This window comes from Heterocephalus glaber, unplaced genomic scaffold (genome assembly GCF_053883595.1).
Source record: "Heterocephalus glaber isolate CG9 unplaced genomic scaffold, H.glaber_assembly_v1.0 deba00001457, whole genome shotgun sequence".
Lineage (NCBI taxonomy): Eukaryota > Metazoa > Chordata > Mammalia > Rodentia > Bathyergidae > Heterocephalus > Heterocephalus glaber.
In genome coordinates, this window is record NW_028258305.1 from 21,702,962 (window position 1) to 21,946,754 (window position 243,793).

Below are 243,793 nucleotides of genomic sequence, written 5' to 3' on the forward strand. Positions count from 1 at the left end.
CCAGGGTTTTAGCTTAGTGTTTCTGCTGCCTGCCTCATGAGCAAAGGTCCCGAGCTTGATCCCTGGTACCAAAAAATAAATAAATAAAAGATATAGTAAATCCAGACAGAATATATTCAAATACAGAACCCCTAATATAAATACAAGAGGAAAATTAGTATACATGTTTCCTATACAAATAGTCAATAGTCTGCATGTTCATATGAATATTGGAATGATTGTTGAGGAGCCAGCGCAGTAGCTACCACCCTGCTTTTTCTCTCCTGATCTTGAAGTCTCGCTCTCCCAAGCACTGCATCTGAGAATAAAGCCGAGCTCTTGGTCTGTGTCATGCACCCCCCTCCCCTGGGTCTCTCTGTCTTCCAGGAAGGCAGCATACAGCAGCTGCAGCAGGAGTGAGGATGCAGGGAAGGGTGAGGCTGTGGAAAAAGGGGCCTCAATTTTGTGGGCAGTGCTGGCTGCAGCCTGCTCAGGGAGGTGGGTCTGTGTCTTCTCCCTCAGACCCCTGCCCACTGAAACCTCCTATCACAGCTCTCCGGTGGGCTCTGTGCAATGACCCACTTTCCGGTTTGGTCCAGTGCTCACTTTTCACACCCCCAGAATGAGACACCTTGGAGAAGATGTGAAGAAGATGTGAAGTTCTACACAAAGGAGGCACAGAGACTGGGACACCAGGGCTCCAGGGTAAAGGCTGCTGTGAGAAGAATTTCTGATGAAGGGAAAGTCATTGAAGCACTTATGGAAAGGCTAAGTACAATAAATATAGAATGATGACTTTCAATATATTTAGTTTGAAAAAAAAAAAAGGATGAATTTTAAATCTCTGAGGATCCATGAAATAAAGGACAGATTTTAGGTCCAAGTAGAGAATGTCAAATTGAATCTGGAACATTTTGTACCAGAAAGCAAGAAAGTACCCAGAAAACTGATGGAGATATGTCAAAAGGACATAGGAACTGACCTGAACAGCTTACACTGGCCAAATCTGGGACATCTTAGGCATTAAAAACCAAGATAATTGTAATTGACTATAATATATTGAATTAAAAAACAAACTCCACCAGTCCATAGTAATAGCTCATAACAGAAGAAAAAGGAATACACTTCTCCACAAAAAGAATGTTAGGTAATAACATACAGAATGAATCATTAAATTAAAAAAAACCTTACTTTTGCAATAACAATATAATTAGGATTTAGACAAAGATCATAAATGGACAAAATCGCTAGATGATGGGTTGTTGGGAAACAGAATATTTACACACTGATGAAGTATTGCCCCACAGATTATTAATTAAAAACAAAATGTACCTTTACAATGAGTTCTGGTAGATGCCATCTTAATTTAGTGATCAAATTTATCATCACTAACACTGGAAAAATAGCTATTAGCTAATAGCTTTTTAGATTACACCCAAATATTATCTGTATTTTGCCAGAAAACTTCAATTTGAATATTGTTCAGTTTGAGACCCAAATTCTAGTTTACAGAAAATACAAGAGATAGAAGAGCAAGTCAAATGATCTCATGGATCAATGTAGAATGTAAATGTGAAAAAAACTGCCCTGGATTCTTCAAAAATATCAATGCCATAAACAGGTGAGGTAAAAACAAAACAAAACAGGTGTGGTGGTGCATAGCTATAATCCCAGCACTCTGGGAGGCTGAGGCAGGAGGATGGCAAGTTTCAGCCCAGCCTGGGCAACTTAGTGATTTAGTGAGATCCTGTCTCAAAATTAAAAAATGTTTAAAAAAGTGTTGGGGATTTAGTTCAGTGTGAAGGCCTTAGCTTTGATGCCTAGTACATACATAAACAAAACAAATACCAATGGCATGAGAAAACTGATCTAGATTAGAAGAATTAAGAGTCTAAAGAGACATAATATTGCAAAATATGACCCTTATTGGATCCTAGTTAGAAAAAAAATTAAAATCACTATAAAAACATTTGGGGAAATTTAAATAGAGATTGAATCTAAGATGATATGGAATTTATTTTCTTTTTTCTTTTTTTGGTACCGGGGATTGAACTTGGGTCCTTGTTCTTGCGCAGCAGGCAGCAAAACCACTGAGCTAAATCCCTGACCCAATATGGAATTTTTTGAAAAGCATGATAACAGTGTTGTGGTTTTGGAGCAGAATATTATATACTGAAATTTAAGGCTAACGTATGATCCCTGCAACTTTCTCCCAAATCGTTCAGCCAAAAAGATCCGAGTATCTGTATTTGGGGCATGTGTAGGTGAGATAGAGCAAGCAAATAGGATAATTATTAGCCACTATTGAATCTAAATGCATAGTATGTGAGTGGTGCCATGGTTTGGATCTTGAATGTTCCCCATACACTTAAAGGTGTGGTCACCAGCCTGTGGTAGTACTGGGTGATGGTGGAACATGTAGGAGGCAGGGGCTAATGGAAGTAAAGTCACTGGGAGCATGGCATGGAAGAGGATATTCAGACCTGGCCCCTTCTTCCCTCTCTTTTTGCTTCCCAGATGCCATGAGGTGGACAGACCTCCTTTGCCACATGTGCCACCATGATGTGCTGCCTCACCACAGGCTCAGAGCAACAGGAATCAAATGACCATGGACTGAAGTCTCTGAAACTGTAAGCCAAAATAAAATTTTCTCCTTACGAAGTGATTATGTCAGGTATTTTGTCACATTGACAGAAAGCTGACTGACACAGTTTATTGTGATAATTTTTCAACTTTTCTGTACATTTGAAATTTTTCAAATTAAATTGAGAACTAAATTGCTAAGGAAATGTTTGGCAGTTAGAAGGATTCTACCTGGAAAAACAAAAGCTCTTTCACTCCTAATCAATCCTATTATTTTAACAGGTGCACATGCCCGTCTCCTCCACAGCCACCTGAGTGGCAAGGGCAGTGACATCTCTTAGAGGGTATTTATTTCATCCTGGGCCCACTGCTGGCAAGAAATGGCTATAAGATATGGAGATTTTCCTTGAGTGACTCTCATTTCCTCATTTAAGGAAGAAATCGGGTTCTTCCCTTGCAGGAAAGGCCCTCTGCAGATTTTCTGAAGCCACAAGAGGAAATAATTCCCCAGCAACTATACTTTCTTGTATTGACGTGATTTCAGAGCATCAAAAATTGAAAAATAAATAACATGAAGGATTTAGCAAATGTAGATATTCATCCATGCCTTTCCAATCAAGCCATAACAGGGTCCACATCTGACATCCTGGCTTCACTATGCAGAGCACTGCCTTTTCATACTGCCTAGCCCTGGCTCCTGGTTTCCATTCAAAAGAGTGACTGCTGTATCTCCAAGAGCGCTAAATGGCAGATGAGCCTCCAAACTGACATTGTGGCCCAGAGCTCCACATAGGTACGTACAGTAGACAATGTGATCCAGAGTATAGTACAAAAAAATAAAAAACACCCTGAAATATAGAAAATGAAGAAGAAAGGAAGGTTGAGTGGGTAGGTGAGTCACTTAGAACTTTTTTTTTGGTACCGGTGATCGAACTTGGGTCCTTGCGCTTGCAAGGCAGGCGGCAGAACCACTGAGCTAAATCCCCAGCCCACTTAGAACATCTTAAAATCATTCAAAAAGCAGACAATTATTTATTCCAAGGTCCATAACTAGCGCCTAGAAATATTGACTAGGTAGGCGAGAATGGAAAATAATGGGAAGAAGGAAAGAGAGGTCCTGAACAAGCCAACTTCCATGGGACATCCCAATTTTTACCTGTTTAATCATCTGAAAGATACTCAGAGAACAAGCCAATAAGGAGAAAATTAAGAAATTTGAGTTACCTCTGCAAAAATTCATACCTCCATGTAGTCTCCCAATATACCAAAAATATCAATCATCTCTTTCTCGTTAAGCCATTCAGAGAGTGAAAGCACAATGTTTTAGCCTAATTATCTAGTGATTAATTGGTTTAATTCTTAATTTCCTAAAGCTAATACAGTCTGAATATAAATTCTCTAAACAAGATGGGAAAAATACAATTTTAAAATAGTATAATTATTGCACAATGACAAAAGAAAGCACAAGATGAAAACTATATTTGAATAAGCACATATTTAGCATCTTAAAATTGATTTAAATAGTACATAAGATTAATGAAAAGATTTTCATTATTTATAAGACAACTTATACTTCGTAAAAATCACTTGAGTACTTATTAAAAACCACATGAAAAAGGCATCTACCAAATGATATCTTTATTCATCTACCTATTCATTCAAAAAAATTTATGGAGCATAAACTACATCTCAACACTATGTAAAATGGTAAGGGATACAAAGTAAGTCCCCACAATGAACTCAGCCTACTTGGGACAAACAACCTGTAAAGAAATACTACCATAAAGTGTTCTGAGAATGTTTTGATCCAGTGTGATTATTTCACTTTAGTATGGGAGAGAGAGGCCAATGGACTTAGGAGGTGTTACAGGGATGTGACAATTGGGCCAAGTATGAGTGGATGTCCAGTAGGCAATGGAAAGGGAAAGGGAGCAACATGACCAAAGACTTGAAAGCAAGAAAGAGCACGCACACCTAGATGCCTGGAAATACTACAGGTTGGTGTGGGTGACAGGGGACGGAGGTGATTTTCAGGGAAACCAGAAGAGAGAGAGGAGTTCAAGGTGAAAGTGTTGGATCCAGTTTTGGATGGGACGTTTTGGGGCCACCAGGACCACCTGCCAACAACTTTTCCAAAACTACCTGTAGGCCTGGGTAAGACAGGGACGGCCTTGACCTCCCTTTCTAGGGCTTCCTCTGGTCTTCCTCCAGATGCATCCCGCCTCACAAGGCCAAGGCCACCCCCCAACCCAGAGCACTTCTCATCCCTTCCAGACTGCTCCAGTTCCCTAGGATCAGGGTTTCTTGCCAAGAGCCTGCTTCCCAGATCAGTGTAGGCTTCTTCCTCAGTCCACCCTCCTGGGGACACAGGCCTCAGGGGTGGAACCTGTGCTCTGGACAGTGGTCCTAAGGATACTGATGATTATTTTTCCTTCGTGTTTCTTCAACCTGCCTTGAATACCCCTTTCCTCTTACCTCTGCTCAAATTCATATGTGCTCTAGTGTGCATTTGGAGGTGGGGCCTGTGGGAGGCATTCAGATCATGAGGGTGGGGCCCCATGTAGGCATTAATGGCCTTTTAAGAAAAGGAAGAGAGACCTGAGCTAGCACACCATGATGCAGCGAGAAGGTCCTCCCCAGATGCCACACAGAATGCTCTTGGACTTCCTGGCCTCCAGAACCATGAGTCAAAAAAGCTTCTACTTATAAAATGACTTAGTTTCAGATATTTGTTATAATAACAGTCAACGGACTAAGATGTTGTGGATTGCCTACTCTAGGAAGTCTTCTCCTTGTCCTTGTGCTTTCTTGGCCTCCTCAGTTCACTTTTTTTTTTGGTGGTACTGGGGATCAAACTCAGAACCTTGTGTTTTCGAGGCAGGCATGGTGCCACTGAGCTAAATTCCTGGCCTTCCCAGTTCACTTTTATCACAGCACATTTAGAGCACTTAATGAGGTACTGGTATTTATTGGAACTGTCTGGTTTTACAGTTAAGATTTCAATGTCCTGGAAACCCTTCAATCCTAAGCAACCCAGGTCGCTGGTCAGTCAACGTGAACTGACATTTCAATTTTCTTTTTGAGTAATTAAATGAATAGCAGAATTTCAAATCAGCTGAAGGCCAACTTTTCCTATGCATACATGAACATAAGCCCCTCAAGATGTCTGAAGGATTCAGTTTTTTCCTTATACTCTTCCACCCTCATTGAGCTGTAATGATCTGGCTGGATTCCTGTCCTAGCTGTTTTGCCCCATAATCCTGCAAAAAGAATAGCTTAACGTTCTCATTCAGGACTCCTTAGCTAAATAGCAGAAGAAAATTATTTCAGCTCTTTTTTTTTTTTTTTAATTCTTTCAAGGTTGATACCTAACCAGTACCCATTCTAGATGTACAGGAGAAAATTGACTCATTACATATGATTGATACTTTAAGTCAATTAAGGTTTCATTCTTTCACCTGTTGAGAAACCCAAGCATGTACCTCTCTGTCTTTGTGAATTAGCCAATTGGCTAGAGGAGAGAAGCTATGGAAAGGAAGTGTCAAAGACAGGGCTTGTTATCCCTGTTCTGCAAATGAGGAAGAAGCCTGGGAGGAAGTACATTCTCCTTTTGCCAAGATGGGCGAAGGTAGTGACTTGTAAGTTCTCCCCATTGTTTGTGTGTGGGGGTGGGGTGGCGACACTTGCCGCATAGGACTTGACACGGTGGTCATAACTGACTTTGCTCCTCAGCTGGCAATTGCCAAAGTCAGGCAGCACTGCATGTCATATTCGGGAAGACAAATGCTCTATAAATAAATTGACTTGGAACAGTCTCAAATACGCATAAACCACAGTCTCTTTAAATGTAACTCTTTTCTCTCATTTTCTCTTTTTGGGAGATCAGCAAGGAAGCTTCCACAAGACAGGACTTACTTAAAATTCAATCTAAGAAACCAGGAAGAACTTTTTGGTATCCAATCTTTAAAAACCATATATTTCCCCCCAAATGTTTGCTAAAAAGCTCCTGGGTACAATACATCCCTCTCTAAGCGTGCAGCAGTATATTAGACTACACTTATAGTTTTTATATGTTGTGTATCAATCCCTTTAAAAATTCATTTTCTAACCAATAAAATTAATTTTTAAAATTCATTTTCTAGAGGAGGTGATTATTCATTTTGTCATTCAATTTTCCATCATAAAAAATTTCATATGTAAAATCAGTGGATGCTAATGGGGTTCTCTGTTGAGGGAGATTATTTTTAGTGATTCAGCTGAAAGAAAAGATCATTGATGGGTCTTCCATCTGAGGAGCTGAGGAGGAATCAGGGACAACTGAGGATTACTTTGGAAACACTTAGAAACGATCAGAATGCAGTGGTGGAATAATGGGCTGATTCCGAAACAGAGGTACCCACTTTTAAGTAGCAAACTCCCTAATGATATTTATTTCATTTGTAGGATAAAGTTAATTAAATCTCCTTTCTCCCTGCCACCATTACATCATTACATTAGCAAGGACAACGGAAAGTCAGGGTTCCGGTTTTTCATTGAATGGTCGTTCATCCGAAAGGGTCACAGAATTGTCAATGCCAATTAGAAGAGCATTTAATGCGTGACTGACTGGGGATCATCTCTAGCCTAGCAAAAGGAAATACTTTGGATGGTGTGAGAAAATGTCTATTTTGACTAAAGGAGGCTAAATTTCACTGAAGCCTTTCAAGCGGGTACAGATTGCTGTTAACATCAAAAATAGCCCTGCTGGGCAGGAAGCTATTCTGGAGGGGGCCTTCCCAGTGGGTGAAATTTCACCTTGGCTTGCTAAAAATTCTGTTCCCTAGGCTGCCAGGGTGCACATGCCTGTTTGTTACTTGGTAGTTTTCTAAGGCCTCTTCACATGGCCTAAGATGATTCTTTCTGGTCTGTGAATGAGTCTACCATCAACCTTTCTGAGGAACTGCATTTTGAGTATCACACCCTAGTTCCTCCTTAACCCTAGTATTCTCACCACGGGCTGTGGGATTCCAACATCAAAGAGCTATTTGGAGAGACCGATTGCACAGAATCTTGAACACTGTGGGTTTTGGCGACTTTCTGATAAATTACTATTGGCAAAGAAAGCGAAGCGGAAGGGAAGACCCTTTCAGATCAGCTGAGTAGTTGCATTTGTCCCTATCCAGAATTCCCTGGGTTCTGTGAGGAAGTGAAATGGCAAACGTGTGGCCTCTACGAGGCCGTGGCACTAGGCTGAGAAGCAGGGCGTGGGATAAGTGTTCACCGGGGTCTTTCCCCTTTTTCTTTACTGACTTAAGGTGTTTTCGTCTACCCCTCACAAGGAGCGGGAAAGCGTCGCTCTGAGAGCGGCGGGGGGGGGGGGGGACTCAAGCGCAAAGCGGGAAACTCTGCCTCCTGGCGCAGTTGCCAGGACAGCGAGGCGCGCGCAGCAACGGCAAAAGCCGCACCGCGTCCCGGCGGCGGCTGCGATTCGAGTGACGCATTGCAGGTATGAACCAGCCAATCACATGCCGCATCAAAGATTAGCGCGGCACATGGTCCTTCCGCGATGCTCCTCCGCGCCGCAAAGTAGCGCTCCTCAGGCACGATTCTACGGGCCTTTTAATGGCCCTATGGGGAATGAAGCCCACTTACGTCATCCGTTCTCCCTTTCCCTTTATCTCATGCCTTGTCGACCAAGGAACCGTGGATAAAGGAGTCTCGAGGAGAGTTTGAGAGGAGGGGGCTGGTCGGAACTCATTTATGATGGTCCGTTATGTGGGACGCGGCGGAGGGATCTGGCGGAGGGAGGTGTTTATGAGCTGCTGGGGGCGGAGGAGGAGAATTAGTCCGAGTGGAGCGAACAAGCTGAGAGGTTGTGTGTTTGCGTCTCGGAAACCGGTAGCGCCTGCAGCATGGTGAGTGCGTCGCTAAGCTGCCGGCGCTCGCCAGTGGGGAAAAGAGGCTGAAGGGAATTGACTAGAGAAGGGGAACTCGCTTCCCTTACTCTTTCAAAGAGTAGTCTGCGGCAGAGGGATGGCGCAAAAGAGGCTGGGCGGCCCCTGTGACGGTGTCGCAGGTGCTCCCCTACCCCCATTCTCCTCAGGGGGCTTCCTGTAGTGGGTCGGGCTGGGCGCGCTGCCGCCGCGGCCATGAGAGTCCTCCGGGGCTCAGCTGGGGGAGGATCGCTCTGGGGTGCGGGGCAGGCTGACGCTTGGGGGGCAGGGAGAGGGCGCGCAGGGTGCCATCGTCGGGGGTCCGGAAAGGCCAGCCCGGGGGCCGATTCAAACCCCGGCGGACGGTTAGGGCGGGCGCCAGGAAGCGCCTTTGTCCGCTCTTTCCCGCCGTTAGTCCGCGCCCGTCTCGTGCGGAGTCTGGGGGGCAGGCGGGCGGCGGGGGCCGCGCGGCACAGGGAGCGGCCGGTGGGGGCGGGGCGGGCGCGGGACCCGGAGCCGCTGCCGGGGTCCGGCTCGCGCCCCAGCAGCGGCGCTGGCACCTGCGGGACTGCGGTGCCCGCCTGCAGGAGGGACGGGGGAGGGGGCCGCGGTAGCTTCCCATCCCCCGCGGGCCACCTCGTCTTTCCCTTCTAGTCCATCTGGGGCGGTCTTCCGCCATCCAGCTGAAACGTAAAAAAAAATCCAAACTTTTAAATATAGCCGGCTTTGACAATGAAGGAATTGAGCTTTAAGTGTGAATTCGGCCGCATCCTCGAAATACACATCTTGTTAGGGAAAGCAGTCGACTCCAGCTGGAGTAGGAAAGGCGTTTCCCATTCGCCACCGAGCTAGTGCAAGTTCCAGAGTGACTGCCGTCCTGGTGTGAAAGTCGGTCTTGCCTTCCTGTACCAGTTGGATGGCTGCCTGTGAAAGGGGCCGCGTGCGCGGTCTATCCTTCAGTATTCACATGCAGTGTTACAGAACCATTGCCACACAACATCATTCCTTGGAAATGACTATTTCCTTGAAGTTGCCAACTGACCTTAACGTACAATTCATTTATGCGATACTGGTTATCAAATACTTTAGTGGTAGAAGAGTGGGAATTTTAGAAAGTAATTTTCTGTCAATACTGGAGACTTTTTCCTGTAAAAAAGAGAATTAACGAGGGCGATAATTTCCAGTACTTACTTTGTGATACCTTCTGCCAAGTAGTTAGAGATGGGTGTGTCCAGGAGGCAAGGTGACACCTTGAACAGCAGTTGAGAACCCTTGCCAAGTGAAACCTCCAGCCTGCAAGGGTGTGGGGAGAGTTCACCTTGGCTAAAACTAGCATTCATTTAGATGGGATGGATTCTTTCCATCTTTGTTGTTGTTGTTTTGCGGGACCAGGGATCGAACTCAGGACATTGTGCTTGGGAGATAGGCACGGTGCCACTGAGCTAAATCCCCGGACTTCTTTCCATCTTGATATTTTAAATTACTTTATCCTGAATTTGAATATGCTGGCCAAATTTGGACTTTTAAGGCGGAACAGGACATACATTATAAGCATGTAATCAACATTCCAATTTGTGTAGTAAGTTTTAAATTGCTAAATAAAGGATAAATTTTTCCTAATCCGTCCTCCTCATTGACTCAAGAATTCAAATAGATTTGTATAGTTTCTATCTAAATGGTTTTGTGGTCCCTTGCCACTGATAAGCTTTTGTAGTTACCATTTGTCGTTAATGGATGGGGGAGGGGTATTAAAATTTTTAAGGGATAATTTTTTTCCTAAAAAAGGAAAAACAAATTCTCATAACCAAATAACAATAGTTAACTACGCTGTGTCTTTACCTTCAAAGTAGTACAGGACATAAACCAAAATTACTAGATTGACAGACACCATTAATTAGTTTTAACAGTTGCCCCCAGGTAACTTCACAAAAGACTTTCAGATTTTAAATTAGGGTTTCATCGGGTTAAAGGACAAGACTGTATATGTAAGGTTGCTCATACAGGCCTTGAATTCACATGTCAGTATGTATTCAAAGGGGGATTACTTAAAACCAGGGTGGTAAGTAAAAGACAGGGAGAGGTAGAAAACACTTCAGTGATTAGCACTCATTAAAAACTCCAAGATCTGTTTTTATTAGACTCAGAAAATCAAATAATTTGTTTTGGCCCTATCACAGTACAGAAAGTTCTAGCTTCACAAAGTATTTAGGTCTTTAATAAAGGTTGTAATTTTTGTGGTTATTTTGTTTCATCGTTTTCTGTTTTGTTTCATGATGGAGTAAGTGTTGTTCTGTCAGAATTAAGATACCTTTTTCACTCTCCTGAAATTGATAAAGGTAAAAGAAATAATTCTGGTTTCTGTAATTGTAGGGAAAAATCCATACACAAAGCCTTTGTTTTATCTAGCATTATGGTGGGATGAACGGATAGGAATGGATGAAGAAGAGCAGTTTGTGTTCCCTTTCCAGCCCATGGACTGGAACATTTATTCTGATAAGAACTTGAGATTTTTAAAACCATTTCACCACATAAACTCTTACTACATAGTGCCATTTAGGAAATGTTTAATAGGTACATAATGCATTCATTTCAGGTCACTCCTGTAGTCTAGTCTAGTAAGTGTTCGTCAGTCTTTACAAATCACCCATGGTTCCCGAAAATACTGATTCTGCTTGAGTAGGTTAGAGTGGAACTTGAGAATACTAATGTATGAGAGCCCTCTCTGGAGTGACAAGAGCAGCAGGAAGAATTATATCAGCAGTTGGAGAAAGAGAGTAAGAACTAGTCATCTCTCTAGTGAATTAGTCTTCCCTTTACTGAGATAAACACGTGTTAATGAGCTTGTGTTTTCCCAAAAGTATTCTTGTAAGAAAAGGGCACTTTCCATAGAAGAAACATATTTGCCTGTAGTTGGAGAAGTTAAGAGTAGTAGAAAAGTCTTGTGTTCTTGCTCTTTGGAGTTCTTAATCTGAATGTTACTGAAAAAGTTTTATTTCTAAACCTTAAATTAAGGTAAGTAGTAATACAGAAAACATCTCAAAACCTTCCAGGCAAAATAACTTTCAGGTAATGTGAGTAACATAGTCTCTTGTGCTTGCATTTCATTCTTGTAATCTAAGATTGTGCTTCCCTAGAGGTAAAAGAGTTGGACAGGTTGGCTTGAGGTCCTCAAATTGACTTGTTTTCTAGCTAATATCCTTGTTACTGTTTGTATACCCGAGTCTTCTCCAAATCTTCCCCCAACATGTTGAGAGAACAAACCCCACTGTCTCACTTCCTGTACACAGCCCTCTCTCCTTTAGCTTTCACACATACAACAGTGCCTGTCACACACTGAGCTTTACACTCTTAGTCTTGTTTTGTACCGGGGATCAAACTAGGGACCTTGTGCTTGCAAGGCAGGCGTCAGAACCACAGAGCTAAATCCCTGGCTCCACTCGGTCTTAAATTGCTTTCACCGGCCTCATGTATCCCTAGGTTGCATCTTGTTACAGTTTGAGCAGATTGTTTTCTCTGGTTAAATGAAGTTAACATGGAACATGGTAGGTTTTCTGAAAGGGGCTCCATATTGTGGTTTATTTCTACTGTGGAAATTGGGCTAGTAAGGTCAATATTTAACATTGTAGATTCTTTGATTTGTAGGTACCATTAATTGGCCTTTAGGCTAACCCTTTACTTAGCTTCTCACTCACTCTGGCCAACAACCCTTGCAAGGATATGAGGGTGTTCTGGCTGTAACATGTCACCCCATTGATCACCAGGGTTGATCTGGTTGGCTGGGCAGGTGTCCCCTTCCTTCCTCACCATCCGAAGCTGCACACTCCAGGCTGTGCAGTGGGTCGAAGAGGACCCTTTCCTCTGTCAAGAGTGTACAAGTAGCTGCACTTCTCAGCTAGAACCTCCAAACAAGCTCTCAAAGTCTAACAACCCCTGCAAGTTATTGTTATTTTTGTATTACAGATGAAGTTGGCTGTGAGAGGTTGAGTAACATTTCCAAGGTCACACAGCTGTTAAGTGGCAGAGCTGGGATACTAGCCCAGCTATGACTCAGAACACCATGCTTTTCCCCTACTGTGCCATGTTAACCTTATTTCAGAAATGGAGTCCTACAAAAATGCAGTCAGACTTGAAGTAAATTCTCTGTAGCTTCTATTAGAACCAAGTAAACATTGACTTGATTCAGTGGAGTGTTAAGTTTTACTCCTAGGGAAAATTGTGTTTGATTGACTTTACACCAAATACTTGTTAGTGGAAGATTGGGACTTGTAAAGGCGTAAAAATAGTTTGTATCTTGGAAACTTCTGCATTTGAACTTAGTTGGCTCTTCAGTTTTAAGTTAGTTTCTTTTCACATTTTTTTCATGTTGTGCCTAGAGAAAATGTGAAGCTATTTCACTTTTAAGACTTTTTTTTTTTGTACTGGAATCGAACTCGGGTCCTTGCGCTTGGGAGGCAGGCAGCGGAACCACTGAGCTAAATCCCCAGCCCCACTTTAAGATTTTTATACTTTCCTAGGTGTATATTTTAAAAAAATGAAACCAGTGTGTTTTTCTTCTACTAAGGAAATGAATGGATTAAGCGTGGTACACCTGTCTCCACATTGATAAGGGTTTTAGAAAGGAGGCATTTTCTTGGCAGCCCCACTTAGTACCACATAAACAGTTGTTTTCATGGATATATGTGTATACTGATAAGCAGTGAAGCATCCAAAGATGAGGGCCAAAAGGAACTTGCCTATTTTGCAAACATCTTTTACCTTCCAAATTTAACAGTACGAATTGAATGGGTCGACATTTTAGTGCTTAATTTTGGCTCTGTTAATTTTTTCCTCTACCCTAACCTGCCCTAATTTAATCTAAGCCTAATTTTTTTTTTTTAAAACCAACTAGCCTTTTTTCATGTGCTATAAAAATATCAAGCTGTGAGCTTACTTTGGGGTTTTAAATATCAAGAGAAAATGGATGACTGGACTTAAAATTTAGTAAAGACTGTAGTTCAGATGTTCAAAACCCTGATTTCTCTCTGCATTTGTCTGCCAAATGAGAAGTAGTAAAAGCTAGTTTTCTTCTCTCCTCTCCTCTTAGATTTGGGAAATTAACTGTCATGTCAGAATGATGTGTTTAGCCATTTGTGGAAGTAATTTTCAGTTTGGCTTTCTTAAATATTAGCTTTCATTCAGTGGCAATTTCTAATAATGGTTTATATCTGCTACAGGAGATTAAATTTAGGTAACCAACTTTGAAAAAGGAAACAACGTTTTTATTCAACTCTGTGAACCTTGACAGTATTAAAACTTGGTTCTGTAACTTGTCTACACATTCCTAAATCACTAATCTGCCTTTTTGCTCACTTTTTAGGCTGATCAACTGACTGAAGAGCAGATTGCAGGTGAGAAATACTCTGCAAATTGTACCCCTTGGATTTTATTATAAATTGAATAGCCAGACTGAAAATAAGGAACATGTATTAAATTGAATTTGATCTGTGTCGTAGTGGTAACAAATGGATATAATGTAACAGTGATACAACCTCCTTTGGCAAGTGACACTACCCTGTGAAAGATGCTGGGGCAACTGTAATTAAAGACGTATATTTTAGTCTTATGAGGTCATATTGGAGGGTATGGTGTGGTGATTTTTGTTTTAGTTTTGAAGACTGCATTATAAAACATGAATTCTGAAAATTTTCTTTTAAAGACTGAATTATATTCCAGTATGTGTGTGTACAACATTTTACATATTCATTTGTCATTCATCAAACATCTGAGCTGCTCCCACATTTTGGCTTTAGTGAATAATGCAGCTATGAACATGAGTGTACAGATATTTCTTTGAAACCCTCTTTTGAGTTATTTTGGGTAGGTTTCCTGGATTATATGGAAGTTTTGTTTTTTGTGGGGTTTTTTTGGCAGAGCCACCATGCTGTTCTATAGTGCCTCTGCCATTTTACATTTCCACCAACAATCACAGTGGTTTTAGTAAGGATGTTATGCTAAGCGAAATAAATTTTTTGTTTTTTGGATTTTTTTTTGGTTTTGTGTTGTTTTATGAGACAAGGTCTTGCTGTGTGGTTCAGGCTGGTCTTGAGCTCATTGTGTAGCCCAGGCTGGCCTTAAACTTGTGGCAATACTCCTGCCTCAGCCTCCTGAGTGCTGGAATTACAGGCATGTGCCACCACATTGTACACATCCTATACTAAGTGAAATAGGTCAGTCACAAATGACAAATATTGTGTATTTCCAGATATGAGGTATAGAGTAGATGAAAATCACAGAAACAGAAAACAGAATGGTAGGTGGCAGGGGCTGGAATGAGTAGAGTGGGAGTTATTAATGCCTACAAAGTTGTCAGTTTTACAAGATCAAAAAGTTACAGAAATGGATAGTAGTGATAGTTGTGTAACAGTATGCATATCTTTATGCTGTGCACTATTCACTTAGAAATTATTGCTGGGCGTGGTGGCGCATGCCTGTAATCCCAGCACTTGGGAGGCTGAGGCAGGAGGATCACTGTGAGGTCAAGGCCACCCTGGCTACATAGTGAGACCCTGCCTCAAAAAAAAAAAAAAAAAGAAAAAGAAAAGAAAAAATTATTAATATGGTAAGTTTGTCATTAAAAAGTTTAGGGGAAAAAAACAAGAATTATGAGTTTGTTAATAGCGACACCTCCCAACTGGTGTTCACAAGAAGAGGGTTAAGTAACTTGAACTGTCCAATCAGAAAATGAACATTGAATTTACACTGACTTATGTAGCTAGTATTTTAAGTTTCAAATTGTATGTACACAGTTTGATATCCCTAATCTGAAATACTCCAGGATCCAGAACTGTGAGTGCTGACATAACACCATCAGTGTAAAATTCCACACCTGACTTTGTGATAGTTGGCAGTGAAAATACTCAGGTGCACTTAACCCGTGTATAAAGTTACCTTCAGTTGATGTGTATAAGGTGTATAGGAGATGTAAATGAATTTTGTTTTTGGACTTGGGTCCTAATCCTCTAGATATGTACAGATATTTTGAGGTCTAAAAGACTTTGGTTCCAAGCATTTCAAATAAGGAATATTCAGTCTGTTTTATCAGTTGGGCAAAAACTGTTTCTCTGTAGAAAAACTTAAATGTAACTGTACTGACATTTTGAGTTTTGACTTAGAAGCAGTGGTAACTGTTGAATGAAACTTCTTACATATTGTCTTCTCTTGGTTTGCTATTGAAATTTGTAAAAATTAAAATCTGGTAGGCTGTCTTTATGCTGTACCATTTAAACATTATTAATGAATGCTTTTGATTTTACTCTGATATTTGGAGATGTCACAATGCTTTTCAGACTATTCTTTTGTTTCCATTAGACGTTTTTGTTTTTTTGGTTTTGGTACCAGAAATCAAACTCAGGACCTTACGCTTGCAAGGCAGGTGCGGTGCCACTGAGCTAAATCCCTGGCCCTCTATTAGACTTTAGTTAGCACAAACACTGAGCAATTGAACTGCCAGTTTTTTGAGTGAGAAGTTTAAGACCTCAGAAAGCACTCAAATGTTTTTGACACCTCATTGGAATTCATCTATATTGCTCATTTAAAGCAAGACTTCCTCCCCCATAAATATACAGAAACTTGGGGGCTAGTCTCCTCAAATATTCATCACAAACACTATTAAATGATTAATAAGCTATTAGAATTAAGGACCAAATTTACACAGGTTTTACTTTTACTACTTATTGTATAATTTGAGTTAAACGTTGGATATACTTTCTAATGTTGGTAAATCATGTGTTTTGAGTGTGTTAAAACATTCGAGCAGACTGTTTAGTTACACCATTTTATTTGCTTATCTTTTGGAGTGCTAGAGATCAACCCAGGGTCTCACACATGTTATAGCTGTACTATTTTATGTATTCATTTGTGTTGCTGGGATTTGAATCCAGGGCTTCCCACGTACTAGGCAAGTACTCTGCCACTGAACTACATCACCACCCTTTATTTATTTTGAGACAGGGTCTTGCTTAAATTGCTCCAGCTAATCTCATGCTCCTGCCTCAAACTTCCCAGTTGAGGCAGTTGTACACCATCATGCATGTCCTATACCGTTTTTTTTATACCATTTTAAATGTATCAGTAATACGCATTTTTCTTATATAGTTGTATTTCCTTAAGGAACTAGCTTGGACTAGTTTTAATAGTTTAAAATTTAAATTTTTTTAATAGTTTTAAATTCTGATGTTTTGTAATATACTTGCTTTAAATGTCTCAGTTTTTCCAGCCAGGTGCTTGTCCCTTTGGACACAACACAGAATAATCACTTTAGGGTAGAAAAGGTATTACTCAGGGAGACTCCTGGTTTGAGACAAGGTCTCATTATGTAGTTGAGGCTGGCCTTGAACTCATGACAATTCTGCTTTAGCCACCTGAGTGCTAGGGTTACAGATGTGCACCACCACACCCAGTTTAATTTGTCTTTTGTAAAAGTTTGTGTTAACTATGAAGGATCCAGTCTTCAGTGACTGGTAGCTTTTTTTTTTCTTGTTTTATTAAATAAGAATATGATGATCCACACTTTATAGATATAACATGATTAGTAAGAAGACCTTTCAGTTACATAACATAGTAATAACTGTACATCTGCTGATAGCATTTTTAATAGAGTTCATCAGAATCTTCTTTAGGATAAATTTTTTTCATTGACTTCCTTCCATCATAAAACTAGGTTTCCAGGAGGATTAGAAGAAAAATCTGCTCTTAACTGTCTCCCTATTCTGTCTTTTCCTGCACAAGACTTCTGTAAGCTATTCCTTGGACCTAGGTATTGTAGTGAACTTTTAGAGGAATAAAAACTTATGCGTAACTAAAAGTCATGTGCAATCAGGGACTTTTTTGTTCCCACCACATAGTAAGCACTGAATAAATATATGTCTTCAATAGGTAAATTCCATTCTCTTGAGTGTGAAAAAAGATGTCACAGAATGCTACTACCCTATCTTGCAAATTCTGCCTTCTTAAAAGTCCCTTCCTCTGAAAGTGTCTGCTTTTGAGATGAAGGGCAAGGTGTTTTAACATCTTTGTTTTGAGACAGACTTCTTGTTTAGCTTGACTCATAACATCTTAAGAGTCTAAGATCTACTTGTTGTTCCAGAAAAAACACTAACAAGTTTCATATTTATAATGCAAACTTGAGTATATATACTATGGTACTTTAGGGTTTGTAGTTGAGGCTGGCCTTGAACTTGCAGCAATCCTCTTGCATCAGCCTCCCAAGTGCTGGGATTACAGGCATGCACCAACACACCTGGCTCTGCTGTGGTACTTCTGAAGCTATTTTTATCATGTAAATTATAGATTTGTTTAGAAATTCTAGCAGCAAATAACTTGGTCTAGAAAAAAAATAAAGTTAACTAGAATTGTCTATATTCTTCTTAAAGAGCAAGCACTTCAGGCAAGTATGACATCACAGCAAGTTAATTTTTTTTTTTTTTATGAGTTTGCCATTTCAGTTGTTGGTATTTGACATTCAAAGGACTGATAGGAAAATTATATGAGAATTTTTTGTTTTAAATCTGTTGCCAACATAAGGTCAAAATTTTATAAAAGTACCAAATTTACTCAGTAAATAAGCATTTGATTGTTTTGTTGCAGTTGTTTCATGATAAACTTATACTTTAATTAAAACAGGTTATGTAATTAGGAAAGAATCCTGGGGTTGCTAATGAATAAATAAAACTCAAGTAAATATATGTGGCATTTCTGAAAATTTCTATTTAGGGATAGCTGGAATGAATTTTGGGAGGTCTTAGTACAATTAAAAGTACATAAAGGATAGCTGTCTGACATTTAGGACCTGTTTTTATTGTGTTTACATTTTAACTTCTGGCTTTATATTTCGGGTCATTTCTAGGAATTAATGTTTAGAATTAATATGCTAGTTCTGTAAGGCAGGTGAATGTAAATTGTGCTCTGAGATTCTGCAAGGATTTTTTTTTTTTTTTTTTTTTTGGTACCGGGGATTAAACTTGGGTCCTTGTTGCTTGCACGGCAGGCGGCCAAACCACTGAGCTAAATCCCCGGCCCATGCAAGGATTTTTTTATAGATATTTCTTCAGTGTGTAAGGTACATGTTGAAATTTGATACAAACCTTGTCCTTTAAAATAAACATTTCTTTTTATGCACAAATAGGTATACCATGTACAATGTTTTATTTTTGGATTTTCACTTCAAACATTTTAAGAATAATTAGATTTTAAAACTTAACTGAAATACTGAAATTTAGAACACGAACATGCAAAGTATTAGATAGTAAGTATGTGCTGTGTGTCTGAACTCTTAATAGTGTTTCTACACAATTTGTACATCATGTTAAAAAAATAAACTTAGTAAAATGAAAATGTCTTCATAAAATCCTGTTTATAAGTAGGAACTTGCTGATCTTTTGATGTTAGTTTCCATTATATATTTCATAAAATCAAGCTAAAACTAAGCTTCTGATCGATATAGATCATTTTTTCTGAAATAAGTAATGTTTAAATGGAATGGAAAAATGCTACATACAACAATGCTTGTTGAATGCAGCAAGCTAGGTACTATAAACTAGTGAGGTACCTAATCTAAATAAAGCTAAGCAATTAAAATATTTTAGAAGAGAGTAAGTAATGTGGTGATCTGAAATGGTAATAGGACTCCAGGAGTTGTGGGTAATTTTAAAGAACTGAGTTAGGTAATTACAATAGTCCAGATAAAAGATGATTGGCCCTTGAACCAAAAATACTGGTTTTAGAGGTAAAAGAATCAAGCAGTATTTTTTATTTCATTGGGGTACTGGGGAGCTTGAACCCAGGCTAGCACTGAGCTACATCCCCAATCCATTTACTCTTTTTTGAGACATGGTCTCACTGAATTGCCTAGGCTGGCCTTGAACTTGGTGATCCTTCTGTCTTATCCTCCTAAGTAGTACTGTAGGCAGTATTGTTTATATAGGTACTGAAAGATTGAACTTGGGGCCTTCATGCTGAGCTACACCCTAGCTACCTCCCCCCTACCCCAGTTGCTCATGCTGAGCTTGAACTTGATCTTCTTCCTCTTGCCCAGAGTGCTGGGCTTGCACGTATGGGCCACCATGCCTAGCTAGCAGGCAGTATTTGGTAGAATTCAACAAAACTTGTCCACAGGTTTAGTCATGAGAGAAATTAAAGTGATGCCTTGGGTTTTGTGTCCTTAAGGTTGAGTATGGAATTCTGTGTTCAGACTTTAAAATTGTTTTTGAGACAGTCTCAGTAAGTTGCCTAGTTGATCTCAAACTTGCCATCCTCTTCCCTTAGCCTCCCAAGTAGCTGGAATTTACAGGCATCTGTCACCTTGCTCAGTTACAAGTATTCTTAAACTTGGGAAGTAGGTACAGCTACCCTCACTTAACAAAAATAAAATTGAGGGCAGGAAAGTCCCTCCATGTTTACATTGCTACTAAGTAGCAGGGCTGAGATGGTTTGAAGCAGGAAGTCAAGTTCCAAAGCCTACTTTAGTTTCTATGCCACTTGGCGAAATACTGAAAGTTACTGGAGGGATTGTAGACAATTAGGTGGTTATTGTTGAATTTAGCATGCTCAGTTGATGAGTTGATACAGTGGTTTTAATAATGAATTGAAAGAGTAGTGGTACTCTCCATAATTTGGTGAAAGATAAGGGCAGGTACGTAAGGTTAGTTTAGGCTAGGAGTCAAAGATACTTATATGTTAATGGGCAAACTCAGTAGAGTAGTTGAGATACAGTGGTATTTTGGCACTCATTGTTAATCGGTTCTAGGAGGTGAGATGACAGAAGGTGATGAGTATCAATCTAATTGTTTTGGCTGTAGAGGATAGAAAGTCATATGGTGCAGTTGAAACCACATTCATGTTCTAGCTTGCATGCTGATTATCAAACAGATGATGGAGTGCCAGACAAAATTTTCACATTGAAATTTATTGAATACTAAAAATTGCAAAGCAGAGCACCAAGGTATGACTAATAAGATCTAGAAAGTGTTGTGAATTGGATCAAGGATAGACAGGGAATGCTGACATGTAGATGTATAAGTGGTTGCTGGCCCAGTGGGTATTTTGTGTAATAGAGGAAAGGGCAAAGATAGAATTTGAAGGATAGTTCTAGTCTGATAAATGATGGGAAGAAAGTGCTTTCTTTGACTGTAATCACTTTCTTCCTTCCCAGTTCTCTAAAGATGAAAGACAACAATAATATTGTAACAAAATAAATGGAATAAAGAATTGAGAAGGACGGTGAGAAAGTTACCAGAGGGTAATGAGCTTTCCTGGAAGCTGTCCAATTTGAGACCTTTCTTGCTATGAGACATTGGGACTGGAAATTCTTAGAGCTGGTATTATTTTGTGAATTGACTAACAGGGAGTTAGGGAATCTTAAAGATTTTGTTGTGAGTCAGTTCTTTATCTCGGAGTGGATCAATTTGATTGAAATAGCTTTAGGCTTCTTTGAATTTTTGGGAGTGAAATTGACTAGCACTGTCAAAAGAAAGCTACAAGTTTGACTCCCTAAAAAAAAAAGGATAGACAGGGAATAAATGACCTTGAACTGTTAGAGAAGATGCTTAAGCATGTTTTCAACTGGATAGATATGTTAGGAAAGTTTAATGGGCCAGTGAACTTCGGAACTGCTTTGATATTTGTTTGCGGATAGGATATAATAGTCTCTTTAGTTAGAAAGTACCTTTTTGGGAAAATAATAGCTTTGCTATTAACTCATTGGTGTACTCTTGTACAAAGTTTAATCTCTTAGTTTTTCTATCTGAAAATAAATGTCAAAGCCAGGTAGTATGGAGTGTTGGCTCTACCAGGTTTTCAGATCTGGTGCTGAGTTAGAAGTAATGAAATATCAAAGAAGACCTTAAGGAATAATATATTTCACTCTATTACAAGCTTAGAGTTTCGTGTTCTGAAAAAAGATCTAAATTTTCTTTGTTCTTAGAAATGCAGCACCTCGCTAAAACTTATCTTGATTAACCAATTTTGTTTGGTTTGGTACTGGGGATCCAACTCGGGTCCTTGCACTTGCACAGCAGGTGGAGAAACCACTGAGCTAAATCCCCGGCCCGACCAATTTTGTTAATTTGTATAGACTATTGATGATAGCCCCTTGTCTTTCTAAATTGGACAGTAAGTTTAAAGTATTTTGGTTTGAATTTAATAGGTTATTGATTTTATATATTGTTTTAACCTTTGCAGTTAATACTAAGCATAATGCAGGTAAACAGAATTATTACTCTATAAAAGTATGTAGTATTTAGTATCATTTTTCTATTGTGAAATTAGATCCATAGTTTTGAAGTACATTACACAGAGTAGCTTCATTGGAAAACAGACAAGCTAGTCATTTGAGGATTTGAGGCATTTCCTCTTTCAACCTAGAATAATTTTACTTTTATCTAAACTAGTTGTGATTTCCCTGAGAGATTTTACATGTAAAACTCGCTGGTAGCTTAGAGAATAAACTAGTATGATTGGACAGATGTTTGAAATATTTTCATGAGGTTTTCTGATTTGTTAGAAATCAAAATCTCATTTCAGTTACCTCCATTAAATATCTTGCTTTCTTAGTTATGTACATTTCATTTGGGAATTTTTTATTGTTAACATGTATTTGGATTGTGGTCTTTCAAACAGAATTCAAAGAAGCTTTTTCACTATTTGACAAGGATGGTGATGGAACTATAACAACAAAGGAATTGGGAACTGTAATGAGATCTCTTGGGCAGAATCCCACAGAAGCAGAGTTACAGGACATGATTAATGAAGTAGATGCTGATGGTAAGTCTTCAATTTCAGGGAGTGGGATTGCTTGAAGAAGTATTTACAATCTACTTAATGTTTCAACTAAATGATTTCAGGTAATGGTACAATTGACTTCCCTGAATTTCTGACAATGATGGCAAGAAAAATGAAAGACACAGACAGTGAGGAAGAAATTAGAGAAGCATTCCGTGTGTTTGATAAGGTAGGTATTAAAAGGACTGTCTTAAAATTTTGAGGTTGAAGGAAAGCTATCAGGGCCCTCTACCCCTTGAGACTTGTGCCTCTGATGATTTGTGTCAAAGAAAAGCTTTTAAGAATTCAGTATGAACTTAGGGGCCGGGGATTTAGCTCAGTGGTTTCGCTGCCTGCTGCACGAGTTCAAGGACCAGAGTTTGATCCCCGGTACCAAAAAAAAAAAAAGAATTCAGTATGAACTTAGACTTTCTAATAACATGTATTGCGATAATCTTCTGGCAAAGAGGTATCGTGATTTTGGAACTAATGAATAGGGACATCCTGCTTACTGACACTTTATAGATCAGCTGTTTAGAAAATCTATACAAACTCCAGCAAATCTATGAAGTGTGTATTTCTCTCAAGTGTGAGATTTAAATTTCTTAAATTGTCATTGCAACTCTTAATTTTAGATATACTAAACTTTTCTCTAGGATGGCAATGGTTATATTAGTGCAGCTGAGCTTCGCCATGTGATGACAAACCTTGGAGAAAAGTTAACAGATGAAGAGGTTGATGAAATGATCAGGGAAGCAGATATCGATGGTGATGGTCAAGTAAACTATGAAGGTAAGTCACCTCTTTTTTTTTTCCCCTCAACTCTTACTCCTTTATTTTATGCTCAGATTTTTTTTTTTTTTTTTTTTTTTTTTTTTTAAGTTAAAAGGACTTGTTAGGAGGGCCAGGGATTTAGCTGAGTAGTACTGTGCCTGCCTTACAAGTGCAAGGTTCTGAGTTCAATACCTGGTATCAAAAAAAAAAGTACTTGTTAGGTATCTCAGGTCAAAATTGGTGACCTTTCCTTCTCAAAATTAGGTCGCTAACATAGTAAATGTTTACCTAACCTATTGCTATTCAGAATGAGCCTGAATAGGCACTGAATTCCCTAAAATGAAGAGACTGAGTGTCTACACTGGATTCTTTTTTTTCCCCCTGTAATTGGTTTTAATCTGAAACTGTTTGAATATGCTTGAATTCCATGTACCATATGTGACTATAAACTTGGGAATGACTATTTCAGGATATAGAAACTTCAGGAATTGAAAGGATTTCCAGGGAAAGCTTTACTTAACGCTTTCACTTGTATTTTTCATGATGTAACTACTCAATTTAGAAAGTAGCATAATGTTTAACATTCAAAAAAGTAAGCCTAGTTATTGCACTCTTACAATATTGAGTAGCAACACAGACTTCAAATGTAAATCTAAACTAAGAGCCATGAATGCTACTTTTATCATGGCTTATCCAAAATATTAATTTGGCGTACACATTAATAATCCTGAATAATTGAAGTTTATAAATTTCCCACCTTAGCAGTAAATAAGCTTTCTTCTGTACTTTATATTCTGAATGAAAGGGTATATAGACTGTCCAGTAATGAGTAAATATTATTTGTCCAGCTTTCGCCATTAACTAAATTTTCTCTTTTTCAGAGTTTGTACAAATGATGACAGCAAAGTGAAGACATTGTACAGAATGTGTTAAATTTCTTGTACAAAATTGTTTATTTGCCTTTTCTTTGTTTGTAACTTATCTGTAAAAGGTTTCCCCCTACTGTCCAAAAAATATGCATGTATAGTAATTAGGACTTCATTCCTCCATGTTTTCTTCCCTTATCTTACTGTCATTGTCCTAAAACCTTATTTTAGAAAATTGATCAAGTAACACATGTTGCATGTGGCTTACTCTGGATATATCTAAGCCCTTCTGCACATCTGAACTTAGATGGAGTTGGTCAAATGAGGGAACATCTGGGTTATGCCTTTTTTAAAGTAGTTTTCTTAGGAATTGTCAGCATGTTGTTGTTGAAGTGTGGAGTTGTAACTCTGCGTGGACTATGGTCAACAATATGTACTTAAAAGTTGCACTATTGCAAAACGGGTGTATTATCCAGGTACTCGTACACTATTTTTTTGTACTGCGGGTCTTGTACCAGAAACATTTTCTTTTATTGTTACTTGCTTTTTAAACTTTGTTTAGCCACTTAAAAAAAAATCTGCTTATGGCACAATTTGCCTCAAATCCATTCCAAGTTGTATATTTGTTTTCCAATAAAAAAATTACAATTTACCCAACTGTTGCTCTGAATCTGACTCCTTTAATTACTGTTGGAAGTCAAATGTTTGAAGGTAAAATATGGAATTGGTTTTTCCATGGTATAATCCAAATGAATTTTTTACTATTCAAGGTTGTATTTTGCTTTTGAATGAGGGTGAAACTTCCTTCAAAAGGTTTAAATGAAAGAATTTAAAACCTGTGAGTCTACAGTTGAGTCATTGTCAGGTAGGTGGTTACATGTTTCCTACCATTTAATAAATTTTTCAACTTTGTCATGTATGTGTCCATGTTGACTTCAGTCATGCAATAAATTTTGTGCGTTCAAAATAAAATCCACATCTTTTTGACAGGAAGATCACCATGGTTTTACCTCTTATTTCTTAGTATTTCACTTACTGTACTTTTTTATTCATCAACACAAAGGAGACAGGAGAATTTTCAGCTTTGCCTACCCTACATGTTATACAAAAAGTGCTTTGGAATAGATTGGCAGTGACTAAGCCTTGTTTCAGTTTTTGCTTGATTTCTGTCATTGCTTTCTCTTTGAGGTACTCAGAAGTGGTTAACAGGTTTGGTTTGGTTTCTTTAAAACCACCTTTTATTTATTTTGTGCTGGGGATCGAATTCGGGACCTTCTGCTTTCGAGGCAGGCGTAAAACCACCTTTTAAATGATGAAAGAAACATTGAGTATAGTTGTTCCCTGTTTACTATATCCCTGTAAAGTTTTGGATTTTCCAGGGGACAATTTATTACTTGGTGGGTTACTGCCCCATCATCTTAAAACAAGGGAAGTCACAGGCGTTGATAATCCTATGAGCATGTTAGCACATATTAGCTGATCAATTAGGAAGAATTTAGATATTCACTGTACTGTGCCCTCCTCCATTAGATGTTATAAGAATTCTGGCCAAGGCAAAAACAGCATGTGAAGTAAAGGCATTTTGAGTGATTGCAGCAATGTGTGATCCTGAAGGAAGTCCTCAGTTATCTTACTTGGTAAATTGGGTATAAGGTACTCATCTGTTTCTGATAGGCTTTTTTTATAGGGTTTACTGAAATGAGGCCCAGTCAGCACAGTCCTTGGCATGTGCAGTAAGTGCTCAGTGTTACCATGCTGTTAAATCAGTTGCAGCCCCTATAAAATGAAAGGATTGGGCAGTTAATGGTATTTTTTTCAGTTTCAAGAGTTTGAGGTTCATATAAATTAATACCAAGATAGGAATGGCAAAGATGTAAAAGGGGAAGCACATACTTTGGATTCATGTGTCTAAAACATAGGTGGTGATTTTATATTATAATTTTACAAGTTCACAAAGTAGGCATTATCTTGATTCTACAGGAAATTGAAAATTTTGGAATAGTTGCAGTTTAACTGATCTGCATTGGGTTCATTTCTTTTACTTTGTCTACAGTATGAATGTATCTGGGAGCTATGGGTTTAAAATGTCAACTTCCACTTGATCACTTTATACTAGCAGAGTTGTACTTGTTAATTCTTTATGTAATACAGTCTAGCATGTTCGGTTTCAGATAATTCTGTCGATAAACTATCCCTATGGAAGATTATCCTCAAATATTATGTATTTTCTCTAGTTTTTAGAAAGGGAAAATTTTTTTTAATGGTAGAGTTACTTTTAGGTTACCCTGAAAATAATGGTCCTGTACAAGGCAGTATTTTCTCTGGAGGACATTTTGTTTATCCTACATGTTCCACCTGTTTTATTGGTAAAGTCCTTGAAATCATTGACCCATGCTGTTTCTATTTTTGAGACTTAGGAACTATTTTCTCATCAAGATGTTCTCTTCAATTTTCACACCTTGTGTGGGTTTCTGGATTTCTCTGTACCTTTCATACATTGTTTTAGTCTCTAAGGTCCCAGTCCCTAGCCTGCTGAGCCAGTTTCATAGGCTCAGCCAAAATAAGAAAATGAAATGAAGGCACGGGTAGATTTGATCTGTTTAAGTTTATGAGAGCTTGTGTTTACTTCTCTCTTGGCTGCCTAGTTTCAATTCATTTTAAACTTGGTTCCTGGCCCCTTTTAAAAAGTGAGTTTAGAATCCCCGTATTTCAAGAGAAACTAGATGAAGTCCTCTAGCTTTAGTCTTCAAAGGTCACCCACAGTGATGAGAGCTGGTTAGAAGTACAGAATCTGGGCTGGGAGTAGTTCAGTGGTAGATGTATGATGTCCCGAGTTCTATCCCCAGCACAGCATAAAGGAAAAGAGCTGGAGAATCTTAGGCCCTGCCCTGGGAGCAGAATCAGTTTCCATTTTATCAAGATGACCAGATGTTTGTACATTTTTGAATGGTACTGCTATATTATCCTCTGGTTTAGTTTAGGGGGGGAAAAAAAAGTCATTCAAATATTTTAGTCCCTACTGTGTTCCAAGGGTTCAGAGTTAAAAATCATATTTTGGGAATGTCTAAAATTAGAAGCTGAATGTGGTGTGATGCATGTCTTGTAATCCCAGCACTTGGGAGACAGAGGCACATACTGTAGTGAGTTCAAGGCCAGCATGATCTACATAGTTGAAACCCTGTCTCAAAAGTAAAAATAAATACTAGGAGAAACAATTTGTCAGAATGAATCCTCAAAGAAAATAGGTTCAGCGTCTTTGGGACATGATGGAGTAGGCTTAGGAGGACTGCTCTGAGCTGTCTCTGTTGAGACAGAATTCTGGAGATGTACTGGATTTATCATACACCAGAGCATGAAGTTCTGGTGAGGGAGAGAAGAGGGTAGAGCTTGAATTATGAACTTCGCTTTTGTCTTAAAGTGGTACCAGGCATTTGAATCATAAACCCAGGTGGGTAGGGATTACTTTAATACCTCTCTTCTTATAGACAAGAACACAGTACAGAACAATAGGAAATGGAGCCAGAGTTCAAATCCTGGTGGTCAAAGGAAAAGCACTCAAATGAAGGGGAGGGCCGGGGATTTAGCTCAGTGGTTCCGGCGCCTGCCTTGCAAGGGCAAGGTCCCAAATTCGATCCCCGGTACAAAAAAAAAAAAAAAAAGAATGAAGGGGAGCGGTCACTACAGCAATGAAAAAGAGATGAGCTTTAGTAAGAGTAGAAAATGCCCACTGGGTTTGGCAGTTGGGTCACTGGATTAGTGCAGTTTTAATAGGCATGTGTGCATGTCAGGTTATGAGTTGGAAAGTATGGGAATTGAAAGAATTGAGTCCACATTTTGAAAGTCTGAAAGCCAAAACTGATCTAGATTTAAATTTTGGCTGTCATATCTGTGATACTGAGTTAACTCAGCTGTCAAAGGAATCATCTCATAAAATGGGACTAAGGCCTGCTTTGCAGGGTTGTGAGGTGAGGATCAAACGAAATTAATGTGTGTTACATGCAAAGAACACAGGTACTCCAAAATCAGATTAAGGTGGAGGGACAGTTTTGGGTTTTTTTGGTTTTGGTACCAGGGATTGAACTCGGATCCTTGTGCTTGCGAGGCAAGCAGCAGAACTACAGAGCTAAATCCCTGGCCCAGGACTGCTTGTTTTTGAAGAGGAGAATATTTCTAAGTGAAGAAGCTACAGTCAAGAGAGGCCCACAGAGAAGGGTCTATACAGAAGAAGGGTGGTTTGTGGTTTCACAGCTAGTGCTGTCTATAGTGCTCACTCCTCAAACTCAGAAGTGAGCCCGATTTCTGCTGGCAGTTTAGAGACTGCTAAAGCATACTTCTGCCTAAAAGTGCAATGAAGCACCTCCTGCAGGGGGTGCGGGATTGAAGGTGATTTAGATGGAGTTGATGGAGATGGTGGGTGTGCTCAAACCCGGACAAGCCTCCTTGACTTGTACTTACCCGGAGGCTCTTGGCGACCCTGGAACCCTCTAGATTTTCTTACCATACGTGTGCAAGGCTCTCGAGGGATTGCCTCGCCATGTGCCCGCCTCCCTTACTCCAGCCACCGAAGAAGAACGTGCAGGTCCCCCCGCGCTGTGCGCTCTCGGGAGGCGGCAGCCTGTGCCTCCTAGCAACCGGATGCTGCGCCGGGGAGAGTAGGGAGAGTCCAGGCCGTAATGGAACAGCCGGTCATCGCCATCCCCTCCAACACAGTATTAAGAGAAGACCTGAGGCATGGAGATCCGCTAGTGACTGCCTCGGTACCATGGACTTGCCTCCCGCCACCATCTCCTCATCCTTCTCCCACTCCCTCTTGGTGTGCAGTCTCTGAGCCCTTCTACTCTCTTCCTACCTTCTCTCGCTGCCCTCACATAACACAGTACGCCACTGTCCCATCTTCCTAACCACTTGATCTTTCCTGCGCTTTATTTCCCTTTCCTTTCTCCCATACCATTCCCCTTCATCCTTTGTTTTCTGAGTAGTTTCCTTCTTTCCACAATTAATTGCTCTCGTAGGGCGAGATTATGTTTCAGCTTTTCCCCTCCTACTGAATGTTTTTTCTTCCCTAGTCTATTAGACACATTTTGCCCTGCTTCCTACTTCAGTACTTTTACATTTTTGAAATTGCCTTTAGTTTTTAAATAAATTTGGATGAAAGATGTTTAAGGTATTGTTTATCTTTCTCCTTTAAAAGTGAATTTGAAATGTAGAATGGGTGGATTTTAAGTCACCTGCCTTGGGCCAAACGAAACAGCAGGCTACCAGTTAACCTTCCTTTGGATTTATCATACTTGCCTCTTTGTCTCCTTCCCCCTTCATTTCCCTGTGCTTAGGTAGAGGTGGGAGGCCTGTCTTGACCTGCCTGGGAAAGCTTTCTTTCTGTTACTATAAAATGTGCAACAGAAGATTCAACATAAACCTGATAAAGGAATGTTATAGGAAGAAATTCAAATAGTATGTATGAAGCCATATGATTTTAGAGAAATGCACACATTTCATAGTAAAACCAAAGCCCAGTACTTGTACACATAAGTGGATTTCAGTTACAAGACAGGATGAATTATACCAGGATGTCTTAATGGATTAAATTATTTTTAATGCACTCTTGCTTGAAGTGAACCATATTTCTTATAACAAAAGCATTATAAAATCTGTGGCTAGTGGGGCTTGAAATAAATGAAATAATAAATAGTATGGAAGATAAGAGCTTTTGTGGAAATACCAAAATAATCTGCTTCTTGGCAGGTGAGGTGTTAAATATAAAAGCTACCATTTATTATTGAGCGCTGGTTGGTGTAGTATGTACACTACCCTTTTCTCATCTTTATACTCCTGCAAGGAAGGCAGGGGCGAAAAGCTGAATAATTTGTCCAGTGCACTTAGCTGCTAAGTGAAGGGGCTACAGGTCAAGCCCTGCTCTTTGTTTTCCCTAAGAACACATCTAATAGCCTTACATCTCTGTGAGATGGGGATATTTATTACTCTGATTTCACCAAAGATATTTAGATATTTAAAAGCACTTAAGATCATGAAATATGGACAAAATTTATCATTGTGTAGTTTTTAATAATGGCTTATCAATTCAGTACAGAGATTAATTTAAGTAAATATAAATGGGGGGGGACCAGGAATCAAACTCGGGTCCTTGCGCTTGCGCAGCAGGTGGCGAAACCACTGAACTAAATCACCGGCCCCAAGTAAATATAAATTTTAAGGGATCACCTCTCAAATGAATAACGTGTTTTGTGTTTGTTATTAGAAACCAATGAGGAAGACTTCATCTTTTCAAAGAGAAGAATGGTGGAGAACAACATTAACAGTGTGTATATTTTCAGTCTTTCCTGTTCAAATTATTTTGTTCCCATTAAGATTTTAATCAGCCTTACCTTTTAAGTCAGTAACTATTATAAGAAAACTGCTGGTTCAGATCTACATAGACCCAATTTCATATTTAGAATTTTAGTATATGAATGAAAAATTAGCTTTAAATTTTGAGTGTAATGAAAGCTAAGAAAATAAAACATCTCTAGGAATCCAGGTGCTTTACAGAATATTAGGTAAGGTCAACATTTGATCCTATGATCTTGTGCTATTGCACAAGAAAGAAAAGCATCCATTCTGGAAAGGTGATTTGGCTCCAAATTTTATTGTGTGTAGAACAGTGATGGCAAACCCTTTAGAGACCAAGTGCCCAAACTGCAACCCAAAACCCACTTATTTATCACACAGTGCCAACACTTCCACTATGTCAGCTGTTATCTGATGTTTGGCTGCTCGGTGTGATGACAGAGAGGGCTCTGTGTGCTCACTGCACCATGAAGGCCATACGTTCGCCACCGCTGATAGCCTATAACATTTGTTAACATGATCGATAAATAAAATGCACAAAACAAGACGGTAATATATGAAAAAATGACCAGAACATTACCCTTTCAAGAGATGGTTTCTGTATTGCATATTTTCTGTCAACGCCCTTCAGTAAGAGGGAGCCCATGGCTCAAAGCCTTCTTGGAACTGAATTAATAGCAGAACTGAGCTGAGTGGTCAGTGGAAAGGTAGCTACAGAATAGCAGTGACTCACACAGCAGATCTGGCCTTTCAGCTGCATTGTGGTTGGGGTTTGAAAGTGCCAAACCTCTTCTTGCACTATGTAGCCCTTATGCCCTGCCAGTTCATCCTCAGGCTCACATTGTTATCTTTTTAGCTTCCCTCCGAGGGCCAGTTAGGAACATAGTATCTGCTAAGCAAAAGTAGGATAGCTTTTACTTAGCCAAGAAACTATCCTGAGTAGTCTCCCTAGAGGCCTGCAATCTATAGTCAAAGTTGAATTGCAAACAGATATATCCCTGAAGTTACTTTTTAAAGAGTTAAACTTCAAGCATAACCCATTAGTGATAATGCAGCAATTGTTTCAGAAAGATAATCATGGATTCTCTTGAAATATTCTGTTGAGTGTTTATTATATTTGATAGAATTTCATTAAACATGAGTGCAAAGAGAAATGCTACCTAGCAATGACCCTTCGAAGAATAGATCTGAAACCGATGTCAATTTTCCACAGAATACTCTTATCACTTGAAAACTTTTATTGAAGAATCCCTATTAAATCCAGTGATAGCAACCTACAATTTTAAAAACGAAGGAAGGAAAAAGCCACCTCTTGTGCAAAGAAACAATCCAGTCATAAATGATCTTCCACTGTACAAGCCTCCTGACTTCCTGGACCTGTTAAAGAAGCAAGTGGCCACATACTCATTCAAAGACCAGCCCCGACCAAGCCCCAGCACCCTACTTTACAAAGATAAAAGATAAGGTAAACAGTTACCAGTAGATGGGTTTTTGTGAGAAAGCTACTAAATGCTGCTGACGAAAGGATTCTTTATGCAGAGTACATATATCCCCCCCTCCACCTTGGGAGAAACAGAAAACCTCCAGGAAGTCTTTATTCCTGTAGAAACCAAACAAGAGCAGCTTCCTGTGCAAATGTATCCAATAATATTTTCCCTGTGAGGTCTTTTTGTTTTCTTTTTGTTCGTTTGGTTTTATGGGACAGGGTCTTGCTATATATTCCAGACTGGCCTTGAATTCACTATGTAGCTCAGGCTGGCCTCGAACTTGTGACGAATCTCCTACCTCAGCCTCCCGACTGCTGGGATTACAGGCATGCACCACCACAGCTGGCTGTGAGGTCATCTTACTCTCAGGAGAGACTTGGGGAGAAATTTTTCCCTCTGGGGCACCTCTTAGCAGGAGCCTCTGGGATCTTATCTGTGATTGGCCTATGCTTGGCCTCTTTAAACAGTTGATATGGTGAATTCTCTTCTTTTAAGCAGAAAACCCTGCCCTCCTGGTGAGTATCCTTATTACATTGTGACTATAACTGTACACCACAGAGAAGCTTTGAAATTTTTTTGTCTGGAACAAAAAAAATATTTTTTTTTCCTCAACTCAGTGGTAGAGTGTGCCCAGCATGAATGAGGCCCTGGGTTCAATTCCAGCACCAAAAAAATAAATGAAATCTTTTTCTTTTCTTTGTGGAAACGAGCCTGTGGTTACAGAGCTCTCAGCTCCAACAGTTCACTCATGGCCTTGATAATATGGAACACAGCCATGCTCACAGTGCTGTGCTAGGCTCTGTGGAGGGAAGACGTTCCTGACCAAGAAATGTTTAACTAATACAGTATAAGACAAAATCTATCAAGTGCTGAGATAATACTGCAGCAGGAAATGCCAAAGGAGAGCTCAGTGTGGGCTGGATTGAAAGGCTGGAAGGCTCCTGGATTAAGTGGGACCTAACTGGTCCTTGACTAATACAAGATTCTTAAAGTTTGTGGCTCTTGAAGTTTACTATGGTCTTCTACATGTATTGTCTTAGTTTCTTGGGTTTTTTTAATTTCTAATTTTTTTGGCAGTGCTGGGCATTGAACCCAGCACATGCTACAAAAAATGCCCTACCACTGACCTACATCCCTAACTTTTTAAAATTTTATTTTTTGAGACAGTTGCCCAGGGTGGCCTCAAACTTGCCATCCTCCTTGCCTTAGCCCCCCCCCTTTTTTTTGATAAATTATGAAATTTATTTATATTTCACCTCTCAAAAGCCAGAATATAACAAATTTCACTGAGTAGCTGAGATTACAGGCATGCGCTACCATGCCCAGCTTTCTTAGTTGCTTTTTGTATGTGTGTGCATATGATACTGAAAGATAAAATTCAGGGGCACTACCACTGAGCTACATCCCCATCCCTTTTTAAATTTTTATTTTCAGAAGACAGGGTGTCACAAAATTGTCCAAGCTGGACTTGAACTTGTGATCCTTCTGCCTCAGCTTCCCCAGACTGCAATTGCTTCTTTCTAAAACATTCTGAAGTAGGCTGAACAGGCATTATCTTTGCTTTACATGAAAAAACTGAGATGAACAGACACACTAACTTGTTCTGGGACACATAGCTAATAAATAAGTCGGTGAGGCAGCACTTTGATTTGAGAGCTTCTGAGACCAAATCCAGCACTCTTTCCAGTCTACCATGTGCCCCTGAGTGGAGTGAGGGGCAGGGTGTAGACAGCTGGGCTCCAAAGGAGGCAACTGCAGGAACAGCATGGCCTGGTTGAAGGCACGGAAGTAGCAATATAAAATTGTTCAAGGGACTTACTTGGAACTGGGGCTTTGCTCCTTGGGACTTTGATCACTTGTCTCAGTTCTCTGTGCCTTAATATTCCCCATGTGGAAAGAGGCCAATAATTGCCTCAAATTCATGACTTTATCAGAATGTTCTTGTGACACCCTGGGAAGAAACCCATGGCGACTGGAGACTGAGCTAAGAACAAAGGGCTGTGGTTGTTGGGCTGAGCATGTGTGTGTCCCACACAAAGGTTCTTCCTGCTGCTTTGCAAATTAGAGCCATGAAGCAGAACAGAATGGTCAGTGTTCGTTGGGTAAATCTTTCCCTATTCGCTTCAGTGGGAGAATACAAACATTAAATTGTGTTTGGGCTTTTATGACTTGGTATCAGGTAGCCTAGCCACATGTGAAATTGTCCTGGACACCTTGAATGTAAAGTCATTCTTTGCTTTTTCTGCCATTGACTTCCCTCCTTCCTGCTTCCTCTCTTCTTGGGTCTTTATAAAGTCTCTAAAGAGGGAGGCAAAGAAGAAATGTAGAATGTTGGCATTAAGCAAAACTAAAAACCAGTGAATTCACCTCACCTAAAGGAATGAATAAACCTTCTGAAAACATACTTTTCCTCTTTCTTTCTTGTCTTTTCTCCTCCCTACCTCCACAAAGGAGTAAGCTCCAGAAACTGTTTCCTAATTTTCACTTTCAAGAGGAAGTGAAATCAGGTATATCATTGTTGACTCACTTATAACATTTAAAATTCTGGTGTTTTAATAGAACTCGGTACAACAATTTTGAATTCTGGGTAGATATACATTAGTGTTGTTTATTAAGATAGGACAGACCGCATTCTCAAGCTCCATCTTTTTTTTTTTTTTTTTTTTTGGCAGTAGTAGGGATTGAATCCAGAACCTTCTATACTGTAGGCAAGCACTCTACCACTGAGCTATATCCCTGACCCTTTTTATTTTACTTTGAGACAGAGTCTTTGAGGCCTAGGCTGGCCTCAACAGCCTCCCAAGTAGCTGGGATTACAGGCATGGCCCAGTCAGCTTCATAATTTTTGTTTTTTGAGACAGGGTCTCCCTTTGTACTTCAGGGTGGTCTTAACTCACTATGTAGCCTAGGCTGGCCTTGAACTCTGGGCAATCCTCCTGCCTCAGCCTCCCAAATGCTGGCATTACAGGGACGCACCACCATGCCCAGCTATAATTTTTAATAGACCATTTACTTTATACCTCATTAGTTGCTGCTTATTTTTTAAGAAAGTTTTTACTCTTTGAGGGCTTTGCTTATAGTTCAGTGGTACAGCATTTTCTTAGCATGCAGGAGGTTCTGAGTTCAATCTCCAGCACCAAAACAAAAACAAAACATTTTTTACTATTCTTAGTGCTTTTTTCTGAAGCATGTGACTCAGTTGGAGACTGTATCAAAGAGTCTTATTGGGGTGTATTTAAAGGTGTATATATGCATCTGTATTTGGCCATTTCAAAAGAGGATTTTAGGTGACCCCACAATTTTTACAGTAACTTTTTTCTATCAGAATGTATTTTCATTGTAAAATGTATGCATGAAAATGAGATCACCTCTCCTATAGTCCTGTGGTCCACTTTCCCCAGTGTTGCCATCCTCCCCTGGCCCTGGGATCACTTCCCTAAGTTCTTGATGGTTTTAGTTCCCTTTGCTCAGGCACTCTTTCCACTACTCCCATTATGATGTCAGTACTAAAGTAGATGACTTAACAGCCCAGCTTCTCACCTTCTTGAGCTGTCTTAAGTCAATCACTTCTCAGATTTTTTTTTTTTTAAGACCCATAACACCTTAACCATGTATAATCTCAGTTATATGACCCTCTCTCTGGCCTTACTCTAGTACCCAACAATTTTCTCCTTTGTCCAGTCTGTGAGCCATTGATTCTCCCACCTTTTCACAGCCCATCCACCCCCTGCTGTTTTCTCTTCCTTGCAAAGCTTAAATTCCACAGTTAGCATGATGGTCACTCCACACACACACCCTCAGTTCCCTTGGTCCTGACTGCTCATTTTACTTGGTTGGCAGAGCCACCACACCCTGGTTAAACTGCAGGCCTTGTGGCTGCATCCATGCGGCTGGGTAACTAGTCTTGTTTTAAACCCACTACCTCCCCTGGGGCCTGAGTATACTTGCCTACCTTGCTTACTTCCCTACTTTCCTAAGTGGCCCTTTTTATCACGGATCCTCTCTCTTCAAACTTCTGACACTTCTTTCCAATCCTCACTCTTGGTTTTTCTTCTCAGCTGTCTTTGCTGCCCCTACTCCTTCTCTAGTCTGTTCATCTCGGAGTGGACCATGCATCCAGACCTCTTCTCTATCCAGCTGCTCTCCTTGCAGCCTCCGGACCACGAGGACCATCGATTTGTTGGTGATAAGCAAGCTTCTATCTCCTGCCTAGACTTTTTCCTGGAAGTCCCACTGCCTTTTCACTTTTCCACTTGCATCTCTGATCTAGGGTTTCTCACTACTGACATTTTGGGTAGCTTTGCTATATTGTATAGAACATGTAGGGTATTCTTGGCCTCTACATGTCAGATGCCACTGGCAATCTCCCTCCCAGCTATCATAAGCAAATATAGGCCATTGCCAGATGTCCCTTGCTGGGCAAAAATGCTCCTGAGTGATAACCAAGGGTGAAGGCCTTGTGATAATGTGTATAACTTCTGAGTGATTTTTCTCAGGTTCAACAGGCCTATTGTGAATAGGATTACTTTTTTGATTTTTCTCCAAAAGTTCATTATTGGCGTATAAAAATGTTACTTTTTTGTATGTTGATTTTGTACCTTGCAACTTTATGAAACATTTTCCAGATCTAACAATCTCTTCATGTAGAGTCTTTAGATTTTTCTATTTATAGACTCGTGTTTGTGTGATCATCTTTGTGTGTTGCTCATTGTGCTGATAACTTATTTTCATAATTCCCCAAGCCCAAAGATGAGAATTCTTCTCCAGAGGAGGTTTGTTTTTGTCTCTGCTAGCATTCAGGACAACCACCAGGTTGGGGCCACGAGCAGTGCTCTGCTTAAGCTTTTGTGGACCTCTCTAGTGGTGGGAGGATGGACTGGAATCCATGAAGGACCCGCTCATGGTTATAAACCCTCAGAGATGTCTTTCCTTCCCTCTCCTCATTCTGCTTAGCACCAGAGCAACTCTATAGTCCTCTTGGCGATGGAGTGAGGTGGTTTGCTTTTAGGAGGTGCCTTTTTAGGATCTCAAATTCATATGGTAAGCGCTCCCATTAGATTCCACTATCCCGTCATTGATAGCCCAGGCTTTGATCTCTGGATGCCTTCCAGGGCTCTACAGTTCCCTCAAACCCAGCTCTGTTTTTGTTCTGCTGAGTTCAGTTCAGTCTGGACTCAGCCCTCTTCACCTAGCAATCATGTCTCATATCCTGTGAGCTAAATTGGGCCACTTACCTCCCTGCTTTCTGGCTGTCTTGGTTTGAGGTCTTATAATTCTCCATTATCTTGTTGGCAAGTTTAAAAACTCTCATTTGTGCTGGGTATGGTATGGTGGTGTACACCTGTAATCCCAGCACTCAGGAGGCCGAGGCAGGAGGATTGCTTCGAGTTCAAGGCCAGCCTGGGCTAGTGAGTTTAAGCTCAGCCTGAGCTACATAACAAGACCCTGTCTCAAAAAAAACCAAAACCTCTCATTTGTTTGTAGTTAATATTTTATCCCTCCATTCTAGTTGTCTGCTATGGGAAGGTGCATTATCTTAATAACCTAGTCTGTTTGTAAAACCAAAAAGTTTTCTTTTTCTTTTTAAAATTTGGTTTTTTGAGACAAGGTCTTGCTTATATAGTTCAGGCTGGCCTTGAACTCACTATATAGTCTAGGCTGGCCTCAAACTTGTGGTGATTCTCCTGCCTCAGCTTTCCAAGTGCTAGGATTATAGACATGCACCACCATGCCCAGAAATTTTTCTTTTTAGAAATATATTGTAGCTGGTTCATTCAAGGCCACCCTGGGCAACTTAGCGAGACCCTGTCTCAAAATAAAAAGGGCTGGGGGTGTGGCTCGGTAGAGTGCTTGCCTAGCATGCATTAGAATCTGCTAGGTTCAAAATTCCCACAAGGAAGGAAGGAAGAAAGAAAGAGGGAGGGAGGGAGGGAGGGAGAAGGAAGGAAGGAAGGAAGGGGAAATTGTGACTCTTCTTGGGAGATACTTACATAATTATTAGTGATTATTTACATCCGGAAAGTAGAGGATAGATGAGTCATAAGGAAACTTGCTATTTTTCATTCTGTAGATCTTGAATTGTTTTCAATGTGAAAATAATACTTTTTCAATCATGCACATTCATAAAGAACTAAAAATTTTTTTCCAATATTTTTGTTCTCTAAAATATTTTCTTTCTTTATATGTACCATTCTTGAAATTTTATTTTACTTTCTAGGTTGGGAATATTTCAATGAAAGTCAATTAAACAGTGAACTTAAAAATTGTCTTCAGCTTCTGTCCTAGTTAGCTTTAGTATTGCTTTGGAAGATGAAGTTCATGTAAAAGGAAATAATGTGTTGATCCTATCCCCCTCCCTGCTCCAGGATCTGTCTCAGGTCAAAGCAAGTAGCCAGGCAGGGGCATTAGCTCTCCTATAGAGAAGTTACTTGGTTGGGTAGGGAGGGTGCTGGTCACTCAGAAGACTTAAGACTTAAATATCTGGATGACAGCCAAATGTAGATCAGATGAAACAATTCATTGTTCATGTAAATGAAAAAATATGCTGCTCAAAGTTGTCTTAATTTTGAAATATTTTTGAGGCTGAACTCAGAGAGCCACTGCAAAGGCAAAGCAATGATTGTCACATAGATATGCCAAGTGTGGCAAATGACAAGTCTGAAAGTTGAATATGGAGAGCTTGTGGTTCTTTGTGGAAATTAGAACAGTGTCATTGGCACTACTAGACATGCTTCTTTTGTGAGAAAAACCTGTGCTATTTCTCAGACTCAGAGATACCTGAGCAGTGAGTCACTGATGTTCCTCTATGACACAGAGCTAAGATCCTTTGCTCCTCAGAGAGAATAGACACAACGTGAAATTTCTACCAGTGGTGCATGAAAACACTGCACCCACCAGCCCTTGGCTGCACTCACCTTTGGATTATGCTGGTAGAGCTTCCAGAGGGGTGAGAGTCAGTTTCCTACTGTTCCCCCTATTTATGGAACTATTTATGGTACTGTTCCCAAAATAGTGCCACACTGCTTTCTGGTTTCCAGTTCTGCATGTAAATTGCAATTCCAGCCTAACAACAGGTTGAAAGCTAAACAATTTGAAGAGTCAATGCTGTTAGAGCTATAAGAGAAGTCACAGGAAAAACTGCTGCCCACAGAACCGGAGAAATGCAGGCTGAGACACAGAATTGCAATTTATCATAGCAGGCCACACAGACAGAGTGGCTGGGCCAGGAGCAGGTAGTCACTGATGAATTGCCTGGGCAATTTAGCAACTTAGCAATCAATACTCTGTCTCCAAATAAACTTTAAAAGGGCCATGGATATAACTCAGTGCGAAGGCCTTGGATTCAATTCCCAGTACCGCAAAAACAGAAGATGAAAAAGAAAACACAAAACCATTTTTATTTATTTAGGTACTGGGGATTGAACTCGGGTCCTTGCACTTTCGCAGCAGGTGGCAAAACCACTGAGCTAAATCCTTGGCCCCACAAAACCATTTTAAAAAAATGACTTTCTTTCTTCCATTGAACAAACATCTACCTAAACATTGTGAGTTTAGATGAAATGAATCTACTTCTCTCCCTTCTCAAACTGTACATATGTCAAAGTTCATGATGACAGGATTATTTGCATTATGAAATAAAATATTGCTAGAGGAGTTACACACAATGATGTTTCCATTAGCATTCCCCAAAAGTGAAATACTTAGACATAAATCTAACAAAATATAAAGATCTGTATGAGGAAAACCACAAAACTCGGTATGAAGGAAATCAGAAAACTAAGGGAGAGATTTTCCATATTTCCATGTTCATAAACAGCAAGATAAGTATTGTCATATTGTCAAGATGTATTTTTTTCCCAACTTGATCTTTAGATTCAGTCTAATCCCAGTACAAATCTCAGCAAGTTAATTTGTGGCTATCAAGATGCTGATTGTGAAGAAGCAAAAGACCCAGAATAACCAACACATTGACCAAACCCTACATCATCTCCATTTTCTCTTTACCTTCTAAGACAGGGGTGGCAAACCTATGACCCAAGAACAACACAGCCACCCACACCGTGTACAACAAGTTTAGTGATGCCCAGACGGGCAGTCTCTTCACAAATGGCTGCCTACTCAAGACTTTATGGAAAAAGTCAGCCTCCTCTCAGTCATGTTAGATGGCAAAAATGGGCAGTGCCAAGTACAGCAGGACAGATATGGATGCTGCAGGTGCAGTGTTCTGTCCAGACTAGCAGGTTTCCTATGAGAGCTTTGTTGAAAAAATCTTATGTGAATCACTAAATGTAGATGGATAAACAGCTGCCTTAAAGCTCCCCGTTTTCAGGTTTTTTTTTCTTGTGTGTGGGTGAGAGAGGAAAAAAAGAATGAGGGAGTGGGACAGAGAGAGGAGGAGAGGGAGTGAGGAGCATATAAACACGCTTTAAAGTGAATGGAAAGCAACGTCCGTGAACCATCATCAAAATCAAGAAACAGGATATCGCTGCTCCCACAAAAGCGCTCTGGATGTTTCTGTACTTCTTTGGTATGATACGAAAATACCTTGGTTTCCTCGGTGTTTGTGTCGAGTGGGCAATTAACCGGGCACAGGTGCATCAGGACAGTGTGTACATGTCATCATAAAGTTTGTACTGTCATTGGTGCTCCGCGAAAAGCTGCCTCTGTGGTCAAAATTGTATACTAACATGGGTTGGGTATACTATACACTATACTGTACTAACATGGCGGCTGGGTAAAGCCGAACCTCCAGGTGACGGATAAAGATGGAGTATTGTTTCCTAAGGTCTCACCTATGACAAATACCGGGAAATGGAGGAAGCTGGCTCCCTGCAGGAAGCAGCCTTCCCAGGGGCAGGGAGCCCCCAGGGAGTGTGCAGCAGGTTTCCCTAGGGCACAGACACTGTCTCTGGAAAGCTCTCCCGTTTTGGAACACCCTCCCTGGCTGCCCTCTGGAAGTCCTCCCTTCTTGAATGCCTTCCTCACATCTTGTCATCTTTATTGTCCTTGGCTCGCACGACTTCCTTTATTTTTACTTTGTTTCAGCACTGACTCGTGTTTTCTGTTGGGGTTGTTTCTCGTGTGCCTTCACTTGGTCTGGTCAGGGACCGCTGATCATGTCTCTCCTCCACTGTATTCCCCACCACCAGCACTAAGTCACAAAGAGTGGAACTGATTTGTTGAATCTAGCAAATTCAAAATATAATCCATTTTCTGGGTGTGGTAGCAAATGCCTGTAATTCCAGCACTCTGGGAGGCTGAGACAGGAGTATCACAAGTTGGTGCCCACCCAGCCTAGGTGATCTAGCAATTTAGCCAGACCTTGTTTCAAAATTTTAAAAAGTTTAAAAAGGGATCAGGATGTAGCTCAGTGTGAAGCCTCTGGATTCAATCCCCAGAACTGGGGGGGGGGGGGGATCAATTAGCACTTTCCCATGCAACATTTGAGGCATATTTTCTACAAAATTTACCATGAAAAATTAATACACATTGGGTTGAGGATTTAGCTCAGTAGTTCTGGTGCCTGCCTCTCAAGCGCAAGGTCCCGAGTTCAATCTCTGCTACTCAAAAAAATAAAAAACATTAATACACGTTGACGGTTCGGAACCTTCACCTTTTAAAGTGTACATTTCTCACTATTAAAGTAGAAAATAAATGATGTACAGTAATGTTGCATGGCCTTAAAGGATTATGAATGACAGATAACACAGTGTGTTTATGACCTGTACTAATCTATTGTTTTGTCCGTGTGCTTCTCTGTAGTCACTTCGGCTTTCCCCGGGGCAGTATGAGGTTCTTCCTAAACCAGTTCCCAAGTGCCCTTCCAGGTAATTAAGTACTTATTAGTTAAGTTACTTTTACCCACGCACAGTGGCACAGGCCTGTAATCCCAGCTACTTGAGAGACTGAGGCAGAAGGATTACAAGTTTGATGTCCCCCTGGGCAGCTTAGTGAGACCCTGTCTCAAAATAAAAAATCAAAAGGGCTAGAGGTGTAGCTCAGTGGTAGAGCACTTGCCTAGCATCCTGGGTTCCATTCCCAGTACCACAAAAAAAAAAAAAAAAAAAAGTTACTTTTAATCATCTCACTTAGGCCTCCCTATTTACGTACTTACTTACAAACCAGTATTTACAGTGTTTAAACCTTATTTTGGCATCTCATATCTAGATTAGTGTTTTAAATATGTAACAAGAGGAAGCAAATTAACAGATCTTTAAAAAATATATTTAGAAAAATCATTTTTAAAAAATATTTTAGGAACTTCATATTTCGTTCTGCAGTTCAAAGATTCCCAACCACCTATTTCATTCCTGTAAGTGTAGACTGTTAACTCATGATGAATTTGATGGTTACAATATATACTGATTCCTTTTGATATACTAACATTTTGCCCATTACACCTGATTTAAGATATACTTAAAGTATATCTGAAGATACACTGGGAATTTTCATGTAAACCTATTTGTGTCACCTTATAGAAGAAAATGTCTCAACTTTGTCAAGAAATTTCCTGTACAACATGATATTAATAACTGTACTATTGAAAGTCAAGATATGTGAAGTAAATGCAAATGTTAATTAACTTGATTTAGTCATTCCACAATGTATACATGATACATGTATTACAATTTCTATTTATTAATGTAAAAAATTACTTTTTAAAAAAGATCTTCCTTGTGCAATGTCAGTGTCTGGCCATCAGGCTAAAAAACATGATCAAACATGCTTTCTAAAATATTTTTCTTCTCACCAAAACAATACCAGTCCGTGGTTAAACACCATTTGGTGCCATAAATCACAGCACAGCAGCCTCTGTTCCTCACCACCCCCATAATCCATTTCCTTGAGGGCATAACTTGCAACAAGTTTAGCCAGTTCTCTGGTGTTTTCATCTATATTGCCAAATAACAGCATTATACCACTACCATTTAATTAATTTTTTTTAAAAAAAAGCATTAGTTTAAGCATTAGTCCTGAGTATGGAATATGAGCCTGTAGTTCTCAAATCTCCACCACATAAAACCCTTCCCCTATCCCTCACTAGTTACATCACACTCTATCTCAGTATATGTGCTTGATATATTTTAATTTTGCTCTCAATTCAGCCTTATAGTATATTGCAATTAAGTTTCTTGAACTTGCCATTTTCTTAGAGTCAATAACTGCTTTACTTGTGGCTTGCTTAGTTTGTTAAGGACCCCACCTTCTCAAGGGAACTGTAAATTCTCAGTAAGGTCAAATACACCTGTTGCTTTTTTTTTTTTGCCTTTTGGGGATAAACCTCCTGGTACAGTCTGTCTTCCTCCTGCAAGGTAAACGGGATGCTTTCTAGCTTGATGCTTTGTGGTCCTGGGACATTACTTCACCATCCTCTTGGAAATTTCTTGGTAGAACATGGGCCTCAGAAGATTCCCTCCCTTCAGACTTGGCAGCAGCTCCTTCTTTGACCCAGAGGTTGGTTTCCAAGGGGTGAAATGAAAGCTGGGGCACGGGTGGGGGCACAGAACCAACTCTCAAGGGATCCACACCGAGGAAGGTTTTGGGAACACGTGGCAAGGCAATTAGCTTCATGTCCCTGAGGCAGGACCTTCAGGAGGGTTGGCAGTGTTTGCAGCAGCAGCCCGCCTTGACTCTGGCCCAGAGCAGGAGCTCAGCCACAGGGGCTGCTATTGTTAATGTTGTTATTTTAAATACTTCTAGCGAAAGCTCAGGATTAAAGGCAGCCTTGGGCAAGGAGGAGGCCTAGAAATCAGGCTCCTCGGCTTTCTTCTTAGATCTTTCCTACTCGCCTAACTCAGAATTCCCAGGCTCCCTCTTTGCATTCATTTTCCCCTGTAGCATCCTTAACTGTCTGATACACTACATTTTACAATTTACCTATTCTGTTTTTATCTGTCTTCTCTGGCGGAATGTACACTTCACAAAGGCAAGGGCTTTTATCTTTTTGTTCTGTGTTCCCAGCACCTAGAATGTGGCTGGTACATAGTGTTTGTTGAATTAGCTAATAAAATCAGCAGAGATATTCAATGGATTGTTGTGTTAACAAAAAGGGAAAGTATCTCTAGTTTTTCTTTCAAAATGTGGAAGTTTTTCTGTTTTTAAATATTTCCAAATGCATGTACATGAGTTATGATAAAAAAAACTCTTCTAGATTAGTAGCTAAATGAATAGGCATCAAAAATGAATAATGGGGCTGGGGATTTAGCTCAGTGGTTCCGCCACCTGCCTCACAAGTGCAAGGAGCTGAGTTCGATCCCTGGTACCAAAAAGAAAAAAAAAAATAATAATAATGATATAATCTGGAAGAATAAGAAAATGTAAAATTATTTTGTGGTGGTTTGAGGGACTCTATTTGTAATAACAATCTTGGAATCTTAACCAATGATACAGTAAATATCTGACAGGAATTAAGATAACTGAACAGGGCTCAGAAACACATCCTAGAGTATTCAAGAGTTTATGCTGGTCAGGACATTTGACAAGGTAGTAGGGAAAGGGAGGGACAATTGAGCTGATGCTAGACAACTGATTAAGTTGGAAAAAAATGTTAGATTCTTGCTTTGTAACACACATTATAAGTTCCATATTGATTATAGAATTAGGTACTTTAGAAATCATAAAACCAGGAGAAAATATATGAGTATATGTCTAATTTTAGGGTAAGGCAGACTTTCTGAAATAACAGCAGTGAATGAAATTTCAAAGGAAATTTGATTACAGAAGATTTAAATTTTTTGTGTCTCAAAATACAAACTTGTAAACAAAATAAATAAGGCAAATGCAAATTAGGAAAAGTATTTTCAACAAACAGCAGGTAGCTAGTGGGGATATCTCAATTGTAGAACTTAACCCCAACACTGCAAAAAAAAAAAGTGTCACTGACCTTATTGATAAAATTCTCTTAATAGGAAAAACAGCAAAATAAAAATAAAACAGATAAAGGCCATGAATGGACAATTCATAAAATGAGAAATTCAGATATCTGTTAAGGATGGAAGCAATGTTTGATCTCATGAACATTTCAGTGTGAGAAAGTAAAAGCCTGATTTGAAAGCTCTCCCTCCTGATATGGGTGGAGGTATAGTAGGGTAAGCAAAAAGCGTGTCCATATCCTAGGGGCCTATGGGAGCTGTGGACCCTGAGACCTATGAATGTGCCCTTATCTGGCGGAGACTTTGTAGATATGATTCAGTTAAGAACTTTGAGATAGGGAAATTATTCTGGATTACCAGGTAGGATCACAGTGCAGTCACAAGTGTCCTTATAAGAATGACTTGGAGGGGGAAGCCAGCAGCAGCTGCAAAGGGCAAGAACAGATTCTTCCCAAAAGCTTCCAGTGCAAGCTTGGCCCGCTGATGCCTTGATTTCAGCCTGGTAAACTGATTTCCAACTTCAGGCTTCAGGACCAGAAGAGAGTATGTTTCTGTTGTTTTAAGCCACCATGTTTATAGTCATTTGCTGCAGCAGCCACACAAGAATACAGGTGGGGATTCTCTGCAGGTGAGCTTCACGGTTAAATAGCTGGGTGAGGACTGCTTTTCCCTTAGTGGCCTGTGAACATCTTTTCTCTAGGACAGGTCAGTTGCCTCAGAAAGACAAGTCAGCCTTCCCTGGGATATAGGCTGGTCACCAGCATTGTGGGGGCCTAGAGAGGGAAGGAGGGGGGGCGGTCTCCGTCAGTGCGGAGAAGCTCACCAGATTCCATCATGCAGTAAAGGCCCCTGTCCTCACTGTGCCTCAGGCTCCAGTCCAGGACTGTGCTGCCCTCTCCCCAGAAGACCATCTCGAATGGGAAGGGGCTCAGGTGGGGCAGGACCAGGGGTGAAAATGTTCCCCCAGACTTCCTGCTGACAGCCCCTCTCCTCCAAATGCCTGAGCTTCCTATCTTGGGTTCTGCAGAGCCAATCAACCCACTTCTCAGGGACAAGCCCTCCCTAGGCACTTGGGCATGTTTTCTCTACCCTGCTAAGGCAGGTAGTTCCTTGATACCACTTCATAGCTTCCCAACGTGTCATCATCTCTGTGGGCTATGGTCTCTTCTCCTGGCTCTTTCTGCCTGTGTGTGTAGGTGAGTGTCAGAGGTTATTTGAGAGGAAGAGAGATAAATGCCTGTGTTCCATTGGCTTTGGGAGCAGTGGAGACCCCAGGTTCCCCTGCACTGGGTGACATTGTATTTTCTTTGAAATACATGGTTGTTTTTTTTGGTAGCAGGGATCGAACTTGGGTTCCCCCCCCCCCCCAAAAAGAGAGCAACTCAATTAAAATTGTCCTTTCAGTTCAGGCCAGCATCCTGTAGGACAAGCAGCCTGGTGTGTGAAACAGCAGGAACCAGTTGATTCCAATACTGATGCTTTTGACCATGTTCTCGTTGCTTTTCGTGAAATTGTTTGTTTTGTTTTGTTGAGGTCTTTTGCCATTTTCACCGATATCACCTCATTCATTCCATTTTATAGCTAAAAGCGATTCACTGATTTGGAACACCCTGTCCTTCAAACATTTTTTTAAAGGAAAAGAATATTTTCATGGAAAATGTTCTAAGGCAAAGAATTAGCCCAAGGCTGCAATTTATGTCTGCTCTAAACGTGAATCCCCAAAGCAGGCTTGTGAGTTTGGTTCTGATCCATAAGATTGTACAACACAGACTAACTCTTTTGATCCCTGCTGTGGGGCATGATGGCCTTTGGGGTAACCGTGGCGAGGAAGCGATGCTCACTGCTAGAACTTGCTTCAACTCTTCTCGCAATAAATGCATCCATCCTTACATGGGCTACTGGGATGTGCCAGGCAGCATTTGCCTGAGAAACTCATTTGCTTGATTTTATCATTCAGTCTAATTATTCTAGAAATTAACATTGCAGGCATAGAACTGTCAAGGATGCTTAGCACTGGAAGAAACTTCATAAATCAGCCTTGAGAGCCTTGGCAATGACTCTGACTACCATTTATCGAGCATTTCCCGATGCCAGGAACAGCTCAGTGACGGCATAGTCATAATCCCCACACCACATCGAGGTGGTTTTTACTTAGCAACTTAATCTGGTAGGTCAGGAAATGGAAGTTGCCTGAGGTCACACAGTAAGCAGTAGAGTCAGGGCTTAGACCCAGTCCACAGTGAACCTCAGAACCAGGCGCTCAGCTATCCTGCCCAGGGAGCCAGCAGGATCAGATAACCACAGGGAGCTGAACTGGGGCCAAAGGCAAAAGGCTGATGTTGCACCTATTTGTCCTGTAGAACTATGGGGAGGCTGGGAACTTGGGAGGCAAGATGAGGGTTAGGGTTCAAAACCTGGGAATTAATTATAATTGTATACAGAGAATGACCTGGAGGCACCGCATCCCTCTTCTCACATGCGGAGCTAGCCACTGAAAATTTACCCCTAGGGCACAAGATTGGTAGAGCTGGTACAGTGGTTCATGACTGTGGTCCCAGTAACTTGGAAGGTTGAGGCAGGATGGTGGCTTCAGCCCAGAATTCAAGGCCAGTGTGGGCAACAGTGAGTTCCTATATCTCAAAAAGTGAAAAGAACTAGGAGTGTAGCTCAGCTCTAGAGTACTTGCTGAGCATGCACAAGTCCCCGGGTTAGGGTGGAAAGATTGGTGGAGTTTTGTTCCCCGGAAGCAAAAGTGTTGCCGCAGCAAAAACACTGGGTTATCATTCAGTTACCTCAGCCATATATCCAGAGCCTCCACTAGGCTGAATGGTTTCCTTAGATGCATGAAGAAAACCTCTCATGAACAAGAGATGGAGAAAAACAGACAGAGGATGGAAGCCTGGTGAGAACAGAATTCCGTGAATAGAAGGGGAAGATTTAAAAAGAAATACAATTAGTATCCAGAGAAGAGAAAGGAAAAATTATTTTAACCTAGGATTCTATGTTCAGCCAAACTATTAATTGTGAAAAAATTTAAACATTTTCAAACTTGCATTAAAAATTACCTCCCAAATATCTTTTAAAAAGATGCTATGCATGATAAAATATAGCAAATAAGGGACTAACTCCAGAAAGAGGGAAGCATGGAATCCAGGAGAAAGTGGATCCATCTGGAAGAGTAATGAAAAAACTGACAACTGTGCAACAGGCTGAGAAAGAAATCAATCACACTGAGAAAGTAGAGAACTCGAGTGTCTAAGGAAAACAGGACTCAAAGAACTGGCATGTCAAAGGGAAAAAAGTAAGAAAATATTGCAGAGCATGGTATCACATACCTGTAATCCCAGCACTCAGGCGGCTGGAGGCAGGAGGATTGCACTGAGTTCAAGGCCAGCCTGAGCTACATAGTGAGACCTTGTCTCCAAAAAAAAGCATAGCACAATATGCAAATGAAAAACGAAGGCATTAACTCCAGACAAAACAAAGGGCTATACAAGAAAACAAATCCTATTATAAAACTTGGCTCTATGAAGAATAATACTTAATTAGCAAAACTTGATTGCTTGATATTCTGAGTGGATACAGGTGATGGGTAGAGCAAGAGAGCTATATTATTTATTCTAAAAACATAAATTAGGAAATAATATATACTGTTTAGTAATAAGCTAACTGCCAGAAAAATAACTAAGAGTTCAAAAGAGTTGTTTGAGATTCTCTAAAGAGACAAATTTAAAAGATATTTCTAAGAATGCTAGTTGTATGAATGAATCAGTAAATTGATATTTTGGTGAAATTCTATGTTCACCATTCTGCACTGCACATCATACACACTAAGAAAAAAGTTGTCTTAGGGAATAAAATTAAGAGTGAGACCAGATTTCTATTTTTCACCCTTTTTCTCCTTTCCTTTTCTCCCTTCCCCCCCTCCCTTTCTCTTTTCTTTTTTGGTACCGGGGATCGAACTCATGTCCTTGCACTTGTGAGGCAGGCAGCAGAACCACTGAGCTAAATCCCTGGCCCTTTTCTCTTCTTTTGTACTGGGAATTGAACCAAAATAACCAAAAATAAATAAAAATTTAAAAAAACATTTAAAAAGTTTTTAGTTCCCCATGATGAGTGTCATTATCTATGCCTAAAATGTACCAATAAATGTTGTGCTATTAAAGTTTCTAGAGCTGGGGATTTAGCTCAGTGGTTCCGCTGCCTGTCTCACAAGCAGAAGAACCTGAGTTCAATCCTTGGTACCAAAAAAAAAAAAAAAAAAATTCTCATTATTCATAGATAACCAATGTTAATTTTCTCCTTTCTTTCTGCAATTTAACATAGCTGTGAGCATAGGTACACTATAATTTTATATCCTTTTTCACTTGGCATCTCTCACTTTCATGTTAGTAAAAATTGATTTTATTATTTTTGGGGTTTTTCTGAGATAGCATCTTGCTATGTAGCCCAGGCTGGCCTTGAACTCAGTGCAATCATCCTGCATCGGCCTCCATAGTGCCGGGATTACAGATGTGCACCACCATGCCTGGTTCTAAAAATCTTTTTAAACTTTTTCAGTGGGTAAATAATTGAATTGTTGTATCATAATTTATTCAATAATTCTCCTGGATTCTTCTCATTTTAAAAAATTTCCTTTGGGGAGTACTGGGAATTGAGCCCAGGCCTTGCACATGCTAGGCAAGCACTCTACCACTGAGCTACATCCCCCACCCTTTTCAGTTTTTAATTTGATACAGGATCTTTCTAAGTTGCCCAGAATGGCCTGGAATTTATGCTTCTCTTGCCTCATCCCCTACCCTGAGTAGCTGAAATTACGGGCATGACATCACAGGTGCTATCATTCTCCTGTTCATGATTAATCCTGCCTTCAATTATCCCATATACACAGGAATGTTCATTGGCCAGGCATAAGTTGACCACAAGACCTATTCATGTGAACCTATTTAAATGAGATCAGAATGTTAAGGTAGTCAAAGTTGGATTTCAATTTTATGCTAAAAAGTTAAACGAAAAGAATTGTGACTTTATCTCATAACTGCAACTATATACAAACTCTGATTTAAAAACATTGTGATTTTAGTATTTCTTCTGACAACATGATAATATGGTAACATCTTTTACATTTGATATTCAAATGAAATCACAGAACAGGAAAACCAATGAAATTTCAAATTTTTTTCTAAAGGGTATCTCTTAATATTTTAACTTTTTGTATTCAGGATTGGATTCAGAATCTTTTAAGATTTTTTATTTTCAGTCAAGGTCTTGCCAGGTTGCTAAGTTTCCCAGACAGGGGTTGAACTTGTGATCCTGCCTCAAGCTTCCCAAAGTGCTGAGATTACAGATGTGTACCACCCTACTCAGTTTCTTATTTGAAGTGTCACAATTCTTGTCTAACTTCTCTTGATTGTTAACTAATGTATAATCGGTTCTCATGGGCCAATCAAAGGCTTCTTTTGTGACTTAGGTACTTCTCCATCACTTTCACTTGAGAGGCCAAGGCAGGAGGATCACTGTGTGTACAAGGCCAGCCTGGGCTACAAAGTGAGACCCTGTCTCAAACAAACAATGTGAAGGAGAAAAACTCACAAAGACACTAACCTGCAATGCTGGATGCAAGGTTAAGCTGGGAGAGATATTTGAATAGGATAAATGGTCAGTTCACTGGAGAATTATTTTGTGTTATAACAACTTTTGCTTATATACACAACTTTGTTTTGCAGGAACATTAGTACTCAATCAAATGAAAAAACGAATGCTGATAAGGCTCAATACGTGAAATCCTCTAAATTAAGAAATCATGTTTTATGCATCATCACAAACAGCACTTATCAGTCCTTGATACATATTGCATCAGCAATGAATAGAGTATAATTTCTCTAGATCTGTATAATTATTATGGTACCGGGGATCAAACTCAGGACCTTGCGATTGCGAGGCAGGCGGCGGCACCACTAAGCTAAATCCCTGGCCCCTGTATAATTTGTTATTTTAAGAAGGTGTTATTAATTTGATAGTAAACAAAAAAGGTATCTCATTATTTTAACTTAATGTGTTTGAGCAGAAAGCCCACACTCTAGTTATTTGTTAACCAGTTACTTGTGATCCTCTACACACTTCCTGGTCATAGTCTTTGCTTATTAGGTGGAATTTTAGAATTCTTTTGTTATTGTTTTTGGTTTGAATAAACTCTATAGTAAAGAGATATTAACATTTATACTTGCTGAAGTTTTTTGGGATTTTGCCTTTTACCTTTTTTGATTTATATAGGAAGTTAAATGTACAAAAGTTTATGTCATCAGATTAGGTAGAGTTTGTCATCACTTTCATGACAGAAAGAGTATGCCTGAACTTATTCATCAATATCCAGCTCTTTATATCAAAAGATGTGCTGACTGAATGAAATCTATGTATCTTTCCCTTTATTTCTCTCTCCTTTAGAAAAATTTGCTCTACAGACATGATACTCAATTTCCTTCTAATTTTTAATTTTGACTTTTAAAAAGCTTAACTCTCTAATTCTTCTGAAGTGTGTTTTTTATTTGGCTGCATGGTAGACTAACGGTGTCATTTGAGCCCTGTTGACTTGTGGGAGGCTGCCTCCTTGGTTATATATGTGAAACCTGCAATCGTTGGAAATCTGACCTGTATATCTGGTGCAATACAGTACAGGTCTGTAGATAGATACGCGCCGTGTACCTTGAGATCCATTACAAGAGCCAGGCCAGTTATAAAAGATACATGTGAGTGTCTCTCTTCTTTTCTTCCTGTCATCTGTGGAGAAGCACATGGCAGTTGGTTAATCAGCTATTGATTACAATCTCTTCTCAAAAATGACTCAGTGTAGGCCAGCAGTCTGAGTTTTAGTAGTGAGTTTAGTTTTTACCTTAACTTTGAGCTTGAAAATCCTCTATTGTGTGCCCAGAGTCCTCTCAGTGTGGAGGAGCCATTCTCCCGTTTTAGGACAAAGCAGAAACAAACTTTGCAGACTTCTTGCTCTGTCAGGGGTTTGGTTGGTGAGTTATAGTTTATCCCCAAAGCATAGGTGGCTCTCAGGAGAAGCAATCAGTAAGGAATTTATCTAGTTGGAAAATGAATTTTAACCTTCAAATTACCAATGTAGAGTTGTATACTATTAGCTATTTGTTATTGTTGAAAAAAATGATTGATGGGGGGATGGGATAAAATAAAATATTTTTAAAGAAAAAATGATAATGGATCAGCATATTTTTTGTCCACAGGAAAGATAGTGAGAGTATTTGTGTGTGTGTGTGCAGCAATGCCAGAGGACATACAGTATTCTACTCTAAGTAAAGGAAAAATTTGTGTTGAAAGCTCCTACTGTTCATCTTTAGCTCTTTGACAAAGATCAAACCCCACATATCCCAAGAGCAAAGGTGTGGGTCACTTCCACCAAGCCGTTTCCAAACAAACAAGTCCTAGTCATTCTCACCGAAGAGAATTGAAAGGCAAAATTGGTTGTTTGTGGTTTCTTCTCCCTTTTAACTGGGTTTATTTTTTAAATAAGTCTCCTGGATCTACCAAAAAAATTGCAAGACTATTCTCTTCTGAATGTATTTTAAAATGTGGGCATTAAGGATATCAGAATTATGCACAACTTCTTTGAACATCGAAGGCTGACAGCTTTAGTGGAGTGAGGAAGATTTTTCCAAATCTTTTTCTCCAATATCTGGTTGGAACATGGTCTATAGCAACTCAGTGCTTCCCTTATCTATTGCCAGTGGGAGTATACATCTGTATAACCCCTTGAAATAAGTTTAGCAGTATGTGTTGCACTATAAAAACGGTTTATACCTTTTAGCTCACTAATTCCACTTTGAGAAAACCCTTCTAAAGTAATAATCTTAAATTCATCTGTACAAAGATATCAGGGAATTTTTATAATAGCAAGATAATGATAGTAACAATTTAATATCCAACCAAAGGGAAATAATCTTTAAAGAATATTACACTTCCAATCAAAGGACTATTTTGCAGCCATTTAAATAATTATTGTAAAATTTATAAAATAGTTCCCCAAACCTTTTTGGAGAAAAATTGCAAGATGTAAACTAATACATATATTAGGATTGAGATATATATATATATATATATATATATATATATATATATGGAGAGAGGGAGATATGAAATGCACCAAAATGCTTTTATTGGTTAAGCTGAAGTTCTGTGACTAAGGATGTGTATTTGCTTTCTCCTGCACTGTCTTTATAATTTTTCAAAATATAATTTTCAAAGCCAAAAAATAGTATTTGAAGAGAGCCATCTAAATAGTCAACGGGAAAACATTCTGTTACTTAAATTAAAATAGTCCTTCTGGGCTGGGATTTAGCTCAGTAGTTTCGCTGCCTGCTGAGCAAGCGCAAGGACCGGAGTTCAATCCCCGGTACAAAAAAAAAAAAAAAAAAAAAAAATAGTCCTTCTTACCACTCCCTTGTAGGGACTCAATTGTTCATAGTATGATGTTTGGACTCTTCGGTGATTTGTTAAGCAGATTCTTTACAGTTACCATTTCTCATAAGTTGTAATACACACACACCCCCCTTTCTTGACAGTGGAAACAAATCTTACAATGTCAAACAATCATGAGTTTCTCTTATTTGAGGTCAGAAATATTTCAAGTTGTTTCTGTATTTCTTAAAACCTGACAGGCCTACAAATAAGGAAAATATTTAAAAAGGAGGAAAGAGTCTGTCCAGATACACATGATCGTTATGTGATGGGTCTGTTTGGGTCACATTTCATGGAAAGAGCCCTCCTCAGAGCAGCTGTCAGACCTGTGGCATACACTGTATTACCCCTAGCAGTAGGAAAGAATGCTAAATCAGTCTGGCTGTTTGTGCATTTAAATAAAGGCTGAACTGACAGTTTGAAATTCTGTGGGGAGCAGAAAAATAATCATGATTGAATAAAGCAGAAAATTAATTTCTTGAATGGAATCTGGAAGTTAAGATGATCAAAGTAGATCCCAGCCTTAACATCCTCAAACTGAGTTTCACTTAAGAGGCAACATTTTTAGAAAACACAACATTTCACATATAGTTACCTGTATACAAAGGCTTTTAAGAAAAAGATAATCTACCCTCGCAATTTTTCTTCTTAAAAAACATCCAGGGGCTGGGGATTTAGCTCAGTGGCACTGCAGCTGCCTTGCAAGCACAAGGTGCTGAGTTTGATCCCCGGTACCAGGAAAAAAAAAAAAAAAAAAAAGGAAAAGCAAAAACATCCATCCAACCTTGCCAATGGTGCTACCTCAGCAGCATCGCAGCACTTCAGTGTCCAGCTGTGAGTGCAGCATTTCCTGAGCCTCTTTCTTATAATAGCATCTTGTCCGGGAACAGGGGAAAAAAACAAAGAATGAAATAGGACTTTTTTCCATTGCAAGTGACAAATCCATCCCAAATTAGCTGAAGCAAAAAATAAAAACAAAGGTGGGTGGCGTCTTAGTCCATTTTCTGTTGCTATAACTGAATACCACACACACCATCAATTAGTTTAATACTGCCCCCCAGGTAACTTTGCAATTATGAGACACTTAGATTTTTTTTTTTTGGTACCAGATCGAACTTGGGTCCTTGCTCTTGCGCAGCAGGCGGCAAAACCACTGAGCTAAATCCCCGACCCCAACATTTAGATTTTAAATTAGGATTACATCAAGTTAAAGAATAATAGAATATTTGACATGCAAGTATATAAGATCGCTCATATAGGTCTTGAATTCTCATGTAATCAGTATGTATTTATTGCTTGAAGAAGACCAGGGTGATAAGTAAAAGATACGAAGAGGTAGAAATCACTTTAGTGATTAGCACTCTTTAAACTCCAAGATCTGTTTCTATTTGATTCAGAAAAATCAAAGAATTTGTTTTGGCTCTATCACAGTACAGAAAGTTCTGGCTTCACTTAGAATCTAAATCTTTAGGAAAACCTTCCCACCAGACGGGGTGGTTGCCCATCTATACAGATGTAATGGAGAGTCTCCATCCTACCCAATGAGCTTAGTTATGGGAAGAATAGGGAACAGATCTTGCTAGGTAAAACAGTAGACACCTGCTCCTTGGCAGAAACAAGAGGGTGCTTTTCCCCTCATAGACAAAGGGAATCACCAGGTGCCAGGAGCACAAAAATTGAAAGATGGCCTTCAGGATTCCTTCCTTCTCTAGGGCCTCTGCTGCCACCAACCCTGAGTGAGCATCAGGGTTGTAGCCAGGTGCTCAGTGGTCAGCAGTCAGGGTATGCTGGGTCCTCAGCCTTCAAAGGCTCAGCCTCCTAACTCCAGGGTTCCCTAGGAAACAGGGTGGACCCATGAGCACCAGCAGCATTTCTGAGTTACTGGTTGGGTCCCCGGCTGTGTGTCCCTGTAAGGTTGCCCCTCGAGACTGCAATGATACAGTGTAAATGCTATTGTTATTATACCATATTGTTTAGGGAATAATGGCAAGGGAAAAAAGCCTACATGTTGAGTACAGACACAGCATCTAAATATATGTATATATTTTTCATCCTGTGTTGAGTTGTGTGTGCACAATGTGTGGAACCAGACACTGGTGGTAATGATTGACATTAGCATGGATGTCCCTCAGCCCAGCCTAACAATGGTCTCTGCCTGGCTGGCCTGTGGTTTAGTCTCCAACATTCTTCCTCCCTATCCACGGACCTCCTGCCTTTCTTCCAGGTATAGCTCTAGATGCTTCTCCCCATCAAGCCCCCTTCAGTCCCACTGTGAAACTCACAATAAGTTCTCCTGGTTGTACCACTCACTTCACACATCCAATTCTTTTCAGCCATAGTTTGTTATGCTGTTTTTGGGGGGGTTTTTTGGTACCGGGGTTTGAACTTGGGACCTTGCACTTTTGAGGCGGGCAACGGAACCACTGAGCTAAATCCCTGGCCCTGTTCTTTCTTGTATTGTTACTTTTACTGAATTTTTGTCCTTATCCACACTAGACTGCAGGCACCCCAAAGTCTGTGATCCTGTCCCAAATGCTTTTAATGTCTGCCAGAACCCCTGGGCATAAATACCTCTCACACAGCAGGTTTCAGAGAATATTTGTGGATTTGACTATTAAGCTTTGTTTTACTGAGATTGGACACTTTCAACCTAGCAGCGGTCCTCAACCCCTGGGCCATCGACGATCCAAAAAGTTGAATGGAAGAGAATTCCTACTGTTAACTTGCATACAGATTGAGCAATCCCAGCAGTGACTAATCATCTGTTCTTTGGTCTTTTCTACTAATTAAATCAGCTCAAGTCAGTTACTACTTTTTATGTTATTTTTGCAATGCAGCAAATGTGTCCCCGCAGGGTTCAGTTGAATAGCACACCTCTCCTGGGCCCTGCCCAAGTTGGCTGCTTAGCCTCCCCTCCCACTGCTTCCTGCACCAGCTGGTCCTCCAGGCCTTGGTGCCTGCAGGCTGTTTACCCTTTCAGTCTAAGCTCAGATGTAGTTCCCCCAAGGGGCTTCTCCAGCCCCTGTAACCAGGTCACTCTCCTCTTGCATCTGCCCGTCCCCCCCCTTTGTGTGATCCTCTACACATTTGTGATTATACTTTTTCGGAAGATGTATTTTCCATGCTAAAATATAAGCCCATGAAATTAAGGAATGATGTCTCTCATCAGGACTGAGTTCTGCTGCCCATAACAGAGGTCCTAAATAACAATATTATGAACAGGACCGGAGATATTTCTGTCCTGCCAAAGTCCTTGTAGTGGGACTTTAGGGCATGACGAGTCCTCAGCATCAGATTCCATTGTGCTGCTTAGCTGACCATGGCTTCTGTTCCTGTGGTGACAGAGAGCAGAAGACCTAGGGACGACAGTGGCAGGAAGGGGGGCAGAGAAAAAGCACTGTCTGCCCTCCCCTAGGGATGCTCCTTGAAATCGCATGGCCTCTTGCTTTCCTCCCATGGGCCTGAAATTAGTCACCTGGCCAAACCTGGCTGGTGGGGAGGCTGGGAAATGGAATCTTTACATGTGCCTAGTTAAAACTTGTTCTCTGGGCCGGGGATTTAGCTCAGTGGTGCCGCTGCCTGCCTCACAAGCGCAAGGTCTGGAGTTTGATCCCTGGTACCAAAAATAAATAAAATAAAACTTGTTCTGATACTGAGAAATAAAAGAATGGATATTTGGAGGCAGTCATATGCCACTGTATTCCCAGCTTCCAGCTCACTACCAGGGACACTGTGCCTTGACTGCATGAAGAAAGGAGCTGAACGTGTATATATTAGTTTGCTAGAGCTGCTATAATCGAGTGCCACAAATGGCACTTTGTTGTACCCAGGAGAACAGAAATGTGTTGTCTCACAGTTCTGGAGGCCAGAAGTCCCACATTAGGATATCATCACCATGGTTTCTTCTGAATGCAGCAGAAGACATGCTCCATGCTCCCCTCCTAGCTTGTGGAGCTTTGTGGGCATGTTTTGGCATTCCTTAGGGTATAGGTCTCTCCCTTTGTCTTTACAGGATATTGCCCTTGTGTGCATGTCTGTGTCCAGATTTCCTACTTTTAATAAAAGGGACACCAGCAGCCAGGGATTTAGCTCAGTGGCACTGTGCCTGCTAAGTGCATGGTCCTCAGTTTGATTCCCAGTACTGAAAAAAAAAAATACATAAAGGGATACCACCCTCATGCCCACACCTTAACTAATTATATCTGCTCGACCTATTTCCAAGTAAGGTCACATTCAGAGATACTAGAGATTTAAAAGTCATAGGAATTAAAATTTTGTAGTGGGGGTACCATGCAGCATTCAATATAATTCGACACAATAAAAATTCATAGGGTTGGGCCGGGGATTTAGCTCAGTGGTGCCGCCACCTGCCTCACACAAGCGCAAGGTCGGGAGTTCGATCCCCGGTACCAAAAAAACCACCAAAAAACAGGGTTCATGAATTTGGGGGTGGGGCCACAATTCACGTCACAGCTCGGTACTGCATCGTCTGCTCTCACACAGCCCCTCCCAGACACCTGGCATCTGCTGTGCTGCCCCTGCCAGTGTGGCACTCATCCTCAGATTGGCCCATCTGTTTCCCCAGCCCAGAGGACTAGTATGTTCCGTGGGGAAGGCCAGGGCTTAGCAGAGACCTCTCATGTTACAGAGCTGAAATCAGTGAGTCAACTTCATTTTGACAGACTCAGGAGCAACCCAGAAAGGCAGTGGGCTCCCTGTGTTCAGAGCTTTTTATAGCATGACGACATCCCCTGCCCTTGGTAACAGCCTGTAGCCCCCCTGGAGTCACACTGTGCAGCACAGTCCTTATCCTCCAGGGCTGGCTGGGAATCTCCAAGCCAGGCGTCTAGCCCAGCCCATGCCCCTCAGTCCCACACACTGTTTATTCTTAAAGCTTTGTGCTTTTTGTTTGGTTCTGCCTTGTTCTTCCCTGGGCAGTAAAACTCCTGGTGAGGTCCAAATATGATTTTATCTCTGTAATCGCCACAGCTCCTGTTGGTTAAAGTTGCCCCCAGTAGAAAGCAATCAAAGAGCACTTTTTCAAAGGGAAGAGGGTGACATCATCCGCTAGGAAGCTCAAGCTGGAATCCTGCTCCAAAGCGGAGGAGTGGGAACAACAAAAGATTTCCTCCAGTTTCCCTTGGCTTCAAGTTCTGGGACTCTGAGAAGGGGGCAATTCTATTCTTCCCTGGCATTCAGTGTTGATGGTACTTAATTCAGCAGTGGGAAACTCAGACTTGCCAAAGCACCTCCCTGACAAGGTTAAGGCTTGTGATTGGTGCGTTGGATCGTGAGAGGCGGGGTGTGCTGGCGTGGGGCTCTTTCCCATACACATCACACATGACAAGACCAAGGCCCTGGATTGCACTCAGTGATCCCTGGTACTGAAGGGAGCAGAAATCTCAACTTCAGGCAGGACACAGTGCGAGTGTCCTTGTTTTGAGCACCCTCCCATCGGACTAGGCCTGGAATGGTAGCCCCCCCTCCCCAGCCATCTGCCCACTTATGCTGTCCCCAGGCAGGGCCGCAGCAGGGATTCTGGCTGTCACAAGGCCCTTGAGTGACCAGTCTTACTTGAAGAGTCGCAGCTTTGCCACAGCATTCCTGTGGCCTTTGGAATATGTACTTGGGCCTGTGTCTGCTTCCCTAATGTTTCCTCTTAAAGACGGCACCTGTCACGTGTGGCAGACATTTCTTTTCCTGTCTCGATGCTTGTAATCCGGATGGCGAAGCGCAGGCCAGGCAGTTGCTGAATGGCACGGGGAACACGTTTAGTGATTCATCAGGCTTCTCACCTGGGTTTCCCAGGGGACTTGTGACTTGGAAGCTCAGGACCAAAAAAGCCACATTAGGCTTGGGGAGAGAGGCGAGGCTCAGTGTTTCCAATCCTTCTGCAGATAGCTTCAGAGGTGTGGGGTCTGTGTGCATTGTCTTCAGCCCAGCTCCCCATCTCACTGCAGAGATGGACTCCTATAGGGGCCAGGGATTTAGCTCAGTGGTTCTGTCGCCTGCCTCGCAAGCGCAAGGATCCGAGTTTGATCCCCAGGACCAAAAAAAAAAAAAACAAAAACAAACCCAAAAGTTGGGCCAGGGATTTAGCTCAGTGGTTTTGTCGCCTGCTGTATAAGCGCAAGGACCTGAGTTCAATCCCCGGTACCAAAAAATAAAATAAAATAAAATAAAAAGAGTAGAGATGGACCCCTATGGCCAGAGGTTGCACAGACAGTGCCTGTCAAGATGCCCGTGGGTTCACATTTCTTCAGTGCAAATGCCAAGTTGACACTAACAGAAAGCTGTGTCCCAGACGTGACCTCTGTCTGATGTATGCTCCAGTCTGAAACATTACCGCTTTCATCTCTGCCACGAGTTGTAAAATTAGGTTATTCAGCCTTTGATGATCAGACTTGTGCTTGAAGTAATCAAGAACAGCAGCCCTAATTACATCACTGCCACTGGCCAGAGCAAATGGGTGGGGGTGCTTGTTCTGAGACCCCAGGAGGGTTTGCAGTTGGGTGCTGACCCGCCAGATCCCCCGGGCCCATTTAGGACAGCTGCAGCTTGTACCAGGACCTTACCTCGTGTGGATCTCTGTTCTAACTTTGACTTTATCTTATTTTTATTCTTTTTTTTCTTTACCCAGTTTCCATATTCTCTTATTTTCATATTAAATATGTCTTTTCATGTTTTACAAGCACTCATTCACTGTAGAAAAATTAGAAAATGTAGGTGAGCAAAAAAAATTTTTTTTTAATTTAACATGCCACCACCTGGAGAAAAGTACTGTCTGAACACATTCTGTGATAATTCATTCCAAGTTTTTTTATGCATGTATTTTTAAACTTGCATTTTTCACTTACTATATTTGAGAAGAGCGTTTGTGCTTATAAAAATTTATCAACATTAGATGGCTGGACAAAAAAAAAATCCATTTATTTAACCAGGCACATGTCATTGGCCATTTAGCTGGTTTCCAACTTTTCACTTTTAGAAATAATGTTACAGTGAAGGCCTTCATATTTGTACATGTTCTCAGTTACACACATTCTCAGTTGTTTCTTATAGTAAATGCCTAAGGAGTGAGATTAGGTCAAAATAATCAGTATTATTTTAAACTTTGTATTGTGAAACCTTTTAAAATATATACAATTTAGACAGACTGGTACGTTGAATCCTCATGTACCTGCTTAATAATGATCAACTCCTGGCCATATTTTTTTTTTCCCCATCTATTTTCAATGCCCACAATTCCTGCATGATTTAGAGACAGATCCAATGTGTTGTGTGGAAAGGCTCAATTCTGAATTGTGCCCAGTTCCACTCCTGGGTTAACCACTGGCTATTTGAAAATGGAAAAAGAAAAGCAAATTACTAGAAAAAAAGTTAGCATGTCAGGATTAGCCAGTGTGCTGTTTGGGGTGTTTACTTTCCTGTTGCATCTGTGCTCAGGACTCAGCCTTCACCCCTGGATTCCTGCGGCACCCACTAGCCAACCTCTTTTCTCTGTCTCCCTTCCAGAGAGGCATATTTTTCTAAGCTGTTTTGTACTGATCAAATTTACACTTCTGTAAGCCCCACATAGGAGCCCCCCACACTTCTTGTTAAATCTTTGGGTTTCTTCCCCTCCTTTCCTCTATTTCCTCCCCTTTCCTTCCCTCCCCGCCCTTCTTCCTTTCTCCCTCTCTCCCTCCTCCGCTTTTCTTTCTTAACCTTTGATAATCTTCCAGAACTCATCTTGCAAAAAAAAAAAAAAAAAAAGTATCTCATTGTTTTCAATTGAGTTTATTTGGTTATAAGATTAAAATCCTCTCTTCCCCCAGTTTGCTCATTGGACATTTGTATTTTCTCTTTGTGAATGGCCTTTTGCCAATTTTCCTATTGGAGTGTCTTTTTAAAAATTGTTTATCCATTTGTGTTAATCTCATAGCATTGTGCTTATTTTCCATGAATGACTGAATACATCTCCAGATTCAGATAATTGATATTACAAGTATATGAAACAGTGCGTTTCCTGAAGCTAACAGCTCAGGGAGGCAAGTTAGTGTAACAGTGTGGAAGTCAGCAGGAGCCTGACTGTGGAGAGAGAGCTTGTGGGTGTCAGGGACCCTGGCAGGGACAAGGGAGAGACATTTACAGGTCACTGCATCTTCTTCAGTCCTTAGTTTGCAGGTAAAACAACCATTACTCCTTTTTCCCATTTTCCCCAACGTCATGCCGCCTTAAGATCTTTCGAGCCCAGATCCGTAGATTTTTCTACCAGATCACACTGACTCATGCACTTATTTGTGGAAGGTAAATAAAGCCTTAAAATACATCAAATGTTAATAATAAACACTTTTTCTTTTCTAATCTCCTGTAGCGTGAAGGGCCAGGACCGGGCCACTATAATTTGAAAACACCTCCAACAAGTTCTGTTACTTCTTGTTTTCAATCCAGAGTACCCCGGCTTTTGCCTAGTTTTTCAGTAAGTATTCTAAAGAACAGATGCCCCATGCCCCTGAGCCATGGCTTCAGTGTGGGTCTCAGGCTCCTTGGCAATGGGAGTAGGGTGAGATGGAAGGGCTATAGTTACATTTCTGGTAGACACAGTAGCCTGCCGCAGCAATTGGAGTATAACTTGCCAACATCTGGAGGCTCTTGGCTGGCTTCAGACCCAGGCTGACTCTAGGCCTGAAGGTCTGCTGATTTGTGGGTCAGTCAAGAACATTGTGATTGCCAGGGATTTAGCTCAGTGGTTCCAGCGCCTGCCTTACAAGTGCAAGGTCCCGAGTTTGATCCCTGGTACCAAAAAAAAAAAAAAAAAAAAAAAAATTTGATGGCAACCAGCTGCCCATCCTTTGACCTGGATGCTTTCAGGTGACATAGAGCAGCCCCTTCATGGCTGACATGGGCTATGTAAGTCACTGTCTTCAGCCTCCAGAACCAACCATCTAATATGTGTAGCTTCCAGGAGCCCAAGGAAGCAGAAAGCTGAAGCCAAAACAGTAACACTGAACCAAATGGGACCACTAAGGTGTGAGCAACCCCCCCCCGCCCAGGACTGGAAGAAGACAGAAGAAGCCCACAGCTGCAGATGACTGCAAAGGAAATGGATTCTGGGGCACACAGTCTCAAAAGCCCTGAAAAAGACCAGGAAATATCACAAAAACATGATGTGGAGTGTACCAATGGTGGCATTTAAAAATATTTTTCACCACAGCCTGCCTCGCAAGCGTAAGGACCTGAGTTCAATCCCCAGTACCAAAAAATTTATATATATATATTTTTCAGTGCTGAAAAGCCATTTTAGTTGAATAGCCTCATTGCTCCCTCCCTGTACCCTAGTCTGAAAGTCACCAAGACTTGCTGGTGTGGGCTTACTTGAGATGTCCAGGGAGATACAAAGACACTTTCTGCCTGTAAGAAAATGCTTCCCCTGGGAGCTCTAGGGGATAGGAGATAAGTTGGGGCAATGGATCCGAGAGGATTAGGGTTGCCGCTCTCTAGGCCGCCTGTCACCTCCCCTCACCTTGCCTAGCCTTTGGAATCTCTGCCCCAGAGCTGCTGGGCTGCAGAGCCGGGGTGCTGCCTTTATTTGGAGGAGTACTCACTGAGAAGACCCAGTCAGTAAAACTGCAGGTAGTCTGACAACAAGAGGCAGGAGGGTCCTCACACCTCCGTGAGGGATCTAGAAACAGTTGTCAGAGCCCACGACACTGAGCATTCTCGGGAAGACCGAGTCATGCTAACCAGACTCCCAGCACACTGAGCAAAACACCAGAAAGTGTAGTGTTAACTCATAAGCATCCACCGGAGGGGTATGGTGTCTGGGCTGCTATTCAACCTTACAGGAACTTGTCATGAAAGCCAAGAATAAGCAGGCCACTTGGTGACAGTGAAGTCAGGGCTGCAGGACCAAGCTGGATGTCTCAAGGTGGCTGAACCACAATCAGCAGCCTCCTGCGGGGTGGTCTTGCTGCTGCAGGCACCCTGAGACTCCTTTTCTGTGGTCTGACCTCCCAGGACTCTGCATACCAGCTACATCCTCATTAATAAAGGCCTCACTAATATAGGTCTCTGCTCCCTTTGACGTGCAGCCAGGACTTGATTAGATTTCCCAGCTGCCCCTCTGCTTTTGGTGAAGGAAACAGCCTGTCACTTAAGCAACTTCCATAGGCAGCTGTCTATCCATACGGGCCGCCTGCTCTGTGCCTCTCTCAGAATCATGGTTTCCACTTGCCCTGTCTCTGAAAGGGAGGAAGTGACAGACACCCGCCTGTCACAATGAGTAATGGTGGTGGTGGGAGCGAACCTGTGCAGGGCCAGTTGCCAGACTGGCAAAGCGTGTCTGTTTCAGAGAGGCCCCTGTGAGCCCCGTAGCCTCCCACCAGGCAAGTACTCTGCCCTCACTGGCGGCCCAGAATCACAGTCCACTAGTGGTAGGACCAGGACTGAAACTCAGACTTGACTCTGAAAACTTTCGTCCTTCTCGATGGGTTTTTTTTTTTTGGGGGGGGGGTGCCAGGGATCAAATTCGGGACCTTGCGCTTTCGAGGCAGGCGATGGAACCACTGAGCTAAATCCCTGCCCCAGTGGTTTGTTTTTTGGAACAAAGTTTTGCTATGAGCTCAGGCTGGCCTCAAACTTGTGGTGATGATCCTTCTGCCTCAGCCTCGAGTGCTGGGGTTGGAGGTGCATGCCACCACACCAGGCCTTGAACACTCACTCACTTGTTAGTGAGCACCTTCTGTAAATCCCAAGCAAAATACAGGGTGGATACTGTGCCCCGAGGTCAGAGCCCAGCCAGGGGCTCGGGATACCCAGGAAGCTGGCAGTACTCAAGTTCCCCCCACCCCAGCCTTCCAAGCGCTCTGATTACAGGCGTGCACCCCTATGCCCAGCTTCACACCCTTGTCCTTGACTGCAACACTGGTGTCTCTTTGGCTGGCCCAAGAGAAAACTCCCTTTGTGTTTCAAGATCATGGGTGCACAGCTCCAGTGCTTATCTGAGAAACGGAAGCCTTCCTCTGTGGAAAGGGCATTCATTTGTACTTATCACTACAGAAGAGAAACTTTGTCTAAATTATTGACAACATGTTTGGTACAAGAACTTCATCAAAATCAAAACATGATGGCTTAAGAATGAGAACTTGTGCACCCCTTGAGAATACTTCTGACCCTAGGTCCACAGACTCTGGCTGAGGAGCACTGTGCCTTATCACAGGGGGTTAGTGACAGTTTAGGAGCAGTGTGCCCGCCCTCACCCCACAGTACTAGGAACTGATCCCAGAGCCCGAGTACCCCAAGGCAAGTGTTCTACCCCTCTGAGCAACACCCCAGGCCCTTTTATTTTTAAATATTTGTTTTTGCAGGCCTAGTGATTGAACCCAGGGCTTTGGCACTGAACCATATCCCCAGGCCATTTCATTTTTATTAAGATGTGGTCTTGGTGAGTGGTTCAAGGCTAGCCTGGCACTCTTCCGGCACTCTTGAGCCTTCTGCCTCAGCCTGCCAAGCAGCTGGGATTACAGGTGTGGCTTACCTCTCTCAGCCAGCTTGGGCTTTGAGTTAGACCAAGTTCAGAATCCAGTCTCTCCAGCCATTTGCTGCTGGACAAGGTCATTGGAGGGGAGGCAGATGCCATTCCTGGGGACAGACACTGCCTAGGCAGAGCACCTACCCGGAGACAGTGTCCCTTGAGGTGCTGGTGGAGTGTGACCCCGCTTCCCCAGGCAGGTGCCAGGTCGGCCCTGGCTTGTCCTGTCCTTATCTCAGCATCTTTCTAGCCTCACAGTGACGCCAGCTGGAGCCGATTCAGCTCCTGGATGCCCTCCAATTTGGGGCGCCCCAGCCTGGTGTGGCCCTTGACTCCCTCCAGGGGGATTCATCCATCAGCCACATCACAGCCAGCAGCCAGATGCAGGGGGTTCCAAGTTCTGTGTCACTGTCTCATCAGTCCCTATTTTCTCTTCTGTTTTCAGAAAACCCCAGGCCCAGGAGCGTATGTGTCTGCCAGACAGTTCCCAAAGCAGTCCCCAGCCATAGCCAGAATGGGCCGAGAGCACAGCCTCTTCTTCAACAACACAATTGGCTTTTAAAATAAAGCAGTCATGACACCAAGCTACTTGGAGTTATAGCAAGTTGTTAGGGTTACCAGACTGTACTTCGACTGTTCATTATAAGGATTTGACCATTGCAGAGCTGGGTCCCTTGGGCTCAATTGCCTTAGTGTTGAGAGAACTCCTGGTCCCCTTGAAGTCTTCCTTGGGTCCTTGGCATTATACCAAGGCCACATGGAGCCTAACAGTGTCCCAAAGGTGGCACTTTTCTTTTTTCAACTCCCTGAAAAGAACAGCATTGATTCAACCAATGAGTACAGTCATGTGCTAAATGGTAACGTTCTGGTCAGTGACAGACCACATATAAACAGCAGTCCCTGAAGAATAAAATGGACCAGAAACATTCTTACTGCCTAGTAACCTGGTAGCCCAAGGTGTTTACTCAAGGATGAGTGATGAGGCTGGGTGGACCAACTCTCTGGACTGCCAGTGTTGTAGCCTTGTGGCACATACAGTTGTGTATAGGGCACGTTTGATCATGACTATTAGTGATTGGTACCTAGATTTACTGTACTATACTGTTTTTTCTTTTGGCACTGGGGACCAAACCAAGGATCTCCTGCATGCTACTCCTTCTACTTACAACACCCTCATTTGCTGTAAAACCGTATACTGTGTTATTCTGGCGACAGCCACCTGTGTCTCACGTTCACCTCTTCCCTCCATCACACCATTTTATTTTGTGATTGATTTAATTCTGCATTGCTTTGTCCGCCATGGCTGGAGGGACAACCAGCTACACCACATATATATCTGCCACAGGAGCCTCAGCGTGTAGCAGATGTTACTATCTGATAGATGTTACTGTCTGGCTTTGTGTTCACTCAAACAGCAAAATCAACCAACGGCTTATTCTCAGAACGTGTGTGACTGTCATTCTGATTTCAAGTCAGGGAAAATGTGCAAGGTGCTGTGCTGGCTTGGGAAGTGGAGCTGGAGCTGGAAACAGATGAACAGAGTTTGGGGAGGGGTCAAGGCCTGAAAGGAGAGCTCAAGAAGCCGAGAAGTCTGTCCCAAAGAGCCTCTGCAGGTCCCAGAGCTCGGGGACTGCTCTCACATAGGTGAGGGCTCCAACGGGAAGATGCTCACTAGTCTCAGGAAGCTGCTGGGTCATTGTAGCCAGTACACAGCGAGTGTGCTGATCCTGGGTGCACCAGCACCAGGGTAGCATGGCTGTCGTCTATCAAAGGGACCAGGAGGCTGAGACCAGCAAAGACGAAGGGAGAGGGCTAGGGCAACGACTGCCATCTGGACAAAAGCCAAAGGAAGAATGAACATCTGTGGGTGGGAGCAGAAGGGCCTGGTCCAGCCTACATTGAGAGTGCAAGCCAGGGTGTGGGAGCCTGACTGACTGGAAGCCTGGCAACCAGGAGGAGCTCTGCTCTGGGAGAGCCAGGGTATGCAGAGGGTCAGGGGCTGGGAGGTGGAGCAGGTTCAGTCATTCATAAGTAACGAAGGAAATTTTAAACAATTAAATGTTTATATTATATTTAAAAGAGGAAAAACCCATGTCTCTTCCTTAGACTTACCAGCCCTTATAAAATGGGCACTAGGGTAGGGCAGGGAGAGCTCCCATTCCCCTAAGTCACCCACTTTTGCAGGGGACTGTCGGAGACCAGAGGAGAATTGAGGCCTAATTGGCCTCCTCCGTGAGCACAAAGGAGAAAGGCTGCACTCAGGGGTGATTGCACATTGCAGACCCTAGGGAACAGTCAAGACAGCTGAGGTTAAGTTGTGTACCTGAGCATGTGCTAATGGCTAGCAGGAAGCAGATGAATCTTGTGTTACTCTGATTGCTTGTACCCGAGTTTGGGTCAATAAAGGCAAGATGAACTGGACACTAAGGGCTCCTATGCGAGGGCCTCCTGGCTGCCTGCCTGTTAAACACTCCGTGTCTCTGTCATTCATCCTTTTTTGCCCCTGGGTTAGGGAGAGCAAAGTAGTGGGTCTAGGTCCCGGAACAAGGCTGGCCGGGTGGGTTGGCTACAGGTGGCCCCCAACATAGGGGTTGGGATCCAGGCTCAGCTACAGGGGACAGCCACGTGCAGCACCCCGTCCTCCTGCCCCAGGATATATCTCGGCCCACTTTGATCTGAACAGGCTTGGGCACGTGGTTTCAAGTTTATCCTCCAAGGGGGTCAAAGTTCTCACACAGTTGGAGAGTCGGGCCTGGAGGTTCTGATGGAAGAGTTTCCTCTGGGATTCGGGTCTGGTGATACCTAATACTGGGGACACAGTCTAGAATGGGAGCGGTGGTCATGCGTGTGTCCATCCAGGGTGGGAGATGGGAAGTTAGAGCAACTGCTCAGACTAGCAAGGGGAAGGAGAGTTCTGAGGAAAGTACAGCATTTGGGGAACCTTACTGACAGTGAAATGGGGGCTGGAAGGGCCCAGCCCCGCCCCACCCGCTTTTCTTCTGGCCCTGGAGCCCTACTTTCAGTGCCTGTTTCCTTCCCCAGGGGAGATGTAGCTGCAGGCCCCACTGGCAATGAGGGTGTGACTGGGGTGGGGGACAGCTCCCCAGTGTCAGAGGAGAGAATGGAGGCCCATTCACCATAAGAAGGGGACAGAAGCAGCCTGCAGGAACACAGACCTCCTGGGGTGGAGCCCCTGGGGACATCCTGTGGGGCCACCTAGCAGGCCTGGTTGTGCCTGCCTGGGGCCCTTCACTAAGTTTCACCTCTGGCTCCTGACTGGCCTGGGTTTCCTTTCGGGAGCTGGGGCACCTGGGCTCACACCTGTCTTCCTCAGTCTGTCCTTACCCTGTTTTGTTATTCGGGATGAGGTGACAGGGACTTCAGTGCCAGGGTTAGCAGAGGGCCTCGAGAGAGCTGGTGGTGAACACTATTTCACTTTGCTTTTTGGTGGTTTCGTCGAACTGAATTTCGTTCAGCTTGGGGGAAGCTTTACCAGAGACCCCAGAGGGACTCTGAAATGGCCTTTCCCCTCCATGAGCCCAGCCCTGGGACAGTAACTCCATGATGGAGGAAGAGAACTGGTGAGGCCCGAGAACTCAGCTTGAGTTCTAAGACAGACATAGACACATAGCAGCTAGAACTACTATATGCCTCCAGTGACACATCCGAGAGGACTTGGAACGGACAGCTTGGCAGAGAAGAAGGGACTATAGGCGTGTCCCATCTAAGTCCCTGAGAGACTTCCCTTGGGGTCTCAGATAACCAGCTCGGCTCCCTTCCCCCATGAGCTGCAGTGACACTGGCTTCTTAGGGCCCTGCCCTAGATCCCCCAAGCAACCACGCCCCCCCCCAAGCTGCTTTCTGAATTTGGCTCCAACCATAGGGAATGTCTGTTCTTGCCTACAGATATTTTGTGCTGTTCCCATGTGAAATTTCATTAAGTCAGAGCATGTCAAAAATCACAGAACTGGTGGGGACAGCTTGTCCTCCTCCTCCCTTCCTCCTCACTGCCATCTAGGCCTATGAATGACTCTTGAGTGTCAGGCACAGGCACAGGCTTTGGGACTGAAGGCCACAGCTTGCTTAGGTGACTGGCCCTGTCTCCAGCCTCGTCTTTTAGCTTGCGGTCATCTACCAGGGCAGAGCTACCTGGTCTCAGGCTCATAGACTTAGAATTACTTTAGAAGCCCTATTTTAAAAAGACTGTTCAAAACTTACAACTTCAGAATCAGTGGTTCCTTTGTCTTGTTTTTTGTTGTTTTGTATTTTTGGTACCAGGGATCAAACTAGGGACCTTGCACTTTCGAGGCAGGGGGCAGAACCACTGAGCTAAATCCCCGGCCCTTTGTCTTTATTGTGATAAAACACAAATACAATTTACCAACTCAATCATTTTCAAGTTTACATTTCAGTGGTGCTAAATACATTCATAATGTGCTACTCCCAGCACCGTCTTATCTCCAAAACTCTTTCCATCTTGTAAAACTGAAAACTGTGCTGTCAAACAGTACACTCCCATGCAGCCTCTGGCAACCATCATTCTACTTCTTGTCTTTCCCTGTCTCTAAGTACCTAAGGTAAGTGGAATCTTAAGTAACTGTCTTTTAGACACTGGCTTATTGCACTTAGCACGTCCTCAAGGTCCATCCAAGTCATCATCAGATTGGTAGAATTTCTTCCTTTAAAGGCTAACGTTCTACTCTAATCGTTGTACGATTTGCTGACCTCTTCATCTGTCGATGGACACTTGCTTCGATGTTTTAGCTATTATGAATACTGCTGCTGTGAATATGTATTTCTCTTTAGGACCCAACTCCCAACTCCTTTGGGTATAAACCCAGTAGCGTTCCAGGACCACTAGCTAGTGCTACATTTAGTTTTTTTTAAGGAATTACTGTGCTGTTTTCCACAGTAGCTACAACATTTTACATTCCTAGTCTTGGGATACAAGGGTTCCAATGGTCCCACACCCTCACCAACATAGTTTCTATTTTTTTGGTAGTAGCCATCCTAGGGAGAGGTGGTGCCTCCTATGTTTGATTTGCATTCCTCTGATGTTGACTGATGCCAAGTGTCTTCATTGTGTGTCTTCCACAGAGGGTGTCTGTGCATGTCCTTTACCCACTCTTTAATTAGGCTGTATGCTTCATGTTGAGTTTTAGGGATTCAGGGTATATTCTGGATATATCTCATCAGATATGTATGTGGTCTGCAAATATTTTCTCCCATTTTGTGGGGTGCCTTTAGCTGAATAAAATTTTACAATTTTATTTTTGGCATGAAGCCCAATTTCTCTATTTTTTTCCTTGTCTGTGCTGTAGCTGTCACACAAGGAATCATTGCCAAATCAAATTTTCTGAAGCCTGAGGCCTGTGTTTTAAGTCTTAGACCCATTTTGATTTAGGTTTTGTACTAGGCAGCGTTAGGTAAGACTAACTTCATTCATTTGCATGTGGGTGTCTCCTGTTCCCAGCACTAATCACTTCAGTCTTTTGGCTAAGATCAAGTGCTGTTTTCTCTGCACTAGCTGTGAAAAACAAAAACTGTCCTTTCCCCATTGAATGGTCTCAGCACCCCATAGTCAAGTACCACTGACCATACCTGTGAGGGTTTCTGGCTTGTCTATTCTTTTTCCCTTGGTCTAGATCTCGATCTTTGTGCAAGTACCATGCTATTTAGATTACTGCAGCTTAGTAGGAAGTGTGAGTCCTCCAGTTTTCTTCATTTCTAGGATTGCTTGGGCTTGAATCAGGTTCTTAACTGAAGCAGTATATTAGAATTTTTTCCCCCTGTAAGTTTGTTGGTACGTTTTAGGTATACAGTATGATCATTCATCATTGGGAATTTGTACTTGTACATGATATATCTTTTTTTGTGTATCAGGGATTGAACTCAGGACCTTGTGTGTGCAAGGCAGGCGGCAGCACCACTGAGCTAAATCCCCAGCTCTGTACGTGATATATCTTGGTTCTTGTTTTTTCCCCATTTCCCTTCCCTTCCTTCCACCCCTCCCTATTTACAAAAGCTGTTTCCATTTTTTTCTTCTCTCATTTTTTCTTTCCCTACTTTCCTTTCCCCCACCCTCCTCCCTAAAATTTCGTCTTCTCAGCGTCTTGATGAAGATCCTAATGGCGAAGAAATTATTTCTAAAGAATCTTCACTGATAAAGTAGTGTAGGAGGCAGCTTATAAGCTGAGCTTGAACCTGACCAATGGGTGAAGATCAAAAAATAAAGCTACATAAAAACAAGTTAAAAATCAGGATGTGGAGGGGCCCTCATGTCTCTCTTTGACTTCGAGCCCCAAGTGACTGGCGCACCTTGGCTTTATTCAGTCAGACACAGGCAAGAGCAATTAGAGCTCCACAAGATTCATCTGTCTCCCACCCGCCATGGTACTTCTTCAGGTAAACAACTTCACCTCAGGTGTTTTTACTTTTCCCTGCAGCGTGTTAGCATGCTTGCATGCCCCTCTCCAGTGCTCACCTAGGAGGCCAATTAGGCCTCATTCTTCCCTTCTAATCTCCAGGGTAGGACAAAGGTTCTGTAAGCTGGAGGTGGGAGGCAGGTGGGGAGGGCTTTGGGAAGGTGTGGGAACCGAGTCTTTTAGGGCAAGGAGTAAGCCCTAGCAGGAGTTCTGGAAAGAGATCTTGTAGGGTATGGGTGGACATGGGAAGCCACAGAAGACCTGATGACCTCAAAGCAGAAGGAAATAGAAAAAGGAGGAAGGAGAGGGCAGGACCGGAAGGGTGCAGTGCTCAGCTCAGACAGAAGCTGCTTGGTGGAGAAGGGGAAAAGGGTAGGTTGTACCCAGCATAGCACAGCCCCCGGGGCTTCTGTGGCCCACCTGGGTGGGTGCTCTCACGGGTGGGATATGTGTGCCCAGCAGCCCTAGGCCTCCTTAGGGATGGATTAGTGTGTAGTCAACCACTGGGCAGGACTTCTTTGCCTCAGGTCCCTCCTGCCCCAGGCACCACCCATGGGGAACCAGCCTACTACTCCAAACTTTCCCCACCAAGACACCACTTGTAGGGGACCTAGACCCCTTTGTTCTCCTTGACCCAGAGGTGAATGAGGATGAATGGCAAAGAGACACGGAGTCAGTTTAACATGCCTGCTGTTGGGTACACTTGCCTCTAGTAGGCAGAGCCTCTGGCTCGTTTTACCTTTATTGACCCAAACTCGGGTACAAGCAATCAGAGTAACACAAGATTCATCTGCTTCCCGATAGCCATTAGCACATGCTCAGGTACACAACTTAACCTCAGCTGTCTTGACTGTTCCCTAGGATCTGCAATGTGCAATCACCCCTGAGTGCAGCCTTTCTCCTTTGTGCTCACGGAGGAGGCCAATTAGGCCTCAATTCTCCTCTGGTCTCCCACATTAGTGAAATGTGAACTCCTAAGATGACACCAGGCCTGACACAAGCAGGAGAGAGGGGGCTTGCAGTTGCCTCTGGACCCACATGGGGGCCACAGATCATAGTCAGCGGACGGAGACTGCAGTGGGACCCTGTGGGGGCCTTCGGTGCTTCTGACCTTCCTGTGGGGAAGGGGCCCACCCCAGGCATCAGTGCTGCTTCTCTTGGGTGTGGGTCCCATGCCAGCCCAATTCCTGTTGCATGTCTTGGAGGGGAAAGGGTGGGGCTCTGGAGTCCCTGCCTGCAGGCTGGTTGGTCTCAGGGCCCCAGTGACGGTGACGGTGACGGTGCAAATGGGGCAGTGGCTTCTCTGGTGTGTGGCTGCTGCCAGAAACAGACACATTCCGGGGCCCACGGCAGGTGGAAATCCTGATTGGCCAGTCAGGCTGCAGAGCTGGAGAGCCTTCAGGACAGAATGGAGCCCTCGAGTCCCGGCATCTCGCCGCTTTTGAAAGCAGGCAGCCATTTTTCTGGATTCCAGAGCTCTGCCTTGCGGAGATTCACCTATTTGTTTTGCTCCAAGCAACTGTTTCCATTGCTTTCTGTGCCCATGGCTTCTGCTGCTTTTTAGCCTCTACTCCCACTCCAGCTGCTTCTCTTTTCGTCTGTCTCACAGTTGCACCGCTAAACCCAGACTCTCTGCACCCTTAGGCGATGTGGGTGCCGTGGAAGGCAGAGAGAAGGAGGAGGAGGAGGAACCATCCAGATTAAAGGAGATTAAAGAGACACGACAACTAAATGAACCATGGGATCTTGGCTGCAGGAAAACAGTGCTATAAAAGACATTAACGACAAAGTTAGAAGGAGGATGGATGGAAGATTTTGCCAAGAGCATCGTTTCAGAGTTAAATTCCTTATCTGTTAACTGTGCGATGGTTGGTTAAGAGAGAAACCTCTGTCCTTAGTGAAAACATACTGAAGCATTAAGGGGTAAAAGGGCCTGCTTTACACACATTCTCAAATGGTTCAGAAACAAATAATGTGTGCTTTTAAAGAAATCCACAGGGTGACTCTTTCCTGCCACTTCTAAAGAGAGAGTTAAGGAAAGAGTGAGAGAAAAGTTAAGAAGAGGTCAATCCCCCCCTGTAGTGGCATCCTGTGAGGGGGTACCCAGGCCATCTCTTAGGCTGTGGGCCATACAGCGTGGACACACTGTGGTTCTGGGATCCATCATGGCACTGTCAGCTGGATCAGGGAACTGGAGTCCCACAGCCTAGCGCACAGCTCCACTGTGCCCCTGTTCAGGGTTTGGGCTGCCCAGCATCTCCTGGACACCATGGCTGTTTGGAGGGCTCTCAGCCCCTCCAGAGACATCCGGTTATGGAACCTCCACACGAGCTGCAGAAGGGCTGGGTGGGGGCAACTCAGAGCCCAATCCTCTCCCCTTCACTCCAGCCATAGCAGAGGGGAGGGCCCTGGACCCATGTGTCCTCCCTCAGAATGCTCTCACAGAGGACTCTGGGTCATCTAAGTGCCAACAGGTCCCACCATGTCCTTCTGCTGTGGGGAGCAGCCCCAGCTTTTGCCTCTGACCCCAGAGCTGGCACTGTGCTCTTTAGAGTGTGGCAGTGGACACAGCACATGCCAAATTAACAGTGAGTGGAGGCACCATGATCTCATCATCTTCCTTGGGCATAAAACCCACTTCCCAAGACTATGGACTACCAAAGAAATGATCAGCATAGTTCATTGTGAGCCAAGCACAGCATTGGGCAGGGAAGAGCATCAGTTTGGTCACTGTCATCTTCATTGTAAGAGAAAAGACAGGACAGGAGCCCCCATGGATGCTACCTAAGGTGGGGAGGGAGGAAGGGTGCTTGAGGGGTGTGCACAGAAGGAAGGGTGGGCTGGTGCCTGCCCAGAACTCCAGCTGTGTAAGCAGCCATACTCTGTGTTCTGATTCTGGGACTGAATCGGGGCAACCCTCTCCAAGGGAAGTCATCTACAGCTGCCTAATGACTGTGGCAAAAATGAGTAGGACCTGTGGATCCTTTTACTCAAGAATGAGCCACTCAGGGCTGGGTGTGGTGGTACATACCTATAATCCCAGCTACTTGGGTGGCTGAGGTAGGAGGATGGCAATTTAAGGCCAGCCTGGGCAACTTACTGAGAACCTGTCTCATGATAAATAAATCAAAGGGTGGGGCATGTAGCTCAGTGGTAGAGCACTTGCTTATCATGTGTGAGGGCCTGGTTTCCATCCCTCCAGTATCACAAAGAAAAAAAAATCAGTTGCTCAGAGGGGAATGGCTACAGTGCTGCAGGTCTTAGGTCAGAGGGCAGGGCTGGAAGGCCAGGATGGCACTGACCAGAGTCCTGGGGCAGCAACATCTCAGAGTGAGCAAAGCCAACCAGCAAGGAGAACAGCATGGAGCAGGCCAAAGCAGAGAAAGAAACTGCTCACAGTGCTGAGCTTTTACAACAGGCCAGGCACTGCTCTAGGATTCTGGCATGTTTTTCTCACATAAAAATTGTAATCCACAAAGCAGACACCATTCTATTGTTATTCTTTTATAGATGAGAAACAGGCAAAGAGAGGTTAAGCAACTTGCTCCAACCCACACAGCTGGTTGGGCCAGGGATTTAGCTCAGTGGTTCTGCTGCCTGCTCGGCAAGCACGAGGACCCAAGTTTGATCCCCGGTACCAAAAAAAAAAAAAAAAAAACAAAAAACCCTCAAAAAACAAACCACACAGCCAGTCTGGTGGAGCTCTGAGTTCCTGTCCCAGCTCTCTGGGGAGTTCCTTGATTTACTTTCAGTGAGTCTGTTCTTTGCAACTGAAGGCAGCTGATTAAAATTTGAAGGGATCCCTGGCAGGGGACAGGCAGGAACCTCCCTGGACTCCCAGTACTGTGGGGCTGGTCTCTCAGGTTGCTCATGTGTGAGGCCGCCTTGGCTGTGGCTGTCATCAGGAGTTGGCAGCACGCGCTGGGCAAGCAGGGAGGCTGGCTTAGCTGGAAGCTTCCCAGGGCCAAGGAATACCTGCAATGATGACAATTGGGTGGGGGAGGGGGACAGCACAACAGTGAGCACTTTGGCACCAGAAAGGAGTCTGGGTGGTGGCGGCTGAAATTCCGTTCCTATTTGTGCCTGCAGATAAACACTACTGCTGCCCACGTGCACAGCGTGGGCTGTGTCCTGGAAAGTGGTGTATAGGCGGGAGGTCCACGGGGGTGACAGGGCAGCCCTTGCTCCAGCACCTGAGTCCTACTTGGAGCTGGCCCCCTTGCTTTCTGACAGCTCTTTATGTGTGAGGGCTGGGTCTACAGATGGAAATGGGGCCCCGAAATGCCTGGGCTCAGTGGGTCTCTGCTGCTTGCCTTTCCGACATCCGACCCATTCAGGGTCAGCTTGCCAAACCCCTTTGCCCATCAGGAAGAGGAAGGCTGAGTTTCCACATTCAGCAGGAGCCTCAGAGTGGCTATCTTCAAAGTGTGGTGGTTGCAGCAGCAAGTGATCTTTTGGGGCTCATGAAGAATGGAGCTTGTGTGTACACCGCTCGCTACAAATGTTTGATGTGTGCTCATAGTGGACAGCATATTGGGATGAGGTGGGATTTCTCTGTGCAGATGAGCTATTATGAGCTTCTCATCTGCACCCCCCAAAAGTGCTTCTCTGGGGCTGGAGGTGCTCCACTGGCAATGCCCGAGGGCCAGTCTCCTGTGTGGACAGCGAGTCCTGCCCTGGCCTCTTTCAGCTGTGCCCTAGAGGTGGCAGGGGACTGAGGCCAACCTAAGGGTACGTCAAAGGCCAGAGCCAGTCCTGCTCAGACCCCTCTGCTGCCTCTTGTCTCCAAGGCCTCAGCCCAGCCTCCCCTCTCCCCAAGCCTCTCCTTCCACTGGGCAATGCCCTCCGGCTGAAATCCAGAGTTCAGAGAGCCTCTTCCTCCTCCTCCACACCGCCCTGGGCTCTGGAGCCCCAACCCTCTCAGCCTCTCCAAGGCTGGCTCAAGGTGGGATGAATAAACATGCTGCTGCAGAGTCCTGAGTCCTGTTTCCCCTTCCAGGGTCTCTTTATTCAGTCTGAAGATCATGGTCAGCAACTGGCCCAGCCCTCTGTGGCTCCAAAGAGGGAATGGGAAAAGCTGGAACACATTTGGTGCCTTCCTGCTACCAAGAACTGATTCCCAACAGTTCTGGGCACCCCAAGGTATATCAACAGCATTTGCATATTCTTTTTTTCCTAAGAGAATTTCAAAAAAAATAGATCTCTATCAAATATATATCTCTCTCTCTCTCTATATATATTTATATCTATATTTATATATCCACATACACTGACAAGAGATCCTTCACCCAAGAAGCAAAGGACTGAGAATCCTTGTGCTGCTCCTTGGCCAGCTCTTGGTGGAGAAACCGTGTGACCTGCAGGGCCAGTGCAGCCTGAGGCGGGCTTCCCGTGGGCCTCTCCCTCCGAGGAAGCTGGCCTTCTCCCACCTTAAAGTGAGATCTGTACCCCTGGACCAAGCACAGGTCAGAGGGGAACTTCCTGCCAGGCCCTGAGGACTGACTTCCTGGGTCAGAGTTCCAAGTGTGACATTTGTGGACCCCAAGCATGGAGAGGGAGCTGGGTTGGTGGTTTCCAGTCACAGCTCATGGGAGCCCCAAATGGCCAGCACTGGGCATAGGTCATCCAAAAATCCCAAGATTTTGGGTGTGGGTGATGCTTTGGGGTAGAACTGTGGACTGCCCCTTCCACGTTATTAGCTCCAGAGGGACCTGCCTTTAGGAAAAGACTAGAAGGAATGAAATGACACAAGGAGTTAGAAACAGCTGCATCCAGAGCTGTTTCTCTATCGTGAGCCCTGATTAGGGGCCACCAGCCTAGGGCCTATGAAGACCAGTGGTGCTGGGGTCCTCTGCAGGTAGATCAGGTAGGTGGAAATGGAAGAGTGCTAAGGCCAGTGTTTCGAGCCCCTGGCTAGACATCAGAGGCCCAAAGGCACTTGGTGGCAGACTGGAAGAGCACACAGGGCCCCAATGGCCTCCAGACAAAGGGGCAATGGTGAACATCACTGGAGTCTGACAAGAACCTGGAGACCCCATTGTCTTTGGAGAGCCAGCAATCTCAGGCTGTGAGGGCCCTGGGCAAGGCCTAGGGGTGATCTGGGAAGCAAGACTTGGGAATGGGGTCCCAAGAGCCCAAGGCAGGGTGCTGGGGGAGCCCAGCTGCCCCCCACCCCCAGCACACACCCAGTCACAAATGCAAAGTCACTGAGGGTCCATGCTAGTTTGTCTCCTAAGGTCCTGGGAAGGAAGGAGGGAAAAGCTTGACCAGGTCAAGGGCAGCCTGTGGGATTCATCTCTTGTGGGGCAGAGGCTCTGGACTAGAACCTGGCCAAAGCCAGGAAATCCAGGTATCAGGGATGTTGAGGGCAGGGCTTGGGGCCAAGTACCCGAGACACACAGACCCTCAGTGCACCTTTAGCTTCCCATCACCCTTGCCCACAAACACCAGTGTCTAAGTCCCAGGGAGCAAGGGATTTGCTTTGGATGCAAATCTTGTCCACACAGCTCAAGAGGAGCAGGCGCAGGCACAGGCTGGGAGACCCTGGAGGGAGCGGGGAGAACTAGGGATACAGCTCGCAGAAGTGTTTACTATTGTTGTTTTCCTGAGGCTCACATCTGGATGCCACTGTCCTCATCCTGCTGCTGCAGTGGGCTCAGAGCTCTCTGGGGATGATGGAGAAGGGCAGCACGGGGCTGCTGGCCTCCAACTCCAGGGCGGTGAGGTAACAGTCAACGGCAGCCTCTGTCTGGCCCTGCGCCTGCAGCACCTGGCCAAGGCCCTGCCAGGCCTCGTGGCATGTGCTTTGCCTCTCCACGGCATCCCGCAGCACCTTCTGAGACAGGCTCTTGTGGCCCAGCTGACTCAGCATCAGACCCTGAGGACAAAGGACAGGGCAGGGTTAACATGGGCACCTTGGAACAGGGGTGTCCCAGCAATCAGGGCCAAGAACAAGAGCAGCTCACTTGCCAGCCACCAGCCAGAGAGGCCCCGGTCTGTGTCTTGCTTGGACACTGTCAAGTGACTGTGCCTTTTATTTACACAAAATCTATCTGTCCCTTCCTAAGCCCTGCTTCAACTCCAGCCTCCCAGACTACCGCTAATGGGAACTCTGCTCCTCCTAGCTCAAAGGACATGGTTTGCAAGTCCAGACCTGCCTTTCGGTTGATTCATCTGGGGCACCCTGGGAAAGTCACAACCACCTGACTCTTAGCTTCCTCATCTGCAAATGGTAAAATTGCAGCATCCTCCTCTAAGGCTGCTGTGAAGTTGAAATGAGTCAGTGAATGTAAAGCTCTTGAAGAGGAAGTGGCACTAGTCCTTGCTGCCCGAAGCACACAGGTGCCTTCACCCCAGGGATATCTCGAGACCTGGGTGTCCATTCCAGGGCTGTGACCCTGCATATGGAGGGCAGAGACCCACGCCCAGAGAAGGGGGAGGGGAACTCCTTCGCCTACATCAGGCAGTCTGTCTTTCCAGGGATGGCTGGGTCCTGGGTGCCAAGTGCCCTGCTGAGCTCTGCCTGGCAGGTGAGGGTCACAGGAGAGCGTCAGGTGGGCAGTACACAGGATGGTACGAGGTGCAAAGGCTGGGTAGGCTCAGGCCCCGGGTTCTGGCCTGGGAGCAGGCAAGAAGTGTGGCCCTGCAGTTTGGCTCAAACAACTGTTGCCACAGAGCTGGAGGAAGTGACAGGAATTGTCACAAAAAGGGGCTGGGATGTGAAACTGGCACCCAGTGCTCTGTAAATCCTCTTCCACCCACACCAGGAAGGGAGCAGGGACACAGGCTGGGGAGCAGAGGGAGGGTCCTGGAAAGGAAAGGCTGCTTCACACAACCCATCAATCTCTGTCCCAGCCCTTGGGGAGAGGGCGCTGGCTCTGTTTTCCCTCATTTCAACATCAAAGGTAAAGCCCCAACACCAACTTTCTGGGTGGGTGGGGGGGCTGGGGAGCTTCCTTCTCCATGCCTGGAGATTCCTCTCCAGTGTCCGCCCACTGACGGCTGTGTACATTTTTAGCTGGATCATTTTCCTCCTCCTTGAGCTCCCCAGAGTGAGGCCTTGCGTTGCTATGGAGACATACTGGGAAAGATGCACATGTCTGATTTCACAAAGTCCTTGCAGAGCTTGGAATGCAACCAATTAAGCAAGAGAGAAAGATGGCATTCAGGAAGCCTAGGAAAAGCCATAGATGCTGGCTCCAAGCCCCATGGCTGGGGGTAGGAAGAGGAAATGTACTCATGGAGCCCTCACTCAACCTGCACAGTGGGAACCAAGGATCTCTAGTGGCTAAAGCTGCAGAGCAGGGGACAGGCAGGGGAGCAGAGGGCAGGGTGGCACTCTGAGCAGCCCTAGCTCTGGCCAGAGACGCATGGTGCTGACTCAGGGCTGCCTGGGGCGGGGGCAGTGTCCGTCTGGCCAGCAGGGCCCCAGGCCAAGCTGCTCTGCCCACACGGCCTGTGTGCCAGACCCTGAGCAGCTCACAGTGGAACAGGACTCACGAGGAGGGAAGGAGAGTGAGTCGACAGCCACCAGACACCCAAATTAAGCACCAAAAATGGAAGGCTGGATGCCTGTGAGTCTGCCCAAGGGGAGCAACAGAGGGGACAGTGGCTTTTGCCCTCCAAGTACTCTTTACAGAGCTTCCTTCCATGTGAGATTTTGTTGGAATAAAGGACACTGCTGCTGAGACCGGGAGTTTGACAAGCCTTGCTCTTAGCAGGGCTGACAGGGTTGTATACACGTGTGTGTGCGTGTGTCTGGGTAGGTTCCTCTGTGTGCCTGGGCAGAGCTGAAAGCCAGGGCTGAGGAGCCACAGGTCTGGCAGGGTTGGATCCCAGTTCCCATTGACAAGTACTGCGACCATGGCAAGTGGCCACCCCTTCCACTGAGGTTTCCTTATCTATAACCAGGGGATGGAACTGCCTGGGCTTGCAGGGCTGTGGCGAGGATTCTGCAGCCAGGGCACACAGTGGGCAAATGGCAAATGGCAGCATCTCCAAGATGTGCAGAGGAGGGAGGGCACAGCTCTGGGGGAAGGGGGACTGTGGGCTACACCCCGCGGCACTGACCTGGGAGCCTGAAAGGAGACACCAGCCAGGCTGGGGTCAGGCTGGGGCCCAGAGGGCCAGGGCTTGTAACAGGATCTGCTGCCACCTGCCCCCAACACCATCCTTGTTTGTGTTTGGTAGCAACTGAGCTGTTTGGTGCCTGACAACTGGGCAGGACCCAGTCCCAGCAAGATGTAAGCCTCACCTGCTCTGCCCCCAGCCCAGTGCTGCAGCAATGCCACCACTCCCGCCTGGCAGCCTATCCCCCAAGAACAGGTCTCGAGAGAGATGGTGGGGACACAGTTCCATCTACACGTCCCTGCTGAATCTTCCTGTCCCTCACCTGCTGAGTGAGGAGACCAGGCCCACTGAGACTCTCTGCTTCTGATCCTCAGGGGTTAGTGTTTATGGCAAGTAGCCATGGAGCCTACAAGGGACACCTGGCTGGTCTTGGGTAGGGGCAGGGCTGTTGGAGAAGACCCCAGAAGTTCCCATCACCACCCACTTCTCTCCTTGCTGGCTCTCAGGGAGTCATCTGGCTCTCACATGTCACCTGCAAGGTGCCTTCCCTGGAAACTCCCTTTGAGGACAGTGGTCCTGGCCCGTACAACCCCCTTGAGGTTGTCCTTGGTTACTGTGGGGGCTCTAGTATGCCATCCTGTCCTGCCCCCTCCTCGGGGTGCAACGGACAGGGCCTGTGTCTCCTTCCTGGTTTTCTTTTCTCCACAGGAGAGCAGCTCAGCAGGACCAGGATGGGAGGGTCCAGGATGCACAACTGGGGACACCAGAGGTGCTTGTGTGCTTCCTGACCTGGACTGCTGGCCAAGGATGCTGCCCCACGTTGCTAATCAAGGCTGGCCTCGTAGGACCACCAGTGTGGGCAGTCTGGGATCTAATCTTCCGGTCTGTACGGAGATGCTGAGTGGGGGACTCCCTGTCATGAGCCAGGTTCTCTGTGGGGTAACATCCTAAGATGGGGAGGGAGGGGAAAGAGGGCCTTGCTGTCCTTTTTCAGAGTTGCCATTGAACATTATCCTTCCTCACTGAGTGCCTGATGATGTCCCCCAGAGAGAAGGGATGGCAGGAAGTCCTGGGAGGGGTGCACCTCTTTTGTCTTCTGGGGGGAGCCTGCCCTGGCCAGGCCAGCTGTGGCCAGGCCAAGTGCTCCTCCCATCCCTCCTCAAGTATTTATAGAAGTTATTTTGGGAATTTTCTTTCTGAGCTCAAGGCACATTCCTGGGATTCTATAACAGCCTTTCCAGCTGGGAAGCTGGGAATCAGCTAGTGGCTGCTGGAGCCTTTAGGTCCCTGGAGCCCCGTATGGGGTGGAGCCTGCTCTAGAGCAGGACCACACACTGAGGAGGCCACACGAGGGAAGGCATCTCAGCATCTCCATTCCCCCAGGTGTATCCTCCTCCTCCAGTCCTACCTGGCTGGGCACTCACCCCTCCCACCACACTCCTCAGCAGGGCCACTCCCAGGCCTCAGGCTGGTCTACTTCCCTTCCAGACCCTGCGCCCAGAGGCCCCTGGGCTCTCAAAGAGGCCTTGGCTGAGAAGGCCCCTGACCCCATGGGAGTCCAGCCTAGGTGGGGTCTCCTGGCTTAGCAGGTGGCTGTGTTGCTCTGTGGCCAAACCCACACCTTTCCTTCTTCCTAGGTGCTCGAGAGGTGAGATGTCTGCTGAGGCTGGGGTTGTCTGTCTGGAGAGGGCAGGGATGGGCAAGGGACTGACCGCAGGGTAGGTCACACCCGAGGGGACTCCAGAGCCTATGGACCCATTTTTGTCAGCCCACCTTGAGATAAGGCTGGGCCTTAATCCTCCCCATCCTGGGCTGGTTTTGGGTTCTGGGCTGGCTGGTGGCCCTGTCCACCTGGGAACATGGCTTGCTCAGCGCTAGGACAGGAGGCTGCAGCTGGGCCTCTGCATTCTGGGTTCTAGAAGTGAGGCCTCTGTGTTGGGGAAAAGGGGCCCAGTCTCTGGGCAGGAGGCTGAGGCTAGCAGGGTGGCGATGGCTGTTTGGTGGTCAGCCCATGCTGCACCCTCCAGATGCGGAGAGTCTTTCCCACTCCTTTGTTCACAAAACAGATTCTGGAACTACATTTCTAACTGTGGCTACTCCTTTACAAGTTATCCTTTGTAGAGTTCTTCCTCACCCTTTGCTGGCATTCTAAATTTTAAAGAAAAGCCAAAGCTAGGTGATTAATATATTAACTACTAAGTAATCTTTCTTTAGATTTATAAAACTCAGAACATCTGATGACTCTCATATAACATCAGAGTATGTAAGCCCCCTCCCATATTTTAGTCTTGTGCATCAATCGGCACAAAGCATGTAACTTGCTATGATGTTTCACAAGCAGAAAAGTAATGTGTGTCTAAAGTAGTACACAGGACCCTTGGCTTATGAATTCATTTCATTCGGGAGGGCTGGTTGTACCTCAGGTTGGTCAACTGAAGGCTCAGGCCCCTCTACACACACCCTTCAGTCTTTCTCCTATGTACAGGCAGATCTCAGTGTCCTTAGAGAGACACTGGCCCAGGATTTCTCAATCCCACACAGGAAAGGATGTTGTAATGTTCCTTCCAGAACTCTTTAAGGGTTAAATCTGTATCTGAGACCATCCGGAAGCACAAGCGGCTGGCATTTGGCTCATAACTCAAAAGTTTGTTTGTAAGTTAAAACTAAAATTCCAGTCATAACTTGTTCGTATGTCAGGGCAGTTGTAACTCGAGGGTCCACTGTATAGGAACTAGCCCCAGGAGGTCCTGGATGACTATAATGTTCTGGGCAGGAAAAAAAAAAAAAAAGATACAGACATATGCCCTGGATGGTGAAGACTCTGGCTCACACGTAGTCTTCCTGCCATGTTTGCCTGTTCTCCCTTTCTATCGCTATAAAAGTCCTTGCATGTATCTGAGTTCCCCAAAATGGTGCTTTTGAGAGGACAACAGCTACCCTCCATCTTCTCAGGGTGCCAGCCCTTGAATAAATCTGGTTCATTTCCCACCAACTCTTATCTCCTGGGTATGGGAGTAGTAAGACTTTTCACCACCAACAAATTAAGCCAATAGTACCCCACTATTGTTCTGATCTGAAGCTGTGATGGGCTTCAGACTCAGCCTCCCCACCTCCTCAGTAGAGCTGGTGATGGACCTCAGGAGCATGGCAGCTAAGGCTCCCCAGTGGTCCCAAGCCAGAGGCAGGCTCAGGGTGTGCTGGGGACAGTGTTAGTCCAAGGGTAAAGTGAGGTAAGGAGGGATTCTGAACCCCAGCAGACTCGTGTTGGGGTGAGGGTCATACCTTTCACCTCCCCCAATAGCAAGCCTACAGAACCCTCCACCACTTCCTCCTCCAGCTCAACATGACATCAGGAATGTGGCCTCAGGAAGCATTTACTGGTGAGAGGCAAAAAGAATTCACAATAAAATCATCTCACTAAGAGGTCAAATGGCCAAGACATTCCTGTTGAACTTGCCTGCCAAAGAGAAGCAATATTCCACGCCTAATGGAGTTGATGGAGCAGGTTCAGTGTCCACTTACACTCAGTGTCTGTCTTTCTGTCTCTGATCCTCTCTCTCTCTCTCTCTCTCTCTCTCTCTCTCTCTCTCTCTCTCTCTCTCTCTCACAGGGCACACACATGCAGAAGCCAGTGGGCCCAGGAATCAGAGACTACGCTGCTCTGTGTACTACACCCCATCCAGTATTAGGGAACCTCCAAAATGCTGGGCACTGAGTTTCATTTCTCGGCTGCTCAGGACACCTTTCCTCCTTAAAGTCAGGAAACAGCTGGTAAGCCAGCCTGGCATGGGTACAGGCCAGAGTGCAGGGCTAGAAAGCAGCACCTCCTCTCCAGCTGCCTTGGGTCAGCCCATGTGAGGGGCTAGAAGACAAGGTCTCACATCCCTCTCCTCCCTCCACTCCAACCTCCATGAAGCAAGCTGTTGTCCCCTTAGCTCAGATCAGCCTGGCTTGCTTTGTGTTGTGCATCCTGGCCCCGTCCACAAGGTAGCTGGCGTCTGCACACTGCACACTGCACCTTGGCCAGACTTTGCTGGTAGACTTGGTGAGGACTGGGTTGTTTCTCTGCAATGAGCCTCTGGGCGTGGCTCAGGGCTTCCACTTCCCTCAGCAAACCAAGAGCATTTGAACATGGCCTGGGAGCTTCATTTCAAAGAGAAGAAGACAAAAGTAATGCCAACCACTTTCTCATTAGCTTACAAAATTATTTAGCATAATTCTAACAATAGCTCTAGGTGCTTGCCATAGGGGTCAGTTGCCATTTTATAGATGAGAACAATGAGCCTGAGAGGTTAAGGAACTGGGCCAAAGCAGGGCTCAGGTGGAGGTGAAGGCCATGCTCCAGTCTGCAGGCAGCTCCCCCAGAGCAAGCTCTGGTAACCCTAGAAGTCACCCAAAGGCCGCTCTGAGGTCCTGGCCCTGTCCCTCAGCACCTTGCTGGGTGTCACAGCTACCCTGCAGCACAAGGCAGTGTGGGCCACAGCCCTCACTCCACATCAGTATGGTCCAGTGGAAATTCTCTTGGTCAAAGGTGGGACTCAGGCTATTCACCATCAAGTCTTCCAGGTAAACGGTGACAAAAATGCCAATACTGACTCTCTTTTCACAGTATTCAGTTCATCTGAGGCCCCTGAGTTCACAAGAGTCTAAGTTATTATCCCCATTTACAGAAAACACTGGCCCATTACAGGAAATAATGCCCAACTTGAAGGCAGGCAGGGCTGTCCTTCTGTCTTAGGTCTGTCGCCCCTCGTGTTCCACTGAAGAGGGCCAGAGAGGGGCACTAGATGAGGCTCTACAGCAAGTCAATCTCTCTAGCCTCAGAGACCTGGCCCTTTCTGCTGGGTCCACGGAGCACCTGAAAACCCACTCCAGAGCCTCAGGCTTCAGTGACACAGGTGTCTCCCTGGGGAGTTTCAGGTAAAGTGAATGAGAGGTTCGTGTGCTACACCGTGCTCTGTTCCCCTAAATGCTCTAAAGAACAAGGCAGGCACTGAACACTGGGAATGAGAGGAAACAATGAAGGGAACAAGTTCACTGCATGCTGTCACCAAGAAAGCAAAAGGTGACCGCAACAGTCTCCCTACCTTTCCAGGGCATGTGGAGACACAGGAGGCTATCACGCGGCCAGGACTGCTTCAGAAATTGCCACTTGGGGTTATATCACAAGAGCCAAGGCTTGTGCGGGGTGATCCCCTGCTGCAGCTGTGATGCTTGAGAAAACTCTGGGGCAGCCTGCAGCTTGTCCCCAGGAAGAAAGCACGAAGCCCCGTTCTTCCAGAGCCTGTCCTTGGGAGAGGAGGGCAGGTGCCATCCAGGAACACCTCACTGGCTCACTCATGCCCAAGGGATTCAAGTTGTTCCCGCACCAAAGCATGTACTCTCCCTAGCCAAGCTGAGGGTAGGGGTCTGTCTAAGGTGGGTTGGGGCCTTCTACGGTGGCACTGAAAGGTGACAGAACATGCCACTCCAAAAGATGGTACCTTGGCAAGAGGACTCTTCTGGGCTGATAACAATCAAAAGAGCAGATACAAGAAAAGCTCTCATTCTCCTCTATTTGCCTAAAAGCAGGACACTTGTAAAATTTACAAGGGAGGACAAAAGTGATGCATTACCAAGGACAACTTTGGATGCTTATCTGTCCAGGGACAGCACCATAGGAATCTCTATAGCAAATGTCATTATTAGCCCTTGCCCACCATGACCTTCCCATTTATTTGCCTTGCCATAATTTGCTGCCCCTGGAGACTCGAGGTCGCTCTCTTCTGTCTTGCTCTTTCTCTATGACGGTATTGCTCTTTGGTGAAGATGCTGTCTAAGTGGGAGTTCCTCTGAGAGCTACTCATTGTCATGTATGTGAGGACTACATGTTAATACACCCCACCATTTTTCTCTTGTTAATCTCTTTTATTACAGGGGTTGGGTTCAAGAACTCAGAAGGAGAAAGGGAAAATTAGTTTTTCCTTGTCTTCACTGGGAACCATCCCAAGGGCTCTCATTTCCACCAGTAATGACCCTCCTCCCACTGTGTTCAGGTGGCCTCAAGGAAGGCCCTCCAGGAGGGTGCTCAGTGACACATCCATCAGTCCCTGCCTGGTGCCCTGGCTTGCCAAGGAATCCTATCCCTCTTGGAGCTATCTGGCACGAAGGGGTCCTGGGAAGTGACAGTGGGAAAGGTATGCAGACACAATTGTGGGCTGCCTCGGGTCCCTTTTCAGACAGGCCCTTGGGGCTTCTTCGAATGGGGCGACTCCAGCTGATGTTGGGGAGGACCCTGGATCCCTTCCCATGCTCCACAAGGGCAGGTAGGTTAAGGGTCAGGCTTCCCTGTTCTTAACTAGTCTTCTGCCAGTGAACTGAATCCTGAGTGCCCCAGTAGAGGGGGTTTCAGGTGGGCTAGAGGAGGCCTACTGGCAGAGACTGTTAGGATGTGCTCCTGGGACCTGATTTCCACCTGCAGAGAGCATGTGCCAGCCTCCCAATAGTCGCCACGTAGGAGCAGCCCACAGGACCAGAGCTCGATGGACAATCTCCTCTGGACCCTGCAGCAGTGAGAATGGCCAATGTAGTCCCTTTGTGCCTGGTCTGGTAGAAGAGCCAAAGCTGGGCAAGGGTAGAGCTGGAACCAAGGAAACATCCCCTGAAGCATCTGGAGCAGGGCAGACAGAATCTGCTCATGGGCCAAAGTTTATGTTCTTAGGCCTGCAGCTTGGCTCCTGACCACCCCCCCCGGGGGGGAGGGCTTTCTTTAGCCTCTGGCATTTGTCAGGCAGCACACCAGGATGCTCACCACCCTGCTCTTCCCAGACCCCAGGGAGTGGGGTTCACCCATGACCTTGGAGGGCTCACAGGGGATGATTCAAGCACTTCCAGCCCAGGGTTGCGGGTGGCTGGGCTCCTAGAGGAGAGACAGCCTTCCTTCCTCTCATACCATCAGGAACCAGTCCTCATAAAGCTGCAATGGTGTGGTAAGGCCAGGATTTCCTCCCTGGGACCTGGCTTGATAATGACATGGTGGTGGTGGTGGGGTATACCAGTTCCTCTCTGGATAATTCTCCAAAGATGTACCAACTTCCAGAGTTCACAGAGGCTGAGACAACTAATGTATCTCTCACTGCCTACTGACTACCTTTATAATGACTCTCCCTTACCTAAATGTCAAGCTGACTTTGACTGGTAGTGGTTCCCATCATGTCACATCATGCTGAAAAGGTCCCAAGGTCCCATCTATGCTATGTGGGAAAAACTGATGTGACTGATTAGCAATGTCCGTCACGGGGAGGGAATGGAGAACAGTGGTATGTATGCACCTTTGCCTCTTTTGCTATTGTACTGTAAACTTTCACATGCACATCTCATTTGGTTAGAGCAACACTATGCCCTAGGAACAATGAAGATTATTATCCATTTACAAAAGAGGACACAAGTAGAATGGAAGTCAAGTGTTTTCCCAAGTCACCAGAGTGCATCAGGGTCAGAGCCAGGATTAGATCCCAGATGTCCTGAGTCCTAAACATGTACAAGGAAGACACTCAGAAGGGGTAACACTTGAGATCAACATGCCAAAGTGTTTCCATGTCTTTAAGAAAATATGCTTGGTAAATCTTCCCAGGCTTGTGATTTGCTATTCTTTATGCACATGTGTGGGATGCTGGCAGGAACAAAGCATGTGGAAAGGTGACAGGCTGCCCACGCAGGAGATTACTGCCCCTCTGGTTGCCGGTAACATTAAAAGGGGGCAGGCCTGGCTCTGGCTTGCTCCAATTTCATCAAACTGGCAAGGCACCCCAGGAAGAGAAAAGGGACCATTTCAGTAACATCTGCAGGGAGATACTCTGGACGGCTATTCAGTTACCATGGAAACCCACCCTTGGAAACTGCTTCAATTTCAGGAAAATAGCTACAAACAATAATAAGCATAAATGAAAAATGGTACACTGTTACTTCAAAATTGTACTTGTTATTGGATTTTCTAGGGTTTTAAGAGCCAAGCCTGCAGGCTCATAACCATGAACACAGTGGCAGGCAGACATCTCTGCCTGGCTGCGGGCCTGATGGCAGCCCACATCCTCCCTTCCGCCTCCCTAATCAAGTTTCTGGATATGACCTCTGGTGAGGCATTTATCAGAGAAGCGAATGTCTGAATTCTAGGAGGAAAGAGGATGTGCCTTGGAAAAAAACAAACATTTACTGAGCCAAATGGAAGGCAACAGGAGCCATTTGGAAGAAAGCATGGCTGGGGTGGAAGACTGTGTCATGGGCATTCTTGAAAGGGGGCTGAACATTCACATGGGCCTAAGTCAGAAATTCTTGAAGAAATGAGACATCAGGAAAGACAGCTGAGCTGGGCGTCCTGTTCTATTCCATAGTCAAGGGTGCTAGGGGCTGGAGAGGACCTTATAACAGTGACTTGGGCTAGCCCTCTCCCAAGGGAGATTTCCATTCCCTTGGCAAAGTCCTCACCACATGATCACTGAGTATGCATGAGATTATGCTGAGTTATAGCTTCAAAGCCAGCTCCTTACAGCTCTACTCGTGGACAAATCAGTCCCTTTCAGCCACCTGGAGCCATTCTCCAGATCCTTCTGTGTTCTCTGTGTGGCACATGTCAGGGTTACCCTCGTGCCATTCTCAAACTGCCCTGGTAAGGGGCATCTGAGGTGGAAGCCACACCCTGACAGGAGAAGACTGTTGCTAACCATGGGCTCCTAGATGATTCTTCAAAAATCACTAGAGCATATGCAGGCTTTCAGATTAGTACATTTGTCCTGATGCCTGCTCTCTGGGAGCAGCAAGGATGGCAGGGAAACTGGTTCTCTCTTGGGCTGACCACACCACCTGTCAGAGCAGGTACTCAGTGATGTTCCTGGACTAGAGACCCCACTGGCTGGATAAGTACAATCGAGGCTTAGAAAAGGTGGCTTACTTGCACATGGTCAGGCAGGCAGTGTGGCAAGGATGGGTCAAGAGCACCAGCATCCTTCTTCCCAGCTCCTGAGCCTTCCCACAGGTGGGCCACGGTGCCCCAGGCACCCAAGTCCTGGGTCCACACCTTCAGACTGGGGCTTTGGGAAACCATGCTAGGACCATTCTCAATGTATGCTCGAATCAGGCCCGATATGACAGTCCATGGCAGGGCATGGACTGAAACCCAAGGAGACACAGAGCTCCCCTGGAATGAAGAAGGAAGCCTAATGACCAAAGAAAGGGTCCTGGGGACCCTGGGAGGAAGAGCATTTGGGGAATCCCTAGGGTTTAAATTGGCTTCCAATGAGGCTAGGAGCCAATGAGTAACAGAGAAAGCGCTTTGGGGCTAGAACACTTCCTTATGACAAAAGGAAGACACAAAAAATACCAATTGACCCCTCTAGATCTTTTAATCAATGGAGACACAGGGAGCAGTCTCTCCCACTGGGGCAGGAGGAAGCCATCTCACCTCCTAGACACCAGGGGACAGAGATCAGGGAAGAGCACCAGCAAGGGACAGGCACATGGCAGGGCCGGGGGAGGGGCAGGGCTGACTCACCAAGCTGTGCATGATGCGTGTGCTGTCTGGGTTCACCGTGAGTGCCTCCTGGTACAGCTGCCTGGCCTCCTCCAGGCTGCCCTTCACTTCAGCCAGCCGGCCCCGCATGTAGAGCACCGAGTGAGAGGTAGGGAAGAGGCCGGCTGCCTCTTGGATGCAGAAGCCTGCCTCCTTCAGGTGTCTCTGCTCCATGAACAGCTCAGCTGTGGAAGCAGAACAGCCACAGAAGGTGTGAGGTGGCTCAGAGGCGGAGGCCCCAGCACTCCCCCAGTCATGCTGCCGATGCCCTTACTGCGGGGGCACAGGGGTAACCTAGGTAACAGGCCACGGTGCTCACTCTGTGGCAGAGGGCTCCACACAGACAGTCTCAGTCAATGCGCCCCCAAACCCTGGAAGACAAGTGCTGTCAATCCTGCTTTAGAAATGAGGGACCTGGGCAGAGGAGATGGCACCTCCCCAGGGCTCCATGGACACTAAGCGATGAAGGCAGGATTTGTGTTGGACCATCTGACTTCAGGGCCTGGGAGTGTGGACACGGAGGGGGTCCCCTGGGGCTGAGCACTCGCTCAGGGCTGTCTGATTTCTGTTTCAGACGCTTCACCCATGTGTTCGTGGTGTGCCTGGGCTATGGGGGCAGCAGCAGGTCTGGTGGCTTGGTGGCTCTCTGGGAGGCCTCATCGTAGAGGCAGAAGGGAGGCTGCAGGGCTGACTCTGCCACCCACTGGTCATGCTCAGGCTGAGGAAGGATGTGCTCAGAGCCCCGCAGGTAGCCCGGTAATCCTGCCAAGGACAGGAGAGGAGGAGGAAAAGGGAGAGAGGAGGCTTGGAGGCACCTGCTAAAGAACAGCACAGAGCTCAGACCAAATGGCACTGGTAAGAGACAAAGCCACCACCTGCATTTATGGAACATGGCCTGTGGGCCAAGCCCTGACTCCACAGAGCATTTCCTCTCAATCACCCTCATAACTAATCCTGCTGGTACTGTTGTGATCTCCACTTTAAGAAATGAGTAGAGGAATCCAGAATCTATAAAGAATTAAAAAAAAATCAGACCTCCCAAATTTAAAGACCCAATCCAAAAACAGGCATCTGAAATGAACAGACATTTCTCAGACAAAGAAGTAGAAATGACAAATAAACATGAAAAAATGTTCAACATCACTGGTCATTCGAGAGATGCAAATGAAAACAACACTGAGATCCCACCTCACCCCAGAAAGAATGGCTGCCGTCTGGAAATCAACCAATAACAAATGCTGGCGGGGCTGTGGGGAGAGAGGAACCCTGCTCCACTGCTGGTGGGAGTGTAGACTGGTGCAACCACTGTGGGAATCAGTATGGAGATACCTCAAAGAACTAGGACTGGAAGTCCCATTTGACCCAGCTATTCCACTACTGGGGATCTTCCCCAAAGAATTAAAAGAATCATACCACAGTGATACATGTGCACCCATGTTCATAGCAGCACAGTTTGTAATAACTAAAGCTTGGAAACAGCCCAAATGCCCATTGACTGGAGACTGGATAAAGAAATGTGGTTTTAAAAAAATAAAATGGAGTACTACTCAGCCATAAAAAATGAGAAATTAGAGACATTTATAGCTAAATGGATGCACACTGAGGCGATACTCTTAAGTGAAATAAATAGGACACACACGTGTAAATATCGAATAGTTTCTCTAGTGTGAGAAACTGCAACTGTAAATAAGGACTAAAAGGTACAATAGATAATGTGAAATAGGAAGAAAAGGGGCAAAGGGGAAGGGGAAGGGGAAGTGGGAGGGGTAGGGGAAAGGAGAGAACGGAAGTAATATGAGAAAATGGAAAAATGGAAACAAAGTCTTTGTAAATAGGGAGCGATGGAGGGGTTGAAGGGAGGGCAGGGAAAGGGGGAAAAATAAGAACCAAGAGAGACTATGTAAAGGAGCAAATTTCCAATGATGAATGTCATTATATTGTATACCTAAAATGTACCAATAAAATATGAAAATGTTAAAAAATAAAAAAAGAAATGAGATGGGGCCTCACTCCATTCCCCCTGGAAGAAAAGGCAAAGCCATATCTGGCCTCCCCACAAAGCAGACTCTGGCCATCAAGTAGGACCAGATCTACCCAGAAGCAGATCAGCGGGAAGTAGGCACCTTCTCTAACTCAGGACAGCCCACAGAAATGCACAGTTCAGTGCCCTGGCAACAGTGTCTGCCCACAGCAGATGCTTTTAGAAAGGCTGCATGGCGGCCTCACACCCCACTCTGCCTTCCTTCCAAAGCAGCCCCCTGGGCTCAGCTGCCCTGTCCTGGGGCCAGTGCCCATGTGGCAGTCACAGAAGGATGACAACACAGATGGGAGTGCAGGAGACCAGCAGAGTCGGGCTGTGGCTCTGCCAAGAGCTCTTCCTAGCAGGGCTGAAAGCTGAGGCAATGCCGCTTCCGATCACGTCTGGGGCTGGGTATCTGACAGACAGCCCCCAGAGGAACTCCCGGGAAGAGGCAGACAAAACAGACCCAGGCACCCCCCTCCGTGTCCCGGTCAGCCTCAGAAAGGACACAAAGGCCTCACTGCAACACATGACACTTGGGGTCCACAGAGTGAACACTGACTGCAGCTCAGGGTGCAATCCAAGCAGCTCGCCATGTCCAAAAATGTGAGAGGGCTCTGGGGACTGGGGCAGGCTTTTCTTCAACGGAGATGAGAACCTGGGAGACTCAGGCTCCCATGATACAAGGGCAGGGGAGGCTGGGGCGGATTCTTGTTCCCAGACACAGGCTGACAAGGAGACTGCCAAGGTAGACAGCACAGTAAAGCGGGGCTGGGGGATGGACTCTGAGCCCAGAGCCTTGCTAGGGGCTGGCCCAGGATTTAGGGATTTAGCTCTTTCTGTCAGGTTTCCTCCTCTGCTCTGCTGTTGAGCTGCCGCTGGGAGCTCCGGATAGGCTGCCTTGGTAACTGGGTGTCTAACGGGCAGCTATTGACTGTGTGCCTGGTCCTCTCAAGAGACAAGAACAGGGATGGGAGCGGGGGCGGATGAGCAACTAAACCACCTGAGGCCTAGGGGAGTAAAGTGACAGGCGCCAGCTCGGTGTTACAGGCACTCAAGGGGTCAGGTCAGCATGGCACGGAGGGCCTTCTGGAGGAGGCAGCATTTGTACTGCAGAGAGGAGAACGGAGACCACTGTGGCAGATTCCCCAGGGTCACGAGAGAAGGAGGGAGAGGCAGAAGGAGGCCTGTGGACGATGAGTGTTGGCGTGGGGAGGCTGCCCCCACATCAGTGCCTGCGGCCACGTCCTCCCCTTTGGCAGAAGCTCAGCTCGGCTCAGCTGAGGCCCCAGCGCTCAGGCTCTCCATGCCCAGGCCTCAGGCTGAGCCCACTTGGCCATGGCACGGCTCATTAGGCTGTTTACAACTCGCTGCCCTGTCTCCTGAGCCCTCAGAGGTCTGTCCCTGCTCCCTCCCTTGGGGACTCCTTATGGTGCATCCACACCAACGGATTTCAATCAGAGGGAGAACTGGGCCCAGAGCCTGAGGGGGCACACACCAGGGAATGTGCCCCAAAGAAAAGGGAGGGCTGCTCCATGTGATGGCCTTTGTCACCACTTAGGCAGGAAGCCAGATGGCATGGTGCAGAGCCAGGGACGAGAAGTTTCCCAAGGGCGCTGGCCACACTGCACACAGCTGCACAGGTCTGGGGCCTGAAGTGTGCCCACACTTCCTGCCCTCAGTGCCCCTGGGCAGATGCCCCGGCTCCTACGCACTGTTTTACCAAACATGGTGCTCACAGCCAGTCAGCCAGGGCTGCAGGAGGAGCCTATGGCACCCAGCCCACTGCTGCCTGGACCTTCCCTTCCCAGCCTGGCACCTGGCCCACACTGCCCACACCCATCCTGGCCTCCCCTGGCCAGGGCTGGCGGAGAACTCACTGCTACTAGCTTTTCCTTGTCCACCACCCCAGCGACAGGACCCTCCGGGACCTTGGCACCTTTACTCTGCTTCTCCCCTCCTTTCTCTCTGGTCCCCTCACCCTCCTGCTACTTCTCAGGTTCCTCTCTTGCCTTCCTTCTCTGGTTGGTTTTCGTCCTCTTGGCACTCTCTTTCCCCACCCCCTCGTCCCTCTGTGCTTTCTCTCCGCAGGCTACAAATGGAAAACATCTGCTCCCTGGAGCTTCACAAGAGTCCCTTTTATTACTTTTCTCTGAGGCATCCTGGTCTAACCTTGCACCCAGAGTGGTTCCAGTCTTCCTGCCATTCTTGCTGGAGCCCAGGCTCTCCACCCCGGCCCGGGGACGGGCCTCACCCAGGCTGGAGAAGCCCAGAAGCTGGGGGCTCGGGGCCGCCCCAGGCGAGGTGTGCTTCCTACAGAGACTGCCCCAAGACCTCAGAAAAGGGAAAAGAGAAAAAAGAAGAAAGGAAAGGGAGGGAGTCCTGTCAATTGAGAGCTTGGAGACACCCAGGGCAAGAGAGAAATATGTTCCCTAAAAGGAATCCACCTTGGCTAACCTTGAGCACCAGTGTGGCAGTTTCAGTGACCCCCCAACGGAAATCAGCATCCCCCACCCCGCCTGGAATAGACCATCAGGACATATGGACACCCAGAATAAAGGGAAGGGAGGAAGGAATGAGAGAGAAGACTCAGGGTAGGAAGGAGCAAGACCAGAAGAGTCACACAGAGAATAGAGAGGCTGACTTCAGTCCTTCAGCCCTGGGGCACAGAGAGCTCCAGGGGGTTGGGGGTCAGGAGCCTTGAGGGGCTGGCATGTCTTCCTGCAGACAGGGGACACTGGGAGGAAAGTGGAGGAAAAGTCAGAGCAAGGGAAGAGGAGGATGTGGGAAGAAGGCACTGAAGGCAGGGGGCTGGGCTGGAAAAGAGGGGAGAGTGAAGAAAGACAGAATAGAGAGCAAAGGGCCAGGGATTTTGTTCAGTAGCACAGCACCTGCCTTGTAAGCACAAGGTTCTGAGTTCGATTCCTGGTACCAAAAAAAAAAAAAAAGAGCAAAGAGGGACACAAAAGTAGGAGAGCAGGCAGGACCCAAGGTGAGAACCTGCTTCTCCCTTGGCTAATTTTATAATAAACACCAGCTTCTGCCACAGCTGCCCAGTGTGCAGAGGGCATAGCTGGGTGGCCCACACCTGCAGGTCAGGCACACAAACAACTAGGGTGCCACAGTCCAGTCAGCATGAAGCTGGCACTGGATTACTGAGACTCAGGCCAGCTTCCCACAAGCAGAGGGAGTCCCGAGCTGCTCCCTCAGCCCATCTCCCCCTCTCTGGCACTGTCAGCTCCAAAGCAGGGCATGGAGCACTCCTGCTTTGCTACAAAGGACCTCTTCAGACCCTGGAGCACCCACGGGGCTTGGTGCTACTCCCATTTCACAGCCCCACTGACTGAATAAGACCCCTGCAATGAGCTTCTTTCCCTCCCAGGGGCCTGTACAGAGGGCTGGGGTGGCAGGGAGCGTGAAGAGGGGAGGAAGGATGGAGAGACCTGGGAGAGGAGGGAGGCGACATTTCCCAACCAGAGTGGCTTCATGCTGGAACTTTTTGCCAAAACAGACTGGGCTGCAATTTTATCTTGAACCAAACTAGAGGGATCAGCTCATTCCAAAATGATGAAGAGATCTCTTTCCCTTCCTATAAATTTGTGGCAGCTGGTGGAACCATTAGTGGGGATGGGCTCGGATGCTGAGGACAACGTGCTTAGCCTGAATTAGGTGGGGCTGTTAGGGAGAAGTCATGGCCTTAGTAACCTACTCCTGGCTGCCCTTTACCAGCAGGTGCTCAGTAGATGTGGACGCTGATGAAAACCAGGGGAGGGGAGAGCCTATGGGGTGCAGATTGCCCCAGAGTCCTCAAATTTTTACAATGAATGGTCACCATGCAGCAGTCTACTGCCCCTTCTGATTTTTTTTTTTTGGTGGCATTGATTATGAAACCCAAGGCTTTGTGCATGTTAGGAAAGCACTTTATCACTGAGCTGCATCCACAGCCCCTTTTCAAATTTTGAGACATGGTCCTGCTAAGTTGCTGAGGCTGTGCTCAAACTTGCAATCCTCCTGCCTCAGCCTCCCGAGTAGCTGGGATTTCAGACATGTGCCACCATGCCCATTGATCCCTTGATTTTTAATGGGGCATATGAAGCTGGATATGGTGGTATATGGCTACGATCCCAGCACTCAGGAAGCTGAGGAAGGAGGATCACTGTGAGTTTGAGGTCAGCCTGGGATATTTAGTGAGTTCAAGGCCAGCCTGAACTTTACAGCAAGACCTTGTCTCAAAAAAAAAAAAGGTGTATATGGACACCCAGAATAATGACATCTTCCTGAGTCCTTTGCAGTTAGGGGTAATAAATAATGGAGTTCTGACCAATGATCCCCAGGGGAAGAAATGTGTGTAAGTTCCAGGATATGTCCTAATGGGAGGGAGTGCTCCCCCATCTCCTCCACATTTATCTTACATCCTGGAATGTGAATGTGGCAGGGAGCCATTCTGGATCACATGGATGAGAGCAACACCCTAGGGGCAGCAGAGCTGTCACCCCAGTTGAGGCGGTTATGTCCAAACTATTATATGAGAGAGAAATAAGCATGTATCCTGTGTGACCCCTGCAATTCTGGGTCTGCTACCTGCACCCAGATCATCTCCTAACACTACCCTGCCTGGCTCTCATCTGGCACAGTGTTCAAAGCATTCAATGGACTGACATCTGGGACAATGTCCAGAGAAGAAAGGCTGGTATGCAACTTACTGTGGGACATGTTTATGTTGACACGTCCCAGCCTTTCACCTGACAGCAGCACAGGCCAGCACCCTGAGTGAGCAGGCAGAAATGCAAGAAGGGATGTGCCCATGGTAGTGAATGTGGCAAATTAGAAAAACGAAAGGCCTTGGGAACTGCAAAGGCCCCACATGGGTGCTGTTCCCTATGCCATGGATACATGTAGGGGCCAGGGCTCCATTCTGCCCCCGAAGAGGAGAGTCCATATGGCTCCATGTCTTGGGAGATGGCAGGGAGATCTTGGCCTAGGAGGAGGCTTGTTTATTATCCTCTGGATTCTTCAATATTCCTCCTCCTACTTAAGATCCACAAGCTGTGGAGCCCACCCCCTACCTCCCTGGCATCCTAAGGGACCTGAGATGCTAAGTGGGGCAATATTTGCATTATGCAAATGCTCCTAAGTCTAGCCTTTCTGTGGATCCTGGTCCAACTTTTTTTTCCATATTCAGATCCTGCAATGGGGAGTGCAGGGGCGTGCTGCATACTAATGTGGCCAAATGTGCAAAACATGTGAGGGAAGGCCTCAGAGCTGAGCTAACAAGCACCTTCTACAGCCTGTCGCAACATCTACTCTCTCCTCCAGCTCCGCTGGAGACTGCAGCCCCAGCCTTACGGTGAAAAGGGTGCAGGAGGGTGAGCAAGAGGAAGATGAGGATGGAGCCCTCTGGCAGCTCTGGAGCCAGGCAGGCTGGTCTGGTGCAGGCTCAGCGTTCCACATGATCCCTCATCTTCCTCTCCATTACGTTGTTGTCATTTGTTTTATTCAGACAGTAAATATCTTTGGCTCTGATTTTCTCTTTTTACTCTAATCTACCACCTGTACCATCGTCTAGTTGTCAGACACTCTGCAGTGAGTCCCTCCTAGGCTGACATGAGGATGCTCTGCCCACCCGCTGCAGCCTCTTCCTCCGCCACGATGGGAAGCCAAGCATCCCTGAGGAGCATGTGCTACACACCACACTAGCTACTTTGCACGACAGCACACTCGACCAGGGCTGGCCAGTCTGTGTGACACCAGCCTCCCGGCACTTGCCAGCCTGTGGGCTCTACAGGGGCAAGGGTGCCAGCTGGTGATTGTGAGGGACTGCCACCTGGATGGCAGTCTCTGTGCTGTCAGCCCTCTGACCCATCCGCATTGTCCTGACCTCAAACTCTCTCCCCGTGTTTGCTGCCAAGAACCTTTGCCAGGTAGGGAGGCAGGCACGCTCTGGACTGGGCCAAGAAGAATGCCTAGAGCCAGGCACATTAGGTGACTTGCTTGAGGCAAGCGAAGGAGGGCTGGAATTAGAACCTGTGCCAGGTTCCTGATCCCGAAGTGCCCTATACCACCTCCCTACTCCCCTGTTCCAGGGCAGCCCTGGTGGCTGCAGGCAGGCACTCACCAGCCTGGAGCCAGATCTGTTCCAGTGTGGTCCACAGCTGCATGGGGCCCTGCTTTAGGACCGATGTGGGCATGGTCAGCTCTGACATGGCCTCCTCTAGTCGTGAAGCTGCGATGGACGATGCCCGGTGAGAGCCTGCAGAGCAAGAGGGTGTGGAGCTGAGCAGCAGGGTCAGGATGCCAGCTGTGCAAGGACAGACAGGGCGCCAGGACCAGGGCAGGGTGGCAGGGCCCGGCAGCTGGCAAACAGCTCACAAACTCACAAGGGAGGGTCCACCGCCTACATTCCCCCACAGCTGCAGAGGGAAGCTTCGTAAGGGGCAAGCAGGCGGAAATCTCATGGGAACATATCCCAAAGGAAAACAGCCACAAATGTCAGCCAAAATGCTCGTTCAACTCCTCCCTATAATACTGAATACAACAGAAATTACCTGAATGTTAATGATAGGTATAATTAAAAATAAGCAAAGATATAATCATCTGAGACACTGCAGTCATTACAGTAACACTGCCTACATGTGACGTGCACATGGTGTGGAAGGATGCTCTCGCTATACAGATGGGTGCAAACCAGCAAGTTACAACAGAATATGATCACATTTTCATAAACAATGAGTACGGGCATGCATGGAAAAAAGTTTGAAGTGCCATTTATTAAGGTCTGGGTGGTGAAATTCCCTTTTTCTCCTTTTGCCATTTTTACTTTGTTTTCACAAGTGCACATTAGTCTCCATGTGCAAAGGGACCATGGAAGGCTGTGAAGTGAAGAGTCTTTAGGCAGTGGCTCAAGTGAGACCTTTGCCCTCAAAAAACCTCTCCCATGGCACTTGTGGGTGGCATGGGCCTCTGCTTGGGATACGTAAGCTGTTGACATTTATAATTCCCATACAGGTGAAATGTGAGCACTTTCTCTCTTGCCCTCAGAGGCAGTAAAGGTTCCAACAAACTCAGGAGACCTCAGGGCAAACCACAGATGATTTCAGTTTATGAGACACGTGTACATGGAGTCCTAATAACTGGACACGATCCTCCCCTCTAAAGGCAAGGGAGCTACCCTTCCCCTAACCATTCCCTGCCTGGAGACAGCAGATCCACATGCTGCCCAGCACTCTGGAATGGGACCGAGGGTCAGGTGCGAGGATGGCTGCTGGAATCAACTCCATCACTTGTAACTTGGCTCAAGTCCACAGAAGTAAGAAAATGAGCAACTTCACTAAGCACAACTCCACTCACACTTTTGTTCGCATGACTAATTCTTCTTGTGTCTTTGAAGGTGTTTTGCTTTAATCAGATCTTCAGCTTAAACGTGTAAGTTTGTGGTTCCTGGATTCATTTGAATTTCACAACCCTTGGGTTTCAGGATAAGTTTTCCAGGAAGAGTCAGCTTTGAGCTTAGCAAAGCAAAGAGCTCAGCCCATTCCTTTCTATTGGACTCATCTATATGGCATCAGGTAGTCTCTGGCCTCTGGCACAGGCCTAAGAGGAAACAGTCTCTGCTCCAGGACACCTTGCCACCCCAGTCTCCTCTCTCTTCCCCTCACCCTGGAGGTAGGGTCCCTCCCTCACTCATACCAGCTGCTCCACGTACCCCAGGGCTACCCGATAGGTGTCCAAGGGCAGCACCATAGCATCAAGCCCCTTGGGCAGTGGTGGTGAGGAGGAAGAGGGGTTTGCCCAGGGTGGGCAAATGGCACCTTCCATGTGGTACCCAGGTACAGAGAGCGAGCTGTGGGCCCACATGAACAGTGGCCTGCGGGGCACATTCTTACCAGAGTCAGCATCATGGGCATCAGGCAGGGTCAGGTGCATGCCACTCTGTTTCTTCATAGTGAGCCCCTCGCCCAAGCTGCTATCTTTTTCCAGGCCTCTGGAAGGCAAAGGAGGGCAGGGTTGGTGAGAGAGTGGGTTGGCAGGAGAACGAGGGAGCCTCACTCCAGACAGGCCCTGGTGCTGAGAATCCAGGTCCAAGTCAAGACCACTGGGAAGGACCGATACAACCAGAGAAGCAGGGCAGATCAGCACGGCCCCACACCAACCCAGGTTTGGAGTGGAGATCTTCCCATACTGTCTTCTCCCTCCACTGAGACCAGGTGGGGTGAAACACTGCCACAGGCCAGGGTGAGGCCTTGACCTCTCAACTGCTATCCTCTCAATGTCTAGCAGAGTGCCAGGCAGAGCATGGGGACTCTGAACTAGCTTCCAGGGAAAGCCTGGTATTTGCAGGGCACCGAAGTGCCCCAGCCCACCCAGGGAAGGAGTGCCATTCCCTGCCACAGGATCCCCTGTCTCCAGCTGTCAGGGGGACCCAGGAGAGCCAGTGGGACCCTGGTGCGGCAGATTAACAAGCACAGTGATCCCACCTTGCCCCCCACCCAATTCCTCAGGCCCTTGCAGTTCCACTCTATTCTCAGAGCGGAAGTGGGGTGGGTGCTGCAAGATGCCACCAGCTAACGAAGGCAGCAGAGTTGTTACATTCCTTCTAGGGATAGGCAGCCCCAGCCAGCCCCTTCCCACTGCCAAGGGTGCCTGCTGCCCTTGACCTGCATGTAACTTAGAGGAAAAGGCAGAGAGGAGGAGCCCTGGGAAGTTCTCTTCCCTTCTGAGGGGGCCAACAGCATGGTCCTGCAAATAATGCCAGAGCCCAAGGTGTCTTTGCCAACCCAATTCAGGCTCACACTATCCCCAACCTGTGCCTGCGGATGCACACTCATCTTAGTAGGCATCAGAGAAAAACACCGACCAAAGCAGTGGCTTGGGCTGGTTCCCTTCCTCTCCCACCCTCTTCCTATTCCCAGTAGGCACCCAGGTGAAGTGCAAGGAGACACTAGGTTAAAATCACAGTGCCACCCCTTCTCAGCTCCGTGACCTTCAGCACAGTTACTTACCTTTCTCATGACCTTTCTCTCCTAAAAACAAGTGCAACAATCTCCATCTCAAAAGGCTGTCATAAAAGTAACTTGAGAGCCTGGGCCTGGGCCTAGCACAGTGCTGCCTTCCAGGAGAATGACCCATAGATATTTCCCATCTCCATTTCCATCTCCTGGTTTTTTTCCCATCCCTGGAAGGGGCCTCTCCTAGGGCTTCAGAATAGTCCATCTCGGGGACTACTTGCCACATAGTCCTAGGCCAATAACTAGCATGACAAGCCTTAAACTCAGATGGGGAAAAGAGACATTCCGAGTTGAGCAAGTAGCAAAGTCCCCTATGGAGAGGCTAAGCCAAAGCAGCTGAGGCCTGGTGGTTAGTGGGTTCATGAAGCAGGGACCTGGGGGGTGATGGGGACATCAGGCCAGCTGTGTGGCCCTGGCAGAGGAGAGGTAGGGGGATGCCAGGGAGCTTGGTGAGAGGTGGGGTAGGCTGGCTAGGTAGGGTGAGGCTGAGGGTAGGCCAGACCCTGGGGCTGTGGATTCTGGCCCTGATTCCAGGTTGCCCCAAACTAGGTTATAATAAGCCTTCATTTCTGATCTGTGGTCCCAAGGGCAGAGAAGAATCTTCCTTGTCTCCTGGGAAGGCCAGGGGGTTCCTGGATCCAGCTTCTGGTCCAGATGGGCACCTTGCTCTGGGTGGGGGTGCTGTGGGGAGTTTCCTGGGAGAGGGGCCCAGGGTCTTGTGAGTTGGATGCACCCCATCGGGCTCTCAGGTCAGAGATGGAGTGCACTTGAGGTGGTGTGACGAAACCTTGAGGCAAACTCCACTGGCTCCGCCCCCTGAGAGAGCGCCCAGCAGCCTTCAGCCCAGAGGCACAGGCCAGGCCTTGGGGGACCCCAGCTATGGCTCCAAGTGGCCCCACCAAGACCAGCCACCTGGTCGGGCAGACAACGACCCATCCCAGAGAGGATGCAGACAAAGAGCAGCCAGCTCTGGGGCAAGTTCTCTGCCACAGCCAGAGGGCAGGAAGGCGGGTGAACACAGGTCCTCTCACAAGAGCTCATATGAGCCTCCTCCCTGGACTTTTCTGAAAGGCCCCCACCCTACAGCCTACTTCTGGTAGCTTCCACTGCTGGTCCTGCCAAGGCCATGAAGGGAGGGCTGACCCCATCCTCGAGTTTCACTGTGTCCCGTTTCCCTGGGACACAATCCTCTGTAGGTTCCATTAAGACAGATGTTCCTCTGGGGAGTCTGCCAGCCTTCTGGGCTCCCTAGGTCCCTTTGAAAATCCAAACACCCATGGGAGGGGCCCCCTGAGGTCTAGGGGGATGCCACAGCCAGCAGTCCTGGAGAAAGTGAGGGTGGGGCCAGAGGTTCAGGAAGAGACAACGCCCTGCCCCTCATGAGGTCCCTGTCCCTTGGGCTGCACAGGCTGAGCCCAAATGTCCTGTGGGCTTGAACAGACTTTCGGTAGATTCAGAGGGACATGTGTGCCCTGCTCCTCAGAACCTCACCTCCTCTTCCTCTTCCTCTTCCAGGCACCAGACAAATCCAGGAAAGAAGCAACAGTCTCCACAGCTGGGACTCAGGAGGCCCAGGTTCAAGTCCCAGGAATACCGGTATCACTTACCAGCTAAGTAACTCTGAGTCACAGTTTCCTTTCTGGGCTGATAATAAAATCGGATAATGTATAAGATTATAAGTGGCTGACTCGCCAGATACAGTGATAAGCTCAGGACCTGGCTCAGGTACTCAGTGATAGTTTCTCTACCTTCATAGCATTCTGAGCGTCAGCTTCCTATGTATCTTCACACATATCCTAGAAGACTGTCAAGAAGTTAAAACTGGATCACGTGAACGCTAAGTTCCATCCTCTCCTCCAAACGCCCTCACCGTCCCTACCTTGCCAGGTGCTGTGGCCACTCTGCCGAGGACTGTTACCCTGGCAACCATTGCCTGCAGACCCTCTTCCCACCCTTGGCAACCCCAGGGACAATGACAGCCACTCACCCAAGCTGGGAGAAAGTGTACAGAGTCTGCCACAGCCGTAGCATTTGTCTGCAGGTCACAAGGGCTTCCTCTGGGCCTTTCAGCACCTGCTGCAGCTTCACCTTGGTGAACATGAGGCTGCAGAGAGAGACAGCGGCAGTCAGCAGGCCCAATGAAGCTTCTTCCAGGGTGGGTCTACCCCCTGGATTCTATCCACCCCAGCAGCTCGCAGAAGGGAGAGGGCCTGTGAATGCCTCTGCTGTACCCTCAGACCGCTTTTCTTCCCGTGCCTCAGTTTCTCCCCATCTTCATAGGTAAAGCATGAGGGGCTCTTCTGCACTTCTCAGTGCCTGTCCAGTTCGCACCACTGTCCCCTGACCATATACCATCCCACTCAACCTCTCAAGCACATTCAAATTGATTCCTGGTTGGCTCTGCCTCCCCACTTCCTTGGCCAAGCAGGCCCTGGGCACACACAGCAGTGCTTTGTACTTCTCCGCCATAGGGCCCAGGATGGGGCCTTGGTAAGACACACCCAGAACGTATCTTTGAATCAAGGAGGCTACAGGTAGTGCCAAGGCCATCTCAAGGGCAGAATTCTGCTTTCTGCTTTGCCAGCAGTTGGCGCTGACCAGCATCTAAATGGAACTGCAGATTTCGTTGGCTGACTCTGAATTCACTCAAATGGTCCTGTTACACTCTATTAAAGTTCTTCCTTGAATTTCCTAAGACGATAACCAGCTCCCTTGGATAAGAGGATTAAAATGACATGAAACCCTATTTAATCCCCACTTAGAAACAGTTGCTGTACCATGAGAATAGGTTCAGACCTTCACCTTCAAATGCCAACATTCTGAGTCAGGAGGGGTGTAGGATGTGGCCCTTACAGTGGGTGAGAGGAGGACCATGGAGGGGAGCCAGAGATCCAGCGAGGGGCGCCAAAACATTCAACGCAGCCCCATCAGAACACCTGCTTACCAAGACCTGGATGGGGGGTGAGACTGGAGACCCCGCCGGGGCAAGTGTTAGCCCTTCGAGCCTTGGAGAGGTCTGGGAGTGCTGTAGGAGGGTCCCTGTGGCTGCAGTTTCCCACTCTATATGGAAGTACTGCAGTGTTTCTACTGCCAGCACGGCCAGTGACAGTGATGCACAGGGGCTGCCTGGACATCCTGGGGAGAACACAGCCCACACAAGGCTGCGGGTGCCTCTTACTGAGTGGTCAGCAGTGAGGCCCTCCTATGTGCAGCACTGCTGCTGAGTGAACCAACTTGGCAGTGAGGCCCTGAACATGGTCACTGCCTATGCAGAAATGCGGCCCACACCAGCCTTCTGGATCGAGGTCCTAGCCCCAGACCGCCCAGGCTGCAGAAGGGAAGCTGGGCCTCCCCCGGGAGCTGCTCTTGCCACTTCCTCAGTTGGGGTTGGGCCTCCCTTTCCTCTGCATGAGACCTGGGTCTCCAGGTTTTACTCTGTGCCTTTCTTTTCACTCCTAAGATTGTGACTTACTGGCAGAGAATGACATCTCCCACATACATGGCTTCTGCTTTCCATTTTCACCCTTCCTCAAGGCTCACTTGAAATCCACCCTTCATGAACATCAACACAAGACCAACAGCTGGCCTCTGAGGCCCCAAGGGCAGAAAGCAGGGTCCCCACAGGGTGGCTGTGCAGCAGGAGGACTGGTTCTGCAGCCCCAGTGTCTTTTCTCAGATTCTTGAAGGGTCCAGTGCTCCACCAGTATTAGGTATCGCTGCTTTCAGGAGGATGAAGACACAATTTCTGTCTTCAAGGTAACAATTAGAGTGCTATAAATGTCAAGTTGCCCAGAGAATCGAGGACTGTATATTTGGATCAGACTCAGTGCTAGGAAAGAAGAGATATGGGGTCTCACTGCAGCTGGCATGTGATGAAGAAGAGGGTGGGTAGGCTGTGACCAGCAGTAGGGGAGAGACACTGGGGCTGCAGAGGTGGGTGAAGAGGTCAGAGCAGAGGGTGTTGGCGAGGCTAGGAAGCCTAGACCAAGGGCTGCAGAGTCCCTGGGCAGGTGACTAACCTGACCAGTGCTGGGTGGGGACCGTCTGCTGGGAAGACCAGCCCTGCAGCATTCCTGGATCTCTGCAGACCCACCTCCTCCTCAGCAGCTCCTCTGGGCTGGAGCCCCTTCCCACTGCTGTCCTGGTGTCCCTGGGTGCCAGGATGGTCCCTGGCAGACCTGACTATACCACATGCCTGGAACAGAAAGCTGAGCTGGTGTCCCAGTAGCTTCTATCAAAGCATGATGCATCCTGGAGGCTGCGACATTCCACGGGCATGAGTGGCCCTGAGTGGAATTTCTCAGCCCTACCACATCCTCTCTGGGCAGGGCAAGTGCTCCAATAGTCATTCTGGTCTCATCCCCACTCCTAGACCCATGCTCCAGCTGAGGTGCTTCCTCGGTCTGGGGCTGAGCACCCCTACAGGGATCATCCTCCAGGGCCCTTGCCTACTGTCCACACAGCAGTCCCAACGCGCAGGTGATCTTCAGGCCTTCTGGGTCCACTCTTGCTTCCACCCCTGCTGTCCTCCAGGACGCTGGGCTGGTCACACAGGACTCAGCACCTCTCTGAGCCTCAGCCCAGGAACTGGGACTCGTCTCTGCTCTGCTCCACATTGTGGCCTCTGCTGGGACTCGCCCCTGCTCTGCTCCACATTGTGGCCTCTGCTGGGACTCGCCCTTCCCCCTCAGACATCTGGCCAGCTCCTACCCAGAGGTCACCCTCTGACTTTCTCTGTGTCCCCTTGAGGCCTGTACATACTCCTCAGGACAGCTGTCACTGTGTCTGGATGTGGCCATTGGCACGCCTGCTGGCTTGGCTCGGATTTACTCTTGCACTTTCCCTGCTCACACAGAGGTTAGCAGGCGCTCTTGATTCTTCTGTAAGAACCAGATCCAGAACTGTGGGGACTCAGGCTCCCCTCCCCTCCCCTCCTGACCACTGCAATGGGTAGCCGCTGCCCACCCACATGCATGGGGGTTACACTGAGCCTGCACAGCCAGGAACAATCAGGAACAGTCAGAGCTGTGGCTGCAGAACACTGCTTCCCGGGTGGGGCAGGGTGGCTGGCAGAGGGCTCGGGTAGCATGGCCAAATCTAGCTCCTCACCCCTTCAAGCAGCCCAGCCCCTCCTCACCTGTCTTACATACAGGACAAGTCTAAAATTCCACTTGAATAAAGGATTCTGAGGCCTTTTAAAAAACCACAACTCTAGCGGTGTGTGGGAGCACATACCTATAATCCCAGCACTCAGGAGGCTGAGGCAGGTGGGTTGCCATGAGTTTGACGCTGGCTTGGGCAACACAGTGAGTTCAAGGCCAGCCTGAACTATAAAGTGAGACCCTGTCTCAAAAAAAAAAAAAAAAAAAAAGGCAAAAAACCAAAACAAACCAAACGCTGGTGAAGTAGCACACACCTGTAATCTCAGCACTCAGGAGGCTGAGGCAGGAAAATTGCTGTGAGTTTGAGGCCAACGTGGGCTAACAGTGAGACCCTGTCTCAAAAAAAAAAATCACTATTTAAATCTTTAGGCCACAGTCCCCCTCAAGAAGTCCCTAAGTGAAGCTCATCTTGGCTTTCTCTGGTGTCCAGGCCTACATTCAGTTAGTGCTTCATTACTCTCTCTTTCCATGTATACATGCTTAAGAGTTTAATGATGAAGATAAGCTCCTATCAAGCATTTTAAAAATGACACTCTAGAATCAGTCTGTTGCCAGTCCTGGCTATAAGTGGTACCCTGTGTCCTACTTGGGAGGTGCATACTCCCAGCACAGGGCCCCGCCTGCCTTCCCCACCACCCTGCACAGTGCTGGCCACATGGTGCCCACTCACACCTGGAACCTGGTCACTTGAGCTATTATAGCTGTGGAGGAGCCAGGGCCAGGCATGTCCATCCCAAAGCATCCACAGCAAAGCTGTCCTGTGAGTTAGACAGGACTGGAGAGGGAGCAGTGCACTAGAGCAGGGCATGCAGGTGCCTGGCCCCTCCCAAATAGGGTGTGTGTGTGTGTGCATTCATCCCATGGGGCAAGACCCAAAGTGTAACTGAGGACAGTGTGAGACTGGAAAACTTACATCCAGTGGCCCTCCAATATCTTGCCACTCTTGACAAGAGCTATTCCAGGACAAGCCCTGTACTTCGATGTCACCCAGAGTGAACAGACACTGGCCGAGGAGTTGAAGTCCCAGAACAAGCCCAGCTCTGCTGCCACCCACCTGGGCACATCACAGGTTCCGAGCCATAACACAGAAGGGAAGTTGCCTGCCCAAGGCTGCCCTAAGGCTCAGCCCCGATGACAGGCGAGCTTCGGGGACCCTGTGATGCAATCTTCCAGCCTGCAGACACTAAGGTTCTGGGTGGGGCCTCCTGAACCACAGCCTGCCAGGCTCCGCAGAAGAGTCTGTGGGCCGGCACCTCTGGAGCCCCAGAGGCCCCACTGGCCCTACAACCTAGTGTGGGTGAGGGTCCCCAGCTGTGACCCCTCCCACAAGCATTATCCTGTTCCTTGAGTGCAGTATGGCTGCTCAGAGTAGACACCGAGGTCTCTCAAGGCCCGAGCCTGGCCACAAGGCCGACCTCTGAGGCACATGTGGGTGGGTGTCCTCTGGGGAGGGCAGGAGCAAGGGCAGCACAAGCACAGTGCTTGTCCCATGGCTGGGGCTGCAGAAGGAGACACCAGGTCTGGGGATGTGCCTCATTCCTGCCACTCCCGGAGGCCTGGTCCAAGCCTCCAGATGTATGTGCCCTGATGCCAGAAGGAGCCAGGGTACAGACTCTTGAGAAGGAGCTGAGCCCTTTGGAGAACAGCACCAGGCCTATGACAGCCCCATCCCAAGTGCCCACCTCATCTGCGCCTGTGCTCCGGTCAGAGGCAGGAACCTGCACCCCCATGCTCTGGCCCCTGGGGACACAGGCTGGATCTCAGCTGACCTTCCTACTTGCTCTGGCCAGGAGCTGATGAGGAAGAGCCCTGAGAGAATGCTGGCATCTGCTCCTCTTCTTCCCTCTCTCCCAGGCCCGCCCTGGCCTAGTCTCAGGGCAGGACTAGACTGCTAATTATTTGTCAAAAGGATTAAGACTTGGAGCTCTTCCCGTTTTGAGGCAGAGACAATTTCCTTCTACTGCTATGAAGAAGAAAAACTTTATAGAGTGAGCCTCCTCAGAACTGGTGACCATGGTCTTTAGAAAGCTCTTTAAAACAAAAAGAATTATCTTATAAATGGGATGTTTTTGAGATGTCCCTGGCTAAGAAAACACTGTGCTGGGGTCGGAGGTCATGGCATCTGTTCCTGTACTGGGGGCTCCAATCCTCTGTCCCCCACAGCCCCTCACAGCTGCTCACACCAGGGGGTTGCTGACTGCAGGGAAGGACTTGGGTAGCATGTTCAGGTGCACACTTTCACTTTCATATTTTTAAAGTGATTCAGCACCCAAGAGAGACTCAAATGTGGTAACTGTCACACATTTACCTGAGGAAGCCACCTCTAGCTCCTGGCTCACTCCCCAGTTCAGTGGGCCATGGGACACTGGACACTTCCAGGCTCTGCCATTCACTGTGAATGCTGTAGCCTCCCTGGAAATGCTGCCTCATCTGCAAAGCAGGCTGATAATGGTGCAGCTGGGGAGGCTGTTGGAAGGATGGAGGGAAACAGAGCCTAGAAAGCCAATGCCTGCTGGAGAAACATCAGCCGTTACCTCACACCTGTCCTCTACCAGGTCCTGCACGCATCTGGGCAGGGGCTGAGTTGTTATCTCTGCATCTGAAGTGCCTTTCCCCATGTTACTCAGCAAACCTGTGCTGAAGCACCAAGGAGGAGGTTGAGTCACAGGACTCCCCAGGCCGGAAAGCAGTGGGTGTTCCCAGGACCAGAGCAACTTGAAGGAAGCTTGGCTACAGAGGGCCCGCCCCACTGGCCCAGCCACACTGGAGGCCCGGGCAGCAGCTCTTCTAGCTCCTCTGGCTCCCGGCCCTCTCTGTGGGGTGAAGGGGGCAGCAGGTGTGGCAAATGTAGAGAGGGGCTATTATCTCTTTAAAGGACAGCAATTAGTAATTCCAGCTGATGGCCATGCCTTGCTGTTTTAATGAAGAGTTCTATTTTTATAGAAAACACATAATTGAGTGAGAAAGCAGGCTATTCTCTGAGTCAGGCGGCCACACCTCTGGAAAGTCTAGCTGCCTGGCCAAGAGGCCAGAGCCTGCACTCAGCACAGGAACCCACAACAGGGAGCTCCACCCTAGGCTACACTGAGATGCACTCAGAGATAGCAAGCAGGCTTCAACATTTGTGCCCCATATCCCTTTTTCTAGCCATTGGCCTTGAACTTCTCAGAGACTCTTTTTCTTTCCATTTTACAAATAGGAAACTGAGCTCTTGGCCCTGAAATTGTTGTGTAGAAATAAATGCACATGCCTGTAACCCTAGCTACTTGGAAGGCAGAAGCAGGAGGATCACAAGTTCCAGGCCAGCCTGGGCAGTTTAGTAAGACCCCTGCTTCAAAGTTTTTTCAAAATGGCTGGGGATGTAGCTTCACAGTAAAGTGCTTGCTTAGTATAAATTTGATTCCCTGGGGTGGGGGGAGCCCAGCAGGAGGCTGGGACTTCATGAAGAGATCCACCCATGTTTGCCCTGCCATTCTTATTTACCCAGCTCCTATATGTACAATTGTTTACTTTGCTCCATTTCCTCACCTCTAAAATGGGAAGAATAGCAACAGTTCCTGTGCCTCCTAGGTGGCAGAGGGGAGTATGAGGTCACTGCTTAAGGCAGTGCCCATGCGGGCAAGTGCTGAGTGTGCTACTGTGGTTGGCCAAGCTCCAGGCTTCCAGCCTGCCAGGTTATCCAGCTGTCTGTTGGCTCGGGTTCTAGTCCCTGCTTGGCCACCTGTCGGCCCAGCTTCCTTACCATTATACCAGCAGTGTTATAAAGACCAACAAATCAAGCTGGGTGTGGGGGCACACACCTGTAATCCCAGCACTCTAAGAGGCTGAGGCAGGAGGACCTGAAGTTTGAGGCCAGCCCAGCCAACTTACAGAATTGTCAAGACTCTGTCTCAAAAAAAAAAAAGGACACCTCAGTGTGAAGGCCCTGGGTTCAATCCTTAGTAACATATATGCGTGCGCACACACAAACACCGACAAGTACAGCACAAGTTAACAAAGTAGGATGAGGGCTATGAGCTGACCAGATCTTCTGTGTTCCTTTCTTTGTAAAATACCCAACAAGCTCCCCTACCTACTAGACTGAGGAGCTCCTGGGGTGTGCTGGGTGCCCAGGTCTGGATTCCTGTGGTGGGGGTAGCAGGCAGAGGAGAGACACAATAGGCACAGTCGGCTCCAGAGGGGCTCTCAAACTTGAAGAATGCATGGGGAGCCATTAGGAAATGGGACTAGAACAGAGTGGTGCAGGGCTCCAGGAACAAAGTGAGCATGGAGGGAGTGGAAGAGGGCACCCCAGGGGGCTGGGAGGGCAGATGAAAGGCCCAGAGTGGGGTGGGAGGACCCTGGCCAGGCACAGCTGTCCCACTCACAAAACAGAAAGCAGCAAGGAGGAGGGGAGGGAACAGGAACCAGCCAGCAGAGCCCATTCAGCCTCCAAGTGCCTGGCTCCCATGGGCAGGAGCCCAGGCCCTGCCCAGGACGAAAGGACACATGGAGCCACTTGGCTCTCCCAGACTCCTTCAGATTTCACGGCTAAGAAAAAGCCTCTACCGGGGAGACTAACTGACTCAACTCTCACACATGCTCTTTGAGGGTGTTTTTTACAGGGACCTGAAAGAGGGAGGGCCATCCTTAGTATAAGCCCTAAGACCTTCTGGTCCATACTCATTGCACAGAGCGAGATCACAGCTGAGGACAAATGCTCAATGTTAGTCTTGCTTGCTGAGGAGGAACTGTCCTTTGGGAAGGGTCTACCAGTATTATGCCTGCCTTAACACATCCCTCAGCCACACTGACCACAGCATGGCCCTGTGGCCGGTGTCTGCAGGCACTGTGGCTGCCAAACACACTTAATAAACTCAGCAAAGTGATAAACTATGTTTGTGTTAGTTACCTTTGCTTCCAACCCCCTCACTGGAGTGCTGGAATTTTAAGCATCCTTTTGATGTACTACAAGTCCTTAATAAGAACAATTAAACACACAGGGTTTTAAGGCAGAAATGTTAACAGACGCTCCAGGACTCTGATCCCTTCTGTTCAGTGGAATGCACCATTAGGAATGTGTCACACACAATTTGAAAAATAGGTGAGGCCAGCCAGGTAGATCAGAGAGGTGCCCTAGAGGTTGAACTTTACCAGAACTTTACCAAGGTCTGGCTCCAGCTAATGCCTAGTTATCAGCTCAAACATTTTCCAAAACAGTTGAGGTTTCCTGGGGCAAATGGCTGTGCTGGTTCATTTGTTTATGGGTGACAAGCTCTGGCTTGTAGAGAGGGCCATATTATTCCCTTGCTGGGGCTCCAGCAGACCTTCCCCCAGGACTTTCCAAGTCCCCTAGGATCAGGGCTGCACCAGCAGGAACTCCCAGGAGAGTCTACTCTGATCCCTAGGGATCAGGGGGTGGGAGGAGGTGGCCTTGCTCAATGGAGCAGGAAGAGAAACCATTTGCTTCTCGGCTGCCTCTTTGGTGTACAGTTTGGGGCTTTAAAGCCAGCCGGGCAGGCTGCCAGGGGCAGGCGTGATCAGTGACTGACAGGATAGTTATTGGAAAGCTCCCATCATTAGCCCAAGAACTTTGTTTGGTTGCTATGGTGACCTTCGCCACAAGGGCCTGACAAAAGCTCAAGGAATCTGTTACCTAAAACCATCCCTGACAGCGCCCATGGCCTCGGGAAGGACGGGAAGGCCGCTTATCAGTGGCCCTTTCTCCTTGACCCTATTTTCCTGCCCCTCCCTGCTCAGGACTCCCAGCTGCCTCCTCCACCCCACATGAAAAGGGCCAGCAAAGGCATCTCGGGGCTTGCTTGGAGCCTCTCACATTCCAAACAGGGAGGCTGTGGCCTGGAGGCCCCTTTCTGGCCTGGGCCGCCTGGCTGGCTGTACTGCCCAGCCAGCAATTGTGTCCAGGGCTTACTGGGAAGCCCACAGGATTTCAGGAAGCTGCCCAGGGTGTCTGGTTCCCACAGCACCAGGTTCACACTGTCCCTGAGGGGCCATCAGTCTCTGCCCTCATTGAATTCCTGCCTTTTTAAACCTGAGCTCCATTAACTAAAGGTCATACCATAGCAAGGATGTCAAGAGCCTCTTTGCTTTGCTTTCTAATCCCCAAATTCTGAAGGATTTTCAAAAGTTTGACTCTGAGAAAGCTGGGCTTTGCTCTGGGAGTCTAGATGCTGCCTGTGTGGCATGGTGACCTTTCAAAACTTCCCAGGGCTCATGTCCCCTTCCCTGCTCAGCGGCCAGCCTTTCCAGGCCCTTCCTTCTTCCATTTCTGGGATCACTATATGCCCAGCCACCCTTGGGTCCCAGGTGCCAGTGTGACACTGTGGTTACCCCGCCCCGCCACCTTGGACACACTATCGATCAGCTGCATGACCTTCTCTGAGGGGATCTCAGGAGCAAGAGGAGCCAGGACAGATACTGTCTGTCTTGCCAAGGAGGAGCAGGTTGCTGCAGGTGGCATAGGTGACAAGACGTAACTCAAGGAAGGGACCTCACTATGGCTCTCACAGTAAGTTCACATGGATGAGGGTCCATCCTGGGTACCAAACAGTGACAGGCAAAGCATGAACCCCAACAGCAGCCTGTCAGGGCCTTCCCTCTCTGGCAGCCTGGGACACACTGTATGTATGGCCTCCACAGGAAGAAAAGGTGCATGGTATAGGACAGACGTGGTCCATGGGCCTCTCAGTATTCCCTGAAAACAGACTCTACTGGGGACAATGAGGTCAGGGCAAAGGGGATTTGGTTTGTGTTGTTTTGCTGAATGGTATTTACTGGACTGGTTGTTTAATTAACCGCCTTGGCAACAGCTGGAGCCATGCACGGCTTGTTCCCAGTGCAGGGAGCAGCTGGAGAGGCAGGATGCAGTGTCAATCGAAGAGCAATGACATTTTTCAGCAATCCCTGACCCATAATGGACTCAATGATATTTCCTGGTAATCCATGGGTTTCTGTACTGGAGGGTTTCATTTGGGGGAACAGTACTGACTTGTTTTGCAAAGTGACATGGCCATATTCTATGGTCATACAACAGAGCTGGAGGTAGATGGATCCCCCAGCGGACCCACAGCCATATATACATATATGTATATACTGTATATGCATATATACTTTCTCCTTTTTTTGGTTAAAATGAGAGAGTTATTTTTTTTCACAGTCTTGGAGGTCAGAAGTTCCCATATCTTTTCCAACTAGTTTTGTAGGCTTTTACGGCCAGCTCAGATCAAAACAGAGCTCTCCTGGTCCAGGAGGTTAGGGGCTCAAGGTGGCTCAAGATAAAGAACTACTATTTCTACTGATGCCTGTTTGAACAGACAGCGGAAAGTGAGGTTCTACTGGGGATAATGCTTATCACTGCACAGACAAGGGACAAAGAACACGTGTGGTTTCAGCCTGTAGAGCTCCTTAAGGCCCACAATTACCTGGACTGATATATCTGTAAGGGTGAGCTGTCCCCCTGGCAGACGCTGCCCTCTTAAGGCTCCAGCCAGCAGAAGTGGGGACCTTGCTTTGTGGGCAGCTCCCTGGAAGCCTGGGGGATTAGGGAGGGCAGTTAGGCTGCTCTGCACCTTTCTGGGGCTCAGCTCCTCTGAGAACCTGCTAAAAGCCATCTTGCGGGACGTATGCTGCATGCACCCACAAAATGTTCTCAGTCATGTCCACCCACAGGCCTCCTGTGGGAGGCACCAGGCTCAGGGCCAGGACCCTCTACCTTCAGACTCATGGAGTGAGTGGGGAGCATTCTGGTGAGGTGGGAGGGAAGGAAGCAGAGAAGAGATCCAGGTGGCAGTGGTAGGTTCACACACTGCTGTGATGCAACAGGGACCTCTAAGCCCAGCAGCCCTGGGCTCTGGAAGATGGAGGTGGTGCAGGCAGAGGACACCTCCCTGAAGTGGATCAGGGAAGCTAAGAGGAAGCCAGAGGGCTGGACAGACCCTATTTCCAGCACACCCCACACAGCCTTTCAATCCGAAAGTCAGCAAGTGTCCCCACTGCAGGCCAGTGGAGTGGCCTGTTAGAACAGTCAGCTCAGTTAGGAAATGACAGAGAGCTGCAAATGCCAGATGCAGGTACAGAAGAGACCCTTAGCTGGAACCAGGGTACAAGGAGGGGCCAACTGTGCAGAGGCAAATTTTCTTTTGATTCTTGTTCTCAGTTTCCACACAGGACTTCAGCTTAAAATGTGCTGTTGTTATGCTCGCTTTGGCAGCACATATACTAAAATGTGCTGCTGATGAAACACTGCTACAGAGCCTTGCCTTGAACCTTATTTCTTCAATGACATACTCAGGACCCACGGTGGTTGAGGGGTTGAGGAGCCCCTTCCCTTCCTCAATCAGGATTCTAAGTCTTTCTTCTTGACCATTCACATTTCTACTGAGGCCTAACCAGCAAGAGCAAACACATGCACACACTCCATGCACACGTACATACACACACACAGGTACATGCAGGTACACACAGACACACATGCACAGGGACACACACAGCAGCAATGAGTCAGATCCTGCCAGATAGGTATAAAGATGGAATGTGGAAAAAAAATCAAGGTACTGGCTCTGGGAGAAAGAATCTTTGCTTTCTGTGCATTTTCTTTATAAATAACAAATTAAATAAACTATTACCATCTAAGATTGCTGTATTGTACTTGAGATTCTTAAGTCGAGGGTCAGAATCAGGGCCATCCCTCCCATACAAGTGGGCTATGTCTGCTGAAGTGGCCATAATCAGCCTGCACCGCTATGAGCAGCTGGGACCTGCCTGGGTAGGTTGGGAGCCAAGCTGCTGCGGGTGGGGGTCAGTCCGCACAGGGCTAAGCCAGCCAGGCTCAGGGCTTCTGATAAGCAGGATGGCGCCCACGCAGCTTCATTCACTAGAGGCCCTCTCATTACTGAGGCACGCCATAAGAGTTCAGATGTAGGAACCTCTGCCATACCCCAGCCACCTTTCTTTAGCCTTGGAAGGAAGAGGCCACCCAGAGTCTCCAGCACCCTGGCAAAGGCCACAAGCAGAATGGCCCGCAATCTCCTTGAAGGAGGCCAAGGGCCCAGGAAAGCCAAGCCTCACCCCTGTGGTCGGCCTTGGTCTCCCCATGAGGTTGCCTCTGGGGTTCGCATGCTCGAAGCTTTCCTTTGTCACCTGTCACCTCTGAGATACCCATTGATTTTCCCTAATTCTCTGTGAACCTGGCAGCATCGCCACTGAGTCACCTCTCAGGGAAACCAGGATTCCAGTGTTTTCCTAATTGCTGTGGGGCAGTCCTGGGCTGGTTCAAACCTCAGAGTGGAACAGAGTGGGAGTGAGGGTGCCCAGGGTCCCCTCATTCTGAGGTTTAGTGACACTATGGTAGTATCATCAGCCTATGAAGGGAGGGAGGCAGAAACCCTGTGTAGCTCTTGTTCCCAGTGTCCTGGTCGGTGGCAGCAGGTCCTCTGCATAAGGGTAGGGGCAGAAGGACCTAGTCTATCCCATCCACCGCAGTCTGGACCAAGTGCAATTTGAACCTTGCTCCAAGAAGCAGGGCATCTGATGGTCCTGGAAACAGGGAGTGGCAGGAACACCTTGGAGGAAAACCTGCTGACAACAGACAGTAGGGGGAAGCAGATGGCTTGCTTGGAGGCAGGGGATGGCTCCTTCGCCTCCCCCAGCCCAGCCAGGGTTAGACCTCATCTTTGGCTGGCTGCATCAGGGTCATGATGAAGCTTCCTGCCTTGGTGGCCTGGAGGGGTCACACAGAGCCTGGGTCGGGGTCGGGGTTGGGGAAGCACCTATGCAGCGCCCATGCACTCCAGTGCATTCTCTTCCGCAGCCCCACAGCCCCAAGGAGACCACAGGCTCACCACTCCCCAGTCCCACACAGAGCACTATAGCCACTTGTGGCCCTCTACCCACTTGTCTCTCCACCCAGGGAGTGTGCACGCAGTGGGCGCTTTCCCAATGTGTCCTGGCACCTGTGCTGATGGCTGGCCAGCCCCTACCCGGCTCTGTCCATAGGGAACTCACTTGAAGTTCTCAGGGTACTCAGTGATGGCCATGTTGATGACATCTAGGGCATGCTGGTAGTGCTTCTGGGCGGAGAAGAGCAGGGCCAGCAGATGGAGGGCATTGGCATCATCCTTGCACACTGTCAGGGCCTCCTGCAGCTGCTTCATGGCACTTGAGATCTGACAGAGGAAGCCGCCAGCTTAGGACCCTTCCCCAGACTCCAGTGCCAGATGACAGCCAAGGAGAGGCCCCCCAGGTCCAACTCAAGTGAACCCCTGGCACTGGGATGCAGGGATGGTGCTGTGAGAAAATATGCCCCACAAACAGCCTGGCAGGGAGAGACCTTCCATTCCAGTAGGGACAGAGGGAAGTGGGTTCATGGCACAGCGCAGAGGATTTGGGTACACAACAGAAAGCATTTCCTCCACGGGAGGGGTGGACGCACTAGGGAGAGGGGGCCTGGCTACATGCAGAAGCCATTCCATGGAGCTCTGCTACCAGATCAGCAGAATCCTGCCCAGGGGAGGTGAAAAAACAGGATGCAGAGGCAAGTGCCCAGAAGAAAGGGTCTGGCCACACTCTAGTCCTATTTTTTCTTTTCTTTTCTTTCCCCTCCCTCCTCCCCCTTCTCTCTCTTTCTTTCCTTCTATCAATAAATTACTAAACCTGGTTCCAAGTCTGGACAGGTAGGGAGAGGCGGATCAGGCAGGGTGGGGAAGCCACATGTAGAGGGTCTGAAGAGCCACTGCAGTGCCCCCTGAGGGTAGCTGGAGGAAAGCCCTGGCTCCAGGTGTAGGCAGAGCTCGTAGCAGTGTGGAGAGACCCATGGCCACCTGGGCCCTAGCCTCCTCCAACTCTGGTTTGCCTGCCTTCCTGGGATCCTTGTGCAAGAGTACAGGCCTGGCTGCTCTGAGCTCAGAAGGAGCAGGCAGTGGGGAAGGGAACTTCTACTGCTCCCACCAAACCGGCCAGTGGGACCCTGATGCCCTAGCAAATCTAGCTGGGTATTGGGGATTTGCAGCTGTGACAGGGTCACGGGGTCAACTCCTGAGCACACCCTACAGGGCTAAGGCCACACTCTTACCTGGCTATACCCCCTACTTCACCCTGCCTCACCAGGATGGAGCCCTGTTCCTTGAAAACCCAGAGGGCAGAGGTGGGATAGGAACTCCCTTCCTAAAGAAACCGTTTTTAATTCTTAGCACAACACCTGGTGGCTGAGTTCTAAATCCTCCCCAAAAGCTGCTCTCCCAATCCCATTTCAACTCTGAACATCCCCATCCCACCTGCTGCTTAGCCAGGAAGGTGATGCGCTCTGAGAGAAATGCTCCCGGTCTCACATGGCTTGGCCTGCACACCCTCGGCAGGGTCTGGGGGAAGTTTCCACAAGCATTAAAGAGTAAAAAGAATTCTGGCAGTCACCAAGGTAAACATTTCTTCAAAACAGGCTGAGCCATCCCAGTGATTGCAGCGCTCCTTAAGCAGTCTCATGTGACCTGCGAGGAAGCCCTGTGCCCTCTACACCATCTCCTCCTTCCCCACCAAATGCACACAGAGCCTCTTGCTCTGAGATGCCACCTGCTATCTGTCCCCACTGATGTTGCTCTTTTGGGTCAGGTAAGGTATTGCAGAAACCATTGAGTTTTGTAAATTCCAAAGGGCTAGGTTCTAGCTGTCCCTGGAGTTCCACGTCCCTGAATTCAGTAGCCTATGAGCACAGGCCTGACCTTAGAGGGGTTAACGGAGCAAATGCAAACACAAATGAAATGCTTCCTTATCTTCTACCCCTTCCTCTTTCCAAAAGTCCCTAAGCAAGTGGAGAGGCACAGCACTGTGGAGCCGGTCAGCACCAGAGCCAAGCCCCCACCAGGGTCCGGGGTCCTAAGTCTGACCAGTGCTCCCTGTCTTGCACAGGCTGGGCCTCAAACAGGCTGGGCCATGGTGGAGAGAAGGGCCTAGACCCAGCTCATCCCAGGGCAAGCCAGCCTCTTGTCATGCTATGAGTTCAGGGCACTGACCTCCATTTTCTCCTGTTAGATTCTGTGCACCTCCAACCTGGCCCAGTTTCCCAGGACCCATGAGCCTCCTGTCCCCTCACACTGCTAACCCTGTCACCTTATCCCCAGCAGGCATGGAGGCCGTTACCAGGTATGGATGGAGTGAGGGCAGTGGCCAGGAGGTGGTGGCTCTTTCAGTCTGCTAGGTACCTGCTCTGGTGGTCCTGGGGAAGACAACCTGACCTGTTGGTCTGTCCATCCCCCTGCCCCCTGCTTTAGATGCTAGCAGAGGCAAGAGCTGGGGCTCTGGAGTCAAGTGGGGGCAAATAGCCCAGCTCTGTCACTGCCTAGTTGGCACCTAGTGCAAGGGAATTTACCTCTTTGAGCTCTATTTCCTCTGCAGCAAAATGAAAAGAATGAAGAGAATGATTCTCCCTACTGCAGTGGCTGAGACACTGAATGAAAATGTCCTGCAGAGTGCTGGCACAGGGTGCTTTGGGAAGGGTGGGTTTCCTTCTGCAAGCCTTCCAAGGTGCTGCCCCTAAGGAACTGGAAAGATCCCTCCATCTAGTCCTGAGGCAATGCTCTTTCATGTCTGCCCTCAAGCCTTGAGAGACACTTTAGCTCCTGTGACTCTCTCTCTTTTTGTTTTTGTTTGGGGATCAAACTCAAGACTTTGCACTTGCAAGGCAGGTGGCAGCACATTGAGCTAAATCCCCAGCCCCTCCTCTGACTGTCTATAATAGGGCTCTGTTTTCCCTAGAACCTCGTGATGTGATATGTGTGTGTGTGTGTGTGTGTATGTGTGTGTGTGCGTGCGCACGTGCACTAGGGATCAGACCCAGGGTTACTCACATGCCAAGCATGTGCTCCCCTATTGAGATAATACACCCAGCCAATTAATCTATTTAAGAGTCTTGTTCCTAAGCTAGGCATGGCAGCATCCTTGTGAGGCTGAGGCAGGAGGATCACAAGCTCAAGTCTAGCTCTTAAGAGTCCATTTAAGGGCCCTCAACCCCTTGGGGCTGACAAGACCTGGGGTCCCCAAGGAAACTGGGCACCAGGCTCCAACAGCCTGGCCAACCAGCGATCTCTCTCTGCAGATGGGCACTATTCATCAGAGATGGGTGAATAATTAAAGAGATTTAAAAATGCATCACCCAAGGTTTATCATTAACTTGACTGGCAAGAAAAGCACCAGGTTCTTTTATAGAGGACTAAAAATAAAGCTGTCTCAGGTATCTTTCCCTCCATGTTCCTGGGGGCAGAGTGATACCCTGGTGAGAGGCACAGAGAGGCCCAGTCCTGGTCTAGGGCAGAGTCGGGAGTGTGGGGGTGGAGGAGGGGCCATGTGAATCATGGAGAGGGGGTGCAAGAGGCAAGGAGAGGCAGCAGATGACAGCAGGAAGGACAGCAGGGCCACGGGGGAGAAAATGGCTGAGTGACAAGTCAGGTCAGGTGACACGGGAGCTTGGGACAAGGGTCAAGGTGTGGGGTGAGAGAGAGAAGGGGTTCCAGCAGTGAGAGCTGCTGTGCAGTGAGAAGAGGAGCCAGGCCAACGTGGGCTCCAGGGAGGATGAACAGGCAGGGATGGGACGCAGGGTCCCTGTTATCCCCAAGCCAGAAGAGAAAGCTCTTGGAGGCGACTGAAGACACAAGTGGGAACAGGACCCCGGGCCTGCCTCCAAATGGGATCAAGGCCTCAGTTCAGTGGAGGAGCTCAGGGGACCTTGGTTCCCTCAGAGACTAAATGAGGCACTGTGGTCCTCACCAGATAATGGGGCTTCCGCGGCTGGGGAGAGGCAGACACCCCACTCTGTAGCTACAGTGCAGGAGAGCAGAGGAGGATCTGAAGGGCTCGGGGAGTGGGGAGTCCCTACTGAGCCAGTGTCCTCAGCCTGGGGAAGACAGAGGGGCTGGGGGAGTCTTGGGAGGTGGCAGTGAGCCTAGCAGGGTGAGGTGGTAGGTACACAGGAGGCCCCTACCCGGCCCCAGAAGCAGAGGCCTGAGCGTGGTGTCTGCAGGGGCAGGGAAAAGCTCTGAAGTCACACTGAGAGCCCCCAGAAAGAGCTTCCGTGTGCCAATCACTGTTTTCCCAGGATCTCAGGAAAAGGTCCGGGGAGCCAGGACTCATGCAGATACGGTTGTGATGACTTCTGAACTTCTCAGGAAACTTCCCTGTTCCAGGGGAGGCAGAGCAGAGCACAGTCCTTACTTGGATGCCCCCCATGGGGCAGGGCTGCATTCACACTCACTGACTGCACCCCCCTGAGTCCCCAGAGCAGGGCACAGACATGCTCACATGACAGAGAAGAAAGTGGAGGATCAGAGAGGTCAAGTCGCTTGCAGCTGAGCACACAGCTGGTAGGTGGAGCTGCCAGGAGGAAGTTGGCACCCCCAGGGCCCTGGGGGTTAGGAACTGTGACAACCCACCTGTCGGACAAGGGCCAGCTGCAGGGAGACATAGAGGATGACCTGGGGGTCATCAGGTGCCAGTTCCCGGGCTCTGTATAGGGAAAGAGTGACAAGTCAGTCACCAACAACCGGGCAATCAGCATGTGACCCAGGCTTCCTGCATGCTAGCCCTGTGCTGGGTGCTAGGGTGGATTCTGCCAGGGCTTGCTTTGGAGGGGCACCCAGCTGGGAGGCGACGGCTGGGTGAAGACCCACAGGCAGCACAAGGCAGGAACAGTGGCTCTGAGGATTTCACCAGCTGAGGCAGGGCCACCTGGGTGGGAGCCCCAAGGTGACAACCTGAAGGAGGGGAAGGGCTAGGGGGTGGAGACAGACAGGACATATGTCCATACCACACAGGCCCAGGCTGCCCCCCAGCACCTGTCAGCCTGCCACAGCCTGTGCACACCAAAGGACAGAGGATAACACCTCCTGCAGGTAGTGGGCTGGAGATAGCCTCTCTGGGCAAGAAGCCTTGAGAATAAAGAACAAGTGGGGAGATGGGAAAAGCCCCCATTCCCCAGAGCTCCAGGGGGCTTGGGACTGGACCCTGCCCCACACAGGGGCAGGAGTGCCCCATGTCTCACCACAGCTGGCGTAAGGAGTCCCAGCCAGGCCCCACCCAGCAAAACTGCCACCTCTACGTTGAGGAGGGAGCAAGGCACACAGGCCCAGAGGGCCAAGGTTCAAGGTGTGAGGTGGAGGCTGGGGGATGGGGCGCAGTGACTAAAGGCTGATTGAGGACAGCCTGAGACTCCAAGTTGCCAGGAAGTCTCTGCTAAGGTTTGTGGGTGACTGGGAGGGGCTGGAAGGAGGCAAACACTATGGTTGCAAATGCAGGACATTGCAGGTGTTTTCCTGGTTTATCTCACATAATTATCACAACAGTTGTGGGTTGGTATCCCCACTTTAGAGCCTGAGCATGGCAGCGGCTGTAGTCCCAGTTCCTAGTTGATCACCTGACTCCGCAGTGTTGAAGGCCAGAGGCCCAGGGCCGAGGATAGGCTGTCCCTCTGGGGGACCTCTCAGCATTTTTTAGTTGACTGGTCTAAAAAATGGAAATAGAGACCCCCCACTTCACAGAGGTGAACATACCAGAGAGTCACATGAGGTAAAGCATGTGAAATGCCACCTTGTGCTCCCAAAGGCAGGAGGGGCGCCTGCAGTGAAGGAGCGTCTCCTTACCTCTCTAGTGACTGCAGCGCCTTCCGATGTAATTCATCTTGCTTAGACTTCAGGGTGGCTGTGGAAGACAGGATGGATTTTGAGCTGTATTCCTAGTCCTCCTTGCCCCATCCTCAGGGCACAGGAGCTCTGCTGGGAGAAACTCAAGGGGCCCTGCCTGGAAAACCTCAAAGTCTGGCAGCCCCAGCTGATGCCCTCTGTTCCTCTCGCCTCCTGGCACATTCTACCTTCCCTGCTACTTACACAAAGTTGACCCACTCAGAGGCCCAAGCCCACAAGCACTCTTTGACCCAGGAGTCCCACCCAAGGTGCTCCAGCCTACAGAAAAAGGCTACCCCCTTTGCCTGGCCATGTGCCTTCCTGGGCTTCACACTCATCTGGCTCCTGCTGACCCTTTCCTGTAAACGACACACTCAGCTTTAAATGCAGCAGGGCAGATGTTCTTGGCTGGGGCCACACTAAGCACCTAGGGAGGCTTTCCCATGACTACATCTAGGCCCCACTCAGACTGGACCTGGTCCCACTGGAAAGGACCAGGTGCTGAGGTTGCCAGAGCTTCCCAGCTTAGAAAGCTACAAACACAGCCGCTGCTTGGACAGGGGACAAGGCAAGGAGGCTGCTTTGATTCAAGTGAGCTGTGACAAAGGACTGGTACCTCGCTCACTAGCCCATGCAAGGATCGTGGGTGTCTTGAACACTGTGATTGCCAGCTCTGGTCCTGTGCCAGGCTCTCTGTGGCTTTCTCCTCTCCTCAGACAAGTTAGGCTGGATGGGGCCTCTGAGGCTAGGCACAGAGGGACTCCCAGGGGCTGGCACTCTGGGGATGTGGGCAAGGGTCCGTCCTGTTCCAGGTTAGACCAGAGTGGGTACCCACCATTCCCAACCCTCAGGCTGCAAGGATACTGTTATGCTTTCTATCTAAATGTCCCCCCAAGAGCCTCATGTACTCAGAGGCAGGGCTTTTGGAAAGTGATTGAATTTGGGGGTGCTATACTGATTTTCTGTTAGGAGGTGGGGCCTGACTGGGGGAGGCAGGTCACTGAGGGTGTGACCAGAAATCTCCCTCCCCAGCTGGTCGCTTCTCTGTCTGCTTCTTGGCTGCCATGATGTGAGCAGCTTTCCTCTGCCCAGGTCCTTCCACCATGACTTCTGGCTTGGAGCGGGCCTACTATGGACTAAAAATGGGAGCCAAAATAAACCTCTCTTCCTGTAAGTTGCTGGTATCAGGTATTTTGTCCCAGCAACAAAGAAAGTGATTAAGACAGTAACCAAAGTAGGTGCCTGCCTGATCAATGGGGGAGGCTTGGACTGAGCTGGAAGGGCCAGGGCAAGAAGGAATGGGATCTATCAGCTAAACATAAGTATTTATTAGACATTTGCTCAGCACTGCCACATGTGAAGGAGAATTAAAAGACCCCAGAAGATCACAGTGGTGATAAGAATGAAGCCATAGTGGGGTAGAGGGCTCACAGGCACCCTACACAGAAGGCACCAGGAGGATGGGTGTGGTGGCGCATGCCTATAATGCCAACACTTGGGAGGCTGAGGCAGGAGGATCACCATGAGTTCAGGTTCAGCTTGTTAGTCTAGGCTACACAGTAAGTTCAAGGCCAGCCTGGACTACATAGCGAGACCTTGTCTCAAAAAACCAAAAAATAAAAAAAAGAAGGCACCAGGAGTCCACAGAACACAGCAGCCTGGCTCTGAGGGGCTGGCCAGGCATAGGAGGAGGAAAGACTGACTCCCTGAATAGAGGACTAATGTTGTATTGTGGCCATCTGAACAAGAGTAGATATAGAGCAGGCCAAGAGAGCATGTGTGTACACACAAGTGCATCTATCCCAGAAGTAGACAGTGTCTGTGGAGACTGATGGGGAGGGGATGCTGGTGGAATAAGATGCTCTGGAGTCCAGAAACAGACTTCTGTTCCCAGGCAGAGGCCTCCCAGGGCCTGGCACTCACCGTCAGTGGCCTTCAGGCTACAGGTGAGACCCAGGGCCAGGTAGCCCTTGGGGAGGAATTCCCCAGCTTCCTCACCGAGGCCAATCACCATCATGGCAAAGTGTTCCGCCTCCTCCAACTGCAAAGAGGAAAGACAGAGGTCACTGGGAATGGCTTTGCTGCCCTGGGCCTGGCAGGCAACACAGTTATCAGCCAGGGATGCCCCTGGGTAAATGCAGATGAGAACAGAGCTGGCTCACACACAGGCAGCATGACCACAGGCCGGGGCTCGTCTGGGCCATTCAACCACTAAGTGGAAGAACAAGCTGTTTCCTCTGCCAGGAAGCGACTCGTAGGACCTGTCCCCCAAGAGTGTGTGTGTGTGTTTGTGTGTCTTGTGCTCAAGGTCACAGGATGCCACTTCTAGAGAGAAGCTTCCCCTACCCCCAAGATCCAGACCTTCGAAGTGGGCTCCCCTGGGAGCATGCCCCCAGAGAGGGCTCATCTGTGTGGCTCTCTTCCTCATGTGGCTCTGCAAGGGGCCTGTGTTGGTGCCTGCACTGCTCAGTAGTCTGGCTCAGCCAGAGTGAGGACATGGGCTTTGCTGCGGAGTGTGCAAGCTGTGACTCGGGATAAATCTGGAGCTCACTCCCTCAGAGCAGGAGCTCCAACCTGCAGGGGAAAACGGCCTGCAGCTGTTTTTGTCCTGGGAGCAGGGGACTGTTCTAGTTGGAAAAGGAGTGGCCTGAGTCACACGTGCACACATCACCACACACAACATGGGTCAGGCCTCATGGACACCCCACAGCAGACAGGCTGGCTGGGATGGCAGGGCACATCACAGCCATGGGTGAGAGCTGTGCCCATTCTGACCCAAGAGCCTCCAAGAAATGCCCCCTCCCTCCTACCTAGCCTGCCTCAAGCCCGGTGTGGCAGTGTCCTACATTTGTACAGTACTGTGAGAACAGGATGCTCCTTCCAACCTGAGGTCCCCACTAGCCCCTACCAAGAGGATGGACACATCACACAAACCTTCCAGCACCACCAACACAAAATGCCCTGTAACCACAGGTATCTCCCCAGCCAGGGGCTCGTAAAGTTAGTCAAATGGGGGACTAGATCCATGCCCATGTAGGGACAGGCCCAGCCCCAGTGGATATGGGCAGCTCCAGGCATCCTGGAGCCTGACTGCTGGCTTCATCAGGGAAGTGTACACGTGGGGTCTGTCTTTCCCTGGAGTCTGGACTGAGGCCCTGGGACAGAGGCCATTGCTGTGGGGAATGAGGTGGCTGAACTGAAGAAGCAGAGACTCCACTCTGTGGAGAGGGAGAATCTAAAACACACAAAGCTTTGTGATACTATGAGAAGTACCAACACCACAGTGATTTCCTTCTAGTCCCACCCAACACAGCTGGCTTCCTGCATGTGGAGACAGTGCAGTGACTATAAGAGAAAGTATTACTATTAATTCTATTAAGACAATAGACAGTACAACAGCGCACAGTATTCATAGACATGGGTGCTATGCAAAAGGGGAGAATGCTGTCACAGCAAAACTAAAAAACAAAACACTTGGGGCTGGGGATTTAGCTCAGTGGTTCCGGCGCCTGCCTTGCAAGCGCAAGGTCCCGAGTTCGATCCCCGGTACCAAAAAACAAAACAAAACACTTTTTATGCATTATTTCCCTTCACCCAAGCAAGTGTGAGAATGCTCAAGTCTGGGGTACTTGACTTTGCTTCCTTTGCTGAGAAGTACTGGCACCCCAGCCAGCTCCAGACCAGCTCCAGCCTCACGAATTGGCTCTCTGCATAGAGGCCAGGCTGTCTGGTAGTAAGGACAAAGCACCAGAGCCACGCTGCCTGATCTCCAGTCCTGGCATAGGTACTTCCAATGTGGCCTTGAGCAAGTCACTTCATTTTGCTGTTGGTTCCCTCTTCTGTAAAGTTATCCCACTTTGCGGTGCCTCAATTTCTTCTTCTGTAAAATGGGGATACCAAAGGTGGCTCCCTTGTAGAGTTGCTGAGAGAACTGGCTGAGATGACTTGAATGCTCACAGTAGTTCTTGACTGAACATCAAGTACTATTAGCAGTTACTGCATATGCAGTACTATTATATCTATATCTATCACAATTGCTATACATTTATACACATGCATATATACAAACACATTTATGATCTCACTGGCAAATGAGGAAGTGCCATCAAAGCCTCTGGAATCCAAACAGGGGACACTACCACCTGCCTTTTTGTCTCTTGGCCTGATCCACAGTCATAGAAAAAGGAGTGATTATACAAGGACAAGTTGGTGACTCTGTAACAGTCTGCTCTGCTGGCTGCTCGAGTTTTCTAACCCCACTAGAGTTCATCCATGCAGTATCCATCCACCCAGCAGCCCCACACACTGTTGCAAGACACCCTTTCCACGGGTAATCTTCCTGTTCATGGATGGGCCGTCTCAGCTTCGCTAAGTGTCTACTCCACAGCCCACTAATGGGTATGGCCCTGTGATCTGACAACACTGCCCTTACAGGATGGATCCGAGAGGCCGGGCACCTACCCTCAGCATCTTCCTCCTACTTGGTACCTCAGGTGCCCTCCTGGCTCCACATTTCCTCTTGTGGTTTCTAAAGTTAACAGCTGTGGGCTCTTGAGGAGGAGCAACTGTTTCTGTGACCAGTTCAGGTCACGGTACTGGCCCTCCTTTCCAGGGTTGTCAATCCTCCTCCTCCCCATAATGCAAAAGCCCTCTAATTAATCTTTCTTGCCCAGGGCAGCCAGGTAACCTTGCTAGAAATCCCAGGGGGAGTCCCCTGCTTTTCCTGCAATTCAGAGCAGACTGAGGCTCACCTGACCTGTCACAGCACTCCAGCTACCTGATGGTACAGGCATTTCACAGCCAGAGGTTCTCAGTGCAGGGAGTATAGGTGGCTTATCCACGGTCACCTGTATGGGAAGCAGAGAACTGCATTTCCAGCCCAGGTCTCCTGACCCTAAGGCTACTCGGTTCATGGCTGGCTGCTGTGGCTTTCCATTTTCTCCTCTTTGGCATTTTAGAAAAAGGATGCGTCGAAGGGTATATGGTTGTGATGGATTGGTTTTGCTTTGCATAAGTAAGGAGGGGTTCTCCTTGGCTTACAGTGCCTCTCTCTCCAGCTTCCCTAATGTAGTCTCTCAAGGGCTGCCTTAATGAATCACCCTGCAGTGGGCTGAAGAGCTTCACCCTGGGATTCTTCAACCTCTTCTTTGCCCAAGGACCGAGATAGTCCACATTTGAGCCAGCAAGGCTCTGTTTTGAGACACCTCCAGTTTCTCCTCACTCCTTTCCACCAACCCCAGAGCCTACTAGTAGATGCTCTGTAGAAAATCCACCTTTTCTTCCAAGGAAGAGCAGCATGTTCTAACTTCTACAAGGTGGTCACGGGAGAGCTGGCATCGTCTTTTCCCTGCCTCAGGAACATACAATCCATCTTCTGACTCTGCCCACTCCTGAATTTAAAAACTAAAGGTCAAGACATAAAAGCCATGCTTGCTATTTCAAAGGGGCTATCACAGTGATATCGACCACTTGCTAGGTACTTGCACTGTGCCAAGCAGGGGCACTCCTCACCTCTGATGTTCACAGCCACTCTGTGTTGGTGGAGGTGACTATTCCCAGATTACAGATGAGGAAATTGAGGCGCAGACAGGGCAAAGTCACACAGCTAGTGAGTGAGTGGGCAGGTGGGAGCTGAACCGTTCTTTCTCCTCCACAGCCTGTGCTCCTTCACAACCCCCACATCCCTCCTGGGGGACATGTGCTCCCATGAGAACATATCACAACCCTTTCCAGAGCTGCACATGTTCCATTTCACGGCTGCCTCTGCCATCTGTGTGTAACCCAACATATAACACACCCCACCTTCTATGCCACCTGCAGGGCAGTTTCAACTTTTGAAATTTAATGAATTTTAAATAAATGTGTTTGGAGGGACACTAAAACATGTCTGCACCTCTTTTTTCCTGCTCCAAAAATGGGGACCTAGCAGGATGCCGGCCATGTCAAAGCAAGGCTGCCTGCAGGCCTCTTTGGTTTCAGCACTGTCACTGTGTCCCCAGCTCAGAGCCTGGGAAGCCCTCTCAATCCAAAGAGCCTCAGCCATGCTCCCCTCAACACTAAACCTGCTCTAGCCACCCCCACCCTGTCGCCAGCAGGTGACCATGCAAGACCTTCTTGACCACCTGGGGGACCCTTGGTCTCAGATCCAGCCCCAGCCTAGGGTGACCCACACTGGCTCTGGGCACAAGAACGGGATGCAGGGCTAGAGACCAGATGCTCCAGCCCTGAGCATGTGGCCACTAGGCTGGTTCTGCCTGGCAAAACTCATTCTTCAAGTGTCCCAGTTTCAGACTCCCTTCTTGTAACCCAGGCCAAATGGTCCACCCCCAAACTTCTGTCCTCAGCTTATGGGGCCTGGTTGTTCGATGGCTGGGCCTGTTGGGGGTTGACATGAGCCAGAGTCATGAAGGCAGGTGACAGACAGGGTGTCCAACATCTTTTAGGAGTCACGACCTGCCTCCTGCACTCACAGCCCCCTGCCCGTGGTCAGACTTTGTTCCTGCTGTGGCCTCAGGGATGGAGTGTACGAGGCTAGCCCCCTCCTGGCCTCCTTGGAGAACAGAATGCCCTGGGCTGGCCCACAGGGAGAGAGAAGTAGCCACAGAGGGCAGGGAGACCACGGAATCTGGAGCAGACCTCCCACCTGTTCCCACCCTGGCCAGTGGGGTGTGTCACCTCCTATGTGTGGGCTTCCCTTGGGGGAGAAGGGGCCAGTGTGTAAGGTGTGGTGAGTGAAGCAGATGGATCCTCACCTAATTGGGAAGCCAAGAGCCACACAAGGCAGAGCTGCTTGTGAAGAGACTGTGCTCCTGGGCGGGCAGGTTTTCAGGGAAGACAATCTTGCCTTCGAGAAGCAACGACAGTCAAAACACAGGTGATCAGTACAAGTGGGTACAAGTGGGGCTTCAGGAGGCGGGAGGGGATGGTCCAGACCAAGAATGCTGCAGGCAACCCATCCCCAGTCACCAGCTTGTGCCTGATTTAAATGCCGGTTCCAAGCAGACCAACACTCAATGTGCTGCTGAGCGGAGGTTAAACAGCTTGCCCTTCCCTCCGACCTGATGACAAGTCTGCATGTTTAAGCTTCCTTTTGGACTTTTCTATTTATGTTGTCATTGATTACTTTGCTCCTAAATCATCTGATTTCAATTTGGACTGATTTGATCCTAATTTTATTACCATGTAATCTGAATGCACATAATTACTGTAATTATGCTGTGGAGGGAAACAGCTCCTCCATGGTGGGAAGACCTAAATTTAGGGCTTCCTGGCAAGGGCGCGCTGGCTGGGTGGACCTAGAGCTCCCTAGAGCTGGCAGTCTCGGGGAGCACAGATGCCCACCCCTCCCCCTGGGTCCCCAGAGACAAGGGTATTTCAGGCTTCACCTCAGCCATGAGTTTGAGGACCCTCTAAGGAGGCCTAAAACAACCGGGGTCTGAGCTGGGGGTCTCAGAGCCCTCTTTGTATTTTCCAGCCGCCCCCACCCCCTGCTGCACATGCTCAGCCTGGGGTGCTCCACTCTGCCTGCACCCCCATTCCACCCACACCTGAGGCTTGCTCAGAAGGACAGCCCACCTCAAGACGCCAACAGCCTTCCCCAGGGTTCCCTGATAATGAAGGGCCTGGGGGAAAGCAAGCTGTGATGGAAGGGCCTGCCAGCAGCCCACCTGTATCCTCTCCACCGGTAATCCCTGTCGAAAGCCACCTCACCCAGCAGCCTCCCTGACCATCTTGCAAAGTTAAACATGCCTTACTCAAGACTGCTCGTGGGTGTAAAACTTAACCACCTCATCACAATGCCCCTTCCAAAAGCCTAGAGCCCATTAAAGGATCAGTCTTATTAATTCTCCTCTCTTCTGAAGACTGAGGGTCTCCTCTGAGTAAGGTGCAGGGGGACCCAGGGCTGGCACTTCAAACACAGGGATCTGAGCACACAGAGAAAAGGAAAGGTGCTATTTTCACCCCCTCCTTGGGCTAGGGAGTCCTTCCTCTCCAAAGCAGAGAGACGGTGCAGCTCACAGGGCAGCACGTAGAGGGACCCAGGAGAAGGATGGGCTCAGTTTCCTGTAAAGTGTTAGAATGTGGACTTCACAGGGAGCTTATCACCTCCCTTCCCAGGGCTGGTGATTTGTCTGCTAGACACAGAAGAGGAGAGAGTGGCAGGAGGTGTTGTCAAGGCTGCTAACTAAGAAGCATCTGCTGGATGCACCTGGAGCCTGGGCCCTGCTGCCTTAGAGCAAGTTGGGTCCACAGCAGTGAGGGATGGACTGGGGGTGTCAGGCTCACAGAAGTCAGGAAGGGCGACTCTGGGCAAAGCACTCACTCTAGGAGAGCATGGGCCCAGAATGTAGATGAAGAAACTGGGGCTATTTAGCCTAAAGGAGAAATGGAGGGAGGAAGCCAAGATGTGGGGAGGACAGGCACTTGTTCTTGTCATCAAGAGGGTAGAAACAGAACCAATCTGACATCAGGAGGCAGACTGGAACTTAAGGAAGCTCGGACTGTCCAGAAGTGAGCTCCCAGTTTGAGTAGCTATTCACACAGAGTACCCCCGGCCTGGTACCAGTACCCTGGGCCCAAGAGATCCACAGGCCTGGAGCTTCAGTCAAGCCGACCTGGCCCAGGGCCCTGGACTCCTGGGTCTGTACTCTCTCCCTGCTCTAAGATACTAATGTCCTTGGGTCTTGCAGTAAAGGTGAGGGGTGTGGAGAGGACACTGCTTGAACTGCAGCCTCCTAAAGCTTAGCTGCCTTAGAAGAGGGCAGGGAGCAGGCAGCAGAGCCCAGGGATGGGACTGTAGCCAAAAGCAAGGAAGACAGAGCCAGGTATAGTGGTGTACACCTATAATCCCCACACACTGGGAGGCTGAGGCAGAAGGATCATAAGTTCAAGCCCAGCCTGGGCAACTTAGAAACTTAGCAAGACCCTGTCTCAAAATTTAAAAAATGGCTGGGGATGTAGCTCAAAAGAAAGGCCCTGGGTTCAATCCCCAGTACTGCCCCACTCCCCACCAAAAAGAGCAAGGAGACGGGTTCACTTCTGCCAAGGGCAAGGCCTGACCCTAGCATCAGCCTGGCCAGCTCTCATGTATTAGATGTGAGGCCACCTAAAACCTCTGAGATAATGTCAGTCCAGGCAACTCCAAGGTCTTGCCTACGAACCCCACTGCTGGGCAGATGAGGGCAACTCACTTTCCCTCCATGTGACACTCTGGAGACCACACTGCACGGAAGAACTGCAAACATGACGCTGTCCTGAGTGAGGGGACCTGCCGTGGAGACTGGGGCCAGCGGGTTCTAAGAAACCTTTCCCTCAACCACACACACAACCAGTAGCCTCACTTCCATGCCAAACCAGGCTCATCCTGGTACCTCGTGCCCATCTGTTGCCCCCCACCCCTCCCTGACCAGCCCTACACCACACTCACCCAGTGCAGGGACCCGATGCAGACCTTGGCAGCCATCAGGGGCACAGTGGGGTCCGAGGGGCGTAGCTTCATGCATTCCCGTAGCAGCGACACAGCGTAGGCTGACTGCAGAAGCAAGAGCAGGGTACACCATCACTGGCTGCTGGAGCTCCATGACTGGGCAGGGGAGGTCCCCTAACAACCAGTCCCAGTGCTGCATGCCTTTACTCCCAAGCGTCAGGAAGCGGCCCCAGCGGAGGAGTCCAGGGTGTGCTGGCAGGCAGGTCCCTCTCTGTGCTTCAGTTTCCTCACCTGGAGAATGGATGCCATGACCCTTGCCACAGCTGGGAAGAGGGCACTGATTGAGCTCGAAACTCCTAACAGCTTAGTTGCCTTAGCAGAAGGCAGGGAAAAGGTGACATGACAATAGCTAAAGTGACAACAGATGGAAGCTTTCCAAATTTGAGTCATTTTGGTGGTAGAAGGGGCTCTCTAAATGGGCACGGAGAGACAGGAGAGTGGGACCTGGAGGGTACACAAAGGCTGACAGAGACGAAGGGGAGAGGTCAAGCTGGCAGGGCCTGAGACAATCTTCTGGCAGGACTGTAGGGTTCCTCAGGGCTCCAGGGACTTGGCCAAGTGAAGGGAGGCCGGTGGGGGGAGCATGTTGGTGTAGGCCAGGGTGTTACCCACACCAACAGGAATGGCAATGCTCTAAGGCAAGATGTAGGCCAAGGCTGACCCTATACCTATTTGTGTAAATAAAATTTTACTGGAACTCAGCCATGCCTATTCACTTATGTATTGTCTGTGGCTGTTTGCAAGATGCAAAAGCAGAGTGAAAGAGCTGTCTGTGATGGACTGGCCTGCAAAGTTGAAAACGCCTACTGTCTCACCCTTTCCAAAATTTGTTGACCCCTGTTCTAATTGTTTTGTAAACATGAAGTCTCTGAATTTTCACAGGTAAGTACTACAACCCTACTCTACAGGTAAGCAAAGTAAAATGCAGAGAAGAAGTTTGTTTTAAAGCCACACAGCCAGCCTGTAAGTGGCTGAGCTGAAGTCGGTGCACAGCCTAGTCCTCAGGTCTTAACCTTTTATGGCCTTTATGGTGCCTATCTTGGGCAGAGAGGAGGCCAGTTTCCCTGCTGTGCACGCACACACATGAACACACAGGGTAAGAACCTTCTGACTGATTCCAACATTTTCCAGGGCACTCGGTTGTTACCCTCCACACATGTGAGATCCTGAGGTAGGTAGGTGTATGTGTGTAACTAGTACTGCTAAAGGCCATGCTCCCATTACTTGGGGTGCCATTGAGGAAAGGGGGCTCTCGGGGGTTCAACTGCCCCCAGCAGGGTGTGAGTGGCTGCCAGATGCACAACTGAGACCCAGCTGGACTGTGTTCACCCCAGACCCCGCCTCTCCACCTCCAAAGGAAGAGCTTTTGCGACCTAGCTGCCATAGATTTCCCTGAGTTCTGGTGCAGTGCTTGTTACGGTTTAGATCTAAAATGTCCCCCGAAAGTCTCATGTGTTTGGAGGCTGGTCAGAAGAGGCAGGTCACTAGGGGCATGACTTGGAAGGGTGTATTCTTTTTTTTTTTTTTTTGCGGTACTGGGGATCAAACTCAGAACCTTGCACTTGCAAGGCAGGCGGCGGCACCACTGAGCTAAATCACCCTGGAAGGGTGTATTCTTGTTCCTGGCTCCTCCTTTCTCTCTGTGTGCTTGTTGGTCACCATGACATAAGCAGCTTTCCTCACCAGGCCCTTCCCCCATACCATTTCTGCCTTGGAGCCAGGCAATTATGAATGGACTGAACCCTCTGAAATTGTGAGCCAAAGTAAACCTCTCCTCCTTTAGGCTGTGGGTGTCAGTTTTTTGTCCTAGATACAGGAAAGCTGACCAATACTTAGTATTGCTTGGTCATGGTTTGTGCATGTCTCTACAGGGTTCATATGCTGGAGCCTTGGTCTCCAGGTGGCAGCGCTGAGGTGGTGGAACCTTTAAAAGATGGAGCCTAACGGGAGTTGGTCAGGTCATTCATTGGAACACTGCCTCAGCAGGGATGTAAATCTTGTGGGACCCTGGTTAGTTCTTGCAAGAGGAATGCTATAAAAAGAGCAAGGCAAGCCCCTTCTCTCTGGCTTCCTGTCCCACTCTGTGATTTCTCCCACCAGCACACATTCCTGTCAAGATGACATCTGCCATGAGGTCCCTATCACAGAAGTCAATGCTACATCAAAGTCCTTGGACACCAATACCACAAGCTATATAAACCTCTTTTCCTTACCAGCCTCAGGTATTTTATTATAGTAACAGAAAAAGGACTAATATACTTCAGACTTATGAGGCCAACTGCAGTTCTGGGCTAGTGGTTGTGACATCACTATGGGAAGGGGGATAAAGCCATAGCTCCTTCCCCTGGGAGATCACAGAAAGGTTGGGAACAGAAGACAAATGCCACCATTCCCTACTACTCTCTCACAAGACAAGAGGGTAGAAGGCTGAGCATAAGAAGGTGCCAGCAAATGCCTGACTCCAACAGACTGGGAGACTGCACAGGGTGCTCAGTGTAGGCTGCAGTGAAGAGGGCTGTCTGGAGACCCTTTCCTGGGAATGTCACTCCCAGCCCTCACCAAGGCCCTCCCTGCACACACCTGGCAAGCCTAAAGCAGTGCTTCAGCCTCCTTGGACAGCTGACCTTGGGATCCTTGAAACCTAGGATTCTCTCACCCTGACCCTCTTCATTCCACCCCACCCTTCCCACCCCACCCCCACACAGACCAGAAAACACTGCTATTTAAGGAGCAATCTGAGGACTCAGCAGACGTAGCAGACGTTTTTTTTTCTTGTCATGTTGGTTACCTAGCAACACAGCCAATGCAATTGCTGCATAGAGACCAAGAGAAGGAACAACCTAAATCATGCCATGGAACTCATCGGTTCTTCCTATAGGATGAAAGGCCAGGTGTATTTGCAACTGTCCAGCCTCACTTTCTGGTAGGCTCAGAACCTGGATTCCCACCTTGGGCCCCTGGCAAAGACAAGCTCTGGCCACCCCTCTGAGAGCTGCCTGGGCACCAGCCAACTAACTTGGCATGTGGGACTCCTGGGGTTGGGGGTGTGGAGAGTGGTCTCCAGAACATCTCCTGCTGCGCCAAGTGCACGGGTGGGTGAAGCCCAGTGTCTCCAGCCCAACAAGCCTCACACAGGAAGAAGTTACCTGACCCAACTCCCTGTCTGTAGGCCGGTTCCTTATATGAAGAAGCCAGGATGGGCAACCAGTTCCCTGGATGTTGGGAGGGTGCCAGGCTGTCTCCAGATCTCTCTGAGCCTAGCTGCTTCTCTGTAAGAGGTGGAAGAGCTTTTCTCTCCCAGGTGACCATGACATCTTTTCCCGAGCCTGGAGGCCTAGAGAAGCACCCTTAAAAATTAAAGCTAATTTCCATGTGCATTGTACTTTTATGAGGAAGGGCCTGGAAGTTTCTTTAGTTCCTCCCAAGGTCCAGGACCCACAGAAGGCTGCAAACCACTGCCCTGGCCCCAGGTCTCTCCCAGTCCATGGTATAAGATTAGAGGTGCTTTCTCTGTTTGCTGGAGGCAGGAAGATGCCCCACACTGCTATGAACTGGGTGCCAGGTTCTACGTAAGCTCCATCCCCACATCCTCCTCACCTATCCCTGTCACCCCACGGCTCATCTTTCCAGCCCCTCCACTTCTGCTGAGGCAGCCCCCTGCCTAGCATGCTGCTCCCTGTACTGGCCTCCACCCATCCACATCCCACCAGGGCCTCCTAATCTCAGAGGGCTGGGACCTCTCCTGTCTGTGTTTTGAATTCTCCCTAATCCTTGACAAGACCCAGCTGAGCACACAACCAACAGACCATGCTGTGACTTCAAGGTACTCTGATGGTGGCCCGAATGGTGGGTGGAGGACTGGAGAGACAAATGCCCAGCAGAAGGGGACGGGGAGGCTCCTTTGATCCTCAACAGTGGCCCCTGCCTCTCCCTGCATGTTAGGTCCTGGCCAGCCCCGCTGCTGAGGCCCAGAGCTGGCTGGCAACCTTCCACTCTTGGAGGCGGCACTGGCATACCGGGAGGGCCCTCCTCAGAGATGGCTGTTGGGCCAGAAATGGAACAGGGCACAGATGGGCTGGGGGCGAGGGATTCCCTCAGCCCCACAAAAGGGCTCTGGGTATTTACAGCTCTCGGAGCCATCTGCAATCTCCTGCCACCTTATTTCCTGTGTTCAGAGTATCCTCGGCCCCAACACCCTCAGCACTCAGCTCCAGAAAGGTTTTCCTTTCATGTCACTGCTTAAAATAGAGGCTTATATAAGCATAGTTCTGATCCGAGAGAAAATCAGGGGTGCTGGCTCAGGGGCCGGGTGGTTGGAGAGCGAATGTTGCCCCAGTGCCCCTGGCTCTGGGCAGCCTGCCTCCCCCATCCCTGTGGCTTTAAACCCTGGCCATATCCACCCTGCCGGTCTTCCTCCACACTCCCGTGGGTCCTGCTGCTGCACTCTCCCTTCCCCTTCTCCCTAAGGCAAGGGCCTAATTCACAGGCAGGCCCTTTCTTGATGCTACACTTGGGGGCAGAGAAGCCCCCCCTCAACACATCCCATGCATGCACCTGTACCACAGATTCACAGCAGAAGCACCAGTATGCAACACTCTCAGAGAAAGATATCTAGACTCACACCCGCACCCAGACACACACACATGTAACAAGTGTAACACACACGTGTATGTGGGAGTCACATAGGGTATCTTTCATGTCTCTGGCCCTCCGCACCCACTCACACCTGCTGCTGCTGGACCACAGTTTTAGATCACCCCCTGACCTCTGCCTGCTCAGAGAGGAGCAGGAGGGTGCAATCCCAGCAACTCGGGCCTTACCTTCCCACAAGCCACCATCGAGAGGGCCACTTGGTACCAAAGGTGAAATTCTCCGAATGCAAACTTCATGGCTCGTTCCAGGCACTGGGGAGGGAGAGACTGTCAGTATCTCCTCTCGGCCCAGCCATCCTATCCCCTTCCAGGGTAACCACTGTCCAAGTTACTGCCCTCAGGAGGCTGAGGAGCTCTGCACTTGGTTCCTGTGGATACCCGGGGGTAACCCAGTCCCTGTGATTGGCATGCTGGATGACCCTGTGAAGTGTCTCCTCCATCTAGTCTTTGGTTTCCACCTCCAGAACATGTGGATGATTTCATGGGGCCATAGTAAAGAGCAAAAGAAATAAGATTCACAAAAGTGCTTTCAAATTGTACACATCCAATAAAAATAATAGCTAACATTTATTATTCCCGTGCATGACAGGGGTCACAACCTTGAGACAGGGTCCCTAACTACTCCCACTTCACTGAGGAGGAAGCTGAGGCTGGTGGGACTTGCCAAGGTCACAGGGCCAGAAAAAGGCCAAACATCAAAGCAACAAGTGAGGAAGGGATAAATGATGGTTCCCTTTGAGTCCCTTTACTCCGACCCGGCTCTGGGCCATACCTCGGAGAGCATGACATACTGGCCCCTTCTGCCCAGCGTGATGCTCAGGAGGTCATAGATGGCAGCAGCATTCCGCAAGCTCTCACTTCGGTCTTCCTTCTGCTCCGGCGAGCGGCTCAGCACCACGTCCCGAGTTGCCTATAGGCAGAACGTCGTTTGATAGAGAAAGGACAGAAGATAAGCAGGTGCCTGTCCCTGCAGGCCCCCACCTATCACCTTGCACTGCTGCACTCTTGAGGGCTCAACATCCTGGAACTCAATTTGTGATTTGGCAAAATTTCAAAGCTTCAGAAATACTGCAAGAATACTGCTACGACCATACACCTTTCATGGAGATGTGTCAATTGTTGACATTTAGCATCTTTGCTTTGCTTCTACTTTATAATAATAATTACTTTTATCCTTTGTAGCAGTTTAGTTTTCCCTGTTCCAAGATGCAATTGGGATCATGCCTTGCATGTGGGGGGCTGTGTCCTCCTCAGTCTCCTTTCACGTGGAAGAAGCCCCCAGCCTCTCTTTCACACCACTGGCATTGGTGAGGTGTACAGGCCAGCTGTTTTCTGGAATGTTCCTTGTGTTTGCAGTCCTCCACAATCACAGCAAGAGCATCAGATAATACAAGAAGCTACCAGGTTGGGGGCTCCACTGCTCACTCACAGGAAGGGAGCTCAACTTTCACTCTCCAGTCTCACCTGCTGCCCCTCTCCATCACCGGTGTCTGTCCCTGACCTATCCTTGGCTCCTGACCATGGAACTGTCCCTCTCCAGGACAGATGCCTAGAAGGTCCTGGAGATGCCAGGAAAGCTCCAGAAAGGCAGAACATTGGAGCCAGCCTGGTGGACAGGAGCTGGCCAGGGTGCTCCAAAGGGTGAAGGGAGAAAAGGTAGGGAGGAAACCCATCCACGCACGTGGGAGAGGGAAAGAAGAAATTCTGAGAGGTTGGCAGGGCTGTCTCCCTGAGCCACGCAGGAACACAGCCTGTGCTCCGCCCCAGCAGTGAGGCTCCCCACTCCTCCTCCTCCAGCAACTTGGGCTCTGGACACTCAGGGAGGGCCCATCAAGCAGCAGAGGATGGTGAACATGGGAAACAGGGACTGGCCCTCAAGAAGACCCAGGGAGGGGGCTGAAGGATGTCTGCCTGCGGGCAACCTGACCTAGAATTTCAGTGGGAGAGGTCAGGATGGAAGGGCAGAGCCAGGTGGTCTGTAAGGTCCAGCTTTTCATGGGGCAGGGTTGGGAATCCTGGCTGGGATCTGCTCCTGTGCTATCAGCTGTGTTCAGGGGACAGTGAGTAGTAAACTCAACACTGCCCTAGGGGTAAAGTTTCACTCCTTTCCGTGGCTGCTCACCTGGCAGGCTCCTCCCTGCTGCTCCCAAAGGCCACCAAGGACTGAATTTGGTCGTGCTGGGTTCCCTCTGTCAACCTGGACACCTTCTCACCAGCACACACCCAGGCCCCCTACACCTGTGGCTGCTTCATCCACTTTTGTGTGACAAGGCCCTGTCATCTGTAAATCCCAAACCCCTAGCACAGCCTCCTGCTAAGAACTTCACTAATCCATCTTGGCAGAGTAAGTGACACCCCAGAGAGGAAGATTCTGGGCTAGTGCGTAAACTCCTCCTCAACCCAACCACCTTAGACCTGGGTTTTAAGAGGACAGGCCTGTGAAGGTGCTTCCGGGATGAGGGAAAGGTGGGTTTTCAGAGGTGGGTGTTAATTAGGTCAGAAGAAAGACAATGGAAGAGACGACTGCAGGCACAAATCCTCCTCCTGGTGACCAGTCCCCAACAGGCAGTCAGCAGGGAAAGCATGTTCTTGAGGGTCCTTAGTTCTTATGCAAAGGAGCACCTGTGCCAAGTGGGAAGGTGCCCCCCTACCCCTGCCACGGCCCCAGGACAGCCAGAAGCAGGGGTGTGCCCAGTGGTTACTATGGGTTAGGGGCAAGGCCGCCTTGAAATACTTGAGGTGGCTGCTGGGCATTGCCTTTGTATGTAACCATGGTAGCAAGGCAGGGCAGGACACTGCAGGGCAGAAAGAAGTCATGGGGACTGGCGGTTGAGTGGCCCAGGAGTAGGAATTAGTGTGCTGCTCAGGGGCCAGAGCAGGCTTCAAAGTGAGGGTCTCAGACACTGAGGGGCTCCTAGTCCTTCCTTAGCACACCCCAGCAGGCCTCTCTCTCTTCCCTCACTGCTCCCAGGCCACAGAGCACCCCCAGGCTCCCAGCAGCAGCAGCTTCTAGAACTGGTCTCAGCCACATACTTTCCCTTCCACCTTTACAGGGTCTGATTCCTGCTTTCACTAGGAAAGCCTCCAGACCAACTACAGTAAATGCACCTGCCACCCCAAAGTAATATGCTGCTACTGAGGAGCCTTCTCCTCGTCTTCCTCCTCATTCATGGGCAACTGGCAGAATACCGCCCCCTAGGCTTCTCCCTGCCTTTCCTGCCTAACATTTGCTGCCATGACCTCCATGCCCACCCCCAAGCTCTCTCCCTCTAGGGATCCATTTAACCCTAGGCAGGACTCAACTTGTTGTCTCCACTCCTAGCCTTTGTCCCTCTGGCATTCTGGAGGGACATCCTGCAACCTCTCCTAGGCTAAAGAGCTTTCACTGTCAAGCTTCTGTGGTTCAGAGGAGAAGCCAAGAAATAATACCCCCCTCCCTACCCCATCACTGCCAGCAGTGTAACCGGCATTGTAAAAGGGGAACTTTAAAAGTTAGATTACTTTTTTTTTTGGTACCGGGGATTGAAATCGGGACCTTGCACTTGCAAAGCAGGCAGCGGAACCACTGAGCTAAATCTGCGGCTAGATTACTTTTCTCCCTACAGAGACAAGTGGCATCCTTGGGCACGGCCAGAACTCCCTCCTCGTAGCGGAAATGATAAGCAGGTGCTGGCCCCCAGAGGTCAGCGTTAAGAGCAATGACAGTCTGGGATGCTCACCATCTCACTGTGTTCTCCTTTCTCACGTTCCTTGCTATGAAAGACCTTACCACACCTGGACATGGTAAGATGGTGATCTGAGGCAAATAAGGTGCCTCCATCTCCTCAGAGCTAGCTTGGAATAAAGCAAAAGCATCTTTCCTTTTCACCAAAACAAATGGCCTCCTTTGACTTGGTCAGTGGTGAACAAATGATCCTCAGCATATGCATCTGAGAGGCTGGTAGCAGTGGGGCCCACTCTGCTCTATGGACAAGTACCCATGAGGCACACACACGGGAATCTGCACCTCCCTGGAAGGTGGGGCCACTGAAAGCCAAGCCAAGTGTGTGCTGTGCAGCTCCCTTCTGGGAGCAGAATTCCCATGCCCATCATCCTATACCACCTCACATAACCCCATAAAGGGGGTGCAGATGAACAAGAGACCCCTCTTCCTAGATGAGGACCCTGAGCCCCAGAAGGTGGATGGCCTTCCACAGGGTCCCAGAGAGCCACGGCTGAGTCTGACAGCCAGTGCCCCAGCTGCTGCTTGCCTGTGTTCCAGTTGCCTCCTGGGGCCCTGGTCCACCCCTCCTAACCTGGCAAGATGCAAGCCTAGTCCCCACCCTCTGCTGGCTGCAGGGCTCGTATGGCACTGATCTTTACCTCGGCCCAGCCCTGTTGTTCCTCTTATCCAACCCTGGACCAGACAGGGCTCCACCCAAAAAGAAGGAAAGAGGTACTTCCTAACTGGCATCATGTCATTCTCGTAATCTGGTGTTCTATCATCCCATTTTGAAGATGGGAAGACTGAGCAAGGCCCACGTATGGCAGGTAAAGCTGACCAATGCACACAGACAGGGGGTTGAGGCCCAAATTGAACTGAAACATTTTGACATCAACCCGGCTCCTCCCTGCCTCTAAGTACCTTAAGGGACGTGGTCAACAGCCTCACACACGCCCTCAGAGGCCCTAGGTTAGCTTTGCTTAACAAACAACCAAAGCAAAACCCAGGCCCCTAACCCAGTCCTTGGGTGCTTCTTCTCTGCAAAGAACATGCTCCTTGAGCAACACATCCAAGGCCCTGCTCAGCCCTGACTCAGAGACAGCCTCTCCCTCTGCCAAGGAGTGAGCCTCCAGGCCTGCTGCCTACGACCCAACAATCGGCCCGGAAAGAAGCCTCCCACAGCATCTGTGCCCAGAGCCTCCCTCCTGGGAGGATGACGCTGTCATGTTCCACTCCTGCTGTTGGCCCCACCGGCAGACACAATTACCACCCGGTCTGGAGCTGAGTCCACAGAGCTGGGAAATCACATGCTCTGTGACATGCTGCATCTACCCAGCACCACAGGCGCAGTCCTTCTGCCAGCTGGTGACACAGGCTCTCCTACCTCTACCGAACCAAAGCTCTGAGCTGGTGGTACTATTAGCCCGAGTGTCACCATCACAGCCTTTGGCAGAGCAGGGCATTGTGTTAAAGTAAACCAGGAGCTGAAAGCTGGAATGATCTGTCTCATCTGCTGAATCCCAAATGAAAGCAAGTCCAGGAAACCCTTTAAAAAGATAAAATAACATGCTGGCGATGGTGGTGCATGCCTATAATCCCAGCACTGTGGAGGCTGAGACAGGAGGATCACAAGTTCGAGCCCAGCCTGGGCAGCTTAATTTATTGAAAGCCTGTGTCAAAAAAAAAAAAAAGAAAAGAAAAAAGAAAAGAAAAGAAAGGGCTGGGATGTAGCTCAGTGCAAAGGCCCTGGGTTCAAATCCCCAGTACCACAAAAATATATCAAATCGAGCACCCAGAAGGAAGCTCTCCCACTGCCATCCCAGGCTCCTAGGGCCAAGAAGGTGAGCCGGTCCCAGCACCCAGAAGGAAGCTCCCCCGCCTCCATCCCAGGCTCCTAGGGCAGTGAAGCTCAGCCAGTCCCAACACCTGGAAGGAAGCTCCCCCGCCTTCATCCCAGGCTCCTAGGGCAGTGAAGCTCAGCCAGTCTCAGCACCTGGAAGGAAGCTCCCCTGCCTCCATCCCAGGCTTCCAGGGCAGTGAAGCTCAGCTGGTCCCAGCACCTGGAAGGAAGCTCCCTTGCCTCCATCCCAGGTTTCCAGGGCAGTGAAGCTCAGCCAGTCCCAGCACCCAGAAGGAAGCTCTCCCGCTGCCATCCCAAGCTCCTAGGGCAGAGAAGGTGAGCCACGTGGGCGCCAGAAGCAACCCCCACCCCGTGGAAATGAAAAGACACATAAACAAGCCTCAAAAACAGACTTCAGATCACCTACAGCAACCCCAAAGGGAAATGAGATGGAACACTCTGATACTCAACCACCTGGACTCTCTGAACTGGCAACAAAAGAGGATCTGGGAAAAATGAAATCAGAAACAATTACTCAGATAACAGCAAAGATTTTGCTCATGGTGCAAGACATGATTAATAAATCTAGAGAGGACACAGATAAAAAAGTAGAGGATCTGAGGAATATGATGGAATCCCAACACAGGAAACAAATGGAATCCATAAAATAGATACAAACAGATTTCCAGGAGATTAAAAACTCCATCGAAAGTCTGTGCAGCAGAATGAACCAATGTGAGGATAGAATTTCACATATAGAAGATAAGATTGCAATTAGTGAGGAGGAAAAGAAAAATTTCTTTAAAATTGTAAGGGAACATGAGAAATCAATCCAGTAGCTGCTAGATGATGCAAAGAAGAATAACATAAGACTGATTGAAGTCAATGAAGAAAGAGAAGAGAGTGCAGATGACATAAAAAAAAACTCTTCACAGAAGTGATGGCAGAAAACTTCCCAAGGAGGGGAAAAGAACTTGACATACAGATAAGGGAGGCATATAGGACTCCAGCTAGCCTTAATCAAAAAAAATCTACACATAGGCATATAATGGTTAGGATTCCAGAAATCCAACAGAAGAATAAAATTCTACAAGCAGTGAGGGAAAAGAAACAAATCACATACAAAGGAAAGCCCATCAGAATCACAGCAGACTTCTCAATGCAAATCCTCAAGGCAAGAAGAGCATGGAGTGATGTATTTCAAGCCCTAAAGGAAAACAGCCTCCAACCCACATTGACGTACCCTGCAAAACTATCTTTCAAAATTGATGGAGAAATAAGATACTTTGATGATAAAGAGCACCTCAGGAACTTCATGAATACCAAACTGGCACTCCAAAAAATTTTAGACAATACCCTAGGAAAAGACAATGAGGATCACAACCCCAGAAAACCCAGCAGAATGAATCCATTGGGCGTGACAAATTAAACGTAAAGGGGGAGAATCCAACAAAAAGAAAAGGTCATGACAAGGCTTTTAAAACTTTGACTTCATCTCCCTAATGAGTGTATAATTCAATCTTATTATTGTACTGATTAGTATTTTTCTGATTCTAGAATTGCACACCATTCCTTGTGCTATACTGGCTATTTATCATCTTATGTCTACATTTTAATTGGGTTGTCTATTAATGAGCTCTAAGAATTCTTTATATATTCTGGTCATAGGTTATATGCATTGTAAATATGGCCTGTTTAAGGACTTTTCATTTTAATGATGTCATTTAAAGTTCTAAATTTTGATGGAATCTCATTTATCAATTTTTTTTCTTTTATACATCATGTTTTTTGTATCCTAGGTAGTTCTTGCCTACCCTGAATTCATAAATATTTTCCCTTATAATTTCTTCTTAAAGTTTTATACTTTTAGGCTTTCTTATTTAGGTTCATAGATCCCTTCAAGTTATTTTCATGTATGGAAAAAAAGGGTTGAGGTTAATTTTTTATATACGGATACCAGGTGTTCTAGTGCTGTTTGCTGAAGACACGATCTCTTCCTCGGCTCTTGAATTGAGTTTATATTCTATAAAATCCTGATGTTGGATAGTCTTTCAAAACTCAGTGGACCATGTGTGTGTGGTTCTATTTCTAGATTCTCTGTTTTATTCAAATGATCTATATGTCTTTCCTTACACCAACACTGCCTTGATTACTGTAGCTTTAGAAGAAGTCTTAAAATTGGGTGCTAAATGTCTTCCAACACTGTTTTTGATTTTGTTTTTGGCTTTTCTGGGTCCTTTATACTCTTGCATGACTTTTAAGTTTCAATGTCCAGTTCTTCATTTACAGCAAGTGTGCACAGACCTGAATTTTTGTATGTGCCTTGTGTTTTCTGGTCCTGCTGGATTCAGGTACAGGTTCTGGGGGCTCCTAGAGATTTCTTGGTGTTTTCTCTGTAGATGATCGTTTCATCTACATGTAAAGATTTTGCTTCTGCCGTGCCAATCCTATCCTAGTTGTGTCATTTTATTGCCAGACTATTTTGGTTTGGACCTATGTTTCAGGGTCTAATGGACAGATGAAGAGTGGGCATATATGCCTTTGTTCCCCACTTTAGGGAGAAAGCATTGTATCGTCTCCATTCATAGAAGGAGTTTTTGTTGGAAGTATGGAGTACACGTCTGTAATCTGTTGAGAAGGTTCTGTTCTACTTCTAGTCTCCTGATAGCTTTTACCATGAACAGCTGTAGAATTTAGTCCAATACTCTTTCTCCAACTACTGACAGGATCATATGGCTTTCTCCTTTCCTCTGTTAAAATGATGACTAATGGGGGTGGACTTTCCAATGCTGAACCAACACTGCCATCCCTATAACAAAACCACTTTCTACATCCTGCCAGATCTGACTTCTAAGTTTGTTTTGTTAAACAAATTTCTATCTATGTTCATGCTTTTTTCTTCTATTATCTTTATCCAGTTTTAGGATTAGCACAATGTTGAGTTCCTAAAATGAGGGGAGAAGTGTTCCTTCTTTTTTCTGCTTTAAATGTTTGATATAATTTATCAGTTAAAATGTTTATGAGCCTGCTGTTGTCATACAGGTAGGTTTTCAAGCTAGGAATATACTTTCTTTAATAAGTGCTATTCAAATTTTATATTTCCTCCAGAGTTAGTTTGATTAATTTGTCTTCTAATTTACTTCTTAGAAGTTGTCAAATTTATTTCAAAAAAGATTTTTGTAATATGCTTTCTATATCCTTTTAAACTCTGTAAAATCTGTGGTAATGTCTCCTAGATCTTAATATTGTAATTTAAAAAAATGTATAACTGATATTGTGTAACAGGAAGAAAAGGTCTAAAAGAGCAGGGGAATTGGGAGGGGTAGGGGAAGGGAAAAAAGGGAAAGGAAAAAATATGAGAAGAGGAAAAAAATGGAAACAAATTCTTTGCAAATACAGAAGGGTGGATGGGGTGAAGGAGGGCAAGGGAAGGGGAAAAAAATAAGAACCAAGAGACTCATGTAATGGTACAAGATCCCAACGATGAATGTAACTGTATTGTATACCTAAAATGTACCAATAAAGTTAATGGGGAAAAAAAAATATCAAATCAAATCAACCAAAAAACTGAATGGTATCCTCAATCTCCCAACCAGATCAGAACCTAAATGTTTTGAAAATTACTGAGTCAGAATCAAGTATTTTTTGGGAGGAAAAAACATATGGAACCAAGTACCTTTGTGTTCATTTTCTTAATCTGCCCAAACTCCTGCAAGAGAGCCTTCTTAGCCCCATTTTACAGATGAGGAAAACCAAGGCTCAGGGAGGTAAGGAAGTTGACCTGGCCATACAAGTTGTGAATGACAAATATAAGATTCAAGTATTCAGATGCCCAGCACTGGGTATGGCACAGAGTTAGTTTGTTAACCTGCAGTATTCCAGCCCCTACAAATCCCAGCCCCCACCCACCTCCCTGCCTTTACTCCAGGCCTCTGCATCCTTCCCAAGAGCCCAGCACCAGGAGCAATTTCTTCCTCTGCTGAATGAAAATAAGGGGCCAAGGATTTAGTTTGCTTTAGCATATTGTTTAAGCTCTGGGGTGAGTATTTTGGAAATGACAAAGATTCCTATATCTCCTCATTCCCCAATTGTCAGAAAATCAGGCTGGCTTGATATATAGTGCTTTCAAAATCTAGAATTTGCATTTGAGGTTCTGCAGTTTGGGGTACTTCCTTCTGATCTGGAGATCAGGATTTCCTCCATGTCCCTGGGAACTAGGAGTATACTGGGGACAAAGGCTGTTCATCACGGTGTCTGCGGTGAGCATGAACCAGCATGGTATACTGCTGGGACAAGACTGTGTGAATGAATGGTGGGAGGGTGGATGGACAGATGAATGGATGAATTGAAGGTGGGTGGGGAGATGGATAAGTGGGTGGATGGATGGATACAGAGATGAATGAGTGGATGGACTAGTGGATGGATTAATGGATTTTAAAATGCTCTTTTAAGGGGCCAGGGATTTAGCTCAGTGGTTCTGCTGCCTGCCTCACAAGTGCAAGGTCCTGAGTTCAATCCCCGGTACTAAAAAAAGTAATAATAAAAATAAAATAAAATGCTCTTTTAGCCACAAAGACTCAAAACTAAGTCCAAAACATAAATCTTCAATCAGTTTCCATATCCTTTGCATTCCCATGGAGCCATGTGTAATTTTTATTTCTCTCTTAAAAGACAAGGGCTCCCTCATTCATTCTGATCACATACTGTGTAACAAAAACCATATCCAAGGCACTAGCCCCACACCCAGACCTCACACAGCTATTTCTGAGCTCCAAGACTTCTGGCTCTGCAGAAGTCATTTTTACTGCAGCACAAGGAATTCTGCAGGTATTAGGAGAATCCAAGCAGCGGCTGAGGCTACCAACTGCTGTTCGGGCTTCTCAAGCCTGTCGTCTATGGCCAAACCCAGAGAGTATCCAAGAGAGATGAGGAAATTCTCCTAGGGACATGATGGCCAGACAGAGGGTGTGTGGAGTGCTGGGGTTCAATGGACAGGTGAGAGTAGGAGCAGGGATGGGGGAACTGGCCCCGTGAAGCCCACATCCTAGTTCTTTGGCTGATCAAGAGTGACTGAAGGGATGGAGATGTAAAATAAAGACAAGAGGGAATCTGGCTTCTCTGGAATCTGAGAGTCGCAGAGGCCAAATTTAGACTGGAAGCCAAAAGGCTAAGTTAAAGCTAAGTCTATTACCAATGTCCCTCCCCAAATTCCTCTGGCTTCCGTATGTCTGGCAGGCTGTGGGTGGCAAAGAAGCAGCAAGCCAGCCAATGCCTGGGGGTGCCTACTCCTGGTAACTGTGTGGTACTATGCAGTCCTACTCTGATGCTGCAGGGATACCCCAGGACCCCAACCCCTAACCCAGGTGCCTGGGCAGGCTGGCCTGACACAACCCCTACAACAAAACGGGAAGAGCTACTTAGAGGGAAGGCACATATCCAAGAACATTCCCCTGGCTCCAAGGGTGGGCCACATTTCTGTAGTAGACTGTTCTCCACTTTGAGATTAGGGGCAACTGGAGGTACTGGGGATGAGGTGGGGGTGGGGATAACCTGTGGGAAAGGCATTTGAATTCTGGTCTCCTTCATCAAACAGAGGCCACAGAAAATGACTCGAGGAGACTGAGTGCAGCCTCCTTTCTCCTCTACTGAGGAGAAAAACAATAGCCATTTGGTCCATCTCTTTGGCCCTTTTATAGATAAGAAAATTGAGGATCAGAGCAGGTAGTGAGCCACAGGATCTTGGTATCTTGAAATCCAGGAACTTGGGCTCCATGTCCTGTGCTTTTAGAGGCCATGTAGGTAGATGGGTGTGGTTAGAATCATGACCAAAAGGCTTATCAGTACGTGACCTAGACCAAGACAGGTACTTGTCTTGGCCCTTACTTTTCTCATTTGTAAGATGGAAACATATTGAGCTGGGCATGGCGGTGCATGCCGTAATCCCAGTACTCCAGAGACTGAGGCAGGAGATTGCCAAGAGCTCAAGGCCAGCCTGAGCTATATAGCAAGACCCTGTCTCAAAAAAATAACAACAAAAAGATGGGAATAGATTGATATTAAATGAAACTATATGACCTGTAGTGGTTGTAGGCCATAAACAACTAAAAACTGGTAATTTCATATGGCTCAACATAATGCTTACCTATGAGAGGTAGTCAGTCACCTTGGTCCCCGGCAGAGAAGGGACCTCAGAAACAGTGCTGCTTCCACCAACTGCCATCTACCTGTGAATTACACTGTAGCCCACAGCACAGGAAGATGATGCCAATGTCATCACATGTCCAGGCAGCACTTCAACACCAAATACCCAAGGCCTGAAACAGGGAACACTTAGATCCAAAATGGACCAGTCTGGCTAGGGGTACAGTCTCTCCACCCATGGCCAAGCATTTTTTCTCCTGTCAATTGCCAGGAAACCTGTGGAGTCAGAGGTAATGTTTCCACCAAAGTTCCCTAAACAAGCCCTGACAACCACATATCCAAAGCCACCATCCCAGCTGTCCAAAGGAACACTCATTTCTGGTTGTTCGGGGACCTAGCTCATGGATTTTGGTTTCTTAACCTCCACTCCTCAGACACACTGATTTAGAAGATCTATCTCAACCTGGTGCCCCAGCTCACCACATCCTCGGGCCCCTCAGTAGGAGACTTGGACCCAGCCCTAGAGATGGATCTCTGTGCTTGGCTTCTCTGGTCTCTGCTACTCCCTTCTTGTACCTTCCTCAAAGGTGTCCAATCCATCCTTTATCCCTCTACTTCCTGGAGGACCCAGCCACGTTGTGCTCTCCTTAACAGGGCCTCCCAGGCACTCCAGCATGGGGACATGGCCTCCTGGCACTGTGACCATTCTGGGCATACGTGCACTCTCACATGTGCCTTTGCCTTCCTCTCCTGCCCATGGCATGGGAAGTGAGTCTTGTGACAAAGTCTTGACAGAACTTCAATGTGTGCTTTGTCTAGCATGCCTTATCCTCACCTCTGCTCTGTGCATTCATAGTGTGCATATGCATGGACACATGTACGGACAAACAATGCCCTGGATACTGGGACTGTTATTAATTAATCAGTGCCACCTCCCTCACTAGAATGTAGGCTCCATGAGGACAGCACTACCTCTGGCCTCTAGACCAGGGCCAGGCACAAGGCAGATAATCAATAATTGTTACATGAATGCATGAATTCCATCCACACTTACCTCTGTTGAGTTACTTTCATCTTTGTTTTGTTTTGAGACAAGGTCTCACTAGGTAGCCCAGGCTGGCCTTGAGCTCACAGTGATACTCATGTCTCAGCCTCCCAGGTGCTCAGCTTACAGGCGTGCACCACCACACTTGGCTGTCATCTCATAGGAGGAAACCAAGGGTCAAGAAGACTGAGTGAGTTGCTGCTGGTCCTTAGCTAATAAGATCAGAGGGGAACCTAAACCCTGGCCTCCTGCTTCTAAAGCGCATGCTCCTTCCACTTTCACCTGCTGCTCTCTCATGCCTGGCACAGCACCCAATACAGGTAGGCTGGATGCAGACATCCCTTGTGACAATCACCTTTTGCCATCCCAGAAGGGAGGACCATGCACTCAGTCCCTGCTCATTTGAAGGCAGAGCCCAGGCCTCCCAATGCAGCCTGTGCAGCCAAACCCAGGCCTGATGAGCCAGACTCACCCTCTGTACAGCCACAAAAAGCCAAGAAGTTCCAGCTCTGGGGGCCTCCCTAGAAGCAGAGTTTGCCCAGGACACAGAGGGCCTGTGCCTAAGCCCCAGCCCCACCCCACAGGTGCCCCAGGCTTACCATGGACTCACTGATGAGCAGTAGCAGGAGGGCCTCCTCGATGTTATCCTTTGGGCAATAGAGGCTGAAAGGGAAATGCAGCCAGGCTCCAGCCTACCTTGCAGCAACAGCACCTCTGGCCACTGCACAGCCCTTCTGCCCTGAGTCAGCACCAGCCTGGTAAGGTGACCCACTCCTGCATAATTCATGGGCACTGACATCACATGCAGCTCCTTAACGGGCCCTAGAATTATGATCTGAAAGGCCACAGGAGGCCCTGAGGAAGAAGTATCCCTTCCTGTCCGGAGCACTGTCTGATGCTGCAGGGTGAGGTACAGAGAGTGTGAAATAGGCTCTTAGGCTCTGCCAGCTGGCCACGGACCCCACCTGTGACTGTAGGCACAAACAAGAAAAGGAGAGCACCAAATAACGTGCTGGGCCTTTGGATGCCTTACTGGAGTCTCCCCCAGGCCCATAGGAGACCTTCCTTCCCTAGTCTCTGAGCGTCTGCCCAGCCCAGAGGGAATGCGGGCAGAGGCCAGAAGCCACACACAGCATGAGATTGATGTGGCCCAGCAGGGCAAGTGGAACTCACTTGTCCCCTTCATAGAGGTGAGGCTTGCGCAGGGCCCGCGTGACGAAGGCGCTGTCCTCCTTGCTCATGAACTCGGGCAGAGGGTGGGACAGGGGGCTCCAGTAGCATTCCTCACTCAGCGAGTGCAGCAGGACTCCCGCCAGGTGCTTGGCAGCCATCTGAAAGAGGGAGGAACTCAGCCCCGAGCACACCTAGATGGCCTTCACCCAGCCTCCCTTCAGTGTGCTGCCCCAGGAGGGTCCCTTGATGTCATTCTGGAGGGGTCCTTGCACTGCGGCACCCCACCCTGCCCTTGGGCTTAGGTGGCTCTACCTCCATCTCTTCTGCCTCTCCTCTCCTAGACAAGAGGTGCTGCCTTCCTTCTCCTGACCCCAGGGAGCCCCCACATCCCTGAGTGCCCTGCAGGCCCTTACAGAGGTGGAAAGCAATCAGGGCCATAGGCATAGGCAGCTTTCTTTACAAAATGCCTGGTGGAGATGCTGATAGCTGACTGGAAATTCTAGCATGAACAGCAGCCGTGGTTGTGATTTTGGATGAATTAAGGCCTATGAAGCCAGGTGTGAGTAAGGGCAAGAAAGCAGAGTAAGCAATATTGATTAGGATCATAAACAAATCTGAGATTGAACAATACCACCTTGCCAAGACAGTTTTGCTGTTAGAGAGATGGCAGAGATGGGGGGTTGGGGTGGGGCTGAGGAGCCAACTCAGGCCCTCATGCTTGCTAGACAAGCGCTGCATCACTGAGTCACACCCCTGGCCGGGTGGTAGATTTTAGTTCTGCTCTAAGGGTGTGTGTGCCCCACAGTGGGGTGGCAAGAAGGATGCCAAGGGTGCATCCTAGGCTTAGCAGGGAAGAATGCTGAGGTTGATTAACAAGGTCGGCCACAAGCAGGAAGGGTAGGCGCTGTGCCACCCCTGGCTCAGGAGCTGCCTGCTATGACTTCTGTTGTCTCCCACAGAAACTGGCTCCTGAATAAACCAGGCACAGCCAGCACCCACATTACCACTTTGAAATTCTGCGTCGCTTTGGTCTCCACAGTCCGCAGAACTTCACGGAGCTCCCTCATGGCCTTCACAATGTTTCTGGAAGGAGGGCAGCAGAGGTGGGGTGATTACTGGCTCAGCTCCCACAGACACCCTCAAGTCTGCAGAGCCTGTGTGCTGGAGACTTCTTTGTATGTCTTTAATCATTAGGAGAAAGGCCTGAGTGTTAACCCTAAGGCCCTGACATCAACAAGCAAAGAGGAAGGAGATCCTTCTCTCCAGAAACCCCCAGCAACTCAGGCTTCCAGCTCACCACCAGGAGAACACCAAGACTGATCCTGTAAACAGGTGCCACCCTGGCCTGAGGACCTTGGGCTGGACCGGGCTTCGACTTGAGTCAGCTTCAGTTCCGAGCTTCACTTGCTGCATCTAGCCCAAGCTGGAATCCATCTTCACTGCCAGCTGTCCCCTCCTCCCCAGGCCCCCGGACTGGCCCAGTGACCATGCCAGGCAGGCCAGCTCCCTCCCATCACCCTCTGCCCCTTGACAATTTTCAGGGTTGTTACCCCTGCACTGAATCCACTGTTCTTCACACACGCTTTCCTTACACATAAAACTAAGTTTTCTTGACACAATACGTATTTCCACCATGTGCAGGCAACTCTGATACTTCTTAGTTTACTTCTCCCTTACTCTGCTTTTGAAAAACACTGGCTGCAGCCCACAAAATCTATCTTGTAACCCACTAGTGAGTTGTGCCCTGCAGTTTGAAAAATGGCTCCCACTGCCCCTGGAGGTGTCTAGCTGACAGAGGCCAGTGCCTTTGGGGTCCCAGGACTGAGTGAATCTGGGGTAGACCTGCCCCTTACTTGCCCCCATCTCCACTTCCACCACTCAAGCAAGTGCTGAACCGAATGACCAGCTCCTGGAGTCAAGTGTTGGCATAGCCTTCTCCCCTGCCTTCAAAAGCCTGTCCCCCGTCATCCTTTGAAACCAGTTCCCACATCCCTTCCTCCAGGAAGCTCTTCAGACCCTCCAGGCCTGCTTCTTAATTCCTCTTCTGAAGCAACTACCACACCTCAGGGTCATTTTCCACTGCAGGTCTGATCTAGGCACACTGTGGCCTCCCAAGGGCAGGGTTCACATCCCATGTGCCCCATCACAGCTCCCGCTGAGGCGGAGAGTCCTGTTCATCTGCTCAGGGTGCTCCCTGGATGGCACCACATGAGGGCAAGCACAGCCTGCCAGGCCAGCACGTGGAAAAGAGGCAAGATCACAGGGTGACCAGCCAAAGCGGTACCGGGAGAGCTGCAGGAGAGTGCTCCGCAACACTCTCAGGTTCCTAGGGCTTGGGGGCCTGGGAGCAGCAGAAGGACTAGTTCACAGATCAAGTCTTTTGCCTTTAGGGAAGCTCTGGCTCAGACAGGAGAGCTAAAAATGTGCAAATGACCAATATTATAAAAGCAGACCCCTGTTTTCAGGGCTGAGAATGGAGACCAAGATCCTTAGGGTAGGGTCAGGGTCACAACCTTTTCTAGCCAGCCCAGTGCTGTGCAGCACCCACAGGACAGGCAGCCTCAGGCTCCAAGAGACAGTACAGGCCCAGGAACTAACGGCCATGTGGCCTGGGGGAGCAGGTTTGCCTGTTTCTTCCTCTGCAAAATGAGGACTCCAATTAGCTCGGTGTCGCCCAGACTTCAGTTGTCTGCATATACCGTTCAATTTTTATCACTAGTTGTGTAGGGATTACTAGTATTATTATTACTTACATAGTTTTTTATTTACATCTTCTTTCTATTTCAGTAAATTTCTCACTAGAAATCATGGGTTTGTTGTACTGATTATTTTTTTGCCAACAGATATTATATACAAAAGTATTTTAAAAAATGTTTGTGGCTGGACATAGCACAGGCTTGTAATCTCAGCTACTGAGGAGGCTGAGGCAGGAGAATTCCAAGTTTGAGGCCAGCATGGGCAATATAGCAAGAACTTATCTCAAAATAAAGACAAAGGGGGTGTGGATCCAGTGGGAGAGTTCTTGCCTAGCATGCACAAAGCCCTGGGTCCCATCCCCAATACCACCACCACCAAATAAATAAGTTGGCATGAGTGTCACTAGAGGTACGGAGCTCACACTCTGAGAAAATGATTTAGACCAGAAGTTCTTAAATTACAGTCCTTGAACTAGCAGCAGCAGAATCCCAGGAATTTGTTGGAAATACAGATCTGCTGAATCAGAAACTGAGGTGGAGCCCAGCAATCTGGGATTTACTGAGTCTCCAGGGGGTTCCAACGGACACTCAAGTTTAACAACCACTGGCTTAGATGATCCACGGTGTCCTTTAGTTCTTCTAATCTAAGAAGCCAGGTTTCACAAGGGACAATGGGACAGGGAAACCCCAGCTCTGCAGTCAAATCCTAAATCTATCTCTTCGGAACACAAAGTGGTCTGAGTCTAGGTCTCCAGCAGGTAGGGAGCCTCCTCAGTTTCTCACAGTTCTGTCGGGAGCATGATGGGGGCAGAGCACACTCCCACCCATGTGTGTGGCAGAGGCTTGCCAAATGGTATTCTCCTTCCTCCTTTGAGTTTGTATCTAAAGATCATATTCTTGATGATTTAATTGGTGTTATTTTGCAGGAAAGTTCAGGGGGTCCCCCACTTCATGTCCATCTGTCCCTACCAACCTTGGCTCCACAGGGACTTCAGAACAGGATTCCCTGGCAGATGGACCAAGAACCAAGCCAGAGACAGGGCTGGGGCCCCCACAAGCCAAAGGAGGCAGAGCCTGTAGCAGAGCGCCTCAGTCCCCCTGAAGTCCCTGCTGCAGAAAAGAACTCAAGAGCCAGAGCAGGCCACAAGCCAAGCCCCATCAGCTGAGGGGATAGCCCTGCACCAGCCATCACTAGGACAGAGAGAAGACATGGGCTGTGTGAGCTCCCAGAGCCGAGAAGAAACAGTTGGCCCTGGGAACTCAGGCTGCAGGAGCACTCCCTGGCACTGGGGAAAGAGCCACAGGAGGAGGTAGGCTGGCCCCTGGGGCCACACAGGCCCTGCAGCCCAGAGGAGGCTGGCAGCTCACAGGACCTTGGGTGATTTTCCACTCTGTGAGCCACCTGCCAGCCTCCTCCCTGGTAGCCAAGCCCAGGCTGCTGCCAGGAGGCTGGAGACAGAAGTGACTGTGGCCTCTCCTCACACTACCACAAGGACCGTCTCTCTCTGCCACTGCCGGGTGGACACAGCTTTCATCTGTACATCAGCATCACTCCTGCACCAGTAGACAGCCTCTCCACCCTTCCAGAAGGAATGCTGACTCCCAGGGCTTCAGCCACCCCTAGCACACACACAAGAGCCAGTGCTGCATTTTAACAATTCTGTGACCCAGAATTAGATGTCACTCTTTCCAAACCTATGAGGGATTTTTTCATCTAAATAAGCTCCCAGGAATTCTTTAGTGAAACAAATCATCACCCTCAGGCATGTTGTGAGTAAATCCCAATTTTTATTGAATGTCTTCAGAGAAAAAAATCCCTGAGAGGTTCCAGCAGCCAGGGTTGCAGGGGGGGTTTGGAATCTGAGCCGAAGCCACCTCCTTCTGCAGTGTTGACAATACCCCTGCCTCAGTTTACCCCGAGAACTGAGAAACCGGGTGGGTTTCTCGAGTGCCCCAGATGGCTACCAGGCTGAGCAGTGCCAGCCCAGGCCTAATGGTGCCTGTGCCAGGTGGAGCCTGGGCTTTTCTGAGCCGTTACTGGCTGCCTGGCGAGAGGCCAGCTTGAAAGATCTCTTTGTTCTCGTCTCTCCCACTGACCTTTCTGAGCCAAGCTGCCCGCTTTTAACAATATCCAAACAGGGCCTCAAACAAACCCTAGCCCAGAAACAGACTGTGTGGGGAGAAGCCAGGAAGCCGTCTATTCCAACTAAAGTAACGCTTGATTGGCTAGGGTGCGTGTGTGTGTGTGTGTGTGTGTGTGCACGCAGTGATGGTGGTCTCAGGGAGGCCTCTGGGTGGGACATGCGAGGGTGTGGGAAGCCCCTCAGGTCCCCTCGCCAGCACGAGGCCCTGGGTTCCATCCCTGGAACCACAAAAAATTAAAAGTCATCATCTAATAAACACTCTTTTTCTAATGGGGAAACTAAACCCCAGGAAGGTGCTCCCTTTTCTAGGCCATTACTTGCCCATGATCCAGGCAGCAAGGGCTCAGATTTTACTGCTTTTAACTCTGAGAAAAAAAATGCCTATCCTTCCGCCTGGCATGCTTATATTTTCATCTCCTGCCATCTGAATTTAGGATTCCCTGGATTCAATCTACTAAGTCTTTACAAAGTGGCTCCTGCAAACCAAGCACTGGGCCATCAGCCCTATTCGCAACAGGCAGTCGATAAATACTTGTGGAGTAAATTAAGAGACTGAAAGAGTGGATGAATGTCTCCCTCATGGCCTTGTGTGTAAAAAGCCTGCAGTTTGTTAAAACAGCCATGCTCCTGATTTTCTTGGAGTTTGCCAAAGCATCATGCACACAGTGGGTGCTTCATGAGTTTTATTTTAGGTGAGCTAGTTTGCTTTGAAACAGAGAACAAGAAACCAAATGGAATTGATCGCTGAATGGAACCTAAACAATACTGGTGCATAAGACCCTAACCAGAAGTCCCCATTTCAGGACTGGCACTGTGCATGAGGAGTTTCTGGTCAAAGACCCAGAAGAGCATGGCCAGCTGGCAGATTCCCAACAGCTGGGGGCTGAATAAGGAGACAAGGTCCGGTAGAGTTCAAATGATTATCAAGCTGTTCACGTCTGCTCATGTCTGCCACAGACCCAAACCACCTGTTTCTGAAACTCAAACGTTCCTCCTCTGCCCCAGCCTCAGAAAAGGTTGTGCATAGAGGATGGAGGATGCCCTGCAGTGGGCTCTCCCTTGCAGGTGAGGTGGGCAGGGGTGATTGGGAAAGGTCAAGAAGGTAGGCAAAGAAGAAATAAGGGGTACCATTAATAAAGAGGTGGAATGGGCCTTGAAGGTCTCCTCATGACCCAAAACACAGCACAGAACACAGGGAGGACTGTAATCACAGCTGGGTGACTCTGGCCCTTGTACTCCCCTGAGAACAATCTGTTCCTGCCCTTCCCCCACCCTGCGTACACCAGCAGCTGATGAGAATAAAATTACTGCTCAGAGCACACCTCTGGGTCACACCAAATGGCAGGCTGGGTTTCTAAGGTGTCCCGCACTTCCTCACTCATCACCTAGCAAGGTGAAGCAGGTGTGCACGTATCCGCATGTGTACACACACACAAACACACATGGCCCACAGACAAGGAGTGGCCTCCACAGGATTGCCCAGCCTGCCCGGCCCTGCAGAACTCCCTTAGAAAACACATTCACACCCTTCTCTGTGGTTTGGTGTGCCTACATGTTGCTTTAGTAATTTAAAAACAAATTTTTTAAGACATAAAACATACAGCCACTTGTTTGACACACATGGTTCAAGCTCACGGCAACCCTAAGCAACAAACCAAGTCTAGCTGGAAGGTAGAGAAAAAACCAACCCAGAGAGGGATAGCCCCTTGCCCACGACAGGTAAAGGAGCAGAGGTGGCTCCTTGTTTCTGGCAGATACCCCCCCCAGGCACTTGATTCTGGTGAGGTCAGAGCCACTGACAGGGACAACCAGCCTGCTGGCACTGTACTGCCTTCCTCCCCTCCCAGTGCTGGAGCTGCTCCATGCAGGGCGACAAGCTCCCTTTCTGAGCCTGCCTACAGCCAAGAGTCAAGTCCAGCAGCCTCTGTCCCATCCCCAACACCCTGAACATATCAGGAAGAGGCCCCCTTCCTGGTCGCTCAGAGGCTGCAGAACTGCCTGGGGCCAGGTTCCAACCAGAGTCCATGGCTGCCCTCTAGTGGCAGTGAGGAGAAGCGAGGGACCCCAGGCTTCGCAGCCCCTACCTACCCTTTGCAGGGGGGTCTCCCCGCTCCTGTCATTTTGGGACAATGCTTTTGGACCTAGCTCAATCAGGAACACTGCCATCAGCCACAGAGCAAGGGGCAGGAATCATCTGGGGAATTAACTGCTAGATCAATAGGGCAAGGCCCCCTGAAAAAGTTAATGCTCCTCAGATGTCCAGAATGAGTGAGCAGGCAGTGGACTCAGACTTAGACAGCATGAAGGAGGTGCAGGCTCCCTGGAGCTCAGAATAAGAGGGAAGCTATGTGGGGTCAAGCAAATGGCACCATTTATGTCAAATCCTCTGTGGGAGGGCTGGGAGAGACAAAGTTGGACTGCTTGTCCAGTCTACCCTACTTCCCTCTTCTCCCTCTAGCACCTTGAGCTAAAAGAGGGGTTCTTTTTAATTAATTTATTTTTTCAGTACTGGAGATAGAATCTATGGCCTTTACACTGACCAATATTCCAGTCCTTTTTAAAAATTTTGAGATAGGGTCTCACTAAGTTGTCCAAGCTGGGCTCAAACTTGGGATCCCCCTGCCTCAGCCTCCCAGAGTGCTGGGATCACAGGTGTGCACCATCATTCTCAGCTAAGGCAGTGGTTCTTAACTAGGGACTGTTTCCCCTTGCCCACAGGGCAGCTGTCAAAGTCTGGAGACATTTTTGGTTGCCACGCTTTTGGTGGGTGCTCCTGGCATCTACTGGGTGAAGGCCAGAGATGTTGCTAAAACCTACAATGGCTAGGACAGCCCCTACTGTGAAGTGTTATCAGGCTTAAAATACCCACAAGTGCTGAGGCTGAGAAACCCTGGGCTAAGGAGACTTATTTTTTACTAATAAGAACAACAAATGTATAAGAAAAATACTGAAACAAGTGATGCCCCTAGGCATTAGTCCAGTTGGGCTAGGACTGTGTAATGAGCAAGGCCTTGGGCCTTTGTGTGGACAGACCTGGGTTCGGTGCCTGGCTCTTGGGCTTTATCTCCTTTCTGCAGTAAAGTAAAGACTGCCTCAGTTCCTGCTTCATGGGATTAGAGAAAGGCATTAGCCTTCTGCCTGGCATGCAGTAAGTACTTGACAAACTTAAGCCACTATTATGAGGAAAAGTTCTAAGAAATTATTTATAGCCCAGCCAGGCACAGGGGCTGCAACCCTTGCTATAAACATCACTGTACCACTCTTGGGACTACCTATGAGCTGGATTGGGCTACAGGAAACAGACAGAGGGGCTTCGTAACTGCCATGTGGCCTGGAGACTGCTACTCACCCTCAGACTTTAAATGTTTGGGTTGTTTACTTGGAAAGAAATGATGATTAATTTCCACTCCTCTTTATGTCCTGTGGTTGGGGTGGGTGGGGTAAGCCAGTATCTTGGCTTTAAGAACTGAAATTTGTGCCTCAGGCGGAAGTAGGACAAAGGGAGGGGGTAGTTACAGGAAGAGAAATGCAACTGAAAGCACTCGGGCTTTCTGAGGTGATGGCTGGTTGATGCCTCCGCCCAGCACCGGCACCTGCGGTGTGCTGTGTGCTCACGTTCTACGTCATCTCCCTCTCCCACAGCCTGAGTGTACAGAATGCAGATGGGAGAGGCTGCCTGCAGGGAGAGGAGCCATCTTCTGAGAGTAGTGACTCAGGGTCACAGAGGGCAAAAGAAGGCCCTCAGCTGTGCACTAAAGATGTACTCATAGGCCCCAACCATACCAAGACCCTGTCCCTCCACACATCCTGCAGGCTGGCCAGGCTGCCCTTCCACACCCTGAACACTAGCAAGGGCTCAGGTTTTTAGGACTCTCAGATCTGCAGCTGGAACCCCACTGGGTGGGCGTGGGCCAGTGACTCAGCCCCTTCAAACCCCTGCCCACTGACCTCTTTCACAGAGAGCACTGTGCACCTGGCATGTGCTCCAGGCTGGCACCCAGGGCACTCTTCCTCCTTCCTACCTGTCTGCCCTTGATGCTCACCTTAATCTCACTACACCTGCAGAAAATGCTGTGTGGGGAAGAGGTGGAGGTGAGGTACCCTGGGCAGAAGGGGTTAGGAGCAGCACCTCCAAGGGCTCCTTCCTTCCTCTCCCAGCTCCTACTTTGCCACAAACAGAAGCACCATCTCAGAGGGAAGAGGGCCGGGCTAGAGGGCAGAGGAAGAACTCTCAGGAGGAGAGGCATAGCCTCCAACTGCCAGGCCCCATCCTGACTTCCTCTAACTGGTGAGGGCACCCAGTCCACTTCTCAACTTGTGTCTCACATCAGAAGTGGGGACGCAGCCCTGGCCAAGCATGAGGCGGCCCAGGGGAAATGACACTGGGCTGTGCAGACTGAGTGTGGAACAGGGTCTTAGCAGCTTTCTGCTGTGGGCAGTGGCTCCTGGTGGTTATGAGTGCCAGCTCTTAAAGCTTGACAACCCCTGCATGCAGAATCCTGGCTTTGCCCAGGACACATCATGTTTGTTGTCCATGCTCAGTTTCCCATCTGCAGAGATGGCTAACTCTGGCACCTACTTCAGAGGGCTTTGAGGAAGATGAACACATACAAGCAAAGTGCTTAACAAGTGCCTGGTGCAAATTTAGCACTTAATAAGGGGCACAAATTATTCAATGGGATATTCATTAAGTGTCAAATGGAGAAAGAACCTTGATATTAGAACTGTCCCCTCCCACAAACTCCACCCCATGGGGCTTCCATCTACAACCCACCCTGCCCTTTGTGCCTGTGAGACTCTTGGGAGGGACTTCTCAGCTCTGAGTGCAAAGGTCACAAATTTTCTTCTGTATAGGTCAAGACAGCAAACATTACAGGTTTTGCCATAAGGTATCAATTGCCACCACTCAACTCTGTGGTGAGACAATTATGTGAGGGCATGGGTGTGGCTGTGTCCTAATAAAAGTTTATTTACAAAAACAGACTGCAGCTCCTTTCCACACCTTCACAGGCAGAGAGCAGCATCAGCATCAGCATCAGCATCAGCATCGTCCTGAGTCCCAGATGCCCCCCTGGAGCTCCTAACTGGCAGAGGGAGGAGCTTCAGGCGGAAGCCCTGGGCACAGCAGGGAAGGGCAATGCACTGCCTCAGCAATAAAAACAGGAACCAGCTTGCTGGGCCACCATCTCCAAAGCTGATGTTCCCAACAGGATCAGGGCTTAGAAGCATCTGTGGAAGAGGCAGAGGCAGCTGGGCTCCTTGGCACCCAGAACATAGCCTTCCTAGGCAGCCTCCTCTGCAGTCACACAGCCAACTTTTGGATGAGCCTCCTCAGCTCCCTGGCCCCAGATGGACACCAACACTCCCTGGCCTGCACTTAGGAAACCACAGAAGAGAAACAAAAAGTATGAAGTTCATATCTGGCCCTGCAGCCTGTCCAGCCGTGGCCCGCATGAAAAATAAGTGATAACAATACTGGTTCTGATGTTCTGAGCAGGTGTGATGTACCAGGAACCTGGGTAGGTATTCTGATCTGATTGATCCCCACCAGTCTTCACCCCTACTTCACAGCTAGGGAATAAAGAGCTGCAGAAAGCTCAAAGGACTTGCCCAGGGCCCCATGGGCTCTGACAGCTGAGCTGGGACTCGCTCCTAGGGGGTGGCTCAGAGTTGCACATCCCACCCTCCTGCTCTGCCAGGTGGGAGGAGAGAGGGAGGTGGCCTGCTTCTGGGCCGGGATCCTGTCACCCTGTTCTTAACAGCACCCTTCCTGCCCCTCAACAGCACCAACAGAGAGGAAGGGGAAGACAGGCTTCCCCAAGGCCTGCACCCATCTGCTTGCAACAGCCATCTCAGCTACCTCTGCCTTCTGCAAGGGGCCTCACCATGGAATTCTGCAAATTCTGGGCAAGGGACTCCACTTTCTTCTCTTCCAGGCAGTTGAGGACTTAAGCTCAGAGGCTTCAGACACCCAGAAAGGAATGTAGCTCTGATGCGACAGGGCTCTGAGTTGGACAGCGATGTTCCCTGCATGGAAATGCCGAGCCCTGTGTTTCAGCCAGATCCTTCTCAGAGGCACGGAGCACCCAGACGCCCCCAAAGGAGGACTCTGTATCTAACAGAGTCTGGAAAAATCTCACAACCTCTGCCTTCCCCTGGAGATCTACTACCTTCCTCACCCAGGCTTCTATTCTACAGTCAGATATCTTCAATCTACTGTTTCAACAGCATGCATTATTCGGTCACCAACCCTCCCCTGTAGACTGCAGCTATGCTAGAACCCCTGGCCACCCCTGCCCGATCCTCATGCACCTCGAACCCAGAACCCAGCCCAAGCCTGACTCTCCTGGCCGCAGGCCCCAGGCTGTCATGTGCCTGGACCCACCTTGCCCTGAGCTGGCCTCAGGTGTAGGCTCGGCCACCTTCCCCTCCACCCCCACAGTGGGCAACTTTATGGTGAAGAGAGATGAGCAGCCAAGCAAGTCATGGAAGAAAAGGCAGGCTACAGGAAGTGTGTACTTCAGACACTAGTTTTGGTTTTAAAAAAGAAAAAAAAAAATACAACTACATATCTGTACAGAGAAAAGCATGAAAGACATACACCAAAATGTTAATAGTGAATACCCAGAGTAAGGGGTCTGAAAAGGGCGAGGTAGGGGATGAAGTTGGGGTGAACACCGGCGGCCACAGTTTAACCAGTCCTGCATAACAGAGCCTCTATAATGAACCCACAAAGGACAGCAAGTCCAGAGAGGGTACAGAGGCTCTGCCCCCCCCACATCCCTCCCACTGCTGATTCTGACCTTGTTTTACAACCCCGTCACCTAGTAAGCAAACTGCTGTCCTGGGTCTGTGTGCTGCTCTAACCACATTACCAACCCCAGGAGGAGCTGTGGGAACCTGATTGAGGCCAAGTCAGACAGAATCTGCAGGTGATGCGGGGACCTGCTACTTGTGGCTAGCAACTGAGGGGCAGTCTTGCGGGACCTGTGCCAGTGTTGGTCAGTGTCAGCACCCAACTGGACTATGTAATTCCTGGCTGGGTTTCTGGAGAACTGGTTGTGGGTAGGAAGAACACACATGCTTGGTCACAGAAGTGGTCTGTCTGCGTTAAGAGTATACTGCAGAAGAAAATAGCAAGTATGTTTCTTCTGACTAAACAGGTATCACGGGCAAGAATCATTATCTAAAAACAGGTAAATGAAGACTGGGCCGGTGAAATTTAACAAAATAAATCATACCAAACATGACTCATGGGCTTCGGGGGCCTCCGGGTATCAGTGATTGTCACCCTGGGACTCCCCACCCAGGAGGAGGAAATACCTGCTTGGCCCCCCCCACTGCCGTGCAGGGAGGCTGAGCGGTGAGCCTGGGCATGTGACAAGCCTCCCCTCCTGCGGGATGGGCTGCACTAAGCCCATGTGAGTCCCCCCTCTTGCTGGTGACATCGATGGAGGACTGTTGACCACAGAAAGGAAGTGCTGAGGGGGCCCTAAATCTCTGCTGCAGAGATGGGCAGGAACCCCACTCCGCCCGAATAAGGGTACTGCCAGCAGACAGGGCTGCCTTGGAGTCATGTGGCTCCTTACTGACTCTGTGGCTCCTCCTCCCATGAACCACCATTCCCCACCTGACCCCCAACACCAGCTACTCTGTCCTCTAGTCATGGGGGGCACTGTTTTACCCAGCAGCAAGCAACCCAGGCAGCACTCTGGACACCATGTTCTTGGGGCTCACGCAGGTGAGTCCTCCTAGGGTTCCCCAAAACGATGCACAGGAAGGCAATCTTCCCACTCCCTCATCCACAGCAGTACCCCAAAATGATGACAGCCCTTTATTTTTACCATCCTCCTCTCATAGCTCACCATCCCTTAAAAGCCAGTATGCGTGAGAACCAGCCTTCCCATCTGATTTTTTCCCTCCTGAACCTTCCCAGTCCTTGACAAGAGGGAGCACCACCAGCCCCACACCTGCCAGCCAGTTCCACACCCTCCTTACTCTCCACATCTCTGCCAGGCCCCAGCTCCCCTGCGCCCCATGAGGACAGCCACGGTGGGTAATGAGGGGTGGACTCAGTGGGGACACTCTCCTTCCCAGCACGTGCAGGCTTTACTGTCCCAGCAGCTTCCCAAAGCCTGGCCTCTGCATACCCCCACCGGACAAGATGTGACATAAGCTGGCCCACTGCATCCTCTCGGAGCCTGCGGAGACACACTGGCCCTGCTCTGCTGTCAGCCACCTACCCCTTCTTCAGGTTTTTCACGTAGGCGCTCTGGAGGGCGGCTTCTAGGAAGTAGGTGAGCTCGTAGTCAGCCTGATGGGAGCCCTTCAGGTGCCTGGAGGTGCTGTTGTTTGTGGTCTGAGAAGGGGAACAGAGAGGGAGGTGTTGTCTCAAGGTCTGGAGGGAGAGGCCTGGAGTGAGAGCCCAGCCAGAGGAGGTGGCCCCACTGTCACCCAGTGTATACAAAACTCAGCCCAACCCATTTTAATTTAAACTATATCTATACTTGGGAGACTGAGTCACAAGGATCACAAGTTCGAGCGCAGCCTGGGCCACTTAGTGACTTTAGCAAGACTGTCTCAAAACAAAAAAATTAAAAAGAACTAGGGATGTAGCTCAGCACGAAGGCCCTGGGCTCAATCCCCAGTGCCACAAAAAGTAAAAATAAAAAATAAAGCTTTCTGCCCCCAGCCAAATGTTGAAGCCCCTTGTCTAATGTGATTTATTCAGCAATCACAGAGCTTTAAATTCATTAGCTCATTCCATCTTTAGAGCAACCCTATCAGGTAGGAACTGTCACTCCCATTTCACAGGTGGGAACACCGAGGCAGTCAGCCCAGCTGTGGGAAGCAAAGCCAGGCAGTCAGCCTCCAGCATCTATACTGTGTGGATTTCCTGTCAGCTCCCAGACGGCATGGAGAGGTCACTTCACACTGGCCCTGCCCATCTGCTATGCAAAATATCATCTCCTTCAGGGCAGGGACTATGCCCCCTGAGTTCCAATGCTGTCCACACCTGCCAGATAGGAAAGAAGGAGAAAGGAAACTTCCAGAATAGCCCCACAGGCCTTACTGAAGGCTCACCACAACAGCTCTCCAAGGCTGATTTTTGCCTATCTTTTATTGAGGAGGAAACTAAGGCTGAGAACATGCTAAAGTCACACATGGTGAGGGCCTGGACCTCCAACTCAAGTCTGGCCAGCTACAGACTGCAGGCTTCTTCTACTTCCTGACTAATGCATCCCACACACAGGGAGCACCTGCCCTCTGCCAGGCCCTGCACCATCCCTGCCACACATGCTCGGAACTTGTCAGGAGCATCCCCAGAGCAGAGACTCTGGCTCCAGGAAAAGCTGGGGAGCAACCAGTCAATAACTGAGTGTCACTTAAACCTCAGTGCTGACAGGGCCACCCAGCCCCACTGACAGGCCTGCCTCAGGAGGCCTCTTCTCCTGCCTGATCTGGATGAAAAAAGTCAATGAGCCACTCAGCTTATCTGTCAGAAGTCGAGGTAGATTGAGAGAGGTTCTTAGCATCTCAGTATCTCCAGGACTGAGTCTCCGGAGAGCCACATGGTGTTTCTGAGAGGCCCAGAGTTTTACAGCCTGCCCTCCTTCAACTGGAGATACAGCTGTCTGGCCACCTGCCTGCCTACTGTCAGATGTGATTCTAGGCCTGGGCACCATTCCATCACATCACCTGAATTCCTTTTAAAAGTCTGAAGACCTGGCTTCCAGCTGTGTGGGAGACTTCATCTTTTTTTTTTTTTCAATCTGATTTTGTTTTTAATTAAGTATTATGGTCACATACAAATTGGTGCTGATGCTGTACCTTCCCCACTTTAATCCTTCTGAAGAGCTGACAAAAAGCACCACTGCCGATCACACAAAAAACAGTACTTTCAATCTTGTTTTTAAATAGCTATTTAAATACTATCCTGAATAACTTAGTCCAAAGAATTCAAAAATAAAATCTAATTTACTATTGTATCATGCTTTTAAAAGGATCTGAACTTACAGATCAACTATAAAAGGTGAGAAGTGTTAAATATTCTTTATTTAGTATTATACATACACCACAATAAAATGCCTCTCAGTAAGTAAAAGGCAGCAGTCTTTAGCTACAGGGAATTCTAATTAAATTGGCATAGTCAAGATAAAAAATATAGATGTTCCTTCCTGGTCTTCAACCACTGTCTTTAACAAGCTAATAAACAAATTGAAACAGGAGTCTTACTTGGTTGTGAGACAGTGAAGGATTTCCCTGGTATTTAAACATATTCACACAACTAGTTATACATATAAATCTAAACATAAAACCAACCTCCAGTGGGTTTTGAGATAACATTCTCCATCTTTGTGAAAATTTGAACATTACTAATCAAGTCCAACCAGATTTTTAGAAAGAGAAAACAGTGATAGTATTTACTGAACTGGAATTACTATCAAAACTTGAAGAAAAAAGATATCCATTTAACTACAAGCCAATTTTACTTAAATCAGGACTTCATCTTTTTCATGAAAATTTCTTTCAAATCACAAACAATTCAAATGTAAAGTGTCCCTAAAATACTGTTGTTTCAGAGGTCACTTAGAGGTCAGGCCTCGGAGCCACTCTGCCAGGCAACAGGACTCAATCCTGGATTTGAAATCACTTCTCCTTTCCTTGTGCAATCCAACCAAGCAGAGGGACTCCGTGGCAGTGGCTCTCAACTGGGGAGGGACATTTGGCAGTCTCCAGAGACACTTTGGGTTGTCACAGTGCGGGTGGCATCCTGTGGTAGAGGTCAGGGATGCTGTTAACACCCTGTGATCTGGGATGCAGCCCCCACAGCAAAGACGGCTCTGGACTCAATGTCAACAGTGCTGAGGTTGAGAAACCCTGGGCTCTAGGAAGTGACAGACCTACGGGGCCCGTCATCAAAGTGGGTGCTGGGCTGCCTTCCTGGCAGCTGCCACAAGGGAGGCTCCAATGTCTCCTAGACATGAAGTCCCTCAGCTCCTGACACCACTGTCTCCTTCAGGGGGCCAATCCTAACCTACGCTGCTAGAGACCCTGCCAGCTAACATCTACTAAGCACCAGCCCAGCCCCCTCTCCCAGTGTCAGAGCCATGCGCCCTGGTGTTCCTGCCGGTGTCACTTACTTATGAACTCCACCAAGTTATTCAGAGCCTCTCTAAGCTCAACTTTCCTCACCTGCAAAATGGGAACAGCAACAGCACCTACTTCATCAGCATGAGGCCTACGTTACAGAATGCAGGGTCAGTCCTTAGAGTAGTGCCCAACATGAGGCCAGTACTCAGGACATGTTAGCAGTCTCTGCTGAACGTAGCTGTCTGTCTTCCCCCCAGGAAGCCTGAGCCTGTTGGCAGACTGGGTACACCCTACAGTGAGCTGCCAGCAGGTGGAAGAGATGCCTGCAGACGGTCACCACAGGCCCCTATGGCGGGCGAGGTAGGATGGGGCCTGGGAGGCCTGTTGGCTGGCTCTCAGATCACCTCTGAAAGGCCTGGAGAATGTTCCCAGGCCCCTACCTCCCCTGGGGGTCTGGCAGGGTGCTTTGGAGGACATCCACTAAGAGGGAAGGATGTCTAACTGCTAGGAGCCTGAAGCTTGCCCTTCAGAGGACAGTGTGGTGCATACATGATTTGCCCTCTCTTAAATCACAGCTACTAAAGAGACATAACCCCACCCTGGGTTGCAGCAAGGAGTGAACGCATGAACACCTGCATACAGGGCTGGCACATCTGGTCTGATGAGCTGAGCTCATCATGGAGTTCCTGGCCTCTCATAGGTGACGTGAGCCCATTTATTTACAAAAACTATTTCCTGGTGGTAAACAGCTTTCTTCTAACTGAATCAGTGTGATAAAGTGAATTTTCCCCAACCCAGGAAGTTGAGTGTCTTGGGAGGACAGCAGGTTCCTTTTTCTAATTTGTACAAGGCGACCCAGGGACTCAGCGCAGGCAGCAAGTATAGGTGTTCAACACAGCAGCTCAGCTGTGGTGCTGCTCTCCCAGCTCACCTTCTCCAGCTCCTGCAGGAACACCTGAGCCAACCAGGAGGCCCTCTCAAAACAGGCTACCACTTCCTCCTCCCGCTCAGTCAGGCGGCAGCGGGAGGCAATGGAGTTGGGCAGGCGTTCCAGGGAAAGACCTGTGGGAGGAAGAGAGCACTTCAGACTGGCTCTGCCCAGGCCTCAACTCCAGTCCCTTGCTGGGCCCAGGCTGGACTCCTTCAAGCAACACAGGGACATTTGCTCTGGAGCAGCCAGCAGGAGGCAGAGGTGGAGATCTTCAGGGAGGAGGAAGCAGCTACAGCAGTAGAGGTATAGACAGTGGCAGCAGGGAGCAAGCAGCGGTGGGCCAAGAGCAGACACCAGCCCAGGTGGGGCACCCCACTGAACCAAGCCCCTCCTACTCCTGACTACCCTTTGCAGGCCAGCTGCCCCTCCTCAAAGTCACTGAAAGAAAATATGTACTCTGGGGTGCTCACCTTTTCTATGTGGTGCAGTGGCCATCTGTGACCAGCTCTCTTCTCCCTCCCTGGATGAATGCTCCACTCCATGCAGGCAAGTGAGAGCCTTTCTGGACAGCCACACCCCAGCCCTGCACCTACACTGCAGGTACCAAGCTGCACCCATGGAGGCAATGCTGCTACCTCCATTCAGGTCTTACCTATGTGTCCTACACACCTGCTGGTTTTGCCTCCCCACATCCACATCCCATCTCTCAGGAACAGCATGTTGGTTTTCCCTGGACCCTCCTGCAGTCTCAACCAATACAAGGGACATGGTGATTGGGTAAGGGTGAGCACATGGCCCATGAGGGCCAATAAAAACCAGTCCTGGAAGTGCTATTCTTTCCACAGCAGCTGTTAAGCTGGTACCAGAAACTGGCCTGAAAATGTTAGAGAAATCTGCCTAAAAATGAAGTCTACACAATGTAAATATAGAAAACACTGTACACTTAAGAATGGTTAAGATGATAAATGTTATGTCATGAGGTTTTTTAATTAAAATTTTAAAATTCATAAGATACCATTCCAAGTCCAAAACAAACAAAAAAATTAAACCTAAAAAAACCTAAATGAATCAATCTACCAAAGAAGGGAAAGAATTGTTAGACTTATTAGGAAATAGAAAAAGAATTAGATACACAGACTAAGGGTTAAACATGATAGAAAAGGGAAGATTCTGACACTAGAGACACTGAGCACCTAGATATTGCCTTTCCTGAAGCTCCACCCACTGACACTTTCCAGTGTATGAGCCAATAATCACACCCCACACACACGCACTTTCCTTTTCTTTTGCCACAGTCTGTTTGAATTGTCCTCCTTTGCTTATAGCTAACACAGGCATGACTAGAGAACACTGCCTGCAGGATTATCGCTCCCCAAGGACAGAACCCAAGTCCATCTTGTCTCTGCACCTCGTGCAGTACCTTCTGTGTGATCAGTGTTCAAGCTGACTTCCTGAAGGGATGTGTAAGGGCACCATCCTCAACTGTTTCTTGCCCTGTAAGGACCAACCCCCAGGAATGACTAAGTCACTAACACTTCGGATCTCTGCCCCTACCTCACTGTGGCACTGCCTCTAAGTGGATGACCACACTGGCCTCAACTCTGACCCATCCTGCACACTGCTTCCACAGGGATCTTTAAAAACTCACCAGGGGCCCTTACTGGCAGAGGGGAAGGTTCAAACTCCTGATGCTCCATGCCAGGCGCTCCGAGACCTACTCCCATCGCTCTTCACCCTGTTCCTGCCTTCACTGCCACATCCACACCCAACCTCCTGTTGCCCACTGCTGCATGGGGATGTCTTCCTGACTGCTCGAGTTGCTCTTCCTGCCAGGAATGCACTCCCTTCCCTGCCAATCCACTCAAATATCTAAATTATTGCTCACCTTCTGACCCTCTGGATGACACCTCCTCCATGAAACCCTCCCTAATTTGCCCTGGTATAGCTGACTGTTCCTTCCTTTGTGCCTGGCCTACACTTTCACATTCCTGTCTCACTATTTTTTACATTTACTTTGTTCACCCATTTTCCAACCAGACTGTTGGCTCCTTCAAAACATCAGCCTGATGGTGTTCGTCTTTCTCCCACCTAGCACACACACAGTAGGTACCAGACAAGCACTGGAGGGCTGGATGAAAAACAGCCTGATCATGGCTAACAAAGTACAAAGTGCTCTGCAAACATAGAAAAGGAATGGTATTGTTTTTCTTGATTAGATTTCAACACACAGGGATTCAGTGACCTTATCCTCCTCAGGATGGGGTATGACTAGGTCCAAAGGTCAGGGCACCTCGGCCTGGGGGAAGGAGAGCACAGAATGTGGAAGACTTGCTCACTGAGTGTCACTGTGCATCCTGCCAAATGAGTCACAACCAGGAGGAAAAGTTCCTCACTCCCGAGGACTAACTGGGGAAGAGAGAAAAAGGGAGAAGTCCACTCACTTCTAGGGCCAGCCCAGCCCCTCCTCCCTAGACGTGCAGCCTCTCCACCCTGCAAGAAGGTGGAGCCTGACCCAGAAGACCAAGCACAAGTGGCAGAACACAGCCAATTCCAAGAAGTACAGAACAGATCTTCTTTAGCACCAAGGTGAGCCTGTGGACCCCGAGAGATACCCTACAGCTAGGTGCCCTCCTGCCCCACCTCAGGCCCAGCACTGGGATGAGCAATGCCAGCTGCTGGCAGGCTCAGGCTGCTGCTCCAAGCCTCCTGTGCATTAGCACTGCAAAGGGGGATTCAGGAAGGCTTGGGGGGGGGGCTCCATCTTCCCCATGGTTCATCTGCTTCTCCTACCCCCAGCAGGATCTTCCCCATCATGCTACTCGAAGAATTCCAAGCCCATCCTTGTATAAAGCTCAAAGCAAAGCCACCTCCACTCTGAAGCCCTCCCAAGTGGTTAACCTTCCCTACCTCTGACCTAGCAGAACATGGCCTCATCTTAACCGTGTTGCTTTTTGTTTTCTTTGTGGTGCTAGGGATCCAAGTCAGGGCCTGGAGCGTGCTAGACAAGAGCTCTCCCTCCCCAGTCCCGCATCTCCTATGCATGTTCCTTCTTCCACCACTATCACTGCCTGTTCTGCCCACTTCCCATTCATATTTCCAGCGATAGCCCAGGGCCAGGTATATAGGAAAGATGCAGATGGATGTGCAGAAGGGCAAACTGAGGCATGGACTTCCTCCCTTTGCACTTAAAAAATAGTTCTTGGAGAATTTACATATTATAGCATATTTATACAATAAAGTAGAGTGCAGAAAAAAAATTAAAGAATTATATTAAATATGTCTTAAAATAAGAACCAAGATACTCATGTAAAGGTACAAGATCCCAATGATGAATGTAACTGTATTTTATACCAAAAATGTACCAATAAACTTAATGGGAAAAAAAATTATGTCTTACATCCATACAACATAGACAAATTTCTCAGAAATCATATTCCATGGAAGAAGACATCAAAAAAGTGCATACTATATGATTTCACTTATATAACATTTTTAAAAAAGGCAAATTAACCTATGTGAATGGAAAATAATCAGTGGTTGCCTGGGATGCAGACGATGGGAATTACTCAGGAAGGGGCCCAAGGGAACTTTCTGGGCGATGGAAGCATCCTACATCTTTACAAGGGTGCTAGGTATATGGATATTTACATCAGTCCAAGTAACCAAATTATACACGTGAGATCTGTCCTTATCTCCCTGTCTGAAAACTTATCTGAAAGTAAGGGAGATAATGCCTTCTTTTAAAGGAAGTAGTTATGGTTGAGAGAAACAGAGGGTCAAAGTCAAGAGCATAAGCTTGTTGAGGTGGTTCTCTGTAAAGCACACATATATGTTAAGACCAAAAAGGTCCTCAATGCTGGCAAGGCCTTTGCCTGAGCAGGGTCACAGTCCAATCATCTAATTCTTCCCATAAAAAGAGGCTTCTTTACCTACATCTCTTCTCTGACAAATCTGCTATGAAGGTCCATTTTCCTGTCCAGTGTCTGGAGGGAAAACCATCCGGCCCTGGAGTCTCTTCCCTTCTACCCCAAGAGGCCTTCTCTGCACAAGAGGCCAAATCACACCACAAACCTGGTCCACAATGCAGATCTTGAACCCAATCTGGAAGGAACTTGTGTTTGTGACACAGCCCCGCAGGGTGAGTGGGAAGCCAGGGGCTGCCTCCTAAGTCTCACTGACAGAGGAGCCTTTCTTTGTCTACATGCAGCTCAACAAGCTCCTTTCAAGAGGGTGCTCTGCTTTGTCATGACCTCTATGCCTCCAGTTTGGAGGCCAGCAGACTGGCCCAGTCCCAGACTCAGTACCTACTGGTCCCAGCTCCTTCAGTCTGAGATGATTCATGCCATCTCAGGCAGCCACCCTTCCACACAGACCTGTCCTAGGGTCCTTGAAGACCTGGGCCTTGAATTCAGAGGTGGAGACAGAAAGCTCCCTCTGCTATGGAACACTCTTCTTTTTGTACCGGGGATTAAATTTGGGACCTTGCGCTTGAGCGGCAGGTGCTGGAACCACTCAGCTAAATCCCCGGCCCTGGAACAGTCTTTACAGATGGCTGGGTACCCCCCATCTGCCTAACCAGCCAGTGAAAGGGCCCTGGGCACCCACAGCACCACAGAGGATTCAATCCAGAGCTGGGCACCCTGAACGCAGGGGAAGAAGGAAAGAAAGGCAATGCCTTCTTCAGCCTTAGAGGTGGTTTTAAGGCCCACAGATCATACTCCAAAGTGGGCAGCTGTGGGAATGTCAAATGGCACAGTGCTGTGGAGAACACAGTGGCTCCTCAAAATATGGAAAAGTAGCCGGGTGTGGTGGCACACATCTGTAATCCCAGCACTCAAGAGGCTGAGGCAGGAGGATTGCTGCAAGTTTGAGGCTACATAGCAAGATCCTGTCTCAAAACACAACAACAAAAATAGATAAATACATACAATTGAAAAGTAGCATTGTATGACCCAGCAATTCCACCTTGAGGTATAGACTCGAGAGAACTGCCAGCAGGGTTTTGCAGAGATCGCTATATAGACTTGTGCATAGCAGCACTATTCACAATAGCCAAAACATGGAAATAATCCAAATGTCCATCAACAGATGAAGAGACCAACGAAATGTGGTATATATGTACATCCGATGCAATGTCATTCCACCTATAAACAAAGAAAATTCCAACACGTGCTACAGTACAGATAAATCTTGAGGACAGTATGCTTACTGAAATAGGACAGACACAAAATGCAAATAGTGTATCAGCGATGGTGAACCTTTTAGAACTTTCAGAGGTAACACCCCACTGTGACCTTCTTCTTCCTCCTCCTCCTCTTCTTCTTCTCCTCCCCCTCCTTCTTCTTTCCTCCTTCCCCCCTCCTTCCTTCTTCTCCCCCCCCCCACTGTACTGAACTGTACACTTAAAAATGCTATTCTCCTCCTCCCTCCCCCCTGCCACGATCCTCTGACTTCCACACCCTCTGAATCCAGCCCAGATTCCCAGGTGTCTTTCTTTACCCTCAGTGACCCACCATGGGTCCCCAAATCTCAGGCTCTTCACTCCCCTCTCATGGGAGTATCTGAGGCCTAACTATCCCCCCTTATGAGTACAGACCTGAGTCTCAGTGCTGACTTCTCCACTGCCTGGAGCACACTCCACCTGCCTTGATGCTATTCTGGGGCAGCCAGGACAAGAGGCAGGGAGCCTGCCTAGTCTGAGGGCTGCTTCCCATCTTGCCCCACTGCCCTGGCTGGCCGAAGAAGGGGCACCCTGTCCTGTCTGGTGTTCCTCTGGCTGGAAGGCATTCCATGAAGGCCTGGTGAACACTTCCCTCTAGCCTCCTGAGGGGACCCCACAACAGCTCTGCACCTGGAACTAGCCTTCCCCCTGGACCTCTCCTTCCCATCAGACCAATGGTGAAGCCATAATCAGCAGCTCATTCCTGCCACCCCAGACCTAAAAAACAGAACGAAAACCAATTATGGCACCATATCCTGCTTCAGGAGCAACCCAGTACTCTGTTTTATTTTATTTTTTTTTAATTTTAGTAAGCCATAAAATTCCAGCAAAATACCTGAGGTTGCAGTAGCCAGAGGAGAACAGGAAAACAACCACCACCACAAAACAAAACAGAAATACAGTACAAAACAAAACAAACCCATAGGGGTGAAAAGAGAAGTCATGCATCCTACTCCTGACACCTGCATAATGCATTTTCCCTTTTCATTCCTCTCAGCATCTCTCAACCACAGTACGTTAGGTGAGCTGGGCCTGTGTCCTCATAGCCAGCCTGCAGGTCTGCCCAGGCGTGCACTTCAGCCAGGGAAGAAAAGAGCCACAGGCTGAAATGGGCAGGGTTGGTTCTCAAGGGGCCCACGGCCCATTTGTAGGGCCACAGTGAATCCCAAATTAAACACCAATGACTAAGGAATGAAAGGCTCCATGTGGGACCCGTGGCTGGAGAAGCGGAGGTCACTCCTCTTGTAATCATTAGCACACTGAGGTAGCACCAGAGAAATGGAAGGGACACTGGCCTGAGGAGAGGAAAAGACGGTCTTTACCACAGACCAGCCCTCTGAGGGGGATGGTGGTACTGTGGCCTTCTGTGGCTGAACCAGCTGAGGCTTAAGGTGCTATCAAGAGTAGGCCTTGAGCTCCCCGGGTGCAGTCAGGGATAGGAAATATCCCTTAGGGCCTAGACCAACAAAAAAAGAGCATAATTATCCTGGACCCACAGAGACTTTGTCCTGGGTCTAGGGCCCAGATCCTACAAAAGACCATTCTAAATGACATGTTGGCCACTGGGTGAGCCTTATTTGAGGGGAGTGGGCTATGCAACGCCCCATGGGGTATAAAAGTTCTAGGACAACCTCCAAAACTGCTGGCCTCCCTGCTGGGCTCTCCGCTTTCTCTCCTAGGGTCCACTGCCCCTCACCCCCATCTCCCAATCCCTCCCACACTCAGCCCTTGGATCTCCAAGGTGTGGCTCCTCCTGTAGCTCCCTGGGCTCCCTTCCAGCCCTCCTTCCCTAGAAGGCATCGCTGCGCTCAGCTGTCCCAGGTTCACCCTGAGGTCCAGCTGCTCTCGCAGCTCACCAGAGGGCTCCCCAGCCAGCTCCCTCGCTCACGCAGAATGGCTCAAGTGGATAAGCCCCAAAGCTGCAGTCAGAGAGCTGAGCTCATATCCGAACCCTCCCATTCCTGGCACAACCTGCAGGGAGCCATTTCAGCTCTATGCCCTCCATGCCTTTCACCTACTTTGGTACCAGCACCCTGATTTCCTTTTTTTTTGGTACTGGGGATGGAACTCGGGTCCTTGCGCACTTGCGCAGCAGGGGGCAAAACCACTAAGCTAAATCCCCAGCCCTGCACCGATTTCCTTTTAAGGAGCCATTCCCACAAGCCAGTGTGTAAGATTAGTGGGGAAAATCCCACTCCTGGCCTCAAGCCAGCACCCAGGTGCTAGTCACCATAACTGACTCCAGGGTGGCATGTGACCAAGCCAGGTCAAGGAGAACCTCCCCCAGGCTCTCTTTCCTCCTGAGGTTGCAAGTACTGTGCTGAAGAACCACAGAAACTACAGCTGTGGAAGAAGACCTTAACACACACTTTGAGTCCCTGGATCCAGCTATGCCTGATGCCACTGTCTTCAATGACCTTCTAATTACATGGACCCTAAATCCCCAGTCCTTCTCTTTGTGTGGTTAATTTTCCAGCTACATGGAGTTGAACTTTGTCATTATAACCATAAGTCTAGTTTTACAGAAACAGATCCCTAGAAGCACAGTGCCAATTCCTGAAGTAGAGGACTGGCTTAATCACTGGGTCAGGTAAGGGCAGTGAGGATGTCCGCATCTCCCAGCTAGGAAACTGGAATCCCAAACACAAGACAGCAGCCCCATGAGCTGGAAAGCAGCCACCTTCATCTGGCCATGGAGGCTGGCCATTTCAGGGCACATGGTAAGACATCTCAGGACATGAACCTAAGGTAGGCACTTCCTGGGGCCCTAGTAGAGCCAAAACAAAGCCTTCCAAGCTTCAGTCCTGACAGTGCCTCTGAACAAAGGATGGCTAAGGGGCCTTTTACCTGTGTGCACCAATGTAGAATGGTTAACAGTCAAATCAGAGCAGAGCTGGAAATTCTCTGCAGAAGGCAGACCCTGAGAAGGCAGGGAGACAGGGTGCCCTCCCCAGGACTTCACAAAGACTCCCTCCTATGGCTCTCACTATGTAAGCTTTGGGGTGAGAGGCCTGTGACTCAGCCCAGCCAGGGGCTCACCCATTAAATTGAAGGCTAGAGGATAACAGGAGGCCTGAGGCCTGCAGCTGAGAGCAGAATCCAGGGCCTGGATCTAGATCCAAGGACATGGTGAAAAGTCTCTGGCTCTGATTTCTCATCCACAAATCCAACACTAGTTGGCCAAAGGCCCATTCCTAGGAGGTCTACAGAGCCAAGGAGCCACTCAGATCCCAAAGCTGCAAACAAGGCCTTGACCCACTCAATTCATAAGGCCATCCGGAGTGTTTTCCTCCCACCGGGGGGGCTGCCCAAGGGCAGCAGCCCAGAGGGGACTCTTCACAAAGGCCCCAAAAGGCCAAGAGCTGAGGTACAGTCTTCCAGGAGCTGGGGACAGCCTCATGGCCAAGACGGCAGAGCCACACAGGAAGTCTGCTATCCTGCCTAGTGGGCCATGGTAATAAGCTACAGACCAGCTACTGCTGGAGTGTTTCCTTTCTCCCAAAGGCAGACTTCACTGATGTTAAGACCTGTCCATGGATGGCGGGGTAACAGACAGGAAGGAATGACACCAGGGAGCTCGTGTGCCACATGGGTCCTGCTGACAGCTTCTGCACACTTAGCTCTTCCGGGTTATGGAGCCAAAACCACATAACGTGTAGGCCTTGGTCACCTGTCTTCTGCTCCCTCAGTGGAAGGGACCTTAGTGTTTTAGTAAGAAGTCCCCAGCAAGCATTTGCTGAATCTACTGTTCAAAAACTGTACTTTCTCTGTGGGAGCTGGCCAGGGACCTCAAGGGAAGTAAGACAAAAGGTCTAGACCCTTGCAAGACCCCACCACCCGACTGGGGAAAACAAGGATGTGCTACTGTGCCAGGGCCCCAGTAAGCTTGGAGGAGGGAAAGGTGCTGTGGGCTGAACAACTGGAATTGTGTCCAAAGGGATTATTGGGCCTCATCCATGTGCAGAGCAAAGACACAGGGACATGGTGGGCAAGGACAAATAGGTCACGTTGTGCACCAGGAGCAGATCTTGACTGCTGGACACATGGAGCACCAGGAAAGAAAAGGAGGAAGAGAAGATCAGTTGAGGACCAGCTATCCTCCAGGGACAGATGGGGCTGATAGTCATGAGTACTTGGAACCAGGCCTTCACAAGAGCAGGCACCACTGCAGACAGACCTGTCAAAAGGGCTCTGAAACCAACAGATTTCAGATTGTTTTTAACACAGTGTAAATGAAAGATGCTCCCACCCCCACACCTAAGATGGGAGTGGACAGCTCCATCCAGATCATCTACCTTTCCTCTGCACCTAGAACTGGCCAGGAACATTTCCTTTCCCAGGGCCTTCCCCTGGTCTGATATGCATCGTCAGGGCATACTGGGCTGGTCTACGTCACAACAGGGCCTAAGGAATGGGGTAGGAGAAGGGCAGGCTTCTGTTCTGGACCAAGATGATTGATGTTAGACTGACATACAAAAGGAGATTTTTTTTTTTTTTTTTAGGTACCAGGGATCGAACTCGGGTCCTTGGGCTTGTGCAGCAGGTGGCGAAACCACTGAGCTAAATCCCTGGGCCCCAAAAGGAGATTTTCTGAACAAGCCCTACCACCACTGCTGCCTCTGGGAAGGCAGACCCTGGGGTAGTACGAAGGGCTTCCCCAGTTGCAGCTCCTGTTCCACTTGGGCTGAAGAAGGCCAGAGGAGGAGGCAGTCCTTCTCTATACCACTTCATCTCCTCCCGTCATCCTCTGAGGGCTCCTCTATCTCAGGCAGGACACGGCTCTGGAGACATCCATCTGGCCTCTGATGCTACTTACAGGTGCATGGAAAGTTTGCATGAACCTCAGTTTCTGTATCCATAAAAGGGCATAACAATTACCTCCCACCTCACAGAAGAGAGAGGAAGATTAACTCACTGGTCAACCAATATTGATTAACACATTCATGGTGGGGCCGTAATTCACGTCTTGCTGCCAGATGGCTTTGAACGACTAGTGGTACAAGCCACCTAATGGGATGGTCATACATGTACCACCAGTGGTTCAAGCTGGCAGGAACACGTTCCCAGGGCAATGTCTCCCTAACTATATGTGCACATGCATTACCCAGGATGGTAGGAGATGCAGGTCCAGATTCAGGAGGTTTGAGAGGGGCCTGAGAGTTAACTCTCTAGCTCTTGGGGGTGCACGTGGGATAATCATACCCCCTACCCTACGCACATACACAATAGTCGCCTAGCTTTGGGGGGTTTTGTATTTCTGGGAATTCCACCAAACTTCAGTTAGGCCTGAGGGGCTCAGGAAATTTGTACTCGGGGAATGAAGGATGGATGGGGCATTCTGACAGGGAGCAGAGGGCTCAGCTCTGCCCAGAACCCACAGATGACCTGGGAGCTGTTGCCTGCTGGATGGAGCCATCACTGAGTGACAGACCAGAGTGGCTGCCTATGCTGCCAGGAGGTGCTGGAAGCAGGACCAAGTTAGAGCCCAGGATTCCAATGCCAGATCCCCCAACAGGGCCCAGGTCATCTCAGAGGCCACCAAGAGACCCTAAAAATCCAGTCTTCTACTCCTGAGCACACGTGTGACTGAAACCTTGGAGATGGAAGGTACTAGGTCTAGATATAGACCACTCAGACGTGAAAACAATGGTCTTCCCATGTAGATATTTTATTTTTCTATCCTAGTGGGGGAAATGTGGTTTTTGAACAAACTTGTGATAGACAATAACTTTTCCCTTAGAGAAGGTAGAGGGTCAAGTACTCCATTTCCCTACAGTTATGGCTTACAACTAAATGTTCCCCAAGAGTCTTTGAGCACCCCATGCACTCAAAGATGGGCTTTTGAAAAGTGACTGGATTAAGGGAGCATCCTGGCTGACTTGTTAGGAGGGAAGGCCTGGTTGGAAGAGGTGGGTCACAGGGCTGTGATCAGGAAGGGCATATCTCCTTTGCCAGCTCCTCCACTGACTTTCTCTACTTCCCAGCCACTATGCCACAAGCTACTTTTCTTCTTCCATGCCACTATACCATGCTTTCCTGCCTTGGAGCCAGCTCACTATAGGCTGAAATGGGAGACAAAATAAACCTCTCCTAAGTTGCAGGTGTCAGGTATTATGTGACAGCAACAGGAAAGTAACTAAGACAGATTTTGGTACCAGAGAAGTGGGGTCATTGCTGTGATGCTACCTCCACACAGTTCAGAAGCCTCTGGAAGTAGTTTTCAGGAGTCTGGAAAGGTTTGGAGGTGCCAGTTGGAAAAATCAGCCCTAGAATACTGTAAGCTGAGCATAATGAGAGATTCTGATGGGCACTCAGAAGACCAAAATGCTGATTTAAAAAAAAGAACAGGGTAAAGACCAGGCTCAGGTTTCAGTTGGAAACAAGGACTCCATGGCATTTGGACTGGAGATCATGTTTGTTATGCTGTGTCAGAAAATCTGTCATTTTATTCATGTCCTGAAAGTTTGGGGGAGACTGAGATAAAGGTGGCAGACTAATCTGGCTGAGAAAATTTCAAGGTACCCCAACATTCAGGCTGTGGCATAGGTACTGTTGGGGGCTTTTATTTATTTTTTTGGTACCGGGGACTGAACTCGGGTCCTTTTGCTTGTGGGGCAGGTGGCAGAACCACTGAGCTAAATCCTGGGCCCTACTGGGGGCTTTTAATGAGCTCTACATTGAGAAACAAGAGCAAATGGCACAGCTGGGTAATTTTTAAAGTTCTGAGTTTCATAAGAAAGGAAACTCCTGTAAAGTTGGGCCCTGTAAAGTTGGAGCAAAAGAGAGCTTGGTGGCTGAAAAGACTAGTGTTAAAAGGGCTGGGGATTTAGCTCAGTGGTTCCACCGCCTGCCTCAAAAGTGCAAGGACCCGAGTTCGATCCCTGTACCAAAACAAAAAAGAAAAGAAAAGTCTCAAGATTAGTGTTAAAAAGAAGACAAACACTTTACATGGAGACATTACAAAAGATGCCTTGAGGCCACAGGAGGAAAGACCCTACCCTTCACAGACTCAAGGGTAGAAAAGTTAAAGACTTTACTTTGAGAAAAGAGCCTCAGGGTCCCCTACTTGAGAAAGGCCACCTAGGAAATAGGAAATTGGCTTCCTAGGATTCCATTCACAGTGCTCAGCCATCCAGGCACTCAGGGGCCCCTGCAGCCATGATGCAAAAGGGCCTGGGGGCTGCTGGAATCAGCACAAACCTTGGTCATCCATTGGTGCTGGTTTTACACACATGCAGAATGCAAGAGTTGTGGGGTTATGGAGGCTTCCACCCAGATTTCAGAAGAAGACCTGAGAGGCCAGGCAGTGTGCTCCTGAGAGGGATGTTTGCAAAACTGTGAAAGTGAAGCCAAAAATGTACTGGAGACTAGGAAGTTGGAGAAGTCAGGAATACACCATGTCTGAGGAAAGCTGGAAGGAGTGGGCAAAGCCAGCCTAAGAGAGAAGTCAAAGGGGATATAACCTCTGGCAGTGCTGTAGGGGCAGGGCTGTCCAAGCCCTTTGGAGCCTGTATTTTGCCATAACTTGCTCTGGGTGCTGGACATGGAACTGCAAAATTTAATGTTTTGGGTTTTGGACTTGCTTTTGTCCCACTGGTTTCTATCCTCCTATTCCTACCTTTTCAAATGAGAATGTTTATCCTGTGCCATTGTATTTTGGTAGTGTTTAACTTTCTTTTTCTGTTGTTGTTTTTATTTTGTTTTATTTGAGACAGGGTCACACTATGTAGCCCAGGCTGGCCTCAAACTCACAATGATCCTCCTGCCTCAGGAATGCATCACCATGCTGGGCTAACTTTCTTTTTGATTTTTACAAGGACTCACAGCGAAGAGTTTCACAGCTAAGTTTGCCTTAGTCTCAGAGGAGACTTTGGACTTGGACATTTCAGCAACATTGAAACTGTTAAAACTTTAGCAACTCTTAGAGATGAACAAAATGCATTTTGCATAAAAAGATGCTCATGAGTCTTTTGGGGTGGGATGTTATGGTTTATATCTAGATGGCCCCCCAAGTCTCATGGGCTCAAGAGTGTCACAGGCTCATAGATAGGGCTTTTGAAAGGTGACTGGATTATTAGGGCATTGTAGTTGACTTGCTGTTAGGAAGTGGGGTGTGACCAGCAGGGTGTATCTCCCTTCCCAGCTCCTCCGATGACTCTCTCTGGTTCTTGGCCACCCTGCCATAAGCCAATTTTCCTCTGCCATCCCCCGGTGCCACGCTGTCCAAACTTGGTGCCAGTTGACTATAGACTAAAACCTGAGCCAAGATAAACTTCTTTAAGTCGTAGGTGTCAGGTATTGTGTCTCAGCAACAAAAAAGTAACTAAGATATCCACACTAAACTCTCACACTCTACAAACGTGTATGTGTGTGCCACATTTCTACACTTTGGGCAACAGGAATCCAAAGCAATTGCCATGGCCCCCTTCTCAGAGCTCCTGGGATAGCATCTAAGCCCCCTGAGAATCAGGGGACCTCTGATCTAACACATTGTATACATCATCACCTGCTTCAGAGGAGGGCCACACTGTCAAGTCCCCCTGATCTGACAGGTCAGCTGAGTAGGTGTGCAATGCCTTTTGAGGGTAGGACAGAGAAACCCAAAGCCTGCCCCTGACTCCTCAAACAAGAACATCACTCTAAGCTGGAGATGCCTACATGCAGGTCCCACCAAGCCTCCCAGTGTGACCGACTTGCACACTCCTGTGACACTCCTCTTCTTCTAGCCAGGTATCTTGAGACCTGACCCAAACTCCCAGCCCACTGGGTAGCATCAAATGGAACCAAGGGGCAGAACTGACACAAAATGGTTGTAACTGTTGCATAAGAACCAGGCAGGGGGGGCCGGGGATTTAGTTCAGTAGTTCTGGTGCCTGCCTCAAAAGGGTAAGGTCCCAAGTTCGATCTCTGGTACCAAAAAAAAAACTGTCCCAAAGAACCAGGCAGGGGCAGAAGCCATCTGGAGACAGAGAGCGCCGAGTTAAGGGGCAACCTGGGTATGGAAGAGCCTGATGCAGACACAAGCTAATCCCTGTCTGTCCTATCAGCCTCATTTTTTTTTTTTTTGGTACCAGGGAACGAACTCAGGACCTTGCACTTTCGAGGCAGGTGGCAGCACTACTCAGCTAAATCCCCGGCCCCCAGCCTCATTTTCTTTACTTATAACATGAGGGTTTGGCCTAGATAACTTCTGGTCTCTTTCAATCTAGAATTCTGAGCAGGGGCATCATAAGATATCCAATAGCTCTGGCTGCCTAGGTTCAAATCCTAGCTCTGCCACTTCTTGTAAGACCTCACAGGAGCAGCCTCTAGTGACCTTAACTTCTCATTTTAACATGGGAGGAAGAGGACACCGACTTGGGGGGTCTTGGCAGGTCTCAGTGAAGCCACACCTCTCTCACAGTGAGAGCTTAGGGAGCTCAAGGGGCTCCTGCCGACACTGCCCTCATGCTCCCAAAGGAAGTAAGTCCAGTGACCAGATATCCTCATCCCATTTGCATGTGGCCTTCATTCTGCAGGGAGAAGCCCCCATCCCCCTAGGCCCAGGAAAGTCCACATCATGCACATGCTGGTGGCCTCATGCCTGGTTTTAAGCACACAGTCAGTTGAACCTTGGCATGCCAAGCAGCAGGTACAGTACCTGAGACAAGATAAGGAAGGCAGACAGAAAGGAGGCAGACAAAGAGTTGCATGCAGTCACTGAGGGATGAGGAGCCAGCACATCCCACAACCGAGCAGCCCAGGCTGGCAGCACCAGCTCCTTACCTCCCTGGTAGGACCTCTGAGCACCAGGACCGTGTTCCCCCAAGAAGCCGGAGGCATGCTGGTAGGAGTAGAGAGCAGGAGACAGGAAGCAATATGTACCGAGCCAGGTTGACAGGAGAAAGACTGAAAAGGACACTCAGGGAAGGAGGCAATTGGTTCCGGGTGTCACCACAGAGACCCAAAAGACCCAAGTGGCAAACAATGGAAGATCACCCCAAAGCTGGCCTGTACCACAGGCACAGCGGGGAGTAGGGTACGAGCAAAGGGAGAAGACCTCAACAGACTGGACCTCCTGGATGGACACTGCCCTCCTGCAGACTGGCACCTGCTCTGCCCAGAGCAGCTAACCCAGCAGATCTCCTGGGATGCTGTGAACTTTGTAATGTGGAGGACCCAGGAACCTAGCTGGAACTTTACAAAAGCCTCTCCAGTCAGTTCTGGGGAGGGAGGGGGGAGGATGGTGCCCTCCAAATATGTCACTATTCCTGGGACGCAGATGAGAGAGGAGTATGTGTGTGTGCTGGGGATGGGAGGGCCAGCGTGACAGTGTGAAAGTCTTGGTTCCACCATGAATCTGGGTAAGTTCAGGTGAGGGTACAGATCCTCTCTGGGCCTCAGTTTCCCCATGTGTAGAAAATATCCCTATCTACATTAGAAAGAAACACATACTCTATCAGTGCCAGGTGCCAAATGCCTGGTGGCATTTCTAGACTTTCCCCAGGGGTTTGGTTTGTGCTGGAAAAGAAAGCAAATATCCAAGATTGTCAGTACAGCCTGGACAGAGGGGCTCTCAGGACCTCACTGCTACCAAGGCCCATCCTCAGGCCATCCTAGGGCTTACAGGTCTGAAAGCTCAAAATCTGAGAAACACACTTGGGGGCCAGTTCAATGGCACTCTTTCCACAGAAGGACCTTTCAAAAGTCCGGTTCAAGAAATGCCTATGTTCCCAAGCTCCCTGCAGAGTGCCCTTTGTCCTAGGAAGGCTGTGGCCTGTTTACCGCTGGATCTCAGCAGTGCCTCCCTGGGAATGACAGGCGCCTCCACAGCGCTGAGCACCAATGTACAGCTACAGAGCCAGCCTGACAAGGAGACGGCACTATTTTAAGTCTTTCTCAACCCAGTCTTACAACTCAGCTGACTCCTCCTGGACATGGGAACCCTGGGAGGCTATTCCTATCTTACAGATGAGTAAACTGAGGCCAAGAAAGGAAAAGAGGCTTGTTCCAGGGCACACAGCTGGGCAAAGGGCTGTGGACAGAACCTGGGCGAGAATCCGAGTCCTCTGAGAACCCTCCAGTTGTGCCGACCCCAGACACCAGTATGTGGGCCCAACCCAGGGTTGAGTGTGGACAGTGTCCTGCAGGCCTGCCCCTCACACTGCCTCCACTCCCCTTGGCTGCCACCAGGGGAGCGGAGAGGAAAGAGCTGGACATGTGTGAGGAGCCCAAGCCGGTGGTCGCAGCTACCTTTGATGACTAGTGCCTCTGACAGCAGCCGCATCTGATACAGAGGCTTGTTCTCCACAGACAGGTCATCAATCCCAGCCCGCGCGTACATGCTGATGGCATCTCGGTAGGAGCCCTCCACGTAATGCAGCTTGCCCAGGATCAGCATGGCCTCACACATGTACTGTGGCTGAAAGGACAGAGCCATGTTAGCAGCTCCACCCCAAGGCTTCCACCCACCCATACACAGTACCCTGAAATGAAGATCCCCACTGAGCCAGAAGCCATGATTTGCCTAAGACCTGGCTTCAAACTTCTTCCTCTTCCTCCTCCAGAAGCCTTCCCTGAGGTCCTCACTACCCTCTCTCCATACCTGTGCTCCATTACCACATTATGGCTCTGAATGAAATGCTTATGTGTCCCCAGTTGCTTTGTGTGTGTCTAGCATCCAGGTAGCTGCAGAATGGGCCCTGTCTCTCTCTTCTGAGGCCCCAAAGGCTCCTGCCCAGGCTGGCACTCAGGAATTCACACACTTATTCTGAACACAAGTGAGGAGGTTTAGGCACAGAGAAAGCTCTCGGCAGAAAAGCAACTTGTCAAACATATATGCTACAGCTCTGCAGGAAGCTGTGTGTTTGTGTGCACACACATGTTTGTAAATACACAAAAAAAGGCATGTGGGAACCACATCTAACAGTGACTAGTGTTCCACAGCAGGACAGGAGTCAGGGAGGGAAGGGAGCACTCAAAGATCTTTGTCACTCAAATTGCTTGTTTATTGATTTCATTTTCACAGTAGGCCTGAATTATTTATTTCAAAAAACATTTTAAAAAGTTAATAGAATTTATTAGAAAGAAACACAAAGAGGTCTTGGTGGGAGAAGTTTGGAACCCATTAATAAAGCCTAAACTTTCTGATAGGCAGATGAGGACCTGGAGGGCCCAGCAAGGTCAGGGGTCAAGCTCAGGATCAAGTAGCTACTTTAACCCAATGCAAACCTCACACTGTTAAAATAATCTCTGTCAAAGAGCTAGAAGCAAAAATCTTGAAGTTCCAGCATACTCTCTCCTGTCTCTCCACCCCTCTACTGCTTACAAAATAAGCCCCACATTCTTGGCTGCTGCTCAAGTTCCTGCTCTCTGGCCCCAGTGTACCCTCAGAACCTAATTACACACCATGCCCATTCACTTCTGTTAAACTAACCAGCTTTCACAAGATTATTTATAAGAACCCTTCAATCACATACCATTTTCTTGGCCTGAACTGCCCAGCCCTATCTCTGTATATCCATACCCCAGCCCCTCTTCCAGATCCAGCCCCCAGAAGAGCCCAATTCCAGTATTACCATCACCCCAAGTCTGTTCTCCAGCTCCTCCCAGGGAAGTGGCTCCTTGGACTCTCATATACACCATTCTCACAGCATGTGTCACAGTCCACTAGGGACAAAAACTATTCATTTGTTCCTAGGACTTATCTTCCCAAAAGACCTGCAACCTCCTAAGGGTAAGGTCCATGCTAGGTTCATCTCGGTCGCCCTCAGTGTGCTTAACACATTGCCCTGCACACAGCAGGTCTCAAGAAAATGCTTAAGGAAGTAAGTATATTACTTTAGAACATCTCTTGAAAACTCACTCTCTGTTTTCATCTATAATGACATACCCAAACCCCTTTTATAGCTCAGCATACACTTTAATCTAAAACAGTCTTAAACTTCGATACACACATGAATAACTGGGAAATCTTGTTAAAATACAGATTCTGATTCACATTTTGCCCTTCTAACCAGTTCCCCAGTGGTGCTCATGCTGCAGATGAGTGGATCACACTTTGAGTAGCAAAGATCTAGAGAAAATTGAATATACTCCCCTCACACCCTCCCTCAGTACCTTGTATACAACAGGCACTCAATAAATGCAGTTAGGCTTAAAATGGCTTGTCCTATTCTGGAGTTCTTCTGTTACTGGTCAACTCTGCATATGTGCCTGCTTCCAACTAAGCTCACTGAGGTCTTACTTCCCGAGAACACCCAAGAAGCCCAAAGAGCCAGGCACATCTAGGTCAACCAAGCACTATCCAACAGAAATATAACGTAAGTCACAAGCATAAGCTACATGTGTAATTTTTAAATTTCTAATAAAATTTTTGAGTCATATTTAAAAAGTTTAAAATTGTGAAATTTTAATAGCATTTTCTTTAATACAATATATTCAACTGATTATCACTTGAACATGTAATCAATATAAAAAATTAGTTCTTTCTCTCTCTTTTGTTTTTTAGTACTGCATATTGAATGTAGAGCTTTTGCACTGAGCAGGCCCTCCCCCTTTTGAGACAAGGTAACTAAGTTGCCCAAGCGGGCCAGAACTTTTGATCCTCCTGCCATAGCCTAAAAATTACAGGTATGCACTACCACACCTGGTTAAGTTAGTACTCTTTTACATTTCTTGTTTTACACCAAGTCTTTGCAATTATTCACACTCATTCACATCTCAATCTACACTAGCCACCCTGTAAGTGATAAATCACCCCATGTAGCTATGGCTAACATACTGAGCTGTGCAAGGCCAACCATTAAGACAGACTTGTTGCCCTGGTGACCAAGAGACTCAGGGAGGGCTGAGCCAGCAGATGGGAGTGAGGAGAGGAGGCTCCAGGCTTGCGGTCTGACAACTCACCGACAGTCGCCCGTGATTAAGGACACTGCTCAGATAATTCTTGGCTTCAATCATCCTGCTCTCATTCTTCTCCAGCAGGGGGATGGAGTCTTTTATTTTGCCTTGGTTCTCCTTCAAACACTGTTCCAGGAGGGCCTCAGCCAGCAGCAACTTCCCAAAGTCATCTGAAAAGCAAGGCATGGATCAGAATGGGCAGTGAAGGCAGCTCCTTGGAGAGATCCAAAGCCCATGTGGAGACTGGCACTACCCCTGGGTCCCCCAAACACTCCCACCCAGCATATGAATGGTGTACATTTTCCATAAACTTAAACAGCTTTTAAAAATCAGCATAGTCACAGTCCAAGTTGTCCCTTTGGGTTTGCTTCCTTCTATATTTTAATAGTTGAAAAGGCAGATTTTCTAGGACTGTGGACCAATTCCCAGAATTTCAGAATTTAAAATAAAGGACAAAGTCATACCTATTCCCTGCTGTAGATAATAAGTTCTTAAACCAAGAAGGAATTCTCCCCAAACTACTGAAGAGGAAAACTATATTGGGTAGCTTACTAATGCATTTTCCCAGGCTCCTAATGTCTGTGTAAACATAAATTGTTTTCTCACATTTTGAGGTATTTTAATGTGGCTCATGGATAACTGGCAGTCAAAGCAGCGTGAGGTGGAAAACCCAAGGACTGGTGGGTCCAGGCAAATGGTTGAACATAGTTTCTCCTGGCACTTTCCGGTGTTCTCTCAAACACAGAGCTCATCTGCATACCTCACCAGCTGGCAGGGGGCTTCCCACTGCTTGGTTGAATTTGCTGCCTCCCTCTGCCACACAGAAAACTCCAGTCTCGTTACCACCATATTCCTGCCACATGCAGTAGAGGCGACTTGGGCATTTGAGCCAGGTGTTCAAGGTGCAGGGTTTGGGACCGAGTGTGGCTTCATAGCAGCCGAGGTGACTGCTCAGTGTCCCTCCCCAGCTAGCTCTGGGTGGGGACCAGGCCTTCCACTCAATGCAAGTGCTGGGCAAATACCTGTTGAATGAATCAGATCCTCTCAACCCCTCAAAGAAGAAGCCATCAGGATCAGCGAATAGAGTGCCTACCCAACACAATCTCTTGAGTTGTCTGCTCAAGGCTATCTTTTCAGTTTGCTTTGCATCCAGGATGCCTCTCCCTCCTCACCCTTAGGATCTCCACTGTTTGCTCATCTCAAAGCCATGGCCCAAAACTGCACACTTTCAAGGAGGAATTTCCTCCCTTTGGGAAGACTCCTTGCAGAGAGCGGCCCTAACTCCAAGAATCCCGAAAGTACGATCCCAGGAGGTTTTGGCTCTGAGAACATCGGTTATGGTATCTTTTGCTACCTACCTCATGATTTTGAAAATTAACCTTTTGAGGAAATACCCCTAAAAGTACCTGGTACAAACTCTGATCCATTGCTATCAGAGCATAAGTGCGTAGAGCCTTTCTAAAGGGCTATCTGGTAACAGATCAATCTTGTTTCTGTACATCCCCACTGGTCCAGCAAACCCACCTCTACAGATGCCCTTGCACACGTGCAAAATGATCTGTGTATAAGATCTTCCTGCAGCATTATTTATACCAGCAATAAAATAGAGACAGCCTTCCTGTCCATCAGGAGGCTAATTAAAACATGGAACATGCGGGCCGGGGATTTAGCCCAGTGGTTCTGTCGCCTGCCTCGCAAGCGCAAGGACCCAAGTTCGATCCCCCGTACCAAAAAAAAACAAACATGGAACATGCATAAAAAGGGACACCATGCAGCCATGAAGAGGAATGAGGACACTCTGTATGTGCTTTTATGGAACATACTAAGAGATCAACTGTAAAACAGCAGAGTAATATGCTACTGTGTCTTCATGCATACACATATGTGACAGCACACACACACACCCACACACACACACACACACAGAGACACGTGCACCATGACCATAACAGAAAAAGCAAAAGCTTTCCACTCTACTTTTTTGTACCTATGGAATGTTTGAACCATATAAGCATATTATCTAATGAAAAGTAAATTTAAATCAAACCAGCACTGACAGGCAATCTATATTTCCAAATCTCAGCCAGGAGGAGGGGCAACTGCCTAGCAGTTCTCAGTGACAGCCTGAGTCTACCCCCTCGGCACTAGAGGCACTAGAGATTCTCACTCTAGGCTGCTTTCAATCAGTAAAACGAAGGGTAGGTCTGGGCATGGCGGTGCTCACCTATAATACGAGCCCTCTGTCTCCAGAGGCAGGAGGATTGCAAGTTTGAGCCTAGCTTAGGCAATTTAGTGACTTCACAACAACAACATGAAAAACCAAACCAGAGCTTAGGGATGTAGCTCAGTGCAAAGGTCTAGAGTTCAATCTCCAATACAGAAACAAAAACAAAAACAAAAACCCAAGGTAGGCTTAAAAGTATGCTTGCTTCTAGGAAGGGAAACGAAAACCAGGCCCTAGGGTCCGCCCCTAGGCAGGTCCCGCCCCTTTGCCCCAGTGCCTTTCCAGCCTAGAGAATCCAGCTTCCTTCTTTCCCTCTTTCCTTCAAACAACCCAGGGTCCTCTGAACCCAGGTGCTGTGACCCAGTCCCTAGGGGGCAGTGAAACCTGGAGTGTACATACGGTACAAGAAGGGAGTGGACTGAATAATTTTGAATCTGGTGAATATAAGGATAAATAATTGAGAAGGTAGCATTTTGCATATTTTTCTTTTGCCTTTCTGTTGCCTCATTTATACTGTATTTTATGAAAATATCAAAGCACAACAGATTGGGGATTTAAGCAAAATAAAACAAAATTGATTCCTCACCACAGTCTCTTTGAGAAGCACTGCTCTAATCCCTAAGAGTGACCTAGTCTGTGAAAGGAACACTAGTATTTGTTGAGGGCTTACAGAGCACCAGGCACTTTATTATGTATTTTTGTTAACCTGCACAGCCCTAAAAGGTAGATATTATTACTATTTTATAGACAGAAATAAACATAAGAAATTTTGTTAGGGTCACAGACAATAACATAGCCAAAGTATAATCTGTCTCTCCTGCAACCATGCAGACCAGAGCTTCTGAGAAATTAAAAATCAACAACAGTCTATGAACTGTGAAGAGTAGGCTGAAAGCTAATAGTAAATCCCAGGGCAGGGACAAGAATTGTTCTCACTTTCAGAGACCTAGGAGCTTCAGATTTTTTGTTCACAGACACTTCCTATCCTTGCAGTGTGGAGACTTTCTCCCTAGGGTCTCAGGCTGCATCTTCGTTTAGTAGACCCTCAGCAGATATCAGAAATTCACTTTCTTTTCTTCCTTCGCGTACATTTTCAGGATGTTGGGAAATGGGAAGAAAGTGTTCAAGTGGGAAGAGGAACAAGGGAGGAGGGAAGGAGAAAGGAAGGAAGGGACAAGAAAAAAAGTGAAAATAGAAGGAAAAAATGGAAACAAAGCTTTTGTACATAGGGAGGGAAGAGGGCTTGAGGCAGGGAATGGGATAAAATAAAATAAAATTTGTTTTTTAAAAAAGTTCTACATTTTCAAAGCTGGGTATGGTGGTGCATACCTGTAATTCCAGCACTCTGGGAGCCTGAGGCAGGAGGGTACCAAATTCAAGCGCAGCCTGGGTAATTTAGCGATTTGGTAAGACCCTGCCTCAAAATAAAAAAATAAAGGGCTAGGGATACAGCTCAGTGTGATGGGCCTAGGTTCAATCCCCAGTACTAAAAAAAAAAAAAATTCTAAATTTTCAGTTGTTAAGAATCCAGATGACTAAAAGCATCTTCATCCTCCCAAAGGCCAAGAAAGTTGCTTCTTAGCATCCTGTTGTCTGAAGCCTACCCCCGTCTATCTTGTCTCCTCCCAGGACAAGGACTGCACAACAGACAGTAAAGCGACAAGGGGGCCCAGCATGTTCTCCTCAACCCTGGCCTCAGAAGAGCCTCAAAGGAGGCCTGACTTGGTGGCTACTCAGTCTCCTCCACAGCTACTTTCCTTCCCCTCCAGGCCTCTCAGGGTGCCTGGTCCCAGAGGCCCACCAGGAGGTCACCTGCCTCCTGCCCAGGCCTCACACAGTCCTTCTCTCTCCATGCCTACCAATGTCCCTTAGGACAGTGATGACGAAGCTTTTGGAGACCGAATGCCAAACTGCAACTCAAAACCCACTATTTATCGCAAAGTGCCAATGCTGCAATTAAACCTGAACACTGAGGTTTCAGTTTAGACAAAACAACTCTCCATTAACACACCACTGCTTAGGAAATGTGGTCCAGCCAGCCCTGTCCCACCAGGTCAGACAGGCACAATGGTTCCTGCAGCTGCTGCCCCAGGCTGCTGGGGCCTTCCAAGCTCAGCCAGGGGAACAGACCCAAATGCTACAGAAACTCAAGAGGCCACCTGCCTCCAACACGTCCCTGCCAAATTAAACTGTAGAAACAATCTCCAATGTTAAAAAAAAACATCAGCTAAAAATAAAATGAAACAAAAAAAGTGACTAGAGACGAAGAGAGACTCGAGAGAGACAGAATCCAGGTGGGGCAGGCAGGTGTTGAATGCAAATTTTTTTGATCTCTGTTTTATGTTTGAAATTAGTAAAATATTGGAAATGGGTCCAACTCAAAAACCAAATGTAATTTGTGGCCTTACTCAGATTCTGACTCTTGACAAACTATCTGTAAATTTTGTTGTTGTTGTTGTTAAGGTCTTGCTACATAGACGAGGCTGATCACGAACTCACAATCCCCATACCTCAGTCTCTTGAGTGCTGGGATTACAGACCCATTAGGCCTGGGAAATTGCTAGGTTTTTTAAGAAGTAATAATGGTATGGTGGAGCCAGGTGTGATGGCACATGCCTGTGATCCCAGCCCTTGGCAGGCCAAGGCAGGAAGATCACCAGGAGTTTGAGGCCAGCCTGGACTACACAGCAAGCCCCGGTCTCAAAAAACAAAACAAAACAAACAAATAAATGTATGATAGTTATAATTTTTAAAAAATTCTTCCCCGGTACCACACACACACAAAAATTCTTATTTAATAAATACATCCTAAAATACTAAAGTGTGGAGCTATAGTCAAACAAGATAGCTCATGAGTTCATAGTCAAGCTGGCTATTATTAGATAGAGTTCATTCTTCTCTTTTTAAAAATGTTTTAGAAATTTTTCATAAGTTTTTTTTTTTAACCACTTAGGCTCCTTGGATTGTTTTTTTGTTTTCACTTCTGTTTTGCGGCACTAGGGATTGAATCTAAGGCCTTCACACTGAGCTACATCCCCAGACCTTTTTATTTTTTATTATGAGACACTCTGCTAAATTGTCTAGGCCAGGCTCCCACTTGTAATCCTCCTGACTCAGCCTTCCAGAGTGCTAGGATTAAAGGGGACTCTTTGTTTTTACATAAATAAACTCCAACAGCACCAGCCATGCTCTGAGGTTCCCCTGCTTCATCCTGACCAAATCTAAACCGGATGTACATCTGAAGAAAACACACAGCAGTAGTAACTACCTTCCCCGGGGTGGTGACAGAAGCCTGCCCCAACAGGAAGAGTGTATAGGAGCCTGTTGTGCTTCAACATCTCCTGATCCTCCATACCACCCACTAGGGACCCTCACAGCTCCATCCTCATACCCTTTGGAGTGGAATTTATGCTCTGGGGGCTAGTTTTAGTTTCTGTAGAAACGTCTAACACAGCAGGCCTCAAGGCCTCCGTAAAATGGGGTTCACTGGGATCAGCTGCCTCCCTGAGTACCTTCCCCACTTCCTCTGCATTATGTGACTGCTGAGGCTTTGGGCCACTGACTGGAAAGTCTAACAGGCCAGGGGACACTGAGAGTCTCCCTCCTGGGCCACAGAGGGGGGTTGGCACTAACACCTTAAAAAAAATAGGTTTTTGATTTCTTGAGTGATCAAGGAGCCCCTCAGAGACAGTACAAAAATAATAGTCAACCCCAAATGCTGTGTGTGGGCTTTGGAAGTCACTGGCTTTCTTTTTCTTTTTTTAATGGTTTACTTTTTTTTTTTGCTATCATTTGTTTTTTTATGTTCTTTTGTAGGACATTCTAATTACTTTATTATTTTTATATATTTTTATTAGTACATGTTTGCAGAACATAATGATTATATTCATTATGAGGGGTGAGTACATGTACATAACACATCTTAATTCTTTTTTTAGCCCTTCCCCTCCCCCCTTTCCCTCCCTGGTTTTCTTTCCTTTCGTTGGTTTGTGTGCACACATGTGTGTGCATGCATGTTTGGGGGTAGTGTATCTGGATTTAACAATGAGAGAAATCACTCACAGAACCAAACCCCAAATTGGCAGGAGAGACCCCAAGTGCAGTGTGTCCCTCCTCACACTGGCCAGTCCCCACAGTGAAGCTCGCCCAGGCTCCAGGCCCTCTCTCCACCCTGAGAAGGTTGGCAGGGACTTAGGCTGAGTAGAGGCTTTACCACATAACATTATGTGACCTCTAGTGGCTTTGGTGTCCCCACATCTAAGACAGGAACAAATCCCCTGTCCTCCTCACAAGAATTTTAAAAATAGAGACAACACTTTATACCACTTTTACACCCTGTGCTGTTACAGGGTTTCCCAATGATGTTCCATAGAATATGGTCAAATTGAGAAACATGGCATTTATACCCTAACCTTAGCTTGCATATCATACCAGGTTGGGCAGATTAAGAGAGGTTCCATTGTTTTCTCTCTCTTGGGTCCAGCCTGTTATTGGCTCTCTGGATTTCAGATTCCCACACCTACCCAGAAACCAGTAACTCCTCACCCGATTTCTTCCGCCCTGGAAAAAAGGCTCACCTGATTCTCCCAACATGCACTTCTAGCTCTGCCCAAGCCCCTACTGCCAGGCTCAGAGGTACACCAGAGCCTCAAACAGACCTTCCATCCCTGCCACTAAGCCCCCCCGGGGGGGGGCGGCTCCATCCTTCCTCCCCTCTGGGCCAACACACCCTACTCTCCCTCAAATACCAGGCAGGGGCCAGTGCCAGCTCTGTCACTTTCTCTGAACTCCACAATTCAATACCAACTACCCTGAGACCACCTCCCAGCCAGAGAGGGCACAGCCAAGGCAGGATCCTGTGCAATGAGTCTTTGTGAAGTAATTGCCCAAATAAGTAGAAGGTTGTACTCAGATACCTGGGTTCAAATCTTGTTTCCAAAACTTAGTGGCTAGCTGGATATGGTGCAAAAGCCTGTGATCCCAACCCTTGGGAAGCTGAGAAGGAAGATAGCCCTCATCTAAAAAAAACAGCAGCTAGCCAAACAAAAAACAAAAACAAAAACAAAAACAAAACAAGACAAAAAAACAATGGCAGTATGGTCATTTTGCTTAATTTCTCTGGGACTCAGTTTCCTTATCTGTAAGGTGGGCAAACAAGGGCAGTAGTGCTGGCTGTCACTACCATTACCACCCTTTTCCAGGCTGGGCAGCTAGATCTGCCCCCCCCCGCCCCCGCTGCAGCAAAGGACCCCTAAGGCTGTGCACACGAGGGCTCCCCGGACCGAGAGGCGGCCACCAGGAACAGGACCTGGTACTGGCACCTGGGCGGGTATTCCCGCGCCCCATCGGGTGTCCTGCCGCCCAGCACAGGAGCCTAGCCCAGCCAAACCAGCCCTGAGAGCCTCCCACTCAGTCCGCCACAGACGAGGAAACTGAGGCTCGCCAGGCTTCTTTTCCTAGCTCACCACCCTCCCCAGGCGCTCGGTACCCCCTCGTCTGCTGCGGACGGTGCTCGGGTTTCCACTTTACTTGGGGAAAAGAAGGTCGGAGCAGACACTGCTTCCACCGAGTTTAGGGAGCGAGGCTCCAGCGCTTCCGGAAGATGGGGGACCCCGCGACTCTGAAAGCAAGGGCACCCACCCCGCTCTGGCTCCAGCTTCGGCCCCGCGGGAACCCGCGCCTCGCACTCACCGGCGTCCGGTACGGCGGGCCCGGGGTCCGGGCCGGCTCTACGCCCCCCGCTGGGCGCACGCAGCTGCCGGGCGAGCTCGGGCAGGCGGCCCCAGCGGCCCTCGGCGCGGCAGCGCTCCAGCTCGCCCTCCGCCTTCAGGTGGGCGCCGTGTGCGCCCTTCGCAGCCATCTTCGCGCCCGCGCCTCGGCCGAGCGGGGCAGCCCCGGCCGGGGGCGGTGTCCCGGCTGCGGCGCGCCGGCGGGCGGGGTCGACTGCAGCGCGGGCGGCGGTCCGGGCGGGGGCGGCAGAGCGCGCGCAGCGGGGGGCGGCCCCGGGCTGCGGCGCGCGCTCGGGCTCCGGTCCCGCGGCCCCTGCAGTACCCGTACAAGCTCCTGACGCCGCTGCCGCGCCGCGCCCACAGAGCCCACCGCGAGTCCGCGCGCCGCCGCCCCGCCCCCGGCCCCGGCCCCGGCCCCGGCCCCGGCCCCGGCCCTGGCCTTGAGGGGGCGAGGCGCGGCCCCGGGGACACCGCGGCCGGGCGCGCGACCGGCGGCCGCCGCCGCCGCCGAGTTCGAGCTCACTTGAATGCTGCGCGCGGCCGGGCATCCGGCCCGCCCCGTCCCCTCGGGGCTCTATCTCTCCCCCCTACCCCGCCGCCAGTCTGGCGGGAGTCCCGTAACCGCCGCCGCCCCCCGCGCGTCACAAATCTGGGGGTGCGCGCCGCACGGGGAGCCGGTCGCCCCGGGAACCTCCCCTGGAGCTCTTCCATCCGGAGAGGGTTTTTTATTTTATTTGCGGTACTCGGGATTGAACTCAGGGTCTTCTCACAGGATTACATCCCCAACCCAGTTTTTATGTCTTATTTTGAAACAGGGTCTTGCTGAGTTACCCAGGCTGGCTGGAAATTGCGATCCTCCTGCCTCAGCCCCCAGAGTGCTGGGAGTATGGTCGCGTACCATTATGCCCAGCTCTTGTTTTCCGAACAGCGTCGTTTCTCTTTAAAACTTGATTCTACGACACTTGCTGGCGGCTTGAATCTCGATCGTCCTGGGTTTCTGAAAGGCTCAAACTGGCCCTGCAACTTCATATTTACTTGTTTCTTCATTGTAGTGTCTAAGGACTGTGATCACAGCTTCGTGGGGTCTTAAACGAGTTTGGCCCCGCGCTGCAGGGGTTCCCAGAAGTTCAAAGGATAACCGGCAGGGCCTGGAGGGAGGGACCGTGTCACCCTGCAGAGAGACTGGTTACGGCCCCGCCCCGGTGCGACAAAGGCTCGCGGTTCTACACTGGGACTAAGGGCGTCACTCGAGGAACTACTGTACCAAGACACAGCTTCCTGCCCGAAACAAGATATTGCAGGTTGTTTGGCCAAGACTGAAGATGGCACAAGACAGCAAGGTCAGGCCAAACTGTCACGTAGACTCTTAGGAGTTAGAAAGTGACCACTTTGTACCCAGCGCGAAGGTCACCAGCCCTGCCCCGCAGCCTTAGGTGTTCCCAGGAAACTCAGCCTCACGTTTGCGCGCCACTAACTGGAAAGGGTTTCACAGTGCCTAACCCGTATTACCTTTCCTCTGGAGGTCAGCTGTTGCTGACAGCCTTCCTCTTGCTACCTAACCCCAACTCCCCTGTGGACACCCATTCCTTGCTTAGGGGCAAGACTACCTTCCCTGGGTGCTGCTTGGAACACCTGATACCCCCCCTAAACTCCTGGGGCGGGAAGGTAGATGAGGAAAATTGGACAGCTCTGGCAGTTGGAATTTGGAGACCATTTAGTCAATTGGCCCATAAACCCCTCCTAGCCTGTTCTTGTCCAGCTGGCTTTTTGTTAGCCTCTGGCTTCCCTTGATGGTCGCCAGAACTGGATTTGTCTGCGAAAGAGGGGTTGGGTCAGTGTGGCAGGAAAACACACTGTGATCCCCACCCCAACTCCACCCCTGCATTCCTGGGAGTCAGCTCCCAGAGCAGACAGCCTAGTGGAGAAAAAGGAGGTGGCCCTGACAGAAAATCAGGAAACTTCCCCTCTGTCCTCCACAGTGCATTCATTGCCAGCCCCTTCCCAGGGTACAGAACACAGCAGAAGCAGCCTTGTGTGTTTCTTTGTCCAGGTCTCCCATATACATGTGGGCACTGGGGAAGGGGCAGAGTCTTCACGCCTCACATTGGCAAATGTGACAATCACAGATCCTCTCTTTGTTCCTACAGGCCGAAACTTCTCTGAAAAAGGCTGGTCACTGGAGTGGCAGGGTCTAGTCCCTGCTGGAAACCAGGGGAGAAAGGGTCAAGCATATTGAGGACCAGCCAATATAAAAGGCAAATAGAAAGTGTGGTGCTGTTTTTCAATCTGAAATCTCTCAGATGAGAGCTCAGAACAAATTCTGATAAAGATTGCTATTATATTGCCAGCTCACCAAAAATGCTAACAGTTTAGTAATAGACCAAGGGTGTGGTGGCTCATGCTTGTAATCCCAGCCCTGGGGAGCCCTGAGCTGGAGGCCAGCCTGGGCTACAAAGTGAGTTCAAGGCTAGCCTGGACCACAGAGCCTTGGCAGGCTTAGTCTCAAAAACACAAAATCAGTAAACCAAGTTGGACCCAGGTGTCATGGCACAGAACTCTAACCCCAGCACACTGGGAGTATTGTAAGTTCAAGCCCAGCCTGGGCACCTTAACAATTTAGAGGCCCTGTTTCCCAATAAAAAATAAAAGGTCTGAGAATGTAGTTTTGTGGGAAGGCCCTGGATTCAGTCCCCAGGAAATGGAGACAGACAGACAGACAGAAAGTGAGCAGTGCCAAACTGATTTTTGCTTACCACAGAGGAAGAGCCTTGACGGGGTTAGTAGTATCTCTAGGAAGTATGGAGTTCAGAGGATGCAGGCGCATTTGTTGAGAAATGTGTCTTTTCAGTGAGCACCAAAGACTACACCACCAAAGACTATACCGCCATGGGCCCTAAAACCAGGTCAAAAGAAGACAGCTGCTGCCCTAGTCAGGCAGAGAGGCTTTTACCACTGGGCTGGTGGAAAGGCTGTGGTAAACTACTGACCTTGATGATTCTCATGAAAGTAGGGACTTGGTGAGGCCCCTCATAAACTTACAGGTTGAAAAGTTCATAATTTAGGCCCAGAGAGAGATGGTACTGAAGAGCTCATTTTAACTCACACACACAAAAAGCCTGCTCTTGTTTGGATCCCCAGGGGAGAGTGTTACTGAGTTAAGTCAAATAAGACATGGAAATTTCAGAAAAGTTGGGGCCGTGCTGCCTGCAGAGGCCAGTAAGACCCAGGAATCCTCATAGTTATCTTTTCTTTATTGGTCTGGAGCATTTTGCACACTTGGTTGTGTGGAGTACAGGATTTACCTCTATGGGATTAATCTTGTCTTTCCTTTGACAAACTGATAACTTGTCTGTTGATAGCACATGCCTATAATCTCAGCACTCAGGAGGCTGAGGCAGGAGAATTGTCTTCCTAAATTCAAGGCCAGCCTAGGCTACATAGTGTGACCCTGTCAAAAAAAAAAAAAAAAAGAAAAGAATAGAATCGCTTTGGGTATCTGGCTGAACGCTTTGAGTGAAAGGTAAGAGTGAACAGGTATCTTGTCTTCTCTGGAGAAGACAGACAAAAGTATTGGCTGTTTTAATCTAAAAGAAAGTATACCACTGATCCACAATTGTAAATCCTGAGACCTAACAGGTAGGAGTATCTGAGTTTGGTACAGCAGAGAAGGACATTTTATTATTATTATTATTATTATTATTATTATTATTATCATTAGTATTATTGGGGTTTTTTGTTTGGTTGGTTTGGGTTGGTCTTTTTGAGTCAGGGCCTCTCTTTGTAGTTCAGGCTGACTCTGAACTCACTATGTAGCCCAGGCTGGCCTCTAACTCAAGGCGATCCTCCTCCCTCAGCCACCTATGTGCTGGGATTACAGGCCTGCACCACCACACCCAGCTACGTTATTATTATTGTTGATGTTATTGTACCCATTTCAATCTAAAGTTTGTAAGCTTGTCCTTTAATTACTAGAGAAATGTTTCCTTGTGGGTCTAAAAGTAGAATAGGAAATTGAACATCTTCATTAGTGACTTTTTTTCCTTCTTTAATTTCTAACTTTCAGAACTCTTCTTTTTTTTGGTACCGGGGATCGAACTCGGGTCCTTTCGCTTGTGAATCAGGCAGCAAAACCACTGAGCTAAATCCCCCGCCCTAACTTTTAGAACTCTTGCAAGCCATTCAGCAAGGTTTTGGGGGTCTGCCCAAGGGGCTGTTTCTCATTCTAGTTTCTGGTTGCTTATTAAATCCCCTATTTCTGGCTTAGGGCCATTCACAAAAAGAGAAGAGAGGTGGGGCAGATCTGCTTCAGGATCTGGGTAAAAGGCTGGACCCTGAAGTCCCCATTGGACTTCTCTCTTGACGAAGAACTGAATCAGAGAGCAATCTATTTTGACGAGGAAGACTATGGAGAATGACCTCCAAAGACCTTGGCTAACATCTGGGCGGCTTTTCTCTAAACCCCTTTGGTTTCTGTTTGTAAGCCAAGTTCTTTTAAGTCACTGTTGGAGGTCTTCCTATTTTTTATTGAACTTTCCGCATCTGAAGTTTCTACTAGCATATGAATGCTCTGTTTATATGTCCCTAAAACAATTCCAAATTTATCTTTGATGTTTTCTCTATCCTATCTAAGTCATGCAGCTGTGTCCAAGCTGTGGCCCACCTTTTTTGGCATTCTTTTTTTAAATGTTGTAATAAAAAAAACTTTTTAAAGGAAGTTTTGTTATTTATATACATTAACTATATCAGATATTTCATGTGCTACCCAAGAAAATTCCTCTTCACTCAAAGGGTGGGAGGGGAGGCCAGCCACTGGTTGGACATGTCTGCAGGCTTAAAGACTCTTTGACAATGGCTTTCATCTGACACTACAGTAGGGGCTTAAACTCCATCATAGGACTTTTTTTTCTTTCTATTCTGAAAGAGATTTACCATAAAGAGGAAAGTGAGTTTTGGCGTATCTGGCTCCCAGGAAGGAAGGGAAGTGGGCCAGACAGGGAGGTGAGGCAGAGGGAGATGCAGTGCATAGGGTGGAAGATGAGGAACGGTAGGTTGAAGCTGTAATGTGGGGGGATCTAAAAGACAGGGTTAAGCAGTTGGCATTTTTATTTTGCTTTGGCAAGGAATCTGTTAAAAGACAAAATTTTGGGCCAGCTATTTTGGAGCATGCCCATAATCTCAGCACTCTGGGAGGCTAAGGCAGGAGGATCTTAAATTCAAACTCAGCCAGAGTGACTTAGTGAGACCCTATCTCAAAATAAAAAATAAAAAGGGGGTGGGGATGTAGCAGTGTGAAGGCCCTGGATTCAAACCCCAATGCTGCCCCCCCAAATAATTTGGGAATCTGATTTCTTCTTCTTTTTAATCTGATTTCTTTTGGATGCTTCCTCATGCTAATTAAAAAGTAAAGACCCTTGGATGTTTGGAATTCTGTTCCCTCTTTGTTCTAAAGCACCTCAGAAGTGAATAATTTTGTTCATATCAGAAGTTCCTAGTAGTGTAACCTTAAACTATCATCATGGAATGATGCCATTTAGAAAGCACACATTTGGGTCCCAATAAAAATCCATGTAAGAAGCAAAAGTCTGAGGTTTACACCAAGAAAAGCCCTGGAGAGCCTGGGCATGGAGAGCCAAGGATTGCTTGTGTATCCTCTGGCTCAGGCCCCCAGTGCAGACGGACCTTTTCCAACTAGAATCTTGATGAATGCCTAGTTCCAAGCAGGAAGGTTTGAGACCTCTCCTGAACCAATCTCATAGGCAAAACAAAACAAGCCTGAGGAAAGTTCTCAAAACAAATAACAACAACAACAACAACAACAAAAAGCCTAGCAATGTAGCTTAGTGAGAAGGTGGTGGGTTCAATCTGTAGTACAGTACTACAAAGAAAAAAAAAGAGGCTTAGAGAGTAAGTAGTAGTTTGTGGCTATCTACTTTAAAGTTACAATGGATCCTTCTTGAAACTTCTAGGAAAAAACCAAAATTATTTACAATTTTATTCTCTGTAGTAGTTAAGTCAGTGTGAACAGTAAGCTGTTTGGGTGTAGATGATTTCTATTCTGTGTAATGACTCAAGATTTACTGTGTGATTATTATGGACCCCCCCCCCCATCAAACCCCTCCAATACTGCTTATCACAGTGGCTGAGAGTAGTTAGGCTGGAGGTCACTAAGTGCTCCCAGCCACCTACCTAGAGATGGACCAACAGCCCTGCTGAGATGCCCTCCCCACCTTCTGTTCTTTCATTCTTACCATTTGGGGCCATCATAGTTGCCATTCGGGGTCCCCTAGAAACCTGTGTTTCCAGCACATAGTAGATTGCTGACAGGTTCTCTGCTTTTCATGACATCCCACCTACAGTCACTCTGAAAGTCCTAAATCTGAATATGGGTTTCACCTTTGCTTCCTGGTCAACAGTATTTCATCCACAAAGGTCATCAGATATGTGATGCAGAGCAGAATGACAAATTGCCACTGGGTGTGGTGGCTTAAACTCAGGAGGATGGCAAGTTCAAGATGTCTGGAAAACTATGAGCCTGTCTCAAATAAAAACTTTTAAAAGGGGTTTGGGGATGTAGCTCAGCAGTAGAGCACTTGTCTACCATGTGTAAGGCCCTAGGTTCGATCCCCAGTACTACTACACACACACACACACAGAATGACATCCTACCTTTCCAATCTTATGGGGTCACAATGCCTATGACCTGTTTGTTTGGAAATCAACTTTTACCTGTCACCATGATTATTGGCTCACAGCATTCTTGCCCACACTGTCTCCTATCTTACCTACTTATTAGTCCTGAATCAGCCCTCTCAGAATGTTGACATTGAAACGCTGCCACCATCTGGCCAGATGGCCAGTCCTTCCCATTGGCAGCTGCCAGGGAAACTGCATGTACTGTAATCATTAGACTGAGGGACAAAGTCCTACATAGATGAGCTTCAAAATTGTGAACTATTTGTGTCTGTGTACATTAGGCACTTGGTAAGTTATTTGTTAGGTTAATTTTAAAATATCAGAATATCGTAGGTTTCCCCAGGCCTGGGAGATGAGAGCTCTGGGGTGGCTTTTATCCCTACCCACCTATTTCATGACCGGGCACCCACACCCTCGCTATGCACTGACCTCTGTCTGATCATCCCCATCCCTTCTATTTCTTGGAGTCTCAGGTGCCTCCTGATTCTCCCTGGTGGCTTTTGTCTCCTCTTATAAACTTGTGCCATGGTCCTCTCCTCAGAGCAGGGCCCCATGATGTCTCCCGTTCTCTGCCCAGCTACTGCCAACCTAAGGGACAGAAGTCACTCCAGCCCACAGCAGTCTTTCCACTCACGTTAGCTAATTAGGTCCTATTGCTCCTATGGCCAGCTGCAAACATCCGCCTCTCTGAGGAAGGCAATTATAAGCTATAAAACATAGCTTTGTTCTATCTGCTTTTCAATTCTTTTGTTTCATCTTTTAAAAAATATTTTTGTTTGAAAAAATAGAAAGTACATAAGGCATAATTGCTATAAAGTAAACTCTTATTTACCACCCACCGGGGTTAAGAGATGAGGTTTTTACACCAGTACTCCAGAAGCCCCCCACCCCTGTTATACTCCTCCCCAAAGCACAATCCTCCCTCTCGCTCTCCCCCCCCCCATCAGGACCTTGCACATGCCAGGCAGGAGTGGGGCCACTGAGCTAAATCCCCAGCCCAACCTTTTGTCTCTTAAAAGGCACTTTTATGGCTTTTATGGTAATTACTATATTGGTTTCTGATATTTCTTGTCAGATTTAGGAAGTTCTTTCTATTCCTAGTTTGTTGAAGTTTTCTTTTAATTATGATTGAAGCTGTTAGGTGTAGTGGCATACAACTGTAACTCCAGCATTTGAGAGACTGATGGAGAAAGATCACAGACTGGGCTAATAGTGAGTTCAATGCCAACCTCTGAGACCCTGTCTTTTAAAAAATTATGATTAAAGTTGAATTTTAAAATATGCATTTATTGAAATGGTCATACAACTTTTCTTCTTTAAATCTACTAATATGGTGAAATTGTTTCATTTTCACATGATAAGTAATCCTTGCATTTCTGGCATAAGGTCAAATTAGTTGTATAAATTTCCTGTGACTGATGTAATAAATTAAAACACAAATTTAGTGGTGTTGGCAAAGTTGTGTTTTTTCTTGGGGCTGCAGGAAAGAATCAACTTCTTTGCTCACTTCATCTCCAGAGGCCAATTGCATTCCTTGGCTTGTGGCCCCTTCCTAGACTTCAAATCTCATCACCCTAACCTTGTATGCAGGGTCCCATCTCTCTGGCTCTGAGCTTCCTGTGTCTTTACACAGACTCCTGTGGTTAACCTGGGCCCATAGGGGAAACCAGGATAATCTCCTCATTTAGAGGTCTAAAATTAGTCACCTCATCAAAGTCCCTTTTGCTGAATAAAATAATACATTCACAGATTTCAGGATTCAGCGCTTAACACCCTTGGAGACTATTATTCTGTCTGCCACATTGGTTACAGTGGGTTTTCCTTTTTATATATTGCTTGATATGATTTGCTAATACAACGTTTGCTTAGGAGTTTTGTATCCTTGTCCTTGACTGACAGGGCTAATTTTTTTCATCTGAAACTGACTTCAATGAATTTTAATATTAAAGTTATGCCAGCAGAGCTGGGTGTGGTGGTGCACACCTATAATCCTAGCCCTCAGGAGGCTGAGGCAGGAGGATTGCCATGAGTTCAAGGCCACCCTGGTCTATACAGAGAGTTCAAGGCCAGCCTGGAATATATAGTGAAAACCTGTCTCAAAAAACCCCAAACAAAATAAATAAAAAAATAAATAGTACCAGCCTTATAAATAAAGAATGTACCTTTTTTCCTGTTTTCTAAAGAGTTTGTATATGGTTAGCATTATTTTCCTTTAGCTGTTTATGGGTACTTTTTAAAAATATTGATTCAACTTCTTTAAGGATTATAGGCCTTCAGATTTCTATTTCTTCTGTCAAATTTTGGTAAGTTGTATTTTTTTAGGAATACATCCATTTAACATGCCTTTCATATTTTAGGCATGAGATTAACATAAAATCCTCCTATCATCTTTTTAGAATTTATAGAATTTGTAATTATATTTGAATTTTAATTTTCATATATTATTTGTGCATTCTTCTTAAATTTTTCTTGATAACATGTCAGGAATTTATCAGTTTTATTGGTCTTTCCAAATAACTAAATTTTGTTTTTGTTGATCCTCTATTGTAGTCATTTTCCATTTCTTTGATTTTTCTGATATCTCTATTTCACCTATTTTATTGTATTTGAGTTACTTTTGCTTTGCTTTTCTTTCTTTTTTTAAGCTTTTGAGACAGGGCCTCACTGTGTAGTTTAGGCTGATCTTAAACTCACTAGTAGCCCAGGCTGGCCTTAAACTCATAGCAACCCCCTGCCTCAACCTCCAGATTATTTTTCTTTTCCTTCATTTTTTTTTTGTTGTTGTTGTTGTTATTGTTGTTGTTGTTACTGGGCCTTTGCAGTGAGCTACATCCCCAGCCCTATTTTATTTTTTATTTCGAGGCAGGGTTTTACTAAGTCACTAAATTGCTCTAATTTATGATTTTCCTGCCATAGCAGCCCAGAGTGCAGGGATTAATTACAGGGCTGTCTTTTTTGTATATCTATGACAGTCAGGATAGGATAGGTTATGTTGCAATAACAAACAATATCCCCATATGTCAGGGCTTTTAACAACATAGTTTTTTTCTCAATCATGCTACCTATTCTGTCCAGTTTGACTGGTTCTTCTTTTTTTTTTAGGTACCAGGGATCGAATTCAGGACCGGAACCACTGAGCTAAATCCCCGGCCCTGACTGGTTCTTCTTGAAATTGTCTTTACTGTAGGTCTCAAGCTAGCAAAACTATCCACTATCTAGAACATTAATAATCATTTTGGCAAAGGGAAACAGATGGTATAGAGATAGAGAGCTGTACTTTGGCTCTCAACACTTCTGCCTAGATGTGACATATAAAACTTTCATGCACATTCCACTGGCCAGATCAACAAATATGGCTAAGTCTAGTGCCAATATCAAGAGATAGGCAGTGAATCTTTGTGAATAATAAAATAGCATCCCCTATTTTACTTTTGATCTCTGTGAGGTAGTATCTTAGCTCATTATTTTTCAAGTTTTCTTATTTTTTAATATATGCACTTAAGGGTAGAAATTAGTTGTATCCTATAAGTATTAAATCATATAAATTTAGTTAACATCCAGTTTAAAATATCTTAAAATTTCCTTTGTGATGTCTTATTTGACTGATATGTTTTTAAAAGTGTTTCTTAAATTCCCAATAAATGTGGAAGGTTTTTAGGGTTTTTTTCCTAGTGTAACTGCATCATATCTGAAAATATACTTCGTCTGATTTCAAATGTTAAATTTCTTTTAGATGCTACTTTCAAACACATGATCTTGGAAGGAGATCTCGAGTCTCACATGAGACTCCCAACCCTCATCAGCCCCTTGGTTTCAGCCTATGGATATGCTGAGCAGAGAACTTAGTTGATCCCTGCCTAGACTTCAGATCTACAGAACTGTCAGATAATGAATCTCAGCATTTCTTTAAGGCGCTAACTTTGTAGTAATTAGTTATGCAGAAATAGAAAAGCAACAAAATGTTTCTACTGGTGGATAAATCATTCAATTTTTGTTTGTCTGAAAACATCTTCTCATGTTTACTTCTGAAGAATTTTTTTATGGAGTTAGAATTTTAAATTAGCTGGGTTTGGCGCCACAGGCCTGTAATCCAGCACTTGGGAGACTGAGGCAGGAGCATTGCTGTGAGTTCAAGGTCAGCCTGGGCTACATAGTGAATTTTAGGGCAGCCTGAACTACTGAACTACATAGCAAGATCCTGTCTCAAGAAAAAAAAAAAAGAATTTTAGGCTAGCATTTTTTTTTTATACTTTGAAGACATTACATTGCTTTATGGTTTCCATGACGGCTGTTGAAAAATCAGCTGTCTTGTTACTTCTTTAAAAACAATTTTCCTCCTCTGCCTATTTTTAAATTTTCTTCTTTGGTTTTCTTTAGATTTATAGAATGTGCCTTGCAAAGATTTAATTGACTTCGTTTGAGATTTGTAACTCTTCTGAAGTCTTTCACAGTGCTGGAAAATTCTTATCTTCAAATATTGCCTCTGCTTCCCCTCCTGCAACTCCAACTCTGTATCAATGGGGCCTTCCCACCCTATCCTCTGTGACTCTCACACTTGTTCTCTTTTTCAATGTTTGGTCTCTCTGTACTTCATTTAGACTATATTCTTTGACATATTTTCCATTTCAAAAACTCTCTCTTCTCATGTGTCTAAAATGTTAAACTCATCCCTTCCATTTTAATATCTCATTATATTTTTCTGATCACAGATTTATATTTGACTCCTTTTTCCATATGCTATGTTATTTTTTATACTTTTTTTGCTTGCCAGAATTTTCAAGCTTGGTTTTTATTTCCCTAAAGATAGTAAAGCAGATTTTGCTTGTTTAACAACCTCTGCCTGATAATTTCAATTTCTCAAGCAGTGATCTGTTGATTGTTCTTTTAGTTCTTTTCCATGCTGGATGTCTGTTGTCTTTGACTCTGCAGGATATTGCATTTGAGAAATTACTGTAGAAATCATGTGAGGCTTAGAATGATCTTATCTTCCTCCAAAAGGATTTTAACACTTGCTTTTTTCCTAGGTGCTTGGTGATCTAGAATCACCTTATTCTAAAATCAGGGCTTGAGATTTCCTGGACAATCCAGACAAAATGAAATTTGGTTGCAGTCTGTGAAAAGGGTCATATTTTCAGTCTTCTAGTTTGTCCTAGAGGGAAGTCTTCCTTGATCCCTCATCCCCACCACAGATGATGTGCCTTGCCTGAGTGCTCCCATGGTAACTTGGGCCCTAACAAGCATTTACACTTTATCTTACATATGCTTCCAAACTAGACTTTAAGTGTGTTAAGGATACTGGATGTCATTTACTCTGTATCTCCAGCATTTAGCATAGTACTTGGGCAACAGCAGGTACTCAGTAAGTGTTGTGGACCTAAATTGGTTAGTTATCTAGCACTTGCCTTGTGTGAGTCACTCTTTCATCTGGGACAAAATACCTGACACCAACAATTTAAGGCGGAGAGATCTGGCTCACAATTCAGAAGGTTCAGTCCATGGTAACTGGCTCCAAGGCAGAAATGGCCTGGCAGAAGGTCCCAGCAGAGGAAAGCTGGTTAACCCGTGGTGGCCCAGAGGCTAGAGAGAAGAAGTGGGAGGGACAAGAATACACCCTTCCAGGTCACATGCCCAGGGACCCACCTCCTCTAGCTGGATCCCACCTCCTAAGAGTACATTTAGTTAAGCCCCCATGATCCAGTCACCTTCTAAAAGTTCTGTCTCTGAACAATGAGGCTTTTGGGGGTCATTTTAAATCTTAATCATAACAACCCACTCAAGGAAGTGGTAACTCCTTGGTAGTCTCCGTGACTCACATCTTCTCTGTGTGTGAGGAGAGTCTTCTGTACCTGGAATGATCAAAGATGGTGATTTTGCAGCTGGGCTAGGGAGCAGAAGGGTGGAATGCAAAAGAAACACAGAAGTTACTGGCTCAGGGCAACTCTGGAATGAGCAGAAATTGAGACAAGCTTGGACTTGGAATTAGGTGGGTCAGATCCGATTATACCCAGATCTCCAGGGAATGAAGGGCTCCTAGCTGACATCTGAGTAAGACTGCATCTAGAGACTCCCGGCAGAATGGTTTTCAAGAAAGGAATCTTGGATAACTGGCGTGCTGCACACACAGGATTTGGGGTTGTATCCACAAATACCACTTTATATTTGTTTTCCATTGACTTTTAATCCCCTTCAGTGGGGGTATGGGTGGTCTTTTCCTGGGCCATGGGTAAAAATCCTTTCAAGCATATAAATGTTTCTTAGTACCTGTAGGTATAAAAGTCCAGGAATCACATTAAGTTCCAAATGCAGACTCAATTCAATCATCCAGTCCAATATACTAATTAATAAGTCCTCACTCAAAGATAAGATGTGTCTCCCTCTCTCCTCAAAGCTAGGACCCAGGGGAGCCGGCCATCTGCAGCCTGATAGGGACTGTGTTCAGCCTCTTTCTTTTACTGCTGCTTTCTACGTGCAGTGTTGAAATGGGGAAAGGTGGAGGGAGAAGAAGGATAGGAAGGTTCTTAGTAAAATGGCTTTTATGTCCCTACCCCTGGGGCCCCGCAGGTTCCCTGGCAGCTGTTCAGAGCTGGCTCATGGAGGCTCTCTCAGGGCCTCTCTGTTGGACTGCTCGGACTCAGATCTCTTTTTCATCAAGCTTCTCTGCTCCTGTCTGCATTATTCTCACCCCTCAGTCTAAAACCTTCGCATCCTTCTGTCTTCATTGGCCACCATCTTGGTCAAGCCCAGATGCACAATGCCTCTGCCACTTTTTCATCTGGTCCCCTGGATTCTTATCTCATGTGACCCCCTACTCATAGGGTAGAGTAATCCACGACCAGGTAATCTTCTCTCTTCCAAGGCTGCTCACATTACTGAGCCAGGCCAGTGTGTGTGCCTAGCATCAAGGGCCACCCAGCAAATCCTTGCAGCTACTGTCACTAGACTGGAGAGGAGGGAGAAAGTGACCTTTCAGACTTTCTCAAGAACATTTCCCCCAACAAAAAAACCTCCCTGAGCAGGGCATGGTGGCACATGCCTGTAACCCCAGTACTCTGAGGCAGGAGGATAGCAAAGTCAGATCTTGACTAAGCAATTTAGTGAGACTCTGTCTTAAAAATTAAAAAAAATAAAAATAAAAAAGATCTAAGGATGTAGTTCAGCACAAAGGCCTTGGGTTCAATCCCCAGTGCTACAGAAATAAATGAATGAATGAATGAATTCTGCCTAGCTTTCCCTTCTTTCCGTCTTATTTCTTCTTTCTGGATATGGAGCTTCCTTGATGACAGGGGCAAGAGAAAGGTAATCAGATTTCAAAACTTGAACATTCTTTTTTTTTTGTGGTACCAGGGATCGAACTCAGGACCTTGCGGTTTCAAGCCAGGTGTGGTGTCACTGAGCTAAATCCCCGGCCCCGGATTTCAAAACTGTCCTTTGAAAATCTATATCTTTGTGGTCTGCTTTCCACCTTATTTCAATACTCAGTAACTATCCCATTTTGACATTTCCATCAAAACTTGAAACTTACCAACAACATTGCACTTCAAAACTTTTTATGTCAGAATGAAGCCATTATTTTTTTCTGATTATCCAATTAATGCATGCTGTCCACCAGCTGTCTGATCCCCCATGACCTCAGTTTGATAAATACAGTACAATTCACATTAGACTTCACATCCTGTTTGACCTCTGTGTCACTTACGGATGTTTTGGAGTGCAAGTAGCTGTCTTTTTAGAATAACTTAAACAAGGAAGGTTTCTTCCCACATAATATGCTGTTATGTCTTGTATCTAGATGTTCCCCCAAAAGGTGTGGTCATAGGTGGGCTTTTCCAAAGTGGCTGGATCTAAGGTGTGGCTGAAGGTATTTACTGAAGGTTTACTGAGATGAAGGGTTTGTGATAACTAAATTAGTCCACTGATTGGTTCAGAATAGTTCTGGGTATAGATAATGGGAAGACCCACCCTGAGTGTGGGTGGCATCACCCTAAAGGTGAATATCCAGGAAGGGATAAAAAGGGAGAGGCACACTACTTCTGTTGCTGTTTTGCTATCTCTTGCCTGCTTTGTGTGAACTATTTCTTCTCTGTGACGTCCCTCTGCCATGCCACCCTGCCATGGAGCCAGTCGACTATGGACTGAATCTCTACAAACCGTGAGCTGAAATAAACTTTTCCTCCTTTAACTTTAGGTGTTGAGTATTTTGTCTCAGCAAGGAGAAAAGTAACTAAAACACACGCTATCTGCAGGTAGGTGCTGGCTCAGCAGCTCCACAGCACTGAGACAGCCTTTCTGAAATTCTCTACTACTGCCCTTCACAGTCAGAGGGTGACTGCTATTACAGCCCCACTCAGAAGGGAAAGGTCACTGTCCCTTTCATCAGCAAAGCAAAAGACAAGGCTGGTATGTAGGTTAGTGGTAGGCGGCTCTCCTAGCATGTGTGAGGTCCTGGGTTCAATCCCAGTACTCCCCCTCCAAAAGGCAAAATACTTCTCATTTTCTCATGTATTGTGCTTAGAACTGTGTCACATGGTAATTTAGCTGGGAAAAAAAAGAATGGGAAAGTTTGTGTTTAATGATTAATGCCTGTATTGTGGAGACAGAAGGGAATTAAAAATGGAAACTGGGCTCCCAGTCAGTATAATCACCAGCATATGCTTGGTGCCACTCCTTAGTTACCCAAAACTCATGTGCCCTGTCTTTGCTATATACACATTTTACATGGGATATACTCATTCATCCACAAAGGAGATAACCCTAGGTGTCACCAGCTCCTACATACAATTTGGGATGCAGGTACTCTGTATAGTGTGCAGGTGCTGTGTCTTGTGAGGGTAAATTTTATTTGTCTGGGAATCATAAACTTATATAAATAAAAAATTAAAGGTATAAGTTTAAGAGGAGAAAAAAAATCACTATTGGAAAGGGGAGAGAAATGAGGAGACAGACAGCTACCTTGTTGGAGTAAAGTAGGGAGCCTAGAGCTGGTGCTTGAGGTTCTTTGTTCTTAGCCCCTTTTATTCTATGGCAAGAAAAGACTCTTCCCTCTGAAATTTGTTACACTTGATTGGCTATTTCAGGCTCTGAGACCCCTGATTTGGCCACTAACCGTCTCTCTCCGTTGCCTAAGTGCAAATTCTTTGGTAAGCTAATTTAGCCCTTTTTCACCCTGCCAAGGTGCTATCTCTAAAACTTATGCTGGGCCTTACATATAAGCCAGAATTAGCAATTAGTAAAGGGATACATGTACAGTTTAGTGCAGTGACATGGTGAGAATATATGTCTCTTTCTATATGTGGGTGTGCATGCATGCATGTCCATGTGCAGGTGAGTCTATACTTTGTATAGTAAGTGAGTTTTCTTTAATATAGCCCCTTCCCCACTTTGTCTCCTTTGTACTTAACTGGAGGTAGAGAGGAGCAAACTGGGGCTCAGACCCTGGCCAAGTGGGGGTCAGGCTGCTTATCAATTCTCTGTGTTTCTCTTAATTGCTCTCACTAACAAAGGCTTTAACTCTCTAGTCAGGATTTGCCAGAAACCTAAGGCCCTTACTTTTCCCTGCCCATTCCCCAACTTTCCCTACACAGGACTCTTGTTTTAGTTCATCTATTGCTAAAACAAAGTGCTTAGGACTGGCTAATTTACAAAGGAAAGAGGTTTATTTTGGCTCATGATTCTGGAGGCTGGGAAGCCCAAGAGGATGGCATCCTTGAGGGCCTCATGCTGCTTCAAGTTGTGGCAGAAAGTGGAAGGACAAGCAGTCCATGCAAAAGACACAAAACATGAGAGGCAACTTTATAACTAGGTCTTGTGATAACTAATTCAATCCCAAATGAATTAATCCATTCCTCTGTGAAAGGAAATAATCCCTCTTAATGACATAATCATTTCTTAAAGTTCTCACCTCCCAACATGGTCCTAAAGGTAAATTTTTTTTTGATACCTGGGATCGAACTTGGGACCTTGCGCTTGTGAGGCAGGCACCAGAACCACTGAGCTAAATCCCCGGCCCTATGGTAACTAAATTTTAACATGAGCATTGGAAGGGGTAAGCCATAATCAAACCACAGCACTCCTCTTTCAGGTCCAGATGTGACTGCTTATGGCCCAGTGATTTACGCTAGAGAAGGTTATTTGTGAACAGGAAAAAGATGGAAAGTACAAAGTGTTGAGAAGAATGTGGGACAACAGAACTCTGACATGGTCTTGCAGATGGGAGTATGTATTGAGTCAACTACTTAGGAAAACTTTGGTAGTGTCTGATAAAGCTATCAGCATTCCCTATAAGCCAGCAATGTTCCTCTTGGGTGAATACCTAACAGAAATGTGAATAGATGTGCAAGAAAGACATGTTATACAATGTACAAAGTCACATCATTTATAATAGCCTAAAATTTGAAGCTAGTCAGACATCTATGAATAGACTATATATTGACTGGGCCGGGGATTTAGCTCAGCGGTTCCACTGCCTGCCTCACAAGAGCAAGGACCCGAGTTCGATCCCTGGTACCAAAAAAAAAAAAAAAAAAGAATATATATTGACTGACACAATGGAATAGTACACAGAAATGAGAATGAATGATCTCACACTACAGCAACATGGATGAATCTCAAAATTATGCTGAGCAAAAGGAGCCGTAGGCCAAAGAAAATGCACTGTGTGATTCTATTTATATAAAATACAAAAACTGGTAAAATTCTGTGCGTTAAAAGTCAAGATAACAGTTTCCTCTGGAGGAGAGGGTAATGTTTGTAAGTCAGCATAAGGGAGAAGAGTCTTCATTTGGGTGCTAATTATACGGACATATTCAATTTCTGAAAATTTATTGAGCTGTACACTTTTCTGTATATGTACCTTTCTTTGCATATATTATATATCCATACAATGTAAAAAATAAAATAAAAGCTTACAGGAAAATATATTCAATGTACAATATGAAGAAGCAATAACAGCTTACACTCAGGAGAGATAGAGATAGAGACAGAGAAAATGAAAAACATTTTTCATGTTATTTCCTGGTCGGCAAAGCACATCCAATACTGTGAGATAGAAGTAGCAGTTTCTTCTGGCAGTATATTAAATTCTTGATTAGAGAATCTGGAAGACACACCCTTGTTTTGTCCCTCTGTGCAGAACACACACCTTTTACACCCCACTTCCTGTTGAAGGGAATTCTGGGGCCCAGGGGTTGACATAGCATAGAAGACCAACAGACTGTTGTTGAACAGGCTTAAGACTGTAGGGGCACAAGATCCCCTCAGTCAATTGTCAGACTTCTGATCAATTCCAAGAACAGTCACAATCAAATAATATATCTAAAGGATCTTTAACTTGTTTTTTGTTTTTGGCTTTTTTTTCCCTGAGACAAGTCTCACTTATGTAGTTCAGGCTGACCTTGAACTCAGTATGTAGCCCAGGTTGACATGTGATGATACTCCTGCCTTAGCCTCCTGTGTGCTCAGATTACAGGTGTGTGTCACCATACCCAATTAAAAAAAGTTTTTAAATGAAATATGTTCAAATTTCTTTCAATTAAGTAATATATTTGTATAGTTTTTAGATATCAAAGCATTACCAAAAGGTATATATTGAAGTCTTATTCTCACTCCTGTTCCTATCCACCCTGTAATCCCTGTATAGGCAAAACATTGTTTTGAAGCTATTCAGAATGATAGCTGAAGAGATGCCACCTACAACCCATCTTGCTACCTGTGGCCTCAATCTTATCTCCTGATCATGCTGCTGTTACTCACTCTCCACCTGTGTTGGTTTCAGCTCAGGTAAATTGGTCATTTCCATCCAGCAGGGCTCCAAGTTTATGGCTTCAAGTTTGGCCAGTGTAGATTGTAGGCTGCAGATAAAGAGAGCCTCTCTTTTACCAAGTCTTTGATCTGGGCTTTCAAATCAGTTGTTTCTAATCTAGATTTGCCATTCTTTTTTAAAATTTTTTTATTTTTTATTTTTGGTACCAGGGATCGAACTCAGGTCCTTGCGCTTGCACAGCAGGCAGCGAAACCACTGAGCTAAATCTCTGGCCCTAGATTTGCCATTCTTTTGAAGAAGTTTGCTGAAAGCTACTTAAAAAACAAACAAACAAACAAACATCCACTAATGTTCTACACAGTTTTGAGAATTCTCCTAAAATATAGCTGAGATTGACAAGTAGTCTGTATTCAAGGTCCACTAAGCAATAGTCTTTGGACAGCTTCATAACAGTTTAACAAGGGTCACCAGCTTTCTAGTTTGGAATACCTTAATCTCCCACTGGCCAATAACAAATTTTAGTGTATGTTTTTAGTACCAAATTATTTTCCTATTAGGAATGGGTACTGCTACAAGTTACAGAATACCCACCCATAAATGACTTAAAGGTGGCTTCTCACTCATGGCCTAGACCTGGGCAAGACTGGAAGCACAGAGGTTAACTGGGAAGCTGGATTAGTTACTTTTCTGTTGCTGGGACAAAATATCCAATGCCTACAACTCAAAGGAGGAGAGGTTTATTTTGGCTCACAGTTTCAGAGGGATCAGTCCCTGGTTAGCCAGCTCCAAGACAGAAATGGCAAGGTGGAGGAAAGCTGTTTAAGCCATGGCAGCCAGGAAGCAGAGAGACAGAAGTGAGGAGCCAGGGACAAGAACATACTCTTTGAAGTCATGCTTCAATGACCCACCTCTTACCAAGGCTCTACCTCCTTACAGCAGATTCAGCTACTGAACTTATCAATGGATGAATCCATTGATGATACAGTCCTTGTGATCCAGTCACTTTCTGAACTTTACATGAGACTTTTGGGTGACATTTTAGATCTAAACCATAACAGAAACACTTTCCAGTAGTTCCATGGGAGATGATGGTTCCTTGGAGTGAAATAGTACTAGATAGAGTACTAGAGGTAGAAAGGAAGATTTATGATATATTTTGCTTTGTTTTGTTTTTGAGACAGGGTCTCACTATGTAGTTCAGACTGGCCTTGAACATACTATGTAGTCCAGACTGGCCTCACACTTGTGGCAATCTGCCTGCCTCAGCCTGAAGTGCTGGGATATAGGTGTGTGCCACCACACCTGGCCAGGATATTTTTTGGTAGCATCAAAAGGATTTGCTGATTAGTTATAAAGGTAAGGAAGCTAGGCATGGCAGTATATACCTGTAATCTTAGCATTCTGGAGGCTGATGCAGGAGGATTTCTGTGAGTTCAAGACCAGCCTGGGCTACATAGTGAGCTCAAGGCCAGCCTGAACTGTATAGTGAGACCTATCTCATAAAACAAAACAAACAACCCTCACAAACAAACACACACAAGTAAAGTAGGAGAATAAGAGAAATCAAGAACTTTTAGAATTTTAGCTTAAACAACTGAATAACAGTGACTTTTAGTAAAATTAACTATTTTAGTAAAATGGACAAATGACATTTATTAAGATTTTAGGAGCCATGTTAAATTTGAGGTGCTAGTTAGACATTCATGTTGAAATGTCAAGCAGGCATTTATTTAAGGGACTTAGGAATTACTGGGAGAAGGGATCCCAACTGAGATAAATTCTGGAGTCACCTACATAAAATTGGTATCTAAAGATAGGAGTAGATGAAGTCACATAGGAAGAGTGGGTAGAAAGAGAAGGGTAGAATCCTGGGAACTCTGATATTTATATGCTGAGCAGAGGAGGGGAAGCCAGTAAAATAGCCTAAGAAGAGCTAGTGAAGTAGGAGGTGGACCAAGAGTGTGTGGTTTTGGAAACAAGAGAAGAAAGTGTTTCAAAGTGGAAGTGGTTAACTGTGATGAATAGTATTGAGAAGGCAAGTAAAATAAAAATAGAGATCAAAGAAGAGACTACCAGATTTGCAGAGGTTGGTTTCAGTAGCACAGTAGGGAAGAAACCATAGAGCAGGCTGATGGCAATGATCTGGTTGAGAGGGAGCACTTGCTGACTTGAGAGATGACAAAGGATAATATCTGTAGAAAAGGGAGACGCATTGGTTAAATAGAATGAGGACACCATCCATCTACTAGATACTTATCTTCTTAAAGATTCCATATCTTATCTGTATTTCTATTAGCTTTTAGGACAGTGCCTAATGCATAGAAGGAACTCAAGAACTGTTATTAAAAGAACAAAGGAGGGATGGATGAATCAGTAGATGGACGGATGGGTGGATAGACAGCAGGTGCAGGGCACCTGAAATGAACTAGATCAAACTAATCCAAACTAAGGAAAGCAAAAAGGGTATTGAGTCAACGGGGCCTCTTTAAGGATCCTGGGGTTTTACTTTGGTATAATTTCCATGTGCATTTTGTTTCCCGAGGATCGAACTCAGGACCTTGCACTTGCCAGGCAGGTTCGGTGCCACTGAGCTACATCCCCGGCCCAACTTTGGTATAATTTGAGAGAATTCCATCTCAGATGAAATGGGAGAATGAGATAGTCAATGACAGTGGTTGGTCAACTTTCAAGATACTGAAAGAGGGATCAGGAATCATCTATTTAATTTTAAAATTTATTACTATTTATTTAATTTTTGTCTCTTTTTTTTTTTTGTCTCTCCTTTTTTGAATCCGGACTTACATGAAAAAAAAAAGTGTCTTTATGGACACAAATGGGAGGAGAGATTTTAAAAATGACATCTCTACATTCATTTATTCACCTGGTCTATAGATATTCGCTGAATGACAATCTTGTATAAGAGCAAAAGTGAGAGCAAGATTACACAGGGATTATCTGCTCTCTTGTGAAAGTGCTTTGTGATTTTACGAATTGCACAGGAAAGGTGGTATTTGAACTGGGACTTTTAACTTGAACTGGGAATGAATGGGTACTGAGGCTGACTCGGCTTGTGGAATGTATTGGGCAGAAGCTCGAAGTGGAGTGGCCGGGACCAGCGCCATCTAGCTCTTGCGTTAGGGGAGTACTAGGTCAGGATCTCCCCATTTTGAACTCTGAGGACCCACAAAGCCGGGGACCCACAAAGGTGAGGGGAGGAGCCAGGTGCCGGCTGCGGAGCCCGCCTCATCCTCCACCCTATGTCCCCCGCGGAACCACGCTCCTGGGGCGCGCCTGGGGCTCCCTCTTAACCTGCTGGGCTCTCGAGCTCGGAGTGGCCCAATTCCGTCAGGAGCCGGGTGTGGCCTGCGGGAAGGCGGGTGGAGCTGCGTCTGCCGCGTGTTACACGTGGACTCACCGGAGCCTCCGTTCCGCGGCGGGCCGGGGGGGGGGGGGTCTGCGGCGCCCAGAGGCGGGCGGAAGGGAGCGCGCGTGCGCAAGAGGTGGACCTGGGGCAAACGCTGCGGGGCCCAGGGGCGGGCATAAGGTAGCGCGCTTGCGCAGGAAGCTGGGGGCGGGGCTGGGGGCGGGGCTGGCGGGCCGGGAAAGCAGTCTGGGGACTGGGGCTGGCGAGGCTCACCCGGGAGGACCTCGCATCCGCGGCGGGTACAGTGAGGGTGAGTGAACTGGTTAGTGGCACAGGCCTGGACCTTAGGGCCGAGGTCCGTGGACTACACTCGGGTAACGTCCTCAGCGGGCGGATCCCCGGGACTTGGGCTCGGAACCGAAGGCAGGAGCGCCTGGGTGAGGGGTTTTGTGGCTGGGAGAAGGGCCTGACCGTGGGGGCGGAGGTCAGTGACCTGCTGGGGGCATTGGAGCCAGTCGGAGCCGGCCAGGGAGATCTCCGACCTCTTGGCTGTTCCAGGACCCCAGGACCAGGCTGTGGGGCCAGCTGTGCCCGGTGAACCTCGCCTCTGGCTGGCTCCGAGGCTCTCGGACTAGAGGCGTCTCTGTCCCCTGCGAGGGAGACTTACAGTCTTGTCCTCTCCATCTCTCGGGTTCAGGCCACTTTCATTGCTGCTCTGGACTCCCTCATTGAGCCTTGACTGCTCCTTTGCATCCCTTCTTGGTCCTCTGTCGCTTGTTGAGTACAGGAAAACTAGAACCATGATCTTCAACCAAAATCGCACAGATCCCCTTCCCTCTCCCCATTCTTTTACCTTTCTGGAGATTCCCATAGCTCTTGCAAGCTCTTGCACAGGATTTGCAATACTGGGGATTGAACCCAGAGCCTTTGCATAAAGCTGCATCCCCAGACCTTTGTGGAAATATTTTGAGACAGAATCTTGCTAAGCTACTCAGGTTGGACTCCAATTTGTGATCCTCCTGCCTCAGCCCAAGACTTATCCTTCTCCGCTGTTCTGTCTTCAACTGTATTGAATCTTTTAGTTCCTAGATTGCACTGAGTCCCCTCTGGACTTAGGTGTTCATTCCGTGGGTTGTTTCTGTCTGAGGCACTATCCTTTGGTTGAAAGAAGCCTCCTGCATCACGTGTTATTCCAAGTGGGAGTTGGGGCTGCTGCCATACCCTGTGGGTGTCTGTTCACTGTCCTGTCCACCAAGCTGTGATCTGTGTGAGGGGAGTCTTGCCTGGGTCACAATCCTGCCCTTAGTACCTCTGGCTATTCTGCTGCTGTTCATGTAGTATCAGGCCATTCGTATGTTAGTTTAACATATCAATAAAGCATGACTGCTCCTTGGGCCCGGCAAATTAAAGCTATTAAATGCCAGCTTTTTCAGGACCAATTCTCAACTGGCAGCTGATGTAGAGAGGTTTCTTTAGCCTAGGAACTTGGTTATTTTTTGCCCTTAGTTCAAAATTATGGCAATGCCAAATGGGGAAGTACTGGTCAGGGTTTTCTTTGGCATTGGCTCCAGGTGCAACATATCTGGATGTTGGTGAGTGTGATTGCTTTTGAGAGTGAATTCATAACCGAGGGCCCCTGGCTGGAGGAAAAGCTGCCAGCAGCTGCTAGAGGAAGGCTGGCTTCAAATTCTCATGTGCTGGTGGGACAATGACACAATGAGAGGGAAGGGAGGCCAGGTCATACCAGCAGTGGGAGGCCTCCAAGGGAAATTCCAGTTTAGACCAGATCCCCCCACCCATGAAGAACAACATGCCTGGGTGCCAGACTCATTGCCCTGACCCAGACCTGAGGGCATACTACCCCAGGTCAGCTCAGCCGGGCTCAGCAGCGTAAAGGAGAGACAGAAAAGACCTGTTACCACACATAGGTGGTCTTCAGAGAGGGAAAGAGAAAAACAGAATAGTATGTGACCATACATTCAGGTTAAGTGAGTGCGGGAGACTGCAGACTGAGGTCAGAGGAAGACTAAGCCAGTGCTGGCTGGAAGAATCTGTAGGTGACATCTGAACCTGCCCTAGGGGGAAGCACTGGACAGATGGAACCAGTGTGGGCAGAGGCTGTGGGACAGGAAAGGGCTGCAGGGTCAGGAAAGGGACCTGTTAAGAGTCCAGTTTTGGTGCCCACTACTGACAGTGGTCCAGCACCTCCCTGGGTTGAGGCTGCTCCTTGGGAGGGAATGTCAGGGCATAGATTATGGTCTGAAGTCACCTTGCAGAAAAAAGTCTGTTCTCTTGGATTTCCTCCAGCCTGGCCTTTTTAAGTCCTGAAGTCCAGTAAGTTGGGAATGCCTGGGGCCTATCTTCCAGGCTGTTTGCCTGTGGCCTTGAGCTGAATAGCTGCCCAAGTGTGGATGATGCAATTTGTTCTTTGGGAAGAATGGAATAGCTTGTGTTTCTTTTTTTTTTTTTCTTTTTTTTCTTTTTTTTGTACCAGGGATCGAACTTGGGACCTTGTGCTTGCCAGGCAGGCTCCGAAACCACTGAGCTAAATCCCTGGCCCTTAGCTTGTGTTTCTTTTTGAATGTAAGCAGTTTAATTTGTAAGGTGGCAGTCAGATCTGGCATTTATTGTGTCTTGATGGTTAGAACCTACGACAGCAAATCAAAATGGGACAAGTTCAACTTCAATGATTCTTGGCTTTTTTCCTTGAAGAAGAGATAAATTTAGACCCATAGTTCCTGTATTAATCACTTGATTACATTTTGGAATTATTACCTAAATAGAGCCCCCCTCCAATTTGATATACTAAGCATTCATGAATGTAGTTAAGGAAAAGGGTGCCATGGATTCTGTGTCTCTCAGCACAGCCACCTATCTAAGAGACATCTCCAGAGTTTCATCTTCAGTTACATTAACATTAAAACTTGCTGCTGATCTGTGCAGGTGGTAATAATCTCCCCATCTCCCAAGGACCCCTTTGCCAAGCGTGTGTCCAATGCCAAGAATATCCTCTCTTGGCGGCGAGTCATCAGGGTTTCCCAGATGGTGTTCACAGTGGTCTTTAGCCATGGACAGGAGCCTTTTGGCAGGAGCCTGTGGGAGAGCCCCTCAGCCAGACCCCAGGTGCATCCCAAGGGCTCCCCCCACCGGTGCCTCAACTTGTAAGATGTGTGCTCACAACGGGTTCTGCTCTGGTCAACAATCACAGTTGGGAGTAACTTGAGACCTTACTTTCTGGCACTAGGTACAGTGGCAGTGGCTTTGCTGGGATCAAAACACTTTATTTGATAAAATTGGAAGTGTGGCTTCTGGCTGCCCCGAATTAATTTCTGGAGATGAGAATGAACTGGAAATTCTCCTATCCATATAGTATTGGAACAAAATTATCCAAATGATTATATTAAGTATGTATTTATAAAGAAAAATATGTTTGTAGTGGCTATTTTGAAGCAATAGAAAAATAAAATATAATCACCCCTAGTCTTGTGATGCAAGACAGTCTTTGTTAATAGTTTTTATTGTGTGTGAAATGTATACATACACCTTTTTATTTTACAAAAGTGAATTTTTTTTTTTTGGAGACAGTATCTCACTATGTAGTTCAAACCTCCTAAGCTGAGCCACAGTTACTAAGGCCTACCTGAGCCATGGTAGGTATTCATCCTATCCCTGCCCTCAGAGCTGGCTCCGTGGCTGACTGTGTTGTCTCGTTGACATAGTTCCAACTCTTACCAAGCTCCAGAAGGATGTGATAGGGTCCTATCACAGATCCTCTGTAATCTTTCCCATGCTCTGTCACGACTGGTAGGTTACTTGCTGCGGTTGCAGCCTGGAGGTGGATGAGGCAGGAGTTGATGACCTCTTTACCATACTGGCTGTCTCAGAGGTTGGCCTGACCTGCCTTCTCACTTTGCCCAGCTCCTGGGTCCCGCCTACACTCTGCCCCACTTCATACCTTCCTCAAGGAGCTGCCAGATGAGCAGGCTGAAGCCAAGCTCTGATCTCATCTCCAGTCTTGAATTGTTGCTTGTTCCACATAAATCCTCAGGAATTGTCAGCACCCTGGGACTGGTGTGTAAAGCTGTGGCCATCATGGCCTACTCAGCCTTTGCCCCCAGCCACTGTGCTGCCTGCTGCCCACCCAGGAGACAAAGCTGCTTATCCTTTCTTCCCCACCTGTCTGCACCTACCCGTCCTAGCTCCCACACTCCTTTGTTCTTTCCATACCTGTATGGCTCTACAGTCCACCTGAAGCGTTGCCATGCCTATCAGCATAGTCTGATTTTCTGTCATTCAAGGACATTTCTTCCCTTGAACTCCTAGGGGTTCTTTCTTTCTCTAGTACCCTTCACTACTTTTCTTTTCTTTTTTCCTTTCCTTTCCTTTCTCTCTCTCTCTCTGTTTCTGTCTGTCTCTCTGTCTCTGTCTCTGTGTCTCTCTCTCTCCTCGACTGTGAATTGAACCCAGGGCCTTACCCTGAGCTACATTGCCAACCCTTTTCGTATTATTTTATTTTTGAGATAGGGTCTCATTAAGTCACTAAGTTGCTTAGGCTGGGCTCAAACTCATGATCCTCCTGCCTCAGCCTCCCAGAGCTCTGGGGTTACAGGTATGCACCATCTCTTTGCTCTTATTCCCCATGGACTGTAAGCTTGTGGGCAGGATGCATCTTTTAACCCCTTTAAGCTGTCATGGAGCAGCTTGGCTCTCTGAAGGTACACAGGAAGCATTGTAGACCCAACTCCGCATTTGAGTGGTCTCACAGTGTAGGAGCAGAGCTGGGTTCAGGCCCAGTTTGATGTGCTCTCTTCCTCAGCCATGCTGCCCCACTGGTTTCCCAGAAGCGTCCTAGGTCAGGTCTTGAAGGAAAGCTCTGGGGCACTGCCTTTGTCTTCTGTGTTTTCCACTCCTAGGTACCGGTGACCATGAGATCCCTGTGGCTGCTCAGAACCCCCTTGCTGTACAGCCTGCTGTGGGCGTTTTGTGCTTCCAGTGCTAGAGCCCATGATCCTGGGGCCAATGCCGTCCATCCCGGCAGTGTGGGCCTGGATAAGCACACGGTGCACAACCCAGAGTACGTATTCACCAGCCAGGGGTCTCCCTGCCACCTGCAGCCAGTAAGGGCACTTCAGTCCTTTCTCTCCTCCTTTTTATCCAGCTCAAGGGTGCTTATTTCCGAGATCCACCTCTCATTTGGGTGTTCCTTTCTCACCATTATGTCACATTGAGGTCCAGATGGGATAAAGTATTTGTCTGAGTTCAGTCTTTCTCTTTCATCACAGACAGACAGACCTGCACATGCATGTGCATAAACAGACACATACAGTAGCTACAGTGAGCTGCTTATCCAGCCCTTTTGTTAATTTTTTGTTTTTTAAGAACAGGGTCTCGCTAAGTCGCCCAGTCTGGCCTCAAACTTAGGACCCTCTCACCTCAGTCTCCCGAGTAGCTAGGGTTACAGGCCCATGCCCTGCCCGCAGCTCAAGCTTAAGATCTTGAACTTTTCAGAGTCTGCACAGTTTTGGCATAATTTGACTGTTGTTTCTAGGCATATCATGGAGCATCTTGAAGGTGTCATTAACAAACCAGAGGCAACGATGTCCCCACAAGAACTGCAGCTCCATTATTTCAAAATGCACGACTACGATGGCAATAACTTGCTTGACGGCTTAGAGCTCTCCACAGCCATCACTCACGTGCATAAGGAGGTAGGTCAGACGGCGGCTCGGGGGGCAGAGTCCCAGCTCTGATGGTCTATGCTGGCCTTGTGCCTCAGTAGCGCTGCTGCTCCTTCGTCTGCCTGCTGCTCCGGCGTCTCCTGGTCACTGCTCCTTCCTGCAGGTGCCCTACAGAGCAGAGGCCCCAGGCTGCCACTCTGTCTTGGACTGGTGTGTCCGGTTTCCTGCTGTGCGGCAGAGTGGAAGAGCCAGTGCCTAAAAAGATAGGCTATAGCCCCGGTCACCTGGGGAAGGACGCTGTTACAGCAGAGAAGATGGCAGATCAGGGCACCAAAGTGTGGAGGGCCTTGGGGTGCTGAGGGTTTGTGTCATACCATACAGGTTAGAGAACTGGCTGTCCCATGGCTACAGTCTCCCATCCTCTCGGTGAGGAAGCTGAAATCAGGATCTCATTTCTTCTGATTCACCGTAACCACATCAGCAGCCAGGAGGGCAGCTTGGGGTTTTCTCTGAAGCCAACAGGGAGTGCTGGCGATTTGCACAGGAGAGGGACTTGGCTTCAGGAAGGTCTTGTGCTGTGGAGGTGACTGATGGTCAAGAGCGATGGACCGAGGGGAGAGCAGTGTCAGGGAGGCAGGGGAGCTGGGATCCACATCCGTGGCAGACCAGGATAGCGGTGGCCATGGAGAAGAAACAGTGGATGCGGGAGATGTGATAGAGGTGGAATCAGTCAAGGGTGTGAGTGGCCCGTCCATGAGCCCTGGCTGCCCTCGCTGCTTTTCTTTCTTTGCAGTACTGGAGATTGAACCCAGGGCCTTCACACTGAACTACATTGTCAGCCTTTTATTAACAATAGGATCTTGCTGAGTCACTCATTTGCCCAGGCTAGACTCAAACTGAGATATGAGTCTGTGGATTCCTAGACATAGCCATATATTACATTAAAGGAGTTTCTGGACACGTGTGAATGTGGACATTTTGAACATTAGCTAAGCACTTCCTCCAGTAAATGTGCAGCTCATCATCGTCTGATTTGTTTTGTAGGATGGAGGTGAGCAGGCACCACTAATGAGCGAAGATGAGCTGATTAGCATAATAGATGGTGTTTTGAGAGATGATGACAAGAACAATGATGGATACATTGACTATGCTGAATTTGCAAAATCACTACAGTAGAGCTTACTTGGCTATCTAGTTATATGCAAACGTGACCTGTGATAATGTGATGGAATGCTTTTGGTAACACAAAATAACTCATTTGCAACTACTGCTGCAGCATTTTGGTAAAAATCTGTAGCAATTTGTTACACTGGGGTGAGAAAGAAAAAAATCCAGAGAAATAGAAGAGAAACAGGGCATCCTGTAGTCCCTAAGTGCTGTTGTATCTCTCATTGGACAAGGGCTTAATGAAACAGCCCTTTTAAGGATGTTGACGCATTGGAGCCAAGCACTCAGGAACCTAACTTTAGAACTCCGCTCATTTCTCGACCTTGATTCATGCTACCTGGAAAGTAAGACAGAAAGCTTTGCCAAGGGGACACACTTTTCAGTAACAGGGAAGGAAGGGCTGGAATGAGTGCCAGACGTATCCCCCGTGGGTCCTGCCTCTTCCAGTGAGGATAGCCGGTGTTTGCAAAATTCCCATGGCTTAGGTGAGTACCTGCTGGGCTGAGTGGCTATTTATTAGGCTGTGTCACAGCCACAGTGTAAGAATGTCAAGTATTGGGTTTAGTTGACTACAGAGTGTAAGATTCTGTATCCTCTGGCATTTTGGAAATGATACACCACTTGCCTAAGTCATTAACCTTGTTCAGATTTTCAGTATTTTATATAACTACTGCCGCACCCTCATACTCTACTTCTTTTCTGTGATCTTCAACCTGGGAGAGATTTTGAATTTAAAAGTGGTGTCTCATCAGTAGCACATGTTTTTAGTTTTCTTAATATTTGTATTTCATTCTTATTTCCAGGGTTTCCTTTTTGTGGTTTGGGAATGTGAAGACTTGGTAAGGGAGGTCCAAGTTGTTAGCTGCTCTAGTGTAGGTGGGAAGTGGAAAAATCTTCCACCAAACGTGGTGATTAAGCTGATCCAAGTTCTTTACTTTCCCTTTGTGGTGCTGGGGATGCAACCCAGGGTCACGCACACACGAGGCAAGTGCTGCACCACTGCGCAGCACCCCAGCTCTGATCCAAGTTCTCCCTTGAAGGAATATTGTTTAAATTACCTCTTTTAGCCTGAATACATGAATTCTTTCAGGAGAGAGTAGAAAGGGAAGCCTCCAATCTCTTTAACAGTGTGAATCTCAGTAGTATTTGAAAGTGAGAAGTAGCTGCAGATGGGAATTTGGTTTATTGGATATGATAGACACGCTTTAATGGAAAAGCCAAAATGATAGTTGAATGGGAAAAAGAAACTGCATAAAATTTGCTGCAAGATGTATAGAGACTTATTTTCTTTATTAAAGTATTCTTATAAGAAAACATATGTTATTTGTAAAAATGGTTTCCTGTGTCAAGTTTTGTGCAATCAGAGCTGACTTGTAAACTATTCTTGTAATATCTCATTATTTTAAAAGATTTATATAATGAATTCTGGATCTATGACCAATAAAACAAAATGACATGCACTTGGTTTTGTCCACATGGCCCTTTCTCTGACCACACAATGGGCATGTTCTGTTCTGTACAGATGTTTGCATCTGCTTGCCTTACCACAGGTGCTGTGACCATCCTCCGCTATCCCCTGCCCCCCTTGTTTGTTTGTTTTTGCCGTACTGGGAATTGAACCCAGGGCTTTCACACTGAGCTACAACCCTAGCCCTTTAATTTTTATTCTGAGATAGGGTCTTGCTAAGTCACTGAGTTGTCTAGGCTGGGCTTGAACTTGCAGTCCTCCTGCCTCAGCCTCCTGAGTATTAAGACTACAGATATGTGCCACCATGCCTAGCTTATCATGAGCCTTTAAAAAATTTTTTGAGACAGGGTCTCCCTGTGTTGCTGAGTTGCCCAGGCTAGGCTTGAAAGTTCAGTCCTCCTGCCTCATCCCCCCAGAGTGCTGGAATTAGATGTGTGCCATCTTGCTTGGCTGGATCTTCTTTAGCCAAATTCAGATTATGACAGCATTCTCTAGGAGAATAAATAGTATTTTCCCTCAAATCTGAACTCTTTCTTTGCCAGAAATTTTTTTTTTTGGTACCGGGGATCGAACTCGGGACCTTGCGGTTGCAAGGCAGGTGGCGGAACCACTGAGCTAAATTCCCGGCCCTTTTGCCAGAAATTTTAATGAGATAGCATTGAAAACATCCCAGGCCCAAGCTTAAAAACAGTCCCCTGGGCCTTCTGGAAATGATGGACTTCATCCTGCCTGTTGAAGAGGAAGTTCCTATTCTCCTTTCCTCCCAAAAGCCTTGGTCCCTAGGCACCAACCATTTCCCCAGAGGTGGCTGTCTGGAAGGTCTTGGTGACCGGGCACAGCTGGAGGGACCTTGTGTTGGCACCTGGGAAGGGAGGCAGTCCTTGAAGACAGAACCACCAACACGGTCAAGATGGAGCCCTCCATGGCTGGCCACTGCTTGTGCCTGCCGGCTTTGTGGCCCTGTAGACCCCCCTGTGTTTCCTTATTGAATATTTTCCTGATGGAAGGGGGACTTGGGACATTTACAGCATGATCTGCCACTCCCTGCACACCCCTTGGTGTGAGACCTTGGCCTTCTCTCACAGACCCTGCTTAGAGCTTTTCAGAAGATATGAGAACATTTCTGCTGTCTGTCTTTGTCTCTAAAGTAGGGGCTAAAGACCCAGCCTTGGGTGAGGAATGGGCTTGAGCTTTGGACTTGGCCAGACCTTAGTTGACATCCTGGGCCTGCTACTTTTTATCTTTGAAATTTCTGAACTTCAGCTTCTCATCTAAAAAGTAACTAAAATAGCTGGATGTTGTGGCACATGCCTGTAATCCCAGTACTTGGGAGACTGAGGCAGGAGGATCACTTCGAGTTCAAGGCCAGCCTGGATTACATAGTGAGAGCCTGTCTTTTTTTTTGGGGGGGGGATGCCGGGGATTGAACTCGGGTCCTTGTGCTTGTGCAGCAGGCGGTGAAACCACTGAGCTAAATCCCTCTCCCAGAGACCCTGTCTTAAACAAACAAACCCCAAACTAAAATAAGTTACCTAGAGTGCTTAAGAGGATTGACACAATGAAAAACAAACTAGATAAAGCACTCAGTAAGGCCTGAGATACTTGGTCACCTGAAGAGCTGGCCTGTCCCACCTGTTCCAGCCTGTGCATCTAGGGACACCCCCCCCCCCCCCCCAGGACACTGGGAATCCTCTCTGAAGAAGCCAGACCAGAGACGCTCTTGTCTGCTCTTGCCTCAAAACACGAAGCAGAGGGGCATGGGGCGGGGCTCCTCGAAGAACACAGAACAGCCGGGGACTGCATGGAATCCACCTGGCTGCGGGCAGGTGCTCTGAACTTCCCTGTGGAAAGGGACAGTGTCTCAGCATGGAGGCCTCCTGTGTGAAATCATAGCCCACATTTTCTGGCCATGCGTTTCCCACCATCCTCCCACGGGGTCAGGAAGTCGGGGAGGGCATGCAGCTGTGCTGGCCAAGGATACAGGGCCCTGCTGTGCAGGGAGGGGACAGAGCTGGCTGAGGTCTTCGTACCTTGGCAGGGATGGGAGTGTGTGGGACTGGTCTTAGTGGCTGAAGTAGGCCGAATTTCCCTTGCCCTAGGCGGTGGAGATCTCTATAAAGATTGGGTGGGGGTCTGGCCATGGTCTGTGAACCTGAGAGCAGAGATTGGACACACAGCCAAGTCAAGGTGGTCTTGGCGGAGGGCTTAGATGTCAGGAGCCTGGGTGCAGTGGGTAGTGGGTAAGGGCTGATGGCTGAGCCAGTCTGTGGTGTGCTGCACTGCACTGGACTCTGTTGGTGTGAGATGGGAGCATGGCGACCATGTCTGAAGGGACAAGGATGCAATGGGTGCTAAGCCAGGTGCACCTGGGTGTTCTTTCCTAAGGGCTTTAGAAGCGACCATCTTTATGGCCTGTAGGTTAATGGGAGCCAGGAACCCATCAATGATCTTAGCAGCAGCCCAGGCAAGTGGCCGGGTGGGGACAAGATGGCACAGAGCAGTGGTAGAGACACATGGAGGCTCCATGGAGCCAGAGAGGAAGTCCCAGGGCCACAGCTGAGGATCTCCTCTGCCTCAGGGGGTGGCCTCCTGTCTGAGGCTTGGTACCTCCCTCTGATGGAGGCTGGGCTCACATTTTGCCTGCTCCAAGAAAGTGGGAGCACTCACACCTTCCCACCCTGCCCCACTAACCACGGATTTGGGGCTTAAACTGGGACTGCTACCCTGTTTGAGCCAGCATGTTTTCTCTCACGGACCAAAGGACCACAGTAGCAGGGAGGTGTGTGCGGAGAAATGTGATGCCACTCAGTGTTTGGGGGTAGAGGTTATGCATGCTGAACGTCAGGCCCCACCTAAGATCAGCTGAGTCAGAATCTAGTTTCAACAGATCCTCGGTGACTCCTGTGCTCTAGTCACTGTGAGAGGCACTGCTCTAGAGATCCCGTCCCCAGGCTCTGTTGCCAAGACTTCTAAGCAGCCTCGTTTCTGCTGCTCTAAGCAGGGTGGTTCCTCTTCCTGGGGTTCCAGTGGGCTCCCCTTGGTTTCTGTGTGGGGGACAGGGAGATGCAAGCCTGAGCCAGTGTGCTACCCAGCTGCCTTCTTCCCACAGGGTTGCCCTTTGTGCTTGTAAATGCTGAGTCTCATTGTATGAAAATCATTCTGAAATGAGATTGTCTCTAGTCATTTATCTTTTAGTATGAAGTAGCTTCTCAGATTCTTTCCCAAGGGAGCCCTTGCTGAGGTGAACACCGGAGAAGTCATAGAAGCCTCCCTGTCTTCTGCTTTTGCAAAATCCTGTCCCCACTATCCAGATAAGGGCTGTATTGAAATGCTCCATGGAATCTTTTCAATCAAGAGAGGTGAGCTCTGTCCCATCTCCTCTGGGAAGCCCTCTCTGGCTTGGCTAGCTCACGGTCACCTGACCCTTCTTTGATCTTCCAGAGCAGTGACCTTTAACTTTTTGTGTGCCATGGACTTCTTTATTTGGATGTTTTCAAATATACAAAATTAAAAAACAAAAGAGGGGGCCAGGGATTTAGCTCAGTGGTTCCGCTGCTTGCCTTGCAAGCACAAGGACCTGAGGTCGATCCCTGGTACCAAAAACAAAACAAAACAAAAGAAGACTTCAAAGGAATAAATCACATTAAAATACAGGCATCAAAATATTTAAAAAAGCGATTTAGAAATGCATGTGCTAGGGCCAGGGATTTAGCTCAGTGGTTCTGGCACCTGCCTTGAAAGCACAAGGTCCTGAGTTCAATCCCTGGTACCAAAAAAATACTGCTTAGAAATGGATGTGCTTCTTAATTAGTATAATAAGATCTAGCAGCAGGTCTAATAATCACTGTACTTTCAAAGTAATGATGACCAAATGATTGGAGATCTCTGCTACAATTGTAATATCAAATATTTATAATTTCCACCAATGATGAAGTCATAGCTTCCACTATCACAGCTTTTTGCCTAATCCATAATTGAAGGATATATTAAATTTCAGTGTGAGGTTCAATTTTTTTCCTCAGCTAAGTTCCTGGGGCCCTAAACAGAATCTGGGAAAGGTGGGTGGATCTGAGGGTAGGACGCCTTGTTTCTAAGAATGCAGGCCAAGCAGATGTGCTCTTCGGTGAGATCCCAGTCTTCCTGATGCTCCCACCTGCTCTTGGGCTTGGGGTGGGGCTTGAGTCTGCTTTTGCCCCCCTCACCACTACTCCAGTACATGGCCGTACCTGGGCCAGCAGGAGTTCTCAGCATGTGTTGACAACCTGCCTGTGATTGAACCTAATGAAGCCCTTTGAATGTCAGTATTTTAAGATTATGAGATTTTTTTATCTACCCTGACAATGGAACCTTTTGGTTCAGACTCTTAACACAGCTGTCATTTGCAGATTTGCCACTAGATGGGAGTAGTGCCCCACAGACTGTCCTTTTCTTGCTGTCCCATCCAAAGGTAATTAAATTTTTAGAGGTGTCACTTATATTTCACTCCTTGAAAATTCCAGCTCACTTCCTCTCTCCATCTGCCCCCACCCCTCCGCCTCCAGTGTGCTTCCGAGGATTTCATAACCGCTTTTTCCTCCAATAGAAAGGCTGTGCCGAGCAGAACAGCGGAAGAGCGTGGGTAGATAGGTAGACCTTCCAAGGTCACGTACAAAACGATCTGACTTGTCTCCGTGAAGAACTCAGTTTCTTGCCAAAATTGCTAAGTGCCTACTATGTATCAGACTCCATCCTTCGCTTCAGGTACAAGGATGCACTGTCCCTGTCACAGATGTGTAGCCATCTGTCAAGAGTGGAGAGAGAGGGCTGTGCTCTTGGGGGGCTGGGAAAAGGCTCAGACTGGCTGCTCACCCAAGTGGAAGCCTTGGGTGTGGCAGACACCATGCCTGCAGAGAAGCTCCCTCATGTGTGTGGATGAGATGGCAGGCAACATGAACTCAGCAGCTGCAGGCCAAGAAAAAGATGATGGTCAGTTCCGAATGTCCTCTGGAACTATCAGAGGGTCTCTCAGATTGCCAGTGTATAATTTTTAAAAACTAAAAAAAGCATAATTAATCATGCTAGTGAGCAAGGGACCTTAAACTAGCCTCCAAATTTATTTACACATATTCTTCTTAGATGACCCAAGTTTGGTGAGAGCCCCTGTAGATGGTGCTTAGGTGGCTGAGGTGGGCAGGAACACAGAGCACTTCCATGTAGGGTCTGGCACTTTGTTTATTCAAGGTAAGAACCTTTGATCCAAGAGGCAGGCTGGCTGACATCCACCATGTTCATGTATTGCAGAGCGGTGGAGCCCAATCACAAAACCAGCTTTACCCCTTCCATACTCACTACCCTCTGCCTTTACCTGGGGAAAAGATGGCTGGAAGCTATGTCAGCTGGCCAGGGGAAAAGTCCACCAAACACAACACACCCACATGCAGCAATAGCACAAGAAGACTGTTCCAAAAGGAGCAAGAATGTGGAAAAAATAAAAACACCTACCCTGGACTACTTTCCCTAGAGTAGTTCTTTCCCCAAACTGTGGAAGCCATGACCAGGAAGGGGGAGGTCAGGTGTTAGGATCCTAAAGTCTGAGCCCATAGCAGGCAGTGCCTGCACCAGCAGTGCTTTTCACCGTCTGTGCTCCTGTGCCTTCTTTCACCCATGCAAATGCCTCCCCCATGCCCAGCCTGGTTGGCTCTGATCCCAGGACAACTCGGATTTTCTCCACCTTTCATGAGGACCGCTGTCCCGGAAGCGAGGCCATGTGTGTGGGATGGACAGAGGAGTGGCACAGGACTTGACAGGACACATTTGGATTTGGAAAGCCAGGAAGGCTGAGAAAGTCAGACTCTGAGGGAGGGACTGGAGGACCCTTCAGGGCTTGGCAAGTGGACTTTCCATCAGAACACCTGGCTGTAAGGTGTGCTTCTAGCAAGCTCTCCACAGTCACCAGCACTGAGAAGCCTCTTGCTGGCATTGTGTGCAACACTCCACACCCCAGCAAAAGTGAGAAAATAAGGTACTTCCAATTTTAAAACATTATCAGAAGCCAGGCCTGGTGGCAGATAACTGTAATTCCAGCTCGTGTGTGTATGTGTGTGCAGGAGGATAACCAGCTTGAGCCCAGCCTGGGCAACTTAGTGAGATGTCTCAAAATTTAAAAAAACTTATTTTAAAGGGCTGGGGATATAGCTCAGTATTTCCTGGGTTTAATCCCCAGAGTCACAAAACAACAACAACAATAGTAACAGCAACAGCAATAACAATTTGTCAGTCCTTTAGCAACACAAGCACCAAAGAGAAATCACATAAGATATTTTTGAGCCCGGAGGAGTGGAAGGAGGTGCAGAATTCTTGGGTGAACTTGTGTGAATGAAGACAGGAGTCTCAGACCTGAAGACTGAGCTCCAGGCAGGGGTTTACTAGTTCCCTGGCCTCTGGGAGCCTCGGCTATCTGCTCTGCAGAGTGGGCATAACCTGGTGCATTTAAGGGACTGCTGCAGGAATGAAGTGGGAAGTTCACAGGGCAGAGCCTGGGCTGTGTATGAACGGCCATCAGTGTGGGATTCTACTGCTGTGCTATGAGGCTTTTTGTCACTCAGCTGAATCTGCTGGATCTCCAAGGACAGAAACAAAGGTGAGTGAGACTCAACCTCTGCCTTGGAGGAATATCTAATGAGCTGCTGCAAACTGGAAAGGAATATATGGATTCCTTATTCCTAAGGAAATGCATATATGCCCAGCGGTATCATATTTCATGGAGTCTAAGATATATTATCTCAAGCCTAACATCTTTGAGTTTGACAACATTTTTCTTTTGTTGGTGGTTAATAAAACAACCATGTGGTTTACACTCAGTGGAGCCTTAGATTTGGTGAAGAATGAAGTAAGGAAGACACATAAGACAGTGCAATCACTCAGACGGTCATCCACTTTCTATCACAACCCAGAGGCTCAGACACCAGCATCAGAATTCTGGCACAGCTGACCCAGGATGCTGTCTTTTCTCTCCTGGGATATCTGCTCCTCCACTGTGTTTGGGAGATGGCAGTGGGAGGGGTTTTATTGCACCCATCATCTGGACGGCTGAGGACTGGGTAGTACCCGAAGTCCAGTGCAAATACAGGTCCACACCTATAGTACCAGTCCTTAAACTTTTTTTAGGGGGGATACTGGGGATCAAACTTGGGACCTTGCACTTTTGAGGCAGGCAGCAGAACCACTGAGCTAAATCTCCAGCCCCTAAATCCTTGGACTTCTGAGATCAGAGGAGATGGGCAGTTCCAGGTGGTAAACCGTAGATGGAAAGCAAGTCCTCAGAACAGCTCCAACCAAAATGTTCTTGAAGGTAGGCCTGCAGTCTCCGGTGATTCAGCTAGCCTTGTCCCTTCCTGGTGCAAGGGTGAAGAGCTTTGCAGGCATGGGCTTACAAAATGATCTTTACCTGAAACCTGGACACCTGAGTCTTCTTCTGATACTGCTCGTCCAGTAGTGGGCTGAAGCAGCTCTGGCTGGTTACTGAGAAACCAGCCACAGGTAAGGTATTTACAGCAGACTGGCAAATTCTGCAAATCAGGGCTTCCTCCCCACCCCGCCCTCTCTCCCTTCCTCCCTCCTTCCTTTTCTTCTTTCTTTCTTTCCTTCAATCAGTGTGCCAGTAATGACTATGATTTCTCCTTACTTGGGTGACCTTGAGGGTATCAATGAAAACACTCTGAGCCTTCATCTTTCCATCCAAAAGATTCTATTTCTCCCCTCACAGAGATGGAATAAATCACTCTGAGTACGTGGAAGCTCATGCCAGGTTCTATGTGTTTGCAGTTGATCCTTTTGCTCCCCAAGTTCTCAAAATGCTATTTTCTTGGGAGCTTGCCAGGGAGAGAATGAAGTGCAGTGAATGTTTCCTGATGCCATTCAAATCTCCATGTGACTAATCCGCATTTAGCAGCAAGGGTGCTAGTCACTTTTGTGTAATCTGTTACAGTGTAACCAGTGGTATCTACCATGGCAATAACCTCACACGACAGACACTGCACTTTGTATTTTTCAGATGAGGAAACCAAGACCCATAGAAGTAAGTGACTTGCTCACAGTAACGTGGCTTTTAAGTGAGGCAGGGACAAAGACTTTTGCTGCCCCCCCCCCCCGCCCCACACCCTGTCCATTCCAGCTCGTGATAGTAGAGGCTTGGGTTGGTGGATAGTGTTAAACCAAATCCCCAAACCCAACAAGGTTCCTAACCAAAGCTTAAAGTTCTGCTGGAAAACCCTAACATCCAGGAGGAAATCACTTGAGGAAGATGTCAGGTATCGGGATGGCTGGGGAGTGGGCTCGCTTACATAAACACGTCGAGGGCCTGGGGCTGTGCAGGATGGGCTGAGACTGGCAGGCAGCCACGCCGAGGTCCCTCCCCATGGCCTCCCTGGTTGCTCTGGGGTGGGGAGAGAAGAGGCCGTGGCCGCACACAGCATCTCTTTCTCATTCTCTTGGCTGCACCTAGTGCTCAGGTTCCTCCAGCAAACACCGAATCCTTGAGAGCCAGGACCAGTCGCGTTCCACCCTGGGTGTGAATGCAGATGGCGATTTGGTCTTTGGTTTCTCCAAGTATGAACTTTATGGCCCAAGCTGCTTATTGACTTATGGGTTGATTAAAAGGAAGGAAAAAACCTCTCCCAACTCAAACCACGCACCAGCCCTTTCCACAGTTTAAATGATGTTGAAATTCAGCAGTGGCTGGACTGTGGTTGAAGAAAGCGAGTTTGAGCCCAACACAGCCCACCCATTGAGAAGGTGATACAGGCTCAGCCTTTACCAGCAAGGAGGACAACGTCTCTCGTCAAATGGAAAGTCGATTCTCTCAAGAGCCTTGGGCTTTGCTAAAAAGATGGAAGTGCCCATTGCCTTCCCTTCTCACCATGTGGGCGCCATTAGGCTGGGTTTGCCACTACAATTCAAAATCCCCACCATCCCCCAGTTTTTGCGCCTTCTCACATACCAGAGGGTAATAGCCTTAGGCTCTCTCTCCACCTGAAACAATCCATGATTGAGATATTTATGATTCATTCCACATTTGGAAATACTAAAATGCATTTGTACAAAAATATTTGTTGAAGAGGCTGAGGATGTAGCTTTGTTATACAGCACACATCTAGCATAAAGAAGGCCCTGGGTTTGATCCCCAGCACAGCAAAAACAAAATAAAAAATGTTTGTTGAAGCTGGGTGTGGTGGCACTCACCTGTAATCCCAGCTACTTGGGAAGCTGAGACAGGAGGATCAGAAGTTTGAGGGGAACCTGGGCAACAGCAAGATCCTGCCTCAAATAAAATAAAAAGGCTGAAGGTGTAGCTCAGCACTCCCTTTGTTCAGTACTTCAAAAGAAATTTTTTTTGTTCATACAGGACAATAAACTATATACAGTACTGGTTCTTGGAATAGCATAGTAAACTGTGAACCGTGGTAATGTCTGTGCTTTCGGGTTCACTTCCTCATCCAGGTTCTGGTGCTCATCTGGGCCTGAGGTGGTCCACATGTCTGTACTTGGGGACCTTTGGGCGGGCGGGGTGGTGTCTGCTGCCCTCGGAGGTTTGGTGCTCAGCAGAATAGCAAGATGGAGGATGTGTGCACTTGGGACAATAGCAGTGAGAGGCCCAAGACGGACTGAGTTCTGTAAGGACAATTAGGACCAGTGTGTGGAGCCCAGCAAGGGAGGAAAAAGGAAGGCAAGAGGAAGGGGCAGCCCAAAAGCTGGTTTGCTGGGCCAAGGGGTCTCAGCTCAGTGGAGCCAAGCTGAGGGCGGTGAGCAGAAGGCAAATCTCCAAGGTGGCTCCTGGGTGGCCCCTGGGTCTCTGGGCTTGGATCAAGTCCGTCTGTTGCTTCTCAGGGCGCCACACCCTGCACCCTGGGATCTCTGTTGCCCATGGGGAGTGAGGCTCAGCACCTTGGGCTGAAGTGATACCCTATTTCTGGTCGCCACCAGCCTGCACTTGTTAGAGCTTGCTGTTTGATTGATTGACAGGGTTGGGCAAGGGCTTTTTATCTTTTGTTCTTGGCTGTGGATGGAATCACCTGGGAGCTTTGAGAGCTGCCAGGGCTCATGATTCACTTCTTTTAATCACATCAGAACCTCCGAGGATGGGGCCCATGCCCAGAACCTTTAGCTTCTCTGCAGCCCCTGCTTTGGTTGCTCCAGATGAGCAGCCAGTATCTACTTCAACGTGGACCTTCCCTGCTCAGGCCATCTGTTGTTCACTTTCCTGAGGCTTAATGGGCCGGTGTCAGCTGAGGTAACCCCCACCCCCACCCAGGTCAGTAGAGGCTGTCTCCAGCTGTGGAAGACATAACCACGGTCACCAGCACCTGCTGGTTTCTCACAAGTGCAATTTATGAAACAAAGATTTTTCTCTTCATAAAAATGTCCCAGGGCCGGGGATTTAGCTCAGTGGTTCCGCTGCCTGCCTCGCAAGCACAAGGTCCCGAGTTCGATCCCTGGTACCAAAGAAAAGAAAAAAAAAAATGTCCCACACTGATGTCATGAAGGGTAATTGAGGATTGTAGCTACTGTGTCATGGTCGTTACGTTATCCACTCCATGAACTCAGGGCTAGTGCCCCCCTGCCCCGGCATTTAAGTCATATTCCTGGTCTAAGACTAGAAGAGGCTAGGAGATGGACATTCAGGCCAGGTGACTCAGCCACCCCCAGCATTCCTGGTGAGTGTCCCCTTCCAGGCCCTGCCCCCACTCACCTCTTCTGGGTCCCCGAGGTGGAAGAGAAGGAAGAGTTGGGAATGAGCCAGCTTCTGCATCCTGCCTGTGAAGGGGGCCGGGTGCCTTGGGGTTATCCCTTTTCCTGGGACTGAGAACATCAGCATCCTTTCTCTCTAGAGGCTCCATCCTGGGCCACTACCCATGTCCACCCCAGAGCTCTGCTGGTCAAGATGGGCAGCATCCCCCAGGCAGCCAAGCCAGGCTCAGCATTAGTATAACCAGGCACTGGACATTCAGTGTGTGCTTTTTATTTGTTCTATGTTGATTGGCCAATCTGATATGGATAAAATACTTCATTGTTTCCATTTAGATTGAATTCTCTGAATGCCACTTCTAACACCAGCCCCTTTATTTATCTGACTTTTCTACTAATCTCAACCCAGAGGCCACCTAATTTTGACTAGCATGTGGCTTGAGCTTTACAGTTTACAAAGCACCTGCACCCATAAAAGCTAATGCAGTCCTTCCATTGAGGCAGCTGATTGTCCACTCTTTAGGAACGTGGAAAAGTGAGGCTAACATTAAAATAACTTTTCTGAGGTACAAGAGGATTTAAAAAGAGATCTAACATTTGAGCCTGTAGTGTTCTTTCCACCAGAATACCTTTCCATCTTATTTCAGGTGTGTACATGTGTGAGGGACAGTAATAGGGATTGAACCCAGGGCCTTATACTGAGCTACATCCCCAGTCCTTCAAAAAGTTTTGATTTTGACACAGGATCTCTCTAAGTCAATAAATTGCCCAAGCTGGACTTAAATTTGTGATCCTCCTGCCTTGACCTCCCAGAGTGTTAGGATTACAGGTGTGTACCAGCAGGTGCGGCTCTCCATTTGATTTTCAGAATAGCTCTACAAACTTATATTTTTAAAGTTCTTTTCTTAATATTATTTCAGAAATGTGATTACCGTTGTCTACACTGTCACACTGGTCATCATCTGAATGGACATGTAATATAACATGTTATTCTTATTTACTTTGCAGCTCAGACCATGGTTCATTTAAAGTTACTCGGATTTTGCTATATTAGAAACAAAGCTACTGCAACTTAATTTTTTTTTTTTTTTTTACTTTTTAGTACTATTGGGGATTAAAACCAGAAACTTGCACCTTCTGGGCAAGCACTTCATGACTGAAAAGCTTTTTGGGACCAGAATAGTTTTCTTCCCCTGAATTATTTCCTTGAAGCAAATTAACAAGAATGGGATTAAGGACTCAATGAGTATGAATTTATGACTCTTCATTTACCTTTGTATTATTAGCCTAAAAAACTACCCAGGCCTATTTACTCACAACCCATCATGCATTTACTACTTTGTTCCCTCATCCATTCATCCACCCAGCCTCCCACCTACCCACCCATCATCCATGTGCCCATCCATCCATGCATCCATCTAGCTGTCCACCCATGCAATGTAGTCTGCTTTTCCTCCATGCCTTAAATACACTAGAGAGGTTCCAACAGGAGTGTGTACTCTGGTATATGGACGGATGTGGGCATGGTGGGGACTCCCTGCCCGCCATCCCTTTTGCCAAAGGGCTTCTCTTAGACCAGCCTCTGAGCTCCATGTTCCCAGGCTCTGCCCCACCTTGCTGGCCTTGGCTGACTGCCTTTTTGATGCTGGGAGGCCTAGCTCCCGAGGTTCCCTTTGCTGATTTTGGAAGGCCTGGACATTTGTCTGTAGCCACTGGTTGGTTCCAGCTGGTTCCCCAGAGCGGAGGGTCTGTGCTGGTGGAGGGTCTGTGCTGGAGACAGTAGGTCTGGATTAGGGGAGGTTGAGTCCCTGGAGGAGAGAGCGAGAGCACTGTAGCTCTGGGACGACCTTGAGGGCCAGTGGCCTGTTGTGGAGAATTGACTGGAACCAGCTTGGCCATGGGCTCCTCTCAAGGCCCTGGAAGGTCAAAGGATGTTTCTAAGGTGCTTTTCTCCTGCCTCCATCCAGTCTGTGATCCACCAACCCCAGCTTGTCACAGTGTGTCTTTTTGGAGGACATTGGGAAACTCTCCCAAGGACTCTTTCTCCAAGAGAATCTTGGAATGGGGTTTTTGAAATTTTTTTTAAAAAACCTATTTCACTATTAATAAATAAAATATTGCTGTGGTAAAATATACAGATAATTAAAAATCATCTCTGATTCCACCATCTAGCAGTACCCACCCTAACACAGGATGGAGCCCCTCAAGGGGCTCTGTGTGGCTAAGGCACAGGGGCTTATCTGGGTCAGGAGAAGAGCCTGTGACATGTGGGTTAGGGCCAGATTGCTCCGTGACTCCTGAAGCCATGTGGAAAGAAACCGTGAGAAAGAGACCTGGGATCAGAACCTGGCGCTGGCCACTTCCTACCTGTGCGAACTTGGGTAAGTTACTCAATGTCTCTGAACATTACTTACTCACCTGTAAATAGGGAACAGTCACTTTTCGTAGTAGGATTAAGTTAGAGCGAGTGTGTAGGTGACTGACAGGTGTTAGAAGCTGCTTGGGAGTTGCCAGTACCTCCCAGGCACTTTGTCCCATGCAGCCATATTTTAAGCAGCAGGGACAACATTTATTTCTTATGACTGATGAAGTGACTCTTTGAGAAGCGTTTGCAAGTTCACAGAACCCAGCACTGGTGAGGGTGTGTGAGTGGGTGGCTGCTGGAGGTGGGGAGTTTCATTGGCGCAATTTTTTCCTGGAGAGCAGTGGTGTATTATGTGCCAAGAAATTTTAAAAACAGCCCCAGTGCCTCCTCTTTAGCCCAGTCACGCTCCTGTAACTGAGCTGCGGGGAGCTCGGTCAAGGTGCACACAGTGATGTTCATTCATGGCGCTGCTTTCAATGCAAACATGACAGATGAGCTCATGTCCACAGCAAGGCACATGCATCTAACTCTGGCAGGGCTTCTGCAGAGCCACAGCCCAGAGCACAGTAAACAGGACCAGCAGCAGCATGTCTCAGCGATGCAAATCTAGAAGTTTGAGATACATTTTTGTGTGGAAATCACAAGTTCCAAGTGACAAACGAGGCACTGTACAGTGATCTTTCTTTCTCTTCTTTCACTCTCTTTCTTTCTTTCTTTCTTTCTTTCTTTCTTTCTTTCTTTCTTTCTTTCTTTCCTTCCTTCCTTCCTTCCTTCCTTCCTTCCTTCCTTCCTTTCTCTTTCTTTTTTGAGACAGGGTCTTGCTATGTAGTCCAGGCTGGGCTCAAACTCACAGTGATTCTCCTGCCTCAGCCTCCTGAGTGCTGGGATTACAGGTGTGTGCCACCACATCCAGCTGAGATTTCATATTTATAAGAATGTATGTGTGTGTGTGTGTGTGTGTGTGTGTGTGTGTGTATATATATATATATATCCACATTTATACAGAAAATGTTCTGGAAGGCTTCTGAGGCCCATTTCCCTGGCTTAAAAGACATCCTCAGTTCCTTACACTAAGGCCTCTTAAGCCAGCTGCAGGGGCCCTTGAGCTAGTACTCAAACACCCCAAAACCGATTAGGGGAGAAACAAGCCTCTCCAATGGCAGCATCTGTCCTCCATAGAGCACCACACATTAGGTCCAAACACAGTTTACCCAGTTTACCTCCCAACTTAGTTTACCCAGGATAGGGGAGACTGTCTTTTTCTTTTTGGTACCGGGGATTGAACTCAGGACCTTGCGCTTTTGAGGCAGGAGGCAGGAGCCAGAACCACTGAGCTAAATCCCGGGCCCCTTGGGGGGGCTTTCTTACCCTGGTAAGCCAAGGGGTTTAGGCTTCCACAGAGGCAGGAGAAATAAAGGTGGCAGCCAGCTCTTTACCTGAGCTGTATAGGGCTCAGATTAGCCCCTGAGGTGGCCACACCTGTCAGGACTCATTGGGTCCCTAGGAGCACCCTTCTTTGCCACCCCTGTGCCAAGAGGACAGAGGTCCCAATCACATGTCACTTTCTTCAGGAGCTCAGCCCAGGGGGGAAACAGACAAAGCAGCCTCCCCGTGACCAGAAGGAGGAGAGGAAGGTGACTCAGAGGGGAGGAGGCTCTCCTGGGCTCTGTGGGCAGCAGCTTTGCTCTCTTATACAGCTGTCTCTGTTTTCCAGTCCCAAAGGGAAGGGAATGGTCCAGGGGCCCCTCACTTCTCATGGGCACTGGTCAGGAGGACTGTCGGGCAGAGGCTGGAATCTTAGTCCTAATTCCCATTTTCTGTGTCTCCTCCCTACTCCTCCCTGGGAGAGGCAGCAGGGCACTCCATATACTCCAGGCCCCAAAGTTCCTATGGGTGTAGCAAGGTAATTGTTGGGGAGATGGCTGTTCCTGGGACCTGGGGTGAGATGGGGCACTGGGTGGACCAGTCCTGAATCCCCACCACAGCCACTAAGGGATGATTCCAGCCTGCAGATGATGCCTGCCCAGCCCTGTGTCTTGCAGACACAGGTTGTGATGGAAGGACCGTCATTTTTGTCCCAGTGTTAGGAAATAGCAATCTCTGAGGTACACACTGCCCTGCATGCCCTTGGGGTGGGGCCCAAGCATGGCTCACATCCCCAGCGTGAGGTAGGAAAGTGTCTGCGAGGATTGTCACACAGTGCAGGTGACTCATTGCCTGTGACTCACAGGCCTGTGGGTCCTGAGGTCCTGCCGCAAGGGCAGATGTCTCATTGTCCTTCACATCCTGGGAGGTGGAAGCTCTCCCTAGCCCAGCCTCCCCCTCCAACCCAGCAAGGGCAGCTCGTTCATTTAGGAGGAGAGCAGACCCACCAGTCTGTGAAACAGGGGTGGCGTCGGGTCCTTGTTTTATGAACAGATGTACCAAGCATGTATTTCAACTCAGCCCTCTAAGTAGGCACGCAGACAGGGGATTCTTTCCCCAAATCCAACCTCCTGGCATCTCTCTTCAGGAATCTGTGATTGTGCAAAGTGAGGTTGGAGGATTGGGGATGAGGAATATTCTTCGGGGAGCAGAAATTTCCAGTTACAAGTTTGTAAGGAAGGCCTAGGACAGCTGGGGCCACATTTGGTACAGTGGCATTGGCAAACCACTGATGTCACCTTTGTCCCCTCCAGGTCTCCCTCACCTTCTGCCTCCCCTGGTCCTGGCTTAGGGCTGGAGATTTATAGATAGGCTGCCGTGGTCTGTTCAGGAACCTGATCCTCTCCTGCCGTGCCTCAGAAAATTGCTGTGAACCCTGAGATTTCTTCCCTGCCGAGAAGGTTCCTCTCACATTCCTGGGAACACTGTGAAGATGATGTAGGGTCGGGGAGGCAAGAGGAAGCCAGGCGCCGGGGAGCTGAGATTCACATGTGGCTGTGCCGAGAGGAGTGAGTCTTGGAATCTCTGAATCTTCCGGTGGCCGTGGGGGTGGGGGTGGGTTGGCCACTAGGGGCCTGGCTTCTGTTTGGAGAAGATGTTGGTCCGTTTTGGAGCAGGCTTAGACATTCTGGTCAGCAGCCACTGTGGTTCTGGACAAGGTGGCGGCTGGCATTCTGGTACTCCTTGACCTGAGTTCTAGCCCAAGTGCACATGGGCCTGTGTCGCCCTTTTCCATGGCGTCTACACAGGGAGCTTTATGGCTGCTTGTGTGTGTGGGGGTGCTGTGGGGTTACATTTGTATACTGAGACTGCGGCCTTTGGGCAGTGTCCAGACGGGGTCGTGAGCCTTCTCGCCAAGGCCTGAAATGACAGAATGTATTCAGCAGTGCTTGGACTGAGACCCAGAGGCACAGGAGGGCAGTGCCATCGCTGGGAGAAGAACCACTGAGGGTGTGGAGGGAGATGAAAGATGTGGGCTTGGCCGGCTGCCCAGGTGGAAGGGACTGTGTGTTGGGGTGGTGCCTATTATATAAGAAAGAACTGTAGGGCTGGGAGTTCAGGACTGTCCTGACTTTGAGTCAGGGGACATGGCCCAGGATGGCCTGCAGGGTGTCCTCTGCCCTGTGGTGACGTGGGTGAACTGACCACCAGCAGCTAGATGAGCCCATCCAGAGCAACTAGACGTAAGAGTGAGAAGGCATCTGTGTATGCAGCAAGGATAGCAACCAAAGACCAGGGCATGGGGAATGCTTAGCAATAGGAACTCTGTGGGGAAGATTGTACTTCCTACTAGTCTTAGCAGGTGAGGACCAAAGGTCTCTATAATTTGAAAGAAAATGAAAAGGCATTATGGACTTTGTATCTCCAGCTCATCAAGGGACATGCTGGTTGCTCACACAGTGTATCAGCTAGGAAAGGCTCCGTTATGCCACAGTGACAAGCAGCTCCAAAAATCTTGGTCATTTAAAACTACAAAGGTTTACTTTTTGGTTGTAATTACTTGTCCATCACAGATCTGCAGGGGTTCAGCCTGTCTTAGCTAGTAAAGGAGTCAGGAGACATTGTTTGGAACTTGGACAGTCGTTATAGGAAAGTGTAGTCAGATAGTCTCCAATTCACCATAGTTTTATTTAGGACTTTTCAAATTTACAGTGAGCAAAACCGGTACACATTGAGGAGAAACTATACCTGGAATGTGGGATCTGTCTCTTCTGCTGGGCAGTGATACACAGTACGATCCTCTTCCAGTGACGGCAGCTTTCAGCTCATGGTGTGATCATGAGGGAACAGTGACACTCTGCAGCATAGTGTTCGGTTGGCTGTGTGTTGGGTAGGTTTTTGACTTATGATATTTTCAGGGTACCATGGGTCTCATGGGATATAACCTCTTCCTGAGTCAAGGAGGATCTGTACTGACTTTGAAGGTATCTACCTGGAAGAGACACTTCTCATTTCCACGCAAGGGAAGTCACATGGCCCCAGCTAAGCTCCAGTGGGTGAGAAGTAACCTTTCCAACTGTCCAAGAGAGAGGGCCAGAGTACTGCGGACAGCTCTACCGACAACTGCACTCAACCAGTGGACATGCCCATGTGGCAGGTTTCTGGCACAGATCTTGGGCCTCAGGAATTCTGAGACGGGAGATAGCATCACAGCTCGCTTTCTGGAGGAGATGAGGTCAGAAGTCAGCCTTCAAGGACAGCCCAGCATCAGGTCTGAATTTACCTGGGAGAAACAGACAGAGGGGGATCAAGTCTTAGGTGGCCCAGCCAGCAAAAGCACCAATTGAGGGTCTGTCCATACAGTCCTCCACTGAGAGGAATCTGGAGAAAGGAAGACAGGGCCCATACGTGGATGTCTCAGGGTGTGGGAGTATGGAGTTCTTACTCTTAGGCATCCCTGCTCTGAAAGGGAACATGGGACCCCCACTCCTGTTGCTGATTGTTCATCACAGCAGGAACCCTGGCGGAGGGTGGTGGAGGAGTCTGGTGGCAGGAGTTAGGGGACTTCTCAGTCCTCCCAGAGGAGCCTTACACCGGCCCTACCTGACTGCCAGGAACCCTTTGTGGAATAACAAGAGTGCTAAGAAACAAAACCAATGTTAATAATAGATCACTGGAAAACCTGGGCCTGCACTGAAAGTCAAGGCCCCAAGGGTGGCCTAAAGATGGGAATTCTCTTTTCTCCCAGAGATGGTTGTGGGAGCCAGTGGTCAGATAATGGGCATTTCCTGCAAGGCCAGCTCCTGGGAAGGAGGCAGGAGCCACAGAGGGGGAATGGAGGAGAGTGGTGGGGCTGCTGGGCGGGGTGGAGGTGCAGCAGGGTGCAGAGGGAGCAAGTTGGCACGGGAAGGAAATAGTGCACAGCGCCTCCTGGGGTGGAGGTGATGGCAGAGGGCCCCATAGTCCATCCCAGGGTGTTCTGGTGCCCAATGAGGACTTGGGGGACAGTTGGACTTGCAGTGAGGTATGCAGGTTTCAGACACACAGGGACAGACAAAGGACAAAGTGAGGACACCACAACCGGAGCCCAGGCCCAGCCCTCTGCCCCATGCTTAGGCTCACAAACCTCCAACCTCGTGGGAGCTGACTTGGGGTGCGGGTGCTGTTGGGGCTGGGAAGGTGGGCAGGGGAGAGGGACTTTCACAGGAGCACAGCGACCGGCCCCAGGGTCTTGCAGTGAGCTGTGTGATCCCTCTGCTGACCAGGCAGGGCTGGGCTCCCCTCCCCAGAGCTGTGAGTTCCAGAGCAGGAGAGTGTGCGGGAGACTTCCATAGTGTGAGGATGGGGGACCAAAATGGCTTCTATCTGCAGAACTGTGCCCGCCTTCTCTGCCCAGCCAGCACAGACACAGCTGGGGAGGGGTGGGAGTGCTGGCTGGGGTCACCTGATGAGACCCCCAGGTGGGTCAAGGTCAGGACTCTGGAGCTCAGGTTCAAAAGCAGGTGAGGGCGCAAGGTAACAATCCTGGCTGCTCCTTCCCTAGCACTCTGTCCTGCTCTAATCCGCCTCACCTCCCAGCAGGTCCTCACACCACCCGGTGGTTTCTGTTCCCATTGTACAGATAGTGCTGGGCACAGAGAGGGGAAGAAACTTGCTTCAGGTCACAAAGTGGAGAGGAAGCCACTTGGTTTAACTCAGACCGCCCAGCCCATGGGCTGTGCTCCAGTATGGACAGGACCAAGTAGAGCTACCAAGTTCTGAACTCTCGGAGAGCTGCCCAACTCTGGACTGGGCACACTGGGGGCTCTGGGATCTGGGCCACAGCTCTGGGCACAGAGGGTGGGTGGGGGGAGGCTGGCTGGGGAGAGAGGAGGGTGTCCAAGGTGGAGAGGCAGCAGAGCAGGCTCAGGGTGCTGAGGGATGGACAGAGCATGAAAGAGAGGAAGAAGAGAGGGAAGGAGAGGAGAAGGAGAGGGAAGAAGAGAGGAAGGAAGGAGAGAGAGGGCTTTCCACACAGTGCAGGGCCAGACAGAAAGAACTGCAAAGGTCCCCTTTGGTCTGTAAACATAAAAGTGGAGCCTGGTGGGGCAGAAGCCATGTCCTGCAGGTGGAGCACTTTGCCAAAACCCCTTGGGTGAGGGGGGAAGAGGTGGGTGTGGGGCTGCCCCTGACAGATGTCTGCTGGGTTCCTGAGACAGAGTCAGAGGCCTCTGAACAAGCTGTGAATTCCAAAGGAGAAAAAAAATGGAGGAGAAAAAAATGGAGTGACTGCCTGGAGTGGGGACTCTGGTAGGTTCTGGCCATCGAGGTGCCTCCTTCAGGACTGGGCTGCCACTCTGTCCCAGAGGGGCATTGTGAACTGGGCCACGCAGGTCCAGAGGTGGCTCCAGGACTGGCCCTGCCTTGCTAGCCTTGGCCTAGGTGGCCCTGGCCTCCCCAGTACCGCTGACATTTGGGGCTGAAGATCCCCTCCTGTGGGGGTCTGATCTGTACACTGGAGGTGTCCCCCACCACAACACCCACATGCCTCAGGACTGTGCCAGAGTTGCCCTCTGTTGAGAGCCGCAGGTCTGAAGGGAGGCAGCAGGGCAGGAGGAGCCCCAGGACCAGAAGGGGCAAGCCTGGAGGGCCTCTGGGTGGTGTCCTGTTTCTTGTAGGGGAAATGAAGCTGCAGGCCTTTGAGATGGAGGAAGGAGGGGAGGGTGTCTGACGCTCAGGTTAGGTGTGCTGGGGCTCACAGACTCTCGGATCACGACAGTGCTAGGAGGA

The 243,793-nt window shown here is 47.7% G+C and overlaps 4 protein-coding genes and 2 long non-coding RNA genes across 8 annotated transcripts; 5 read left to right on the top strand and 1 right to left on the bottom strand.

Annotated features, from left to right (window-relative positions):
- Positions 1-8,305: 8,305 nt before the first annotated feature.
- Calm2 (calmodulin 2) lies at positions 8,306-24,565 on the top strand. The gene is made up of 6 exons (XM_004839404.4): positions 8,306-8,456; positions 13,831-13,861; positions 22,128-22,271; positions 22,352-22,458; positions 22,925-23,060; positions 23,924-24,565. Exons 1-6 carry the CDS (start codon positions 8,454-8,456, stop codon positions 23,950-23,952), a joined length of 450 nt encoding a protein of 149 aa, XP_004839461.1. The 5' UTR covers positions 8,306-8,453; the 3' UTR covers positions 23,953-24,565.
- Positions 24,566-27,544: 2,979 nt separating this feature from the next.
- On the top strand, positions 27,545-67,608 carry Stpg4 (sperm-tail PG-rich repeat containing 4). The gene is made up of 7 exons (XM_087216257.1): positions 27,545-28,806; positions 30,165-30,262; positions 31,444-31,712; positions 41,504-41,567; positions 41,998-42,052; positions 61,444-61,548; positions 65,045-67,608. Exons 1-7 carry the CDS (start codon positions 28,582-28,584, stop codon positions 65,159-65,161), a joined length of 933 nt encoding a protein of 310 aa, XP_087072383.1. The 5' UTR covers positions 27,545-28,581; the 3' UTR covers positions 65,162-67,608.
- An 8,397-nt stretch (positions 67,609-76,005) lies between these two features.
- On the bottom strand, positions 76,006-193,705 carry Ttc7a (tetratricopeptide repeat domain 7A). Its single transcript, XM_004839401.3, has 20 exons — positions 193,407-193,705; positions 185,498-185,661; positions 182,843-183,011; positions 166,390-166,520; positions 162,608-162,723; positions 150,529-150,607; positions 149,525-149,682; positions 148,951-149,014; positions 136,395-136,532; positions 135,791-135,874; positions 130,911-131,015; positions 123,407-123,524; positions 121,445-121,502; positions 120,239-120,311; positions 115,827-115,987; positions 102,650-102,766; positions 99,541-99,638; positions 97,773-97,907; positions 89,620-89,822; positions 76,006-77,901 (listed from the first exon to the last, which is right to left on the bottom strand). Exons 1-20 carry the CDS (start codon positions 193,573-193,575, stop codon positions 77,680-77,682), a joined length of 2,562 nt encoding a protein of 853 aa, XP_004839458.1. The 5' UTR covers positions 193,576-193,705; the 3' UTR covers positions 76,006-77,679.
- Positions 133,335-136,400, top strand: LOC110347969 (uncharacterized). Of its 2 annotated transcripts, XR_015453136.1 has the most exons (4): positions 133,335-133,411; positions 133,763-133,893; positions 134,140-134,793; positions 136,212-136,400. It is a non-coding gene; the product is annotated as an uncharacterized LOC110347969 (long non-coding RNA). The 2 variants fall into 2 exon arrangements; XR_002392921.2 differs by having other exon boundaries at positions 133,346-133,893.
- A 92-nt stretch (positions 193,706-193,797) lies between the features above and the next one.
- Positions 193,798-212,005, top strand: LOC110347970 (uncharacterized). The gene is made up of 4 exons (XR_015453135.1): positions 193,798-194,784; positions 195,592-200,425; positions 203,240-203,320; positions 211,773-212,005. It is a non-coding gene; the product is annotated as an uncharacterized LOC110347970 (long non-coding RNA).
- Positions 212,006-214,981: 2,976 nt separating this feature from the next.
- On the top strand, positions 214,982-234,265 carry Mcfd2 (multiple coagulation factor deficiency 2, ER cargo receptor complex subunit). 2 transcript variants are annotated; one of them, XM_087216423.1, is made up of 4 exons: positions 214,982-215,100; positions 220,173-220,333; positions 220,808-220,967; positions 221,982-234,265. In XM_087216423.1, exons 2-4 carry the CDS (start codon positions 220,185-220,187, stop codon positions 222,111-222,113), a joined length of 441 nt encoding a protein of 146 aa, XP_087072549.1. In that variant the 5' UTR covers positions 214,982-215,100; positions 220,173-220,184; the 3' UTR covers positions 222,114-234,265. The 2 variants fall into 2 exon arrangements, with proteins under 2 accessions (XP_087072549.1, XP_004839459.1); XM_004839402.4 differs by lacking the exon at positions 214,982-215,100 and adding an exon at positions 215,472-215,569.
- The last annotated feature ends 9,528 nt before the right edge of the window (positions 234,266-243,793 follow it).

What these genes read in the sequence shown, in the direction of transcription:
- Mcfd2 (XM_087216423.1), top strand. Translation starts at nt 220,185, where the DNA reads ATGAGATCCCTGTGGCTGCTCAGAACCCCCTTGCTGTACAGCCTGCTG. An exon ending in CACACGGTGCACAACCCAGA is followed by an intron (nt 220,334 to 220,807) that starts GTACGTATTCAC and finishes TGTTGTTTCTAG; the next exon opens with GCATATCATGGAGCATCTTG. An exon ending in TCACTCACGTGCATAAGGAG is followed by an intron (nt 220,968 to 221,981) that starts GTAGGTCAGACG and finishes TTTGTTTTGTAG; the next exon opens with GATGGAGGTGAGCAGGCACC.
- Ttc7a (XM_004839401.3), bottom strand. Translation starts at nt 193,575, where the DNA reads ATGGCTGCGAAGGGCGCACACGGCGCCCACCTGAAGGCGGAGGGCGAG. An exon ending in TTAATCACGGGCGACTGTCG is followed by an intron (nt 183,012 to 185,497) that starts GTGAGTTGTCAG and finishes CTGTCCTTTCAG; the next exon opens with CCACAGTACATGTGTGAGGC. An exon ending in CACGCATCATGCACAGCTTG is followed by an intron (nt 77,902 to 89,619) that starts GTGAGTCAGCCC and finishes CTTTGTCCTCAG; the next exon opens with GGTCTGATGCTGAGTCAGCT.
- Calm2 (XM_004839404.4), top strand. An exon ending in TAATGAAGTAGATGCTGATG is followed by an intron (nt 22,272 to 22,351) that starts GTAAGTCTTCAA and finishes AAATGATTTCAG; the next exon opens with GTAATGGTACAATTGACTTC. An exon ending in CATTCCGTGTGTTTGATAAG is followed by an intron (nt 22,459 to 22,924) that starts GTAGGTATTAAA and finishes ACTTTTCTCTAG; the next exon opens with GATGGCAATGGTTATATTAG.
- Stpg4 (XM_087216257.1), top strand. Translation starts at nt 28,582, where the DNA reads ATGGAACAGCCGGTCATCGCCATCCCCTCCAACACAGTATTAAGAGAA. An exon ending in TTTCCTGTTCAAATTATTTT is followed by an intron (nt 30,263 to 31,443) that starts GTTCCCATTAAG and finishes AGAATAGATCTG; the next exon opens with AAACCGATGTCAATTTTCCA. An exon ending in GGCTTTTGCCTAGTTTTTCA is followed by an intron (nt 61,549 to 65,044) that starts GTAAGTATTCTA and finishes TTCTGTTTTCAG; the next exon opens with AAAACCCCAGGCCCAGGAGC.